This window comes from Triturus cristatus, chromosome 3_1, assembly GCF_964204655.1.
Source record: "Triturus cristatus chromosome 3_1, aTriCri1.1, whole genome shotgun sequence".
NCBI classification, from domain to species: domain Eukaryota; kingdom Metazoa; phylum Chordata; class Amphibia; order Caudata; family Salamandridae; genus Triturus; species Triturus cristatus.
Genome location: NC_140583.1, coordinates 864,414,822 through 864,703,179, shown reverse-complemented (window position 1 = coordinate 864,703,179; position 288,358 = coordinate 864,414,822). Strand labels below are relative to the sequence as shown.

The 288,358-nt window shown below is 44.8% G+C and overlaps 1 protein-coding gene across 3 annotated transcripts; it reads left to right on the top strand.

Moving 5' to 3' along the window:
- Positions 1-60,622: 60,622 nt before the first annotated feature.
- Positions 60,623-262,986, top strand: CYBRD1 (cytochrome b reductase 1). Of its 3 annotated transcripts, XM_085645307.1 has the most exons (6): positions 60,623-60,873; positions 103,422-103,630; positions 146,526-146,680; positions 149,219-149,503; positions 220,753-220,876; positions 262,779-262,986. In XM_085645307.1, the coding sequence occupies exons 1-5, from the start codon at positions 60,687-60,689 to the stop codon at positions 220,826-220,828; spliced, it is 912 nt and encodes a 303-aa protein (XP_085501433.1). In that variant the 5' UTR covers positions 60,623-60,686; the 3' UTR covers positions 220,829-220,876; positions 262,779-262,986. The 3 variants fall into 3 exon arrangements, with proteins under 3 accessions (XP_085501433.1, XP_085501435.1, XP_085501434.1); XM_085645309.1 differs by lacking the exons at positions 220,753-220,876; positions 262,779-262,986 and adding an exon at positions 166,937-167,182; XM_085645308.1 differs by lacking the exons at positions 220,753-220,876; positions 262,779-262,986 and having other exon boundaries at positions 149,219-159,283.
- The last annotated feature ends 25,372 nt before the right edge of the window (positions 262,987-288,358 follow it).

Here is a 288,358-nt window from a genome sequence, read left to right as displayed (position 1 = left end):
GGGCAGAGGTGCCCGAGGAGTGGTCCCGGCAGCTAGCAGGAGCGGAGGTACCGGGCGGCGGCGACTGCCGCGGAGCGCGGAGCTCTCCATTCCCCCCGCCCCCCTCTGCCCTCCGTCCTCCTGGTGCAGCGCGGGGATGCTAGAGCGACCGCAATAAGAGAGGCACGTTGCAGTGGGGCACAGCAGGACATGGTTGCCCTGTGAGGTAGTGCTGCAACACGCATAGACTGGGAGTGGAGGTGGGTGCAGACAGCCTATGGTGTGCATGCGGCCACCATTGAAAGACTCACGCATTGTGACACCATTGAGGGCCAGGAGGCAGGTGAGAGGTCGGCGCTTGCCCTGGAGGCCTGCAAGTAGAGGGTACACCCCCTGTGGGAGAATACTACCTGAGATGGACCCTGAGATGTGGCAGGACTCACATGGTGCCTCATTGAGAAGCCTGGGGTGATGGCTAGGTGAGCTGCTGACTTGGCGACTAGGGGGGGTGAGAGGTGGCGGTGGAACCCTGCGGGTGCTCCCCGGATTGGTGGCCTGAGCGGTCCTGGGGCAGTGGAAAGCTGTGAGTGGAGGTTACCTGGGTGTCCTAGTGCTTATGGTCTGCACCTGACGACAAAAGTGAGCACATTGATGGACTGCCCCTGCTGTTACAACAAGGAGGCTGAAATCTGTGGGGATGGCATGGCGGGCAGGGACTGAGCCCTGGGCGACGGTGTGCGCCAGAACGACGGCGGGCATGCCTGTGGTTAATGGCTGTGTGCCCAGGATTTGAGGTGGGACTGCCGGAGATTGTTGGTCTAGGACCCAGATCCTGGTGATGTACACTCAGGAGCGTGATGGCCTAGGGGCCAAGTGGACTGTTGAGCACCACACTGTGTGGCACCGCGAGCTGTGAGGAGCAACCAGGGGAGTGGCCTGGGTATATTGGGGGCTGAGTGGCAGCTAGCTCTTTACGGCGGAGGACGTGCAAGCACTCCGAGGCGTGGACCATTGCGAAGACTCTCCGGCAAAGGAGGAGGACGGGGGAAGACGTAGAACGGCACCGGACGGGAGTTTTTAGGCCTGCAAGGAGGACAATCATGGGCAAGCCGCGGGGTAAACAGGGGGGCTTACCCAAGGAACAAGAAGAAGAGGCGACGGATCACCGAAAAACAGAGGCATCAGAGTCGCATCCAGAGGGGATGATGCAGCAACAAGTGGAGGTGATACTTAAAGCCATCACGGACACTAGAGATGCTCTTCAGAAGGATATAGCACAGGTGTCCGTGGGGCTGGGCATTCTCCGTGCTGATCACACAAAACTGGCAGACCGGGTGAAATTAACCGAAGCCAAGCTGCGAGACCTGGAGCCGGCGCAGAAGGCTCTGGAGACACAGATGGGAGACGTGCATCGACGCCTGCAGGCTTTGGAGAAGAGGGCGGAGGAAGTCGAGGGGAGGAACAGAAGGAATAATGTACGCGTGGTGTGCCTGCCCAAAGGAGTGGAAGGAGACAGTATGGTGGACTATCTAGAGGCCTGGTTGAAGACGGAAGTTGCGCCAGAGGGACTGTCCTCTTTCTTCGCCCTGGAGAGGGCAAATAGGGTGCCGGCACGCCCATTGAACCCTGGGAGGCCGCCCAGGCCTGTGGTGGCACGCCACCACAGGCCTGGGATACAGAGATAGAGACCTGCTTCTAAATAGAGCGCGCACCGTGGGCCCCTTCAGGGTGGAAAATGGTACTGTGACGCTGTTTCTGGACTATACTTTCGAGGTGCAGCGACAGCGGGCCTCCTTCCTGGAAGTAAAGAAGGCACTCCGTACAGAAGGGTTACAATATTCCCTGATGTTTCCAGCGCGATTGAGGGTGGCCATGGACAACAAGACCTTTTTCTTTAGCACCCCTGAGGAAGCATGGGACTGGCTGGAATCCTACAGGGCAGGACAGGGAGAGGCTGGCCGCGGATCGGAGACTGCTGGGGGGGCCCCGCGCCCTCCCCGACCAATGCGCACTGGAAGGCGGAGGCTCAGATCCCAGAAGCCGACGGTCTCTCAGACGGAGACGGAACACCTAGCAGCGCTGAAAGCAGTGACAGAGATATCTCACGAACAAGAGCCGGAACAGAGGGGAGTGACTGACTCCGAGAAGGGATCGGCTGGGACGGCGTCTGAAGAATCGGACTCGGCGAGTGTTCCTATGCCTCATGTCACTCCAGGGACTGCTGATGAGATTACTGATGCATAGTACAGTAAGACTCTCTCCGGGACTGGAGGGTGCTTTTGGTTACAAACATTCCCCCCCTTTCTATCTGTTGCTGTTTTATAGGGTGTGATGTGGTGTGGGGGGGTGTGGAGGGAGGACTTGGGGATGAGTTCCCTTAATCCGGGGGGCTACAGTGGTGCTGTAGCATTAGCGGGGATGGGGTAAGGCGTGGGATGGTTGACTGAGTTGGAATTGGGGCCGTCTGGTTCTTGGCCACCTCCCCTCTATTGTGAGTAGAGATCCCTGGTAGCTACCGGGGAAACTGTTTAGTTGAGAGTTTGGATGGGTGCTGCTTTGATGGGACCTGTTCTGGGGTGGGGCTGTTGGGAACTGTTAGATGGTTTGTTTGGGGTTGTAGGATCTGCCAGTGTGTGTCTGTAGGGAAAGTTCAGAGGTGCCAAGGGATAACGGATCGACATGGGGACAATACTTGATTTTAAATGCCTGACGTGGAACGTGAGGGGGATGCATACGATGAGAAAGAGCCACAGGATACACGCCTATTTGATATGGAGGGGGGTGCATGTGGCCTTTCTGCGGGAAACCCACATTAACAAAGCGGAGGGCAGTGCGTTGCAACGTAGATGGCGGGGGCAAGTTTATTGTACAACATATTCTGCGTTTGCGAGGGGGTCGCTCATATGGGTTAGGGCGGGAGTATCCTTCCAGATGACCCACCAATTTGTTGACCCTGAAGGGAGGTTTGTGGTGGTGGGGGGGGCGGCTGAACGGCCTGGATGTAACATTGTGTAGCATATACGCCCCTAATGTTGAGCATATGGCCTTTTTTGAACGGTTGTCTGGAAAGTTGGCGCCTTACCTGACCGGGTCTGTGATATTGGGAGGGGACTTTAATTCGATAGCCGATGTTGTCATGGATCGGTCACACCCACCATTGCCGGAGGCTTTGATACACAGGATTGCTAGGGCCAGGAGGGAGTGGCAGGAGAAGTGGGGGCTTGTAGACACAAGGAGAATGTAACACCTAGACTATCGTGACTATTCTTTCTCCTCAGCCTCACATGACTTGCATGTGCGCCTGGATGCAATATTGTGCACTCCGGACGTACATGCAAAGGTCCTTCACAGTGAGTATTTGGCGAGAACGCACTCGGATCATAATCCGCTATTGCTAACAATTAGCTGGGTTCGGGAGAGGCCTGCGATACCAATGTGGCGATTACGCCCAGAGATGTTGGAGGACACCTCCTTCCGTAAGGATATAGAAACGGGCATTGAACAGTATTTTACAGAAAATGGGGGGATGGCATCTAATATAGCGATGGAGCGGGATGCCTTCAAGGTGGTGACGAGAGGATTGTGTATCGCCAAATCGGCAGAAAACAGGTTGCGCGGAGTTGAGAGGGAGAGGCCTGAGCACCCCGAGCAGCAGGAAGAAATGGTGGGGGCCAGGGAAGAGGTGGCGACTCAGATAGAGAGATTATGATGCTACGATCACAGGGCTTATCTGGCACGGGCGCATGTGGAGCGGGACAAGGCGAGCACGTTGCTGGCTTGGTTAGCTAATCCGGCGCCTCGGGGCACGCCTATTTTGGCATTGAATTCATCGTTGCGAACACCGGTCTATACCCAGAGAGGGATTAATGATCTGTTCTTAGAGTATTACGAGGGCTTATATAGGAGTCAGTTGGGGGGCGCTGGTGAGGACCTGGAAGACTTCTTGGCTGATATAACCTTGCCCCAGCGAAATTGTTGGGGCAAGACATTACTCTGGGGGAAATACGGAGTGCCATTAAGCACATGGCATGTAACAAAACACCGGGCACAGACTGTCTGCCCATTGAGTTTTATTCCACTTATATTGATTTACTTGCTCCAAAATTGGTGGCGGTCTATAAAGAGGCGCGGGCAGAGGGGGGGCTCCCAGCTTCCACGAGGGAGGCCATTGTTATCCCACTTCCGAAACCAGGAAGGGACCCATTAGACAGATCGTCGTATGGCCCGTTATCTATGCTGACATCTGACTATAAGATTTTAAGTAGAATTCTGGCGACTCGGCTCCTACCCCACACGGTAGGACTGGTCCACTGTGACCAGGCGGGTTTTATCCCGACCCGGAATACGGCCGGTAATGTGCGACGCTTACTTCGCATACTGGACGCAGATCAGGGGGATGCTCCAAATGCTGCAGTATTGTCGGTGGACATAGAGAAGGCATTTGATAGGCTGGAGTGGCCTTACTTGTACTGAGTGTTGCGCGCATTCGGCCTTGGGGATGCGTTTGTGGGATGGACGGGGTTATTGTATAGGATGGCTACTGCTAGGGTGCGGACGGGGATGGTGATATCCTCCCAAGGGATGTCCGTTGTCGCCACTGCTGTTTGCGTTGGCCATCGAACCGTTGGCTGAGCATGATAGGAGGGGGCGATACTATAGGGGCCTGACCTTGCGGGGCGATGAACAGTATATATCTCTGTATGCTGACAATCTCCTTGTCTTCTTGGCTGACACTGAAGAGGCGTTGGAGGGGGCGACAAGCCTGCTGAAGGTTTTCGGGGCTGGGACTTAACTGGTGGGAGCCGAGCTGTTTACCCTATCTGGGGACCAACATATATCATGCATCTGCTGATCTACTGGAAGGGAATGTGGGAAGGGCTTTACGGGGACTGCGAGGTAACTTGGCTTTTTGGAGCACTCTTCCACTGTCTGTGGCTGGCAGGGTGGCACTCCTGAAGGTGCTGGCGCTCCACCGCTTGCTATATTATTTTAGGACATTGCCGTTGTGGCTACCGGGGGCTATTTTCAAGCAGATTAGATCCATGGTTGGCAGCTTTATATGGGGACACGGGAGACGGTGGGTGGCTTTGCCTACTATGATGAGAACACGGTCGGATGGGGAGTTAGCGGTACCGGACTTTGAATTTTATTACTTGGCGGCTCAGCTGCAATGGCTTACTCAGGCGGTGGCTCGAGAGTTTAGGGGCCCTGACGGTCCAGAGGGCCGGTGGATACAGCGCCACGTGCTATCGTTTACAGTACTACAGCAGGGGCTGCGTGTTGGGTCACTAACCGCGGAAGAGCGGACGCTGAGACAGTGTTGGAACAGGAGCCAGCGTAGAGCGGGAATTAGTCGCCCGTATGCTCCGGAGATACCCTTGGGCATGTGTACTGCCCTCCCGCATGGAGGGGATTGGTCGGCACTGGCAGATTGGGAGAAGATGGGAGTCCAGGTAATGGGGGATTTTTATGAAGATGGGGTGTTATTGCCTTTTCAAACGCTACAGGACAGGTACGATCTGCCGCGAGGAGATTACTTATTGCATGCAGCCCTGGTCTCAGCGATACAATGCCACTGGAAGGGAGGACTATCAGAACCACAGACCTCTATGGCATGTCAATATGTAGTGATGGCGGCGGGAACGTTTAAGGTGGTCACTTGTATTAACAGGCGACTGGTCACTGAAGGCCTGCAACCTTTGCAAGACCTGCAGAGAAAGTGGGAGGTTGACCTTGGGAAGGAAATACCGGATGCTACATGGGCTCAGTTGACCCAGAGGGCTTGGAAGAGTTCTAGGAACGCTAGATTTCAATTAATACACTTCTTTATACTGCATAGGGCCTATTTTACGCCGGCTAAGATTAATCGGTATTTCCAGATAGAAACGTCCCAGTGTCCACGCTGTAATCTAGAGGGGCGGAGCTGCAACATAGGTTGTGGAGTTGCGGACAATTAGAAACGTACTGGCAGGAGGTGGTTGGCCTGCTATGTGGGGTCACGGAGCGACAAATAGAGGCTGACAAAGGCACCTGTATTTTGCATTGGTTTCCTCATACTCCCAAAACGAAAATCACGAGCAAGTTTATAGATCTAGGGCTGCTACTGGCTAAGAGAGAGATCACGGCCCAATGGAAGTCACAACGAGGGCCTAGCATAGGGAAGTGGAAATCAGAACTACTTACGTGGGCTAGGAGTGAGAGCACAGTTAGATTGCAGCAGGCTATACGCACTAATATGAGAAGGCGATGGAGGCAGCAAGGGCATGGGAGGCACTAGTAATAGCGCTGCAGACTACAGAGACTGGCTCGGAAGGGGATCCTGTTGGGGAGGGTCTGATGGGCTCCCCATGAGGAACCAAGAACTGAGATAGGAATATAGGACTAGCCCTGTGCCAATGGAATGGGGGGTCAAGAGGAGTACCGGGACCAAGAGGTGATGTCCCCCGATCGTCCTGAATCATGACGCGAAGGAACGGATGCTGTTACTATAATAAGGTGAACAGGGATTCGGACACACTGGCGGCAGTGGGAGGGGGGCGGGTGTTTGATTGTGATGGCTTATTGTAAATTATACGACTTGTGTTGGTAATTGCGGGCATTTAAGAATATAACACCCTGTATTATTGTAGAACTCATGAGCCCATTGGGAAGGTTATCGCAGAGAGGATAATACTGTATTAACATTGTAAAACAATAGTGGCTGAGTAAGGAAGACCATGAGGGTGCTGGGATTGATAATGTGCTGAGAGTTATGGAAGTTGATCATTGCTGTAAATTGGCCATGTGTTGATTTGTAATTAATAAAAAAAAAATATTTATAAAAAAAATTGACACCGAGGGGAATCCAGGATGGGGTGACTTGAATGCCTCCCATCAGGTTCTGTTACCCAGAATCCCTTGCAAACCTAAAAAATTGTCAAAAAAACACATTTTCCTCACATTTCTGTGGTGGAAAGTTCTGGAATCTGCCTGGATTCACAAATTTCCACCCACCCTGCGTCCCCCAAAGGCTTCTGAGAAAAATGGTACCTCACTTGTGTGGGTCGGCCTAGTGCCCGCGACAGGAAATGGCGCAAAAGGCAACGTGGACACACCTCAATTTCGCAGTGAAAAATGACCCTTTTTTGGCAAAGTGCCTAGCTGTAGTTTTTGAACCATAGCTCTGCCGGCACCTTGGGAAATCTAGCAAACCTATACATTTTTGAAAACTAGACATCCAGGGGAATCCAGTATGGGGTGACTTGACTGCCTCCCACCAGGTTCTGTTACCCAGTATCCCTTGCAAACCTAAAATATTGTCAAAAAGACCACATTTTGCCCACATTTCTGTGGTGGAAAGTTCTGTAATCCGCGTGGATCCACAAATTTCCACCCACCCGCGTTCCCCAAAATCTTCCAAGAAAAATGGTACCTCACTTGTGTGGGTCGGCCTTGTGCCCGTGACAGGAAACGGCGCAAAATGCAATGTGGACACACCTCAATTTCGCAGTGAAAAATGACCCTTTTTTGGCAAAGTGCCTAGCTGTAGTTTTTTAACCCTATCTTTGCCGGTACCTAGGGAAGCCTATCAAACCCACACATTTCTGAAAACTAGACACTCAGGGGATTCCAGGGAGGTATGGCTTGCGTGGATCCCCCAAAGTTTCCTTACCCAGAATCCCTGCAAACCTCAATTTTAGCCGAACAATCCACTTTTTTAACACATTTTTGTGTTGAAAAGTTGTGGCATCACAGGGCTGGCACAAATTTCCTACCACCCAGCGTTCCCCCGTGTCTCCCGGGGGAACGCTTGCCTGTTGCGGGCACTTGGGCCTCTCACACGAGTGAGGCACCATTTTTATCGGGAGACCCTGGGGAACGCTGGGTGGTAGGAAATTTGTGTCAGCCCGGTGATGCCACAATTTTCCCACACAAAAATGTGTGAAAAAAGTGATTTTTTCAAATAAAATTGAGGTTTGCAGGGGATTCTGGGTAAGGAAACGTTGGGGGATCCACGCAAGCCATACCTCCCTGGAATCCCCCGGGTGTCTAGTTTTCAGGAATGAGTGGGTTTGGTAGGTTTCCCTAGATGGCCGCCGAGCACGGGGCCAAAAATTCAGTTGACCCCGCTTGCAAAACCAGGATGTTTGGTGAAAGGCAATTTTGATGTCGCCTCAAAACGTTTTGGGCCCCTGCCTGTCGCGGGTACTTGGACCTCCAACACGAGTGAGGCACCATTTTTATCAGGAGACCCGGGGGAACGCTAGGTGATAGGGATTTGTGTCAGCCCTGTGATGCCACAACTTTCCCACACATAAATGTGTGAAAAAAGTGATTTTTTCAACTAAAATTGAGGTTTGCCGGGGATTATGGGTAAGGAAACATTGGGGGAGCCATGCAAGCCATACCTCCCTGGAATCCCCCAGGTGTCTAGTTTTCAGGAATGTGTGGGTTTGGTAGGTTTCCCTAGATGGCCGCCGAGCACGGGGCCAAAAACCCAGGTGACCCCCCCTTGCAAAACCAGGAGGTTTGTTGATAGGCAATTTTGATGTCGCCTCCATACGTTTTGGGCCCCTGCCTGTTGTGGGTACTTGGGCCTCCCACACGAGTGAGGCACCATTTTTATCGGGAGACCCAGGGAAATTCTGGGTGGTAGGAAATTTGTGTCAGCCCGGTGATGCCACAACTTTCCCACACAAAAATGTGTGAAAAAAGTGTTTTTTTCCAACTAAAATTGAGGTTTGCAGGGGATTCTGGGTAAGGAAACATTGGGGGATCCACGCAAGCCATACCTCCCTGGATGCCCCCAGGTGCCTAGTTTTCAGAAATGCATGGGTTTGGTAGGTTTTCCTAGATGGCCGCCGAGCACCGGGCCAAAAACCCAGGCAACCGCCCTTGCAAAACCAGGTTGTTTGGTGATAGGCAATTTTGATGTCGCCTCAATATGTTTTGCCCCCATCTGCCCCCCAGGGGGGGCTAAAACTCCACAAGACGCCAGGGAGTTTTTTGGGCAAATTTTAATTAGGGTGGGGGCTGCCCAAAATGGGTATGCCAATGCCCCCACCCTAATTAAAATTTGCCCAAAAAATCCCTGGCGTCTACTGGGCTTTCTGCCCCCCAGGGAGGGCAGAAAGGCTGTAATTTTTGTGGGGGAGGGGTGAGGGCATTGGCATGCCCATTTTGGGCTGCCCCCACCCTAATTTGGATTTGTCACAAAATATCCCTGGTGTCTAGTGGGCTTTCCCCCCCCCCCCCCCCGGGGGGGGCAGAAAGGCTGTAATGGTGGCGGGGTGTGGGGGCATTGGCGTGCCCATTTTGAGCAGTCCGACCCTAAAAGCAAATGCGCAAAAGAAATCCCTGGCGTCAAGTGGGCTTTCTGACCACCCCAGGGGGGCAGAAAGGCTGTAATGGTTGTGGGGGCATTGGCGTGCCCATTTCGGGCAGCCCCACCCTAAAATAAATAGGTGCAAAAAAAAATCCCTGGCGTTTAGTAGGCTTTCTGCCCCCCGGGGGGCAGATTGGGGGCTACTGCCCTCATCTGCCCCCCCGGTGGGGGCAGAAAGGCTGTAATGGTGTTGGGGGGTAGGGGCATTAGCGTGCCCATTTCGGGCAGCCCCCACCCTAAACAAAATGCACCAAAAACATCACTGGTGTTTAGTGGGCTTTCTGCCCCCTGGGGGGGGCAGATTGGGGGCTTCTGCCCCATCTGCTCCCCAGAGGGGGCAGAAAGACTGAATTTAGGCCATTTTTGTATGGAAGGAGCGAAGGCCCTTGCCCAAGGGGCCGCTCCCCCCTCCCTGGTGTCTAGTGGGTGGATCCCTGCTTGGGGATCACCCTCCTGGGGCGATCCCCAAGCAGGGATCCACTGGGGAGGTGTTCCTCAAAATCAAATAAAATGTGATCATTGTTATTTACTAGTGGCATGGACCAGGCTGCAGCATCTCCGCTCAGGTCGGACAACGTGAAGGCCACCTTGGATTGATCTTCTTCGAAAACAATGGGTCTACACAAAAAGTGCAAATAACACTGGGTGAGAACAATTTGGGCCTTATGAGGATCCCCACAAAACCTCTCAGGTGTTGCTAACGGAATTGTAGGGGAAATAGCATGTATTACTTGTTTTGTTAATTCGGCAACGGAGGGGGAAGGAGAAAATTGGTGAGGTTTATTTTCCTTGTGCATGGGGATGAACCCTCACATAAACTCTTCGAACCTCTGACGAAGATTCATGGCTTCCTGACTTGACTTCCTATTCTCTAACGATTTTGTTCTCTTCCATGGTTTCACTCAACTGTTTTTGTAACCCCTCCAAAACTGTTGCTAATGCCTTAACGTCAATCCCTTCGGCCATTCCCCTCAGGTGGAAATTTGGTAAATGGCACTTCAATCTGTCAGTACCAAGAACCTGAACTCTGGTTTTCCACAGGAGCAGAAGAACTATTCCTCAATCTCCAACTCCACTGACAGCGAACTAAATAATTGCTCACTCCCAGTAAAGAGGGGGAAAAGGGACTGGGATGACAAGAGAGACTGCCACTGACATGCCTCTTCCTCACTGGAATCAAGCAAAGATCTTCATAGGCACCTGCAACAGAAAACACTACATAACCACTCCTAGTACAACTCAAATTACCTTTATGTTTTCTGCCTTGCACCCTGTTACCTGTATTTCCTCAGTGGTCTAGATGCTCTCTAGATTGATGTGATAATTAAAATATTGAACTCAGTTCATCAAGTAAATTTTGTTCTTTCTCTTTTTCTTTTTACAGATGCAGCGTTGAGAAGGAAATTGTGGGTAAGTACAAATATATATATATATATTTATATCTACTTAATATTGACTCTTTTAGTTGTGCAACTTGATTACTGATTATGTCAATTAGTTGGGTTAGTTGAATTATATCTGCTTCAGGATAACATAGAACCCTGCTCCTTATAAATTCTCTGTAAGTCTTTACTTTTGCTGCAACACAGAACTATTCCTTCAACTAAGTAACTTACGGGAAAAGAAGGAATACTTGTTGTCGCCTTGATATCCCTAAAAGTGTTGACTTACTTAGTCTCTTCTTTTAAATCTTATGTTTTTTTGAACTGAAAATTGGATCACCTGGTTACTCACGAAGGCTACCAAGAATGCTTGAAACTTCTGTCACAAAAATTGAAACCAAAAGAACAAGGCTGACAGGAACGAAAGCTACTTTTCGAGATGGCTTCTGTCAAAGACATGCGCAGAAACCTGAAACACTGCTTCTCGTCAGGAGAATTCAGTTGAAGTGCGCAGAGCGCATCAAGCGCGAGCACGAAGGCAACAACACTCCACCTGGTACCTGAACACTAGACCGGCTACCGTTCTGCATTGCTACGCCGGCCGTCTTGGATTCCTGAGAGTCATGGCTGGGAATGATCTTGAGCAGAACTAATAGGAGTTTCCAAGAGATTGAACGATAACGTTTACCATAAGGGTACTTAGCTAATTTCTTGAATCTATTCCTGAAATGAAGATGGATTGGGGAAGATTGTGTCACCATCTTGCCAGTCCTGACAATGATTTGAACGATGATATCCCATGGCATTATTTGAATAACCTTTAAGGGCTTAGTAATTACTGAACTGAGTCCCCTTACAGTCCCTCACACAATAAATGAATAAATCATCAATACAATGACCTGGTTGCCCAACATTCACTATAGGCGGTAATGGACTACATGCATGTTTCCTGTAACGCTGTAAACAAATATTTTTTTTTTTTTTTTTTTTTAAACCTTTATTCGTGCATATTAAAAGAACAAATACGGGCCTACAACCTTCAGGCCGGCCACGATACGGTTAAGCACTGATACAAACATTACGGCCCCTGTGCTTCAACGGTCAAGGTTAGCAACGATTTATGAAACATACACTGGAGAGATCCTTTACCCCAGGGAAAGGAGAAGTGAAGGTTAATTTTAAAGTTTTCAAAATAAGTTTATCAGGGAAATAGTCAGTGAAGAATAAGAACCAAGGAGATTCGAGTCCGCACGATATCTTCACCACACGGGAGAGCAGCAGCATCATTAAAACAGCAATGGAAGTAAAATCGCAGGCAGTGAGGCAATGCAGTTATATAACAGGATAGTCACATGAGCAATTACGCACCCCTCCAGTGCCGCCCCCACTCAGTCAACCCCCCACCCGGACCCAGAATCGAAACAAGTAGTTTTCAAAATAAGTTTATCAGGGAAATAGTCAGTGAAGAATAAGAACTAAGGAGATTCGAGTCCGCACGATATCTTCACCACACGGGAGAGCAGCAGCATCATTAAAACAGCAATGGAAGTAAAATCGCAGGCAGTGAGGCAATGCAGTTATATAACAGGATAGTCACATGAGCAATTACGCACCCCTCCAGTGCCGCCCCCACTCAGTCAACCCCCCACCCGGACCCAGAATCGAAACAAGTATAGCGCAGAAACATAAAGAGAAAAAAGGCCCATAGAACTAATTAGAAACAGTAAGTTACCCCCCCACCCTACACCAATGCGGAGGCTACGGCCTTCCCCCCCCCCCAGCATAGTGCCTGTCGCCCAATAAACCCGAAATATAGACAAGAAAGAGAGTAAGAATAAAGTAAAGAAAGATAAGAAAACAATACACCTATGTTAAAGGGGGTGAGAAAAGAATAGGACTATTCTAATCTAAACTCCCAAAAAGAAGAAGGTGGGGAGGAGCCTACGTATCATCAGAGCGCCCTAAACCATCGGCCATCTTTGGCTTCCACACACTGAGAACCCACTACCCCAAAAGCGGTCGTGTGAAAATGAATTGTCACAACAATTTAGATGAAGGAAGACAAATCGCGACGAATGCGCACAAAGTACACATACAGTTCCAGTCCCAGTCCAGCCCCTCCGTGAAACCATGGCGATGTTAATCAGTCTAGCCCTGGCCCGATCGCGGGCTTGAGATTAAGCCAGCCCCTACATGAAGGCCCCGCATCCCGTGCAGACAAAGACAATATGGCCGTTTGGGAGAAGATGGTGAAGTAGAATCCCAAAATGGCCGCCGACCATCTGTAGAGGTCCCTTTGTGCACCACATAAAGTCCAGACATGGCATGTAGAGTACAGGAGTTCCACAGAAAAGAAGCAGTAGGCCACCGTGAACGATTCCTCGAGGATGTTAGATGTTGCTCAGCTGGATACTCTTGCAGACGCGGTGAGGCGGGCAACAATGAAGCAGGCAGCAATGAACGGGGAAACAAAGTATCCGCTGTTAAGCTGGAGAGCAATTGATCCTGGGTGCCGGGAAAGCCAGATGCAGGCACCAGTGTAGCACGATCACACACAGCCGTTGCGTCTCCGCAAGAGGACAAAAGCACTGGCAGACCCACGCCGTGTTGATGACAGACGGAGCGCTCACGGCCCGCAACCGACAACAGGGAGTCAAACTGCTCACTTAGCGCCTGAAAGCGAGCAAACATTTGTAAACGAAAGTCCCGCAGGACGGCCAGTACGGAGCCGCATGTCAGCGGAAGCTGCACCCCCACATCGGCAGCAATCCGGGACGGCACTGTGGAGCTGGTGTCTGGTGGAGGGAGGGCGAAGCGGGCAGCGGGCAAGACCGGAGTATCACCCCCCAGCCGCGAGCAGGCAAATAACGCCATGTTTTACCGCCGGACGGTACAATGGCCAGGGGGGGGGGTCGTAGCAAGGAGTCAGTTCCCCTCAGGTCTGCGCCGCAACTGGGAAAGCCAACAGTCGCCTCCCTTCCCTCGGGTTCTCTTTGCAGCCGACTAGGCAATAGAAGAAGGGGGTCGGCAGTCTCCCACAGCGCGGTCCACAGATCGGGGCAGGAGACCCGCCTCACCGGGGCTTACCTTACAGCCCCAGCCCTTCAGGCGCAGGGTGCAGGAGGTGTCTGGCCGTCCCTCCCCAGGCTCATCTGGCGACAGTCCGTGGTGTTAGGTGAGGTCGGGACCGCGGGGCTCGGATTTGCGCTAGCGGGTCCGGGGACTGCGGAGCTTCCTGGGGGCCGGCAAAGGCCACAATGGAGCAGGGGTCCAGGGCGGAGAACAAAAGCACCAAAAACTCCGGCATCCGGGCGGGCTGAGACTTCGGGGAAGTGGCGGCGTGGACAGCGCGTCGTCGTACACGTTTCACCTCGAGAATCGGCAAGGATAGGAATCAGGATAATAGTCCGGGGCCAAGGGCCGACGGAGCCGGGCGCTCAAGCGTCTGCTCCGGTCGCCATCTTGGCTCCTCCCCCGCTGTAAACAAATATTATTTGGTCTGACCACTATAGGAAATAATGAGGTAGGTATCACCTATGGTATGGAATATCATTTGATCACTTCCCTTCAAACACCAATGAGATATGAATCATAATGGAAGGAATATAGCTGGTTGTTCAAAATAATTGTGCTCGCATTATTGGGAACAGCTGAGCAAATAGGAAGCAAGGTTACTAGTCTAGTTGTCTGGAACACCCAACATCAGGGCGCCATGTCATTGTTTAAATTGCTGTGGCCTGCTCAGACCAAACAAAAAGCCTCGCTACTGAGACTACGATATCGGTGGAGAGGGAAGGAAAGATTTGTTCACTTATCAATTCACAGTCAAAGAGGGATGGTAAAGCACAGAGAGCGGTAGAGAGGAGGAGGTGGCGACTCCGTTGAGTGCTTGGGTCATCCAAAGAGTCAGGTCTTGAGGTCCTACCTCAACTGGAGCAGTGTAGACACTTTTCGGAGGTGGAGGTCGTTCCAGGCCTTGGCTGAGAGGTAGAAGAAGGACTTTCCTCCCGTTCTGGTCTTGTAGTTGAGTGGATTAGTGGCCAGAGAGTGGTCAGCTGATCGGAGGTGTCTCTTGGGTGCGTGGAAGGAGAGGTGGTTGTGCAGGTATGCTGGTCCGATGTTCTGGAGGGCTTTGTTGCGTGAGTGAGAAGCTTGAAGGTTATTCTTCTTTCGATGGGGAGCCAGTGGAGATCGCGGAGGTGTTAGGTGATGTGGTTGTGACGGGGAATGTCTAGGATCAGTCTGGCTGCGACGTTCTGGATGGTCTGGAGTTTGCAAAGTAGTTTCTTGTTGATTCCGGCATAGAGAGCTTTTTCATAGTCCAGTTTCCTACTGATGAGGGCGTGCGTGACCGTTTTTCTGGATTCAGATGGGATCCATTTGAACATTTTTCAAAGTATGCGGAGGGTGTTGGAGCAGGCAGCGGATACGGCGTTGATCTGGCGGTTCATCGTGAGCGATGAGTCTAGTATGATGCCGAGGTTTCGTGCATGGCCCGTTGGGGAAGGGTGGGGGCGGTTCCGAGGGTGGATGGCCACCAGGGGTCAACCCATGTGGAGGGGTGCAGCCAAGGATGAGGACTTCTGTTTTCTGGGAGTTGAGTTTCAGGCAGCTGTTCTTCGTCCAGGTGGTGATGGCTTTCATCCCTTCTTGAAAGTTGTGTCTGATCATGTTGGGTTCTTTGGTGAGGGAGAGGATGAGCTGGATGTCGGCAGTGTAGGAGATGATGTTGAGCCCGTGGTTTCTGATGATGGTTGCGAAGGGGCCCTGTAGATGTTGAACAGTGTGGGGCTGAGGGAGGATCCCTGGGGCACTCCACATCTGATCTCTGTTGGTTTCGAGAGGTAGGGCGTAAGTCTGACTCGCTGAGTTCTGCCTGTGAGAAATGAGCATATCCAGTCAAGGGCCTTTCTGTGGATGCCGTTGTCATGGAGTCTGGTGGCTAGTGTGCGGTGGGAGACAGTATCGAAGGCAGCTGAAAGGTCCATGAGGATAAGGGCTGCTGTTTGGCCCTGGTCGAGGAAGGAGAAGATGTTGTCTGTGGCGACGAGTAGGGTGGTCTCAGTACTGTGGTTGCTGCTGAATCCGGATTGGGAGATGTCCAGGATGTTGTTGACTTTGATTAAGTTTTCTAGCTGGGTTTTTCACTGCCTTTTCGATGACCTTGGCTGCGGCTAGAAGGAGGGAGATGGGCCTGACGTTCTGGAGGTTATTCGGGTCTGTGCAGGGGATTTTTCAGGAGGGAGTTGACTTCGGTGTGTTTCCAGTCGACGGGGAATGTGGTGGTTTTGAGGGAGCAATTGATCAGCCGGAGTAGTTCGGGTGCGATGGCCGTGGCAGCTCTGTGGAAGATGTGGGGTGGGCAGGGGTCTGAGGGTGCTCCGGAGTGGGTAATCTTCATGGTCTTTAAGGTGTCTTCTGTCGTGAGTAGGATCCAAGTGAGCAGGGTCTGTTGGGTGGTGTCGCTGGAGGGAACTGGAGCTGTGCGGAGGTCTTGTTTGTCAAATTTGTTATAGATAATCTTAATCTTGAGGTGAAAAAAGGTGCTGAGTCTGTTGCAGAGGTTTTGGGAGGGTGGGACATCTGTTGTTTCACTGCAGGGTTTAGCAAATTCCTGGCTGATGGAAAAGAGTTCTTTGGTGTTGTGGGCGTTTGTGAGGATTCTGTCTTGGAGCAATTTCTTCTTTGTGGATCTAATGAGTTGGTGGTGTGCTGTGGTTGCTGCTCTCTAGGCGGTGCATGTTTCTGAGGTTTTGTTTTTGCTCCATGTCTTTTCGAGTCGTCTGCAGGAGCGCTTGGATTCTTGGAGTGCAGGAATAAACCAGCTTGCTTTCTTGATGTGTCGTCCTGTGGCTTTCTTGAGGGGGGTGAGTGTGTCAGCACAGTTCGTGATCCAGCAGTGAAGGTTGCGTGCCGCGGTGTTAGCGTCTGACATCGTTGTGGTGGCCTATAAAGGTGGAGGTGAGCTGGTCTTCGGTAACTTTGTTCCAGCTTCTATGGGGGAGGCAGTGGGTGTGCATGTGTACATTGAGTTTTCTGAAGGAGAATTGGATGCAGTGGTGGTCTGTCCAGAGGAGTTCCGCGGTGTGGCTGTATGAGATGATGTTTCGTTCTGCGAAGATGGGGTTGAGTGTGTGTCCTGCTGTGTGCGTGTGGGCAGTGACAAGTTGTTTCAGTCCTATATTTGCAAGGTTCTCTAGGAGGGCGGTGATGTTGGGGTCGTCGTGTTTGCCCAGGTGGAAGTTTAGGTCTCTGAGTAGGATGTAGTCTGTGGAGGTGAGGGTGTGGGGTGAGATGAGGTCAGTGATAGTGTCGGTGAAAGGAGCACGGGACGTACAGCCTGTAGATGAGGGTTTGTCGTTTTAGGGTTGGTCTGGATCTGGAAGTGGATATGCTTCATGAGGGTCGTAGTGTTGTCCGGGTGGGTGGTTGTCATGCGGAGGGTGCTTTTGTGGATAATGGCGATGCCTCCTCCTGGGCAGGTGGGGTAGTCTTTCTGCAGGATCTAGTATCCGTTGGGAATGGCTGTGGCGAGGTCGGGTGCGGAGTTGCCGTTGGTCCAGGTTTCTGTGAAGAAGGTAAAGTCGGGCGCTTGGGTGTTGAGGAGGTCACAGATTTCTATGGCGTGCTTGTATAGGGAGTGCACATTGAGGATGATGCAGTTGAGTGGTTTGTGAACTGTGAGGTCCGGAAGGCTGGGGGCTGCTGCTGGAGTTCGGAGGTGGGTGAAGGTGCAGTGGCAGTGACGACAGGAGATCGGGCCTTGGATGTTGCTCAGCATTGAAAGTTGGCAGTTGTTTCTGCGTCCGGCGGGGGTTGAGAGTGTGGAGGGTGCTGGAGTTGTAGCGGAGGCGGGTCCAAGGACCAGGGTTCCTGGCGCTGGTCACTGTCAGGTAACGGACAAGCGTAGAAGGGCTTGCCTTTGGCGTGCGGCTGCAGCACTGCCGCACACCTGCCGCTATTAAGTCGGGGCCGGGGGAGTGCGGTTAGCTGGGAGTGGGAAGGACACACTGGAGGGGCACCTAGGGCAGCAGCGGTGGGGACAAAACGTGGAGAGCGCAAGAGAGAAAAGAGAGAGAAGAGAGAAAGAGAAAAGAGAGCAGAGAGAGAAAAGAGGGTACAGAGAAAAAAGCCAAGAGAGGCAGAAGAGCAGAGTACTTTCTCACTGGACCACCAGGGATGAGGCGCAGGCAGGAGCTTGTAGGTGAAGGAGGGCCTCGAACACCCTGTAACCGAGCTCAGGGGGCTCAGAGGCAGCACTTAGTGGTGGAGCTGAGTGGGGGAGAGCAGTCACACGGACCAGGTCAGTGGTCTGCCTCTTCTTGTGTGGGGCGGCCGCCATTAAGTAGGGGTCAGGGAGGGTGGTCAGCTGGGAGGCGGGAGGAACACACTGGAGGGGGAAGGTGCCGTTGGGACAGCAGTGGCAGGGACAAAACGTGGAGAGCGCGAGAGAGAAGAGAGAAAAAGAAAAGAGATCAGAGAGAAAAAAAGAGAAAAGAGGGCACTGAGAAAAAAAGCCAAGAGAGGGAGAAGAGCAGAGTGCTCTCCCACTGACCACCACGGATGAAGCGCAGGCAGGAGCTTGCGGGTGGAGGAGGGCCTCAAACACCCTGTAACTGAGCTCAGGAGGCAGCACTTAGTGGTGGAGCTGTGCAGGGGGAGAGCAGTCACACTGACCACATGTATAATATTGAACCATTCAATAACTTAATACAAAACAGTTTCAAATGGATGCACTCTGTTATGCTGTAAAACACCAGCAGTCAAACAGTAAACAAAGGACACTCCAGAAGGAATTTTTAACAGCATTGGCAGGAGGCAAAAATAGATAATGCTTGGAATGTGGCCTCTGTTCACATCTGGTAAAGCGCCCTGCTGTCACAGCAGACTCTAAACACAAAGGCAACACCAAAGTAATAAATTGAAGAAGAAAAAACACTCGCACAGAAGGAAACTAGTTTGTGTACAGATGTGCTCCTTGTGAAAGAGCAAAATGAAGTCACATAAAGTGAAGTTATTCAGTGCCAGGATTGATATATATATCTATATATATAAACATATTCTGCAAAGCGACCCACTTCGGAAATCTTTGGGCGCTCTCAGGCGGTGCGTTCAGAGACGGCAGGGTCAAGCCGTAATCAAATTATTTATTTATTTATTTATTTATTTATTTATTTATATATATATATATATATATATATATATTACGCTCCAAAAGTTCCACAACCAGAACAAAGGACCAGCACTCCGGTTAGATTCAATCCCAGTACGGATTTATTAGTGCAAACAGACGCGTTTCAGCCGTAGCTTTCGTCAGTGTCGGCTCGCGTTCAAAACGGAAATTGATTTTAACTCATTCTGTAAACATGAAAGAGGGACCAGTACTCTCTAACTTGGTCGCCATCTTTGAACATGCAAATATATATATATATATATATATATATATATACATATATATATATATATATATATATATATATATATATATATATATATATATATATATATATATATATATTTATTTAATCTAAAGGTCTTGGCTAACTCCAGGCCAAAAAAGGTATACATCCATGCATACAAGCAATAGACAAAGAGCATCCCGGTTGCAACTCCGGTGTCTATGGTTCTTGTGTAGTAAAGTGTTTGACTCACCGCTGATACTGCAATACATTTTAATAACTACCTTTAAAATTACAAAGTGAAAACAAAGAATGGACCAAGGTAAACAAGCTGTAGATCACAGCATCCAACCAACAAATGGTGAAATCTAAATTGACTGGCCCTTGGCAGCTTCTGGTTTACCAGAAACTTGCTGGATTTCCACGGTAAAAAGCAAGGTTTCAGCACCAATAAACAAACTGTAGACCCAGAACATGCAAGGAATAGCTTCAGACATAGCGAAACCCGTGTAGCAAAGTGCCTGACTCTCAGCAGATAGTGCATTGCCCTACATAGGGAAACATCATTTACAACGCGTGTCATTACAATGAATGTTTTACAACGCAAAATCCATTACAATGCATGTCATTACATCACATAATCCATTACAACGCATTCCCCAAAGTAAGGCCCCAGCAGAGTTAGAATAGTAATTGCGTTGTAATGGATTATGCGTTATAACGACATGCGTTGTAATGGATATTGCGATGTAAAAAATGTGTTGTAAAGTGTCATATTCCCTACATCGGATGTATGTGTAAACCATGTACAGCTTAAAATTAGTGGTGCTGTGCAGGCCTTAAGCTGATGAATCATAACAAACTGTATATTTCTTACAGCTTGTATGGTAATCCATCAACATGCAAAAAACTGTGACGCTCCAAAGAGGCCCATGGACAGAAACTTGTGCAACAGTAGTTTGTTGTTGCAGGGCAATTAGGGTCCTTGACTGAGGGTGTGCGAATAAAAAAGAAACAGTTGCTACCCACTTTGTCACAAAATGCCAACTTCCGCCTGAAAAGAATTTCAATATGCAGCTAATGCACTGGATACATGATGTTGGCTTTTGTTACATATCGAATACAGGAAAACTGAATGCACGAATCTCTCTTACGACTCACCATTTTCGAAAAACATCTATGATAGAACATTTGTTTTTCAATACGTTTTTCTCTTCACATATTCTCAAACTTGATGCCATTAGCAAATTTTCGAAACCTTGCCAGGTCTACTGCAAAAAAGTTATGTGCACCTGCATATTGTATGTTCTACGGAAGCACTAGAAGCAGGCCTGATTGCAGTAGCATATTGGAGCGGTTCATATTTTTGGGCGGCAATACCTCCCAAACCATCGGCCATGTTAGGTGTGGCTATGAAAAGCCAGAGCACAGTGGTTTAAGCAGGACACCATCACAGACGTGGATCCCGTGCTCTCCATGCAACTGGAGTCAAGCTAGCCTGGCAGATGAGGAGTGAAACCCCGAAACAGGTCCTAGGATGCTGGTTTCCTGTGCAGGGAGGACCTGGCTTGGCAGTTCGGGCTGGACTGTTCCCATGAGGGACAGGGTCCAGACTGATTTGCATATGGCTGGGTTCAAACTGGAATGGCATGGTGAGCACAAAAATGATGGATTTAGGCCCAGATCTCTGTACTGGGGTGAATGTATGACATTGTTCTGCATTGTGTCCATCAACAGTTCTTCTTTTTGCCATTTGAACCAGGCCATCTCAAAAAGTACGAGAAAAGATTTGGATTCAGGAGTTCTGAAAACAAAGGTCTGAATATGTCAGAAAACGTAGTTCCTAGGATTAGGCACCAAAGTTGAAGGCATGATCCCATGATATCTGGTCTTTAAGGCAACTGGACAAGGTTGGGAGGCCAGCACCAGTCATAACTGATGGACACAGCACAAGCCAGTGGAGGAAGGATAGTGCCGATATCTGAGATGCTGCAAATGGAGGCAATAATAAAAATGTGTGCTCCATACCACTGTTTTGGCATTTCTAAACTTTGTAAATAGATGGCTTTACCCATTCTAATGATTTAATGGTATTCAGTTTGTTGACTTCAGAAGGATAGAAGGTCTAGTTGGCTTTGCTGTGATTAAAAGTTGTGATCTCTTGATCACATTAGATGTCAGCAGCTTACTTCTCAGAGACATGTTGTTAGCAACTATTGATAGATGTGTATGAATTTTCCTGGAATTTCAGTTTTCATTACCTAAGCCCAGCTTCTGATGCCTTGATCACACCGATGTCAGCAGCAGACATTTCATCCGCTGATCCATCTTTCTAATAATGTCTATTGGTACTTGTGGATGAATTTTGCTGGTATTCTGAGGCAACTCGGCTTGTGATTCCCAAAGTGGAGATGGTGCTGGCCCCTCAGGGAATACCACTGGAGGAAAGGCTGAGATAAATGCCTGCTTTTTTAGGAAGGTGTTTCAAAACACTTTTTTACAACCTGTGGATTCTGCAAAATAATGTCCTGCAGGGCTCAATTCAACAAGCATAGGAAAGGATCATGTGCATTCTGTATAATAGGGATAACAGTGGAGTAGGGCATGGACATTGCATGGACTGTGAGTGGGATCTGTTCTAGTATGTCAGCGATTATGGGAACACTGCTTCTTCCTCAACTGCTAGCACATCAGCAACCTGTTGCTGAGACAATCATTGCTTGGAGCCATTCCTTGTCAGTGCACATAGATTATTACAATTCCGGACTCCCGGAAAGTTAAAGCTATAAGAAAGTAAAGTTATGAAAGAGTCAGCAAGCAGTGATTAGGCCGACATTCTGTAGTGTGTCTTCAGGTAAGTGCGAGACATGGAAGTCCATTGTACTTGGATTCAAGTATATTTATTCAAGTGAATATCATACGAGCCCACCAGCCAACATCCCCGCATACTCAAGTCCTAGCACCAACTGACAATCACACTTCTGGATTCTAGAATTACAAGGTACTTGAGAGTCTGGAAGCATGGTGACATTCCAACATGCTACGTTCTACTCTACCCCTACATACAACACAGGCAAACATATAACCGGGTGAACAGTACTTGTAAGAGAATGCCATCAGAAAGAAAGGTCCGGCTACTCAGCAGTACCAAGATGGATACAATGGTGGCGGTGTTGAAGAAGACGTTTACCGATATGTGGCAAGAAATTATCTATTGGACATCTCTGTTGACAGTGGCAACAGGTTAGGAACAGGAAAGGCGGTCAGTGCTAGAAAGTGCACTAACTAGAGAACAGTAGTCTTAATGAGCCCTGTGGTCACAATACAGCCATCGACCAGATTCGAGTCCCTCAATGAAGTTTAAAGACCTAGTGGTCTGTGTCGCAAAGTATTTCTGTTGGCTGTGTTACTAAATGGATGGGCTGTATCTCTTTTGTAGTTTTGGAGGGAATATTATAATATGAACCCATGCAATTATTTACAGCCTCCTTAAGTATTGCCAATATCCAAACACGCTTAACAGAGGCTATATTAGGTCAATCGACTGGCCAAATAAAAGGGATGCATAGCGCTTTGTTGGGCATTCCATACCACGCCCCAAGCCTGAACTGACCAATAAGTGTTTCTGACGTTATTTCTGCATCAGCTCCCACATAGTAGCACACAAGAACCTTTCAAAGAATAAATATGTCCAGTTCTGATACATTGATGAGATGCTATCAATTCTTTTACCTTCACATCCATGGTTCTTCTCTGTTTGACCATTTATTTAGCCATTCCCTTATTCCTTGCACATAGCCTCTGTATTTCAAATCAGCTGTGGTCCTACCACTTCCCAAATATCTGCTCTTGATACCTGTTCTCCCTCCAACTATTGCCAGTGTCACCAGTGGTGGCCATTACCGATCGGCGGTGGCTGGGCGGGGCGGGGGCAGGGGCGATGTAAAAAAAAAAACTAAAATAACAACTTACCCTATCGCTGCCGCTTCTCCCCTCTGCGTCAGGACTCCGCTGGTGCCAAACAGGAACCAGGAAGCACCCAGGCTCCCCTGACCAATCACAACTGTGCAATGCAGCGTTTTGATTGGTCTAAGCGCCGTGGATCGGCGCTCAGCCAGGGAATGCGGGCCTGGGCATGTTCTCCATGCAGGCTGTAATGCAGCTTGTATGGAGTGCATGCAAAGTCAATCAATCAATCAATCACTGCATTTGTAAGGCGCGCTACATACCCGAGAGGGTCTCAAGGCGCTGGGGATTGGGGGGTGCTACTGGTCGAAGAGCCAGGTCTTGAGGAGTCTTCTGAAGGCCAGCAGGTCCTGGCTCTGTCGTAGGATGGTGGGGAGAGTGTTCCAGGTCTTGGCGGCGAGGTAGGAGAAGGATCTGCCGCCGGCGGTGGTTTTTCGGATGCGAGGGACTGTGGCGAGGTTGGCTGAGCGGAGGCTTCGGGTGGGGGTGTGGAAGCTGAGTCGGTTGTTGAGGTAGGTGGGTCCGGTGTTGTGCAGTGCTTTGTGTGCATGGATCAGGAGCTTGAAGGTGATCCTTTTGTTGACGGGGAGCCAGTGCAGGCCTCTCAGGTGGAGTGTGATGTGGCTGCGGCGGGGGACGTCGAGGATGAGTCGGGCCGAGGTGTTCTGGATGCGTTGGAGTCGTCTCAGGAGCTTGTTTGTAGTTCCTGAGTAGAGGGCGTTCCCATAGTCGAGTCTGTTGGTGATGAGGGCCTGGGTAACGGTTTTTCTCATGTCGAGGGGGATCCATTTGAAGATCCTGCGGAGCATACGGAGGGTGTTGAAGCAGGACGGCGTTGACTTGCCTGGTCATGGAGAGAGTGGAGTCGAGGATGACCCCCAGGTTGCGTGCGTGGTCCGTGGGTTCCGGGGCTGTGCCTAGTGACATGGGCCACCAAGAGTCGTCCCAGGCTGATGGGGTGGGTCCGAGAATGAGGACATGTCTGCACATGATGACATGACTGTTTTGGACGGCCCCTGAGGGCCGGCCAAACAGTCACTGTGCACTTGGAGTGGGCAAACCACACCTCCCCTGCCCTGAGAACAGAGCAGCCCCACCTGCCTGCAAAGCAGTGGGGCGACACTCCTCTGCCTTAGCGGAGGAGCCGCCACTGAGTGTCACACCTTTATTCTTTCTTTAAAATACTCAAACGTCTGGACATTATTCCCTTCACACTATGCCTGTCCTTGAACAAACTCCTCAACCCACTTCAAACAGACTTGCGCGCTCCACATTCAAATGAAAATGCACTTTCACATATCTCAAACTTTATTGCAAATGTGCATCACAATCACTCTCTTTTATTCTCATTCTTCCACAACTGTAAACTGCTTTTGACCCGGTGACTCATCTTGCTCTTCTGTCTTATGAGAAAGCGCTGGGCACTGACAAACGGCTTACCCCTTACATCTCTGCCCGCTCTTTCTTAGTCACCTGGGACTCTAAAATACCAATATCTACCTCACTTCCTGAGGGTGTCCGTGCCCCACAAAGTTCTGCCCTTGAACCTCTCCTCTTCTCATTCTACATCACCTCCCTTGAGGATCTCATATCCTCACTTGGATTTGAGTACCCTCTCTATGCCAACAATACACAACTCTTTTGCTCATTTTGAATATTTTACCCCTCCTGCAGTTGCAGGTATCGGTTTCGCACTGCCATCCTCCATTCCTCTAAAACTGAGCTCCTGTACTTTCCTACATTATCAGTACCTATCTCTCTGACTCTATTCAGTTGCACCCTAGCAATCTTAAGTTCACCTCCTTTTGTCAGAAATATTGAGCTTCTCTCCATCCCATCCCATCCCTGAAGATGGAATCCCAATACAGCCTCTGCTGCACAATATCAAATAATTCATTGTTAGGCAACATCTACAAAGCCATTCCACTACCAAAACTCTCATCAATTCAGTAGTTCTCAGAAGACTAGGCTTGCGTAATTGTCTACTCGGAAGTCTACCCACCACTTATTTTCCTCACTAGACAAAGTTTTAAACTTCACCATAAGACCCATGAACAATTTCCTTAGATATACTGTCTATAATGTCAACAAGCTGACTGGCTTTCAACTAGAACAAAGGCATAAGCAAGCTATTGGCACTGTATTTAAAGCTCTGAATGGCAGTGCTCCCAACTACCTATTTGACATCATAGCTTAGTGGAGCCTAACAGGAAACTACTCACTGCTACCTCAATGACATCATATCTTGGGATAGCCCAACCAAGAACTACTCTTTGCTACGTCCGTGACATCATATCCCAGTGCAGCCAAAGCCAGAACCTATGACTGGCTAATGTCAATCTCAAGCTGCTCTGTGCTGCCTCCAGCTCTGGTCATTTCACCTTCAATCTATCTGCTTTTCACTGTAAAACTTAACCATCAATCAACGGGCAATCTCGTCTTAACCCCTTCCATGCTCATGACGGAACGGTTCCGTCATGAGCCACGGTTGAGCTGTGCTCATGACGGAACCGTTCCGTCATGAGCCCGCCCGCGCTCGAACCCTTCAGCACCGCGGCGGAATTCGCCCAGCGCTGAAGGGGTTAAACACTGTAGTGATTATGTATGCTGCAAATCTGTGTACCCAAAAGTAGTCATAGAAAATGTTTGCTTGTCTTTGCCTGTGGTACACATACATTATGGCATATGCAGCCCATTCTCAGATGTACTTTTTGGAATAATGTTAACCACCCTGCCATCTATTGCTCTAGCTATTTATTAACAGAGATGTAAAATGTTTCTGACTGAAATGTTATAGTTGCTCCTCCCACCGACATTGATGCATATGGAGTATCTCTTTTAAGTATCAGCAAGGCTCAATGTGCTCCTAAAGAGCTTGAAATCATATATATTAAGTCCAACTGGACTGTATTGTATTGCAACGTTTATATAGCATTTACTACACATGTGTAGGAGGACGCTGAAGCACTTGCATACATGAGTAGCATGCTGCACCATGTAGGGCGTTTGGATGGAAGTTTGTTGTCTTTGTTTTGATTCTATATGGGAAGTGTTTCCATGTTGTGCTTGAGGACCATAGAGGTGTAGTTATCATGTTATGAGATGTAGTGTGAGGGATAGGTTCGCAGCTTATTGTTTTGAGTAAGCTGGCAGCATTGCGCAGATCTACGGGTCCCTTTTTGGTTTTCTTATGTTCATAATCCACTTAGCTGGTTACTGTACTGGGTTGTCCATTCTAAAATATTTTTTTTAATGTTTATAGTCCTGAGCACTCATAGGTTAAAGGGAGAAGTGGTGGAGAGATCTGCTGGGATGGACTTTGTTAATATCATCCCAAATCCAATTGTCATTGTGAGATGCCAAGAAGTGATTGTAGTATTTTGCTTGTCGGGACCTGCAGTGCTCGACTATATTAGAGTCCCGCATTCGACAGCAGTATGAGGTAGATCTCCAGTTAACCTGTGACTGTTCCATTGGTGATGGGTGGTTTATTGTCAATGACTTTTGTAGTACTGGGTGATGGACATGACATATTGCAGTTTTGTCTTGTGTGACTGTAAGAGTGTCAGGAAGTAAAAGGGAATTATTGAGCATCTTGTATGAACTACAATTGACTGTCTGGCTGCTGAGTATATGGGATTAGTTTCAGTGTGAGCTATGTATTGTGATTGCAGTATATAGCACTTTGTATTTTGTTTTTATTTTATTGCATTTTAGCAAACATTAACACATTGTTGTTTCCATGGTCAGTCATACATTGTAGTATGGTTAGCAGAGTAGCAACAGTTACGCATAAATATGAGAAAATACAGGCATTATGGACTTAGCGATGAGCCATGTACATTTTTTTTTTATACAGAGTTTATATAGAGCGAATTTGACCCGAATCGGGTATCAGAGCGCTTTACATAGCACCAGTTGCATTACATGAGGACACATTCATTTTTGTTAGGCACAGGGAGATTAAGTGATTTGCCCAGAATCACAGGATGTTCAGTGTCATTGCCGAGACTCGAACCTAGTTCCCCAGCCGTTAGGCCAACTCCTCTCCCCAATATATGACATTACCTGAAATCATAATGTCATATAGTACATAAGGACTGAAAAAGAGAAAAAAGCAAAAGATAAACTGCAACGCAACTACCCACCAACCTCCTAACATAGTTCATTACATTAAGCACTTGCCTGTCATTAAATCAATGTGACTCAGTGAGAGTGAGTGCTGTCACTCTTTGCAAAAAGTCACGGGAGCCAACATGTAACACCTACAATGGACAGCAGGGAAACGTCAAGAGGCAGGAACCTATGAGTGCCTGTCCCACCGCAATTAGCGAGATCAGACATTATCAGGACACAAGTCCTAAAAAGGTGGGGGGACTAAGCAAATTAGGCAGCATGCAAGTGACATCATGCGTGTGACATTGCACGTGGAATTACAGTAAGGGACATCACAGGAAGTGGCATCACAGCCAATGACTTTACAGCAAGTGACATCACAATAAGTGACATAAGATCTTCACACATATATTTAACAGGGCTATCATGAGTACATTTGAGCGCATTGTAAGTATACATTAAAACACTCCTGATTTAGACAGAAGACTCACGTTTTTGTAAGCTACACTTAAAACAATATTGCCTTTTGTAAGCGTATAGCTTTCTTTAGCCAAGGACTGAACACACTCTCTCCACCAGGCACAACAGTCCAAATGCAACACCTTTAGATGTAGATGAAATTGTTTTAGCTCCCTGCATATGTACCACCTGCCTGACGCAAGGTAACGCAAGGCAGGGCAATGTGCTGCCTTGCGTTTGTGTTTTGTTTTTTAAACAAATCAATGCGATCAGGATTTGTGTGGCAATGTAAAACCCAAATTAAATTTTGATTCAGGGTTGTGCCAGAAAAGTGACACAACCCTGATGCAAATCCGGGCCTCAACTTATACATTTGTTTCTAAAAACTCTGCCACAAAGAAATTGGCAACAAGGAGAAACGTGACAGTAAATCTGTTCTGCTTAATCGGTTGTGATGTCTGAATTTTAAAATACCTTATGGGGTTAAGGAACATGCTGTAGAGATCTATAAGTTCCTAGTAAATCTGAGAGAATGATATAATGGTAAGATAACTTTGGTGTTTAATTCATTTGCTGGAAAGATCTGTTGTTGGACCTGTCATCCTTAGAGTGGTCTTCCCTTAATTTTTTGCCTGCTTACCTCCACTTTTTGCTGTATCTTTTTGCTGGCCTTAGCACTCTGAGCACTTTACAACTGTTGACCAGTGCTAAAGTGCATGTCCTTCTCCCCTAAAACATGGTGACCTTGGTATATACCTGACTTGTATATTTAGTTTACTTATAAGTTCCTTGTAAAGTGGTATACCATATACCTAGGGCCTGTAATCTAAAGGATACTAGTGAGGCTGCAGCACTGGTTGTGCCAATGATGCAGCGTGGCTATCATAAAACCTTTCCTTACGACACTAACCCAGAAAACCTTTACACCATTTGCTCGTCGGTGGGGCCCATAACACCGAAAACACACATCATTCAGTTTTCTGGATCAGTGATAAATAGACGAGCTGCTAGACATATGGGGTACCTTGTTAATATTTGTATATAAATAATAACAATGTACATTATATACATTTGATTTTGGAATTGTCGGTTCTAAACATCAAGGTACTCCGATATTTCGGTCGATGGACAAACTAGTAGGAATCAGTTGATGGCGATTAAGTCCAGCTCAATCACAATTTAAAACCTTTTAACAATTATTGATCATAACTTTTAATTCCAATAACCACAGACTCAGGTTTTGAGTTAGCATGAAATTTTATCTAGATTCATTGAATACATTGAATAAGTAAAGTTTTATTAGACAAATATTCTAAACATTATTACATAAGCATTTATGTAAAGATTAAATAGAAACGGAAAATACTCATTACCCTTGGCCTTAGGGCGATGTCGAAAATGGTTCACCAGAACATGAACCGAAGATCACAGGATAGGTTCCCAATACTGACTGACTGTCCCTCTAACCTCCTCGGACGTATTCCCTCCCGAGATAGAATCCCGCAACGGTCTCGTACCTTTTCCCCATCAACGTTCGAAGTCCAAAACTGACAAAGTCTTTTTCAGCATCAGAAGGAAAAATTGTCTCAACAGACAGCGTGTCGTGTTGAATAGATCTATGTAGAATGAGCGCGCACGAACAAACACATCATTGTAAGCACAAACTCTTTTATACCCTTTACACTAACTTGCTATACCCAAATAGAAACCTTTTTAGGGGCTACATTCATTCTGATTGGTCCATTGGAGGGGTGGTGATGGTCACCTCATTGTCCTCCTTGCTCGAACCGGTTCCGCAAACAATTAATACATTAAATAGTTCTCGTGCTTCATCAAGTCCAAATGTACTTTAACTTTGTTAATATATTTGCAACATTATTTGACAGTCATGAATTAGTTCATCTTCTGGAGTTCGAGTCTCCCATCCGTTCCCATGCATTGAGGCTGAACTCTTGTCACAACTCTTGTTTTAGATCAGACTGGCCTTGACATCTCTCACTCCGGGCATAGGCCACACACTTGTGGCTGGAACTTCCACTCTGCTCATGCGCGGTGGCCATCTTTATTCTGCGCACGCAATCACGTCTCTCTGCAGCAGCCATTTTCAGGCGAGGCCTAGCAGGCCCGAACGGAACTAATTTTAAAACAACATAGCAGAAATTAGACATAGAAAATAAGCCCTTCTGTTTACCACCCACCATTCTAATGACCCATGTTAGGTGTTACCTAGCATAAGCGACATTTAAAGCCATTTTACTTACCATCTGCATTCTTTGCCACAATATAATTTTACTACAAACGAAATACATGCAATTTACTTCTACTTTCTACATGAATCACAAATCTATGTTAATTTAATTTCACATTTGTAAATAAATTAGATTTTTGCAATGCCGGTTAGTTTCCCGCGTGTAGTGTCTAATTAAAGGTGCATTTGTTGATTATTACATGCATTCAAACAGTTAGTATTTTTAAAGTTATTAGGTCATTAATTTCGAAAGGGGTACAAAACATGTTGTATTTCCCCTGCTCCATCAATTCCCCCCTTTGGTGATTTTTAATGTCACCACAAAAACCATCTTTACCAATCTATCAGAAAACATGTTTCTTGTCCTTTCTTAATTGTTAGCTCAAACTATTGTATTCTTCACATTCTGTCTCTTAGACTTGTTGTACATTTTCTCTTTAAATTCTTGTAATTCAATCTCTCCCATTTCTCGTTCTCTTTGTTTATTTTTCTCATTTTGTCTTTTTACTTTATTTTTTCCTTTTCTTTTTCTAATACATACAACGGCTAATCTCAACATCAATATCATTAATATTACTATTGTCACTGGTATTAGTATTTTCCCAACTAATGAACTACCTATTTCTGCAAACCATTTCTTTACTGAGGAAAAACTCTTACCAAGTTTCTCCAAAGCACCATCAACCTCCAGTGGGATACTTTCTTTATGCAAATTAGTAATATTCTTTATATATCTTTGTATATTCTGACTTTTATCAGGAATGTAAGGGCAACAATGTTGTACCTTCAGCATTCCACAGACTCCTACCTCTTTTGCCAAAAGAATATCAAGGGCAAGTTGATTTTGCATCACCATAGCTCTCATGGTAACCATCTCGGTATTTACCATTAAGAATCCTCCAGCAGTATTCGTTGATAAACGATCTACTATTGTTGACAATTTTCGAATCTTATATGCATTAAAAGATATACCCACTGCTGGTATCAATGCTCCAAAAATGTCACCTATTATCTATGAGAAACGTTCCCTTCTTCTACGTGTTAGTGGTTTACCTATCTCGTGAGTTCCTTTAGTTCCCCTATCTACATGAAATATCTTTGGAAAGACCAGGCCTAGATAACATGTTCCATACCAATGGTCCGGCAACCTATAATAAGCTTTGTTCCCACAAATAAAATAGATTCCTGGGAATACTGGATCTTTTCCTCCTATGAATTCCCATCCCCCTATAATTCTGTATGTATCCCGGCATTCACTAGCACCCACAAAATAGTTGTCATACATAATGTTATCTCTACGAATGCACAATTTTCCTTGTTGTGGCAAATCTAACCCTATTGCTACATTAGTTTCACTCCTATCATAACTTCCTTCCTCAAAACCCCAAGGTGGTGTTTTCATCTTTTCTCCTGTTGCTTTTCTTTGAAACTTAACTCTTCTATCCTCCACCATGTCTAAAAATACTTTTTCTTCTTTCCTTAATCTACAAGTAAGATTGTGTCTAAATGTGTATTCTGATGTTAATTCTTTTGTTTCTAAGAACAATTCTCCAAGAACTTTACCAGGCTTCACCTTGTTTAGTCCAGGAACTACAGAAACTTTAGCAAAAACAGCATCCATATCAGTATAATAATATTCTAATTTGCCTGTCTTATAAAATAAACTAGCCAACACACTGCAAGTTATTCCATACGTCAAAGGAAGGTGATGATATGTTAAACCCTCTGTCACAGATGCAGGTAACTGCATACAGACATAACAATCCCTAACATCCATTGTCTCTGCATATTCATATAAAAGCTTTGTAAAAACATTCTTAGAAAAATCATTTATTGACCTGTCTCTATCTGACTCAGTATTATCTATCAGTATTGCAGTATCCTTTGTGTTATGTGCCTTATCACTGTTTGTTTTATGACGTATTTTCTGTAGTTAATCTAAGTGGAATAATTATTGCTAAAATGAACCAAATAAGCATCAGTAAACCTGTACAGTAAAAACACATTCTACACCATCTGTGTAGGATGTATGACGTTACAACGCACACTTTTACAACGCATGCACTTACAACACATTTTTTACAACGCATAATCCATTACAACGCATGACATTACAACGCATGACACTACAACGCATTTTTAAAAAATACCTTTACAACGCATTTCCATTACAACGCATACTACCTTTACAACGCATACCATTACAACGCATAATATTAAATTACATTTAAGGTAAGTATTAGATAGTCTAGGGGTAAAAATTACTATTCTAACTCCAGGGGGTGCAACAGTGGGGTAAGTGTTGGATAGTATAGGGGTAAAAATTACTATTCTAACTCCAGGGGGTGCAACAGTAGGGTAAGTGTTGGATAGTATAGGGGTAAAAATTACTATTCTAACTCCAGGGGGTGCAACAGTGGGGTAAGTGTTGGATAGTATAGGGGTAAAAATTACTATTCTAACTCCAGGGGGTGCAACAGTAGGGTAAGTGTTGGATAGTATAGGGGTAAAAATTACTATTCTAACTCCAGGGGGTGCAACAGTAGGGTAAGTGTTGGATAGTATAGGGGTAAAAATTACTATTCTAACTCCAGGGGGTGCAACAGTAGGGTAAGTGTTGGATAGAATAGGGGTAAAAATTACTATTCTAACTCCAGGGGGTGCAACAGTAGGGTAAGTGTTGGATAGTATAGGGGTAAAAATTACTATTCTAACTCCAGGGGGTGCAACAGTAGGGTAAGTGTTGGATAGTATAGGGGTAAAAATTACTATTCTAACTCCAGGGGGTGCAACAGTAGGGTAAGTGTTGGATAGTATAGGGGTAAAAATTACTATTCTAACTCCAGGGGGTGCAACAGTAGGGTAAGTGTTGGATAGTATAGGGGTAAAAATTACTATTCAAACTCCAGGGGGTGCATCAGTAGGGTAAGTGTTGGATAGTGTAGTGTAATATTATGTGTTGTAATGGTATGCGTTGTAATGGTAGTATGCGTTGTAATGGAATGCGTTGTAAAGGTAGTTTTTAAAAATGCGTTGTAGTGTCATGCGTTGTAATGTCATGCGTTGTAATGGATTATGCGTTGTAAAAAATGCGTTGTAAAGGTAGTGCGTTGTAAAAGTTGCGTTGTAAAGGTTGTTCCCCATCTGTGTAGGACCCTACACCTAGATTTTCTATTTTCATTCTCTGCCATGGTAAACTATAATCTAAAATATGTACAGAAAGATTTATCTCTCCACACTTCGAAAAATATGGCCTTCGAACCAACTGCCCTTAGCGTACTGTTTGGTCCTTCAAAATTTTCTTTGATTTTGTCAGTTTGTCTTTATTCTGGTTTCTTCAGTCTCTTCAGGATGGGCACTGTTCACTCTCACCCTCCTGCTTACAATTTTCGTTTGGGTTCTTTTGACTGCTATTCACCTCTGCGATGTCAGGCAGTGCTATATAAGTCCATTCAGGTGATTTGTATTTCAGATTAGGTCTTTATACTCTTTTCGGTCTTTGCAATTGTCCTTTATTCAGATTTATTTGATTTCTTTGACTCGTTATTTCATTCACTTGTTCTTCCTTGTCTTTGTTCAAATTTATTATTATATATCTTAGTCTTTTACTCTTGTTGGGCCAATTGTCTCCCTTTCTTGGCCTTTTTAGTTCAGTCTCTGTTTTTTCTCGTTCCACTTTCCAAGCTCTCTTTCTTGGTCCTCTCCTTTGTCTTATTTCTTCTTCACTTTCTTCCGCTTCTGTTTCAGATCTCACTTCACCTTCTTTAACTTTGAACTTTATGATCTCTGATTCGCCGTCTGATTTTAGATTTTCTTCTGTTGTTTCAATTACTTCTGAAGGGATTTCCCCAAAATTTGTACTTGGTTGTTCAACATCACTGTGAATTATTTCTGTCTCTCCTGTTTCAATATCAATTGTCTGTCTTTCAAAGTCTTCTGTTTGCTTCTCAATGTCCTCAGTTTGTCTTTCACCAGATTCAGATTGTTCTGCTTCAGATGCCGAACTTGTGTCTGATATTTCCAGATGTCGACTTACAGGTCGATCTCCAGGATCTGGAACTTTGATTGTATGGCTGGCATGAATCCAATTTTTCACACCTGCACACTTTACTGCTGTGGTAGTCACCAAGACCACCTGACGTGGTTTATCCCAGCGAGGAAACAGGCAATTATGCGAACCCAGTCTCCCAGACTCAGATCATGAGCTGGGTTTCTCTCAAGAGTGATCGCATCCAGTCCAACCTGATGAAACACAGAATGCACCACATCAGCCAATCCTTTGCAATAGTCCAGAATAAGATCAACAGTTATAGTCAGCAGTTTGTTGGCAGGTACGAATGCTTGTCTCATTACTCGTCCCATTATTATTTCATGAGGACTCAAACCTGTTTTTCTCTCTGGTACACTCCTTATGCTCATGAGCACAAGTGGTAGGGCATCTGGCCATTTGAGTCCTGTGGCTAGATACATTTTCCCTAGCCTATTCTTGATTGTGCCATTTACTTGCTCAACCACCCCAGAAGCCTCTGGTCTGTAAGCACAATGTAGCTTTTGTTGAATGTCTAATGCTTCACATATCAGCTGGATAACTTAATTTTGGAAATGACTTCCTCTATCTGTTTCTATCATTACCGGAAAACCATATCTAGGAATAAATTCTCTCAGTAGGAGTTTTGCTACAGTAACTCCATCATTCCTTCTTGTCGAATATGCTTCCACCCATCGAGAAAACAGACAACCACCAGGACATACCTCAGTCTGTTACTTGGGGGCATTTCAATGAAATCTAGTTGCATTCTGGTAAAAGGACCACCTTCTCGTCCTATTGTTCCCAAACTCACTACTGTTTTCCTTCCAGAATTCAACTGTTGACATATAAGACATCTTTGACAAAGGCTTTCAGCTATAGCCCTAAATTTTGGGTTGTACCAAGTCTGTTTAAAAAGTCTGATCATTGCGTCTCTGCTAATGTGTGCCTGTCCATGGTACATCCGTGCCGTGTTAGAGATCATGCTATCAGGTATAACTGGTCTTTCATCCCTGTAAACCCAAACTTCATCTTCCTCTCTGTGTCTACAGTCTGATTTTATCCATATATCTTTTTCCTCATCACTTGCTTCTTCCTGCAATTGTCTCACCTCTTCCCACGTTTCAATTGTGTTAGTAAATATCAAAGAACATGAAACATGTTCTTTTTCCTTCCTCCGATTCATTGAGATTGTAAGTCTGGCACAATATTGAGCTATCTCATCAGCGAATTTGTTGCCCTCTGTAATGTAGTCATCTCCATTCTTGTGTACAGCACATTTTACCACTGCAATCTATTTAGGCAGCTGTATTGCCTCAAGCAACATTTTCACAAACTCACCATTCCTAATTGGAGATCCTGAAGAAGTCATGAATCCCCTCCGGGACCAGATCTGTCCAAAATCATGTACCACTCCGAAGCCATATTGGCTATCCGTGATCACAGTGATTCGGAAATTTCTTCCCAGTTTGCAAGCTCGAATCAGAGCAATCAGCTCAGCAACTTGGACTGAACGTATTCCTCTCAAACAAGATGCTTCCATTATGTCTGCCACCGTACATACAGCATATGCAGCACTTAAAATTTCTTCTTTCGTTCTCAAGCATGATCCATCCATAAACATCACATAATCTGACTCTTCTAGAGGTTCATCTCTGATGTCAGGGCGGGGCTTTGTGCAGAATTTAAGTACATCCAAGCATTTGTGATCAACGTCATCTGTGACCTCTGCATTTACTGCATCAGGCAATAAAGTGGAAGGATTCACACTTATGCATCTCACAATTGTTACATTGTCTGCACCCAAAATCACCTTCTCATATCTGGTTAATCGGCTATGTGTCATGAATTAGGTCTTTGTTCTGGTCAAAAGGATTTCAACTGAATGTGGGACATATGCCTTTAAAGGATATCCCATCACAATGCCTTCACTCTGTTCCAGACTCATACAAGTAGTTGCTACTGCTTTTAGACATCCAGGCAATGCTTTTGCTACTGGGTCCAAAACAGCTGAAAAATATGCTATTGGCCGTCTCATTCTTCCATGCCTTTGTACTAGTACTGAAAGTGCACATCCGTCTCTTTCACTACAGTACAACTTAAATTCTTTCTCATAATCTGGCATTCCCAATACTGGGGCTTCAAACAACCTGTTTCTCAGTTGTTCGAAAGCTTCCATCTCTTCCTCATTCAACGCAATTGGATCTTTTACATCACTTTTTGTTAATTGCTGTAAAGGTTTTGCAATCAATGAAAATCCACGTATCCACTGTTGGCAATAACCAACCATTCCAAGAAACATTCTCACCTCTCTCTGTGTCATTGGGGCTCTCATTCCTTTAATAATCCTGATTCTTTCTGTTGTTACTTTTCTAAACCCTTTTTCAATCTTATGACCTAAATACTGGACTTCTTCTTGACAGAAATGCAGCTTAGATGGGGGACACCTTATGGCCTCCTTCTGCCAAATGATTCAATAATGCGATTGTGTCAGTAATACATGCCTCTTTTGTCCTTGATGCCACCAATAGGTCATCAATATACTGGACCATAACAGATTTCTCAGGCATTTTCAAACTTTCTAGAGATTTCTTCAGAATCCGATTAAAAATGGAAGGACTTTCAGTATACCCTTGAGGAATTTGGCACCATACCAAAATATGCTCGCCAAACCGGAAGGCAAATAATGGCTGGCTGTCAGGGTGTAATGGAATGGAAAAGAATTCATGGCACAAATCAATAACTGTGTACCATTCTGCATCATGAGGAATTTGATACAACATTACAGCAGGGTTTGGTACAATTGGACAACAGGGAACAACAACTTTATTCACCTTTCTCAAAACCTGCACTATCCTATAGGTTCCATTAGGCTTTTTCAATCCCATTATAGGTGAATTACATGGGCCACTCATTATTTCTCTCAGAATCCCTTGTTCAATCATCTTATTAATCACTGGTGTTATTCCTTCAATAATTTCTGGCGTTAATTTGTACTGTGGAGTATTCGGGTAAATTGCTTCTTTTACAGTAATTTTTACAGGATCAATTCCTTTCATTAGACCTATATCTTCACCCGTAAAATCCCATACATCAGTCTTCACTATTCCTTTAAATTCAGTAGGGATTTTCTCTGCATCAAACACAGGAAATGTATCACATTTTTCTCGTTCAAGTGCTGACATAGTCAGTCAGTCAGTCAAAACCACTTTAATCGATTAATTAAAATCATAAAAATACATCACAATAGTTCATACACATAATTAAATATATTATAAAATACAATATAATAAACAATTCCTATAGAGATCATCCAGAATAATGAATAAAACATTGGGATCATGGACCAGGCTGGGAATCAAGTTTTTTCCTTGTCCGCACCGCAACAGTCAAAAAACTAGCAGTATTAAAAATAGTCCATGGGCAATCTAGTAGTTGCAAGTACATCAGAGCAGGTTTAACCTGATAAAAAACTTTCTCATAGAATAGTGGTAAAATGTACTTCTTTCTACTTTCTACATAATAATTACAAAATAGAATAAAGTGCGCAGTGTCTTGAATTGAACTATCGTCGCATTTACAAAGAGCAGCATCCTCAGGTTTACTCCAACCCTGAAAACTCCCTAGATTAAAATGTATCAGATTAAAACGGAACCTGGTCAACAACCACTGGTGATAATGATTCGTAACCAACTTGAGATAAGGCTCAATCTGGGGAGAGGTTAATAATAAAAAGTGGGCCCTTACCGACACTTTGTTTAGTTCCACTCCCTCCCGCTCTTGAGACCTTAGGTTCAGGAACTGAGCCTTAACCCAAGCGATATCACCCTTGGTGATCACATCCGGGTTCTCGTAAATCTATGGGCGCCCTAGGTTATAAAACATCTTCTTAATGTACGAGAGCCAAGGGATATCGGACGCTCTATCTAGACCAGTACAATCTTTTAAAATTAATCGATTTAGGGAGAGTTCAGGGTTCAGCCATATTTTCAGCCAGAATATTAAAAGAGGCCAGGCTAATATGGTCAGACACGTAATCCATACCCAGTTCTTGATGTATAGAGAAGGTAGGGGATGATTGGGGGATGGAGAGCACTGATCGGAAAAATTTATTTTCTACCGTCTGGACCTCCTCCGCTTTTCTATACCCCCAAATGGCAGCACCATAAGTCGCTAAAGCCAAACATTTCGCCCTGTAGATCGCAAGGACTGCCTCGCAAGGTTTACCACCCAGACGTCGGGCAAAACTTAATATGGCAGAGGAGGCTCTACCAACACTGTTCTTCTTTGCTGTAAGCTGCGGGGTCCATGAACATCTGTCATCAAACAGCAACCCCAGATGGGTAAAAACCTTTACTTTTGTGACCGCCGCTCCATTACAATAAAAAATGTTACTTTATTTTTCCGAGAGCCCAGGGACATGACATGTGATTTGGAACTATTCACCACTAAATCTAGGGAACTCATGAACTCCCCAAAGGAGTTCAGTAGTCTCTGTAGTCCCAAAGGGGTACGGGCCAGTAGGACAGCATCATCCGCGTACAGCAGAACAGGTAAAGTACTGTTCCCTATACGCGGAATGTCCAAACTGGCCTTGCCTAAAGTTAAATCTAGCCTGTTAATATATAACGTAAAAAGCGGAGGGGCCAGGATACAGCCCTGTCTGACCCCTCTGGCCGATTTAAAGTGGCGTGTGCATTTGCCCTCATGGGATACCCTTACTGCAGCATATAGATCTTGGTGCAATTCCGCTAAGAAATGAACCAAACAGGGGTCAATCCCCAAGTCCAGCAGGATCATCCACAGCTTCGATCTGTTCACCAGATCGAAAGCTGAAGATAGATCCATAAATGCCAAATGTATAGGACCTTTAGTGGCTTTTTTGTACTTGTTGATTAACAAGTACAAATTAAGGCACTGCTCCATTGTACCTCTTCCAGATCTAAAACCATATTGAGTCTCTGCTAAAATCCCTCTCTCCATCACCCGGTCTGATATTTTGTTCAGGATCACTTTACCCAAAATTTTGACCGCTGAATCAATTAATGAGATGGGTCGGTGACAACTCGGGTCACCTCTCTCTCCCTTTTTAAACACCGGTATAATAATTGATTTGGACCAGGACTCTGGAAACCCACTTACTACACTGGCATTAAAAACATTAGTTAGAATATTTCTCCAGAACCCAATATCTCCTTTATAGAGATCCAGTGGGACACCATCAGGTCCCGGAGCCTTGTTGGAAGCAGAGTCTTTAATGGCCTTCCCCACGTCATGTTTATTAAATACCAAATGGTTAAGGGGGGATGTTGCGGGAACCTTAAAAGTATCAAAGCTCAAATTGCTGGCATAAATTTGTTCGAAATGGTCCAACCACTCCCCCTCTGGGATATTAATATCAAGAGGGGCACTATCCTCTCCCGTTAAAAGTGGGCTGTTAACTATATTCCAAAACTTTGCACTGTCCTTAAGGACCTCTACCGAGGACAAGGCCTCCTTTTTAAGTTTGTTTTTTCGTTTCTGGATAGTTAATTTATAATCTTTCCTCAGAGCTGAGATTTGGGCCTTGTCCCGGGGTAGCTTTTTTAGAGCAATTAAAAGATTATGGTGGGCCCTGGAGCAGCTAGTGTCAAACCACTTTTTCCCCTGCAAAGGACGTGATTTGCTAGAGATGGTTAGGTCTGTAGCAACCTGGTTACAAATCAAATCAAAGGCGGAAATAATCTCTCCACTGGGGGTGGAAGGATCCATACATTTACTAAACCCATCTCTATTTTTCGCCATTAAATTCTCCATAAAATCCTCCGGGACAACTTTAGTCCACTTTATTTTCCTACCATGGTCCTGAGAGGCCAGGCTAGCAGTGGGGACTGGGACCAGTGGTGTCTCCTTCGGACAGAAGCCCTTTTCCAATAATAAAATTACCGGATTGTGATCACTAAATGGCGAGCCAAACACCTTATAGCTATAGACCCACCTTAAAAGAGCAGGGGATAGGAAAATATAATCAATAATTGATTCACTATCCCGGGCTTCAAATGTCGGTACCCGTTCACTCTTGGTTAAAAAACAAGGCTCAAAAAGATCTGCCATTTGAAGAAAATCTTCCAGAGCCTCTCCCTTAGTAGAATGTTCAAAATGTGGTGGGGCAGAATGCGGTGGACCATGGGGATCGACAATCTTGCAATTAAAATCACAAAGATGGGTGTTAAAATCACCCATAAAAATAATTTGAACAAAAGTGGTCTGACGTGCATTATACAATTCTAAAAAATTAGATAAAAGACTAAGGTTCTCATTCTCAGATATGCAATCCCCAGCATTATAAAAATTTATAAACAAAATTTTAGATTGAGTATCAGTGATAAATTTCACCAATTGGCAGTTATGGGAGGCTATATCTAACTGAGAGATCTTGACCTTAAGTTTTATAGAAAAAAGGAGCAACAACCCTCCCTTTGCTCTGCCTGCTGCCGATGGTTGTGCAGGGTGAAAATAGGATTTAAAACCATCAATCCACAAGCTATTTTCTCTAGCCCAGGTGTCCTGTAGAGCTATAACGTCAAAACCTGCAACAAACTTTAGCCAATTTGCATCATCTTGTTTGGAGCGTAACCCAGCTACGTTCCAACTCATGATCTTCACAAAGTCACCAGGGGCCCCTGAGTTAGTTGTTACATTACCGGTACTACAGAATGTGGAGACTGAGGAATCTAGTCAATCATTTGCATCAAGCTGAGACAGGGGTTGAAACCTATTAGATGTGGAAATAACATCAGCGCTCCTATCTGTATTCTTGTTTTTGGGGTCAACCTGAAAAGGAGCTTTAGGGGAACTCCAAGACGCAAGGTCGTTGCTATGTACAGCACAAGACACCGGGGCCAAGGGGGGGCACAGGTCGTGGTGGAGGACAATATCTCCCTCGTATATTAAGTGGTCTAGGGGGCAATGGGTAAAAGAAGCTTAGAGGAACAGCCCTTATATTGCCAACCTCCCCAGCCAGATCTGAAGCATCCCATAACAGTCGTGTTGCTACATAGGGATTATTAAAATTGACCACCACACAGTCCCCCCTGAATTTTTTCCTAGTACCACCTATCCAGCCGACCCGCCTAGCTGTTAAGATGTGACGTGAGATGTTTGCATTGCCCGAACAGTTCAGGTCACACCATTTCCTTGTGACTGCCAGTAGTGCTTCAGTTGATTCAGTCTTACCATGCTCTAAAGGCGGGACTCTGACCAAAATGGCCACCAACGGGACGGCCTCAGGAGGGAGATTAATGCAGGGTTGGGTTAAGTTATTATATGAAGAGTGGCCACTAACAAGACTATCCTGAGGTCTATTTTGGACAGTAGAACTAATGTTCCTACTCAGGGGCTCCTCAGTGTCTCTTACCTCTAGGGCTGTCATAATAGAGTTAGATTTAATTAAACTCAAAGTGCTAGCAGAATCCCCCACTCTCCTGGTACTAGGGTCGGCTGTTGTTAAATGCGCCGAGCTAGGAGGCGTGTTTTTTTGTGTAATGTTTCGAGCCTGACTTAAAGCTGAAAGTGAGGAATCAATCTTAGCACATTTCTCTAATAGGCTAGCAACACACATATTCAAAGTATCAACAATGTCTTTGGCGATGGTAGTTAAAGTCTTCTCAAGCCGGCTAGAGAAAATGTTTTCCACCATGTCCCGAACTGATGAGTGAAGGGAATCAATAGGCTGTGGGCTAGGGACCAAAGGGGTGCAGCTAGAAATAGGGTCCCGCTTGTTTGGATTTTTACTCGTTTTCCTAGAACCTTTTGACTGAGGCTTCAATTGCCTTTTAGGTACAGGGGCCTTGTGGGGTGTGTGTTTAGGCGTAATAGTAGAGGGGACATTGGCCAAATCATCACCCGCAGTACTTTGTGGTTCAGCCGCCAATGCTGGGGGACCAACAATAACGACCGGCTCTAGAGGAACGGAATGATTCCCCAAAGTCTGCAAAGAGCCAGGTTGTAGCGTTTCATTATCATTAAGACCAAGTTCTCTCTCAGCCTGAGCAATTTCAGAAGTTAGCACCCCCACTGCTGACGTAAGGTACGATATGATTGTTGCAGACTTTCTCGGGACTTTCGCTTTTGCCCCCCCCTTGTCCTGTGTAGTATGAAGTTTCCGCTTACCGATCTTTAATCCTTAGTCTCGGGAACCAAGGGGAATGGCCCGGCCTGGCCTCCTCTGGCCCCTGACGGCCACAGACGGCCCGCCCTTTGCCCGGGCTTAGCCCGGCGCACGCCCTCACGCGTCCCGCGCGGCGGGAGGCTCGAGGAGCTAATATCCGGGCCCCAGTATCTGGGTGTCAGGAGGCGTGTCCTCTGGTGGCAGCAAGGCTCGTGGGCTCCTGGGACAGGTAGTGCGGTCCTGAGTACCTGTACGCTCACCCCCACAGCAAACGAAGCGTCTCCCGTGAAGCGGGAGGCGCGAGGAGCTAATATCCGTGCCCCGGTGTCAGGGGGCGTGTCCTCTGGTGGCAGCAAGGCTCGTGGGCTCCTGGGACAGGTAGTGCGGTCCTGAGTACCTGTACGCTCACCCCCACAGCAAACGAAGCGTCTCCCGCGAAGCGGGAGGCGCGAGGAGCTAATATCCGTGCCCCGGTGTCAGGGGGCGTGTCCTCTGGTGGCAGCAAGGCTCGTGGGCTCCTGGGACAGGTAGTGCGGTCCTGAGTACCTGTACGCTCACCCCCACAGCAAACAAAGCGTCTCCCGCGAAGCGGGAGGCGCGAGGAGCTAATATCCGTGCCCATGTGTCAGGGGGCATGTCCTCTGATGGCAGCAAGGCTCGTGGGCTCCTGGGACAGGTAGTGCGGTCCTAAGTACCTGTACGCTCACCCCCACAGCAAACAAAGCATCTCCCGCGAAGCGGGAGGCGCGAGGAGCTAATATCCGTGCCCCGGTGTCAGGGGGTGTGTCCTCTGGTGGCAGCAAGGCTCGTGGGCTCCTGGGACAGGTAGTGCGGTCCTGAGTACCTGTACGCTCACCCCCACAGCAAACAAAGCGTCTCCCGCGAAGCGGGAGGCGCGAGGAGCTAATATCCATGCCCCGGTGTCAGGGGGCGTGTCCTCTGGTGGCAGCAAGGCTCGTGGGCTCCTGGGACAGGTAGTGCGGTCCTGAGTACCTGTACGCTCACCCCCACAGCAAACGAAGCGTCTCCCGCGAAGCGGGAAGCGCGAGCAGCTAATATCCGTGCCCCGGTGTCAGGGGGCGTGTCCTCTGGTGGCAGCAAGGCTCGTGGGCTCCTGGGACAGGTAGTGTGGCCCTGAGTACCTGTACGCTCACCCCCACAGCAAACAAAGCAAACATAGTCATTTTATACAGAACATCATCATCTGATATCTGAAAAGCAATACCATCTGGGGTACAGTAGATGGTGCAGTTCATTTTACAAAGTATATTGCGTTCAAGTAATTTTACGGGAATGCTATCGCACACTACAAAACGGTGCATATCTTTAAAGGGACCAATTTCCACCTCTACTGGTTTTATAAGAGGGGTTTTAATTTGTCTGTTGGAGACACCTATGCCCTGGATGAATTCTTCTGAGAGAGGAAGGTTTGGAATTTCAACTGATCTTACAGTCGAATGGGTAGCACCAGTGACCACAAGGAAAGTAACATTTACACAATTCACCTTTCCATCCACAAATGGACCTGACCGATCTACCTCTAGAGTTGCGCCAAGCACGCACTCCTCTTCCTCTCCTCGGCACCGTCATAAGCTTTCATTCGATTAATTTCCATCCGGTCGTAGCCAAAACTGTGAAACAGCAGCTGCGCGCGGCAATTTTGTTACCTGCTCTCCACCGTAGAATCCTGCCTCTGCACTGTCTCTTTGAAGATTTACACTCTTTGGGAGAAATGGCTGCGGCACCTGAGTCTGCTGAGTAACTACCTGTTGCTGTGGTGGTTGTTGATAACCCACCACATTCTGCACCTGTGGATTTAATGATTTATTCTCGGTATTAACTTTTGGAGGTAATTTACACTCGTTTTTCCAATGCCCTAATTTTCTGTAATTATGACATGGCTATTTCTTTTTAGCTTCTTCTATATTTATCTGACCTTTTCCTTTACCAATGTTTGGTTTCATTTTGGTCTGCCCTGCTTCATTAATCTGATTAATTATCTGGGCTTCTTGCTGTTCTGCAGCCTTCACCTGTGTCCACATTGCCTTTTCTTTAAGCTTACGTTGTCTGGCCTCAATGTCATCACTACAATATTTTGCATACCTTTCCACTTGTCTGTACCATTCTACAGGCTTTTTTCTCAATCTTGGAAAATCATTTGTAAATGACAATATATCCTGTCTGGTCCATGGGACATGTACATAACCTCCTCCTGGAATTTCTCTCATCGGACATTCTACAACTGTTGGTTCTTTTTCCTTTACTGGGAAAGCTAATGTTGCTTTATCAGCCGTACCTTCTTTTTTCCTTATCCACCTACTTCTCCATCTGTCTACATCTCCCTATTTTCTCAGTAACACAATTAGTTCTTTTACCTGTGTTAACCGTCCTGAAGTGTTCAGATTTTCTATATCTTTCTCACTAAAATCTACTCTGTAAGGTTTCTGTAATCCTCTAACACATAAACATTAATTCATCATCTTGATATGTTTTTAACCGATCTGTACCAATAGTCCCTAGAATCAGTTCTTCCATGTCTATTTTTAATCTAACCACATCCAAAGGTTGTGGTTCTGTATCTCTCTTCTGCAAATTCTTGACCCACTCATTTACTTTTTGCATACTGGAATTTAAAGGAATCATTAAGGAATGTTCATCTATCTTTTGATTTTCAAATACTGGTATCACTGGACCTATAGTTACTGGTACAGTTTCAGCTTCTACATTCTTTGTCAATTCTTTTATCTTTTCAGCCAATTGTTTTGTTGTTCTTACTAATTCAGACGCATTATGAATATCAGGTTCTACAGTCTGTGGTATTTCCTGTCTATTAAATGGACTATTTATTTCAGAAAATCGTTCTGGGTTTTGATTCATCACAGTTTCCATTGGCGGTGCATTTGGTGTCACCACCGCAGAAGCCTGTTGATATGGAGGGGGTCTTTTATTTAACATGTCCTCCAGCAACTCATCATCTGTATCACTGGCTCCATACCCACACCTTTCTGGTACTAGATGCTTCTTTTTCTCTGTACACTTTTTCCCTACTACGTCTTCAGCTGTTCTAGCAGAAAACATACTATCCGTCATATTAGCGTACTGCCATCGTCTCATCCTGTCTTCATGACTCAAACCCCATACTCTTCCATAAACATAACTATCATCCCTTATACCTTTGTGTCTCTCTCTTCCATACATCTCATCTTCCCATTCACCTAGGGCTTCAAACTGAGTCAATCTAGGTCTCGGTTCAAGTTTCATCATTTTGTTTCTCAAATTTCGTAGTAAAGCTCTTCTAAACGAACCGGTTTCTGGAAACGCCAATACTCCATGATGTTGAGTGTATTTTGCCCAATTTTCCAACCAAATACAAGTATGATAATCATATTTCGTTATCATGTAAGATGCTGGTGTTTTCGGTGGAGGAAGCACTTCTCCCTCTCTCGTTACAATCCTTTTATCTTTCTTAAAAAGGTTCTTGAATTTGGTAAACCATGAAGGTTTCTCTATCTCTCGCCCATCGTAATAAGTCATATTTCACAATTATTTGCCAAAGCGAATTCACACAACTCTCTTTTAATCTGCTTGCCTATTCTGTCCTATCCCAGCGCGAATCACACTAACACACCAATCGGAAAGCTTTACTTCACGCTACTGACCTATTCCAGCACGAATTACACTAACGCACCAATCAGAAAGCTCCTCGTACTTCCGCAACTGTACAATCCCAGCACGACCCACACCAACGTACCAATCAAAAAGCTCTTTGTACTTCCGCTACTGACCAATTACAGCGCGGTTATTGTTAACGTCAGACCTACTCCTGCTTCTGCTGACCCCTCCTTTACAAAATTATCGGCACTGTTTTATAACTCGTTGATTTGACAAAATATGTTAATTACAACATAAAACACATTACCATTGTCCATTTCTCTAAACAAAAGAGATAGTTTATTCAAACATTCAAGAATACTGTTTTGTTCGATAAGTGTAGTACTTCCCACTACCTTACCCTTCTCTTAAGCAAGAGGTAAACCTGTTTCTCTGGGGATAAAACACATGTGGAGACTATACTGCTCCTGAGAATTAAGGCCAAAGTTTCACAAGAAAACCTGTTGCTATTTCACTCAACGCAATTCACACATGAATTTCCCTAACATAACACAGTCCTGTGTTATCACCAAATTGAAATCAGATAATGCACAATTCCATGTGACTTCTCTTGTCACATATATCCACTTCCTACTTCCCGGAAGCTTCAAAATTCCGACTACATATAACGTAACACAAACTCAACATGGAGTGTTAAACGTAGAAATCAATAATCAATAATCCCCTGAACTGACCTATAGAAACCATAACTCTGCTACAACACTAACCCAGAAAACCTTTACACCATTTGCTCGTCGGTGGGGCCCACAACACCGAAAACACACATTCATTCAGTTTTCTGGATCAGTGATAAGTAGACGAACTGCAAGACATATGGGGTACCTTGTTAATATTTTTATCTAAATAATAACTATATACATTTGATTTTGGAATTGTCGGTTCTAAACATCAAGGTACTCCGATATTTTGGTCGATGGACCAACTAGTAGGAATCAGTTGATGGCGATTAAGTCCAGCTCAATCACAATTTAAAACCTTTTAACAATTATTGATCATAACTTTTAATCCTAATGACCACAGACTCAGGTTTTGAGTTAGCATGAAATTTTATCTAGATTCATTGAATACATTGAATAAGTTAAGTTTTATTAGACAAATATTCTAAACATTATTACATAAACATTTAATTAAAGATTAAATAGAAACAGAAAATACTCATTACCCTTGGCCCTAGGGCGATGTCGAAAATGGTTCACCAGAACATGAACCGAAGATCACAGTATAGGTTCCCAAATACTGACTGACTGTCCCTCTAACCTCCTCGGACGTATTCCCTCCCGAGATAGAATCCCGCGATGGTCTCGTTCCTTTTCCCCATCAACGTTCGAAGTCCAAAGTTGACAAAGTCTTTTTCAGCATCAGAAGGAAAAATTGTCTCAAATGTACTTTAACTTTGTTATTATATTTGCAACATTTTTCGACAGTCATGAATTAGATCATCTCCTGGAGTTCGAGTCTCCCATCCATTCCCATGCATTCAGGCTGAACTCTTGGCACAACTCTTGTTTTAGGTCAGACTGGCCTCGACATCTCTCACTCCGGGCATAGGCCACACACTCGTGACTGGAACTTCCACTCTGCTCATGCGCGGGGGCCATCTGTATTCTGCGCACGCAATCACATCTCTCTGCAGCAGCCATTGTCAGGTGAGGCCTAGCAGGCCCGAACGGAACTAATATGAAAACAACATCGCAGAAATTAGACATAGAAAATAAGCACTTCTGTTTACCACCCACCATTCTAATGACCCATGTTAGGTGTTACCTAGCATAAGCGACATTTAAAGCCATTTTACTTACCATCTGCATTCTTTGCCACAATATAATTTTACTACAAACAAAATACATGCAATTTACTTCTACTTTCTACATGAATCACAAATCTATGTTAGTTTAATTTCACATTTGTAAATAAATTAGATTTTTGCAATGCCGGTTAGTTTCCCGCGTGTAGTGTCTAATTAAAGGTTCATTTGTTGATTAATACATGCATTCAAACAGTTAGTATTTTTAAAGTTATGAGGTCATTAATTTCAAAAGGGGTACAAAAATGTTTGTATTTTCCCTGCTCCATCACCACCCACACAAGTAGCCTTTTAAATCTGTCTAAGGCCTGCCATTGCATGGCATGTGAGTGCAGTTTACTGCCACTTCGAATTGGCATTTAAAACCACTTGCCAAGCCTAAAAATCCCCTTTTATTACACATAGGTAACCCTTAAGGTAGGCCCTAGGTAGCCCTATGAGCAGTGTGCAATGTAAGTAAAAGGTAGGACATGTACTTTTAAGTTTTACATATCCTGGTAGTGACAAACAGCTAAATTTGTTTTTCACTACTGTGCGGCCTACTCCTCTCATAGGCTAGCATTGGGAATTCCTATAAACACTTTTAAGCTGAAATTTCTGATTAAACAGGAGCAGCTACATCATGTTTCATATTTCTGGAATGGTAATGATAAATACTCTTTCGTGGTAAAGTTAGATTTGACATTCCCATTTTAGAAATGTCACTTTTATAATTTGAACATTTCTCTGCTCTAAACTTTGCTCTGTGTGCCTGCAGCCTGTCCCCAATACACATCTGGGCTGGGTGACATTTACACTTAGTGCATTTCCTATAGACAGCCATAAACACAGGAATGTGAGGCCCCTCTGCATTCTGAGCACCCATCTGCATTCTGATGGTTCTTCCTGGGCAGGGAGGATAGGGAGGGGTTGACACTTACTCTTCAATAGGTAGTGTCCTAGTCCAAACAAATAGCACTAATTCACGCCTCACGGTTAGCCTGGCAGACAGGACTGGGTTGAAAGAGATCATTGTGCACTTCAAAGAGCTCCTTTGAAGTTACCCCCCTACATCAAAGGCACTTTAAGGTATAATTACTGGGGCTCTGACCCTACCAACTTAGTACATTACTGGACCTGGGAAGAACTATGCTGGAGTACAACTGCTGTGCTATAAGGATTGCCACTTTGCTTTGAATGACTGTTCTGGTGAACTGCTTCTCTGGTTTGCTGAGCTGCCATGCTGCCTGCTGATCTCTTCCATGCTGAGTACAAGGACTGACCCATCTCACTTGAACCCAGAGTGACTCCAAGGTCTTGTTGGCTTGCCTCCTGTGTTCTGAAGTCTCGGGACACAAAAGACTTCCTGAAATCCTGCTGGTGCTGCTGGACTCTACCATCTGTGAGTCCTACCCTTGCCTGAGGTGCCCCTTCCAGTCCTGGGCCTCAGAAGTGGGTTCTGCAGCTGATTTCTGCAAGAAATGATGCATTGCCTTGGCTGTGTGAGACATTCCGCTGCATCGCCCTTCGACGCCGGGGCTGCTCGATGACAGCGTATCCACAGTCTGCGCAGCTCGATGATGACACATTGAATTCACTTCAACGGAGCTCGGCAAAGACACGAGACCCCCTTTGAGCGGCTAGACGATGCAGTAGGTTTTTTTTTTAAAAACATATTTTATTCGTCAAATTGCATATACAACGCAGGGCTCTGCACACAAGAGACGTCTGCTGAATCAGACCGTATATAACCATGAAAGCAATCGACTTTTGTTGACAAAATCAAACAAAATGCATAACAAGGACACATTAAATGAATTAGAAACCCCCCCAACTCCCACCCTCCCTTGCCCCACCCCCCTAAAATCGCACTAAGTCCGCATAGTCTTGTCCTCAGCCTAGATGTGAAATCAAAACATCCTAGCATGATAACATGCACCCCACCGCCCCCCCCCCCCCCTTCCCCCTCCGTCTGTACAGACCAAGAAACGTCTCCGCTACCACTGGCGGATCCAACCACAGGCCCCGATAGTCCGCCCATCGTTTCCATATTTTATAATGCTTGCGCGGGCATCCCCTGGCTACAAAGATAGGTTGCTCCAACCCCGTGCAAAAATCCAAACCATTCTTCCATGCAGCCACCGAGGGGGCCCGCGCCGCCTTCCACGCTTTAGCAATGTCTCGCTTCGTCTGTCAGGCCCGGCTCCGCAGGATTCAGTCGCGGCAGATTAAAGTGTCCACCTCCTGATATTACCAAGTCCCCAGAATAATCATATATACAGGGCATTCGAATTATCAGGTGAGGGAAGGGAAAGGGAAGGGACAGCGAGGGAAAGGAAACCTGAAACGACAAAGACAACAGGGTCAATACATGAATCCTAACTACTCTCAACCCTTCTCGCTATTGCCGCAATGCACCTCTACCTGGAAAAGGATAGCAGGGGTCCTGATGGCTATGCATGAACACGCCCTGTAAGCATACACCTGGAACGATACAAATACACAAGCATCAACACATGGTCAACCCTCCTTCCTAACCATACGATAGAAATTCCCGTTCACCCCCAACACATCCAGATTACCCTTCCCAGTGAAATTGCAGGGATTGACGGGCTGGCGTAGAGCGGCAGCTGCGCCTCTTTCTCTCGTCGGGTTTAACTCCACCTCAACGCAGAGGCTCCAAAGGCCAGTCGCCTTTTCAGTACCTAACAATTCCAGGGGAACAATTCACCAGTGGCACATGGCAGTGTTAAACAGTTAGCACACGGTTTGTCATGTAAACGGGTTAGAATTCCAGGGACAAAAAGCACCTAACAGGGTTCAGTCATACGGTGCAAATTCAAAAGAAAGGACGACAAGAAAAACCATAGGGAGTTCGTGAGCACGTTCGGTAATACGCGGTTGTGACCGCCGCTGTATTCCGCCGCCTCCTCCTATTCACAAAGCAGTCCCTTGTTGGAAAGCACAAGAGCTGAGCATTGCTTCGCTACGGAACACGCGGTTGAGACCGCCGCCGTGATCAGTAGCCCAGGGCGGGGTGAGCGGGCTGAGCGGCCTCTTGGAAGTGAAGGGAAAACAGGATTCGCCTTCCGTGAACACAGCCACCGAATGTCTGCGGACTCGCCGTCTGCACCAGGAAACGGGGACACACGGTTGAACTCACCGCAGAATCCCACTAGAGCGTCTCTCTCTCCGTACTCCCGGTCCTTCGGGGTTCGTGATACGGATCCTCCGGGGTCTCGACCAAGCTCGGCGATTTCAGACGCCTTCGGTCTTCTCACTCTCGCAGCCGTGAGAGTTCCTAGGTAACTTCAATTACGCGCTACGTCGTGTGCACCGCTGGTGCTTAAATCCCTCTCCTCGGGACTCGGCCTTCTGGGAAATGTAGTCCGTTGGCGTTTAGGAAGGCGCAACGGAGGTATGTCTGACATCGTCAGTGTGAAGCCTAATAGCATGAGATGCTGTTTGTAGATGTTGACACCTATCCCCTCCATGACATGGAGTACGGCCAACTGCGGTGCACGAGGGAGCTCCCATCCCAGGACCTCGGACAGACATGCAAAGACCCCCCTCCAAAAGCAATCCAGGGATGTACACCGCCAGACCGTGAGTATGAACGTGCCCCCCTCCCGAACACAGCGAAGACGCTCTGGGGAAGCGATCAGCCCTGCCCGCCACAACCGTGCCCTAGTAAAGTAGACCCTGTGGAGATATTTGAACTGGACCAGGCAGAGTCGCATCGCTATGGCAGCACCCCGCGGGGCTGCCAAGGCCTCCCTCCAGTCCTCCTCCTCCAGACTGCCCACATCCTCCTCCCAGTCCCCCCGAAGTGTGGGGGAGCAGTGAGTGACTAGGGATTGATAGATTCGGGAAATCTTTTTTTCTTGTAAGTCCCCCATAAAAACTTTTGCTTCCAGTGGACTAAATTCAGGGAGGGACTCAAGACCCTGCAGACTGTGGGACAGGGCATGGAGAAACTGGAGGTATCGATAAAATTGTGACTGTGGCATAAGGAATTCCATTTGGAGGTCCCGCAATGGCTTGAGTGTCGTGCCCCTCAGGACATCTCCCAGGGTTGAGATACCAATGTCTTCCCATCCCCGAAAACCTTGCAGGGCCGCCAATTGGGGCAGACACCCATTATTTCACAGAGGGATCTCCCGAGTCAGGGTATTCCACCAACCCATACGCCGCAGCGCCTGGCTCCAAATCGAGAACACCACCTGCGTGGCCGATGGTAACGTACCCCGCAGCTGCGCCGAGTACAAAAGTGTGTGAAGTGAGTGGCATCCCATGAGTTTTCATTCTATCGCATACGCCGGGTCTCCCCTATCACCGGGCTTATGGAACACCACCACCTCCGCATGCCTCCAATCGGGGGGGAAGCAGGCCTTTTTCCCGGGCCTCTTCCACCACCGCCCGATAATGTTGGGCCAACTGTACATTATAGCATCGTAAGAATTCCCTTGGAAACCCGTTGGGTCGAGGTACTTTCCCGGGGTTGAGCTCTCCCAAGGCCGCTCTCAGCTCCTCATCTGTCAAAGGGGCCTCCAGCTGATCCCGTACCTTGTCCAACACCGCCTTGGGCGGTAGGTCTGTTATGAACTTGTCAATGGTGGACGCTGACTGACATTCCTGGGGGGCATAAAGATCTGCATAGTATGTAGCGAAACTCTCCGCTATGGCGGGAGGGTCTGTAATCGGTATTCCCGCCGAGTCCAGAATTCCCGGGAGGGCCTGGGAGTGGAAGGTGCTCTCAGAGAGTCGATGCAGCATCTTGCTGGACTTGTCCCCCCATTGGTATTTCCTGCTGCGCGTCGCCAACCAAACCTGGCGTACTTGGTCCATCAGTAGGGCAGCACAAGCCTGTTGGGCAAGAATCAATTGTCGCACACACTGGTCCCCCCTACCTCCTGATTCTGGCGCTCGAGTGCCTCTACGTCCGCTTCTGCGCGAGTCAGTTCCTCCCTACGCTTTCTGCGAGCCGCCGTGCACCAGGATATGTCTGCCCCACGGAGAGTGGCGGCGCTAGAAATTGACCCCTCGTTAGTCGTCAGGTACTGGGCAATTGCTTCGCTCATATGTGTCCCATATTCTTCGTTCTGTAAGTGCCACACTGAGAGGCGCCACCAAAATGGTTGCTTCCCCTGCCCATATAAAGCTCAATGGATACCAGGGAATGTTCCAAGAGGCCGCGGGGCAAAATCTCTGCCAACGCCACCCTACTGACCGCCGCCCGGGGAACAAAGCTATAGTCAATTTTGGAGAATGATTTGTGGACCGCCGAGAGGTAGGTGTATCCCCGGGAATCACCGTGAATACTCCGCCAAGCATCCACCCAATCCAGCCCTGTTACCAATGAATGTAGTTTTGTGGGATGACCGCTCCTGGGGCTACCCCCAACCCCAGTCCTATCCTTGACCATGTCCATAACGTCATTCCAGTCCCCGCCCACTGCGGATAGGCCAATCCGGCATATCGGCCCACAGGGATGGCAGTTTCTCTATCAGATTCCATTGTAGGGGGGGGAGCATACACACTGCCCAGCACTAGGGGGTCCTCCCCGATCTTGCCCCGAATAAACAGATAGCGCCCCTGTGTGTCGGTCCACTGCTGTATATGCGTGTAGGGAACTCTACGGTGCACCAGGATCGCTACTCCCTGTGAACCCCTCGTAAATCCGGCGTGGAAGACCTGTTGGAACCCATAGCGTTGCAAGCAAAGGGCCTTCGTACCCATAAGGTGCGTTTCTTGTAGCATAAGAACATCGGCCTTAGCCCTCTTTGCCTGGTGGAGTATGGCCCCACGTTTGATTTTATCCAGGGCCCCGCGTACATTCCAGCTAATAATGCGGAGGCTGCCCGGGTCACCTGTCCTCTGTCGGGTACACTAGCCATGGGGGGGGCGCATCCTCTTTCAAAACGGATGACGAGCTGTGGTGATGCATGTGGAAAATGGAACAGGCCTTTAGTGGACGTGCGATCTGTAAACATGAACAACCCCCACCCAACAAACCCCCCACCCCATACCTCAATAACACTGAAGTATCTGTCGCGGCAGGGCTAGTCCCCAATCCCCAACGGGGGGATGGACACTGCCCCAACCAACGGATCCCCAACTCACAGCCCATGTCCTCCGGCCATGCTTCCCACCAGTACAATCCTGGTGGAGAGACCAGCCCACTTCAGGACTCCCCAGAGAAACACCCAATTTGACTCTGCAACACCTCACTGATATTGTACGTTAGGATCCCCATGACTATCGCCCTGGTGTAGGGCCCCCCTCCCCAAGAGGAGGCACCGCATGACTGGGAGCGCCGCCGGGATCGTGATCTTCTATTACTCCTCTGCCGCTGACCCCGAGCCGCCTCGCTCGATGAGGAGTTTGACTCCCGTCCAGGTGGCGTGTGTGGCCTCACCCACACTGTTTCGTCTGTCCACTTGAACACTTCCTCCGGGGTGCGAAGAAATGGGTGCGGTAGCGAAATACCACCCGTAGGCGAGCCGGAAACAATAGGGCATATGGAAGCTTAAGGTCTCTCAGGTGGGCTTTCTCTGCTGTGTACGATTGGCGCTGTTGCTGGACTTGCCTTGTGTAATCAGGAAAGATAAGGATGCGCACATTATTGTAGAGCAGAGTTTATTTGGCTCAGGCCTGCTTCAGTATAGCATCTCTATCGAGATAGTTTAACAGTTTTGCTATAACTGGCCGTGGGCGAGCTCCCACCGGGGGTTTCTGCATAAGTGCTCTGTGGGCCAGCTCCACTACAAAGCATCGGGACATGGCCTCAGGGGGAAGCCAGCTCTCTAACCACTTCGTAAGGAATCGTTCCATGTTACCCTCTTCACAGCCCACCGGAAACCCAACGAATCGGAGGTTATGTCGGAAGGTGCCAAATAGGCCAGTTATATACCGCCCAACCGACCGCCGGCGTGGGCGCCCCCGATAGCCCAAGACTGCTCCGGGAGAGGAGGGGGTGTGGGGGCAAATCGTGGGTCCCTGAGGCACTTCCAACGCTGCCCGATTATGCCGCTGATCCCCCTCTGCGGGATGTTTCTGAGGAGGGTAGGACAGATGATGGGTCCCCGGCAACCTCCCACGCGTCCCAATTGTGCCGCCGAACCCCACTACAATGCTGGGATGGGGTGGCACCGTGAAGAGCAAGCCGGACACCCCTATCGCCAACCGCCGCCTCCACCAGACACCCCAACTGCCAGGGGACCCAGGACCGCGGCCTTCGCCTTCCAGCACCTCATCTCACCTTCTCGGCCACCGGGTCTCCCACTCCGATGACGCCTCAGGCCGTGCTGCAAAGCGGCGGAGCAGCGCTCGACACCCCAGTCAGCTAGATGCGGCTCTCCAAGAAGGCCGGGACTCTCCCAGCTGCTGACTACTCCGGTGAGCGGGCCAAAATTGTCACACGTCCCCAGCCGCCTCCAGTGACTCTGTGTGCGACTCCCTGGCTCCACCGCCGGCTGCCAGGCCTCACCCCCCCCCCCCCCCCCCCGCAGTCCAATCACACCGCCTCCAGCTGCCACGGGCTCCCAAATTACACCGGGCGAATATGTGGCCAGTACAGCGCTGCAGAGACATCGAGATGAGCAATTAGAGATCTGGGAAGTCAGGATAATTGTCGGATATTCGGCGGGCTGGACAGAGCTCGCTCAGCACACGTCCGCCATGTTAGCTTGCCAAGCCACGCTCCCGACGATGCAGTAGGCTTTTGATGTCGACATTTGCTGCGGTCAAGATTTTTCGTCAGCGTGACCTGTCGGGGTCATGTAGCCGGCCTGCCCTTCATTGCGATTGGCCTGAACTTTGGATTTGTACCGGTCGTTTGCGACCTCAAGTAACCTTTTAACCGCTAGAGACTTCTAAGCACTATCTTTGTTTGACTCTTTAAAAATTCATACCTCAACTTCTACTTATTGGATTTTGGTATTGTTTTACTCAGATAAATAATTTCTTTTTTTCTAAACATTTGTGGAGTCTTTTTGTGGTATATTCATTGTGTTACTGTGTGTGTTGCACAAATACTTTACACATTGCCTCTTTAGATGAGCCTGCCTGCTCTGTGCCAAGCTACCAGAGGGTGAGCACAGGTAAATTTAAAGTGTGTATGTAGCTTACCCTGACTAAGATTGGGGTCCCTACTTGGAGAGGGTGCAAACCTTTGCCAACTAGTGACCCAATTTCTAACATCTGTGCTTTGTCTAGTGCCCGTTTTAACTCATAGTAGCATAGAAGGTTAATGTGTCTCCTGCAAAACAAGCACATTGTGTAACATGCAGATGACAGATTTTTATTTTATGTAGATAGGTAAGTGGGTTACTGCTTTTAACAATGAGATCCTTTTGTTATTTGCAGTTCATAAATTGTACTCCTTCTAATATAGGGCAGTGAGCTATAAAGGACAAAATGTGGATCATACACCTTATAACCCTCACTGTCTTATGTATCATATATTGACCGTTGATGTACAAATGTGTATGATTTATTGTCCATGTAATGAGTCAGTGTGATGTAAAGTGCTCTGACACCCTGTAATTTGATAAGTAACACTATAACAGAAATAAAAAGTAGTGGCATTTAAATTGTTATTTTGGGTAAATATTGGGACAGACCAACACATCAGACATTCTTACAGTGCATGCATATCTCTCATATGCCTGGACTGAATAACGTCAAAAGTGTGCCTCTCTTAAGTATGTCTGAAGTTGTAACAAGCTGTGTGCCTTTGTTTCCCCTCCACTGCATTTGCATCTAGGTGTGAGGCTCCAGACAGCTTCCAGTCAAAGATACTCCAACAAAAGGAGGCCTGATGGGCCCTTAAATTCGGCCTTTATTATGGCCCAGCTGGAGTCTGAAATTGGAAAGACCCCCTCACCGCCTGCTGAATGTGTCCCAGTGTCTGAAAAATACACTGAGACAAATGTATCATTTTATAGTGGGGTCCAGCTTCTTGGAAGGGTGGACGACGTCCACCCTGTAAAAGTAGTGGATTGACACCCTCCACCTATGTGTACCCCCGACTTGTGCCATGGACCAGAAGCGGCTGATATGGGATGATGGTGGGGGCAGGGGAAGGTGGGGGTGTGTGTGTACGATATAAATAAAAAATAAAATGTACTTGCTGGTCGCCGTTGCCAGCTGCCACCTCTCCTCAGCAGGAACAGGAAGCACCCAGGCTTTCAGACTTTCCTAGCCAATCATGACACTGCTGATTGCAGTGTTGTGATTGGTCTGAGCGCTGTTGTTTGGCGATCAGAAAGGGTGTGGAAGCCTGGGCATGTTCTCTATGCTGGCTGTAATGCAGCCTGGGTGGAAGAACATGCAAAGTGTGCATAGCTGTTTGGCCGACCAGCCAATCATGTGCACTTTAGGTGCAGAATCAGCCACACCTCTTCCCAGTAACGCGGGAAGCCCAGTCCCGCCCCAACCTGGGGGCAACTCCAATATAAAAAATACTTTGAAAATAACGATGCGTTATTATCATTTTATTTTTTCCTTTGCACTGGTGCGGCGACGCTCCGCCACCTTAGCGTAGGAGCCACCGCTGCCCTGGACATTATCCTCTTCTTGGGCTTTAAATTGTTCCAACAGGGCATCCCATACCACGCATATGGGCAGGGGCAGCTGGTGACATTTGAAAGTGGTGGGCGTAAAATTGTGGTATTGCACTGCGGCGAGCAAGTGTGCACGAACAACCTAATTTTGAAAAAAAGTGTGTGAAAATGGTGCATTTTCAAGCACATTTTAGGAAGCAGGAAGGTTAATAAAGCAATAAGATTGAATTATTTATCATTTAAGAAATCGCCAATTTTTATGAGCTATAGAGGACGGTTTCGTCATTCTGAGTTCAGACTATTTTTTTTAAATTACACCCCACAGATTAACACAGACCTGCAGAACCACAAACAGGCAAATATAACCCCCAGACAGAGGCAGCGATATATTCAAACACACACACTTACTCAATATGCTTTTTATTACCGTTCATTAAAATTCAAAGAGTTTTAATCCTGCCAAAAATTCATACTGTCCTGAAGGGTTTCTCAATAATATATTTTATACATTAATTGGAGGAGAGCTGATGATAGCTTTGAAAAGTAGAATGCCCATGCAGTGTTTCGTCTGAAGCTGAACATTACCCTAATTTATGTAGTTCTTAAGTTCAGGCTACAGTTCCCTAAGAAATGCAGTTGGAAAATAAAGTCATAAAACGGAGTAAAATGACTGTTCATATCACCTTTATAATGATGTTTCTATTATACTGATTAGAAATTCTATTTATTGTAAGTGATAGTCACGCAGCCTGAGCCAGACATTCTACCCACACCCCAGTCAATTGTAAGCTTTGATCGCTTGACTAGCTACCACTTGTAAGTCAAAAGCTAACGAAGAGGTACTTGGCAGTTCAGTCCACTCGCAGTGGAATCTGGTTCCTGCGTTTCTAAAGACAGCTGCAGTCCATGTCACAAAGCCTGTCAAACATGTTCTGAAGATCAGTCCTGGAAGTGCCTGAAAATAGAAGTCAAAACATAGCTAGAAACCACACCCTCCCACTTTCTTCACCTGTTTACTATTGCTTCTGCAGCATTTTTCCAAACCTGCATTCTCTTTCTACCACTATAAACCGTAAATGACACTGATGAATCATTGGTATCTGGAAAGGCGGGGTTCTTCACCGGAAGCATGCTCCTGACAGTTTCGTATTAATGTGCCATGTGTCTATATGACGCCGCCCGGCCTCTGGGATGTGGGCTGTACGGCTGTGTATACTACCCGGATTAATGATTAAGGGGAGGATGGGAAACCTGCATTATTGACATGTATCCTGGTTGCTGTACGTTGTACTTGGTCCTGCAATAAAAATGGTATGACAAAAAAAAAAATTGGTATCTGGAAAGAAACAACGCAAGTTCCTGACTCGTTTGTTTATAAAGCCGAGGACACAGTGTATTGCTAAGCTGCAAAAGCGCAGGCGAGGCTCGGGGCCTGCCTTATTTTGGTTCCGCATGCAAAGTCATGTGGAGCCGCTAAACTAACTTTTCTGCATACAAGTACGACTTATCGCTAAGCATAGCCTTCTGTTCGACTGCGTACAGCCAGCACATACCGACCTCGGGGAGAGGAGATTCCTTTTCTACGTCTGGTTCACTGCAGTTCACCAAATTAAAGGAACAAAAAACATTTTACAAGTGCAAGAAAAAGAAACTGAGGCAACACATTGCCAGTAAGTGGTTTCATAGCCAGTGAGCGAGAAGTCAGAATGTGTGGGCTGTGCTAAAGAGAAAGGTTGGGAAAACCACTCCCATCAGACTCCCAGTTTATTAGTAACTCACAAGTCAGCCAGTCGTGGCTGGTCCAGGGTTTGAAGTCCCTGCAAGAGGCGGCTGTGGGAGTACCGGGGAGGTCAAAGTATACTCTCATTTGAGATGGAGGAGTCGGCCCTATTTCATCGCGTTTAACTGGGCTATTTACCCCACGTTTTCATTGTTTCATTCATCAATTAATCCAAACATAAAAGAAAATCGTCAAGGCACATAATTAATTCAGGAAACAATTTCGGGGTATAGGCCTCCTAAAATAACACTTCCTTCCATACGTTTGCAGCGACGACCACCCTAGAGCTATGTTTAATCACCACCCCCTCCCCCGGAGATACCTACCATCTAAAACCACAACATGGCCGGTACACTTATCAATCATAATCAAGACATGCCTCTATCAGTCGCGGCTCGTGGGGGGGGGGTCGCGCACGGGGGGGGAATTAAATATTTAAAAATAAAAAAACTTACCTCAGCCGGGCCACGGGTCCACGCCACCTCGCTCTCAGACGGACCTCTGATCCCCTGGGCGCCTTCACTAACGGTAATGGAGGAGGGGCCTGCCAACCCCTCTGAGCCAATCAGGGCACAGCTTACGCTACGCCCGCCGCCTGCCCATTAGGAGACCGAGGGGCTCCTAATGGGCATGCGCAAGGCAGTAAAAACACAAGTACGCATGACTGGGCACGGAGTAAAAATGAATCTCCATGCCCACTCATGCGCACTTGTGCTGCCTTTCCCTGGCTTGTGACAATGCATGTCAGTCAACATGACGCCGGACAGCCCACGGTCCGACGTCATGCGGACTGACATGCATTGTCAGTTAGTTCTCCCCCACCCTCGGCGTCTCTGAACTTAAGTAAACTAAGTTCAGAGACACCGAGGGAGCTGCGGGCGCGGGCGGGCTACGCCCCAACGGACGATCCGCGCCTGCTGATATGGGTTGTTTATTTAACCAACGGTATTCCTCCCTGCGTAATTCATAACTCTCAGCGGACCCCCAGCGCCAGACCTCCCCACGCCAACCCAACATGAGGGGCGTGTGCAGTATATAGCACTTCCTACCACAGACAGGACACTTTTGCGCTTTTATGCTGGGAAGCACGCTGCTCCATGTCCCAGGGTTAGTGTACATTGAGCTCCGACGCTTATTAACAAGTTTTACGAACAATTTCTGAAAGGGGACAGAATAGCAAAGTATATCACATTAGGATTGCCACAGCATTCACACAAGTGAACTTGTTGTTGTCCCATAGTCTCCCCACTGAGCTTTCAGTGACAGTCAGGTGTGGGGAGTAGAGTGCTACACCTCCTCTGAAAACGCTGCCGCGCCTCGTCGGGGGTATAACGTGCTACTACATTAATACATTTGGAAAACAAATCAATTGAAAGCGTCTGCTGCGGAAAAGACTTTTCGTGTGGACTGTGGATGAGTGAAAATGAAAACGTTCATTACTAAGTATCACATAAAACTGCAAAAAAAACGTGCCTAGGGAGCAGTGTCAAATAATAACACGCAGTCGTCGGCCACGCAGAAGGACGTCGGGCGAAGATGAGGCCTTCTATTCTTAGATAGTTTAAGGTTAAGGTGGTTCCCGAGTCTGAAAATGCATGGGTTAGGACTCGGATTCTTCGTACTTCAAGGCCGCGCTGGATGCTGGCACACTTGTGTTAACGGAGCTGGGCGGGGCGCCCGGCCCCCTGCCGCCGGAGCCACCCCTTCCTTCACGGCTGGCCGGCGCGGGAGGTGCACGGGGCGGGGGAAGCAGCGCGTGGCGTCCCTCCCCCTGCCGCTCAGAGTTTGGGGCGAAGATGGAGGGTTACAGGAGCTTCCTCAGCTTCCTCGCCAGCAGCCTGGTGATGGGCTTCCTCGGCGTCCTTTTCGCCCTGGTCTGGGTCTTCCACTGGCGGGAAGGGCTAGGCTGGGACGGAGGCCCGGCCGAGTTCAACTGGCACCCCGTGCTGATGATAGCGGGCTTCGTCTTCATCCAGGGGATCGGTAGGTGCGCGCCGTGCTCGGGGAGCGAGAGACTTGGCACTTAGTAAACAAATGCTGGCAGCCCTCCACTCTGCACCCATGCCTGCCCTGTTTGCGTAACCTCACAGCAGAGCCGAGCTACTTCCCCCGAGTTTGGGTGTCAGTAGTGGAGAGACTGGAGGATGTTGAGTAACTGTACGAATTCACTCCTAGTAAATCACCGGGGCCGCTGTCCAGGGAGCTCCTGCGTAGCTGCTGCGCCGAGAACAGCGGTGCACATCTGTACCAGTTCAACATCGTTGCATAATAGTTTTTTTTTTACATTAAAAGGCCAGGGTGCTTGAAATAAGTGCTGCAGCTGCTAACGACGAAAGAGTGAAGAAGGCGAGATGAGTCATAACACGTGTTTTTGAAAAGTTTACAAAGTATGGAAGAGAACACTCGTTATATGTACACAGGGTTCACTTGAGTAAATATTTGAAGTAGTGGCTCTCCTTAGCTGCCATGACGACGTCACAAGGTGCTGTACACCCATGAGTTTATTTATTTGTACTAGTATGCTTTTCTTTTTGAGTCATAGTCTGCAAAACAATAATAATGAATAACCCGTTTTTTGGGTTTAGCCTGCTAGGCAGATTTTTAGATTTGGCATCTAAGAACACTTTAGTCGTCTCATCAGACTATTGTTTTCATTTTTATCATACATAATATACATACATAGAGGGGCTTTTGGTCAGAGGGCTTTATGCATTGGTAGTTTTATGGTTCAAATCTGTTTTTATTGGCATTTACGAAATGAAAACATGAATGGAATTGTTCTCCTACAACCATCAGTAGTAAGGCAAAACTGGAAAGTTGGGGAAATGGCGCGGTTGAGGGAGGAAGTGGGGGGATAGGGGACCGTAAGGAGGCATGAGGTGGGGTATGGAGAGGGAGGAGGGGCTTATGGTGATCTCCAGCATGTTATTGTCAAAGTTCTTGCTTGCACAGCATTTGATGGGTGTAGGCCCAGCCAGCAGATAAGCGGCAACGTTCACTCCATCTGGGTGGTGGCCCTGTAACTCATCCTGAAGTTGTCTGGGAATTTGAAGGTATCTCGGGCATGTAAGTTGCCGAAAGTCATGTGCAAGGAAAAAAAGGCAGGGGTGGTCTACATTTGATCAAATTGGGCCAGTTTGCCACCCATGAAGGCCGTGAATTTCTCCATCCCCATGTTGTCCCACAGTCTGTGGAGCCAGTTTCCGTATTCTGAGGGTAGAGTCCGTGCCCCATTTTTCAGTGATAGCTTGTTTGGCGGCTCACAATGCCATTGCAATGGCCTTCCTGTTGAGGGAGTGGAGTAGGTATGGGGAAATGTGAAAATTACGCAATTTCTGTGTCAAATAACTTGTTAACGTCAATCAATAATTTTATTTGATTCAGACCTCTACTGAGGTCAACAAATACAAAATACGTAATTAAAACGATTATTTTTATACACTTTAAAACCATTTAAAAAAACTTGAACAAATTGTAACAGACAAATTAATTTGAAGGAGAAATACACATCTTGATCAAATCTTGGGTTGAAATGGCATTGAATCTGAAATGAATGAGTTTTATAAACGGACACCCGGCCTCTACCAAAGTCTGATTTGGACAAATTAACAACACATGAATAAGGTCTTGTGTTCCTCCATTACATAAATCATGTACCTAAGCAATTTTCTGAAGTATTCCATTTAGAGGTAAACGTTTTTATTGCAAGGATTCCCAGGCACAAGAGGAGAATACAATATCTCACTCTGTTATAATTGGAAATAATGATAGTGCTCAGGGGACTTGCATGCTATACTTTTCACAAATGAATTACAATTCTTTAGTTGACTATAATGTTCAATATCTAGTTCAAAGCTCATTTTGGTGTCGAGTTTTTTAAGAAGAGTTTCAAATGCGTTGGAGTCCAGACCCGCAAAAGTGCTACAGTGCATTGGGACGCATTAAGAGCTATATTAAGGTTCTTATTAAAAGTATACTGCTCCGATTTGTTTCCAAAAGTCTCCAGTTTTAATAAATATCTCAAAGTTCCAGGGGATGCGTGTAAGAGATTGTATGCCCGCCTTATTATGTTAGAGAAGGAACTAGCGTATATGCTCACCAAAGATAACTCAAGACGTAATGCTTGGACCGGAACTGATTGTGAAACATATAACAGTTTCCGTATGACTAGCCCTTCTTTCACATTTATTGGTTGCCAAGTTTTAATCTGTGTGTATATTCCAGATCGAAAGATAAGATAGGTGGAATTTTCATGCGGTAAACCTCGAGCAGAGATTGGAAGTGTCTATTCCCAATAGAAAGATATAATCTTTGCAATACCCTCACATGGGCATCAGCCTTTCGCCCCAAATGTTGGAAGTGGGAAGCATTTTGCAAATTTTGAGAGAAAATTCGGCCCAAATAAGTATATTCTCTCACCGTCTCAATCGGAGTGCCACCAAGTGTACGGGCTAAATTGCCTTTTACCGCTAAAGGGTAGGACTTTGGTTTTTGAGATATTAGGGACCTCAAAGTTCTCTTTTGCGTATCGATTTAGTACATTTAAGTTTCTTTCAAGGCCAATCCCAGTATCGTTTAAGGTTGGGGCACCGCCAAAGGAGGTGGGTCAAAGTGCTCACCTGGCCTCAGTACCTCCAGCAGAGCTCCGAGCTTCCCCACTTTTCGCTAATCTCTTGAGGGGTGTAGTATCTATAGTAGGTCACATTTATCAATGTCTCATTTCCTTCTGCGCTAGAGGAGGAGGGCCTGGTTCTTTAAAGGATTTCTGTCCACTCTTTAGCCGTAAAGGTGCGCTCTAAAATCCTCCCCATTGTTGCTGGGCTGGGGACTTCTGAGTGGCATCCTGTGTATTTAGAAAGAAGAATATTTGGGAGAGGAGATGCATATCATCCAATTTGGTAATGAGCTGTTTCTCAAACTTGGTGAGCTTTCTGCTGGCTATGGGATAAATCTGGGGTGGGGTGACCAGGAGTGGATGGTGGTGTAGTGCCAGTGTTCCATCTCTGGGAGATCAGAGAAGTCGCTTTAGCAGGGAAAGTCCAGGAGGCCTGTGTGTTAAAAGTAGTCACCGATACTTTTGCACTTGGCGTCAGGTTTGAAAGGCCGTGCTGCTCATAGCGGGGAATGCTGTGTTACTGATGATGGGGGTAAGGGGTGAGATGTGTGTGAAGTTACTTCTGAATTTTAATGCTGTCCCAGGCCGGAACTGTGACGCTTGTTATCGGGGATGTATAGACTCCAGGCAGTCGGTATCATTTAGAAAGCCAGGGGATCTACCAAATGGGGAGGCCGGTTATGGCTTGGTCCATGAAACACCAGTGTTTTTTAGTGAGTTGCCTATTCGTTTGCACCATGGGAAGGACACCGCTGCACTCCCGAAAGACAACCCTGTGACGGCCTTGTGGAACAAACCTGGTGCTACACCTCCTGTGGCCATGGCGTCTTTGAAGGAGGGCTACTCTGATCCTCTTACTCAATCCTTTCTGGCAAACTTTCTGCAAGTGCTCAAGTCTGAAATCAGATCTCTTAGAACCGAGGTCCAAACCTGCATCAAGGAGCGCAGGAGAGATGTGTCAGAAATCGGAGGAAGAGTGGATGATCTCAAGAAGACGCTCGATGCCCGTACGGAAGACCAAGAGCAACTTTGGCAAAGACTGGCTCTTCTGGAGGAACAACACATTGAGCTCCAAATCAAGCAGGAGGACTAAGAGAACCGAAACCGCCACAATAACCTGCGCCTGAGGGGGATTCAGACGGGCGCTGAGGGTTCGGGCATCATTGACTTTTGCGGCGGAACTGCTGTACGAGATCATAGGGGACGAGGATTCCTCCTTGCCGTGCTCGACTGGGCTCACCACATGGCTGGGCCATCGGGATGCCCGGGCCTAGTTCCTGACATCTTGGCCAGGGTACACTTTTTTATGGAAAAGGAGGCCACCTTAAAGGCTGCACGTTCCAAATCAGAGATAACTTTCAAGAGCTACCCCCTCCAGCTCTTCCAGGACCTTGCCCCTATCGCGCTCCATCGCCGCAGGGACCTCAAACCAGTCACTGACCAGCTTTGTGAGTTGGGCATCCATTATCAGTGGGGCCACCCCTTCGCGCTTATCTTTCAATGGGAATCCAAACGTCGCGTGCTGTGGTCTCTCCGAGAGGCCACTCAATTGCTTCGCCCCCCAAATTCCCCCCCCCCCCCCTCCTTGCCCGTCTCGCTTGCCTCCTCTGGATAGAGAACCTGCGAAGCCACAATGGGTTAGAGCACTCAGACCGCGCGGCTGTCCCAGCGTGGGGAGCGATCCTCCTCTCAAGCCAAACAATACATTATTCAACATCTTCGCTCCATGGATGGAGGGCGGTCCCCCTCCAGTTCCCAGCCTAAGGAGAACTGATCAACCAGTCACGCTTTAGAGGGCCCTTGAAAGGCTACTAAATCCCAAATGATGTGGGTGGCTACCTAAGTGGCTGATGGGATTTATTTTCACTTGTTGTAGTATCTACCTACTTCATGCTGATTTTGTTGGTCTGACCCTAGGTTTCCCGTTTTGTGGTTATAATATATTGAGTATCAGGGGATTAGAAACTTAGTGGTCAATAAATATTCTCCCTTGGACCCTCTTGATATATCTGGCAAAATCTAGATATATCTAATTGTGAGGAACCGCGGGACGGACACCTCAATATAACACCCTGGGAGGGTACCTTTAACAGTCCGCACGATCCTTCCGATAGTCCAGGAACACGGGACTACCAAAGACTACGTTACCCATACAACCCCCATGTCTCTCCACAGACGGAGATCCCGGAATCATCGGAAGGGGGCGGGATTAACCGCAGAAGTGATTACCAAGAGCCAATGAAATGCAACGGTAGCGGAGAGCCGGGGTCGCAGACCAGCAGAGGAGGAGACGGAGAATGACGAGACGAGTACCAGAGAGAAAGCGGAACCGGGATGACAGCATCAGAAGGTGGAAACGAGAAACGGGACGACTGGAGAGAAGGCGGCGGCGGCGTCGTCGAGCCGGAAGAGCAGTGGTGCGAGGAGTGGTGGTGTCCGACGGAGGATGCTGGGGAGCGACCGCAACTGTGGAGAGTTGCGGCGGAGCCTGTGAGTATAACCGTGCCCAGGGACCAAGGGGGGGAAAAGAAAGGGGAAGTGGGTGAGGTCTGAAGGAGACAAGGGTGTTGCGGGTAGATCTTTCCTATAGCCTTAGCGTGAATAGAACGTGCCTTGCCCCTTAAGCAGAACGACTCTTCATAACCATTTCTGGATAAGCATCCGGGTTTCTGCTGCAAAGAAACCGCCTACAAGTCTTGAACCCGATAGGGGCACTGTTGCTTTCTGTTGTATATATTATTTCCTTCACTACGCCCACTACCCCTTACGCCCCATTTTGAACAAGAGAACCAGAGAGACCACTTCCTGGTGTGGTGACGGGCTTGCTAGATACAAAACCGTGTAACGAGCTCACAACTGACGGTTCCTTCTTTCTTTCCTCCTATGAGCCTCCGGGAAGACATCGGCGTGAGCGACAAAGAGGAGACGGAGATGGATCCGGCAACGAGCGGAGAATCGGAGAAGACCGTGCTTTCACGAACTGTCTTTACCACTAAGGGAAATAAAAGTTTATCCTTTGGAAAATATATACAGCCTCCGCGTCTGCATATCAAACCTGCCCTCCCACAAGTGGTGTCAGAAGTGGGATTGAAAGGCGTCATGGAGGCTGCCCTGACCAAGATGGCAGAAAACCAGGAGCGCCTAGGAAAAGTAATGGAACGCTTCCTGACTGTCGTAGAAGAAGACTGGGGCAAATTGCAACAAGTGCTTACGGGTCAGAACCAAACTCATGGGGCTGCTATGGATAAAATTACAGAGGTACTCGGTCATCAGAGAGGTCCTACCACCCTTCCCTCTGTGGTTTTGCAACGCTACGTAGCAGGGGAAGATCCAGACTTTTTTTTTTACCAATTTTGAGCGGATGGCGACCGCAGCTTCCTGGCCAGTCGATAAGTGGGGCCAGTATCTGGGTCCCCTTCTGTCAGGCGATTTACAGGCCACCACGGTGCAGGGGGTGGTTCCCTACTCTGACATCAAACGCTGTATCATGGAACGGCTGGGAGTAGACGATGAGACATATCGGCGGAAACTACGACAAATGAGGGAGGGACCCCAAGAAACCCCCCGAGCCTTATACTTTAGGGTAAAAGATATGGCCGACAGGTGGTTGAAACCTGCCACCACCGAGAAGGAGGGGATCATGGCAAAAATATACCTTGCACAATATTTGTCCTCCCTACACCCACCTATCCAAAAATGGGTGAGACAACAGGCCAACCTCACCCTTGAAACCGCAGTGGAAATCGCAAGCGCCTTTAACCGGCCCAAGAGGTACAGAGGGGAAGCGAAGAAGCTACCGGGAAACCCATGGCCCATGGGGCCCAACGTCCTCCGCGACCTCCATTGATAAAACGACCAGACCCCATAACCATTGTTCCCGGAGGAGCAGTCCCTAGGCCTCCACCTATGGGACCCCAGTGTTTCCAGTGTGGCGGCATGGGACACATCGCCCGGTTTTGTCCCCTGAAAGAAGAACCAATGGAAATGGGGATGGCTCGTAATTATGTGAGAGCAATCGCGATCACTTTCACTTTTGCGGCCGCTTGTTTTGTCTTCCTTACTTATTTTCCTTCCTCAAGCCTTTACCCATGTCTTGCTTACTTTCCACCCTCATTCCCTCTCTCTCACCTGCATTTCATTTACTTCCTCTGTCTCTGACCCCCCCCCTTGCTTTCCTTCCTCACCCATGAATGTCTCTCTTCTTTACTTTATCTCCTTCTCCATGGCTCTTTCTCTCTTTTGCTTCCTTTCCTCCCTCATGACTCTATCCCTCCCTTGCTTCCCTTCCTCCCTCCATGAATGCCTCTCCTTTACTTTCTTTCCTTCCTCATGCCTCTATCCTGTCCTATCATGTCCTAATCTGCTGCCCAGTAACGTCCTGCCTACGCTTCCCTTACCCCCACCCTTTCCAGCAGCCCGGGTTCTGCTCCCGGGGGGGGGGGGGGGGGGGGGGGGGTGGCCTCCACTAAGGCCCCCTAAGAGATTAGGTTAAAATGTGTGAACCTGTGTATTTTGGCCCTTTTAACGATTGCTTCGCGGTGCACCAGCGCATGAAGTGCGTTTCTTTAGGAGAATGGGACTTAAATAAGTCGAACAATTCTAATATCCATGTTGTGGCCAGCAATCCGGATTGACTAGCCCACTTGAAAGTGACCAGTTAGAGTATATTTGGACATCAATATTCCAGCTGTACCTATTTTTTAACCCCTTCATGGCCACGTCAAGCACCTCTTTAAACAGAACCTTCTCAAAAGCAGCTGAAAGAATGTAAACAAAGCCACAAAAACATGCTTTCTAAGTCAAATTCTAACTTTCTGCCAAATGTGATGTAATTCCCTTAGACCTTTTTTTGTAGCTGTAACAGACGTTTCCTATGGGAATTAACATAGGAAATCAAAATTTTGGGAGCCCATCCCCTTTCTTGGACTCCTCTTGACAGATCTCCATAAACCTTCCAGGAAAGAACTGAGGTAGATAAATTATTTAAAAAGTTTTGTACAGATCGCTCAAACACCGCTTAAGTTATTAGCAAAACAAAAAATTCTCTTCCTTGGAATTTTTATATTCAGTGAACCAGTTTCTCATGCTCAGTGACAAATTAAAGTTAGAAATAAATGAGAGAAACTGATGACTGGTGACATTATGTCACTCTTTCTGAACCAGCCTTCTAGAAGTCATCGTGTGCCTGTACTGCTCTTGAAGGGCACTGATTGCGAACTCTGTAAAGTCTATAGTCTGGTTACAAAACATTTTTGACTGGCGCAGTACTCGCCATTGATGCTCAGTAAGACCGTCCTAGGTGTAAGCACATTTTGTCCTCTTGTGCTTAGTACAAGATACAGGCGTGTAAACTTCATTTACATACAGAGCAGTTAAAGTACAGGTAGAAACAGAGTAGCATCCGATCACACATATACATACACATATGGACAAACCAATACAAGCAGTGAAGAACAGACCATAGAAGCGCAGAATTCTCCAACATAAAAGATTTACAGCACAGGCAGCCGAACTGCAGGCATGTCTCTCACACACAATGGCTACTACCGATCCTGCAGCACTGTTTTACGCCCACACTAAAGACAAAGCATGGGTGGCGTGAGACGACTGTCAAACAAAAATTATTCATTGCATGCAGGAACATTGGTAGTTTCCCTGACGTGTACATAACAGATAAGGCCCAGGCAGCAGCTCTAATGGTTTCTATTTCGTGCACTGAGCAGATAAGGCATAGCCTGCAGCAGTGATGCACACCACACACTCACAGTAGCAGCAGTGCCTCATGGGAAAAATAAATGCAGTCATAGTACAGCTGCATAATAACTACTGACACTCTTCAGCGGGTTTACCACATCATACGCAGAGAAAGATGTACATTATGGGCAGCTGCGATGCATATGCACAGTCTCTCTCTCTTTCTCTTCTGCTCATTCTCCTTCTCCCCACAGACAAAATGGAAGCTTCCATCACACCTAAGAACAGCCTGGCATGTAAAGTGCAACCCTCAGGCACATATAACAAGAGCAGCACGGGCAGCAACCTTCTCGGGTACAGAACCAGTGCATCACCTGAGTAGCATTACTAGCTTACTTCAAACATAGAGCAGGTATAGCATAGGGAGTGCAATGCACTCTTCAGAACACACATGCAATCGGTCCTGCAGGTGCAGCAGCAGTGTACATGTAATAGGGATAGCAGAGGCAGCAGCAGTACAAGGCCCAGCTCAAAAACCAGGTACAGACTTTGCAGCTAAAGTGCACACATAACACATTATCTCATTGGTACTAAAGGACCTTAAGTATTTGTATATCATATGATAAAATTGCCCCTGGGACCTCACTCGGCTTTTTAGGTCTCAGAATGTGAAAAATCTGCATGATATGCATTGTATTGTCCCTTTATCAGCACGCTAAGTCGTCTTCTGGGATGTTAAACCAAGAGCAATTGTCTTTTGGCCATATCCTGCAACGCTGAGGGTGGAAGGGACAGAGCTTGAGGTGGATTACTGAGACGCACTACCTTACTCCACGTCAGGGGAGCCTTGCCTGTGGTCTTGCGTACTGGGGCACTTGACTGTAACTCCCTTGGTCGTGTCTGAAAGACATACTAATACCTAAAGGTGTGCTTACTGTTATGTTATTAAAAAAATAAATAAACAAAATGTGGGAGATTAGACTTATCGGCTCGCTCCAAGGCTGGATATTTGATTCTGACAAGATCTGCACCATTTTGAAGGCATGCTTAATATTTCCTGGTGACACACGACATGGATGTCTGATTCCTCGTGGGACTTTTGGGCTACTGGTCTACCAGTAGAATACTAAGATCCTTTACTATCTGAATGTATGGAGAGAAATAAGGTTCGAGGAGAATATAATAAGTGCTTGGAATAGAGGATTCCGTACCTTTGTGCCTAATACTAGACTCAGAATTTTCTGTCCACCAATAATTGAGAAGAAATGCTGAAATAATGACAATACATTCTAAGAACAGTTTAAAAATGTGTCTCCTTTAACAGTTTGTATTATGCACACTTCAGATATTTTATGGGATATATATATATATATATATATATATATATATATATATATATATATATATATATATATATACATAAGTTCGAATCGCTTGAAAATGGTGACATAATCCAAGCTAAGTTTGAAAAAGTGTCTATTTATGTGAATGATGCGTGAAAAATGCTACTTGTCTTCTAGAGAGGCTGAGAGACTTGTAATCCATAGGTTCATGTTTCTCCAGGTCTCCTATTCAAGCTGCACAGTACTAAGCATGGGTTATGGCAGAACTTTATCCTTGTATTAGGCCTAGTCCAAGATGGCAGCAGGAGAAGATCCACCAAGATGTTTTTTCAGAACAAATGCTGGCTTTCTGATCTATCTGTCATAGAGGAGAACGAGGTAGGTACAACATGCCATCACCCAGGAGATGGAGGGTTAATATTAACGGAGCATGAAGAGTCTGGCTGCCTCCCTGCAACCACATCCGAGATCACGAGACAATTGCTCTTAAAGTTACACTCCTAAAAAGCCCAGCATCAAGCAATGTGAAATGGAAGGATAGTACGCCATTGAATACCTGCAAGCAGAGACATCGCTTATATCCGTGGAGGACTTTACTTAAAGCTAATTTCATGAGTCCAAACGGGAGGAGACCACTGACTGTTAAAAATCAACCTCATCCTGAAATTAACTATTCACACTTCACCTATGAGGTAAAAATGGCCTGACTAGCACCCAAAGAGCGTATAAAACAAGAGTGGACCATCTTGGGACCCTTTAATAATGATTAGGACCAATTAAGAGACAATAGAAGGGTCCCCCTTTCACCTCCAGGAGGCGTGACTGATTTAAAACTAGCATTGCAATGCAATAGGTCTCGCATTTACGCGAGTTTGAGCTATTGGCATTGTAAATGACAATGCCTTTTTTAAAGTTTTGGTTTTTAAAACATACATAAAAAGCATTGTCATTTACAATGGCAATAGCTTAAACTCGTGTAAATGCGAGACCTATCGCATTGCAAATGCTTGTGTTGCTCTCCCTTGCTCCGACTGGTGTGCTATTCTGCTCACCGTGAGTGCATTGAAACCGCAATCGTGCCTGTGAGACTTACACGTGTGGGACATGCAGATCAGTGTTGCGAGCCCACAGGCACAGGGTCACACAGTGCGATGCATGCCAGCTGCAATTATGACTGTCCTCTCCCGAATGAGGGACTGTGCTTCCACCTGCGGGGCATGCAGCTCACAGGGTCATGCCTGCACGTGTAAGGTTCATCCTTGCAGTTCCATACAAGGCGTGGCGTTAACTCTACTATGCCTGTTCAGGAGGTATAGCGATTCATAGTGCAGCAGGTGCCGTGGCAGCTGGCCGAGGGGTGAGAGGGACTGTGCACCCCAATTTGGACAGTTTCCACTACTTCACTGCGGTTAGGGGGTGTACTCCTTGCTTGCTTTAGGGCTGTTACTTCTGGGACGCAGTGCACGCTCCTGCCTGCTGCAGCTGGGACACGACCACAGAGAAGGAAGGCACCTGTTGAGAGGACAGGCTGTGAAGTAGAGAGGGTCTTACCTGAGAAGTCTGCCAGTGCGGAGCTCTCCGGGGCGCAGAGCTGCAGCAGGGCCCAGCAGAGCAGGACAGGGGGTGGGGGGGCCACAGTGGCTCGCAGAGGTGTCTCCTAGGGTAGCCGCCCAGGTCCACCATGGTGCGGCTCCAAGCATGCATGCCTGGCTAATGAAGGCCACTTTGATCCGGATCCTTAAGAGACTGGCGAGCGCATGGGGGCGACTGGGGCAGAGCAGCAGAGAGCCACCAGCGGAGCATGGCCAGCGCAGGGAGAGCTCTTCCGCCGCGGTGCACATGTGGTGTGAGCAGGATCTGCTCCCGGAGCTGCGTCTGCAGACACTGACTAAGCTGCTTGGCTAATGAAGGCCACTTGGATCCAGATCCTTAAAAGAGCCATGGGAGGACGGCTGAAGCAGTCCGACATCTTCGTAAAGCACCTTTTTATTTAATTTGCTGGGCGGCGGGGAGGGGGGGCGTTACTATGAGAATGGTGTGGGTAGAGGACGAGGTAAGAGAGCCCGCCCGAGGTGCATTTTAAACAAGCTGTCAGCATTGTGCCAAAAATATAGTGCGTCCCGACTAATGAAGGAGACTGTGTAACGCCGCAAGTGAAAGATCCAGTCTGGATGGGCCTTCCGAGAAGGAGATAGGGTGGTAACAAAGAAGCCTCATTTTCAATCGGAGGCCACCGTTTAGCATAAACGATGATGCCAGCCAGTGAGAATGATGGGCGGGGCTTCAACCCCACTTCTGAAATCTCCCCGATTACAAAAAGCCTTGCAGAGCGAGTAGCGCATGCGCGCTGCAACGCAGGTCTGCGAGACCTAACAATTGAGCCAATATAAGGAGGGGTGGTCCAACTAATTGATCCTCGAATCATGATATATTTGAAGGATTTCTACTAAGATTTGTGTCCAGTACACTATAACTAGTTTTACTTTGATTACTATTTTCTACAGTTGTCTTGGGGCACAAACACGTGGTGATGGATTAGCATCAGAGGGCCACAGCTGCAATCAATCAATCAATCAAAGGCATTTATAAAGCGCACTACTCACCCGGAGGGTCTCAAGGCGCTGGGGGGGGGGGGGGGTCCGCTACTGCTCGAACAGCCAGGTCTTGAGCTTCTTCCTGAAGGAGAGGTGGTCTTGGGTCAGGCGTAGTTCGGTGGGGAGGGCGTTCCAAGTCTTGGCGGCCAGGTGGGAGAAGGATCTACCTCCTGTTGTCGTTCTGTGGATGCGGGGGACGGCTGCGAGGGCGAGACTGGTCGAGCGGAGGTGGCGTTTGGGAGCGTAGAAGTTGAGGCGGCTGTTGAGGTAGGTCGGGCCTTGGTTGTGTAGGGCTTTGTGTGCGTGGGTGAGGAGCCGGAAGGTGATTCTTTTGTTGATCGGGAGCCAGTGCAGGTCTCTCAGGTGTCTGGAGATGTGAGTTCGTCTGGGGACGTCGAGGATGAGTCTCGCCGAGGCGTTCTGGATCCGCTGGAGTCTCTTCTGGAGCTTGGCGGTGGTACCGGCGTAGAGGGCGTTGCCGTAGTCCAGTCGACTGGTGACGAGGGCCTGGGTGACTGTTTTCCGGGTCTCGGTGGGGATCCACCGGAAGATCTTACGTAGCATGCGCAGGATGTTGAAACAGGACGAGGAGACGGCGTTGACTTGTCTGGTCATGGAGAGGGGGGAGTCCAGGATGAAGCCCAGGTTGCGTGCGTGGTCTGTCGGTTTGGGTGCGTTGCCCAGGGCAGGGGGCCACCAGGAGTCGTCCCAGGCGGAGGGTGAGGAGCCCAGGATGAGGACTTCCGTCTTGTCTGTGTTCAGTTTCAGGCGGCTGGTCGTCATCCACTCGGCCACGTTTTTCATCCCTTCGTGTAGGTTGGCTCTGGCGGTGGCGGGGTCGTTGGTCAGGGAGAGGATCAGCTGGGTGTCATCGGCGTAGGAGATGATGTTCAGGTTGTGTTGGCGTGCGATGGCCGCAAGGGGGCTCATGTAGACATTGAAGAGGGTGGGGCTGAGCGAGGAGCCCTGAGGGACGCCGCAGGTGACTTCCGTGGCTTCTGATCTGAACGGGGGCAGGCGGACTCTCTGTGTCCTTCCGGTGAGGAAGGAGATGATCCATTCCAGTGCCTTCTCCTTGATCCCGACGTTGCTGAGGCGCTGCACTAGGGTGCGGTGGCAGACAGTGTCGAATGCCGCGGAGAGGTCCAGGAGGATGAGGGCCGCTGTTTCTCCGTTGTCCAACAGGGTTCGGATGTCGTCTGTGGCAGCGATGAGGGCGGTCTCGGTGCTGTGGTTGGCCCGGAAGCCTGACTGGGAAGGGTCGAGGGAACCAGTCGTCTCGAGGAAGGCTGCCAGTTGCTTGTTGATGGTCTTCTCGATGACTTTGGCTGGAAACGGGAGGAGCGAGATGGGGCGGTAGTTCTTGAGTTCGGTGGGGTCCGCCGTTGGTTTCTTTAGTAGAGCGCTGAGTTCGGCGTGCTTCCAGCTCTCAGGGAAGGTGGCGGTGTTGAGGGAGGTGTTGATGATGTCCCGCAGGTGGGGTGCGATGACAGCGTCGGCCTTGTTGAAGATGTGGTGAGGGCAGGGGTCGGTTGGGGAACCGGAGTGGATGGAGTTCATCGTGCTGATGGTGTCTTCGAGGTTGATCGGTGTCCAGGCGTTGAGGGTGGTGGTGGGGGGCGTTGGTTTGGTCGTGGGGAGCGTTGGTTGTGTTCTGAAGCTGTTGTGTATGTCAGCGATCTTGTTGTGGAAGTAGGAGGCGAGGGAGTTGCAGAGGTCTTGCGATGGGGTGATGTCGTTGGTTCCGGCGTTGGGGTTGGAGAGCTCTCTGACGATGTTGAAGAGTTCCTTGCTGTTGTGTGCGTTGTTGTCCAACCGGTCCTTGAATGCTGTTTTCTTGGTGGCGTGGATCAGTTGATGGTGCCTTCGGGTGGCGAGCTTGAGGGTAGTCATGTTGTCCGGCGTTGGGTCTCTTCTCCATGCTTTCTCGAGGGCTCGGCAGTTCTTCTTGGAGCTCTTGAGTTCGTCGGTGAACCAAGGGGCCTTCTTGCTTCCGGGTCTGCTGGGTGGGGTCCTCAGAGGGGCAAGCTCGTCCGCGCAGGTGGAGATCCATTTCGTGAGGTTGTCGGCGGCTTGGCTGGGGTTCGGTGAGCTGGCGGGAGGGTGCTGGCTCAGGGATGTGGTGAGTTGTTCGGCTGTGATCTTGTTCCAGCTTCTTCGTGCGGCCTGTTGCTGGTGGTGGTGGACCGTGGTTCTTTTGAAGGTGAAGTGGATGCAGCTGTGGTCCGTCCAGTGGAGTCCAGTGGCGTGGCTGAAGGAGATGTCTTTGCTGGACGAGAAGATGGCGTCGAGTGTGTGTCCGGCGAGGTGGGTGGGGGTGGTCACCAGCTGCTTGAGTCCGAGGGTGGCGAGGTTGTCAAGCAGGGTGGTGGTGTTGCGGTCGTTGTTGTTCTCCAGGTGGAAGTTGATGTCCCCGAGGAGGATGTAGTCGGCCGAGGGGAGGGCGTGCGGGCTGATGAAGTCGGCGATGTCTTCGCTGAATTGAGTGCGTGGTCCCGGGGGTCGGTAGATCAGGGTGCCTCTGAGGGTGGTCTTGGGGTCGGTGTGGATCTGGAAGTGCAGGTGTTCGGCGGATGTCAGGGTGTTGTCGGCGTTGGTCGAGATACGGATGGTGTCTCTGTGGATGATGGCGATGCCTCCTCCAGTCTGGTTGTCGCGGTCTCTCCGGATGATCTTGTAGCCCTCTGGGACGGCGATGGCGATGTCGGGCGCTGAGGAGTCGTTCATCCAGGTTTCCGTGAGGAAGGCAACGTCAGGAGCTGTGGTGTCGAGGAGGTTCCAGAGTTGAACGGCGTGTCTGTGGACGGAGCGGGTGTTGAGCAGGATGCACTTGAGGTGGTTGCTGCTGGTGTTCGGCTTGGCGGGTGCTGGTGCGGGGCAGGTCCGGATGCAGGTGAACTTGCAGGTGAGGCAGCTGAAGGGTCCGTGGGTGCGTCTCGGGGTGGCTCGGTAGCACCCGGGGGTTCGGCCGGTGTTGAGTGCGTTGAGGGTGGCGGCGTCGTAAGTCAGGCGGGTGGGCTGGGGTCTGCGGGGGCCAGGGGTCCTGGCACTGGGCGCGGTCCAGGCGCGGACGGGCGCAGACGGGCTTACCTTTGGCGCACCTTCGGCGCTCATTCGGTGCTCCCGCTGCGCGCGTCCGCTGCGCGGTCGCTCTGGGGGCGTCATAAGAGGGGAGCCGGGAGGGAGGGTCTGCGGGGAGGCGGGGAGCGCGGGAACCAATCGGCGGGCGGGGGGGCGGGGTCACGTGGGCAGCGGCGGGAAACCAGGGGGCTCGGTGGCCACGCTTGGCGGCCCTGTGGCGGCTGGGGCGGCGCTCGGCGGCCCTGTGGTGGATCAGGCGGCAGGCGGCAGCAGGAGGTCCAGCAGGTAAGGAGCAGGCGGGAGGTGTGTGAGCGACCAGGCCGAGGGCACAGTGGTCACACCTGGGACGGGGGAGAGGGTCCCCTTAAGAGGGGAGCCGGGAGGGAGGGTCTGCGGGGAGGCGGGGAGCGCGGGAACCAATCGGCGGGCGGGGGGGCGGGGTCTCGTGGGCAGCGGCGGGAAACCAGGGGGCTCGGTGGCGGCGCTTGGCGGCCCTGTGGCGGCTGGGGCGGCGCTCGGCGGCCCTGTGGTGGATCAGGCGGCAGGCGGCAGCAGGAGGTCCAGCAGGTAAGGAGCAGGCGGGAGGTGTGTGAGCGACCAGGCCGAGGGCACAGCTGCACACTCTTTTTAGTCATGATAAACTATGATCAATTCCATATTATCAATATTTGAACATACTTTCAATAGTCTTACACTGTACTGTATCTCTAGGGTTAAAGCAACAATTTTTGTCTCCTACTCCTAGATAAATGTGTCATGTACAGTTGTCCTGCCTTGTATACTGGGAAAAGAAGGAGCTCACTTTTTGAGGAAAAAATGTAAGACAAGTAAGGATTCCCCAAAGATGTTTTATAGGATATTAGAGGGGACTCCAGCCTCACTCTACTAGTTCTCTTCCTCTGGACCACAGTTTCATCAGACTACCCGTTTTATTATTGATACAAGATGTTTATTTTATCCAGTAACGGCTGCTACCGAATGGGCGTGGGAAAGCAGGGGTGAGCGAAGGGAATTATAAAAGACACATGGATGCGGCCGGCCAAGCGTCTGTCTGCCGACTCTCCTCCGTCCTCTTCTCTTCTCCCGGGGCAGGAGGAAGCATGCAGCCTCCCAGACTCCCCTGACCAATCACAACACTGCCTTACAGCAGCATTGTGATTGGTCTGAGCGCCGTAGTTCGGCACTCAGACAGAGGCTGGGAGGCTCGACATGTTCTCCAGCCTGAGTGGAGAACATGCAAAGTCCGCATGACATTTCGGCAGGCCAGAGACAGCTGGCTAACATGTCATGCACACTTAGGAAGTGTCTACCACTCCTCCCCCAGCCTCTAAACAGCTCAGCCCCGCCCCCAACCAACTTAGCCAGTGTGTTTGAATAAAATGATAATAAGGTTAAGTTCTTATCATTTTATTTTTCCTTTTTTAATTGCTCAGTGGTGCGACGCTCCTCATCCTTAGCGGAGGAGCCGCCACTGCTATCTCCTAACTTCATTTATAAACCGTTTTACAGTCACCCATGTAGCCAAAAGTGTAAATTTCAAATGTCGACTAGTTTCAGCAACTGTATGCAAACAGAGTCTTGCACTTTCATCAGGACCCTGTAGATAACTAAAAGGTTACATTTAAAAACGTGTCTCACCTCTGCTCTACTACGGAACCGTTAAAAACTTCCGACTTCCTACATCCCAGAAGCCGTGCAAACAACATAAAACTCGACGCGACTCAACATAGTGTTAATACATAAACCAATACCAATCAATAACCAATAAGCAATGTACAAGCAATCACCAAACCAAAACAATAACAACCATCATCCTGCTACCAGAAAAAACTGTTGCAGCGTGGAAAGTCAAATTCCCCCTTTGTCACAGACCAAATATTGCATTAACACACTCACTCAAATACATTCATTGGTGGGGCCCATAACACCAATACTCACACTTCATTGATCTGTTTTTCTAGAGGGATAAGTTTCCAAACGCTGACATGAAAGGAATATCTTTCTATCTAAAACCCTAGTGCGCATTGAATACTTTGTTCACTTTTAACCTCGTGATATTCCCCTCATTTGGTGATGAATCAGTTAGTTGTATATATGATTTAGTGATGCAATTCATTTATCTATACTCTTCTCTTATTCTAAGTTCTTCAAATAATCGACACAACACGATTTTCAATTAATCGAACATCGTTTATCTAATTAAATTGCAAATTGTTAGAAAATCATCGTCCAAACCACAGAACATCATATTTACCTAATCTGGCTAATAGTCGTCCTCTAAGTCAGTCAAGTCGTGGAAAATCTTTAAATTCATCAAAGTCAGGCCGCAATTCAGTCTCTCAAAGATTCAGGATAACAGCTGTCCAGCAGAGTCACCGTCCTCTCCGTCAGCATAACATCAGGAAATTGCAGCAAGACAAATCGAACGACAAGAGCCTAGAGAGTTTTTTCCTCACCATTCTACCGTATTTCTATACTGATTTTAATGTCAAAATGTATCCAGATTCAGTTTTAAACAGTCCTCATTGGTGGATTTGGGGTCACTCGGTAAAGTTCTCACATAGTCCGTAAGATTAAGTCATCGCACTTGCTGGTTCCAGTTTTAAAGACAGTCTATTGTTGAGGCTCTGGCGAAGCTCCCAGGGTGTCCTTGGTGGGAACGTCTTCTCCTGGGGTCAGGACGATGCCATTGTTGCTGGCGGTGGCGCATGCGCACTTCACCCAAAACCTCGTGAGACAGCAGCAGTCACGTCGTACCTTTCAGTCAGCCATCTTTAAGAAGGCCCAAATGGTCAACTTAAGCAAAACAAACACAAAAACGTAATTAAAACATTGAAATGGCTAAAAAAAATGTTAAACCCTCACTAATTCCCCTGTGTGTAAGTAATTATCTAGCATAATAGCAACATTCAAAGCGTTTATACTCACCCAGTGATGCGCAACTTACAATTACATCACAAAAGCAACATAGATCATGCAATATTCTAATTTTCTACCATTAGTATGCGTACATAGATTAGTATACAATTAGTTTAGCTATGCAAAATGTAAATCCCACGTGTAATTGTTTTGTTAATATAATTGGTGAGTTTTCACTTCAAACTAATTAATAATATTACTATTAGTTGATTATTCAGATTAATATAAACATGCAGAATGGGGGTGGGGAGTATACAAAATGTTGTACTACCCGCTCCAGCAATCCCCCCTTTGGTGATTATATCACCACACCAACAAAAATGTTGTATCCCTTTTACGGAATATCAAAGTGGTTTCTTGTTTTTGTTTATATTTCAGTTTCCCCTGTTTATTCTCTTTTTGCTGATTTATTATACATGCTCTCCTTGATTTCCTCCAATTCTATTTCTTCAAATTCTCTTTCTTGTTTCTTATCTCTTCTCCTTAAATTTTCTCTTTTGAACCTTTTCTGATTTTTATCCTTTTTACGACAAATGCATCCTAATCTAATTATTAATACTATGAAAATCACACATGTTAATGGAAATAATATCTTACCTATAAATGTACTACCTAGTTTTACTACGAAATCTTTAATAGCTGATAACTTCTTTCCAATCTATTCCCAAACACCTTCAACCTCCAGTGGTGCAATTTCGTCATGCAATTCTGTAATATTTTTAATATAAATTTTCAAATCTTTACTTTCGTCAGGAATGTAAGTACAACAATGTTGAACTTTCAGCATTCCACAGACTCCACCCTCTTTTGCCAATAATATATCAAGGGCAAGTCGATTTTGCATTACCATAGCACGCATGGCAACCATTTCAGTATTTACCAATAAGAATCCTCCAGCGGTGCTTGTTGACTAGCGATCCACTACTGTTGAAAGACTTCTAATTTTGTTTGTATTCAGAGATATTCCCACTGCGGGTATCAATGCTCCAAAAATGTCACCCACAATTTCTGTCCAAGATTCTCTCTTACTACGTGCTAAATAACTACCTAAACTATGTACACCATCTTCTCCTCTATCCATATGAAAAATCTTTGGAAAAACCAGGCCTACATAACATGTGCAATACCAATGGTCTGGCAAATGGTAATATGCCCTGTTCCCACAAATGAAATACAGTCCAGGAAAAACTGGATCTTTTCCACCTTTAAATCCCCATCCACCCATGATTCGGTATGTATCATGGCACTCGCTATTCCCTACAAAATAATTATCATATGCTGTTTGATTCCTTCCAATACACAATTTCCCTTTCTGAGGCCAATCTAAAGCCATAGTTGGACTCGTTTCCCCTTTCAAGTGTTTTTCCATCTCTACATCCCAGACTGTCTTCTCCACTTTCCCTTCTGAAGCCTTTCTTTGCATTTTCAATCTCCTTTCTTCAACCATATCTAAAAATGTATTTTCCTCTTTCTTTAAACTGCAAGTCAAATTATTTCTAAATATGTATTCTAATGTTAGTTCTTTAGTCTCTAAGAAAAATTCACCTAATACCTTTGCAGGTTTTACCTTGTTTAATTTGTTAATTGACGGTACTTGTGAAAATATAGTATCTACATCTGAAAAATAATACTCCAATTTACCTGTTTGATAAAATAAACTAGCTATTACACTACATGTTATTCCATAAGTTACTGGAAGGTGATGATAAGTCACTCCCTCCGATACAGAGGCAGGTAACTGCATACACACGTTGCAGTCCCTTACGTCCATTGTCTTTACATATTCATACAACAATTTTGAAAACACATTATTCGAAAATCTGTTATAGACCTGTCTTTATGTAAATATTTTTTATCTATTCTAGTCGGAGCTACCTTTTGAATCTTCCCTATATTAGTTATGTTTTCACTATGTCCTTCTAATGTATCTATAGTAACTTTAAATGAGATTAGTAGACCAAGTATACCCCATAAAAGCATTAATAATCCTGTACAACAGCAACACATTTTACACCATCTCTTCAAAAATGTACATCTACCTTTGCTACTATCTATGTTTGCCATCTTTGCTAAAATGGACCGTGTCTTTTGACTTAGCCTCTTCTACTTCACAACTAGTTTTTCTAACCCAAGGCTCTAAGCACCTACTTGGTTCTACCAGTTTTTGTCTTTTTCAATATTTTAATTGTCTTTCTCTCAGTTGGGTTCTTGTCTCATTTCAGTTTGGCATTTCATCATTATTCACTTTTCCTTCGTTTTCGGTATACAGAATGTCCTGAACATCCGCTTCTTCTCCAATATCGGACAAGATAACTCTCAGGATTTCCGATTCTTCGTCTTCCTCAACCACTTCCGGTACAACCACCTCTGGATTTCCTTGCATATCCGCCTCTTCTTTTACTTCAGGCAGGGCCACATATGTCCATTCTGGTGATTTATACTTCTGGTTAGGTTTCCTTGTTCTTCTGCTTTCTTTAACTACAATTGTTTCTTCCTCTTTTGATTTCTCCTGACTTGTCACTTCATTCATCTGTTCAGCTCTTGGTGAATTTACTCGTGTCAGCCGATATCTCAATCTTTTTATCTTATTCGGCAAAACATCGTCCTTTGCAGCTCTTTTCAATTTACTCCCTTTATTGTTCTTTTCAGTTCTCCAAGCTCTCTTTCTTAGAACTCGACCTTCAGGTATCTCATCTTCGCTTTCCTCTGACTCTGTTTCAACTTGCTTTTTACTTTCAACAGTTTCTTTTTCCACCACTTCTTTTGTTTTCCCTACTTCTGTCCCTCCTCGAATCTCCGACACGCAATCTTCCTGCTGACTACTTGTCCCTGCTTCTAACTGGATGTTGGAATTCCCTACACTTCCTCGGGGGTCTTCCGCAATAATCTTTCCCTCTCTCTCTGTATCTGGCACCTGTCCATCTAAAGGTGTTGTTTCAGGTGGAATTTCTCTCAATCTTTCATCCGGTACTTCCTTCTCATTAATTTCTTTTATCGTCTCTCCACTGTCCTTTTCTTTGTTCTTCCCTTGTTCTTTCCTGGAAGATTGTGCTCTTTGTTCTGTCTCTGAATATGAACTGGTATCAGAAATCTGTAACTTTCTCCTCAGGGAATTACTTCTGGGGACAAAAGTTAAACTTGGTTCTGTTTCCCCCACTTTCAGGGTTTTCTTTGTCTTTTGGCTCTCCGTCATCTGACTCAGTACTGGATTCTGATTCATTAAAATATTCCTTTTCTGTGCTGTCTACTGGATTTGGAATTGTCAAAGTATGACTTGCATGGATCCACTTCTTCAATCCAGCACACTTCACAGCTGTTGTTGTGGTCAATCTGACTTGTCTTGGTTTTCCCCACCTGGGAACCAAACAGTTTCTTCTTCTGTGGACTTTTATCCTTACCCAGTCCCCTGGGCTTAGATCATGGGCTGGCTTCTTTTCAAGGCTGGTGGCATCCGCTCCAACCTGATGAAACACATAATGAACTGCGTCAGCCAGGCTTTTACAGTATTCCAACACCATGCCATCAGTTATAGTCATCAGCTTGTTGACTGGTATAAAAATGTGGCGCATGGCTCGTCCCATGATGATTTCATGTGGACTCAACCCTGTAGTTCTGTTTGGAATTGATCTAATAGTCATGAGTACTAGAGGCAAGACATCAGGCCATTTCATACCTGTGGCTAAACACATTTTCCCTATTCTGTTTTTGATAGTGCCATTCATCTGTTCCATCACACCAGAAGCCTCTGGTCGGTAGGCACAATGTAGTTTTTGTCGTACATTCAATGCTTCACAAATCAGTTTTATGATCTCATTATGAAAATGTCCTCCTCGGTCTGACTCAATTGTCACTGGGAACCCAAATCTAGGGATAAATTCCCTCAAAAGTAATTTTGCCACTGTCATCCCATCATTTCTTTTTGTTGGAAATGCCTCTACCCATCTGGAAAATAGACAGACCATAACCAAGACATACCTCAAACTGTTACAAGGAGGTATTTCAATGAAATCCACTTGCATTCTGGTAAAAGGCCCTCCTTCTCGACCTATTGTTCCTAGACTCACTACTGTCTTTCTTCCTGGATTGTATTGCTGACATATTAGGCATCTCTGACAAAGACTTTCTGCTACAAGTCTGAACTTTGCATTATACCAGGTTTGCTTAAAGGACCTCATCATAGCGTCTCTCCCTATGTGTCCCTGTCCATGATACATCCGTACCATGGCAGACATCATGCTATCCGGCATGACTGGCCTTCCATCTCGATAGACCCATACATGATCTTTCTTGCTTGGTGCACATCCTGCTTTTACCCACTGCTTTATTTCCTCCTCTCCTGCTTCTTCCTGCAACTGTCTTAATACTTCCCATGTTCCCACAGTGTTAGTAAACATCGAACAGCAAGAAATCGCCTCTTTTTCCTTAGCCCGATTGATTAAATTCTGATTTCTTGCACAGTATTGCGCCATGTCATTTGCAAATGTATTTCCAGTGGCGATATAATCACCACTGCGACTATGGGCAGCACATTTTACAATAGCCAATTGCCTAGGCAGTTGTATTGCCTCAAGCAACTTTCCAACCACTTCAGCATTCTTAATGGGAGTTCCACTTGAGGTTAAGAAACCTCTCTGCAGCCATATCTGGCCGAAGTCGTGGACAACTCCATAGCCATACTGGCTATCAGTTATCACAGTCACTCTCACACCTTTCCCAATCTTGCATGCTCTCATCAAACCAACAAGTTCAGCTACTTGGGACGATTTTACTCCTTTCAAATAGGATGCTTCCATTACTGCTGCAACTGTACATACCGCATATGCACTCAACACTCCATCATCTGTCTTCAAACAAGATTCATCGACAAACACAACCAAATCACTTTCTGGTAAAGGTTCATCCTTTGTCAGGTCGTGGTTTTGTACAAAAATCAAGTACATCCAGACAGTCATGATCTGCTTCATCTCTTACTTCCTCATTCTCTGCATCAGGCAACAATGTTGAAGGATTCACATTCAAACATCTCACAAGACTTACATTTGTTGCACCTAATATGACCGTTTCATACTTAGTCAGCCGACTATGTGTCATATACTGAGTACGACTCTTTGTTAAAAGGATCGCCACATCATGAGGTACAAACACTTTCACAGGATATCCCATCACAATTCCCTCACGCTGTTCCAAGCTTCGACATGTAGCAGCTACTGCTTTCAAACACCCAGGTAGGGCTACAGCTACTGGGTCCAACATTGATGAAAAATATGCAATTGGTCTTCTCAGTTTTCCATGCTTCTGTACTAGAACAGAGAGTGCACAACCATTTCTCTCACTGCAATACAACTCAAATTCTTTTTCATAATCCGGCATACCCAATGCAGGTGCTTCACACAACCCATCTCTCAATCTTTTGAATGCTGCCAATTCCTCTTTGTTCAATTCAATGGGATCTTTCACATCACTTCTTGTCAGTCGTACCAAAGGCTTTGCGATCAACGAAAAATTGCTAATCCATTGACGACAATATCCAACCATTCCCAGAAACATTCTCACTTCTCTTTGGGTCATAGGTGGACTCATTCTCTTTATGATCCTGATTCTGTCTATGGTTATCCTTCTCAGTCCTTTATTTCAATGTTATGTCCTAAATATTGTACTTCTTTCTTGCAAAATTGTAATTTCGATGGTGACACTTTTAGTCCTCCATCTGCCAAATGATTCAGCAAGGCTACCGTGTCTGCCTCACAGGTTTTCGATGCCACAAATAGGTCATCGATGTATTGAACTAGTACAGAATTTTCAGGCATTTCTAGACTTTCCAAAGACTTCTTCAATAGCTGATTAAATATTGAGGGGCTTTCTGTATACCCCTGTGGGATTCGGCACCACGCCGAAATACGCTCACCGAAACGAAATGCTAAAATTTGCTGACTGTCATGGTGCAAGGGGATGGAAAAGAAAGCATGGCATAGATCAATTACTGTATACCATTCTGCGTCATGGGGAATCTGATATAAATTCACAGATGGATTCGGTACAATGGGACAGCATGATAGAACAATTTTGTTTATCTTTCTCAGATCTTGTACTATCCTGAACTTTCCACTAGGCTTTTTCAGTCCCATTATTGGTGAATTACTTGGACTACTCATTATTTCTCTCAAAATTCCTTGTTTTATCACTTTTTCAATCACAGGAGTAACTCCTTCGATTATTTCAGGTGTCAATTTATATTGAGGGACATTTGGATAACTTATTCCTTCTTTTTCTGTTATTTTTACTAGATCTACATTTCTCATTAATCCTACATCTTCTCCGGTGAAATACCAAACTTCTGCTTTAACAGATTGTTTTAATTCTTTAGGTAATTCGTCAGGGTTAAATACAGCATAGGTGTCAGTAACCTCCTTCTCCCTGTTTGCCATTGTCATTTTATACAGCACATCATCATCTTGTGTTTCAAATGCTATTCCATCTGGGGTACAAAATATAGTGCAGTTCATCTTGCACAACAAAGCTCTACCTAACAAGTTCACAGGACTGGTGTCGCACACGACAAAGAGGTGCATTTCAGAAAATTTCCCTATGCTAACTTTCGCTGGTTCTGTAAGGTAAGTTTTAATCTGTCTGTTAGATACACCAACTACTTGGATCGTTTCATCCGAGAGAGGAAGATTCTTGACATCAGCTGATCTAACAGTTGATCGAGTAGCACCAGTATCAACTAGGAAAGTAATATTTTCATTATTAACTTTTCTATCTACAAATGGGCCTGTCTGGTCTACTTCTAGAGTTGTGCCAAGTACGCACTCTTCTTCCTCCCTTCGGCACCGTCAATAACCCTCTTCTGAATCGCTTTCATCGCGTTGTAGCCAATACTGCGAAGCAGCGCTAGCGCGCTGTGGTTTATTTACCTGTTCTTCGTTGTAGAATCCCGCTTTCTTACTATACTTCTGGGAATTTTTGGTCTGTGGAAAAGGTGGTTTTGGCACCTGATTCTGTTGTGTTACAACCTGCTGCTTTCGCTGCGGTTGACCACTCACCTCATTCTGCACCTGTGGATTCAATGATGCATTTTCATCGTCAGAACTCGGGGGGGGGGGGGGGGGGGGAATTTACACTCGGATTTCCAATGCCCTATCCTACCGCAATTATGACACGGAAATTTCTTCTTAGCTTCCTCGATATTTCCTTTACCTTTCCCAGGATAACATTTTTGTCTTGACCCTGCTTGTTCTGCTAATTGAGCTTCTTGTCTCTCCGCTACCTTTACTTGTGCCCACATAGCCTTTTCTTTCAATTTTCGCTGTTTTGCTTCAATCTCATCACTGAAATATTTAGCATGTCTCAGCACTTCATCTATTTTCTTATTTTGCCAGTCTACGGTATGCTGTTTTATCATTTCACTAATTTCTGGACGAAGACCATATACAAACCTGTATACAAAATGACTTGAATCCTTTTCACTTAGATTTTCGTCTCCACTAAATTGTTTAAAAGCCTAAATTAACCTCTCATAATATGCGTGCACTGACTCTTTGCTTTCCTGATGTGTTCTGTCAATTTTTACCCAGTCTGTCTCTTTAGGAGGTACTTTGTTTTTCAGAAATGCCATAACCTGTTCGTATTTCTTCATTACCTCGGGGTCTGGAGCCCCTGTTTTTGGATCCCTTGGATATTCTTGTGTCGGCCAATCTATCATGATTTTGTACTCTGTCCATAAATCTGCTGGTACTATTATGTCAAACAAGCAATTTAGATCAATCCACAATACTTTGGACAATTTTACAAATCTGTCCACACCCTTCGAGAGGTATTTCACGCAGTCGAGGGAAATAATTTGTAAATGACAAAATATCTTCCCTAGTCCATGGGACATGTACATATCCTCCTGGAATTTCTCTCATAGGGCATTCTGTCACAACCTTCTCTTTTTCTCGAACAGGGAAAGCTGAAAAGGTTTTATCTGAAACATCATCTCGTTTTCGATACCATCTACTTTTCCATTTGTCCACATCTCCCCATTTTCTCAACAAAATAATTATTTCCTTAATCTGACTCATTCGTCCTGTGGTATTCATGTTTTCAATGTCTTTTTGAGTGAAATCTACCCGATATGGTTTCTGTAGTGCTTTTACCTTTTCAATATCTATACCCATTTCTTTTGCCACTTCTTCTAATCTTTCATGGAGACTTTTTGCTCTCCACATTATGCTTTTACACAGAAATAACAATTCAAAACTTGGTAGGCTTTTAACTTCTCCGTAGGGATAGTTCCTACTATTAACTCTTCCAGTTCCATTCGTAGTTTGGCCACATCTATTGACTGAGATTCTTTGTCTTTCTTCTGCAAGCTTCTCAACCATTCACTTAATTCCTCTGTAGATGTTCCTGCTGACTTCTCTACATTTCCTTGTCCAAAATCCTTTTGTGTTTCTCATATTGATTCCACTATTGTCATACGCCTTTCTGCACAGTTCTGGCCTACAAACGGGTTATTTGAAACATTCGGTTCAATCATACTCATGGTCTGTCTCCATGGATTATCATTTTGACTCATTTTTGGTTGTTCAGTCTGTTTATTACTTTTATAAGTGACCGTCAAGCAATGTTCGCTATCTTTCTGTTTATCAAAAATAGGCATTACTGGACCTATCGTTACTGGAACCGTTACAGCTTCCAGATTTTTGGTCAATTCTCTTATTTTCTCTGTTAATTCGAGGGTTGTCTTTGCTAGTTCTGCAGAATTGTCATCGTTTATTTTACCTCCGGACTTCTTTTCTACTTCTCTAATGGAATTGTTTTTTCCCAAATCTTGGAACTCTGGTTCCGATTTTATGATTCGTACTGTTTCTTTCATTGGGGCACTTGGGGTTAATATTTCTGGTTCTGGCCGATATGGGGGTGGATTTTTATAGAACATGTCATCAAGAACATCATCCTCTGATTCATTCACTCCATACCCTCTTGATTCCACATTATGTCTCTTCTCTACGCACTTTCTTCCTTCATTCTCTCCTGCAGCTCTTACGGGAAACAAACCCTCTGTCATACTTGCATTCCGCCACCTTCTCATTCTCACCTCTGCTCTACTACGGAACCGTTACAAACTTCCGACTTCCTACATCCCAGAAGCCGTGCAAACAACATAAAACTCGACGCGACTCAACATAGTGTTAATACATATACCAATCAATAACCAATAAGCAATGTACAAGCAATCACCAAACCAAAACAATAACAACCATCATCCTGTTACCAGAAAAAACTGTTGCAGCGTGGAAAGTCAAATTCCCCCTTTGTCACAGACCAAATATCGCATTAACACACTCACTCAAATACATTCATTGGTGGGGCCCATAACACCAATACTCACACTTCATTGATCTGTTTTTCTAGAGGGATAAGTTTCCAAACGCTGACATGAAACACAAAAACGTAATTAAAACATTGAAATGGCTAATAAAATGTTAAACCCTCACTAATTCCCCTATGTGTAAGTAATTATCTAGCATAATAGCAACATTCAAAGCGTTTATACTCACCCAGTGATGCGCAACTTACAATTACATCACAAAAGCAACATATATCATGCAATATTCTAATTTTCTACCATTAGTATGCATACATATACTAGTATACAATTAGTTTAGCCATGCAAAATGCAAATCCCACGTGTAATTGTTTTGTTAATATAATTGGTGAGTTTTCACTTCAAACAAATTAATAATATTACTATTAGTTGATTATTCAGATTAATATAAACATGCAGAATGGGGGGGGGTATACAAAATGTTGTACTACCCGCTCCAGCATCTGAACAGCCATAGTTACATAAAGCAATACTGTAACGTAAACATTTAGAAATGAGCAGTTGCTCACCTCTCTTGGGCTAGAAATTTGTTATGACTCAATTAATTAGTATGGTGGTGTGTTGGATGCCCAACGTACCGATAATTTGAGGGACCAAAAGGTCAAAGTTCATGCCTGTATGGTACATAAACAACACGTTTTCCTGGGTTTATTATCCACACTTATTGTATCATCTTGTCCCCCGTGAAGAATAGTACGTTTGCGTGTCAGAATTTGCACTTTTATTTTGCGTGCTGTCATACTCGCATACATGTGGCCACAAGAACATGTGATAACAAAGATGAGATAACTAACAGCATAAATATCCACACCCAAGTTTGAAGAAATCAAATTATTGCTACCAATTATTAAACAAAAAGTAAACTGCATTAGCAACTAGGTCTTCCTGCAACATGAAAAATACGCCCTATATTATATATATCTATTCATAAGTTAGTTCATACTAGAATACATACCCTACCTACTAGACCATGTGTACTTACACACATTTGCTCGGTGGCTAAAAAGTTTGGTTTGTGATGTGACCGAGGGCTTCATTGATGCCAGCTGAATGGCGGTGGGGTTTGGGAGTGTGGGGTTAACGGTGAGGTGGGTATAGGGGAAGTGAAGCATATACATCTAGTGGCTGAACTACACAATGTAAAACTAGAACAACTGGGATTAATACCCACTTAACCAAATTGTGTGCTCCTAGGCAATTGTCTTATTGCACTTTCCTTCCTTTTTCTTCATTAGCACATTTGAGAGGGCCTAAAAATACATGACTTCACGATGTGCATGTGCAAAACCTTCCCCTGTGTTTGATTTAATAAACTGTAATGTTGCTCATGTATAATAGAACCCAGGCCACCCACACAGTGCACATATCAACTGACCTGCCTCTAAGTTCACTATTGGTTATCTGGGTGGGGGGGGGGACGAATTAATGTTTCTAAATTTCTGTTTGAAAACTATCACTTAAAAAATACTTCTCAATGCACAGATATTATCTGATGTACTAAAGTGAAATGGCTCTGTATGTTAATCAAATACACGTTTTGAATATTGAAGAGACTTTATCATATTTTTACAATTTTGCCTGTAAGATTTCTTTAAAAATGAAGGCGTTCCTAAAGTTAGTGGTGCAGGACACTCTAGTTACATCCTTTTTGTAACTTCAATTGAGCTTTAAATGCTTGCCTATTTGTTAGTGTTAAGTTGAGTAAACAGCAGGTGAGTGCTGCTGTTGACCAGGGTGCTGCATTTAAAGGTCAGGATGGCCGAATGCGGCCTTGGGCCGTACTTTGAGTATCTTTGTACTAGAAAATCTCCTTTACTTTGCAAAGGTCAAGAAGATTACAAGATACAAGTAATTTGTGATTCTCAGTGTAAGCTAGGAAAGTTAAAGAATGTCAATGACTGAAAGGCACATGGACCTGGAGAACTAACCTGGGAAGATGCTGCGGATGTTTATGTACCACAACTAGTAAAAACTTTTCACCATCATTATCCTAATCAACAAAACCCCAATTTCCTGGAATTTATGCTAAAGAAGGTGAAGTCAGAAGCTCACCAGTAGCAAACTTACTAGGAATTTCTCATCCATGTTCTCTTGACACCAGCGGAACGAGAATAAAAGAGACAACACTGAAATAATGACAACCTCATTGATAATGGTGTGGGTGCCCTAAGATTAGTGTCTTCATTTTCAACTGTTCATATGTAAAGATAGTGTCTTTTCTTTGTGGCTTTCCAGAAACTTCTGCGTTTACCACACCTGTGTCCAGCACTGCACCACTAGAGGAGGAAGTGACCTTCTTTTGAAACGACGCTTCACAACTGTATACTTTGCAGAACGTAGGTTCTCCTTGGATACTTTGTTTCATTCACCTTCCCACTAGTTTCCCTGGGTCAATATACTTTTCCTATTTACCATCTTGATTCTTGGGTTCCTGCGGTGGTAGTATTCTGCTGACAGCCTCTTCAGTCTCCTTCCAGACCCCATCCACTTTGTAGTTTTCTCTGTCCCAGGAAAGGTTAACAAATTTAGGGCCAGAAAACATGACGCAGTACGGTGTCGCCAAACTCTTGATCCGCCCGTCTTTTTTTAGAGTCAGGCGGACCTAAGGTTTCCATCAACAGAGCCTCTGGTGACATTCCTCTGAGGGCCTGACAGAATAAGAGGGGTTGGGGGAAAGGCATTTCACCACCTGCCCTATTTAAGGTGGACGGGTTGATATCCTTATTTTTCTGTCAGGTTTTGTACAGAAAAAGCAAATAGTGACCCCAACTCCCAGGGAAAAAACTCACATTGGGAGCTTGCTTCTGAAAAATAAGAATAAAAAATGTAAGTTTAGTGAGTAGTTGACAAAACTGATGTTGGCAGTCCACCAGACATTTTGTACCTTAAAGGGAATCTTGGTGATGGTGGTTCCCATCAAGATACAGAGATTTTTAGGCACGCGCGCAGCCGCCATCTGTCTTTCGATCGCTTTGCTCGCCCCGCTTGATCGCGATCACATTCACTTTCGAGCATGCCCGAGCAGCACTTTCTCCACCCCCATCCTCCCAAAAAGCATAACAAAACAACACTCCTCCCAAAAACCCGAGTGAAGTCACAACCCTCTCTTGAATTATTAACTCATTGCAATCAGCACTTGAAAAGAAACAATAGTGTTCTTCCGACCTCAGGTCGGATGATTATCTCGGGGGCTACCTTTCTCCCACAGTGACCTGCGTGAATAGTGACGGATTACAGCATTAACTGCCCTTGCTTTGTGCTCACCACTCTTAAATGTTTTTTTTGGGGTGAAAGCCCCGGTTTCTTCACACAGGGGACCCCGCTGCTCTGACTGAAAGTGCTGTTCGCTTCCAACTATATCGCACAATTGAAGAATCAGACCACCCCCTACCCAACGGGTTGAGTAATTGCTCCACATTGACACCGCAGTACACATCCGCTCGCCGAGCAAATACACACTTCACTTTTGCGTGCTTGTGCTTGATTGTTGTCGCGTTTTTCTATAACAAGTAGCAGGTCTTTTTGGCAGGGAGCGCTTTCCAGAGAGTGCCCCTTGAAATTATTGTTACAAAAACGGACAAATGATGACTTGACAGAGCAAGGGATATTATCTGTATTCAGGGTCGTACTGGGACAGAAAATACCAAAAATACAAAAAATTGGCAAAACAAAAGTGGCCTCCATTAGTCAATTAGGAATCCAAACAAGCATTGGCATAGCCAATAGGTCTCGCTTTTGGGACCTTATAAGTATTTAGTTATGCAGCACAATATCCTTGGTGCAATAACATCAACTGTTGCATGGCTAAAAACGTATAAGGTCCCAAAAGCGAGACCTATTGGCTATGCCAATGCTTTTTGCTAATTCTCTTTTGTCCTCATGGAAACAGTGATGCCATCGCCTTCCTTCCTACAAACACCAGCTGAACTGCCCATATGTTGGAAGGACTAGTTATTTGTAAGATTGGTGGCTTAAAAGTTCACCCGGGTAGCGTACATAATTCAACATCGCTCGAGTTTGGAAAGGTAAAGTGTACTCAAACATTTTCAGTATGTGTATGGCCAGAAGCATAAAACTTAGTATGTGGAAGGAGTGAAGAGACTTGAACAACATTTTAACATAGAAAAAAATTATGTAGTCAAAAACCGAACACAGTTTGTGGAGTGTGGTGTGAAGTGATAAGCCCACGACATTTCTCACTTTACTTTTACTGGAGGGAGACATTGTTAACCTCTCTCAAATATACACACACTCTCACCATCCTAGGGTCACATTCTATAAGTTCAGTCACTTTGACGGAGGAGGAAGGTATACACTGTATGTCCTGTGCACCACTACTGGGCCTTTTAGAAACTGCTACATTCCACCTGAACCTAATTGAATTCCATTATCTAATATTTATTCCCTGGACAGTTCTTCCCTGGATAATGCATGTTTTTTTTTTCAAGAATTGGTTTCCAAAACATAAAAAATAAACTATTTTTAAATATTGGTCATAGCTACAGTAGCACCCTCGGATCATCAAGTAGATCAGCAATCCAGCCAACACTATATACCTACAAGTCCCACCTCATACAGTCCCACAAATCCTACATCTATAGAATGTTGCATGCATGACCCCTTTGGACAGGTAACACTGCTACGGCGATGAATTGTCTGGTTCCGGCATCATAAAGCAAATCAAATCAATGTGTAGCTCTTATGAAAGTAAATTGGTTAAGAATGAATTTTCAGTTTTGGTATCTGGATTCCTCACGAATTGAACTTCAATCCTCCTTGAAAGCTAATGAGTTAACATTTAATCGACGCACCACTAACTTACTTTACAATTTTCCTGGTAGTTCTGTTGCTAGGAATCAAGGAAACATTATCAAAATTACAGAGAAACTAAAATGTGGAACAGATTGTAAGCGGTGCAGAGTGAGGTGAGGTCAGGCAAGTTACTTTGTATCAAAGGGTGACGAAACAAACGTGGCTGACGTGATTAAAAATCAAAAGGAGCACCCATGTCAGAAGCTAAACATTAAAGTTGGGGCCTTTTGAGGTAGTGATTGTGACTGACATCAACAGTAATATACTTACCATGCGTGGTAAAGGCATTTGTTTTAATGTCATACAGCCAAACTAAGGTAAGCAAGTTTGAGTCTGTGTAGTCCTGCAGCGGAGAGAACAAATATGACACTTTACCCCACACGCATTTACAACGCGAGAGAACAGAACCAGCGATTTGGGAAATAAAATGAACAATTTTTGGACATACAGGGCTTGATAGTTTTCCTTTTTCTTTTTTAACATATCTTTATTGCCATTTTACAGCATGGATTCCAATCATATATTCATAGCACTTCACAAGGATGTAATTAATCAGCTTAACTGTTATCACCATTATAAGATATGACCCGACATGTATCCCCGGCTGGTGGAACCACAGGGGTCAACGAGTGGGCTTGACAGGTTATTAAGTGTCAGAAAATGCTCCAACCAGAAAAGAAATTGTTTTTAACTGCATTGCTAATTTATTTTTTCATTTAAGTAGTATTGTTTCTTTTTTTCTTTTTTTTAATCTTTTTTTATTTTAATAAACATTCTCGACATTACAGGTACAACATTTCTTAATCAGTGCAAGGGTTACAGCGAAATCAAGGTCATTACATCACATTCATCCAAATACGTTGGAAGTTACAGGGATGGGGCGTCATCCTCCTCGGCCATTGGAGGGGGGGTACAGATCTCGCCCCGGTAAGTGTTCCAAGGAGAGCAGGTCTTCAACCATTTCCGTGGACAACCACGGGCGATGTATACTGATTTTTCCCGTAGCATGCACCAGTCCATGTCCCTCTCCCACGCTGTGACCGTGGGTGGATGCGAGGCTCCCCAAAGCTGGGCAATATTCCTCTTAGCTATCATACATCCAAGCGTTACCCAGTTTTTGGTATATGCGGCATGGTCAGTGGGCTCCCATATATTTAGGAGGCACCTGGGCGCCTCCGGTATGATCTCAACCCCTAGCACTTCACTCATGATCTTGTGTATATTGCGCCAGTAGTCTTGTATTTGTTGACAGTGCCATAATATATGTATGAATGTGCCTACTTCCGTGCACTCCCTCCTACATGCGCCATCTGTCAGACCACCCATTTGGATCATCTGCGGGCCTGTTACGTAGATTCTATGGAGGATCTTCAGCTGTATTAACCTGAGTCTAGCTGATATAGCTACTATTTTAGGAGAGGAGATAGCTTCTTGCCAGGTCTCGTCGTCAAGTTCTATCCCATCCGCAGTCCACGTATCTCTCAGTTTTGATAAGGGGTCCTCGACATTATTAATAAGTTTACGGTACGTCATAGAAATGGCTCTGTCGGGAAGATGGCCGTCCAGCAACCTATCCTCTAGCGGGGAGGTCTCTGGTGGGGTCGTACCCTCCGGGATTAATGCTAGCAGTGAGTGTCAAATTTGAAGATATCTATAGTGTTCAGTATCTGCTAGGGCGTATTGCGTTCGGAGAGTGTCAAATGTTTTAACACTCCCTCCGCTCCAGAGGTCTTTAACCTGAGAGATACCTATTAAGTCCCATTTGTCGAATCCTTTTGTGTTTCCCATATAGCCCAACCGTTGCGAATCCCACAGTGGTGTGGCCAACGTGATCTTCTCTTCCCAGCCTAGTGATTTATTAGCCGAGTGCCAGATGCGGATCGTGTGGCCAGTAAGTGAATACTTAGTGGGCTGTGAGTACAGTGTCCTTGCGAAGGCCCCGGCTGGCAGAAGCCAGCGATCCATTAGGTACCCTGGGTTATTGCAACGACCATATGTGCAATGATTAATGGCAATGAGGTGGGCGGCCCAGTAATATCTTTTTATGTCCGGTAATCCTATTCCTCCATCATACCAGCTAGGCGTCAGCTTTTTAAGTGCAATCCGAGGTCTTCCCCCCCCCTCCCCCCCCCTCGCCCCCCCCCCAAAGAGGAGGTCCCTGAGGAGTCCCTCCACTTCTTTAAAGTAGGAGTTTGGGACTAGGTCGGCCGAATTCTGCAGCGTGTATAGGAACCGTGGCAATGACATCATTTTGAATAATGCCACCTTACCCAAGAGCGATAGTGGGAGTGACTTCCAGTGTGTGATGTTACTTCTGAGCCGTTGCAGTGGAGGGAGTAGATTATGCAAATATCGGGCCTGTGGGTCAAGAGAAATATATATACCCAAATATTTGAATCCCTCGGAGACTATGGGAATTGGACAGTTGCTGGGTATAGGGGGGGTGGCCCCCCAAAGGACATATAAGAGCGATTTCTGACAGTTGGTACGAAATCCCGAATATCTCCCAAACACGTCTAAGATATCAAAGGCTGCTATTAAGGATCTCTTTGGGGACGTGAGATAGAGGAGAATATCATCCACATATAAGGATATGCGGTCTTCCCACTCAGCCGACCAACGGATGCCAGAAATCCCAACGTCTTTGCGGATCCATTGCGCGAGTGGTTCGAGGGCCAGGGCGAAAAGAAGGGGGGATAGGGGGCACCCTTGACGGGTACCTCTGCTCAGTGGAAATGTCTCCGATCTCTCGTTATTGACCACTATCTGCGCCATCGGTGCGCTGTATAACAGTCGGACCCAGCGACAAAACTTCGGTCCAAATCCTAGCCTGGCAAGGACCGCAAAGAGGTAGGGTCATTCTAGGGTATCAAAGGCCATTGTGGCGTCTAGAGAAACCACAATAGCATCCTCGCGTATAGTCGGCACTCTTCTCAGGACTCCGTGTAGGCGTCTCGGGATGAGGGCAGTGTTTCGTTTGGGCATAAATCCCGACTGATCTGGATGCACAAGGTCGCTGATTACTTTCGCCAGCCTAGTGGCTAGTACTTTAGCCAGAATTTTGGGTTCCGCGTTGAGGAGTGAAATAGGCCGGTAGGAGGCGCACTCAGTTCTGGGCTTTCCCGCCTTATGTATAGTGACTATGGTGGCCATTCTCTGGTCGGATGGCAGCACGCCCTTCTCTAGGCTATCCTCGTACATTGATTTGAGGTAGGGGGCTAGTTTATCCAGTCGAAGTTTGTAAAGCTCAATTGGAATGCCATTCAGGCCCATTGCTTTCCCGGGGTTTAACGTTCGAATAGCCGTGGCTATCTCGTCAGCCGTGAGTGCACTATCGAGGAATGTCCGATCTGAATCGGACAATGTCGGGAGAGAGATGTATTTTTTGTATTTTATAAGATCAATGAATTCTGCCTCAGGATATGGTGCTACCGTGCTGTATATTTGTTGGGAGTGTGTGGCGAATTGGTTTGCTATCTCCTGCGGGTCCGTTACCAAGGCTCCCTCGGGTCCGTTAAGTTCTGGTACTAGCCTATTCGCTTGCTCCTTTTTGTCTAACCAGGCGAGGAGCTTACCTGCCTTATCTCCCCAGTCATAAATACGACCCAGCTTATCTCGTGCTATCTCTTTAGCCCGGTCGGTGACCAAGGCTCTTAGTATTGTTTCTTAGTGTATGGATTTCTCTGTATACGTTTGCCAGTGTTGTGTAGTATTTTTCATAGTCGTCTCCTGTGGTGTCCTTCCGTATTGCAGATTGCACTGCTTGCCTGCTTGAGCTGTCGCAAGGCAAAGCAATGAAGGTGGATGACATTTTATAATCAGGGGCAGAGTATGCGTTTCTGTAACTGGCTCTGGCGACTGCAAAGCTAAACTCATGGAAGAGGTTTCCGTCGGGACACAAGCACTGATACCTAGACCGTGCAAGCACACAAGTAAAAACAAAACCAGATTTAAAGACTCAACAGTCTCTACCCCAAGATAAATACATTGTTAAATTATGTATTTGAAATGTCATTTATCCAACTAAAATAGGTAGAAATGAAGACTTACTTGAATTTAACATTGGAAAATTAGGATTTTGAAAGCGCTTGGCATTTATCAGTCGAAAGAAGGTGGTTATGCAGACTATTCAAATGGGTAGAATGCTACAATATTTATTTTTTAATGATGACTTTTTAATGGTGCATCTAAAAGTATATTTTTGTGACTGCATTAGTAAAATAATTGTAGGTTTATTGAAGAGAAGCGAAATCAGTTTTTAATTTTTCTCGTATACTTGGCAGTGGAAATTGAACCCAATAAAACCATTGTGTTCACTAAATGCTGCACATTTCAGATGCTCCACTCAGTAAAACTCAGCAGCCATCTGAACCTAGCAGTGTCGGAGAGTATACCCAGCACAGGCTGCACCAGCTCAGAGCGGGATTATGTAAATCATACCTTGGGTAGCATCAGACCTCCCCTTTAATAGGTTGCACCTGAGGCCAAATTATGCATTACAGTAACTGCTCACTGGTCTGCTACATTGGCACACTTTTGTTACCCTGCTCCAGTGCTGGAAGTGGAAAACGTTTACTCCGGGAGCCCAGAAATTGGGGGTCACGGTGTGGCAGAAAAAATGGGGTGGAGTTACGAGGGACGGAGCTTGAAAAGCAGAGTGACTGTCCATTTATGTATTTATTAGAAACAAAATCTAATAATGTATATATCCTTGTTGCCAAATTCTTGGTGTGTGTTTGTGTGTCTGTCTGTTTGTCTAATATGTCTTCGACACCAAATATGCCCTAGCTTCCCTAATTGGCTACAAAAAGGCTGCATTTTAAAATACCTTAAAGGGTTAAAACGTGCTACAAATATCTTTGTTTACCAATCAATTTTGAGGCAATTATAATAGTAGAAAACTAAGAGTTCTGGGACAATTGTGTGTTTTTTTTCAGTTACAGTTTTGACTCATAAAGTAACATGAAGGGTTAATGTTCCTGCTGCAAAGCACATCATGTTTCATGCAGATCACAGGTTTGTATTTTATGTAGATAAGTTAGTGGGCTCCTGCTTTTGACACAGATCACTTTGTTACTTGTAGTTCATAAAATGCAGTTTTTCTAATATAGCACAGTGATCTATTTACCCAAATCAGCGAGCTGCATGGAAACTAAGTCATGGGTTTAGATTCAATTGTTTTTTCTCAATTTTTTGTTATTCTAAGATTGTAGAGAAGGGTTAGTTTGAGAAGAAATAAAGAATTAGTACAGAGCACAATAATCACTGTGTTGCGTATTGTATCCTGACTGTTTCTACTGACCATTCACTCTTAATATATATATAATGTTGTAGGAAGGTGGAATCTGACTAATGGTTGCCCCCAACTTTTTGCCTGGTATTTGAGTGGTTTTTGACTAGTCTGGCTGGGATCCTGCTATCCAGGACCCCAGCCTATCTGCTTCCTCCCTAAAATTGATGTGAGTACCCTAGGTACAACCCAATTGGATACTGAGGATGCCCTGTCAGCCCTTGTAGATGGTACCCTAGGTACCCAGGGCATGGGTCCCTCAGAGGCCTACCAGGGCTGCAGCACTGATTGTGCCACCCTGGGACAGCCATACCAAATGACACCACCAGACCACTACTGTAGTCTGGGTAAGGTGGTGCTTGCACCCTCTTACAGGGATACAGGTACCCTGTATCCCACCTATGTACAGCACATGTATTCTCATTGGTCACCCCTCAAGCAGGCCTTGCTAATCCTACAAGGCAGGATGCTGAGATATGTGTGAGGGGGACCCCTACCTGAGTAGGGCCCCTCTGCAACCCACGTAAAACCATTGCTGGGTTGTTTGTGGTGTAGCCATACCATATACTCTTAACCGCATTATAAGTATATCGCGATAGCGTGATAACTTCAGAATAGCTACACAGAACCATATTGTGTTTGGTGTCAAACATGTAGGAATCATACCCCCAGTCCAGTCATGGGCATGAGGGCATGATTCCCCCCTGCTAGAGGGGCGATATGGGAAAAGCGGCAGAATTTAGACACCAATTTAAAAGTGCACACGTATCACAAAATGGATGCTACTCGCCACCCACACGACTCTGGCTGCCTGTTGTTGGGGAAAATCCCAACCTCGACAGCTGGACAATAGGGATCCTGTTGCAGGGAGGTGCCAGCACCTTCCCAGACAGGTTATGTGGATTGGAACTGGGTGGGTGCACCATATGTTGCCTTTCAGAGTTGCACTTAGGCAGCTACAGCGCCTACATTCTGCATACACCGCCTGGAACCGGTTCAGGGGCATCCTGCCCATCGCCCAGGCGGGAAACACACAAAGGGGAGTGGGTGTAGCCACCCTTTCCCGCCTCAACTCTCATTGGTAGGCTCTGATCTGGACCCTCCCCTAATCTTGGGGAAAAAGGTGAACACTGTGTCCCCAGAGTCTCAGATTAATCTTGGACTTCACAGACTTGACCTTCGACGAGCTGCTGCCCAGCTGACTGAAGAAATCTCCCTTGGGGTAAAGGAGTTACCCCCCTGCTTGGCAGGCACCTGAAACACTGCAAGTGACCCGGTTGGAACTTCGCTGCTCCTACGGACTTCGTCGACTCTCAGCAACCTTGAGGTGGGTTTCCTAAGCATCCCAGAGGCCAATGTGCACAGCAAGTCTGAGCACCGTGGACCGCGTGGGTTCCGAGATTCCCAATACCCCCAGGACACCGGCCACCTCTTGCATAGCACATGACCCTGACCAGTGGGGAAGTTGTGCTTTGGCCCATTATTGAGCCAACCACCAAGCAGCAATTGTGCCAAAGATCGGCGCCCTAGCCCCCTCCGGTGGCCCGTGGGCTCCCTTTTACGCACTCCATTTTGCTGCCTTCCGCGGTCCCTTGTCTCTCGACTTGCGGGCCCTAGCGGAGGACAATCTCGACATTTAAGAGTTCCCCTGTTTGCTCCAGGCCTGCTCTACAGTCTCTCCAAAGAGACCTCTCACAGACCTCGTGGGTCTGCACCAGTAGCTGATTTGTTAATCTTGCGTGGGTTGCGGTTGCCAAGGCTTAGTGGATCCAATCCGGACACTAACACCGCAGCGACCCTCATCCGACGTGGGAAAGTCGCCCTCCAGAAGCGGGCCTTCCTTGAAGCCTCCCGGAGCCCGTGACTGCAGATCCAAGCTACACCTCTTTCCACTTGAAGCACCCGACATTGAAGGGCTCTTTCCTTTGAGCTCCCTGGTCACTGTGCCATGACCCAGACTCTGTCCCCTCTGCTTTCAGGTTCCTCTCTACAAGATCTACAACTTCATTCTTCACGGCATCATCGACGCTTTTGGCTAGCAGCAGTTTTGTACATTTTCCCATTGAAAATCAGCCCGCGACCCGACATCGAAAACGACCTATGCACCCGGCTTCCCTGGGGCAGGTAACAGTGGTACCTCGGTACTCTCGTGGTAGTGGGCTCCTCAAAGGCTTAACTTTAAGCCCTTAACTTTGAACTCCTGCTAGAAGTGTCTTTAATCTGTTTAAATCAAGCCGCGAAATTCTCCATAGGCTATAATAGAGATCCCGATAGCAGCTATTTCCACTGCACGCACCTCCCGTGGGTCCCCTTCCTCATAACCTGGGGTGGATTGTTAAGGGGCCAGCGATCCTAAATGCCCTAGGCATTGTCTGTAGAATTGTCGTGGTTCTTATACCACTTTTTTGATATATGGTTTGGTCCCCCCCTGGGGCCCTGTGATTCCAGTGCTATTTATTGTATCTATCAATGCTTGTTTGAATTGTAACTTTGCCGCTAGCCTCATAAAGAGACTTGTGGGATTCTGTTTAGAATAAATACATATATTTTATATATATACCTGTGTGGGCTACTCTTTCATTTGGTCATTCAAGAGGTTATCTATGGTAAAACAATAAGCTTAACACTCCTTCAAGACTTAGCCTGAAGGCTGCTCTCCACAGCTACCACTAGGATAGCTTTCTTTAAAGGTTGTCTTAAACCTATCATCCATAAGAGTCGAATTGGACTGGTACAAGGTGTCCCCTATAACTAGGAGACAGCATATGCCAGGCCAACTTCTCACAAATGTCTACAAGTATAGACGATATGTGTTGACTACCCCTTATAACTCTCATTGTCTTGTGCAACATCCTGTATATTGATTCACATGCTTAAATGATTTATTGTGCGTGATGTAAAGTGCTCTAACACCGTTCACTGGGATGAGTAGCGTTGTAAAAGAATTAAATAAAAATTGTAGGTGCCATTTAAATCATTATTTGTGTAATTACTGATATACACAGATAAATCTTGCATATTTACCGTGCATGCACATCCCTTACATGGGGGTTATGAACCAAGACAAAAACCTGCCTCCAAGTCATAGTTTTTCTAAAGTACTTGTTAAGTGATAAGCTATGTGACTGTTTTCTTCCATTGCATTGGCATCTTGGGGATAGTATTCAGATGGCTCAAAGCCAGGGTGATACTTGAACAAAAGAAGGGATGATGGCACTTGAAATCAGGCCTTTGTTTTGGGCCCAGCTGGATGTTAAAATAAAAAAGCCCCCTTGATGCCTGCAGGTTGCTGCACCAAACGGAATACAGAAAACTTTCTGGCGCTGCTGAATTGTATACCGGTATGGGAAAATGACACCAGGACAAATTCAACATGTTTACAGGGAAAAGTGAATCCCAGATCCGGCCCAGAAATAGCTGCCAAATTTGTGATTGGCGGGATCCCACTACTTTTCAGCACAGGCATGCTCACCCTTGTGCAGCGACTTTATAGAGCAGCGGTCCCATCTGCTTGAGAGGTTGGAGAAGTGGGAGCCGAGTTATCCTGCGACAGCAAAGGTCCCCCATGGGGGATGATGATGGCAGAATGTTGAAAATTAAATGTACATTGCTTCCTGGATGTCTACAGTCTGTGTCACTCTAGGGTTTCTCTGTGCTGATGCATATTCCTTAAGGCAGCACTGAGTTATTTAGTATGCGACACTGCATCAGGTATTGGGATTCACTATTTCTCTTATTGTTTTCTACTGCCAGTGCCCTACGAAACAATCTAGCTAAGTGAAATTTACTAGTAAATTTTCAGCTGAGATAAATATATATAAAGGATACATAATGGTAACTTTGTAATATGGTTCAATAATGCCATTGAATGGGTTGCTGCCATTATAAACCACGAGGCAAAAAGATGAGTGGTTTGTAAATGTCACTAGAACCCTGAGATTGCAATACAGGGCCATAATATTTGTTACCCATTTTTATATATATATATATATATATATATATTTGTTTTATTGCTTATTTTTAGGTAATTAGCTTGTAAAACATGTTTGATTCAAAGTGCAACTAACAGTGGATGCTGATTAGAAATAGAATGTTTAGGTTGTGTTTACCTTTCTTGAATAAATTGTTGTTAAAACGATAGACTGCGGTGAGGACCAGTGGATTTAACGATCCTGTGACTCCTAAATATGTATTTCCCATATTTGCCACATAATTTGCTGGATTCACAAAATAATTGGTTGCTTGCAAAAATGGGTGAAAATAATACTTTCAGGGAAAGTGGTGCATAATTTGCATTTTTTTGTCGCATCATTTGCGCATCCATGTCCTATCATCCTAGGAACTCAGACCGTGGTAAAACACTGCAGAGTGCTTTGATGGGTTCCCATATTTTCCATATCGTGTTCCATATCACCTTGACCTATTTTCCATCATGGTTCCCTGTGAAATACATTTTTTGTCTCCTTCCTTTTTGTACCATAAAAACACCCAAACATGGTAAAGTGTCTGTATGTATGTGTGCGTGTGTATATACTTGTTTTCCTAATTTTGCAAGCTTTGTTGCCATGTGCCTATTGACTTGCTCAATTCTTCCATAGAACAGCGAACACAGAATTTACTTAGCAGAAGTGTGGCAGTACCACACCAATGGCAATTTGTGCTTTTTGCACATACTAAATAACAGCACAGTTAATTCGTATTTTTTTAAGCATGGACCATTGCAAGTGTCGGTGTTTGCCATTGCATCTTCCTGGCATTATCTGTGAATCAGTAGCTGCTTGTTCACATCTTCGTCTTTGCTTCTTTTCAGCCATCATCGTGTACCGGTTGCCCTGGACGTGGAAATGCAGCAAGCTGCTGATGAAGTTCATCCATGCTGGGCTGCACTGCATCGCCATGATTCTCGTGGTCGTGTCGCTGGTCGCTGTGTTTGATTTCCACAATGCCAAGAGCATTCCCAACATGTACAGCCTTCACAGCTGGGTCGGACTCTCCCTTGCTATTCTTTACGCCATGCAGGTCAGGAAATGGTTCTATTTTCTTAAATGTATTCTTTTATTCTGCACTGCCCCATTTTGTCGCAATCAGTGAGAGAATAGTAGAAAGTATCTGAATCACAGGAGGTGTGAGTGAATAAATGAGGTGCCTGTATTGTCGTGCGTGCAGGAGACACGGAGATTCCGTTGAAAGTCGCCATGTGTTTGCAGTTAGTTTCAGACCCTTAGAAAGCGTCTTTTTCAGCTGCACTGTAGTTTTTACAGAGAATGTTCATATTGTGCCTCCTTTGCAGTCTTGTTGTTTGTGGTGGAGATACTCTGCCCATATTGAATTGTACAAGAATGACCTCAACTAGCTGCTCTCTGAAAATTACGTCATAACAGTGTAGTTGAACGCAGAAACCTGTCTGAACCAGTGGGAGTCTCCTGATTGGTTAACAATAGCCCTGATGCTAAAGTTGACTGTAACTATTTCTAAAATGGTTCCTCAAAAACATTGCAACAACAGTCATTCAAAAACACAAACACATGTTAAAATTCTTTAAACTATTAAAATATGATCTGTGTTAATTAACTTGGACCGAATTAAGTGCGGTTAATCCGCTCTGAGTACTACCTTTTTGCCCACGGACACTGCGAATGGTGGCTGCAAGACCGACAGCAGCACAAGGTCCTCAGTGGTACCTGTCATGGACCTACATTGTCTTGGCCTGCCAGCACTTCATTTTGCTTGTTTGCCAGCTCTGAGAATCTTCTCCCTACTTAATGCCCATCCCGAAGTGGCCTCTGTGCATGTCTCCCGCCATATAGAATTGTAGTCATTAGGCCATATCTTATTAATTCATAGACTACAAAATATTCCTTGTTTGACCCTATTAGCGTGTAGGTTTTTTTTCTAGATAATAACTATTTCATGATTTAAGCGGGGTTCAGACTCCTGGTTACTCAGTATGAGGGCACTCTGTTCATTACCACAGTTTAACTCCTGTTATTAAACCTGTTCCTAAAGCTTTTTGCTGTTTTAAGAAACTCCGACCACAGCCTATTTGTAAATTGTTTGTGTGCGTTAGTGTTGATGGCCTTACTGATATGCTCCATTTTACCTCTACACCAAGTCAAATAATCCAAGTAGTTAAAAATGTCGTTCCGTTAATGAACCGACGCAGCACCAGCTCACGCACTCCACTGAATTTGATACTATGCTACCCTTTGCATTGGAAAAGCATATGTTTTACTCCCATGCTTTGAAGTTGGAATTAAAAAACAGCTTTTGCCATTTGCCTCCATACTTTCCTACAGCAATAGAGGGTCCACACCTGCTCAACTTGAACTTATTCAGCCTTGAATGACATTCAGACAGTGGCGACATCTCAATATGCATTCAGCACGCTCGTTTTTGGGCTTAATGGAGGGTGGGGGAATTGAATCATATAAACAGTGCAGCAAAGTCTACGTCTAATAAAAGATCCCAAATGTTCACGCGAAGTAGTATGCTTAAAGTAAGAGCATGTTTTCGATGAAACAAAGATCCTTTGTGCACCCAGCGCCAGGTATGGGAAAATCCTAGAAATGTCCTAATAACAGTGTCCCCCAAAGAACAAAATGACATAACAGGCACACCATCAATGCATGAGTATTAAGCCCAAACCATCTAGTAAAGGAGTATCTAATTTTGAACAAGAACTATTTCAATAAGGGAATGTGTTTTTTTTGCAAACAGGCACAGGAAAGGGCAGTAATGTGACTCCCACATATGCAAATATTTTACCAAGGAGTATGATGAGAGATGCGCTCTATCTAAAAATCCTTTTTATGCACGTATTATGTAGGCTGAAGAGATGTATCTTTACATCTGAAAGAAACATGTTAGTTAGATTCCTCACCTTAGAATATCCCCAGGCATCAGACTGGATCCGGAAGATTTTTGTAGCAATACCCCTTGCGCGTCGCTAGGCGTCGTCTGCGGCTCCGCGGCCGTCGTTGGCGTCGTGCGCCGGAATGACGTCGTCGGAGTACTTAGACGCCGCCCTCGCGCGCTGACGTCAGTTTTTCTTTTTTCCGCGCCAGTAAGCGCCGATCCGGGAGAGCTACCCCTTTTAGTAAATTTTTGACTAACTTTTTCGACTCTTTTTGGTCACTTTCCCGACTCTGGTGCCGGTAGGATGCCTGGTTTCAAGGCCTGCGACGACTGTCACCGACTGATGTCGGTGACCGATCATCACCGCCGGTGCCTGTACTGCTTGGGCCTTGACCACGACGCGGAGTCGTGCTCCGATTGTATGGCCCTGACCTCGAAGGCTAGGCGGGAGCGGTCCCGCAAGCTTCTCGAGCTTCGCCACTCGGCTCCGTGCCCCTCTCGATCCCGGTCCAGGAGGAGGTCCAAGGATCGGTCGCGGAGCCGCACTCGACATCGTCGCTCGTCTGGCTCGAAGTCTTCGGGTAAGTCGAAGCGCTCCAAGAAGTCCAAGAGGCGACACCGCTCTTCGGACTCCCCTCGCCGGTCGCGCGACTCGGCCGAGGGTCAGGGTGGTTCCACCCCCGCGGCTCCGCTGGAGCCGCAGGCGCCGCGCAAGTCCCCATACCCGCCGGTCCCTGGGACTGACGCAACGCCGGCGGAGGTCAGTGCCTTCCTCTCGGCCATGAGGAGCCTGGCCCCGCCGTCGACGCCCGCCGGCGCGCCTTCGGGCCCTGCGGACTCGACTGGGCGACCTTGCGTGCCGGCGGCTCCGGCCCCGGCGCCGTTGTAGGCTCCGGCCCGACGCCGCAGGTCCCCGAGGGGCCCGTGCCTGGGACGCCGGTCGACCTCGTCACGCCTCCTCCGCCGGCGTCAACACCGGTGCCACCTCCGACGCCCACTCCGGTCGACATCGATCCCCGGTGCAGCCCCTGTCCGGTCCCGACGCCGATGCGGCCCCGCTAGAGACACAGTTTGTCTATCGACCGGCTCCGATCATTCCTCCTGTATACCGGGAATCGGATGACGGGGGCGACTGGGAGGGGTCTGAGGACCCTATGGCCCTTCAGGGGCAACTTTCGCAGGACTGGGCAGATGAACTGGGGGAGGCCAGTGGTTTGGATACCTCCCCGGACACTGGATTCATCTCTCCTCCGACTGTGGCTTCGGAGGAGGGTGCAGCTTTTTCTGTGGTGCTGCGCAAGGCGGCCGCGGCCCTTGGGCTTGAGCTGCCTGCCGTGGCTGTGAGGACTAACATCCTCACTGAGGTGCTTCAGTCTGCCGCATGCTCCACTGAGCCTCTGCTGCAATTCAATGAGGCCCTCACTGACGTTCTGCAGGGCACCTGGTCCAAGCCCTCCACAGTCCCTCCTGTCGATAGGAACGTTGCCAGGCGCCACCGCCCTGCTCCGGGTGACCCCAGTTTTCTGTCCCAACACCCCACTCCCGAGAGTCTGGTTATCCAGGCCTCTACCTCCCAATCCTCCTTCCCGTTTGCTCCTCCGGACCGGGATTCCAAGAGACTGGACCAGTTCGGTAAGAAGCTGTTCTCCTCGCTCAGTTTGGGCCTGCGGTCTTTAAACACCGCCTGTCTCTTGGACCGTTATTCCCACTCTCTGTGGGATACGGTGGAGGACGTGCTGCCACTGTGCCCGGAGGAGGCCCGGGCACGGCTTTCCTCGGCTCTGGCCGATGGGAGAGATGCAGCGCGCCATGCCATCCGATATGGACTCGACACTACGGACTCGCTGGGTATGGCGATTTCTACCACGGTGGCGCTTCGACGTCACGCCTGGCTACGGTCCACGTCCTTTTCAGGGGATGTCCAGAGCACACTCATGGACATGCCTTTTGATGGCGCTCGCATTTTTGGTGAGAAAGCGGACAGTGCGCTGGCTCGCTTCAAGGACTCCCGGGCTACGGCCAAGTCCTTGGGCCTCTCGGCCCCGCGACCACAAACTTCCGCTTTTCGCTCCTTTCGTGGCCAAGGAAGGGGCGCCTCCTCACGTCCGCCTAGCCACCGGCCGCAGAACCAGCCTGCACGCGGTCGCGGACGTGGTTTCCGCCGAGGCGGTACTGGAGGACAACGCGGTCAGTCCACATCCACCCCGGCAGCAACTGCCTCAAAGCCTTCCTAGTCCGAGCTTTCAGGTCCATTCCTCGCCAGTGGGCGGCCGGGTTCGCCATCACCTGCTGCACTGGCGTACCATTACTTCGGACAGGTGGGTGCTGCAAATCGTCCGAAGGGGCTACTCCCTCCCCTTCGAGACGACCCCCCCAGCCATGCCACCGCAGCACCACCGTATCTCGGAGGATCATTTGAATCATCTGCAAGAGGAAGTTTCGGCCCTCTTGGCCAAAGAGGCCGTCGAGCGCGTTCCGAGCCCAGAAGTAGGTCGTGGTTGTTATTCCCACTACTTTCTGGTTCCCAAGAAGGGCAAAGGAGGCCTACGCCCTATCTTGGACCTCAGGAGCGTCAATGCCTTCCTCCGGAAGGAACGGTTCAAAATGTTGACTTTGGCTCAGGTTCTAGCTGCCCTAGACCCTGGATGGTAGCGTTGGACTTGCAGGACGCTTATTTCCATATCCCCGTCCTGCCGGCCCACTGGCGTTACCTGCGGTTCACGGTGGGTCAGGAGCACTTTCAGTTCACCGTGCTCCCCTTCGGCCTTACCAGTGCCCCTTGGGTGTTCACGAAAGTGATGGCGGTGGTCGCAGCTCATCTACGCAGATTAGGGGTTCCAGTCTTCCCCTATCTCGACGACTGGTTGTTGAATGCGGGCTCGCCCCAGACGGTCGTCTCCCACCTCCAGACTACGGCGGATCTCCTGCATTTGCTGGGGTTTTCCATCAACGTGCCGAAGTCACACCTGAGCCCCTCTCAGAAGCTCCTCTTCATCGGAGCGGTTCTCGATTCGGCGCAGTTCCGGGTTCATCACCGGAACAGCGGGTCCGGGATATACAGGCCCTGATTCCCATCTTTCGGCCTCTATCCTGGGTTTCGGTCAGGCTAGTGTTGCGGCTTCTGGGGCTGACGGCCTCCTGCCTCCTACTAGTGCATCACGCCAGGCGGCGCATGCGGGCTCTGCAGTGGGACCTGAAGTTTCAGTGGGCCCAGCATCACGGCAACCTGTCCGACCATGTCTTGATCTCGGAGGGCACTGCACAGCAGTTGCAGTGGTGGCTCACGACCGCGATTGGGTCACGGGCAGGAGCCTCTCCCTACCCCTACTGGAGCATGTCGTAGTGACGGATGCGTCCCTCCTGGGATGGGGTGGCCATATGGGAGAGGCGGAGATCAGAGGCCTCTGGTCTCCGGCGGAGTCTCGCCTCCACATCAACTTGTTGGAGCTGAGGGCGATCCGACTTGCACTGAAAGCCTTCCTTCCCTCTGTCCGGGGAAGTGCCGTGCAGGTGTTCACGGACAACACCACCGCCATGTGGTATTGCAACAAACAGGGCGGGGTGGGGTCGTGGACCCTTTGTCAGGAGGCTCTGCGCCTCTGGACGTGGCTGGAACATCAGGGCATCACCCTGGTGGTTCAACATCTGGCGGGCTCTCTGAACGCCAGAGCAGACGAACTCAGCCGCCGGTGCATGATGGATCACGAATGGCGTCTGAACTCCGAGGTGGCGCAAGGTCTCTTTCAGCAGTGGGGAGAGCCTTGGTTAGATCTATTCGCCACCGACGAGAACGCGCAATGTCAGCAGTTCTGCACGTTGGAATTTCCAAGGCGGCACTCGCTCGGCGACGCTTTTCGTCGCGAGTGGAGTTGCGGTCTGTTGTACGCCTTTCCGCCTATACCACTTCTGCCCAGAGTGCTGAAGAAGATCAGGCGTGACTGGGCCCAAGTCATCTTGGTGGCTCCGGATTGGGCACGAAGGTACTGGTATCCTGAGCTACTCAGTATGTTGACCGATCCTCCGATACGTCTGCCCCTTCGGGAGGATCTTCTGTCGCAGCAGCAGGGGATGGTCCTCCACTCCAACCTGTCCAGCCTCCACCTCCATGCGTGGAGATTGAGCGGCGGCAGTTGATGCCCTTTGACTTGCCTCCTGAAGTCTGTGATGTCATTCTGGCAGCCAGGCGTCCCTCCACAAAGACGGTATACGCCTGCCGGTGGAACAAATTTGTGGCATGGTGCACAGCAAAGGCTGTGGATCCCCTTTCCGCCCCTCTTTCTGAGGTTCTCCTCTTTCTTCTTTCTTTGGCCCGGCAGGGCTCTGCTCTGGGCACCTTGAAAGGTTATCTTGCTACCATCTCTGCCTTCTTACGGCTTCCTGATCAGCCCTCTATTTTCAAGTCCCCTGTAGTGTCACGCTTTCTTAAAGGCATTACTCACACGTTCCCTCCTGTCCCTTTCGTAATGCCTCAGTGGAACTTGAATCTTGTCCTAACATTCCTGATGTGCGCTCCCTTTGAGCCTCTTCACAATTGTCCTCTTCGTCTTCTGACTCTTAAGACTGCTTTCCTGGTAGCCATCAACTCGGCTAGACGGGTGAGTGAGCTCCAGGCTCTATCGTCCAAACCGCCTTTTCTATCTGTTCATCCGGACAAGGTTGTCCTTCGGCCTCGTCCTTCCTTTCTACCGAAAGTGGTGACCCCCTTTCATCTTGGGCAATCTGTCACCTTGCCCACCTTCTTTCCGCCTCCGCATCCTTCCAAAGAGGAAGAGCGGCTCCACCGTCTGGACCCAAAACGTGCGCTCTCCTTTTATTTGGACCGCACAAAACAGTTCCGAGTGGACGACCAGCTTTTCGTTGGCTACGTGGGTGCAAAGAAGGGAAAAGCTGTGCACAAACGGACCATCTCCCGGTGGGTCGTTTTGTGTATAAAAATCTGTTATTCCTTGGCAAAAAAGGACCCTCCTGTTGGGCTGCGAGCCCATTCTACTAGGGCCACGGCGGCTACTACTGCTTTGGGACGGGGAGTCCCTTTGCAGGACATCTGTCAGGCGGCGACGTGGGCTTCGCTGCACACGTTTGCCAGGCACTACTGCCTAGACAGCCAAGTCCGGAGGGATGGCTTCTTTGGCCGTTCTGAACCTCCAGGACTTTCTGGTGTGATCTTGGTTCGCAGACCCACCACCGGGGTTGGTATTGCTTGGGTATCTATTCTAAGGTGAGGAATCTAACTAACGTGTTTCTTTCAGATGAACAAGTTACTTACCTTCGGTAACGATGTATCTGTAAGAAACATTAGTTAGTTAGATTCCTCACCGACCCACCCATCCTCCCCGTTCTGCGAACTGACATCTAGGGTTAAGGCTATCCTTTTAGGGCCCTAGATTTTTTGGCACCAGTGTCGGTCTCTTGCATGGCTCTGCGTTCCTGGCGCGGAAAGCTATGTACAAGAACTGACGTCAGCGCGCGAGGGCGGCGTCTAAGTACTCCGACGACGTCATTCCGGCGCACGACGCCAACGACGGACGCGGAGCCGCAGACGACGCCTAGCGACGCGCAAGGGGTATTGCTACAAAAATCTTCTGGATCCAGTCTGAAGCCTGGGGATATTCTAAGGTGAGGAATCTAACTAACTAATGTTTCTTACAGATACATCGTTACCGAAGGTAAGTAACTTGTTCATTTGTCCTAGACATGAACAAATATTGCTGACCATTTTTTTATTACAAAAGCAAAGTTGACTCTCTTGCAATGCTTACATTGACATTCAGTAAAACCAAGAGTATCTAAATGTGGCATAACAGAACACTGGAGATCAAAACCTTTAAGCAGACCACACATCTCACCAGTAGAGTAGTCCTTTTCTCACAGTTTCTGCTAGTGATTGAGATTTTAGATAACAAGGAATCAATGTTTTTCGAGTTGGCAGTTAACAGATGAGGATTTCAAAGCAGCAGAAAGTACTGGAGGTAGACAGAAGTTGGTTACTAAAGCAACAGAAAAAGCCAGAAAAGTAAGTGTGGAAATCGTCCTTTCCTTTCAACTGATCAAGGTACAAGTACAGCAGTTGTGCAGCATTAAAGACCAGTCTAGGACGCACCTTACTACCAACAGGTAAAATGGGACTCCTACAAAGTTTGTGTCAAAATATTAGGTTTATTGCCTTACCTATCCTTGTGGGCAGAGTTGTGTTTCGATGTCAATGCTGAAGCCATCCCCATCACCCAGTTCGGAGCTCTTGGAGCAGTCTATATTGGTAAGACTCAGTGACGTCATGGATGAGAAGCAGAAAAACTTGTTTATCTACCCGGACACTGGCAAAAATCACTAAACGTCCTGCTCTAGGACCCATCACTGTCCTAAAACAATGGCACTTTGCCTTCAAGGAAGAGCCACACTCACCTCCTCCTCTACCGCCACCAAGCCCTAAGAAAGTCAGTCATATTGCTACCAGTCCTTACTTCCCACCACTGCCTATGGCACCTCCTCCATCACAACCTCCTCTATCTCCACAGTCCCCACCACCTGGCACACAGGACATGGACTCTAACGCAGGGGACCTCTACTGCCCTCGCGGAGAAGGAGCCCTATAGGCCAAGGGGGTGAGAGCATCCTTGGGAAAACTACAAAGTTGAATCACAGGATGACCCAGATCTTGAACCGTGCCCAGCCAACCCTTTCCTACCAGATGCCACCTCAACGTAACATGCAGTGATACAGTGAGCATCTCAACATCCCCAGATCCAGCTGCACACATTTGATGATGAAGATGATTTCTTGCTTTAAACTCTGTACAACTGAGAGGTCAGTCATTTACGTGCCTATGCCTAATGCTCAAGCCCACTGCAGACACTTTGAAGGACCTAGTCAAGGCCAGGGTTGTAACTGCATCATCAAGTGATTGTACATGCCATCGCCACAGAATCTGGCATATATAAGAGGGGCCATCATCCATGACTCACTTGTGGTGCTTACTGTCCTTGCGAGGGCTCCTGTTCAGGCCACAGGGGATGCCCCCCTCCCTCTAAGGAATTTAAAAAGATTGATGCGGCAGGGGAAAAGGGAGCTTTTAGGGCAGCTCCACATTGAAAAATTGCAAATTCATTGGACCTTCTCTCTAGGTATGACCGTTACCGTTTGGAGGCTATGAAGGGGCTCATCAAGCACCGTTCGAAGGTTCACTGCAAGAGGGGAGAAGAACTTGTGACACAGGGTAGAACCATCAACAGCAAGAATATAAGGTGTGCCATTCATGTGGTGGACACAGCGGCTAGAGGCCTTAACACCAGTAGATTACTCTGTAGGCATGCTCGGCTTAGATTGTCGAGATTTTAGCCAGAGGTGCAACAGCACCTTCTGAGAATGCACACTTTTATGGTCAGCATCTTTTCGGCCCACAGGTCGATCGGTTGCTTGAAGAAACACAGATATTGCCAAGTAGATGAGTGCCTTACAGTCCCCCATGCCAAAGCCTTCTCTTCGTAAGCAGTACACAGGGGGAAGCAAGAGACCAGGATCCACCATTCTGGTCTTGCAAGTTGTTGTTCTTTGACGAAACCTCTTGAGATACTGAATGTTGAGTCATTTCTCCATTAACAGGCAATCTGCATGAGCATCGACTCCATTGTTAGATTGGTTTTCTCCGCCATAGGTTTTGGGTGTGTACAGATTGGACTCCCGGATTCAGTGTGTGGCACAGTCATTCTTTGGGCCCTCGCAGTTCGAACTCTCAACTCCTGCCTCTTAGAAAGACATCTCCAGCTTTGCTTTCAACTGTTTATCCTCTCTACCAATGCATTTCAGAGACTGTCTTGCAACACCAGGTCCCTGATCCTCTGGGTACCCATGCCTCTCTAGGGTCCCATGCTTTTGATTTCCAGTTTTGGACGTCTGAGAATGTCAAAATGTGGAAGGTGATGCAATGGAAGCCGTCCAGGAAAGGCTCTCAATGCCCAACTAGGTATCCTTGGGCCGACCACCTTTATGACTGCAACCTCTGTCACTCCCTAGATCATAATAACACCAAGTATGCTTTCTATCTTGTCTTTTGGTACAAAAAGACCCTTTGTTATTAGAGAGACCGGCATCTCCCCAAGTGATCCACTGCACCCTTGACCCTGCTGACATGGCTGATCGGGTGTCAATGCCTCCATCATAGTTAGCCGTCACTCTAGGCTTTGCATATCCGGCTTCAAGCCAGCAGCCCAGCAGCATCTCATCAACCTGCTATTTGATAGAGAGCTCTTCTTGGGACCCCTGATTAATGAGATGCTAGAAAAGATCAAGAAGGACACAATATGGCAAAGTCAATGGCTGCCCTGCAGACCCCAGGGGCTGGAGTTTTTCATATGCCGTACTACAGGGCAGGAGCCCATGCCACTTCACCTGATCAAACACACTTCGCAGGAACAGCAACAGTCATGCCACCGGGGTGGTAGAGGCTAGGGACCTGGAGCCCGGGGAGGGGGGGGGGGGGGTTAACAATTTCAAGAAGGGTAGTAGTACAAGGGCGTCAAGTAAGGGAGCCTCAACCTCTAAACATTGACTTGTCCCACAACCCCCACCCCATCACACACCTATGGCAAATTGTCTCGGATTGTAATTGTTGGTAACAGAATGTGTTTATTTGTCGTACTGCTTAGCAATCAGGGGTCTCAAGAGGCACTGGGCTTCCTTTTTCACTGAGAAGTGTCTGTGTCACCACTCAAGTGCCTCTTGAAAAATTGTGTAAGCTGCATTGCTTAGGAGCAAAATATAAAACAGTTTCAACAGGTTTACATACACAAATTGAATGCAAACATTCTCCACCTGCTGTATTGCTTGAAATCCTTTATGAAAAAATGACTTTCAATGAAACTTTTACTTACTTCTATCCCTTATTTTTTTTTTTTTTTTTTTTTTTTTTGAAACCGTTTATTGCAGTTCGTAAAAGTTACAAGTATGGGCCTACAACCATCCGGCCGGCCGCTAGAATGACAAAAAACATATTGCACACATACAGTAAAAGTCTCTAGGCAGTGTAGAGCAGTGAAAACAGGAGTAATCAATGGTGCAGGCCACACAGCTCCAAGCCCACAGTACGGTTCCCTTTTCTTGAAACAAAACAACACCAAAAAACCACACCCGCAAGGCAACCCGCGATCCAAAATAACAGCACGTGCTCCATAAGTGGGGGATCCAAACCAGCAGCAGAACTCTGGAGAGGGGAATGGGAATAGATCAGGGACTGGGGGACCGCGCGCCCGCGGCTGAGGGAGGGGGGCCGTCTAGGGAGACGGAGCAGGCAAGGCAGCCGGTAGCAGTGGTGGCTCACAAATACCCCCGCGGTAGGCGTTCCAGGGGCCCCAGATTTTCACCCACGCCCCAGGCTTACCTCTCGCCACATACACCACCTTTTCACGAAACATACACCAATCCATATGCTCTTTCCAGTCCGACACCGCCGGGGGCCTCTGGGATCCCCACAATTGAGCAATGTCGCGCTTGGCTATCATGTATCCCAGAGTCACCCACCGCGTCTGCGGGACCGAATAGTCATTCGGTTCCCATACATTCAGCAAGCATCTCCTCGCTTCAGGCAGCAGCGCAACACGCGTCACCACACGCAGGACCTCATGCACACCACGCCAGAATCGCTCCACCTTCGGGCACTCCCACAGTATATGCATGAAAGTCGCCAACGCACCACAGCCACGCTTACACATTCCGTCACCAGCAAAGCCCATACGCAGAAGCCTTGGCCCCGTCACGTAAACCCGGTGAAGGATCTTGAGCTGGACGAAACGAAGGCGAGCCGGGATGGCCACCTCTTTCGGAGAGGCCACCGCGGAAATCCAATCCTCATCGTCCAGCTCCAGCCCGTCGGCAACCCAAGCCTCGCGGAGACTAGTCAGCAGGCACGATCTATCGTTGATCAGTTTTTTGTATATGAGGGAGATCGTGCTGTCCGGGACATGGCCATCTAGGACTCTGTCCTCCAGGGGGGAAGACTCCGGAATGGATGCGACATCCGGGAAGACGGAGCCCAGCGCATGGCGAACCTGTAGGTACCGAAAGTACTCACTGCCCTGCAGCTGGAACTCCGCCTGCAGCGTCTCAAAAGTTTTGAATCCCCCCCTCGTCCAGAGATCTCCCACCGTGCTGATTCCGATCGTGTCCCACTTCTCGAAGCCCTTCGACGTCCACAGGGAGCCCAACCTCTCAGACGCATACAGCGGTGACGCCCGGGTCAAACGGTCCTTCCACCCCATAGCTGCATTAGCCGCGTGCCAGACACGCACCATGACACGCGTCGGTCCCGTCAAACGGGAGTCGGGCGCGCCAGCGTAGAGCGCTCGATTGTAATCGCCACCGGGCAGGAGCATCTTATCCATCTCGAATGCCGGGTTCAAGGCGGGCCCGTAAAGGCCATGATTAATTGCAGCTAGTTGGGAGGCCCAGTAATACCGTTTAATGTCAGGGAGGGCGACCCCCCCATCGTACCACGGGAGCGTCAATTTAGCCAGAGCAATGCGCGGCCTCCCGTCCCAGAACAGGCGCCGCTGGAGGCCCTCCACCTCACGGAAATAGCGTGCCGGGACCAAGTCCATAGTATTCTGGAGGGCGTAGAGGAAGCGTGGCAGGGACATCATTTTAAACAAGGCCGCTCGGCCGAGCGGCGAGAGCGGCAGACGCCGCCAGCGCACCACGTCCTCCCTCAAACGCCGGAGGGGGGGTAACAAATTCCGCTCGTAGCGGGCCTCCGGGTCGAGAGTGATATAGATACCCAGGTACCGAAAACCTTGGGAGGCAATCTGGATCGGACAGTCCCGTGGTAGGGCCGGAGCCTCCCCGGAAAGCACATACACACAGGATTTCGCCCAGTTGATGACCAGGCCTGAGTTGCGACCGAATGAACGCAAAACATCAACCAGGACGATCAGTGATTTACGCGGGGAGGCGAGATACAGAAGGATATCGTCAGCATAGAGGGACACACGGTCCTCATGCTCGGGGGTCCAGCGGAGACCACGGATAGAAGGGTGCCACCGCAGCCACTCCGCCAGGGGCTCCAGGGCCAGGGCAAACGGGAGAGGCGACAGGGGGCAGCCCTGTCGCGTACCCCTCCCCAGCGCGAATGGGGCCGAGACTCGCCCATTCACTACCACCTGCGCCAATGGGCCCGAATATAGCAGTTTGACCCAGCTAATGAAACCCGGGCCAAACCCGAATTTTGCCAGCATCGCCCAGATGTATGGCCATTCAAGCGTATCAAACGCCATGGTGGCGTCCAAGGACGCCAAGATGGCCGGCTCCCGCACAAATGGGACACGCGCGAGCACCCCGTGCAAGCGCCGCAGATTGAGCGCCGTGTTGCGGTGCGGTATGAAGCCAGATTGGTCTTGGTGGACCAAATCGCCCACCACGCCAACCAACCTGTTGGCCAACACCTTGGCGAGGATTTTGGGCTCCGCGTTCAAAAGCGAAATCGGCCTATAGGATGTGACCCGTTCACGGGGCCTCCCCTCCTTGTGGATCACCACAATTGTGGCTAGACGCTGGTCCGGCGGGAGGGAACCCCGCGAGTGGGCCGCCAGGAACATCGCGCGCAGGTGGGGCGCCAACACATCCGGGCGTAGCTTGTAGAGCTCGATGGGAATACCATTGGGGCCCATGGCCTTGCCGGATGCAACCGAGCGAATAGCCAAGGCAATTTCGTCCGAGGTGGGAGGGGCGTCCAGCGAATCCCTGTCCTCCACCGTTAGGGAGGGCAGTGCGATGTCCCGAAGCAGGGCATGGGAGTCTGCCTCCGAGCAGGGGGAAACCGGGGAGTAGACTTCGCGGAAATAATCCGCGAAACAGGAGACAATGGCTTCCGGCTCCGTGACACACGCACCATCAACACTCTCAATCAAAGGCACCACACGGCTCGCTCTCTCCCTCTTATCCAACCACGCAATCAATTTGCCAGCCTTATCACCCACATCATACAATCGCCCCTGCTGCTCTCTACTGAGGCCCCTGGCCGCCTCCGTGACGAGGGCCCGATAGGCCGCCTGCTTTAGGTGTAGAACATGCAACTTGTCGTCTGTTACCCCGCTTCCCAGGTCACCCTCCAGGTCTGCAATCTCGGCCTCCACCCGGGTCACCTCCTCCCGCTCGCGCCGCCGGGCATGGGAGATAAAGGAGAGGGCCTCCCCTCTAAGGACTACCTTGAAAGCCTCCCACAGGGAGATGGCCGAAGAGACCGACCCCACATTCTCATCGAAATATCGCTGTAGGGATTTGATCAAATCAGCACGAATGGTGGGGTCACGCAAATACCATGCGTTGATGGGGGCCACCCTGCCATCCCCCCTCGGGAAGACATCGAGATGCAACAACAATGGGGAGTGGTCTGAGATACCCCGCGCTAGATGGCGCACCTCCCCCACCCTCCCTGCGTGGGCCGCCGGGACAAGGATGTAATCAAGCCGCGAGAGGCTACCATGGGCACCCGAGTGGAAGGTGTACTGTCGCAATGCAGGATGCTTTAATCGCCAGCAATCCACCAGGCCCAGCGTGTCCAGAAGGCCGGGCAGCCACGCCTGTGCCCGGGGGAGGTCCCTAGGGGGATGGCGATCCATAGACCCAGAGGCTACCGCATTAAAATCCCCTCCAACCACCAGCAGGCCACTCGGAAGGTCCAGAAGGAGGCGCCCCAGGTCCGCAAATGTGGTGGCTTGTAACCCAGGCGGGACGTACACTGATATAAAGATAAACACTCTACCCTCCATTCTTCCCACCAGAACAGTGAAACGTCCCCTCTCATCATGGCGCACCTCATCAATCTCCAACGGGAGCGAGTTCTTGATCATAATACCCACCCCCCGCGAGCCCGAGGTGAAGCCAGAATGGGCCGCCAAACGATATCCCCGCCGGTTCATTGCATGAAAGGAGTTACCTATAAGGTGCGTCTCCTGCAGGAAGACAACATCTGGCGAAATACGTTTTAAGTACTGCAGGACCACACCACGCTTAATCCTATCCCCCAGGCCGTTAACATTCCATGACAACACAGCCAAATCCCTACCCCCCATCATACGTCGAAACAATCGGTCGTCCCCCATCGAGCATCCTAAAAACAACAACATAGTAGCGGGTTTGCCCTGCGGTGCTAACAAACAACACACCCCCCCCACCCCCCGGTCCCAACAAAACTCCCCCCTCCCTGCACCCCTGCATGAGCCCAGACAGCCCCCCCAAAGTGCAGTGTGCCTGTCGCCCCGTAGCTAAAATAGTAACTAGTCCCCCAGAGGAGGAGGGAAGCCCCCAACAGACCCCGCACGACCTCCATAGGAGGGGAAAATACGCAATCAATAAATGGTGAAGGAACAACGTCCAGAGCACGGCCTATGCAGTCACCCCTCAATTCTGCTCCGGCGGGCCCTCCTCGCCAGCCGCGTCCCCCCCGCCCCCCCGGCCCCGATCTCCAGGCAGAGTGTCCAGCCAGTCCCCAGCCGCCTCAGGCCGGTCGAAGAAGTGCGTGCGACCATCCACCTCCACCCTCAGCTTAGCTGGAAAGAGCATTGAGTACTTGAGGTTCAGGTCCCTTAGGCGACGTTTAACACCAAGAAAGCTCTGCCGCTGCTTCTGGACCGCCGGGGTAAAGTCTGGGTAGAAATGTACCTCCATGTTGTCAAGCTTGACCGGTCCCTGTTGTCTGGAGGTCTGGAGGATAGCATCTCTGTCCCGGAAATTAAAAATCCGGGCAATGAGAGGCCGCGGCGGGGCACCAGTCTTAGGTCTGCCCCCGGGGACCCGGTGAGCACGCTCCACCGCAAATAGCTTACTCAGCCCCCGGGGCTGGAGATGGTTCAGGATCAACTCTTCCACGAAGAGATCCGCCGCCTCCGCCTCTCGTCCCTCCGGCACCCCCACAATACGGACATTATTCCTCCGGGCCCGACCCTCGGAGTCCTCCAGTCGCCGGTCCATCAGGGCGCTCGCCTGGCCAAGCCGGCGCACCTCCTTCTGGAGGGCCACCACGTCTGTCGTGAGGCTCGTTGTGGTGTGGGCCAGGGAGTCGACTCGGTCGTTTGTTTTGGACAAGTCTGCCCTCACAAGGCTCACATCCACCAGGACCGAGTCTATTTTTTGCGCCAAGGTGTCGAAACGCTGGTCCACCGAGGCCTTCATCTCTGCGATTGCGCCCATGACGTCCCGGAGGGTCAGATCCACCGGATGAGCGGATGCCTCCGTCGGGCCCACCGGGGATGTACGCGATGTCTCCGGAGAACCCTTCTGGAGCGTGTAGCGGTCCATACTGTTGGCCTGGTGCGCCGTGCCACGGCGGGTCGTCTTCACCTTCGCCCGGTCGCCATCTTGTTTGGTGGACATGCTGGCTCCTCCACCGTCGTGCCAAGCACCCCAGACGGGCCGCTATACCAAGTCACGGGTGCCAGGGGGGGGGCAGGGGCGACCACCGAACCGCGGGTCAACCCACCGCCGGTGGGTCAGCCGGGCTCCTGGATAAGGCCACACCACCACACCCCGCTCCGCAGTCCGACCCCGCTTGAGAGCTAGGAGGGCGCAAAAGCGAAAGCGAAAGCGCGGGGTACGCCCGTCGCCCAGCCCCGTTCGCCGCTGTTATTCACTTTGTCCCCGGATCGCCCCACTACTCCAATCCGGGGGGCCGGCGAGGAGAAGGCCACAACCTTCGATCGATGCTCCCACCGGCGTCCGGGGTCCGATTCGAGCCCAAAAAACGGGTGGCGCCTCAGCTCCGGTTCCCCAACACAGTCCCCTTAACAAGGACAGGATATCGCCAGGATTAATTCAGGAGGTCGCGGAGGTCCTCGGGAGCCTCGCACCTACGCGGCCATCTTGGTTGCGCGCTAGGCTCCTCCTCTATCCCTTATTTTTTAAATGCACCCGTTTCCCTTCTACCTGCCTCTTCTGTATATAAATTACAGTAAATCTCGTACCTATCCATTTGAACTCTTTTTGGAAACCATAACTATCTATTATTTCATTCATACAATTGCTTCTCACATTGCCACCTCCAATGATCACATCTATGTCAATAATGTACCACAAATAAACTAGAGTGAATGCATGGACTGAGCATGCAAACTCACCCCAATAGCTTATGGACTGACCACTAACTTTGGGCTCCTGCGTAACGTGCTACTTGCCGTAAAGCTCTTCAATACCTTGTCTGGGGTAGTAAGCGCTATATAAATGCTATTCATACACTCCTTAAATTTAAAGCGAGGTAGGCAGGGCAGGAGGCCTCATCATGGTCCGACGACAAGCAGAGGTTGCAGACTTGGTGATTGTCTGTCCATGGGTACTTTGAGTGACACTGTGGACAGAAATGAAAAGGGCACCTTTCCATCACGGTCTGCATTCTTGAGGACAAAGGCCCGAGAGGGGTAAGGCCCCGAATGGGGTGTCGACGAGCTCCAGGACGCAGAACTGATGGCACCACAAAAGAGGTGATACAAATTGCAGAATAGAACGATTGTCTCTTGCTAACTGGACTGGAAGACCCAAAAGGCCCCAACCAAAATACCACGCAATGTCGACTAGTAGGTTTAACGACCCACGTCTGAACCTGATGGAAGAAGAATACAATTTAACAATGGAGCCAATGCCCATGGGCTTTATGAGTCATAGGAGGAGTCACTATACCTTGTGGCTTGAAAGACTTGCTCGAAGAAAAACAAGTTACACGCGTCCAAGGTCAACACTAGATGGCAGGAGTATACACCACATGTGAATTAATAGCACTACATGCTACAAACCGATACGTACAGGGTAAGTTTTGCATTCCTCTTCTGCCACACACACCCTCCCAACATCCAGTTGCAATCAAGTGCTAAGTTCAGGCCATCTCCATCTTGTGGAGGAAGAGGTACAGGAGCTTCTAGCAAAGGACGCCATAGACCCCGTTCCCATATACCAATAAAGGGCAGGGGTCTACTCCCTCTACTTCCTTGCTCCCACAAAGGAATGCATGCATCTATTTCGAACTCTTACACATGGTAACATTGCAAAACGCCATCACATTGCAATAACCGGGCACAGCTGCTTTGGATTTGAAAGACGCATACCTTCATATCCCAATACATTCAGCACTTCATGGTAAGTGGAAAACACTAATAGTGAGATGTTTGGCTGATAAAAAGCAAACACAAGGAGATGATGGACGGAGCGCTGAAACTTTTCAGACACTTACCCCCAGTCACAGATCTGGGTTGAATCCATCATCATTCTTTAACTCACTTTGCCACCCCAGTTCAGACCTAGGTATATGCAAATCAGTTTTGACCCTGTACTTCATGGTAACAATCAAGCCTGAACTGCCATGCCAGGTCTTCCCCAGACCGGACACAAGCATCCTGGGACCGTTTTCGGGGTAACACCCCTCATCAGCCTGGCTAACTTGAATCCAGTGGCAAAGTGAGCAAGGGACCCACGTCTGGGCATACCCTGCCAGCTTAGGGCGGACAAAGCAAACACAAGGAGAGGATGGACGAAGCGCTGAAACTTTTCAGACACTTACCCCCAGTCACAGATCTGGGTTGAATCCATCATCATTCTTTACCTCACTTCACTACCCCAGTTCACACCTAGCTATATGTAAATCAGTCTTGACCCTGTGCCTCACGGGAACAGTCCAGCCTGAAATACCATGCCAGGTCTTCCCCTGGCTGGAAACAAGCATGCTGGGACCGGTTTCGGGAGTAACACCCCTCATCAGCCAGACTAGCTTGAATCGAGTGGCAAAGTGAGCAAGGGACCCACGTCTGGGAATACCCTGCCAACTTTAAAAGGAGCATCAAAGACCAATGCCTAGCACACCCTCAGTACTACAGGGCAGGAGCCCTTTTTTCATTTGTGTATTTGTTTGATAAATGCTTGTTTTTGCGTGTTTTGTGTGTTGTTTTGCAGTTGAAGTCATTGAAAATGGTTAGGTCTAGTCCTTCGACTACATCTCACTGCAATTGCAGCATAAATTCAAAATAGACAGCATTCCTCTATTTTGAGGTGCCTGTCATCAAAGCTTTCATAAAGGGGTTAAAAAAGGGTCATCACTTCAAATATATTTTTTGCCCCTGTATGTTGTATGCTTTATTGCTCCTCCTTTTGTGCCTTTGCATTCATGTGTTTTACAATATTTGTCTTGGAAGTTGGCTTTCCTAAGAGCATGAAGTTCTCTCAGATGTATTAGTGAGATTCAAGCTCTTACTTTTCAGGAATCCTGCATTCACGTTCATAGAATTGGGTGGGTCTTCGCAATAACCCTAAATTCCTGCCTAAGATTGTCTCATCCTTTCACATCAACCTAACTATTGAGCCACCCATCTTTTTCCCACAGTCAAAGTCCATAGCTGAAAGGATGCCTGCACTCAGAATGTTAAGAGCCCTCGTGTATTATATTGACTGAACTAAACCAATAAAAAAAATCTAATCAACCATTTGTAGCCTTTGCTACCAGGGATCTGCTATTTCCCAAGCTGGCATTGCCAGGTGGATAGTTTAATGTATGCTAAGCAAACTCTAGCAGTGCCCCCAAGAGCACATTCTAAACAGAAAAAGGGAGTCACATTAGCCTTTTTAGGTAATATCTCTATCTTGATATTTGTTAGGCTGCTACATGGTCAACACCACACACGTTTACCATGCTGTACTAAATAGACGGACTTGGATGCCAATACGCTCTAGTTGGCAAAGCAGTCTTAAAGACACTTTTTCAAATATCTGTATCATCCGCTAGCTAGCCACCGCTTTTCAGTGAGACTGCATTACATCTTTGCAAATGGTAAGTTTTATGCTATAACAATCTTTTCATAGCATGGAGAGCTGAAGATTCCCAAGGCTTTTTGTGCTGCAGTGGTGTGATGCCAGGGTTTCATTTTGGACCCAGTCAAACCTAATCTAGCCATTGAACACTTGGCATTTCAGCTAAGGATTTTAGGGTGAAATTAACGTGAGGGGTTTTGTTGCTGTTCAGATGAATTTCAGTGAGAATGCATATTGCCTATTTTTTGTGGGCTTAGTATTAAATAGTTGAAAGATTTAATAACACTAGCAGTTTTGCTCATAAAATATTACATCCAGGTTTATGGCCGATATGTAAAGGACCATTTACTGCCAGATAGATGTTATTTCCATATAGTATTAGGAAGGATGCAAACCTGACATTCATCCAAAGGCCCTGTTTCCATTTTACCTTTTGGTTTGATCTTACTGATGCAATGATTGTTATAAAAATAATTATCCACTCCTGCCGGACAGGCAAGTGTGTACTAAAAATGATCAAGGGCCTTGTGTTTTATTGTGTGCCAGCTTAATCGTATGGCCCATATACCCGTCTCCAATAGTAATCTTTAAAATTTGCATTTTCACATTATTTTCTGCACAACTTATTCACCCTCCCTGATAAACACAGTAAAAGGTAAAATTCCATTGAGTGTAACTTTGGTGGAAACGTTAAAGTATCGATTCTCTGAACTTTTTTTTTTTTTTTTGAAACCGTTTATTACAGAATCCAAAAGATATACAAAGATGGGCCTACAACCTTCAGGCCGGCCGCTAGCAAACAGTAAGAGCATATAATACAATCAGTAAACACACGCTGCGGCGTGAGAGAGGTCACAGGAGTTGAAAGAAGCGTTGGCAGCCACACCGTCCGGACCCCCACATGACGGTTTCATTTTTATATAAGAAACGAAAAACAAATCCACAAGGCAGCCAATAGTCAAAGCAGCAGCATGAGCTCCCCTGGGGAGGACCCTACCGATCCACAGGAATAGCGGGGGGGATAGGTCGGGACGGAGACAAAGTGAACTCAATGCCCAGAACCAGGGAGACAAGCAGACTAAGGAGACGGGGCCAGTGACAGATCAGGCGTCAGCGGCGGGGTACAAATTCCGCCATGGTAGGTGTTCCAGGGGCCCCACACTTTCACCCACTTCCCAGGCTTACCTCTCGCAACATACACCACCTTTTCCCGAAACATACACCAATCCATGTTGTCCTTCCACGCCGAGACCGTTGGCAACCTCTGGGAACCCCACAATTGTGCAATATCACGCTTGGCCACCATATATCCCAGAGTCACCCACCACGTCTGCGGCACTGAATAGTCGGTCGGCTCCCACACATTTAGCAGACATCTCCTCGCCTCGGGAAGCAGCGTCACATGCGTGACCGCCTGCAACACCGCATGCACACCACGCCAGAATCGCGCCACCTCCGGGCATTCCCACAAAATATGGAGGAAGGTCCCTGAAGAACCACACCCACGCTTACACAACCCGTCCACGGCATAGCCCATACGCATCAGACCCGGCCCCGTAACATAGACCCTATGGAGTATCTTGAGCTGGACGAAGCGAAGGCGAGCCGGTATGGCCACCTCTTTCGGGGATGCCACCGCAGACACCCAGTCCTCGTCATCCAGCTCCAATCCATCAGCCCCCCACGCCTCACGAAGGCTAGTCAGCAGTCCCGAGCGATCATTGATGAGCTTTTTGTAAATTAATGAAATCGTGCCGTCCGGTACATGCCCATCCAGCACTCTATCTTCCAGAGGGGAGTACTCCGGGATGGAGGCAACATCCGGGAATACGGAGCACAGCGCGTGACGGACCTGTATATATCGAAAGTACTCCCTGTCCTGCAACTGGAATTCCGTCTGCAGCACCTCGAACGTTTTGAATCCCCCCCTCGTCCAGAGATCGCCCACCTTGCTGATGCCTATCATGTCCCACTTCTCAAAGCCCTTCGAGGTCCACAGGGAGCCCAGCCGCTCAGATGCATACAGTGGCGTCGCCCGGGTCAACCGATCCTTCCACCCCATCGCCAAGTTTGCCGCGTGCCACACCCGTACCGCGACCCGCGTAGGGCCCGTCAGACGTGCGTCGAGCGACCTAGAATAAAGCGCCCGACTATAGTCGCCACCCGGCAGTAACAGTTTATCCATTTCAAAGGCCTGGTTAAGAGCGGGCCCATAAAGGCCGTGGTTTATCGCAGCCAGCTGGGAGGCCCAGTAATACCGTTTGATGTCTGGGAGGGCGACCCCCCCCCGTCATACCACGGGAGCGTCAGCTTCGCAAGGGCGATACGCGGCCTACCCTCCCAGAACAGGCGTCGCTGCAGACTCTCCACCTCGCGAAAGTAGCGCGCCGGGACAACGTCCATCGTGTTCTGTAAAGCGTATAGGAAACGTGGCAGCGACATCATCTTAAACAATGCCGCACGGCCGAGTGGTGAGAGCGGCAAGCGCCTCCAACGCGCCACGTCATCCTTCAGGCGCTGGAGGGGGGGGGAGCAAGTTCTGTTGATATCGGGCCTCAGCGTCCAGGGTAATGAAGATACCCAGGTACTTAAATCCCTGCGGAGCGATCTGGATAGGACAACCCCGCGGAAGGATAGGAGCCTCCCCGGAAAGGACATACACACAAGATTTAGCCCAGTTGATGACTAAGCCGGAATTGCGGCCAAATGAGTGCAAAACATCAACTAGTACAATCAGTGATTTACGCGGGGAAGCAAGGTATAAAAGAATATCGTCAGCGTAAAGAGATACGCGGGGGTCCATCGGAGACCACAGATAGAAGGGTGCCACCGCAGCCACTCCGCCAGGGGCTCCAAGGCAAGCGCGAAGAGGAGCGGTGATAACGGGCAGCCCTGCCGCGTGCCCCTGCCCAGCTCAAACGGAGCCGACACTCTACCATTCACCGCCACCTGCGCCAGCGGTCCGGAGTACAACAATTTCACCCAACCAATGAATCCCGGGCCAAAACCAAACTTCGCCAGTGTCGCCCAAATATATGGCCACTCAAGCGTGTCGAACGCCATAGTGGCGTCCAGGGACGCCAAAATGGCCGGCTCTCGTATGAACGGGACCCGCGCGAGCACCCCATGCAAACGCCGCAGGTTGAGCGCGGTGTTGCGATGAGGGATAAAGCCGGACTGATCCTGGTGAATCAGATCGCACACCACGCCAACCAGCCGATTAGCCAGCACCTTGGCGAGGATTTTGGGTTCCGCATTCAGCAGCGAAATGGGCCTGTAGGACGTGACCCGATCCCGCGGCCTCCCCTCCTTATGAATAACCACGATAGTGGCCAGACGCTGGTCCAGCGGGAGGGAACCCGCCGAGCGGGCCGCGAGGAACATAGCACGGAGATGCGGCGCCAGCGTATCCGGTCGTAGTTTATACAATTCGATGGGAAGGCCATTAGGACCCTTGGCCTTGCCGAAGGCGACCGAGCGTATGGCGAGGGCAATCTCCTCAGATGTTGGGGTCGCGTCCAACAACACTTTATCCTCCTCCGAAAGGGAAGGCAGCGCAATGTCTTTAAGTAAGGCATGGGAGTCCTCTTCCGAGTGGGAAGATACCGGGGAGTACACCCCACGGAAATATTCTGCAAAGCAATCAACAATTTCTCCTGGGTCAGTGACACACACACCATCCAATTTCTCAATCGATGGGACAACTCGACTCGCTCTCTCCTTTTTATCCAGCCACGCAATCAGTTTACCAGCCTTATCACCCACATCATACAGTCTCCCCTGTTGCTCTCTACTGAGGCCCCTGGCTGCCTCCGTGACGAGGGCCCCGTAGTCCGCCTGCTTGAGTCGGAGAGCATGCAATTTGTCCTCCGTCACCCCACACTCCAAATCACCCTCCAACTCAGTTATCTCAGTTTCAACACGGGTCACCTCCTCCCGCTCGCGCCTCCGGGAATGGGAAATAAGGGATAGGGCCTCCCCCCGGAGTACCGTCTTAAACGCCTCCCACAGAGAGACCGCAGACGACACAGACCCCACATTGTCTTCAAAATATCGCTTAAGGGATTTAACCAAATCTGTGCAAATTGTGGGGTCACGCAGGTACCAGGGATTAATCGGGACCACCCTCCCCTCCCCCCTCGGGACAATGTCGAAGTGCAACAGGAGCGGGGAGTGGTCTGAAATACCCCGCGCCAAATGTCGTACCTCCCCAACCCTCCCAGCCTGTGCCGCTGGCATTAAGACATAATCAAGCCTCGAAAGACTGCCATGAGCCCCGGAATGAAAGGTGTACTGTATCTGCGTAGGGTGTTTCAACCGCCAACAATCCACCAGCCCCAAGGTGTCCAAGAGGCCGGACAACCACGCTTGGGCACGGGGGAGATCCCTAGGGGGGTGACGATCCTCAGTCCCGGAAACCACAGCGTTAAAATCCCCCCCAACCACTAGGATCCCCTCCGGAAGGCCAAGGAGGAGGCGCCCCAGATCCGCAAAAGTAGTCGTTTGCAACCCTGGCGGGACATAAACAGAGACGAAAACAATCACTCTACCCTCCAATCTACCCACCAGAACCGTGTACCGTCCCCTGTCATCATGGAGCACCTCATCAACTTCCAACGGGAGCGAGGTCTTAGCCATAATGCCCACACCCCTCGAACCAGACGTGAAGCCCGAGTGGGCCATAAGGCGATAGCCCCGTCTGTTCATGGCACGAAAGGAGTTTCCAATGAGGTGTGTTTCCTGCAGAAAGACTATATCAGGTGAAATTCGTTTTAGGAACTGCAGGACCACCCCCCGTTTTATCCTGTCCCCCAGTCCGTTAACATTCCAGGACAAAAGACTCAGTCCCCTACCCCCCATCATAGCCGAATTCGATCAATCGCCCCCCAGAGAGCACTTTAGGAATAGCACAACAATACTTTTGCCTTGTGGTACAAATAAACAATACCCAACCCCAACCCAACAGCCCCAACAAAACTCCCCCCTCCCTGCACCCCTGCATGAGCCCAGACAGCCCCCCCAACTTGCAGTGTGCCTGTCGCCCCTATGTAATTTAAACTACTAAGACCCCCTAGAGGAGGAAGGAGAACCCCCTCGAGACCCCGCACAACCTCCAATGGAGGGGAGACAAGACACAACAGACAAAAGACCCTAAGCTTGGCCGAAAGTGGCATCATCCGGAGTGAGCCCCCGTGTCAGTACCTCAGACCCGGTCCGGTGGGCACTCTCCTCCCGCTGCCCCCCCCCATCATCCCGACCATGACCCCCAGACAAAGTGTCCAGCCAGTCCCCGGCCGTTTCAGGACGGTCAAAAAAGTGAGTGCGACCATCCACCTCCACCCGCAGCCTGGCCGGGAAGAGCATGGCGTATTTTAAGTTCATGCCTCGAAGCCGCCGCTTGACGCCCAGGAAACTCAGTCTCTGCTTCTGGACCGCCTGGGTGAAATCGGGATAAAAGTTCACCTCCATGTTCTCCAGCTTAATCGGCCCTTGCAGTCTGGAAGCTTGCAAAATCGCATCCCTGTCCGAAAGTTGAAAATATGGGCGATAAGAGGCCGCGGAGGGGCTCCGACCTTCGGTCTGCCTCCGGGAACTCTATGGGCCCTCTCCACAGCAAAGAATTTACTCAGTCCTCGAGGCTGGAGATGGGTAGTGATCAGGTCCTCCACAAAGAGATCCGCCGCCGACTCCTCCCGTCCCTCGGGTACTCCGATGATACGGATATTATTCCTCCGGGCCCGGCTCTCGGAGTCCTCCAGGCGCCGATCCATGAGCGCACTTGCCTGACGGAGCCGGTGCACCTTCGTTTGAAGGGCCGCCACCTCAGTCGTGAGACCCGACGCGGTGTGGGCCAAAGAGTCGACCCGGTCATTAGTCTTAGAGAGATCAGCTCTCACAAGGTTGACATCAATGAGGACCGCATCGAGTTTGTGTGCCAAAGTGTCGAATTGCTGGCCCACTGAGGCCTTCATCTCAGCAATGGCGCCCATGACGTCTTGCAAAGTCAGATCCGTAGGCAAATCCGGGGCATCCGGGGGGCACTCGGAGGACTTGTGCGATCTGCCAGAAGACCCCTTCGGGAGGGTGTAGCGGTCCATGATGTTGGCCTGATGTGCGGTGCCACGCCGGGTCGACTTGGCCTTCAACCGATCCCCATCCTGCTTCGTTGCCATCGTCGCGTGCCTCGCACTCGCACCAGCCATGCAGTGGAGAGCAAGCAATCAAGGCCGAGAGCCCCGGGGGCCACCCCAGGACGGCAGAGCGGGTCACCGCAGGCAGGCAGGCAGGGTCTCCCAGCGAGGCCACCCCAACACAAAGAAGCGCCGTGATCCCACTTGCGATAATGGCAAGGGGACTCAAAAGCGAAAGTGAAAGTGTGGGGTACGCGACTCGCCGGGCCCAGCCCGCCGTTGTTGTTCACTTCACCACTGGGTCGCCCCCAAACTCGAATCCGGGGTCAGGAGAGAAGTAGGCCGCAAACTTCAGTCGGTGCTCACTCCGGCACCCGGGGTCCGATTCGAGAACGGAAAACGGGTACCACCTCGGCTCAGGCTCACCGACACAGTCCCCTCAACCGATGCAGGATGAAGACAGGATAAACGTAGGAGGTTGCGGAGGTCCTCGGGAGCCTCGCACCTACGCGGCCATCTTGGTTGCGCGCTAGGCTCCTCCCCTCTGAACCTTTTTATGTCTCGCCTGAGACCGCATATGAGCTGTCACTTGCAAGACATGCAGGGGGCTTAAAGCCTGCCCATTGCTTACCATTGTTTGGCTTCATCGTCATTCTTATTTCTTTGCTTTTTTTGGTCAGTGTATTCCAGCTTCACTTCCTCTTTGTGTGTTTGTCCCTCCCATAGAGCATGGGTGAAGTATTACTTCATTTCAGTGCCCAGTGTCCTTCCACTGCTTGCATGCTTTTGGAGGTACTTTAAATTCTTTTTAGTTGTAGCACACCGAAAAAGGTGTATGTGCTTGCAGGCTGTCCCCGCCTTACCCTTTTCCGCATTGTTGTTGCTTGCCCCACTGTTGTTGCCTCATCGTGGTTTGCCCGTTGTTGTTGCAACATTGTTGTTGGTTGCCCTGTTGATTTTTGTCCCGTTGTGACCCTGTCGTTACTTGCCCCATAATAGCCTGCCCTGTTGTTGTTTGCACAGTCCCTCCCTCCTCCCGCGTTGATGCTTGCACCGTAACTCTGCACCTGTGTTCTTGCTTGCACCCTCACCTTTCACTTTGTTGGTTGCTCTGTTCCCTCCTGCCTGGAAAAACCATCCTTGGCAAAGCCAATAGGTCTCGCCTGTTCCCGACCTATTAGCTTTGTCAATGTTTTGTAGTCCTGTTGTACAGCTGTGTGACAGCTGTGCTGCAAGGCTGAAAGTAAAAAACAAAAGTGTTATGACTCAACCAGCATTAACCATGTCATAGCACTGTGTTTTGTACTTTCATTCATGCTGCACAAAAGTCGCACTGCTGAACAACATGGCTAAAAAATACTGAAAAAGCCAATAGATCTCACGGAGGTGAAAAAAATTGGCTTTGCAGATGCTTGTTTCTATTTTCTGTGCTTTTATAGGTCAAAGCCTACCAGACAGCACAATTGTCTGGTTTGCTAAGGACATCTTGGGGGCATTCGGAAAGCTGATCTAGGAATGCATTCCGCCCATTGCTTACCATTGGCTTTGTGGTTTGTAACTCACATTTGCTTGCTTTGTTTGTTTTAGGCTGCCCAGCTTGAGTTAGTCCATCCCGTGGAGCACCGCCTGTTTACTATATTCTTCCATGCCTACTCACTTTTTGTAAAAAGAACTTTATATTTTGTTCTCATCTTGTCACATTTGCTCTAAATTCAAAGACAGAGGTCAAATGCCAGACTCTGTCCTCCGAGGGTGCTTGGTATTTACTGTTTTTTCTCTGACTTCAAAATGAGTGGCTAATTCTGATAATTTGGTGGTATGAAAGGGGGTGGCTTTTTTCCTTTGATTCTGTTTAGACTTTTCTTGTCTTTTTCGTTTGCTCTCAGAAAAAAATTCAATCTCTGTAAATGAACTGTGCAGATATTTCAGAATATATCCGAATTAGGCAAACACAAATCAAGCACGTTTTTTAAAATGTTGAAGTGTGCTGGAAACAAATATTTGAATGCGATTAAAACAGATTGGTACACTAGGTGAAGAATTTTTCATACATAATTGTTTGTGTGCTGTATAGTTTTATCAGTAAAACTGTATGCCGGTGCAAATGTAAAGGCCATTTCAATTGAAAAAGTGTTGTCTGTAATGTCAGTGTACTACCACACCATGCATACTCCACTCTACGCCACTCTACACACCTCCACTCTACATCACTCTACTACACTCTACAACACATTACTCCACTCTATGCCTCACTACCCCACTCTACAACTGTCTACGACTCTACTCTACTCCACTCTACGCCACACTCTGCCACTCCACTCTATGCCGCTCTAACCCATTTTGTCTTCTCTCTTCGACACTCCTTTTTTGACACTCCACTCTACGTCACTCCACGACACTCCACTCTATGATACTTTGTGCCACTACACAGCACTTTATACCACTCCACTCTACTACACTCCACGCCACTTTACTTCACTGTATGCCACTTCACGCTATGCCACTTCACTCTGACACTTTACTTCACTCTAATACACTCCATTCTATGCCACTCCACTTTACTCAACTGCTCTAAAACAGTTTACTCCACTCTACCCCCTCCACTCTGTCACTCTACTCCACTCTATGCCACTCCACTCTACTCCACGTCACTCAATGACAGTCTACACCACTCTGTGCCACTTCACTCAAGGCCATTCTGTTCCACTCTACACCACTCCACTCAAAAACTCCACTCCATGACTCTACTCCACTCTGTGACTCTATGCCACTCTACGCCACTCCACTCTATTATGCGACACTTTATTCCACTCAATGCTACGCCACTCTACACCCCTCCGCTCTATGACCCGATGCTCCATAACACTACTCTGCAACACTCCCCACTAGAACTCTCTATGCCCCTCCACTCTACAACAATCCATGTCCCTCCACTCTACAACACTTTACTCCACTCCACAATATGCCCCTCCACTCTACCCTACTCCACACTATGCCCTCCTGTTTGACGCTCCACTCTATGACCATCCACGCCACTCTGCAACACACTGTCACTTCACTCTGCAACACTCTACTTTACACCACTGTACTTACTCCACTCTATGCCTCTCTGCTCTACTCCACTCTACCCCACTCCACGACATTCCCCTCTACGACGCGTCACTTCTATCATACTCCACTCTACGCCCTTCCACTCTGCACCCCTCCGCTCTGCAACACTCTATGCCTATCCACTCTAAGCCACTCTATTGCCTTCCACGCCACTCCACGAAACTCCGCTCCACTGTACCACACGCCAATCTAAGACAGTCTACTCCACTCTGTGACATGCCAATCTACGGCGCTCTACTTCACTCAGCTCCACGCCCCTCTATGACACTCTACTTCACTCTAGACCCTTCCGCTCCACACCCCTCCACTCTGACACTCCACTGTGCTTCATTCTACAACACACCACTCTACTACTCCATTCTACTCTAATCCGACACTTGACTCTATGCCTCTCTACTCCACTCTACACCTCCCTATGCCACCCTACTCTACGGCATTCTACTCTACTCTATGGCACTTCACTCTGACACTCCACTCTATGGTACTCCCCTCTACGCCCCTCCATTCTACGACCCTCCATCCTCCACTCTACGATGTGCCACTCGACAACACGCGACACTAAGACACTCCACTCTACAACATTCTACTCCACTCTATGCCACTCCACGACACTGTACGCCCCTCCACTCTGTGCCCCTCCATTCCATGACACTCTACTCCTCTATATGCCACTACACTGTACTCTGACACATTATTCCACACTATTCCGCTACTCCACTCTGCCACCCCATTCTGACACTCTGCCATCCCACTCCACCATGCCCCTCCAATCATTGCCTCTCTAATCATTGCCACTCTACACTAATCCACACTGCTCTACACCACTTAACTCTACACCACTCTACTTCAGTCTTCTCCACTCTACACTCCTCTCTACTCCACGACACTACACTCTATAACACTGCATGACACTCCACTCCACGTCACTCTCCTCTATGCTACTAACCTTTAGCGATGCTGGGGTACAGCATGGCTAAAACACATTGGCAAAGCCACTAGCTGTTGCATAGGCGAGACCTGTTGGATTTGCCAATGCTTGTTTGTCATTGAAAGTCACCTGTTTTCTATCTGCCTATCTTTCTTTCAATGACCTCTAAAAGGCACTGTACAGATAAGGCATGAGCCTCTCTTTTCCAATGTACTTGCCTGAGCCCTGTGACTTTACTGCTTGGATCATTGTGGAGCACGAGCTTTGGCTGCGTGAGAACCCGGAACCGGACAAAGGAAACTAATATGTGACCGTCAATGGAGGCATAAAGTGCGCATTTGATTAAGTGCCAGAAACACTTGCCAACATTTTTGATCTTTACCTGGTGATATGTACAGGCAACAATCGACACAAATTTGCCCTCATTGTGTACGTTGAAGGAGCTAATAATTTATTCAGTAGCGATTATAATATTGAAGAAAGTTGGCATGTATATGCGCAACACGAAAGCCAAAACAAATACTGACTCACCATTTAATCTCAGAAAGAATGTGTTTGTTACAGTGGGCGTGAAAGTAAAAGCATGATGTAATGCAACATCGACGAGAAAACTATGTGGTATTGTTCAGAATTCTTTCAACTGGCCTGCTCACTCCCAAACTGAATGCAATTTGCTGCGGTTTTGCTTTTAGAAGGGGGCACTTTTATAGTTGTGACAAGACATCATGGATGGTTCAAGAGATTGTCACACACAGAGTTAAAGGGCTTCGTAGACCTAGGTCCGGGGGTGTCGCTTGGTCAGTGAGATGGCTGGGGGGGAGGGGGCTTCAGATTTTCCAGCATCAAGCTGGCATTTAATGCTGAATACATTATTCAAGGAGGGCGCATGAAGGGCCTCAAGGGGCAGTGAAAAAGGAAAGGAATGTAGAGTGGTAGGGTTACTAAGTAAGAGAAAATACAAGATTTTGTAAACATAACCAAGCCACCAAAAATAACCAACGTTGTTTAGAGACTTTCAAAACCGATAGAGGGACTGTGTTTTTCTGTGTGTATGTGTAAAAATCCTGGTGAAATCGGACGGACACCTCCCCATACCCGACAGAAAGCACTTGTACCCAACTATTTATCAGAAAATCTCTTTATTAGGGGGTGTAACACCTAACACCCACCCCCACCGTCCCTGAAACTATGCCCCTGCCTAGATCGTCAGTGTTCAAGTCCAGGTGGTAGTGATCAGACGGGTACCCCAAATATTGAGGAATGTTGTCTGTTTTGAAGGAATGCTGCAACTGCAGTGAATATAGTCCTGTGAAGTGTACGCTAGGCCTGCTTTATCAGAATTCCCTGCCATCGGAAAGGATTGGGGCTGGTAGGCTGGGCTGATGTTTGCAGTGCTAAATTCTCCATCACATATAATTGACGACAGCTGGAGACGCTGGAGGTGGAATTTTACATCCTTTCTCTTTCTCTCTCTCTCTCTCTCTCAAACACACACACACCCCGCTCCAATCTGCATCTGGGTGCCCTACCGTCCAAATACTTCTGGAAAACAGTTTTTTTTCTTTTTCCAGAAAGTTTTTAGGATTTTGTACAGATAGTAGATCCAGCTAAGAAAATACAGAGAAAGCAAACCATGGGGTGGATAGTACTGTCCATCCATATGGAAACAACAGTACATCCCATAATAAGTGGGCTTGAGGTAGAGGGGAGGTATAAGTGAATCTGTTTACAAAGATAAAGACAGTACACAGATCATCGGCTCTGAAGGACAAACTCTTGCCCTTTTATTGTGAGTCTTGCTGTTTTTGACACAAGTTTGTTTTAACAAACGCTAGAGCGAAAAAGTAATTCTTTTTGATTAGACCAATCATGATTTTTTTTAAATGATCTTATCAAAGATTGAGTGAATAAGAGGAGAGAAAATTGCTACAGCTTAATCTCTCTCTGCCAAGAACTATTCCAGTCATTTACATCCCTCCCCAAGCAAAGGCTCACACAGAAGGCGAGGGTCCCTAAAATGAGGGAAAAGCCTTTTAACAACCAATATATCCCGAGACAGGTGGGCCTTCATGCTATTTGTGTTGTGATTTTTTTATTGAACATAAAACCACGTTGCAGATGTACAATACAGAACAGAGTACACATTACAATGGGAAGGGAGGGGAAGGGGGTAGGGTGGGAGGCGGAGTAGGACGGAGATCACACAGTACAAGTAATGCAGACAACAACTATAAATTGTATATCTTCAACTGTCGGCAAGGGTAGGGAGAGTGCCCCGGAAAAAGGAGTGGGGCGAGTGAAGAAGTAAAGAGAAAGGGCAGAGGAAAAGAGCGAGAGGTGTCCCACGCCACCAGCCTATTGTGCCCCACGGGGCACAGGGGGGATGAACTCGAAAAAGGGTACAGGAGATGGTGGAGCCCATGGTATGAGAAGGGATCGATGCATGTCTGAGAGAAAGAGTTGGGATGCGAGTGGAAGGTAAACAGAGGCAGAAAGGAAGAGAGAGCAGGGAGAGGATGGCCCAGGTGTGGAGAGGGGAGAGAGCTATAGGATGGAGATCAGGGCGAGAGCTGGGAAGACAAGGAGGGGGGGGGGCTGTGAGACTGGAGGGGGGGAGGGGCTGTGAGACTGGAGGGGGGTAGAGGTGAGAAAATTGGTGCGGAGAGGGGGATGGATTGACAGTATGAGGACATAGATCCAAGGACTCCCAGTAGGCCGCTGAGAAGGACCGTCATTGTCTACGGACATAGACCCTGTTGCTTGGGGTTTGAGGGGTGCGTTGGTCATACATTTTGGGATCATCTGCCAGAAAAGGTGCCCACATCTACCTGAACACCTCTGTTTGATCTTGCAGGTTGGAGATTATGCATTTGTGCGCCTCTGTCTGCATCATCGCCTCTGTCCAGTCATCTTTGATGCAGGCGTGGGAGATCCCCATTGGCGCAGGATGTATATTTTGGCTGTTGCCAGCACTGTGTGTAGAAGGCAGCGCTGCGGGCTAGAGAGCTCCGATGAATTCCCTACATCGTGGAGGAGGACCAAGGGGGGAGTGAGGGGGTGTTGCAATGTCATGGATGCCCTCAGGGTATTCCTGACGGCCATCCAAAAGTGTTGGCTCAAGCGGCATTTGCAGAGTGGGTAAGATGGCAGTGAGTGGCGGGGCATCTGCAACAATTCGCGTGAGGTAGCAGCCCTGCTCTGTTCAGCCTCGCTGGGGTCCAATGCCATTCGTAGAGCATCTTAAAGAGACAGAGTTTTACGCGTGCCTCATGAGCGCCTTTAACCAGGGCTTCCAGGATATCAGCCAAGTCCCTCTCCTCGAGTGCTATCTGTAGGCTGGTCTGTCATTTGACGTGCAAAATACTATTTAAACCTTGATCGCATTTAGGTCACATTGTATAGCGCTTACTTCTCCCTGACTAGTATTTGAATGTTTTAATTAAATGTGGAGAAACAGAATGAAGAACATTACATCATTGGAACACAATGCCACTCCCTAGTCTTCAGTGGTGCTCCCAAACAATCTTTTTATTAGGTCGAGCCTGGGCAGCGCATCGGCTGCTCTGCGAGCCATGCTGTATTGAAGTATGGAATAGAGGCCTGCCCACTCTGCCCATATGTGTCATTGGCTTGTGTCATTGTCCTTCGTAAATGATGGCTTCTGATTCGTTAGTTCCTCCTTAGTACTGCCTTGTCTTAATTCTTAACCTCCCATCAGGACCGGCCCTTTTACTTTGGTTGTTACACGGTGAGCTTTTTTAGTCTGTAAGCACTATTTTCTTTAAATAGTTTCTCCTACTGCAGGCACGACATGCTTTTTTGCTACATTCAGCGCACAATGCGCCTTTTCACTTTCTAAGCAGGCTGGGACAATAGCGGACGTGTCTATGAATATGTCTCACATTTACAAGAGTTTGACCTATTGCATTGTACATGCCAATGCCTTTTATTTGTTTTAATTATCAAAACATATAAATAAAAGGTATTGTCATTTCCAATGCCGATAGCTTTAACTCTCTCAAATGCAAGACCTATTTCATGCCAAATGCTTGTTTAAAAATGCATTGTATTGATTTTGTAACTTTAACAAAGCAGGTTGCATTGTGCATCACCCAACAAATCTGTTTTAATGCACCATAGGCATCCTGTCTGGAATGTTTGATTGGTCCTGACCAGGGCCAGACTGGCTGTAGTGGGCACTGGGCGTTTTTCCAGTGGGTCGGAGGGGTGGGGGCAGTTTTTGTTACTGAGGCCCTGGGTCTGACAATAACAATGGCTAAAATGGTGGTACTAACTGCTGTTGTTGACCTGCTTTCCAACTTAAGTTAGAGTGTGAAGCAAGAAATATGACACAGACTGAATCGATTGATTTATATGCCTGTGCTGGGTGACTTTGGCGTGTGGCTGTTAATATCCTTGTTGTTGGGCCTTAACAATTAACTACCTTTCCCTACTTTATTTGCTCTAGTATTTGAGTTAGAGCCACAATTGTGGGTTGGCAATTAATAGCAGTTAATGCCTTCTGGAAAGGGCCTTTACCCATGTTAACGTGGTGAACAGACAGCAATAATACGTATCCTAAGATGCACAAAAATATAATGTATGGTCATACTCGCTTTTGCACTCAACATAGAAAAGAGGAAGGTTTGGTTGAGGATTATGATGTGATTGCGTGATAATCATTTTCTTTTTTTTTGCAGCCTATGGCTTTTTTGTGTTTTTAGCATACACCTGTTAGGGATTAAAATTATTTTATTTAATGTCTCTAGTGTAGTATTTGTAATAATGATTAGTTGTTTCTGTTTTTTAGTGCTAATGTATAATTTTGATTGCTAAAGAGAGTCTCTGCATTGGATTTGCCTGGTTTGTACTGAGACTTTCGTATTTGCTTCGCGTGCTTGTATATTGTTTTTAGCGGTTGGATGTCAATTTGGTAATATTTTATGCCACATTGCATGCTTTTATGTATTATTCAACCATTATCAGTCAACAGAGGCGGTGTGCGGTTCTGATTAGCAGGCATTGTTACAGAGCGCTAGGATGTGTGAACTGGAAGTGACTGGAAGCTGCACAGCGGTGGGGTGCACAAGGTCAGATGAATGTGTCCCTATTGTGTAGAAGGGAAGCAGTGTTTTGATGTAGATGACTGCACTGCGTGACCATAGTCTGACAGAGAATATGATCATCTGGCCAGACAGACCTTTTATTCCACTGGGCATTTTCCCGGTAGGCTGGAGCCCTTGGAGACGATTCTGAAAGCACAGATCTCCTGGTGCCTCTGTCACTTTCCCCAGCTCCCCTAAGTTAATTGCAGCAGACACTCCAGGCTACAAAAGGAGGGGGAAGGTAGAGAAACAAGCATTGGCATAGCCAGTAGGTCTCGCCTTTTTGACCTTGTTTATTCATGCAGCACATTATCCTGGGTGGTTCAATTTTAACCTTACACGTATTCAGAAATTAAGCTATGTCAAGCCGAAATTGGAACATGTGGAAGCTCGTTCATTGGGAGCAGTGGCGGGTAGCTTGCTGTGGTGTTGGGGAAGCAGGGGGAAGCTTGAAGAAGTGAGGAATGTGTGGAAGCTTGCGGCGTTAGGAGCAGTGTCGGGTAGCTTTCAGAGTGTAGGCCAGTGGTCTTCAAACGTTTTAATGCCACGCCCCCCATAGGGGAAAAAAATCATTGCCCTCTCACCAGCTTCCCCCCCCAATTTTTCACATTTATTTGGTTAAATGGTATCTATTAAAAAGTATCCACAGTGTGTGAATGGAGGTTTTGAAGATTAGTTGGAGTCCCTTCCCTTTTGACATACTCCCAGCTAGGATATATATGACAAAAGATGTTCGTGATGGCCCATTACAGAGCATAATGCTTCGTTTAGACAGAGCCTGGATTCCCCCTGGGATCACTTGACTCTTCCCCCCCCCCCCGGGGGTCCGCCCCCAGTTTGAAGACCCTTGATGTGGGGGCAGCCAAGGGAAGCTTGCAGAAGTCAGTCCCCCATAAGCAAATATACAAAATAAGTCCTAAAAAGATAAGGAAAGATACATTTTCCGGATAGAATCTGCAGCACAGTCCCCTTGTGTTCCTCTGATTAACTGATTTCCTCCTCTCATGTTTCCAAAACAGAGGTGGGCACAAACGAGCTGCCTTCTCACACCAGGGAGACCTCTTTGATATAGATCACTTGCAGGCAAGCCTCTGCTCCTGCTATTGGTCTCGGGTGGCAAATGAGAGAACAAAGGCAACAGCCAGTGACGCATTTCACTTCAGGCCTCGCCAGGCTAGAGCAGCAGAGCAAAGAGGATGGAAGTGAGCACCTAGGGCAGACAGCCTCCGAGAGGTCTGAGAGCAGCCCCTGAAGAGCCATGCTTAAAAAAGCGTTTTGGTTTTTGGGCTATACGGACATGCAGCTGGGGAATGTTGTAATCCGAATGTCCGTGTAAGAAGTCCACTCCCAGTGGCCCACTTGAATTACATTATGTGGGAGCTGAGGGATAATGGAGGGTTGAGTGAATAAATCTTTTTTTTTTTATTCTATTTCCAAAAACACACCACTCAAAACATTGCATGTGAAACAAATGCCCTGAACCTAACGAAAGCAGTTCCCCATTTTTTTGCTTTCACTTGTGCTGCGTTGAGTACACGGTTGGGGTGCCCATGGAAACAAAAGGGAGGAAGGGGTTTAGGGTGGACGCATGGAGGGAGGGTAACTAAATGAGGGAAACGGATACAACAACTCACAAAATGCGGATTGTTTATGACAGATGGTGTGGCATATTAGCATGAGCTAAGGACTTTGAAACTGGGGAAGTGGGTTTGAGTCTCTGCATTATTCATGTCAAGTATAATATCTCCCTAAGTGGCAACGACAAAGTAACAGAGTTACACACGGCAGCATTGACACGGGAAATCTATTCCAATTTGATTGCATTTCATAGCGGTGGGAAGTGCTCGTTCACGCCCGCCCCGTAAATCTTAACTGGCAATTCATGCCAATATGAGAAGTTCATAACACTCTATACCCTATCGAACACCCACACCATGAGGATTTGATTGGACATTTCTTCCGTTGGGGTGTTTTTCACCTTACAGCAATGATTTGGGTCTTGAGGTGAGCATTGGTTAGCGAGGCCTGACCCTGAAATAGCGACTAGGTGAGAAAGACAGGGAACGCCTTACCGTCTACAGTGGTGCTGCGAGATTTAGACTAGACGATTGAAATTGTTGTGGCCTGTGGAAGCAGTGCCGGTGGGGTATGAGAAGCGCTTCTTTGCGGGGCCGTCTCCATATGCATGGTGATTTCCATGTGATTTGTGCCTGACCCTAAAATGGCTGCCTTGTGAGGAGTACCAGGAGCGCCTTACTTTCTGCGATGATGTTTCGTGATCAAATGTAGGCGGTTAACTCCACGATTGATGCAGCGTTATTGATGCAGTGCCTCCTGTTTATGAGGAGCGCTTCAGTGCAGGACTGATTTTGCTTTCACGGCGAACCTTGTGTTAACGGAGCCTGACCTTAAGATGGCGCTGGGTTCTCAGATTCAAGCACTTTCGATTTGTCATTTTGCCGGCTGGAGCTGCTGCAAGATAGTGCTCGATTTAACCCCTTTCTGTCACACCAAGCTGGGGGGCACTTCACCATTCATGACCAGTTTTACATCTGTTTATCCTTCAATGAGCTGGTTCCCTAAATAACATTCATAGTGAGCTCTGTATGCTCTGCGGCTGATATGCATGCGATTAGTCAAACATCCTGTGAGGTGAGTGTGGCACAGCAACACCAGGACCAGTGTTTTTTGTTGGTACTAAGACAATGCCCCCTGGGCGGCTACATTAACTGTCTGATCTCACAGCGGAGCCCGAGCAACCTTGGCCGATGCCCGGTGGAGCTGTCCTATGCAGCTATAGAGGAGTTTGGCCCTGGTTCACCCCCGAGGCCGGCACCTACCCAGCCGGACATCTGACATTGATTTCCTCGTCGCCCGCTGTGTTTCCTTCCCGCTATCTTTCATTTCCCATAAGACCTATGTCTTGGCTATGCAACTCGCTCATAACTCTTGTTATCATGTAATCTCATGTATTTTCTCCTATTGTCTATACTTGATCCTGTAATTGATGTTATTATGTAACCGTAACTTGCTGATCCTCATGTAAAGCGCTCTGATACCTCCAGGTCTAGCCAGCGCTATATAAAACTTTAAAAATAAATAAAATAAAATACCCGTGCACTTTGCACCCGTCTCCACGCTTCACTGAAGCTCTATGCACTCCTGATGACAGCACCGACTCACCCTGCACCCTAAACAGTTTCCAGCACTCACCTGCTTTGAAGCCTGGCAGGCTTGCAGTGCAATTCTCGAGGCTTCTCTGTGTTCAGAGGAGAATGTGAGCAAGAGGCAGGACAAATCTCTGCGTCAGCTCAACATCCTATGATTCTGGGCAAATCTCGTAATCTCCCCGTGCCTACCAAATATTAATATTGCCTTGTGTAAAGTAACTGGTGCTCATATAAAGCGCTCCAATACCTTCGGGTCGAGTTCCCAATACATATAAAATAAACTGCAATTATTTAAAAAACAAAAAATTAACACACTAGCAGGGTGAAAGGGAGAGGATATGCATGCAAGCATGGCAAACTGACGCAGTATGTAAACAATGAAAAGAAAACGTCTCCACTAAGCGCGATATTTGTAAACACCAAAGCCTTTAGTAGAACAAAAGGTGCAACACGAAACTAGCAGGTAAATTAAGCACTAAATTGACAATAGACCACCCAACTAAAAACTGTTACAATATTGTTTGATTTGAGCTTCGTACCATTTCAAATAAATTGTATTTGAAAATATATTAACCCTTTCGATGCGCATGACGGAGCGGTTCCGTCATGCGCATCGGTTGCGCTGTGCACATGACGGAACCGCTCCATCATGGCCCCGCCCGCGCACAGAACCTTCAGCACAGCGCGGAAATCCGTGCCGCGCTGAAGGGATTAAAACACAAAACATCTCTATAGGTTTCAGATAAGATGTCCTGTATCAGTGTTATGCTGTCCCACAATATCTACTACAATACTTCCCTTTCCATCTCCCCCACCCTCCAGCTATTGAGGGGCGTGTAATATTAAACAAGGAAACAAAGAGATGCTTTCGCCACGTTGCTACTGATGTACAAGACAAGCAGTGAGGGGATGGGTGGGAGGGGTATTTGGGAGCAGTGACGGGTGCTGAAGCTGAAAAAATGCCACCATTTAAGTGCAGTGACCGTCAGTTGGGTGCTGCGCTAAGTTGTAAATGCTCCAATAAGCATGTGCAAATTAAAAGAACATAGCTTGAAGTGCGTGTGTGCCACAACAAACACTTGAAAGCAGTATTTGATTACACTGAAGCGCGGTGGCTGTGATTCGGGTGCGATGCGAAGTGGGAATTGCTCGGTGTCAATGTAAAAACAAAAAAAAGTTCCAATGACAGGACATACAATTGCAACAAGTGGAAGAGGACAAGTCCTGTGGGCGATCCATTGGAGTCAACAATTGAAAAAAGAGTGGAACAAGCAGAAACCATTATCATTTTCGAAGCTGGAGGCAGGCCATAATCCCACAGATTGAATACAGCATGATGATAGACAGTGCTGCGTAGGATCGACCTAAAACGCACAAAAGGGAGAAGAGAGAGAGACAATGGATGGAAAAAGAGACTAGAGGGAGATGAAGAGAGTGGGGGAGGTTTAAGTATTTTTGCAGGGCTGCTTTTGGGTCTACAGTCTAGCCATGATCATCATTCACGTCTTACAATCAATGTTGTTTTGGAGGTGCTCCTGACAGTATGGACACCACACCATAATGTCTATATGGGATGAAACCTTCTAGAATAAGCATGTTTGTGCACCAGGTAGCTGGGGTCCTTAAGTAGGGAGTCTGTGCTTTCTGCACCTACCTGCCTTTATAGGAGGACACAAGAGCTGCTGCACAATGGCTGCAGTAAATGGCAATATCCTTCTTTGTCTCTAGTTGCAAAAAAAATGTAAATGGAACGCACATACTTTCTTTGCATTGGACAGTACAAGCAACCTTCTCAGCAATCTGCTGAAGGGGTCATGTCACACTTTAATAGATCTGACTCCCCACCTTCATAGTTGAATAGCCCATTAAAGTAAAATCACCAAATGGTGCAACGTTATTCTAGTGACTGTAGGGCAAATAATATTTGCCAGCTACAAGCCAGTTGTGTGTAATGCATAAACATGCAGCTATGAATCTATGAAACTCATTTCTTATCCAGTATTAGGGTATCTTTCATAGATTCACATGCTTGAATCAGAATAAATAGCAGTAATGAGCACGTTTCATCATATACATAAACCATACATAATTGAATAGTCAAATAGAAATCTCTAAGGTTACTTAGCACCAAAACACCTCTACATTTTCAAAACACCCTTAGTCCTACAACTCTATTTTACAGTATGCCTGCGTTACAACAGATGTGTGACTATCTAGGTGCATATTTATTTTCTTAAATTCAAATAGTTCTTTGGCAGCTTCCTGAAAAGAAAAACTGTAGCTCTCATTTATAGAAAATGTTATCCTGGTAGGGTGGGTGACGTATGCCTTCTGTTGCATGGAGCATACTAAAGGGCTTCTTTCTAGACCAAAGCGTTTAACCACATCATGTTTGAACTGACTGAGACTTCATAATTTCTTCAACTATTCTTTGGCCAACAGTTCGGTTCCTCCAAAAAGAAAACGCACAGTGGTTACTTCTTTATTTAAAGAAGCCATAGAAGGTTTATGTCCAGTCGCCAAATGTCCAGTCCAGCAAAGAATGTAGAACTGGTTTGGCTCAACTAAATCCTGCCCTTTCAATCCAGTAATAGTCTGCACCGGAGTCATATGAGCCGACTCGTCGATGTAATTGATGATATCAGACTAGAACTCTAGGCGGTAAGAATTCGGGTTAGCAGCAGCTTGGTTTGGAAGGGAACTGGTGAGCTGTGGTCTCCGCAGTTATGTATTTCGAGTCATATCCTAAACAGAAGCGTCTGGAAGAGATGAGCATTAAGAACTCTACCTCAAGCTAGTGTCAGTGGTGATTATCATTACAGTCTCAGCTGGTTGCAGTCTGTATGCTGACTTTAAGTACCCTGCTATCGATCATTACCTTAATAATTGCTGCTGCCATGCAGCAGCCCACCTAGCACATGATGCCAGCCATTGACTTAGTTATTTATGTGGTGAGTGTGGATTTCAGTATCTCCACCACATTAGATCACCGAGGGTGCCCAGTCCTCCGCATCTATGCTAATCATATATCCAACAAAGCAACCAACAAGGACACTTCCCGCAGCAGCTCACCACCCACAACTGACCTAGAACCTCTCAGAAATTCAGTCCAGCAGCAGACACAGTTACTCTTCTATTGCATAAAAGATTTTGACACCATTCATGCCTACCAACACCTGTGGCATGCTGCAGCTCCAATTACCTTTGTGATCCTCTCTGATCCAGAGAAGAAAGCACAGGTACAGGGTGGTGAGGGGATGCATAGGTTACACCTACAAAGCCATATAGCAAAAGGTGTTAGGGGTGTCAACCACATGAGTATTGATCGGAGCCCCTACCTTAGTTAGAATATCATAGCAGTGGCAAATAAAAACCTTATTTTCCCCCAATTTATGGCTTAAATTCTCAGACATCATATCACATGGATGCCTAATCTCTTTGGTGCAGCAGCAAATCCCATAACCTGCCGGGTCCCTGTAGAGACCTGCCAGTGGCCAATATTGATTCCCTATACTCCCAGCAGTGTGCTAAGGTCCAGTACTCGGAGCCTCATCCAGGTTAGTAGGATTAGGAAAGCCAGATGGGGAGGTAGAGCCTTTTCGAACCGTGCCGCAGGACTTTGGAATGGGCTTCCTTGTTCGTTAAAATCAGTAGACCACCATCAATGTTTTAGGAAAGTTTTAAAAACCTGGCTATTTCAGGGAGCCTAGATTTGAAGACTGTTGTTCCCTCTCTATACTTACCAGCGCCAAGACGCTTCGGCTTTCGAGCGCTTTACAAGACTTATATCCTATCCGATTATCACCATGGATGAGAGTTAGTTCACTGGCCAAGGCTTTCAACTATAGATTTAACATCAAAAATTATTCTCAACTTTTCAAAGTTGGGCCTTCCTTCAGAGTTAGAGAAGAGATTTGTTTTGACATGAAATTTGCCCTAGCTGGCAAACGATTCTGTAGCAGGACAATTAAGTTTGCCATCTTGAAGATGGGGGTGATCACCTCCCCGCTCTGCTTATGTTGTTCTGCCTAGCTAGGGGATTTTCACAGTTCGAGGCTCTTGAGTGCTCAGTTAATTCCAGATGGGGGTATTGGCATGCCTTGTGGGGTGTTGAGCCTGTCTCCGCCAGGCAGTCCAAATTTGCACTGGCACACATTACTAGTGATTTAGAGGGTAATAGGTACCGGAAGGCTATAATGTTGACTTGGTTTGGTTGTGGCCAAACATAATGTAGCCAGAGCTTGGAAGAATTTAGTTTGTGGACTGGAAGAGGAGACTTAATCGATGTTTGATCCTGGAGAAGCCTATATTTGTTTCAAGTGGTTGCCCATATAAGCATAGCAAGATTTGTAGAAACTGGGCCCAACAACAAGGTATTGTGCTTGAACCCAGTCCCGCACGTTCTTAATCTTTGAATAATGAGATGCGCACCTTTGAGACTTGATGAATTTGGAGTGCAATTGTGCTTACGGGGATGATTGGGAGTGTTAAGTGCTAAAGGAACTCTTTTTCTCGTCTAGATCTGGTATCTCAGGATGAAGACCTGTCATTTTTTTTTCTTGTTTCCTTGTATTAATGCTAAATGGCAATAGAGTGTTTATTTAAAAAAAATATTTGTCATCTTGGAAGCTGAGCTCTACCCTGCACACCTTCCTAGTTTAGGCCATAGAGATTATTAGGAAATATTTGTTACTATTTGATAAATGTGCAACCAGTTATCTATAACAATGTTTTATAATGAAAACAAACACTTGGAGGGTTACATTAAATTTGACTGTAAAACATGTTATTGTGTTTTTCCAGTGCATTTCCTCAAAACAGTCGTATATGTATCATTTCTTTTAGATTCTTTTTGGATTACTTGTTTACCTACTTCCCTTCGCTCCATTGTCTCTGCGTGCGTCACTAATGCCATTACATGTCTTCTCTGGTATCGTCATATTTGGAACAGTGATTGCGACTGCTCTCATGGGATTCACAGAGAAACTCATATTTACCTTGTAAGTATATATATTTTTATGTGCACTCTTCTCTTTACCAGCTACATATATTTTTGCACCTAAAATGTTATTAAAGTGACTCTTTATGATATATAGTGCTGGATTAATTTGAATAACTTCTTTGGTTCCTTGTTCTTTTGTTTCAATGTTCGTATATTCTAAGCGGAGTTGTTGTGATCACATCCTTCCTTTCCTTCCCAATAGATATAGATTGAAAACGTTTACTTAAACGTAAACATAGAACTTAATTTAGAGTTTGGTTATCCATGTCATCTATTAGGATATATTGTGACCTCAAGATAGCGCCCTTGTTTTTACTGTGTCAAGGGACCATTACCCTTTAAACACTTCCCTGGTTCCCTTAGACTTTAATATTCTCACCACCCTATTTTTGGGTGTGTGAGGGCGCTATGATATGACAAATTGTATCCCTCGTGATCCTCATGGTCAGGCTACTGATTTCATGCTGATTAGGGTCGCATTTGTCCCTCAGGAAGAACTACCCCATTGATATGCTATGGCTTATTACAAGTTCATTATATATTCTATGGCACTTGTAATAAGGCGTACAGGATATTATTACGTTATGACGGAGTAACCTATTGTCCAAACTCTAAATCAGGCCCATAGCTTATATGCCACAAGTTGTTACTTCACTTTCAGAGAGAAGACTATTAATATACGTTTGTGGTCATTTAGACACCACTACATAGGAGAGTCCCGCATTCACTTTATTATTATTTATAGTTTCTGAAATAGTCTCCAGCCATACTCTCATTTAAGAAAGATTAAACTTCAAAAAGAATGTAGAACAATCGAGGGATAAACTCTGGAAATGTGGCATTTTCCTTATGGCACAGGCCTGGCAACACCCTGGTTTAAATTGAGCATATCATTCGAAAACCCTGGAAAGTTTTTCATAGTTTACTTCATCATTAGAGGTTTTGCAGCTATGAAAGCTGGCAATAATGTGTATGTTCTTTCAACTGAAACAATCTGAACAGTGAGTTTTTCTTCATTTGATCAATACAATTATTGTTCTCTTATTTGCAAGATCACAAAAGGTAACAGCAAAGGCACATCATCTGTATTGAAAACATGTAATTGTGGATTATTAACTGTTTGATCAAACTGACATCTGTGTAAAGAGGTGAACTGATCGAGAAGTAATCTTTGCACTTTTATAATGTAGTTGTGGAACCACACTTGTCATACTTTATGTTTTAAATGGCAGAATAGAAATGCAATTTGGATTTGCAAAAGAATGTCCATTCATTGGCCTCTTCTGCAGAACCTTGCTAATCTGCGGTGCAGCACTACTTCTCTAATAGAGGTCCTTTCGTCTTTCATCTGTGGGTAGACCATGAAGACAATAGATTTATCCAAGGGCTGCTATTGGTTCTTCAAGCTCGTGCTGTATCTCAGATGATGATGACTCTGACGTACATCCAAGGGCTCAAAGCAGATCTCATTTACTTCGTCCAATGCTTAAAGTCCTTATCTGAGAGACTACGGAAATAAGCCTATCCTAATCTTCTTTCCCATGAATCAAAGACATTCAGGAAAGATGGCCACAGACTGAGACTATGACACCCTCCTAAAGACCTTCCAACCCTCTGGACAGTAGATCTACTGGTTATACTAGCTGCACCCTCATTAAGAAGAAAGCAAATATATAGCGCCCGTGGTTCATCACGGAGATTAAAGCATATAACTACCAGAACCTTTCATTCTAGTAGAAATGGAGCATGTAACAACTGAAGGTAGGTAAACGTGCCTATGGACACCGGTTAGCTGCCTGTCCATATGCTCCTGGCAACTGGAGGAGTTCTGGCACAAGGAAAGCTTAGATGCTACTTTCCATGCTTCTCAGGAGCTTCGCTCGGATTAAGCAGCCTCTTGCAGCTCCTAATGAGCTAACATTAAAGCATCAATCACAATGTCTTCTAAACAAAGTTCCTTTTCAGACATATTGCCCTGCCCAAGAACTGGGTCACTGATTAGGAACAATTAGTTCCAAGGTTAGTGTACTTTAGAAAAATCCTCAGCCACACAATAAGAAACCATAACAAACGTGAGAAATAAAAATAATCGTTAACAAAAAAACGGATTAAAGTTTGGGTAGAGTTAAGACGGAAAGCTGGATATATTGTCTTTCAAAAATGTTGTACGTTGAATGACATTTTTTTCCTTGTGACTGCCTAAATAAAGGTCAGCAATATTCAGCTCTTTCATTGTGTGCCGTGTCCACCTTTCCTTTAAAATGTTTGCTTCTTTATGTTCAGCTATATTGATGTGTTTTTTAAAATCATGTTTCTGGTTAATTACTGTGGTGCAAGTGTGGTCTTTAAAATACAAGATAACGATTAATTATTGCTTGTCTATCTAAATGCCGAGTAATGCATATTCTTTTCTTCCTAATTCATATCACTGGATGACAAAATTATATTTTCAACCACTTTGACACATAAAAACTGAATCACTCTCTAGGGGGAATTACAGTTTTGTGTTTTATAAAATCATCCTTTTTTATCGCAGGAAAAGTCCAGCCTACAGTACTTCCCCACCGGAAGCCATTTTCGTGAACACGCTGGGCGTTATCATTCTCATCTTTGGGGCATTCGTAATGTGGATGTTGACCAGGCCACAATGGAAGCGCCCACCAGAGGCAAACAGCAAACTTCAGTCTCCACATGGGGAAGCCAACGATTGCGCAGAGAATGAATCCACCGCAACAGACTGCATCAACGCCGACAAAACTGATGTTGAGTACAATAGTGAGGCGGCTGCTAGAAGAAGGAATCTGGATGAAGCGGGTCAAAGGTCAACTATGTAACATTATGTCAATGTACTTGGGTGTTAAGACATAAGCTAAAATAATACTTTCCAACCCTGATCTTCATAGAATATGTACCCTTAGGTCATACATGTTTCTTTTCCTGAGTAAAGGAGTGTTAATATGTACATTATTCTATTCTTACTTACTAACCCTTACACGACTACTCTGTGCAGCTGGTTTGCACACAGTAGTTAAACTTCAAAGAACAGTGAATAGAAAGGAATCCATTTTATCAGTTAGCCTGTGGCAGTAGTTTGTATTGTTTAATTAAAAATTCAGATAGCAAAGTTGTAGTATTTTAATGAACCATTAAATATATGCTATGCAATGCTTTGGGAAGTTGGAGCAAACCAACTTATCTGCATCCTATCCTCCAAAAAGATAAAATGTGACTTTAAATGCTCTACTGGAAATTGAGAATTAGAATGAGATGCATGGATTGACGCAAATTAACTGCATCTCATGTATACTGGCTGATTAGTTTGCAATTGATTGACACCGTCAGTATCCGACATGCTATGAATAAACAGATGAGTTAGCAGATGAAACAGCCACTGATGAGGAGCATATATCATTGTAGAATTTAGTACAAGAGTACAGTAGCAGTATTGATATTGGTGTTAGGAATACAGATTTGAAGGGTGGTGCAATCGAGCAGGAGTTTTTTAAAGTTTCTTATCACAAAAGTATATAATTTATATATCACTGGCTTGTTCTTACATTTACAGGTGTACCAAAGATTAGCCTCTGCTAGGTATTTGCCCAAGGTTTATAGTTACGGATTAGAAACTACAGAGGGGCATTTCTCAGATGCTGATTTTGGTTACAAATCGCGGCAGTTCAGAAAATAGTCATTTACTCATGTAAATCGATGTTACTTGCTCACACATTTGTATTTTTCTCCTTTATTGGTGAAAAATACAAGAACCACAAGGATACGTGTGAAAAAACCCAGCTATTCAGCTTCATATATAACTTGGTCCAAATACGTGAACAACGGCAAAAAGCCACCTACGTCAATTGGCACACCCATACATGCGTACAAGTGCTTTTGCATACTTCTACTGCCACTTTGTGTTTCATGATCTAAAGAAGTATATAGGTATGTGGAAAAGAGTTTTGATTGAAGCAGGTATGTAGTCACCTATGTGTGTAGTTAAAACACACACATGCAGAGTATTAGGGAAGGTGTGGCTTATGACTAATTCAGCGCCTGCGGGTAGCGGTAGAAGTACAGTGAATGCTGTCTCACCGTTTGCTTTGTAAGTTGAACCTTTCTAACTCCTAATATGGGATGTAGAAAACCACAGTGACCTATTAACTCTTACTTGGCAGATTCACAAAGAAATTGCAGATGTGGAAGCATGACTCGTGTATCAGCAATTACCTCATTTAATGGAATCCACTAAAATCTGTGCTAATACGCCTATTTGATTCACATCCAGATTTCTACAAATACATATTGAGAGAAGGGTGGTACTTGCGTTAATTGCAGATAATCCCAATTTACAAACAATACATATCATGCTCTGTCCTGTTTTGTAATCATACCTTCGAGCAACATACTCCTAAAACATCTGATGCAAGGAAAGTAATCCTAAAAAGCATCTAAAACCAGCAATTATCTTAAACCATTATTTAAAGCAGTCTTACGTTGGCTAACTGATCTTCTTTCTGGCAACGCAGTTTGCACTGACAAATATTACACAAATATATTAAATGTGAATAAAATTAATTTAATTCGTAAAAACACCTTTGCCGAACTGCTTAACATCTGCTTGTTCAGATTTCTAGGGCAGTACCTGCTTGTGAGAATTTATATCTTATATATTGCTAATTTCTGTAATGCCTTAGCCCCTGTGAAGCTACTGTTTGTTGATCTAGTACTTTCGCGCTGATGCTGAACTTGATTTCACTTGTGTTCTTCAAATTATGGCTTCTTATTTATGGATTATATCTCTAGGATTAACTTCTTAGTCTTTGTAAGCTGGTCAAGTATTCCTGCTAGATACCAACCGTAGACAACGCAGACCTCGTTGTTTCTCTGCTTGTTACTACAATCTATTTTTGTGTAAGCTTGAACGCTGTGTCAAATTACAATTGCAAAATACATAGGTGTGCACAGACATCTTCAGCCTATCAAACAGCTTTTTATCCCTCATATAGTATCAGCAGGGGCCGGCTCAGGTAAGTGCGGTTGGGCGTGGCAGGGCGTGGCGGGGGGAAGCCAACAGATGACTGAATAGGTATTATTTATTTATTTAGTTATACCTATTCTGTCGTCTGTGTACTCCTCCCTCCCCTCCCAGCCTCCCACTCCACTCCACCTCGCCTCACCGTGTTTACCTGTACCGGCCACCGCTGTAAAGTATTCAGATCACTACCCTGTTGTTGTTAGTCAAGGTGCGAGCTTACTGGATGATGGAGCACGTGTTTGCTCACCATCCTCGATCTCACTTTTGACAAGGTTAACCAGAGGGAACATTTGTCTACTTTCCATTTTCCTGGGATGGAGGGTCAAGCCTTCAATTTAGTCGCTTCTTAACTTTCTGGGTTTATTAGATTCATCCAGATGAATTCTGCCTTATTGGTTTTGGTGGGTCCCAGTGTTTGGTGGCATATTTGTAAATTTTTTGCATCCACATTGGTGCCACGTTTGTCAATTTTTTTCCATCCACATTGGGTAGGGAACAAGTCCTGGTATTGCCTTCCATGTTATCTGTCTGTACACACCCTGAGTCTCTAGGTCGGCTACTCCTAGTTATAATTCCCCTTTTCATGGGGTTTGCCCGAGATTTTGATCCTATTGTTATCCCCGCACACCAATCCATTTTCGGCAACCTGTAAGTGTCGAGGTTGGCTCTATTGTATCTCTCCACCTGCATGTTGATGATCTCCAGATCTATCTTAGGTGTCCTTTGTTAAACATCAGCACCCGGGTGATTGACTCCTGAATGGGCCTTGATTGTCTGAAGCATCATCCGTCCGTCTTTAGTTTCTTCTAATCTCAGCCTACACCTCTCCTCCTTCATTGTCCAAAAATGGCTTATTTCTGTTCACCAGTTGGCCACATGGTGAGGTCTCCGATACTTGCTCTTGATTCAGGGTTGTCTTATAAGCCCCACATTTGCAAGATCATGCAATTGTGTTTTTACCAAGTGACAAAGAATTACAATGATTACTAGCTCATTCAGATGTTCATGTTCTCTTTTTTAATTGAATGACCTTCTCCTCTCTTTGGCTTACTCTCTGCTGCACTCCCTCCTCTGAAATCTGTTTCATAAACTTATGCCTGTCTGAGTTCTGAGAGAGAATGTATGTATGTATGTTAATGCACTGTCTACTCTCATGACGCCTCTCTTCTTACAGCCTTTAACGCCCAGTGAGGTAAGCATCACCAGCCCCAGCAATATACAGCTTACCATCAGGACTCCACCTTTGGCTTTTAACTTTTGATTCCTTGCCTCCTCCTGTAACACAAGCTCACCACCCTCACAAATGAAGTCAGTCCTCTGTGCTGCCCCACATAGCCATCACAAGTTTCCCCCTCTGCTGTTTTGTGGGGAAATATCTTGTGAGAACTCCTGAGAGAGCATTCCTTGTTTCAGTTCAGATAGTTCTCTTGGTACACATCAGTGCTTATTTTGTAAATAAGTTCCAGGGCCCTCGTTAGGAGGCCACTGCATTTTGCACCACCAATCACCCCTGTCAGCGCTGCCAATGACTGTACCAACACAACTACTAACCATCACACTATTCCAAGTGTGACAATTCGGACCATTCCAACCTCCAAAAGCTAGCTATGAGAATGGCTTGGGTGGCAGGTATTAGTCAATTTTATAGTATATTGAATTTGTAAACAACTGTTGTTGTTGTGCTCATCTCTAAATTAGACAAACAGCACCACCATGTAACAGACTGTCATATGTGCCGGTGTTGACAATAAAGTTCGAGTACCGTGCTCTGGAAACTCCCGGCTCAAATGAATCACTGCTACATACCATGTTCTGAGGCTCAATTATGCTTTGTCGGGTGAGAACTCTGCCCTGGCATAGAGTTCCTGGTTTGAGAGAGATGAGCACTGCACAGAGCTCAATACAGATCTGACTGTTCAATGTATCCCCTAGTCCTACCCTGTCTTCCCGAATTCTTTTTTATTGTTTTGTAATTTGTCATTGTTTTATGTAGTGCTCCACTGCACGTCTCCTGGGGTTAGTGTGAGCTTAAAAGTGCCATCCAGTGAATGATGTTACACTTGGTTTTACAAACCGACCATACATCAACAAGCAAAAGTGTGTTCTGCAACCTTTATTACTGATGATTGTTGATGAAGGCAAGAATGGGCTATATTCTTTCTTTTAACTGGGTGATAATTTAATAAATGTTTGAGAGAGTTTTAATGCAGGACAGTGGCTCAAATTCATGTAACACACTAATTTGACATTCTCATAGAGATTTGCTCATGGCAAACATGAACACATATCCACATGATTTCTTCTTATCCTTTGAGAAAAGAGAACATTAATCCAATTAAAAGTCCTTATATACCAGAGGACAACCCCTTGAATGTTGTAATGTCTGTTACTGGATGACTTTTGTCCCTACACAGTTTAGGCCCTCGTTACAAGTGAAAGGCTAAATACCAACCCTTGTGTGAACATTTGTTTGCACAGGGATCAGAATTATGAGTTGTATGATCATTCCCCCTCATGGAGTCCTCCTCCTCCCAGTACTGAACTGTGAGGTTGTTCCCCTCCTCTGACGGGTGTACCATGCTTCAAAATGCTGTTACTATTTTAACACCCTCTTTTTCTCATTTTCAAAAGTTTTTCTTCTACTTTATTCCATGCATGACCATAAACAACCCCTCTACCCTCTCCTCCTCCTGTTTGTTTTCTTATCATGATGGCGTGGAGCACGCCTCTTCTTTACTTTTATAATATATGCTGTTTATTTCTTTAACGCTTCACTGAGTGTGCGGTCCATTGTATTTATGACAGTTTGAGATGTGCTGCCTACCCATGTGCTGGCTGGGGCAGGGAGGCGTATCGTGCCTTAAATCGAGCTGAGCGGGAGCACAGTGCAGGTATGACCTTGCTAATTTGGCCACAAGAATTTAAACACAATCAAAAACGCCAGATATAAGATTGATATTGTTTAGCCTTATTTCTGTGGTTTTTTTATAAAAAGGTTTTATGATTCTTTCTGAATGTATTTGGTGAATCAATTTCTCGTGTATGTTTCTGAATGAATGTATGAAAGAGAATAAATGAATCGTATGGTTGAAGTGAATGAATGAACGTGGTGGGTTGTCAAGTCGTTACAGTATTGTCTATTAAGTGTTTTTTCGAAGTTTCTGATTGATTTAAAATTGGAAGGTTAACAATTTGAAAACTAAATTAAAGAATTGATCTATTCATTTGACAAAGTATATTGTCTAAGGTTCATTTTGTTTCGTTCAAAATGCCTACTCATAATTGATAGAGAGTTACGAAGATACTTGCAGTATTAGCATTCTGTTGTTATTTATTATGTTTGGCTTAGCTTTACTGCCATCAGCCAAAACCCAGTATTGTTATTGGTGGAGAATAATCTGAGCACGCCTCTTCTTTACTTTTATAATATATGCTGTTTATTTCTTTAACGCTTCACTGAGTGTGCGGTCCATTGTATTTATGACAGTTTGAGATGTGCTGCCTACCCATGTGCTGGCTAGGGCAGGGAGGCGTATCGTGCCTTAAATCGAGCTGAGCGGGAGCACAGTGCAGGTATCCTGGACTCATGCCAGTGTGTTTTAGGTGTGCACCGGGCGGGGTAGGTGGCTGATGTTATTAAGCAATAACATCGTGTGAGGAGACATCTTCAGACTCGGGTGCAAGGGGCGTCTGAAGAAGTACTGCCGATATCTAGAGGATATTTACAGTTTCCGATTAAAGAGGCTGTGGACAATGCCTTGCAAAAGCCCATGGCAAAGCGCCTGAGGTTGAATGATGATGATCAGGATATGGATTCTCAGGGGAGAGCCATCCAACTGCCACAACTAAAGGAGGTGTTGAAACAAATTTGAGGCTTAATAGGATTTAAGAAAAAGGCTCCAGATAAAGAATTATTGGCCCAGTAATATATATCAGATGATATATCATTAAGGCAATTACTTTGAAAGAGTGGAACGAAAGTGACAAAGCTGCCATTCCCAGATTTCTTAGCAGGTAGTATGTGCTGGAAGGGTTTTCATTGAAGTGTTTCCCTCTCTTTTGAAATTACCTTCCTATTGGGACTTTTGTCTCAGAACCTCTTGCTCGCCACACGATTTCCCAAATGTTCCTCAAGTGAGGTGCAGGCTCTGGTAGCGTTGTTGTTCCCCAGAATGCTCTGAGGACTTGACAATGGCACCCGTCGACAGGCACATTCAAGGTGTCCAGTTATTCGAATTTGCTGTATACCACAGCAATTCATCCAGTTTTGGTGTACATCTTTAAACATTTGCAGTTCTCTTATTTCCTTAGCCTACAGCTGTGCACAGTGATTGAGTAATGATGAAAGTTCCAGGCAGGCGTCTTTTTCCTTCCTTAACTTAACAATCCTCATTATTGGAACAAAGTCAAAGTATGTGAATGTGTGGAGCAAGGAGTCCAGGAAACAGTAAAATAGAGGCACTTACCCTCATAATCAAAGAAACAACATTTCCTCCTCCGCTTGTTCTCCAGAGAGAAGGAGAAGAATCAAAAAACCTTCGCACAAGGGTTCATTCTTCCTTGAGGCCCAATGCCCTAGAGTCCTTTTCTAGCTCTTGAAAACTAGGAATTTGCTACATTCGTTGCAAAGTGTGTCGGAAGCATTTCTTTCCCATTATCTTTGGCCTACTTAGGTTCAAACGCAGATCCTGTGAATCTTCCTTTTAATAAAGGCAGACAGGCATGTATCCAGAGGGAAACCTTCAAAGATTTACTGGTCCAGCTGAAGGATAACTTTTCAGGTCTGTCCACTGTGCTTGATACCTCTACAGGAGTGATCAGTCAGTACCCTCAATCTCAGTGTTACTACTCCATGATGATGTCAGGGATGTAATATATAGGGAATGGAAAAATCTAGAAGTTTATGCATTTGTGCTTACTGGTGAGGCTGCGTGCACTGGGAATGCTTGGTTTGAACAGCCAGAAGCTTGTCAAGTGAACTCCCTCCTCTCCTGTTTACCAAATTGGCTTTAGGTGTGTCTGCAGATGTTTAACCAAGGTACCTTGTTGGTCCTACAATGGGGTCTGCTCTAAAATACTGGTGGTCATGCACTTTACAGCCCCTGTTAGAGGATTCTTAAGCACGGACTGAGAGCTCTGGGTTTTTATCAGAACTATTGAAAACGGCAGCATGTGCTACTTCTGTCAGACATGGCGTTGGATGTAATTCAAGCTGCAGCATTGACTGCAGAGACACTGGCTAGTAGCTTATTATATGTAGATGTGATACTGGAAAATGATGTCTGCACAAAGGAATACTCTGACTTACCATTCAGAGAAAAGAAATATGCGGTTGTGCACCAGGGTGCCCTAGAAATCATAGCATTTAAAGATTGAAAATTATTTACAGCCAGTGTTACGGCCAAGGGGATCATATGGGTTTGGGAGAGAGAAAGCAGAATCATAATTCGCCCCAGTAAACCTTAATCATTTCATAGGTGGGAAAATCATTGAATTCCTGAAAGTGGAGCCTCAGCTGTCCAATTTGAGGCATCCGAGAGACTCCTTATCCGGCAACTATGTACATGATCATAAATTGTTCTCACCCTACTTTGTACAGTTCTGTGGTTCTTGATGGCTGTTTTGCTTTATACAGACACCGTTCACTTTGTTAATGAATGCATGCTATATTTAGGACTTAATCTTTAAGCATTAAGTTGATCAGGTATTTATGGTATGCAGGTATCAAGGAAAGATGAGCTGCCTTATGCATCCACATCAAGCTGGTGACCACTTTTGGTTACCACTTTACCATATGAGTATTCATAGATGAAACTGCTGCCAGTTTTTCAAACCAGATGTACAAGAGAAGTTGCTGCTTTTTGGACAGAATTGTCTGGGTTTCACATGGAGGGCATTGGTCGCACAGCAACCTCAACCTCCATACTGAGCCTTGTTACTCACTGTTGACTCAAGGTGAAATCTGCTTCTGATAATGCTCTCTTTTGCTCAGTGGAGCTCCAGGTTGTTTCCTATACGTAGGTTTCTTTGTTCTACAAGTCCACCACTGCCACAAGTTTAAAGCATTTATACCTTTGAACGCAGCTGACTATCATTTGTGCTGTGCCTCATTACTCCTAATTGATTTACTCTGTAGAGCATTTAAATTATAGTCACATCATGTATCTAATTTCGTCTATATGATTATTTGTGACTATACCTTGAGAATCGTAATTGATTAATAGGGGTCAACAACTAACATTCCCTAGCCAAAACTGTCCTGAGGATGGTCTCGCGTACCGAGGATATCGGGGACCAAAACGTCGACTGTGCTTTCTCTTTGTCTTCATAAATTTCCTTGTGGATCTACGTCTTTGAATCATTTGTTCTATACAGAGGACTAATTCCCTCACACAAGAGTCGACTTTATCATACATTGCTTCATGCTTTACATTTATCCTTTTTAATTAACCCTTTCCAGATGTGATTTTATATATGATTATTTCCCATATTTTGTGCCCTTTGTTCTGTTTCTAATATCTGATCTACATTGTAAAGTATTTTTTATGAAAAAAGCTACCTTTTTCACATAACGCCTGTTTTCTTCTATATCAGATTTATTCTATTTATAATAATGCATCCTAATCTGTTTTATATGATTAATTTGTGATGTCACCCTCTGGGATATTGAATTAATACTTCACATAAATCATCCCTTTGTTGGCCATTCACCTTGACTCGTATTTTTTTTAGCAGCAGAGTTGTACATTCAACTTAAATCATAGGCTTTAACAAAATTATGAAGGCCATATATATGCCTGACAAGGAAAGGTATTTATGCTTGTGCAAGTTAAATAGAGAAGTTCCTGCTTATAATAGTACAGAATAAAATCCTGCAGAAATTATGTACATTGTTTCGTACTGTGCAGTTTTTCTAACTTGGATGTTCAGTACACAGATCAAATATGTGAAAACAAATTAAGTCATAATAATTACACTTATAAATAAGTGGGTTGATTTAAAAAAAAAAATGTTTTCCCAAGGCGATAGGGTGTGTTCTTGTAACTACATGGAGCCAGAGAACATATCTCAAGCATGTCTTCATAACAAGCCACCTTTTCAATATCACCTGGTTTACAGTATCTGCACCAAATGCCAACACAATAAAGGCAAATGTTTACATTCTTTAAAATAGAAATATATTTTGTGATTTATTGGCAGTAATGCCCTTTGGAGTTGAGATTCCTGACATGTAAATGCCAGAAATGTGCTTTCCAGTTATTATTATTATTCCAGATTTGGATCGGTCTGTTTAGTATATGTGCCTTCACTGAATTAGTATGTATGCAAATGAGAGATTCCTAATCATTATGAGTAATGTCAGAACATTTATAAATATTTCAGTATGGGAAGACGCTTCACCTCTTGCTTATGGCATATGTTATATGGAGAAAGTGCTTCAGGAGTCAAATCATTTAAGTGTATCTCCGTATGTAATGTTTTGAAAATAGAAGTGAACAACACCATGTTAATGTGCAATATATTTTAGTAAATGTTAGGTACTTCTTATTAAACATGACTTTTATGCTTGCTGTGGTCTTCAGTCTGTTTGAGAAGCCTTGACCTTACCTAACCGTTGATTGTGAATGCCATTATTCAGTCTCTTAAATTGTTTCTAATAATGGTAATGAGCTAGCTCATTATAAGAAACACATGCATCCCTTGTCCCAGGTAAAAATTTAACATCAACACCTCTGTAGGCATTTTCTTAATTTGTTTGAGTTGTTCTGAAGTTGACTGCTCTAAAGTTAAACACATCATTCGAGTTTACTCCAAAACCGAAGCCATGTAATTGAAATTTAGATAGACACTTTCCTCTATGCAAACAAATGGCATCACTTTTATTACAATAGGTTGACCTGTACATTTGTATGCAATCTATTTACAACTATTTGGCTTGGGTTAATGGAGCTCCAGAGCTGCATGGCACAAGTTTACAAAAGTTTGCTATTCATCCAGGACCTGTAAAAAAGGCGGGCATACCTATTAATGGCAGACTGTATGCTATTCAGATGGAAATTAACTTTAACTACATTGCATGTCCAAGAGCAAATTTCCAACTAACATCTCTATGCATTTTTGGGGAAAATACCTATTTTAGAAAGTATCCGCCATTAGGAACACAGTGTCATCTACTAATGTGAACATCTACTAAAGGGGCATAAAACGTGATCTTCAAAAGTGCATTAAAATTAAACCTATATCTCCCTATATGCTTTTTATAACACGCATTGGCCAAGCCAACAAGTTCTGCTTTTTGGCTGCCAATGCAAGATATATGTTTGCAAATGCTTTTTGCCAGTGTTCTGCAGCAGTGATGTTTAAGTGTGCATCTGCCCGTATATGTTACAATGCTACTGTTGGAGCGGGTAATGCTAAATTTTGTATACCCTCCCCATTTGCATGTCTATACTAATTAGAATAATCAATTAATTATAATCGTATTGTGTTTGAAGTGATATTTTAATCAATCATACTAATATATGAATTACACGTGGGATTTGCATTTGCATGGCCTAATTAATACGTAAATTACATTTTGCAGCGTGAATCTTTCTGGATTCACTATGCTGTGCATTATTCCGCGATCTGTGGTTGGGTCCGGATTCGTAGTCTGTTTTCTCTTTTTTTTTTGTAGCCCAGGTGGGCGTTGACGTCCCACCATTTGGTGTACCTCTCGTGACGTCAGCGTGCTTCCTGCGGAAGTCCCACCTTGGAGGCGCCATCTTCAGATTCTTTTTTCCGACGTTGGGTCTGGATAGTCATCGAGAAGCTCCAGAGTTTTTTAACGAAGAAAGAAGAAAAAGCACGAGTTTCATCGAAGAAAAATTTATAGAAGACTACAGAGAGGAAGAACATACATCCGGGACGACGAAGAAAGAGCAGAACCTCGAGACCTTCGACGTCCAATGGAGAATGCGCACTCAGAGACACTGAGCGCAGGAATGGACAAAACGCCTTTTAAATTCTGCCGTAACTGCAACCACAAGTACGCGCAGAAGGACCAACACCCAGTCTGCAACCTGTGCCTGCCCGTCGACCACGAGAGCAAGGACTGCAACGCCTGTTCCGCCTTCACACCGAAGACACTCCGGGTGTGAGAGCGACAGAGGATAGCCAATTACAAAATGGAAGGCAAGGGTAAGGCCCCGTCCCTGTACGACCTGGGCCTCTCCACCGACGATGAAGACAACATCGCCGAGGGACCTGATGACTTCACGGTCGCAGAGACCGATAAGAAAACGTCTGACAAGGCAGGAGAGATGCCGAGTACGAAACCCCCGAAAGGGCCCCGAAAACCTGAGAGTGACTCTCGAAAAATAGTCTAAGTCCTCGAAAGGAACACCGGTGCCGAAAATGTCAACGACCGCTAGTGGATCCAAGGATGAAAGGTCCAGCGGATCCTTCGAGAAGGACTCCCAGGTGCCGAAGACTGCCGAAAAACAAGTTTCGTTGAAGCAGGCCCATGAGGTGGGGCGTTCGACAACGAGGGACAAGGCTACGCCGTCGAAAAGACCAGCGCTCGACGCCGAACATGCCTCCGAAATGGAGAAGAGGAGGCTCGAGGCCGAAATGGAAAGCATCCTTCAAAGGAAGAAGGAGTTTGACGAGAAAATGAAAAAATTCACAATCCCAACGAAACCGTCGACGGTGATCGTCGCGGTCGAGGGAGAGGAAGAGTTCGACGCCGAAGAGCAGTCGAAAAATCCTGAAGAGGAAGAAGACCCCTACTATGAGGGAGAGGAAGAAGACGAGGAGCAGCAGTCGATCTAAGGCTCGGCGCCGTCGACGACGCAAGACCTGGAATGGCAGGACATCGACGCCGAAAATCCAGAAGAGCCCGTGGAAACCTATCCTTCGAGGCCTTCGCCGCCTGATGTTATTGGGGCGTACAACATGGTCATCAAAAGCGCTGCAGCAGCTTTTGGCGTGAAATTGGAGGAGGAGAAACCGAAAGCTGATTTTCTACTCGAAACACTGCTCCCCATCCAAACTAGGAGTCAGTTCCTCCCCATGCTCCAAAGCATCATGAACCAAGGGAAAGAGGCGTTCAAGGACCCAGCAACTTGCAGATCCATCACTCCCAGAACTGAGAAGAAATACAAACACTCCTCACAGGACCCTCCATATATCAAAGGATCTGTCACAGCAGACTCCATTATTGCATCCACGGCCAGGAAAAGGGCCAATGTCCCGGCTACCTCAGGACCACCTCCTGACAAGGAGAGCAGAAGGATGGATCTTTCTGGGAGAAAAATCGTGAGAATCGCGGCAATGCACTGGCGCATGGCGAACTCCAATGCCCTACTGAACAGGCACCAGTACCAACACTGGGATGAAATGGGGGACCTAATCAAACCTCTCCCCAAACAATATCAGCAGAGAGCTTCCCATCTGGTGGAAGAAGGGAAGAATATTGCGAACTCCTGCATTAAGACAGCATTGGACGGGGCAGACACATCAAGCAGACTGATGGCTATAGGAATCACTGAAAGGAGACAGGCCAGGCTCAGGATTTCAGGATTTAAACAAGAGGTCCAAAACAACATACTGAACATTCCTTTCAATGGAGAAACGCTGTTCGGGGCTCCGGTGGACGAAAAACTCACCCAACTTAAGAAGGAAAATGAGACCGCAAGGTCCATGGGGGCCCTGCAATTCAGAGGGATGAGAAGAGGTACCCCAGCTCGGAGACCCTACGGAAGGGGTGGAAACCAGCCGGGAACGTCACACCAAACATTCCAGCAAACCCAGCAGGGGGAGAGTCACAGCCAACAGGGGCAGCGGAAGCAAAACTGGCAGTACCAGCCTCGAGGCCAGTCCTTTTGTGGTTGGGGAAACGGAAGGGTCCAGAGAAGAAGAGGGGGAGACCAACCCTCATCCAAGTGACTTCTCACGGAGAAAAATGCTCACCCACAGGATACCCCCGAGGGTGAAACGCAAGAGAAGAATAGTGAAGGGGGTACACAAAACAAACGCCTACGAGCATACAACACCAGTAGGCGGAAGACTGGGACTTTACCTTCAACAATGGCAAAAAATAACAGACAAGTGGATACTCAACATCATACAGTACGGGTACTGCATAGAGTTGGAGAAACGGCCCCCAAACAAGAGACCAAGAAGAAGGGAGCGCTCTGGTCAAGAGCTAGCTCTACAAGAAGCACTACAGCTATTCCAAAAGGAGGCCATAGAACCTGTACCATTCAAAGAAAGGAACAAGGGGGTGTACTCCAACTACTTCCTGGTGGCAAAGGTGGACGAAACACTACGACCCATCCTGGATCTACGATTCCTAAACAGGTACATAAGGACGCAAAAATTCAAAATGACATCCCTACAAGAAGTACTACCACAAATAAGAGATGGAGACTTCATGTCCACCGTGGATCTCAAAGACGCCTACCTTCACATCCCAATGAACAGGCGCCACAAGAACCTGCTAAGGTTCAACATCAACAAAGATCACTACCAATTCACAACCCTGGCATTCGGTCTCAAGTCCGCACCAAGGGTTTTCATAAAATGCCTTGCAGCGGTAGCAGCATACCTACGGAGGGAAGGGATTCATGTGTACCCTCGCATCCGACGACTGGCTAATCAAAGCGAGCACTCACGACAAGTGCGAGGAACTCGCTGAGCGGGTGACAAGAACACTAACGGACCTGGGGTTCTCTATACACTGGGGGAAGTCCTCAATGGAACCGGAACAGGTGAAGATCTTCCTGGGGGCGCAGATCAACTCCATAGACAAAACGGTGATGCCCAGCAACAAGACAACTACAGCCCTGCTGAAGGAGACGCGTCTCTACCAGAAGGGGCGAGCTCTGACAGTGAGAACAGCGAGCAAGATCATGGGAATGATGGCTTCATGCATTCACCTAGTCCCCAATGTACGCCTATACATGAGACCATTCCAAGAATGGCTGCAACAACAATGGTCACAAGCAAACGGAAGTTGGGAGGATCTAGTGGTTGTAACGCACGCAGTGCAAGAAGAGATAGCATGGTGGAACAGGGAGAACATGACTATAGGGAAGCCCTTGTCACCACTAGGCCTGGGCGAAAATTTCGTTCCGTTCGCGGAAATTGCCATAATTTGAAATTTTCGCGTTCCGCGGAGAGCGCTAAAATGTCAAAATTTCCGCTTTCCGCAGCTTGGCGATAATTTGTTTCTTGCTCGCGCTGTAAAATAATACATTCTCGCGCGTGATCGCCTTACCTGAATCCCTGCGTTCTTGAGTTTTCTTGATCCGGTCGCGTTCTCCATGAGATGTTGGATTGTTTTTAGCCATTTGTGCTGTCTCGCGACAGTTCGCGCCCGCAGTGACGTCATGCGTCGCGCGATCACGTCTTTCTTCTCGCGATCATGTACCGCGAGACAACTCAAAACAAGATGGCCGCGCCCGCGAGCAACCACATGGGTAAGTTGGCGACCCGCAACCATGCAGAAAATCTCGCGAACATGCGGGAAAAAAAATTCTGCATCTTCGCGATATTTCCGCTTGTTTGCGATAATTTTAAACATTTTCGCGATAATTTGCAAAAGTGGATTTCGCAAATTCCGCCCACCCCTAGTCACCACCAAGCCCAACGGTGACCATCACCACAGACGCATCTCAGATAGGATGGGGAGCACACATGAGCAAGCTCAGAGTGAGGGGTCTGTGGAACCCAGCAGATGCAGTCAAACACATCAACTACCTAGAATTGAAGACCGTACTGCTAGCCCTAAAGGCCTTCCAGGAAAAACTGTAGAATCGGAAAGTGTTGATACAAACGGACAACACTACAACAATGTTCTACATAAACAAACAGGGAGGGACGCAATCGTTTCCCCTATCCAACCTAGCCCAGGAGATTTGGAGGTGGGCCATCCCACTCAAAATAGACCTGCTGGCCATACACCTACCAGGAAAGGACAATGTGGAAGCAGACTGGCTCAGCAGGCAGACTTCGGCATCCCACGAGTGGGAGCTCAATGGAAAGGAAACGCAAAGACTATTCAGAAGGTGGGGAACACCAACAATAGATCGGTTTGCAACACACCAGAATGCAAAATGCCAAAACTTCGCATCCAGACAACCAGAAAAACAATCCCAGGGCAATGCCCTATGGATAAGTTGGTCAAAAACATTTGCCTACGCTTTTCCACCGATACCACTGATACACAGGGTACTCAACAAATGCAGGACCAGCAGCATGACGCTAATCTAGTGGCACCACAGTGGGCAAGACAAACATGGTACTCACAAATAGTGGAAATGGCACAAGGGCCCCCACACAAATTCGCAAGAATAAAAGACTTACTCTCCATGCAGAACGGAGAGGTTCTACACCCAGAGCCAGAGAGCCTCAGCCTAGCGGCTTGGTTCCTGAAGACTTAGAGTTCGCACACCTTAATCTACCTCAAAGCACTATGCGAGTGCTACGGGAGGCAAGGAGGCCAACAACACGGAAATGCTATGGGGAAAAATGGAAAAGGTTCACAATGTGGTGCAGCAATAATAAAATGCAAAATAAAATGACCAGGGAATCAACGGTGCTCAGATACCTCACACACCTACTAAAGGCTATACTATGCTCGTCCTCGCTTAGGGTCCACCTAGCGGTGATCGTAGCTTACACACGAGGTGAGACGGGGGGGAAGTTTCTTTACCTCTTGAGTAGTAAAAAGATTCCTCGAAGGGGCAAAAAGATTAGCGCCACCAAAGAGGATGCCGCCACCGGCATGGAACCTCAACGTAGTCCTTACGGAGCTTATGAAGGCGCCCTTTGAGCCCATCCACAAAGCCTCTCTACAAATGCTGACAATGAAAACAGCCTTTCTGGTGGCAATAACCTCGCTACGCAGAGTAAGCGAACTGCAAGCGCTAACGCTGCAAGAGCCCTACATCCAAATACACAAGGACCGAGTCGTCATGAGGACGGACCCACACTTCATGCCAAAGGTGGTGTCATCATTCCATATGAACCAAACAATCCAAATTCCAAGTTTCTTTCAGAACCCAGCAACAAGCGCTGAAAGGGCACTACACACTGTATACGCTAGAAGGGCAGTGATGCACTACATCGAAAGAACCAAGGAGCACAGGAAAACAAAGCAGTTCTTTGTGTCCTTCGCAACCAGCTTCCTGGGTAGACCAGTGACTAAAGGCACCATCGCAAGATGGATCGCACTAACAATACAATCCTGCCACAATCAGGCAGGGCAGGAGCTATTGGAGGGGGCACAGGCCCACTCCACAAAGAAAAAGGGGGCAGCAATTGCCTTTCAGGGAGCAAACACACCCATTCAAGACATATGCCTGGCGGCAACTTGGGCTTCAGTGCACACGTTCACTAAGCACTACTGCGTGGATATACAGATGAACAAGGAAGCACAAGTAGGACAAAGGGTGCTTCAACATATACAACGACCAACGCTCATCTTCCACCCAACCGCCGCAAATGTAGCAAACCGCTACAAAATCTATGCACAGCGTAGTGAATCCAGAAAGATTCACGCTGCAAAACGAATAGTTTCTTACCTGTCAGTGTAGTTTTGCAGCTTGAAGATCTTTCTGGATTCACTAGCGAACCCAACCACCTCCGCCAAAAAGATGAGGCAGGAGAGCAAGGTGGAAAGACAAATAACTAAAACGAGAATAATAGTGAAAAGATACATTGGAATGAACAATAGCAAAACGCCTAGGGTTGAAAAAAAACCAACAAGAACCAAAAGGGGAAAAAAGAACCCGAAGATGGCGCCCCCAAGGTGGGACTTCCGCAGGAAGCACGCCGACGTCACGAGAGGTACACCAAATGGTGGGACGTCGACGCCCACCTGGGCTACAAAAAAAAAAAAAGAAGAGAAAACAGACTACGAATCCGGACCCAACCACAGATCGCGGAATAATGCACAGTATAGTGAATCCAGAAAGATCTTCAAGCTGCAAAACTACACCGACAGGTAAGAAACTATTCGTTATGTACGCATACTAATATTAGAAAATTAGAAGATTGCATGTTATATGTTGCTTTTGTGATGTAATTGTAAGTTGCATTAAATAGTGTGTATAAACGCTTTGAATGTTGCGATCATGCTAGATAATTACATACACATGAGGGAATTAGTGAGGGTTTAACATTTTAATAGCCATTTCCATGTTTTAATTAAGTTTTGTGTTTGTTTTACTTAAGTTGACCATTCGGGCCTTCACAAAGATGGCTGCCCCTTTGACACAACGCATTAGACGATACTCCACGAGGTTCTGGGTGAAGTGTGCCTGCGTAAGAAAAGATAGCAGTGGCCTCCTCCTGACCCCAGGCATGCTGTACCCACCAAGGTCATCCTGGGAAAAATGCCAAACCTGTAGACAAAGGACTTTCTTTAAAACCGGAACCAGCAAGTGTGATGACTTAATAAACTAAACTGTTTGCGAACTTTACCGACTGACCCCAAATCCACCAATGAGGATCGTCCAAAATTGATATTTGTTACAATTATATGTTGATTTTTCCTATATTGCATATGGCCATGTCTGAACTGGGGTGGTGGAGTGAGCTAAAGAATGGTGATGGATTAAACCCAGGTCAGTTGACTGTGGGTGAGTGTTTGATTTGCTCTAACGCTCCGTCCATCATCCCCTTTGGTATCGCTTTGTTCGCCCTAAGGTGGCAGGGTATGCCCAGACGTGGGTCCCTTGCTCACTGTGCCACTGGATTCAAGATAGCCTGGCTGACAAGGGTTATGAACCCGAAACCGGTCCCAGGATGCTTGTTTCCGGTCCAGGGAAGACATGGCTTGGCAGTTCAGGCTGGACTGTTCCCACTGGGGGTGAGTTTTTGATTTGCTGTAACGCTCCGTCCATCATCCCCTTTGGTATCGCCTTTTTCCTATAAAAATACCATAGAATAGTGAGTAGGGGCTCGCTCTTTTTGTTTCCCTGACGTTATGCTGACGGAGAGGACGGTGACGCTGCAGGACAGGTGTTTCCCTGACTCTTTAATGGACTGAATTACTGCCCAATTTCCTGATGAACTGAACTCGACAAATTAAATGGGCATAGATGGACTGGTACGCGCTAATGGTCTCAACCCCATCTATGGGACTGTAGCATGCTGCAGGACAACCTGATTGGCTTAGAAGACGACAATTAGCCAGAATAGGTAAATATGGTGATTTGCGGTTTGAATGACAGTTCATTTTTAATTGCATTAATTGAGATAAAGCTTATTGAAATCGACAAACATGTTGGGTTGTTTTATTCATAGGGAATGTTTAAAATTCAAATGTAAATTAGGGAATTAGAAGATCATCTTACCCGCAACTAACTTAGATCTATCGAGTCACATGGAAGGGATATCTAGAAAGTTAGGTATAGGATATGGTGAAGCATAGTTATGTAAATTTATTGTTCCTTAGGTTATAAGGTATTCCTTTCATGTCAGCGTTTGGAACAATCCTCTCTCAGAAAGACAGACCAATGAAGTGTGAATGTTGGTGTTATGGGCCCCACCAGTGAATGTATTGACTGAATATGTTAGTGAGATATTTGGTCTGTGACGAAGGGAGAATTTTGGATTCCACGCTGCATCAGTTTTTCTGGTAGCAAGATGATGGTTGTTATTGTTTGGGTTTGGTGATTATTGCTTGTACATAGCTTATTGGTTATTGATTGGTATTGGTTTATGCACTAACACTTTATGTTGGGTTACGTCGAGTTTTATGTTATTTGCACGGCTTCTGGGATGTAGGAAGTCGGAAGTTTGTAATGGTTTCGTAGTAGAGCAGAGGTAAGCGCAGCTCTCGGGAAAGACGGAATTGTTGTTGGCCGTAGGTACACGGGGAAACGTGTGACGAGGGAAGTCGCACAACGCATTGTCTGAGTTCGATTCGGTAGCATCGTCGTGTGTTGCCATTAGAGAGATTTCCTGTATGAAAGAAGTTTTTATGATAGCAAAGGTTATCTGTGAAATTTCGGTCTTGGGTACCAGGAGGCCAGAAGGTACTCTGATAACGCTTATCACTGAAAAGGTAGCAGGTGTTCTCTGAGCTTGTTAGAAGGAAAGAGTAGAGGGAAGTGCTACTTTGTTAAGGAGTGTTATAATTCTGTAGCAGGACAGATTGTTCGCTGTTCTCGGGAAAGACAGAGTTCTGTGTGAATGTACTACGATTTTACCGTGTGAAAGTGCGTGAATGAAAAGGCATTCCGGTTAATTGCGAAACTAGGTTATTTCTCAGGAGCATTGGGTCTCCAGTTAAGTGTCTTAATTGTAGAGAAGCGGTTAGCTAATGCTTGCTAGAAGGGTAAGGTAGAGGGATGTGCTACTTTATCAACGGAAGTAACGATTCCGTAGTAGGGCAGAGGTAAGCGCTGCTCTCGGGAAAGACTGAATTCTTGTGAAAAAGATCTTTTTACTATTCCTTGGTTAGCGAAGCGGACAATGGTGGCGTTTTTGTGTAGTTACTACCAGCTTTGTTAATTTGAAAAAGTTTTGAAAGCTTACCGAGAAATGTTTGTAAAGGAGGGTTCAGTAGAAGTAGGAGTAGGATCAGCGGCGGTTGACGTCAGAAAGACCGTGCTGGGATTGGCCAGTTAGCTGGTGACGTAGACGCTCCTGATTGGTGCATTAGTGTACGCTGCACTGGGATTGGAGAATTACAGGGTGACGTAGACGCTTTCAATTGGTGTGTTAGTGTGAGTCGCGCTGGGATTGGAGAATTACAGGGTGACGTAGATGCTCTCGATTGGTGCGTTAGTGTGAGTCGCGCTACGATTGGACAAAATAACAGTACAGTTGTAAGGAGAGACTAGCGATACACGGAAGACAGAAAATGAATTACAATCCACCGGAAAAAGAGAAAAAGTCTTGGTTTGGTAAAATAAAAAGGTGGTTTAAAAAGGACAAACCAATTGTGACTAGAAGGACAGTTACTTCCCCCACCGAAAACCCCCGCATCCTTTATGGTGGCAAAATATGGATATCATACTTGTATTTGGTTAGATAATTGGGTAAAATATACAAGGGACGATGGAGTCTTGGCTTTTCCGGAACATGGTTCATTTAATTTGGCAGTTCTGAGAAACTTAAGAGAGAAAATGATGAATTTAGAACCAAGACCTAGACCGACGCAATTTGAGGCGTTGACAGAATGGGAAGATGAGCTGCATGAGCGAGCGAGAGAGACAGAGGAATGGTGGAAGATATAGGTACATGTTTGGTAGACAGTACGGACATGAAAGTCATGATGATCGGATGAGAAGGTAGCGAAATGCTAGTATAACTCAAGGTTTGTTTCCTGTAAGAACTGCGATGGACAATGGAGGACGAAAATGTACAGAGAAAAGACATAATGTAGAATTGAGAGGGCATGGAGTGAATGAATCGGAGGATGAGGTTCTTGATGACATGTTTTATAAAAGTCCACCACCGTATCGACCAGAACCAGAAATATTAACTCCAAGTGCCCCAATGAAAGAAACATTACGAATTATTAAGACAGAACCAATGTCACCAGATTTAGAGAAGAGTAACTCCATTAAAGAAATAGAAAAGAATTCAGAAAGTAGAATAAATGATGAAAATTCAGCGGAGTTGGCAAAAACCACTTTAGAATTAACAGAGAAAATAAGAGAATTGACTAAAAATTTGGAAGCTGTAACAGTTCCACTAACGATAGGTCCAGTAATGCCTATTTTTGATAAACAAAAAGATAGCGAACATTGTTTAACAGTTCCTTATAAGAGCCATAGACGGGTTGAACAGCCAAAACAGAGCCAAAATGAGATTCCATGGAGACAGACAATTAGTATATTCGAACCAAATGTTTCAAACAATCCATTCATAAGTCAGAATTTTTCTGAAAAGAGTAGGACGACAGTAGAGTCATTATTAGAACCACAAAAGAATTCGGAACAAGATAGCATAGAAAAACCAGTGGGACCATCTACAGAAGAATTAAGTGAATGGCTAAGAAGTATGCAGAGAAAAGACAAAGAATCCCAATCAATAGATGTGGCCAAGTTACGAATGGTGCTAGAAGTTAATAGTAGGAACTATTTTCACAGAAAAATTAAAAACTTACCAAGATGAGGAATTACTATTTTTGTGCAAAAGTGTGACATGGAGAGCGAAAAATCTACATGAGCGACTAGAAGAAGTAGCAAATGAAATGGGAATAGACATTGAAAAGGTAAAAGCTTTGCAAAAACCATATCGAATTGATTTAACTGAAAAAGATATTGAAAATTTGAATACCACAGGACGGATAAGTCAGATTAAGGAAATAATCGTCTTGTTGAGAAAATGGGGAGATGTGGAAAAATGTAAAGGCAGGTGGTACAGGAAACGTGATGATGCCTCAGATAAAACATTTGCAGCATTTCCTGTAAGAGAAAAGGAAAAGGTAGTAACAGAATGCCCTATAAGGGAGATTCCAGGAGAGGGATACGTACATGTCCCATGGACGAGACAGGACATTTTGTCTTTTACAAATGATTTCCCTCGACTGCGCGAAAAGCCTGTCGAGTGGTACTGACAGGTGGACAGATTTGTAAAACTGTCTAAAGTATTCTGGATTGATTTGAATAGTATATTTGATATAATAGTACCAGCAGATGTATGGACAGAGTGTAAACTGATGATAAATTGGCCAACTCAGGAATACCCTAGGGATCCAAAACAGGGGCTCCAGACCCCGAGGTAATGAAGAAATATGAACAGGTTATTGCATTTTTGAAAAACAAAGTACCTCCTAAAGAGACAGATTGGGTAAAAATTGACCGGACACATCAAGAAAGTAAAGAGTCAGTACATGCATATTATGAAAGGCTAATACTAGCTTTTAAACAGTTTAGTGGAGATGAGAATCTGAGTGAAAAGGATTTGAGTCACTTTGTATACAGGTTTGAATATGGTCTACGTCCAGAAATTAGTGAAATGATAAAACAACACACTGTTGATTGGCAAAATAAGAAAATAAATGAAGTACTGAGACATGCTAAATACTTTAGTGATGAAATTGAGGCAAAACGGCGAAAATTGAAAGAAAGGCTATGTGGGCACAGGTAAAGGTAGCGGAAAGGCAGGAAGCTCAATTAGCAGAACAAACTAATAATACAGGAACAAGACAAAAATTTGGTCCTGGGAAAGGAAAGGGAAATATAGGAGAAGCTAAAAAGAAGTTCCCATGTCATAATTGCGGTAGGATAGGGCATTGGAAATCCGAATGTAAATTTCCCCCAAATACTAACAATGGAAATCAATCATTGAATCCACAGGTGCAGAATGAGGTGAGTGGTCAACCACAGCAACAGCAACAGGTTGTTACACCCCAGAATCAGGTGCCAAAACCGCCTTTTCCACAGAGCAGAAACTCTCAGAAGTATAGTAGTGAAACGGGATTCTACGATGAACAGGTAAATAAGCTGCCACGCGCTAGCGCTGTCTCGCAGTATTGGCTACAACGCGATGAAAGTGACTCAGAAGAAAGCTATTGACGGTGCCAAAGGGAGGAAGAAGAGTGCGTACTTGGCGCCACACTAGAAGTAGACCAGACAGGCCCTTTTGTAGATGGGAAGATTAATGATGAAAATATTATTTACCTAGTTGATACTGGTGCTACTCGATCAACTGTTAGATCAGCTGATGTTAAGAATCTTCCTCTCTCGGATGAAACAATCCAAGTAGTTGGTGTATCCAACAGACAGATTAAGACTTACCTTACAGAACCAGTAAAAGTTAGCATAGGGAAACTTTCGGAAATGCACCACTTTGTGTGCGATACCAGTCCTGTGAATTTATTAGGTAGGGATTTATTGTGCAAAATGAACTGCACTATATTTTGTACTCCGGATGGAATAGCATTTGAAACACCAGATGATGATGTACTGTATAAGATGACAATAGCCAATAGAGAAAATGAGGCTGTTGAAACATATGCTGTATTCAACCCTGATGAATTACCTAAAGAATTGAAACAGTCTGTAAAAGCAGAAGATTGGGATTTCACTGGCGAAGATGTAGGAGTAATGAGAAATGTAGATCCAGTAAAAATAACAGTAAAGGAAGGAATAAGCTATCCAAATGTTCCTCAATATAAATTGACACCTGAAATAATTGAAGGAGTAACTCCTGTGATAGAGAAAATGATCAGACAAGGAATTTTGAGAGAAATAATGAGTAGTCCATGTAATTCACCAATAATGGGACTGAAAAAGCCTAATGGGAAATTCAGAATAGTACAAGATCTGAGAAAGATAATAAATTGTTGTCATGTTGTCCCATTGTACCTTATCTGTCGGTGATTTTATATCCGATTCCTCATGACGCCGAATGGTACACAGTGATTGATTTGTGCCATGCTTTCTTTTCCATCCCATTACACCATGACAGTCAGCAAATTTTTGCATTTTGTTTCGGCGAGCGTATTTTGGCTTGGTGCCGAATCCCACAGGGGTATACAAAAAGTCCCTCGATATTTAATCAGCTATTGAAGCAGTCTTTGGAAAGTATAGAAATGCCGGAAAATTCAGTGTTAGTTCAATACATCGACGATCTCCTTGTGGCGTCAAACACGTGAAGCGTGTGAAATAGACACTATAGCATTGCTGAATCATTTGGCAGATGGAGGACTAAAGGTGTCACCATCAAAATTGCAATTCTGTAAGAAAGAAGTACAGTATCTAGGACTTAACATTGAGAAAGGATTGAGAAAAATAACGATAGACAGAATCAGGATCATAAAAGGAATGAGAGCTCCCATGACCCAAAGAGGTGAGAATGTTTCTGGGAATGGTTGGATATTGTCATCCGTGGATCAGTAATTTTTCTTTGATTGCTAAACCTTTGGTACGACTGACGAGAAGTGATGTGAAAGATCCTATTGATTTGAGCAAGGAAGAATTGGCAGCATGTAAACGATTAAGAGATGGATTGTGTGAAGCACCTGCATTAGGTATGCCTGATTATGAGAAGGAATTTGAGTTGTATTGCAGTGAAAGAAATGGATGTGCACTTTGTGTTGATACAGAAACATGGAAAACTGAGGAGACCAATTGCATATTTTTCATCAATGCGTGACCCAGTAGCTGTAGCTTTACCTGGGTGTTTGAAAGCAGTAGCTGCTACATGTCGAAGTTTGGAGCAGAGTGAAGGAATTGTGATGGGATATCCAGTGAAAGTGTTTGTACCTCATGATGTGGCGATCCTTTTAACAAGGAGTCATATTCAATATATGACTCATAGTCGGCTGACTAAGTATGAAAAGGTCATATTAGGTGCAACTAATGTAAGTCTTGTGAGATGTTTGAATGTGAATCCTGCAACATTGTTGCCTGATGCTGAGAATGTGGAAGTCAGAGATGAAGCAGTTCATGATTGTTTGGATGTTCCTGATTTTTGCACAAAACCACGACCAGATATAAAAGATGTACCTTTTACAGAAAGTGATTTTGTGAAGTTTGTTGAAGGGTCTTGTTTGAGAACAGATGGAGTGCTGAGTGCAGCATATGCAGTATGCACAGTCGCAGCAGTACTGGAAGCATCCTATATGAAAGGAGTAAAATCAGCCCAAGTAGCAGAATTAGTGGCCCTAACTAGAGCATGTAAGATTGGGAAAAGTGTGAGAGTGACTGTGATAACTGACAGCCAGTACAGCTTTGGAGTTGTCCATGATTTCGGCCAACTATGGCTACAGAGAGGTTGCCTAACCTCGAGTGGAACGCCTATTAAGAATGCTGAGTTGGTTGGAAAGTTGCTTGAGGCGATACAGCTGCCTAGACAATTGGCTATTGTGAAATGTGCTGCTCATAGTCACGGTGGTGATTATATCACCACAGGAAATAGGTATGCAAATGACATGGCACAATATTGTGCATGCAATCAGAATTCTATCAATCGGGCTAAGGAAAGGGAAATATTTTCTTGTTCCTTGATGTTTACTAACATTGTGGGAACATGCTAAAAAGTAAGACAATTGCAGGAAGAGGCAGGAGATGAGGAAATGAAACAATGGATAAAAGCAGAAAGTGCACCAAGAGAGAAAGATCATGTGTGGGTTTATCGAGATGGAAGACCAGTTATGCCTGATAGCATGATGTCTACCATGGCACAGATGTATCATGGCCAGGGACACATAGGGAGAGCCGCTATGATCAGTTCATTTAAACAGACCTGGTACAATGCAAAGTTCAGAGTGGTAGCAGAGAGTCTTTGCCAGAGATGCCTAATATGTCAGCAATACAATCCTGGGAGAAAGACAGCAGTGAGTCTAGGAACAATAGGCCGAGAAGGAGGGCCTTTTACCAGAATGCAAGTGGATTTCATTGAGATTCCTCCTTGTAACAGATTGAGGTATGTTTTGGTTATGGTTTGCCTATTCTCTAGGTGGGTGGAACCATTTCCAACAAGAAGAAATGATGGGATGACAGTGGCAAAGCTACTTTTGAGAGAATTCATCCCTAGATTTGGGTTCCCAGTGACAATTGAATCAGACCGAGGAGGACATTTCCATAATGAGATCATAAAATTGATTTGTGAAGCATTGAATGTACAACAGAAACTACATTGTGCCTATCGACCAGAGGCTTCTGGTGTGGTTGAACAAATGAATGGTACTATCAAAAATAGAATAGGGAAAATGTGTTTAGCCACAGGTATGAAATGGCCTGATGTCTTGCTTCTGGTACTCATGACTATTAGATCAATTCCAGACAGAACTACAGGGTTAAGCCCCTATGAAATCATCATGGGACGCGCCATGCGACACGTGTTTGTACCAGTCAACAAGCTGATGACTAAAACTGATGACATGGTGTTGGAATACTGTAAAAGCCTGGCTGACGCAGTTCATTCTGTGTTTCATCAGGTTGGAGCGGATGCCACCACCCTTGAAAAGAAGCCAGCCCATGATCTGAGCCCAGGGGACTGGTTAAGGATAAAGGTCCACAGAAGAAGAAACTGTTTGGTTCCAAGGTGGGGAAAACCAAGACAAGTCATTTTGACCACGACCACAGCTGTGAAGTGTGCTGTACTGAAAAACTGGATTCATGCAAGTCATACATTGAGAATTACAAATCCAGTGGACAGCACAGAAAAATAATATTTTGATGAATCAGAATCAAGTACTGAGTCAGATAACGGAGAGTCAAAAACAAGAGAAAACTCTGAAAGGGGGGAAACCGAACCAAGTCTAACACTAGTCCCCAGAAGTAGCTCTCTGAGAAGAAGGTTGCAGATTTCTGATACCAGTTCAGATTCCGAAAGCGAACAAGGAACGCAGTGTTCCAGAAAAGAACATGGAAAGAACAGAGAAAAAGACAGTGATGAAATAATAAAGGAAATTAGTGAAAAGGAAGTACCAGATGAAAGATTGAGAGAAATTCCACCTGAAATAACCAATTTAAGTGAACAAGGGAAAGGTACAGAGAGAGAGGGACAGATTTCTGCGGAAGACCCCCGAGGAGGTATAGGGAACTGCAACATCCAGTTAGGTGAAGGGACAAGTAGTCAGCAGGAAGATTGCTTGTCGGAGACTCGAGGAGGGACAGAAGTAGGGAAAACTAAACAAGTGGTGGAAAGGGAAATTGTTGAAAGCAAAAAAAGCAAGTTGAGACCGTCTGAAGAAAGCGAAGATTAAATACCTGAAGGTCGAGTTCTAAGGTAAAGAGCTTGGAGGACTGAAAAGAATGACAAAGGAAGCAAGTTACAAAGCGCTGCAAAAGACGACGTTTGGCCAAATAAAATAAAGAAATTGAGATATCGACTGACAAGAGTAAATTCACCAAGGGCTGAACAGGTGAATGAAGTGACGAGTCAGGAGAAATCAAAAGAAGACGAAACCATTGTGAATAAGGAAAGCAAAAGAGTAAGGAAACCTAACCAGAAGTATAAGTCACTGGAATGGACGTATGTGGCTCTGCCTGAAAGAGGAGAAGAGGCAGATAGTCAAGGAAATACAGAGGAGACTGTACTGAAAGTGGTTGAAGAAGAGGAAGAATCAGAAATCCTGAGAGTTCTCTTGTCCGACATTGGGGAAGAAGAAACGGAAGTTCAGGAAATTCTGTATTTGGATCACGAAAAGAAGGCAAAAGATGATGAGATGCCAAACTGAATAGACCAAAAGAGCTGCTGATGAAGAAACAATAGAACAAGATAAAAAGATAAAACTGGTAGAACCAAGAAGGTTTAGAGCCTTGGGTTAGAAAACTAGTTGTGAAGTAGAAGAGGCTAAGTCAAAAGACACGGTCCATTTTAGCAAAGATGGCTAACATAGATAGTAGCAAAGGTAGATGTACATCCATGAGAAGATGATGTAAAATGTGTTCTTGTTGTACAGGATTACTAATGCTTCTATGGAGCATACGTGTTCTTCTTTTTTTTGTAAACAAATTTTATTCGTCAAAGACACATCCAGCGAAGCTCTGTGACCCAGAGACTTCAACCATATCAAAAGACAACATACCAGTTTTGACATTTTTCTCATGAAGTATTGTATACAGACTACAAAAGAGACATGCAGAACCAAAGCAGTCCCCTCCCTTAAAAAAACATAACACCACCCCCCACCCCACCACCCCACCCATCGCACTGTCCATCCAGTCAAGGCAGCAGATCTATGCACGACTACTATTCTGTTCCGTCCAATACGTGTTCTTCTGATCTCTTTTAAGGTTACTATAGATACATTAGAAGGACATAGTGATAACAAAACTAATATAGGGAAGATTCAAAAGGTAGTACCGACTGAAGTAGATAAAAATTATTTACAGAAAGATAGGTCAATAACAGATTTTTCTAACAACGTGTTTTCAAAATTATTGTATGAATATGTAAAAACAATGGATTAAGGGACTGCTACGTCTGTATGCAGTTACCTGCCTCTTTCAGAAAGAGTGACTTATCATCACCTTCCAGTGACATATGGAATAACATGTAGCGTAATAGCTAGTTTATTTTATCAAACAGGAAAATTAGAATATTATTTTTCAGATGTAGATAACATTTTTGCGCAAGTACCTGCAATTAATAAACTAAAAAAGGTAAAACCTGCTAAGGTATTAGGTGAATTTTTCTTAGAGACTAAAGAACTAACATTAGAATACATATTTAAAAATATTTTGACTTGCAGTTTAAAGAAAGAGGAAAAGACATTCTTAGACATGGTTGAAGGAAAGAGACTGAAAATGCAAAGAAAGGCATCTGAAGGAAAGGTCGAAAAGACAGTCTGGGATGTAGAAATGGAAAAACATTTGAAAGGTGAAGCTAGTCCAACTATGGCTTTAGATTGGCCTCAGAAAGGGAAATTATGCATTAGAAGGAATCAAACTGTATATGATAATTATTTTCTAGGTAATAGTGAATGCCATGATACATACCGAATCATGGGTGGATGGGGATTTAAAGGTGGAAGAGATCCAGTTTTCCCTGGATTATATTTTATCTGCGGGAACAGGGCATATTATCGTTTGCCAGACCATTGGTATGGCACATGTTACGTAGGCCTGGTTTTTCCAAAGATCTTTCATATGGATAGAGGAGAAGATGGTGTACATAGTTTAGGTAGTTATTTAGTACGTAGTAAGAGAGAATCTTGGACGGAAATTGTGGGCGACATTTTTGGAGCACTGATACCAGCAGTGGGAATATCTCTGAATGCAAACAAAATTAGAAAATTATCAACAGTAGTGGACCGCTGGAGGATTCTTATTGGTAAACACTGAAATGGTTGCCATGCGTGCTATGGTAATGCAAAATCGACTTGCCCTTGATATATTATTGGCAAAGGAGGGTGGAGTCTGTGGAAAGCTGAAAGTTCAACATTGTTGTACTTACATTCCTGATGAAAGCAAAGATCTTAAAATTTATATTAAAAAATATTACAGAATTGCATGACGAAATTGCACCACTGGAGGTTGAAGGTGTTTGGGAAAGGATTGGAAAAAAGATATCAGCTATTAAAAATTTCTTAGTAAAATTAGGTAGTACCTTTATAGGTAAAATATTATTTCCATTAACATGTATAATCTCCATAATATTAGTGATAATATTAGGTTGTATTTGTTGTAAAAATAATAAAAATCGGAAAAGATTAAAAAGAGAAAACTTAAGGAGAAAAGATAAGAAACAAGAAAGGGAATTTGATGATATAGAATTAGAGGAGTTTAAGGAAAGTATGTATAAATCAGCAAAAAGAGAAGAAATAGGGGAAACTGAATTATGAATAAGAACAAGAAAGCATTTCCGTAAAAGAAAAATACAAAAGTTTTGATGGTGTGGTGATAGAATCACCAAAGGGGGGATTGCTGGAGCGGGTAATGCAAAATTTTGTATACCCTCCCCATTTGCATGTCTATACTAATTAGAATAATCAATTAATTATAATCGTATTAAGTGTTTGAAGTGATTTATTAATCAATCATACTAATATATGAATTACACGTGGGATTTGCATGGCCTAATTAATACGTAAATTAAATTATGTACGCATACTAATATTAGAAAATTAGAAGATTGCATGTTATATGTTGCTTTTGTGATGTAATTGTAAGTTGCATTAAATAGTGTGTATAAACGCTTTGAATGTTGCGATCGTGCTAGATAATTACATACACATGAGGGAATTAGTGAGGGTTTAACATTTTAATAGCCATTTCCATGTTTTAATTACGTTTTGTGTCTGTTTTACTTAAGTTGACCATTCGGGCCTTCACAAAGATGGCTGCCCCTTTGACACGACGCATTAGACGATACTCCATGAGGTTCTGGGTGAAGTGCGCCTGCGTAAGAAAAGATAGCAGTGGCCTCCTCCTGACCCCAGGCAAGCTGTACCCACCAAGGTCATCCTGGGAAAAATGCCAAACCGGCAGACAAAGGACTTTCTTTAACCCCTTTGCTGCCAGGCCTTTTCCCCCTCCTGTGCCACGCCCTTTTTTGGCTATTTGGGGTAGTGCACGCTGAGGCCCCTGTAACTTTTTGGCCACCTAGGGTATCCACGCCAAATTTGCGTTTTTTTCTTCCAACATCATGGGCAAAATACAGCAAAATTAGGTTTTTTGGGGGAGAATGGGAAAAACGGGCTGCAATGAAAGCATCTGGGTTTTTCCCTGCAAGTGTTATCAAAAAAGGGTTTGTGGGGCTGAAATCACCATTTTCCCAGCTTTTAGGGGATACCAGACTTTTGTCAGAAACACAACATTTTTTACACAGTTTTGGCATTTTTCTGGGACATAGCCTATTTTTGCTATTTTTTGTGCTTTTGACCTCCTTCCAGTTAATGGTAGAAATGGGTACAAAAGCAATAATGGATACTGGAAAGCTATACATTTCAGAGAAGTAGACACAATTCTGAATTCAGCAAGGGGTCATTTGTGTAGATCCATCAAGGTTTCTTTATAGAAACTAACAGTTAAATATAGGATAAATTGAAAATTTGTTGAAAAAAAGCGCCTTTTGTGTCATCGTTTTCACCTTTAACTTCTTCTAATTATGACAGCTCTTTGAAAGCAATATACCGTTACATCCGCTGGACATTACTGGTTGTGGGGATATATAGGACTTGTAGGTTCACCAAGAACCCGACGAACCCAGAGCCAAAAACTGAGCAGCAACTTGCAATGGTTTTTTATTATGTACTGGGTATATAATAATTATTCTGTAAAAATGTGTACATGGAAAAATCGGTATGAAAGACACCTATGTATTTCTGAAATGGGAACAAAATATAGAGTTTAGAAACAGTAGATATTTGCACATTTCCGAATTTGGGAATACTCATGCTAGCATGAGAATTATCAGTCATTTTTTAGAATGACTTCTTTTTTACACAATGTCTTTCATTTGGGAGGCAGAAATGCATCGAAAGTCAATAGGTAATAACAGTTCCTTTACACATCTGAATTACCCTAAGTCTCCCGATAAAAATGGTACCTCACTTGTAGGGGTAGGCATAGTGCCCACGACAGGAAATGGCTCAAAACCCAACGTGAACACACCACATTTTCACAATGCAAAATTACCCTTTTTATCAAAGTGCCTAGCTGTAGTTTTTTAACCCTAGCTTTGCCGGCACCTAGGGAAACCTAGCAAACCTATAACATTTTTGAAAACTAGACACCCAGGGGAATCCAGGATGGGGTGACTTGACTGCCTCCCACTAGGTTCTGTTACCCAGAATCCCTTGCAAACCTAAAAAATTGCCCAAAAAACGCATTTTCCCCACATTTCTCTGGTGGAAAGTTCTGGAATCTGCGTGAATCCACAAATTTCCACCCACCCCGCGTTCCCCAAAGTCTTCCGAGAAAAATGGTACCTCACTTGTGTGGGTCAGCCTAGTGCCCGCGACAGGAAACGGCGCAAAACGTAACGTGGACAAACCTCAATTTTGTAGCGAAAAATGACCCTTTTTAGGCAAAGTGCCTAGCTGTAGTTTTTGAACCATAGCTCTGCCGGCACCTAGGGAAACCTAGCAAACCTATACATTTTTGAAAACTAGACACACAGGGGAATCCAGGATGGGGTGACTTGACTGCCTTCCACCAGGTTCTGTTACCCAGAATCCCTTGCAAACCTTAAAAAATTGCCCAAAAAAACACATTTTCCCCACATTTCTCTGGTGGAAAGTTCTGGAATCTGCGTGGATCCACAAATTTCCACCCACCCCGCATTCCCCAAAGTCTTCCGAGAAAAATGGTACCTCACTTGTGTGGGTCGGCCTAGTGCCCGCGACAGGAAACGGCGCAAAACGCAACGTGGACACACCTCAATTTCACAGCGAAAAATGACCCTTTTTTGGCAAAGTGCCTAGCTGTAGTTTTTGAACCATAGGTCTGATGGCACCTAGGGGAACCTAGCAAACCTATACATTTTTGAAAACTAGACACCCAGGGGAATCCAGGATGGGGTGACTTGACTGCCTCCCCCCAGGTTCTGCTACCCAGAATCCCTTGCAAACCTTAAAAATTGCCAAAAAAAACACATTTTCCCCACATTTCTGTGGTGGAAAGTTCTGGAATCTACGTGGATCCACAAATTTCCACCCACCCCGTGTTTCCCAAAGTCTTCCGATAAAAATGGTACCTCACTTGTGTGGGTCGGCCTAGTGCCCGCGACAGGAAACGGCGCAAAACGCATCGTGGACACACCTCAATTTCGCAGTGAAAAATGAACCTTTTGTGGCAAAGTGCCTAGTTGTAGTTTTTGAACCCTAGCTCTTCCGGCACCTAGGGAAACCTACCAAACCCACACATTTCTGAAAACTAGACACCCGGGGGATTCCAGGGAGGTATGGCTTGCATGGATCCCCCAACGTTTCCTTACCCAGAATGCCCTGCAAACCTCAAATTTAGCTGAAAAAAATCACATTTTTCACACATTTTTGTGTGTGAAAGTTGTGGCATCACCAAGCTGATACAAATTTCCTACCACCCAGCGTTTCCCCGGGTCCATGACTGTGCTCCATGACGAGTCCAGCTCGTCATGGGCACACAAGGGGTTAAAACCGGAACCAGCAAGTGTGATGACTTTATAAACTAAACTGTGTGAGAACTTTACCGACTGACCCCAAATCCACCAATGAGGATAGTCCAAAATCGACATTTCTTACAATTATATGTTGATTTTTCCTATAAAAATACCATAGAATAGTGAGTAGGGGCTCGCTCTTTTTGTTTCCCTGACGTTATGCTGACGGAGAGGACGGTGACGCTGCAGGATAGCTGTATCCCTGAATCTTTGATGGACTGAATTACTGCCCAATTTCCTGATGAACTGAACTCGACAAATTAAATGGGCATAGATTGACTGGTACGCGCTTATGGTCTCAACCCCATCTATGGGACTGTAGCGTGCTCCTGGACAACCTGATTGACTTAGAAGACGACAATTAGCCAGAATAGGTAAATATGGTGATTTGCGGTTTGAATGACATTTCATTTTTAATCTGTATTAATTGAGATAAAGCTTGTTAATGAAAATCGACAAACGAGTTGGGTTGTTTTATTCATAGAGAATGTTTAAAATTCATATGTAAATTAGGGAATTAGAAGATCATCTTACCCGCAACTAACTTAGATCTATCGAGTCACATGGAAGGGATATCTAGAAAGTTAGGTATAGGATATGATGAAGCATAGTTATGTAAATTTATTGTTCCTTAGGTTATAAGGTATTCCTTTCATGTCAGCGTTTGGAACAATCATCTCTCGGAAAGACAGACCAATGAAGTGTGAATGTTGGTGTTATGGGCCCCACCAGTGAATGTATTGAATGAATATGTTAGTGAGATATTTGGTCTGTGACGAAGGGAGGATTTTGGATTCCACGCTGCATCACTACAGCAGCCAAGTGTGATTACTTATGCCTGTGAATTTGCTACCACACATGGACGCATATTTGGCATGTCTCTGCTGTCATTTTGATCATTTTTTTATTTACCAGTCCAAGATGGCAGATAGCAATCTCGGACTAGTGAATACAAAAATAATTTAAATGTGCACAAAAGTGCATTTTGTAAAAGGAGGTGCCCGGCATCAAGCTGCAGCTTCCAGGTCACTCCAATATTTTTAAGGCTTTGAGATGAGTGGAGGAGTAATGGAGGTGTGGGTGCATGCAGGGGGATAAGTCGACCTGGGAGTCAGGGAATCTATGGGGAGTGGGGGCCAGGGGGAGCAACAGAGGAGCTTGAGACATGGAAAATTTTAAAAAGCAAATAAAAGCTGGGCACAAAGGAGTAGGGCATACAACTAACAAGATAGGGGAGGGCAGAGGAAAACCGAGCACATAAGCGAGCAAAGGTTTGGTAGAAGCAGGAAACGGCGCAAAACGCATCGTGGACACACCTCAATTTCGCAGTGAAAAATGAACCTTTTGTGGCAAAGTGCCTAGTTGTAGTTTTTGAACCCTAGCTCTTCCGGCACCTAGGGAAACCTACCAAACCCACACATTTCTGAAAACTAGACACCCGGGGGATTCCAGGGAGGTATGGCTTGCATGGATCCCCCAACGTTTCCTTACCCAGAATGCCCTGCAAACCTCAAATTTAGCTGAAAAAAATCACATTTTTCACACATTTTTGTGTGTGAAAGTTGTGGCATTACCAAGCTGATACAAATTTCCTACCACCCAGCGTTCCCCCGGGTCCATGACTGTGCTCCATGACGAGTCCAGCTCGTCATGGGCACACAAGGGGTTAAAACCGGAACCAGCAAGTGTGATGACTTTATAAACTAAACTGTGTGAGAACTTTACCGACTGACCCCAAATCCACCAATGAGGATAGTCCAAAATCGACATTTCTTACAATTATATGTTGATTTTTCCTATAAAAATACCATAGAATAGTGAGTAGGGGCTCGCTCTTTTTGTTTCCCTGACGTTATGCTGACGGAGAGGACGGTGACGCTGCAGGATAGCTGTATCCCTGAATCTTTGATGGACTGAATTACTGCCCAATTTCCTGATGAACTGAACTCGACAAATTAAATGGGCATAGATTGACTGGTACGCGCTTATGGTCTCAACCCCATCTATGGGACTGTAGCGTGCTCCTGGACAACCTGATTGACTTAGAAGACGACAATTAGCCAGAATAGGTAAATATGGTGATTTGCGGTTTGAATGACATTTCATTTTTAATCTGTATTAATTGAGATAAAGCTTGTTAATGAAAATCGACAAACGAGTTGGGTTGTTTTATTCATAGAGAATGTTTAAAATTCATATGTAAATTAGGGAATTAGAAGATCATCTTACCCGCAACTAACTTAGATCTATCGAGTCACATGGAAGGGATATCTAGAAAGTTAGGTATAGGATATGATGAAGCATAGTTATGTAAATTTATTGTTCCTTAGGTTATAAGGTATTCCTTTCATGTCAGCGTTTGGAACAATCATCTCTCGGAAAGACAGACCAATGAAGTGTGAATGTTGGTGTTATGGGCCCCACCAGTGAATGTATTGAATGAATATGTTAGTGAGATATTTGGTCTGTGACGAAGGGAGGATTTTGGATTCCACGCTGCATCACTACAGCAGCCAAGTGTGATTACTTATGCCTGTGAATTTGCTACCACACATGGACGCATATTTGGCATGTCTCTGCTGTCATTTTGATCATTTTTTTATTTACCAGTCCAAGATGGCAGATAGCAATCTCGGACTAGTGAATACAAAAATAATTTAAATGTGCACAAAAGTGCATTTTGTAAAAGGAGGTGCCCGGCATCAAGCTGCAGCTTCCAGGTCACTCCAATATTTTTAAGGCTTTGAGATGAGTGGAGGAGTAATGGAGGTGTGGGTGCATGCAGGGGGATAAGTCGACCTGGGAGTCAGGGAATCTATGGGGAGTGGGGGCCAGGGGGAGCAACAGAGGAGCTTGAGACATGGAAAATTTTAAAAAGCAAATAAAAGCTGGGCACAAAGGAGTAGGGCATACAACTAACAAGATAGGGGAGGGCAGAGGAAAACCGAGCACATAAGCGAGCAAAGGTTTGGTAGAAGCAGCACATGAGGGAGGGAGTAAGAAAACACATGCACTCCTATGGAATGCTGAAACAAAATAAAAGAAGTGGGTCCCTAAACAGGTCTTTGAGTTCAGAGATTGTTAGTCTTAATAATATTCACAGCTAGACTTCCAACACAACCATTGTTATTGATTTGCACATCAACAAAGTGTTTCCAGTCAGTTCTATGCCTGTCTGAAAGTGTCATTTGTCTTTACTAGTTTTTCAACACTGGTTAATGAGTTTTTGAACTTAACAGAGTTAAAGAACCATGTTCAGCGACATGGACCTGAGAAAAATCATATTTTATTCCGGCATTTTCAAGGCTACAATTGAGAAAAGGAGAATTGAACTGTCTGCTGTGGAACTAATACATGTCTCACAACTTTGAAACAGCAGTTATAAAGTCTTTGGGCAGACTAGGCCAAAGTTTCTTGAAATTAGATCCTAAGTTTCAACCACTCCTGGATGTCCTGTGGGTGGATCTTTATGGCACCAATGCTAAATCTTTTAATCAAGTTCCTTAGCGGGTTCGAAGAGTTTATCAAAAGGCAAGTCATCAGTGATACTGCTTGCTTGAACTTCCCGGAGAAAGGAAAGCCTTTTACACCAACTCTAAAAATCCTTTGGGTTCAGTGACTTCAACTACCTGATGTCTTTTGAGGATAGAGCTTTGGAAATGTAGATTTTAAGTTTCTGCTGAATACTTTCTTTCTTTTTTTTAGTCCTCATTCTGCCAGTTCACTTGTTGGCAATACTCTTATCCTTCTCTGGTGATCCAGACCAGGTTAGAGTCGTTCCACTCAAGAGGGAGGCCGTTTCCACTTCCACCCTACCCTGGAGTGCCGTAGCACGGAAGGAAACAGGACCGACGGCTAAACATTGGCTTAATCATAGGACCTCAAGTTTTTGCGACCAGTCCTCCAACTTAACCCATACTTTCTCTCGACTGCTAACATCACATATCAAGTCCTGTTTACTTATATATATAACTCTTTTTTTTACATTCCAGCGAAAGAGGTGGAGCATCCGACTTCCACAATTTACAAATCTCCCGACTCCCTAAAAGAATTAAATAGAAAATAAATCTTGCATCCAACCTGCTAATCGCAATATCATTGTTTTGCCAAACTCCAAAAAACACCAGGACAGGACTTGCCCTCACTACAGTACCTATAACTTCAGTAATAAATTCGCACACCTCAGATCAAAACTTCACAATATAAGGGCATGTCTAAAATCTATGAAAATCGTCAGCAGGAGTGTTTCTACATTTTGGGCATACATAGTGTGTCCCAGAAAATTTCTCTAATTTTACTGGAGACCAATATACCCTATACGCAGTAAAAAGATGGTTACATTTCAGAAATGCAGGTTTGGCGGTTTCCCTGAGTAGGGTAAAATAAACTTCCCAGGTTTCCCTCAAATTAATACTTGACATAACCCCTCCCCATAGTTTCTGTATATCACTATCTAAATCGTCTTCGGCCTTGATCAAAATATTATACCACAAGGCTAACTCCTTCTTAACTGAACCAGTTTTTAATGCTTGGTCTAACCAGGAATCATCCTCTTCTTCATCCATTCTTGGCGCCCCCACCATGTGGAAAGCTGGTAATATTTAAACCTGGTAAGTTGACCTCCTGCAATTGCATTCAAAGTTCCCCAATCAACCAGCTCAATTCCCACCTTCAGATCACCCCAACAAGAAATACCTGCGTTCCTTAAGGGGAGACTAAGGGAATCATCCAGACACTCAGGGGATTCCCAAATCGGGGCCCTAGATGAATAATAAGAGATTCCCAATTTCTTTCGGATTAGGACCCATAATTTCAAAATTCCCAATAAAATCTTCAACCTTACTTTTTTGAAAAACTTAGGGACCCCAAACTTAAACAAAAATTGATCCTGGTCCTCCCTCAGTTCACCAAGCATTACTCCAAAAAGAGTTCCTACCGCAGAACTATCTACTTTACTTAAAAGCATCCAACATTTCTTGAAGAAAAAAGCATATCCATATATTAACAAATCTACATGAGCAAGCCCGCCCTTCTCCAACCTCCTCCTTAATTTCTTCCATGATATGCGGGCACCCTTAAAGGCCCAAATAAAACTGCCTAGCCTTCCCTGAAGCTTAGCTATCTCTCTTTTGTCAAATAATAGAGGAATAGAATTAAACAAAAAAGTAATTTTGGGCAAGATCACCATCTTACTAAGATTCACCCTTCCATATAAATTCAAAGGTAAATTTGCCCATCTCACCAACAGTCTCCCTACTTCCTGATCCTTTTCCAATTCACCGTGGTAACATCTGTCAATTTCTGAGTTACGATGATGCCAAGATAGCGCATGCTCGATTTTGCCAACAGCTGTTGCTTAGGTTGGATCCATTCCATAATTATAGTTTTATTTATGTTTACCTTATATCCTGAAATTTTCCCAAATAATTCGGCTTTGGTCATTAATAGGGGAATAGACACCTGTGGATTCTAGGTATAAAGTAAAAGATCAGATCAGATAACTTATCTCAAAATTTCTATATCTAAACGGAACAATAGCAGTATCCTTTCTAATCCATGCTAATGGTTCAATATACATATCAAACAAAAGGGGGGATAAGGGACATCCCTGTCTGGTTCCATGAGAAATGTTGAACCAATCGGTCAATTCACCATTTACAAGCACCCTTGCTCTAGGTAAGCGATATAGGAGTTGGACAGCTTTAATTAAATTACTTGTTAATCCAAATCTCCTTAAGACCTCCCAGAGGTATGGCCAATGTACCTGGTCGAAGGCCTTGGCAGCATCTACTGCCACAACCTTCACTGGTAATTTATATGTCTCCGCCAGATCAACTACTCCAAGTATTAAAATGGTTAGTTCGTTAAGCTTTCTCCCTGGAATAAAGCCTTTCTGGTCATTGTGTATGATATACTTAATAACCTTGGCAATCCTAGTAGCTAATACCCCAGCAAAAACATTGTAATCCGTATTCAATAAAGATATGGGCCTATAAGAGTCAGCCAGCATAGGGTCCTTATTCGGTTTCAAAATTAATGTTACTGTTGCCTCTGCCCAACTTGATGGTGGGTCTTCTCCATCTTTTAGAATTAGATTGAACAACTCCTTTAGTACAGGTATTACTTCATCCGAGAGGCAATGATAAATCTCAGTTGGAAGGCCGCCAGGCCCTGCGGCCTTGCCTCTCGCCATTTTCCTGAGCTGCTGTCTAATCTCTTCTTCTGTTATCACAGCCGATAATACCCTCTTCTGATCTTCACTTAAATTCGAAACTTCAATATCCTTGAAAAAACCTTCAATACTGACCGTCCCAGGAAAAATATCTTCAGTATAGAGATGGCTCATATGTCTAGAAATTTCCCGGCCTATACTAGCATTGATGTCGACTTTGTCTCCCGTCACCTCCTCTCTAAGACTTTTAATTAAATTTCGAGCTCGATCTGTCTTTACTTTCCAAGCCAGTAATGTACCACTCTTCTCCCCGTATGCAAAATGCTGCAATTTACTAGCCCTCCATCTATCCAATAATATTTTATCAAGGGCTTCATGATATTCCGCTTGTAATAATTCTAATTGCTTTGTAAGGGGGATCACCACACTAGGGCACTCAAGTGAGGCTTTTTGTACCTCTTGTTCTTTATTCTTAATAGTTTCCAGAAAATTTTCTTCTTGTTGCCTCAAACTACGTTTTTTACCCTCCATAATACCCGTACCATTGGATCTTAAAAAGGCCTTAAAGGCATCCCACACAATTTGAAATTTGGCCGACCCTCTATAAGCCTCAAAGAAAATAACTGCCTCTTCTTTCAAATTAACTATAACCCCCTCATCTAATAAAATTGTCCTGTCCAGCATCCACCTGATTTCTCCCCTCTTATATGGGATGTTCAACGATAGGAGAATGGCAGAATGATCCGATATTATGGCGGGTACATGGTTAACCATTTCAACCCCTGACACCAACTCGCGGTCTAATAAAAAATAATCAATCCGTGAATGGTGCCCGTATTTTTTACTAAAAAATGTAAATCCTCTCTTATTCCCCATCTTAAATCTCCAAATATCGATTAGATTTACCTCCCGGATCATAGTTTTAAGAACGGCCATGGTTTTACCAGGGGTAACATATTTAGCCTTGGAGGTTCTGTCTAGACTTTTATCCAGAACTAAGTTAAAATCCCCTCCGAGTATCACAGATGCGCTAGAGGACAGTAAGCATGATTCCAGTTTAATCAAAGCGTCAGGGTTATCCTCATTGGGCCCATAATAGCTAGCCACAACTACTGGTGTTCCTTGTATCCTAATTTTAATCACCGCCCATCTCCCAGAAGAGTCCGTCTGATGGCTTTCCAATATAATAGCCTTGTTGCATCTAATAAGAATAGCTACCCCCTTCGTACTACAATTCTGATCTGAACAAAAAATATCCTGAACCCAGGCCCATTTCTTGAGGGCATCAATACATTCATGCCTCAACAAATGGGTCTCTTGCAACAAAATAACACTGGCCTCGGTTCTCTTCAAAAATGCTATTATACGGGCAACCTCTCTCTTAGACCTCCAACCATTCACGTTCCAGGACATAAAGTGCACTAAATTCTTTTTCAATTGTCCATCATTAGAACCAAATTGCTACCAATTCCTTCCACATCCTTCATCTGATATGCTACCACTATACATTTAACCGACTCCACAAATAGATACTCCCTGAAAAAAGGACCGCCAACTATATAACAGAATGAGGACAATATTTCTATTTTTTCTCCCACATGCTCCCAACCACCCGTACTCCTCCCAACCCCCCCCCGCCCCCCCCTTCCCGGGGAACCCCCATCCTATCCTACCGGCAGAGCCTATGAGGTCTCGCCGTGAGAGAGTAAGAGTCAAAACAACAAAAAGAAGACTAAACAAAGGTGCACTCACCAATTATGTCGTGCCTCTAGATAAGATAGTGACTACCCATGTTACTTCTTGAACTATTTATATATAGTACTCTATACATCCAATCCCTACTCTGGGCTTCCCATCGATTTTAACAGGCAATCAACCTCCACGGGGTCTCTAATAGTATGCATTTTGTTTTGCCACATGATCTTAAGCATGGCAGGAAATTTCATTTGTACTTGGGGCCCCTCTGGAGCGTAATTAATTCATTTTAGAAGCAAGTTCCCACTGCCTCTGAGCAGTCCTTTTCCCCAGATCAGAACGAATCTGATACGTTACATCTCCAAATTTTAACTGCCGTTCTTTCAACGCGCGTCCCAACACCAACTCCTTCACTGACAAAGTTAGAAAGTTCACAAAAATTCTTCTGGGAGCCTTTCTCCCTGGATGGAGCCTGTAGGGGTCTCTGTTGACTCTTTGAAGTTCTTTTTCCCAGTCTATATCTAATCTGCCCGGTAACAATTCTCCCAATAGCTTACATATGTAGCCTTTAATGTCTGACCCTTCTGCGTTCTCGGAGACCCCTAAAATACGAACATTATTGCGCCTTGCATGTATCTCAAGCCTTTCCAGATCGTCTTGTAAGGACTTATTCTCCTCTCTGAGGCCAGCTATTTCCTTAGCATTTACACCAGTGACCTTCCCCAACACCTTCACCTCCTCCTCCAGCGCTACCATGCGCTGAGCTATTCCATCAATCTTTTGTTCCAGAATCGCACATTTCACTTGAATCTCTTTCTGATTCTGTTCAGAGGTCTCAAACCTAAGCAGAATATCTTCTCATGCCAAGTAATAGATCCGTCACTTAAGTCGCTAAGGAAACCCCCACCGGGGGGCTGTCACAGCTCCTCGCCCCATCTTCACTATCCGCACACCCCCTCTGAGCAAGTTGTACCATCGGCATAGATGGACTTTGCGGGGGGGTAGTCAAAACTCTTGTAGGGCTGATAACATGTTCTTCCAGGCTCTCTGCCCCACTATCTATAAGAGGGGCAAACTGATTATCCAACCTCAGTCGTTCACTATGGTCATTACACTCCGCTACCTCCGGGACCTTCTCCAACTCTACTGAGCCTGCCACCTGCTCCATGATTTTAATATAGGACCTAAGAGAAGGAGGAGGTTTGGGTACAAGCCCTACTTCTTTTGTCCTACACTTTTTTATTCTACCTCCCTTCGGGGGTTTCTTAACCGGCGTTACAGCTTGAGGTGTACTTGCTTGCTTTATTTTCACCACACTCTTTTTCTCCGCACTTAAAAGATATCTGCTTCTTGCAGCCAACTCAGGCTGTACACCTTTCAGTGAATCCTTAGACCCCCCCACAGCCCAGGGGTCTCCCACAGCATTTAAGACCTTCACTATATTTTGATCCTGCGCCTGCTCCTGGTTTTGACTCACTACGCAGGGCCCCGTGCCTCTTAAAGGCTTTGTGTCGTCCGATCCCACTTTAGCCAGTAAAGGTGTAGCACACGGCATCTGATCTTGCTCCATCCACCCCGGGAAAAGGCTGAAGTCAACAAACTGCTCCCGCAGCACCGGGGTAGATGTTATGCAAGGGAACGATCCACAGCCATCCCCGGTGCCCCCTCTTATCGAGGCATTTGCTTCCTCTTTACCGGCTTTGATTTGTTGTGCGAGCATCTTAGCAGACTCCCCCGCCTCCCTCACTGTGCCTCTCCATGAGCCATATAACTTAACCACGCTCAGCCGAGCGTGCTTTAAAGAAGCCGCGGCCCGGCTCCAACTTCCCTATAAGGTGGAGACTGAGTCTCGAGTCGCAGCGGATTCCGAAAATACTCCGTAACCCATATGGCGGAAGAGGGAGCAAACCAGCAAACAGGCAAGTTATAGATAAATGTCTCACAAACCGCTCAGAAAATACTCAATATGCCGCTTACTTCAAGTTGGAGCCCGGCAATCCTTGCTCACCGTACCTCACGGCACATAGTACCTGGCAGTGCCTCCCCACACCAGCACCAGCTTCCTTAGGAGAAGGAGGGGGCGGAGTCGCGTCCCATCCAAAAACCCGAAACAGGCTCAGGCACCCGATTTCGGGAATCTCACAAAGCTCAATTAGCGCACAATAGTCTCCGCTCTCACCACCTTACATTATTTCATCGCGCCATAGCACCAAACCTCCACATGACTCAATCTCTCCACGGCGATCCTCCCGACCGGCGTTTAACCAGCCGCCATGTTCCCCCGATCACGTGACCCGACGGGAGACGTCCAGCCGCTCGTTGTTCTGAGTTTCTTTCCGCTGAATCCTTTCTTGACAGGGCATCAGCCTTTCACCTCTGTGTGCCAGGTCTAACAGTTAGAATAAAATCATATTCTGCAAAAAACTGCATGCAACACCAATTATGCTCTTTTAATATTTAGGCTGAATGCATCAATTGAAGATTACGGTGATCAGTAAAAACTGTCACCATATGTTTGGTTCCTGTTGGGATGGACAAGCCCTCTGCATGGTAAAAGATGTGTATCCTTGCCCTGAGCGCCCAGCTGCACGGTTGTCTAGATTCCTAGTACTGATTTTTGTTGTCCTAGGCAAACACTGATTAGGCGTAGGCACCATGACATAGGCTTGTCTCATGGATTGTGGCCTTGTTGGACCGGGAGGGGTTCCAAAGTGCTACCCTCACAGTGGTGAAAGTTTACCACCTTCACCATGAGTTAAGCAACACAAACACGGTGGTGACAGCATACTGTGCATGGTTTATGCATCTACTGAAGTAAAGTATGCCTGCGAGAAATAAATTACGTGAGGGATGTACTGTTGTGCAGTACGTGCACAAAGAAAGCATGTGCTGGGTGTGTGTGCTTGAGAGAAGCACAATACATGAAAAGTGAAATGAAGTGCAGTGAAGTGTTGTGCAGAACACACATGGTGAGTGTTCGTGCTTGCATTGTGTATGTTTGCAAATAGCACCCAATGGCACAATACAGAGAGGATACAGTACTGAGCAGTGTCCCCAGAGTGGTTGTGTGTGCTGGATGTATGTGTTCCTGGGGTGGTACAATATATGGAGGTGACAGTACTGGACAGTATATGTGTTGTGTATGTACTCTGGGTGCAAGTGTGCCTGCAATGGTACATTACATAGAGGATTCCATTTTTGGAGGCCCAGGTCTGCCTGGTGAAGACATTATGAGTAGAGGAATCCCCCCAGACAGACTTGTGTACTGCTACATTCCTGTGAACTGGGTGGGACACACTTGAGGAAGTTAGAGAGAGAGACTCCCCCGGACACCTCAAATGGGTGCCGTTTAATTCAATGAGAGGTCACAAGGAAGGGGCCTAGACACATTTCGGGATGGAGATGGGGTTGATAAGGGAATCATAATGAACAGGTCTGGGAGCCTGGGATTAAACCTTTTAATGCACATGGCACTGTGACTGACGTATAGGTGGGAATTCTAGTTACTCCCGATGGCCTGTGTTGTGGGGCTATCCGCTTCGGAGTCTCTCCTGCTGCTACAGGCAGCCTTTCAAGCGAAAGAATAGATTAAAAAGTGTACACTTCACTTCATTGTTCTCCACCACTACATTGTACACCGCTACACACTATTCAACTGCACTCTACGCCATTTGACTCTACACCATTGCACTTTACTTTGCCCCACTGTATGCCACGGCACAAGGCTCTACTCTGTAGCTCTGCCCTTTCTGCCACTGAACCCTCTGTTACTCTACTCTGTGCCACTCTACTCTGTGCCACTTTCTTCTATGCCACTGCACTTTACTCTGTACCACTCTATGCTTCTCTTCTGCATGCTACACCACTCTAATCTACTGTGCACCCCTGCACTACGCCCTCTTCTTCACTCTGCATCACTCTATGCCTGTGCACTCACCCCACTCTACTATGCGCAACTGCACTCTTCGCCACTGCACTCTACACCACTCCATGCCACTCCATTCTGCAACACATTATACTCTATGCCACTGCACTTTATGCCACTGCATTTTATGCCACTCTGTGTCACTACACTCCTCTACAATCAGCGCTGCACCACTCAACTCTACGCCACTGCATTCTATGCCACTACTGTATGCCACTGCACTCTACCCTGCACCACTATACTCTACCCTTCACCACTTCACTCTACTCCGAAACTGTCTATTCTATGCCACTGCACTCCATGCCACTCCACGCCACTGCATTCTACCCTTCACCACTATAGTCTACCCTTCACCACTCCACTCTGAAACTGTCTACTCTATGCCACTGCACTCTGCCATTGCACTCTACGCTGTGCCACTATACACCACTGCACTCTAAACCTCTGCACTCTACGCCAATTCACTCTACACCTCTTTGCTCAAACCAAATGCACTCTACACCACTGTACCTATGCCAACTACTTTGCACCCCTGCACGCCACTATACTACATTCTACTCTATGCCACTGAGCTTGACGCCACTGCACACTACGTCACTCTACACCATTGCATTCTGCGTCACTGCACTCTGTTGTACTCTGCACCACTGTACTGTCACTGCTCTCTGCACAACTCTACACCACTGCACTCTGACACTGCGCGCTGACACCCTACTCTGCATGACTGCAGTCTACACCACTGCATTCTACAGCACTCTACACCTCTGCACAACTCTACTCGATGCCAGTGCACTCTACTCTGCTTTACTCCACTCTTGTGCCACTGCACTCTACTCTGCACCACTCCACTCTATGCTACTTCACTCTACGTCATTCTACTCTGCAACACTGCACTCTGCCACTAAATTCTGCACCACTCTGCATCGCTACACTCAATGCCAGTCCACTCTAAGCCACTCTAATCTACTCTGCACCACTGCACTCTGACACCCTACTCTATACCAGTGCACTCTACGCCACTTCACTCTACTCTAAAACAACCTACTCTATGCCACTGCAGTCTATTCCACTCTGCACCAATAACTTTTAAGCCACTCCACACTATGCCACTCAATTTTATGCCACTGCACTCTACACCAATGTTTTCTACATCACTTTACTCAAAACCAATACACTTTATGCCACTGCACTCTATACCAATCTACTTTGCATCACTGCACTATACGCCACACTACTATACAGCACTGCACTCTACGCCACTCTACACTATTGCACCCTGTCACTACTCTGCACCACTTCAATCTACACCAATGCACACTGTGCCACTCTACTCTACACCACAGCACTCTACCACACTCTGCAACACTGCACTCTATGCCAATGCACGCCACGTGACTCTAATCTACTGTGCACCACTGCACTCTGACATGGCACTCTACTCCACTCCACTCTACACCACTTCACTCTACTCTGAAACAATCTGCTCTATTCCACTGCAATGTATGCCACTCTACTCCACTCTGCCCCACTCCACTTTACACCACTGCTATCAATGCTGTGCCACTCTACACCCTCTAGTCTATGCCCCTATGCTGTACCCTGCACCACTAGACTCTACCCTGCACCACTCCACTCTACTCTAAAACAGTCTAGTCTGACATTGCACTCTAAGCCGCTGCACTCTAAGCCGCTCTCTGCCACTGCAGACTATGTAATGCAAATGCAATCTAAACTACTTTACTTAAAACCAATACAGCCTATGCCACTGCACCTACGCCAACTACGCTCTACAACATTCTACTCTGCCACTGCAGTCTACATCACTGCACTCTACGCCACTCTTCTATTCTGCACCACTGTACTCTCCATCACTGCTCTCTCTGCACTACTCTGAACCACTCTGTGCCTGCACTTTATGCCACTGCACTCTACTCTGAACCTTTCAGCTCTATGCCACTTTACTGCACTTTACACTGCTGCACTCTACCCTACAGCAGTCCACTCTATGCCACTCCACTTTGTGCCACTCCACTCTATGCCATTGCAGTATATGCTGCAATCTACTCTACACCACTCTACTTTATGCCACTGCACTCTACGCTACTCTAGGTCACTCCACTCTATGCCAATGCACTCTACTCCAATGCACTCTATACCACTTTACTTAAAACCAATGCACTCTATGCCAATCTACTCTGTACCCCTGTATTTATGTATGCCACTTCACTCTAGGCCACTCCACTCTACATTGCTCTACTCCATTCTATTCCACTCCATTCTATGACACTACTCTATGACACTTTATGCAATTCCCTCTATGCCACTCCATTGCACTTTACTCCACTCTATAGTATGACACACTACTCCACTCTATGCCAATCGACTCCACTGCACACCACTCTACTTCACTCTATGCAATACCCTCTATGCCACTCCACGCAACATCCTCTATGCTGCTCCACTCTACACCACTCCACAATACTCTAATCCATTCCACTCTGACATTCTACTCAACCCTGAGACTGTTCTCCACTCTGTCACTCAACTTTATAACACTTTACTCTCTCCGCGACACTGCACAACACTATACACTACTCCATAATGCTCCACTTCACTCCTCTCCACGCCCATCAACTCTACTGTACGTCACTCCATAATACTCCACTCTACTTTACGACTTTCCACTTCATTCCAATCTCCTTTACCTTTACTCTACTAACTTTTAGCCATGCTGAACAGCAGCTACTCTGGTGTACAACATCGTTAAAACGTATTGCTAAAGCCAATAGCTCTTGCATAGGTGAGATCTATTGGCTTTGCTAACGCTTGTTATCCTGGTTATGAAAACTCAATTTTATACTGACCCAGTTGACTGATGAGCCTGACCTCTGGAATAAACACACTCCATTAGCTACAGCTCTCTAGTTGCATCCGTAAAAGTCTGGGGAGAAATGAAGAAGCTCACTGGCTTCCAAGGTTGTGGCAGAAGCTTTCAATAAAGGTAAAGGGAGCGAGCACCTCTCCCAGAGATTTCAGGAGAAATGTTGGTTTCGTGTTGAACTGGCCAAGATGGAAGAACACTCTACCTGACACAGGGCAGGGGCCAATACCACCAGAGGTTTGTGATGAGGAGGAGCCTCAGTTCCCAGATCCTATCTGTTCCTAATATCTAGAATCGCTCCATAGAATGAAAACTAAGCTAATGGGAGAAACTGTTGTGGCTAATAGATTGAGTGGGCCCCCTTTTGCTCCTATATATAGCTACTAGGACAGAAAGGGCGTGCAACATGTTTGAGGTGTGGGAGTGTCTCCTGACGGCTCCCTTCTGCATTTTCTTTCCCGGCAAGTATTGTGAAGAATTCTGATGGAAGGGAGGTTATGTAAGCTGGGCAGAGGAGAGAATAGGTTGGTGGTGAGGGACTTTCTTCTGACTATTGCCTTCTGCATTTTTCCCCCAGGAGGATCATTTCCACTGATTGAGGTCCAGAATGTTATGATATGGAAGGGAATACTATTTGAGGGGAAACACCCTTCTCTGTGAGAAAGGGGAAGACATTTGTCCTTGGATGATTTACAAGGCTTTAATCATATGAGCAAATGTCTATCAAGGGCACGGATGAATGAAATCAAAGTAATTATGTTGAGAGTAATTCTGTGGAGCCATTTCACATCTGGGTCGTTAATTCTTATAGTGCCATAGAAAAAACAATATTGATCTCTCCAAACAACAAAAACCATCAGCAAAGAATAACAGACATAGAGGGAAGGCATGTTCTCTTTCTGTTTTCAAAGATGGCTGCCCCAGGTAGTGCTGTATTCGTTCTGCTGCAGGTCCATTAAGCCCTAGGCTCTCATAGGGGCCCGTTCGACACAACTCTATGTGAACAATCCATTGCAGATACCTGACTCCAGTTAGGAACTGGATATCCGTGACCACAAACATGAGGTTGAGAACTCCTATTTCTTGCCGCCGCTTGTCTCGGACCATACATCCTCACAGTATCCTAAAGTACCTTATTTAAGAGTAATACAAAAGGTCTTCAAAATAACACTGTCAGTGCAAGTTGATCAGGTTGGATGCAATGTTGTGGTATTCAGCTCTATTGAGTGGCAATATATAGGAAACAGTTAAATGAGGTAAATGTGGATCCGGGATGCTGATGTAGGATGTTTCTCATTTCCAGGTAGGAGCGCACCTGGGCTTGGGAGATGGTTCTGAAGTCTGATTCTAGGAGAGTTTTATTATTTGTAGATGAGAGGGATGATATCAGGATGTCTATTGTTTATATGTAGAGTGAGTTTTAAATGTGAGATCACACACATATTCTTTATTTCGGTTCATATAAGGCAACAATATAAAATACCAAATACACATATAACAATACTATAGGTTAAAAAGTGCTAAAAACAGGTTACAGCCCTTTTGGCAAGAAATATAAACAGACATTTAAGATGTCCAGAAAAACCTATCTCCTGCATTGATTTTTCTTGGTCCTCAAATACCATATGGCTGTCAGATATTTACCAATTGAAAAGACAACTGATCCACTCGTGTCTGTAATACATATTCTAAGTGTGGTAATATGGTCATTGAGGCCCAGCATTCTGCATAATGGTATAATCCAGCACTTTTATATACCACACAAAAAAATAAAAACTGTTCAATGGGCTCACATCCCATGGGGCACATATTTGATGTACCTGACCCCTTCTTTCAGCGACAAATGAAGGGAGCTATCGGTATTGTGCCCACTCTAAGCTTGATAAAAAAGTGCTCGTGCTAATGGGTATGTAATCATATCTAAATAAGGTTCAAACTCAAAACCACATTTAAATAAAAGAAAATCCTCGGTTAGACTGCCCGAATTGGTCCTGCTACTTATTTCTTCTAATATGTGAGTCCAGTGGTCTATTTTGAGCTTTCCGATGGCATCACCCGAAATTTCGTTGGGTTTTGACCAAAAGTCCCCTAAGCCCAGCTTACATAGCCATGACTTTATGTAGGCACACCAAGGGATCCTATCAGCACATGACATTTTGGAAACGTTGGAGCCACTCCCTATAGGGCTCCAGTTCTCCTGTCGCCCAGAGCCTTAGCCAAAACGTGATCGGTATCATTGCTGCAATATCTGAAATAGATATCCACTTTAGATCCATGTGGATAGGTAATGTGGGGGTGCTAGGCGGAATTTTTAACAGCAATTTCAGAAGGTTATTCTCTGCCGTGTCTAACATCTCCAAATTGCAGTGACCCCAGATATCTGCTCCATTTGGGCTGCCCCACATTTTTGGGTCCTATAAATTTCCAGAGGGGGGAAATGGGAAAAGATGGCGCACTCAATGCAAACCTTATAATAGACCCTGCATATTGCTTCAAGAACAGGGTACTCCTCCTGAATTGAGCTGGCCACCTATTCGAGTCTTCTAAGCGAACACCCAAATAATCAAACCCTAACATCGCTCGAGGGCTACCCCATCCACTGTTATGGGTCTTCTCATTTTGCCCTTACGATTGCCAAACACCATATATTTAGTTTTGTTGTTGTTGATTTCTATCCCATAGTCCCTATAGTATAAAGATAATCTCTCAAGCAGTGTGGAAAGGCCCCATAGACTTTTTGACAATAAAGTATCATCAGCAAATAATAAGCATGGTGCCGTTGTATTTTTAATCTTAGGCGAATCGTTCTCACAATTAAAAAGATATGGGAGACACTATGTATAGGAGAAAGAGTGTAGGAGCCAGTACACACTTGGCGCACTCCTCTCTGATCTGGTATTTCATCTGTCAGTTCGCCCACATGTCTCCACCTAACCCTGGAGAAATTGCCTGTATATAATGCCTGAATTAGAGTCAATAGGCCTAGTGATACCACTTTCCTACTCCAGGTTTCCCATAATTTCATTCTTGGAACCTAATCAAAAGCGGATCGAAGATCCACGAAGGTCCCAAATAACCTCCTCTTTTCCAGATCTACACTCCACTTTATGGCTAAAAAGCATATAATTTGATCTGATGTGCTAACTCTATGCCCAAAACCTGCCTATAGGTGAGAAAGTACCATAGCTTGCTCAATCCAATCCCATAGCCTGTTGAGTATCTGGGAACTAAAAATGTTCTGTATGTTATCAATTAAGATTATGGGCCTGTAGTTACTTGGGGAAGCCTTGTCTCCTTTTTTGTAAATTGGCACTATAATGGCTCCTTTCCAAGTGTCTGGGACCTGGCTCCCCGTCATCAAGGCACTGGACACTGAATTTATATATGGGGCCCAAATCTGCGGTTCACTTCTATATAGAACAGCCAGAATTTTGTCAAGTCCTGGCGCTTTACTGGATTTCTGCACCAATATAGCAAGAGTGGTTTCTTCAACCGTGAATTCCTCACAGTAGTCCCCCTATTGTCTATTGGGGCTAGTGATACACCCACAACACTATCAACTGCTGGGGTGCTTGTCTGTTAAAGACCCCCAAAGTAGGTAACCCATTCCTCTGGGGAATGTGGCAGTCTGGCCTTGCTTTATCTTATCGTCCCTTTTTGTATACCAACTGCCAGAAGCATTTACTGTATTTGGCCCTTGCCACAGGCAATAGATTATCCCAGACTTCCTCTTTCCATGCAGCTTTCCTTTTCTTGATAGTTCTAGCGTACTCCCTCCTGGCCGTGAAAATGTATTTTCTATTTTTACTTCTCAAAGCCTTAGAGAGTGCGCCCCTAGCAAGTCTACACGTATGGTCAAACCATTCCCTAGACCTTTCAAAATTTGGGCCCTTTTATCCCCTAGAGATTTTTACGAAATGTTGGCCAAGTCTACTAAAGAAGGCTAGTTGGGCTGCCACTATCTGGCTCTGAGTCATCTCCTTTTGGGATAATTCCATACATTAATTCAGTATAAATTTATGTAACTTGACTAACAAATCCTCCTACTTGAACAAGGACTCCCACTTGACTGTTTGTTTGTTACTAGTGATCTCCATCAAATTTGTGGCGACCAGCTCTTCTGAAACCCCTCTCTTTTTGCAAGCCAACCCATCCCAGAGTAATAAAATTGGATAATGGTCACTATCCTGAAGTGCACAAGCAGTGAAGTCAGATACCTCCAGCCATATTATTATATCCAACAGGATATAATAAATATGGCTATTGTAATTTCCTCTGGTGAAAGCTGGCGTTGCAACTTGATCTGAGGAGAATCGCCCATTTCCTGGTCTTAGGTCAAGCATAACCATGATGTCAACAATCTGGGATCCCGGAACACTTATTTTAGTTGATCTGTGTGAGCAACTGAGGGGACTTATACCCCACAGACTTTCCTCCTCCTTAATGAGCTCTAAATATGGTGCATAGGGCTCAAAGCTCACATTAAAATCACCTGCAATAATTATCTGATAGGAAAGGGGCTGCTCTGCCAAAAATGCATTTAAGATTTTTAAAGTGTTAGATGCCTGTGAGAAGGGAGTGGTTCTATTATATATGTTCATTACCAAATAAGGAGGTCTATGCTTAAACAATAACCTAATGGCTAGTATCTCCAGGGAGTCAATATATAATCTTTTTGCAGTACAACCCAATGAAATTCTTAGCCATATAACAAGTCTCCCCATTGCTCTTCCTGCTGTGTCATCGAGGGCATGATAACTATATATAAAACCTTGTCTAACAATATCAGAGGTGACCCATGTCTCCTACAGTAAACACATACCAAAATTGTCTATGTACAGTCTCCAATCAACATCAACGTATTCCCCTCAGCTCTACTATGTTCCATGATATAAGTGTTGGCAAATGCACTGCGGGCTTCCAAGGAATGCGGCTTTTTAAATGCAGTCTGTCTAGCTGATTAGTCGATTCACATTTAGAAACACTTCGCTGAATGAGACCTACGAGGTCCTTCACTTTCACAACAGTAGGCATAGCGGGTGTATTCATGGAGACCACTTCATAGGTGTTAATAAAAGTAGGGGTTGTTTTAAAAATAGGGACAATAACATTAATACAATCATGGTTGTTGAACAAGGGTTCGCCCGCGATCGATGTGATATCACTATTCTGCTGTGGATGAGTATTAGTAGAGGCGCTCATTTGGTAATGGCCATTAATAGGGCCTCCCTTATCGCTATTCGCCCCCAAGTGTGCCTCAGCTGTGCTAGCGAGCTGAGTATTGGGCAGCTGCATGTATGAGGGTGAATCCTTGTTAAGTCAATCAATACAATTGAGGGGAGAGGTGGGACTTATAGTGTTGGTTCCTATATTTAGATTGTATATTTGAAGGGCCTGGCGGAGTTGTTCTTGAGTCTATCGCAACCAAATTATCTGCCATTAGGGAGGAGTTCAGAGTTAACTCAACATTGTCGAGCCCTGTTTTTCCATTCACTGTTCTTACTAGTCCAACAATGTTGTCACGATTGTTGACCAACAGCCCCGAACCTGATGGATCTAATGAATGGACTTGTTCAATAGGGACTCTTCAGTCTCCATGGCTGTAGTTTTGGGACATTAATCAATGTGAGATCACTGTTGAGGTTGAATTTGTCAATTCAAGTACTTTTTCAGTCATGCAGTGGTTATGGTACTTCTATCCACCTTCACATCAGAGAGACAATCCGAGATTGTAGCTTGCCTAGTTTTGTTAGGGATGAGTATGAATTTGGTTTTTAATCTGGGTTTATTACACAGTATATGCTTCACATCCAGACTTGGATTAGAGTGTTTGGATATCCTTGAAAATTGATATTTCCCAGCAGAGCTGTTTATAGGTAGCATATTAGTAAATGTTGGTTCCTGATGTAGTTCTTGGTGAATATTTCCAGTTGGAATTGTTTGTTAGCATACTGGTAGATTTTGGTTCTCTTGTTGACAAGCAGGACCGTTAGAAGTATCATGCAGAGGTTAAAGATGATTTGGAAGAATAGGGATACTTCAATTTCTCTGCAGGTAACGGGCATTTGACGTGATATGGAGGTATTTAATTTGTCAGGTTGGTGTTACACACACAAAAGAACCACTGAAGTACAGGTTTAGTGAATTTGAGGCTGGCTGCTGGTATGTTGCACAGGGCTTGATATATGAATATGCCCAAACAAATAGGCTCAAAATTGTCACTTATAAAAATTGTGTCATCCACTTCCTTTCTTGTTCCATAGATCTGAAGCTGAACAGGTGGGTATGTAGTAATGTGGTTCATGTTAATTCGATCTGGCATTTGGGAGGTAAATACCTTCTCAGTTATTTTTTACAGTAATGGTAAGCAAGTGATTGGTTGATAGACAACGAGGTCATCATGGTCAAAGATTTGCTTCTCCAGAGCAGAAGGGTTTGTGCTAGAATGTGTGTTGGCGAAGATGTTGAGAGAGCTTCATTGGCTATGTTGAGAGCAGTTTAGTGTAGTTCATGACAAAGAATGACACAATGTCACTTTCATATGTCAAGTGAGGATGTTTGATGTTTCTGTAGTTCATTGTGGCTTGAATTTCCATCTTTTTTGGACTGTTCTATAGTGGGAATGATGGAATGTTGATAATCTGCTTTATGCTATTGATGTGCATTTTAGGTAGCTGTATAAATATTGATTGACGTACATTTCCAATTTGAATGTGGTGAAGGCAGTTTTTGATTGATGTGGTGTCTGACTTTTAGAATGGCACTATTATTGTTGGGGTTGCGTTTTCTGTGCTGTTGCATTAGAGTTATTTGCTCTGGATGTAATGCTTCCATAGGCATAACACGGTATACCTTCTTCACCTTCCTCCCTCCTCTCCCACCTACCTAGCCATCATTATTTTAAAGATATCCAATACCTACCTTTATGCCACCATCCCCCACCTACTCCTTGTCATCCGTCCTTACTTCTCATGAAAAATATAAAAAGTACCTAGCATCCTGCCACCTTTCTCTGCCATCCTCAGTAACATCTTCGCTGTCAAAAAATGCAGATAAAAATGACCTGGTGTCATGTCACCCCGGCCCCATCCTGCGTGCATGTCCTTCGCCAACCAACCCAAATGTCTTGCTCTCTACTCTCAATGTGGAGGCAAAGAAAAGGTTTTGCACAACCAACAGTCATTGGAAAACTATTGAACTTGACGTCATTTTACTACCAACAAACATACTACTCAAACTCAGCGTAGCATTTGACACTGTAGAGCATCATATTTTACTTTCATGTCTATTAAAATCTTGGAATCCCTGCATCTGCATTTTCCTGGTGACACTCCTTAAAGAACTGTTTCCAGTTCATATGCATGGGTGATTTGAAAACATCAGACTGTATCATCACAAAGAGATTTCCACAAACAACATCCCCATCTCCCATCCAAAACATACAGGATTCTTCTTACCCAAATAATTTGAATGCAGACTTGGATACTTTCCATCCATGCTTAAGACATCATATTGCACAGCAAGCCAAGTGATCTCACAAATGGCTTTGCAAACATAGCATCTTGCTCATGCATGTTCAAGAATGGATGAAAGCGGGGAGGAGCCAAGATGGCGACCGGAGCAGACGCTTGAGCGCCCGGCTCCGTCGGTCCGTGGCCTCGGACTACTATCCTGATGCCCATCCTCGCCGATTCTCGAGGTGCACCGTGTGCGAAGACGCGCTGACCGCGCTGCTGCTTTCCCGGAGTCTCAACCCGCCCGGATGCCCGAGTTCTGGGTGCTTTTGTCCTCGGCACTGAAACCCTGCGCCCTTACGGCCTTTGCCGGCCTCCTGGAAGCTCCGCAGTTACCGGACCAGCTAGCGCGAACCTGAGCCCCGCGGTCCCGATCTCGCCTCGCACCATGGATCGTTGCCGGATGAGCCCGGGGAGAGACGGCCGGACACCTTCTGCACCCTGTGCCTGACGGGCTGGAGCTGTGGGGTGGGCCCCGGTGCGGTGAGTCTCCTGCCCCGCTCTGAGGACCGAGCTGTGGGGGGCTGCTGCCCCCTTTGCCTATTGCCTAGCCAGCGGCGAGGGGGACCGGCGAGAAGATAAGCGACTGTCGGCCTTTCCTGTTGCGGCGTAGACCTGAGGGGAATTGACCCCTTGCCACGACCCCCCCCCCTGGCCATTGCACCGTATAGCGGCAAAACATGGCGTTGAGTACCTGCTCGCGGCTGGGGGGTGATACTCCGGTCTCGCCCGCTGCCCACTTCGCCCTCCCTCTTCCGGACACCAGCTCCACAGTGCCGTCCCGGATTGCTGCCGATGTTGGGGCCCGGCTTCCGCTGACATGCGGCTCCGTTCTGGCTGTCCTGCGGGACTTTCAACTACAGATGTGCGCTGGCCTGCAGGCGCTGAGTGAGAGGTTTGACCCCATACTGTCGGCTGCGGGCCGTGGGCGCACTGTTTGTCATCCACAGGGCGTGGGTCCTCCGGTGCTCTTGTCCTCTTGCGGGGACGCAGCGGCGGTGTATGATTGTGCTACACTGGTACCTTCATCTAGCGCTCCCGGCGCCCAGGGTCCACCGCTCTCCACCTCAACTGCGGATACTTTGTCCCCCTGGTCATGGCTGCCTGCTTCATTGTTCCCTGCCTCACCGCGTCCGCGAGGCTATCCTGCTGAGCGATACCTAACGGCTTCGAGGGACCGTCCGCGGTGGCCCACTGCTGCCTTTTTGTGGAACTCCTGTACCTTACTTGCCAGGTTTGGATTTTATGTGATGCAACGAGGGACCTCAATTGATGGTCGGCGGCCATTTCGTGATCCTACTCCACCATCCTCTCACAAGCGGCCATCTTGTCTTTGTCTGCTCGGGACACGGGGCCTTCACGCAGGAGCTGGTTTAATCCCAAGCCCGCGATCGGGCCAGGGCTAGACTGACTTCTATCGCTATGGTTTATGGACGGGCTGGCCTGGGACTGGGACTGTATGTATGTTTTGCGCGCACTCGTCGCGACTTGTATCCCTTGCTTAAACTGTGGTGCCATGGTATCTTTGCATGCCGTTTTTTGGCGTAGAGGGCTCTCAGTGTGTGGGGGCCATAACTGGCTGATGGTTCGGGGCGCTCTGGTGTCCAGTGGGCTCCTCCCCACCTTCTTTTCTGTTTTCTTCCCTTCTTTACTCTGTTCCTACTTTCTCTCTTCTCTATATTTCGGGTTCCTTGGGCGACAGGCACTATGCTGGGGGGGGGGTAGGCCGTAGCCTCCGCATTGGTGTAGGGTGGGGGGGTAATACTCTGTTCTCAATTAGTTCTATGGGCCTTTCTTCTTTTATGTCTCTGTGCTCTACTTTCTTCGATTCGGGGTCCGGGTGTGGGGTGGATCGAGTGGGGGCGGCTCTGGAGGGGCGCGTACTTGCTCATGTGACTATCCTGATATATCTCTGCACCGCCTCACTGATTGAGATTTTGCTCCCATTGTTGTTCTTACTGATGTTGCTGCTCGCCCGTGTGGTGAAGCTATCTTGCGGACTCGAATCTACTTTGCTCTTATCCTTCATTGACTTTTTTCTTTGATAAAATTATCAAAAAACTTAAAATTAACCTTCACCTCTCCTTCCCCGGGTTTCAAAGATATCTCCAGTATGTGACTCATAACCTGTTGTAAATCCTGACCGTTGATGCACGGGGGCTGTAATGTGGGTATCAGTGCTTTACTGTATCGTGGCCGGCCTGACGGTTGTAGGCCCGTATTTGTTCTTTCAAGATGCACGAATAAAGGTTTTTAAAAAAAAAAAAAAAAAAAAAAAAAAAAGAATGGATGAAAGCAAATTATATAGAGCTCAAAAGATAATAATCGGAGGCTCTGAGGTTAGTCTTCAGGTGAATCCACAAGCTCATTTCAACTGACCCCCATCTGAGGCCATCTCACAGCTCCACAGTAAAAAAAAAAAAAGAAATCAAAAAAAGAAATTGTGGGACACTTTCACCAACAAACTACTGTTTGTTACACATCGGGCCTCTTGCCTAATCCCTTGGGTTACGTGGGAACAATAAAGTTTAAAACAAGAGGGCATGCTCTTTTTAGACGCTCCCTGCTCGAGGACTGTGGAGGTGGACTTTGTATACACTCCCTCTTTTAAATACTGGGCGTTGCCAACAAGACAATGCTTGGCTTTCAGTTCCTCGGATTCTGTTCCCTTGCTGGTTGACTCCCTCTCTGTTCCTGAGTACCCTGAACCTTCTTGTTGGTGTCACCCTGTAGAGAGTCTGGTGGTGTTTGTTCGTTTCGCCTAGCGAGAGGATTGCTCCGCTTTCGGACGCCCTACCGTTCTTCTCTCAACCCGCGGTAAGCAGAGTTACTGCCGCGAAGGCATTAGGTGGTTTTCTGCCTGTATCCTGTACCGTTGCCGGTTTTCACGACCTCCTCTCTCCCCCCTGAATGTCATAGGGCTTTAGCCCAGTCCGATACAGTCCCCGTAATCCCTTCCCGCCTCCCGCCTGAAATTCCCTGGTTGGTTGTCACCGGAACGATATAGTTTGTGGGTACCGTTTTGTTTATTGAGAGCTGGGTACAGTTCCTATTAGTGAGCGGGTTGTCTCGCGCGCTGCACCTGATAAGTTCATGCACGTATGTGCACTCATTGGTTTGGAAATTTGCATTGACACGCGCGGTGCGCTTGTAGGATAGCGACTCCTATTTTATGCGTTTGTCGATTTCACAGGCATTGGGTCACGCGCAGTGTTGCGTTGGAGTTTTTGCTTAGCTATCCCTTTTGGCATAAGGTTCACGCTGACCTAGTATTTGTGTTGCTGGTACTCTTTATAGAAGGTTGCTCCTCCTTCCCTTCACCTCCCCCTCCAGTCCGTTTGGCCTCACCCCTAATAAGGAGTTTAAGTCACCTTCTATTCCTCGAGGAGGGTTTTCCTCTATTTTGCCAATTCCTGTGGAATTAATGCACTGCTGCATCAGAGTCATTCAGTTGAAAGCCCTTTGAGATGTCCAGCTGGTAAGAGAATCACCATACTTATAACGGAGAGTAAAGCGAGAGGAGTAGACGGAGTGGGAGGAAGGTTGGACGTTACTGATATCCTCTTTTGTCTCTTATATAGGTCCTTCCTCTACGCTATCACTTGGAAGCCAGCTGGGGGACTTGAAACTTCTCCTTCACCGTTTTGGGTCCCCACATCTCCCTTTGACTTTCTGCTTAGAGGGTGTTGTTCAGTCACTCTTGTGGATAGGCATAGGGAGTGTGGGGACATTCTCATCGCTCCTGTGGATCAGCAGCTCACATCCTACAGAGGTGGGTGTGTTCGGCAACAGAAAGCCAAGCCCACGAATTAGATCCACCCGAGCGACGATGAATCCCGAAGGAGCTGGGGGGGAGAATGGAGTGCCCGCTCTCCACTCCCACCGTTGAGGACTTAGCGGCAGCACTCTTAGATTTACAAAGAGAAGTAGGGAGACTTAGAGTAGAAAATCAACATTTACATCTGGAACTAGAAAAACACCAGCGTAAGGACAGGACGGAGGAAACTCCCTCAGTTAGGAACAAACGTACTTATATTCAACCTGCCCGTTTTCTGGCACCTTTGCCATCTGATGAATCTGTTTCTGCTAACCCTTCCACTCCTCAGACAGTCCAGGTCTCGGTGAATACTCCAGTCCCCGTTCCATTGGCGGTCCCTGAACGATTTTACGGCGATAGTAACAAATTTAGTGTCTTTCTCAACCAATGCCAATTACATTTCTTGTGTAAGGCGGCCTCCTTCCCAGACGACGCTGCTAAGGTGGCCTTTGTTTGTCATATTTAGGGGGTAATGCGTCAAATTGGGCAATACCTTTAGTGGAAAACAACAACCCCCTCCTATACAGCTTTGTTCTCTTTAAGGAAAAAATGAAGAGCTTGTTCGCTCGTCACACGTACATACAAGCTAGTGACAGCAAATTGTTGAGCTTGAAACAGGGAAATAAAGACATTCTCAACTACGTAACAGAGTTCAATAGATTAATAGTTGAGACCCAATGGCCTGAGGAGAAACGAACCTCATTGTTTTACAGAGGATTGAATGATGAATTAAAAGATCTATTATCCCACATAGTGGACCCCCCGGATGACTGTCATGCCTTCATAGATTTAGCAGTAAAACTTAGTCATAGATTAACGGAAAGAAGAGGAGAAAAGGCTAAAGGAAATCTTGCTCGATTCCTAATAGTGAAAAGCGACAAGAAAGAGAGTAAGGAACCCAAAGACACCTCTGAACCCATGCAGATTGGAGGGATGAGAAATCCATTAACGGTAAAAGAGAAAGACAGACGTAGAAAACAGAATCTCTGCCTATATTGTGGTAAGGGAGGACATTATGCGCGAAGTTGTCCTGCTAAAACAGGAGTTATTCCCAAGACCGTAGCAGTGTGTCAGGAGACTACCTTCTCAGCGGGAAACGAGAGAACTTGAAGAAAGAAGAGACCATTTCTTCAAGTGCATTGAGTAATAAGGTCTCGGTAGAGGTAGCTAGTATGTCTACACCTGTGGCCCGTCATTTCACAATAACAGTAGTTTTCATTTTATCCCTCCAATGTCGTAAGACATTGTCAATCCTGTTGGATTCAGGGGCTACAGGTAATTTTTTAGATATTCAATTGGCACGTACTCTGAATATTCCTTTTGTGCCCAAGCTAAAACCTGAACCCATTCGAGCAGTGGATGGAAAGGAGTTGTCTTCCGGTTTGATAACCTATCATACCCCGGCATTAACCATGGTATGCAGTAACGGTCATTCAGAACAAATAGTGTTTGATCTCATTGATACCCCTAGTTTTGGAGCTATTCTTGGAGTACCTTGGCTACAGGTACATAACCCTCTTATCGACTGGATTAGTCGTACAGTCACATTAAAATCCACTCATTGTCTGCTTCATTGCTATAAGGAGGCTCCTGAATGGGAATCCCCAGTTTGTTGTGCCTTGAATAAATCAGATACTCTTCCCTCCGTGTACTCTGAGTTCAGGGAAGTATTTGATGAGGAAAAGGCCTCCGCCTTGCCTCCTCACAGGAGCTATGATTGTAGAATAGACCTGATCCCTGGGGTAGAATTGCCGGTGAGTCGGGTGTATGCCTTGACCGAGTCGGAAACAACGTATCTTCAACAATACCTTAAGGAAATGTTAGATAAGGGGTTCATACGTCATGCCACATCTCCTGTATCATCGCCCCTCTTCTTCATTCCCAAACGTGAAGGGGGCCTAAGAGCCTGTCTGGATTATCGCGCCTTAAATAAGGCAACCATCAAGAACAAATATCCCTTGCCTCTAATATCTGTGTTACTGGATCAAGTACGTGGAGCCTCTATCTTCACCAAATTGGACCTTAGAGGAGCATATCACCTCATAAGAGTTAAAGAAGGCGATGAGTGGAAAACCGCCTTTCGCACCAAATTCGGCTTATTCGAATATTGTGTCATGCCCTTTGGACTATGTAACGCCCCTGCAGCATTTCAATATTTTATCACTGACATTTTACGAGAATATTTAGATATGTTTGTGATTGTCTACATTGACGATATATTGATATTCTCCAAGAACGAAGCAGAACACATAGAGCACGTTACGAAGGTCCTTAAAAGGTTAAGAGAAAACCACCTTTTCGCTAAACTTGATAAAAGTTGCTTCCACACGAATCAGGTGGATTTTTTGGGATTTGTTATATCCCCTGAAGGCATACTCATGGGTCCCAAGAAGACAGAAGCGTTAGTCAAGTGGCCTAGCCCGACGTCGGTGAAGGAGGTGCAATCCTTTTTGGGGTTCGCCAATTTTTACCGACGGTTTATACATCATTTTTCTGAGTTAATCACTCCCATTACGAGGCTTCTACGGAAAGGGAAGACTTTTGTTTGGTCGGAAGACGTCGGAAAAAGCCTTCTCTCAGCTCAAGGAATGGTTTACTACAGCACCGGTGGTGCGCCACGCAGACAACACACAACCATACTTTGTGGAAGCAGATGCCTCCCAATATGCGGTAGGAGGGGTGCTATCACAAAGTAACCCTCTTACGGGCTGTTTGCATCCTATAGCATATTTCTCAAAAACCCTACTGCCAGCGGAGCAGAACTACACCATAGGTGAAAGAGAGTTACTGGCTATCAAACTTGCTTTTCAAGAATGGAGACACTATTTATTAGGGTCTCCTCATACTATTACAATTTACACTGATCATCGAAACTTACAGTTTTTTAAGTCAGCTAAGGCTTTAACCCCTAGACAGATGCGATGGGTGCTGTTCTTTAGCGAGTACGATTACATCATCACCTATCGTCCGGGAACCCAACAGGGGAAAGCTGACGCCCTGTCCAGATTGGGTTCTGAAAATAAAGCCATAACATCAGACCCTCCTCCCCTCATTCCGGGTCATAAGATTGTAGGGAGCAGCAACAAGGGACTCACAACCGAGTCTTTTTTATCCCAATTAATGAAGGCCTATGGCGATGTATCTCCTCTTGAATGGGTAAACACTGCTTCAGGTACCATTAAGGATGGGTTATATTTACACAATGATAAAATCTATATTCCTTTGGTGCATCTACAACAACAGATAATAAAATGGTGTCATGACACTTCTTTAACCGGACACCCAGGGGGAGAAAAGACAGTACAGTTGTGTAAACGATGGTTTTGGTGGGAGGGATTACATAAGGATGTTTTGTTGTATGTCTCAAGATGTGGTGTGTGTGCCAGACAAAAGTCTCAACATACTACTCCTGCAGGATTGCTGTGTCCTATTAACATTCCCTCCATCCCTTGGCACACTGTAAGCATGGACTTCATTACAGACTTCCCCCCAGAACAGGGTTATACTACTATTCTTGTGGTAGTTGACTTATTTATGAAGATGTCACACTTCATCCCTTTGAAAAAATTACCCAAGTCAAAGGATTTAGTTCAGGTGTTCATAGAGCACATTGTTCGATTACACGGCATTCCATCAGTCATTATAACAGATAGAGGCACCCAGTTTGTTTCCCGGTTCTGGCAGGGACTGTGCACAGCGTAGGGAATCGATCATAGGTTGTCCACAGCCTATCATCCATAGACGGATGGGCAAACCGAAAGAACCAATCAGACGCTAGAACAATTCCTGAGATGTTTACTATCCACTGTCACTTCCAATTGGGTACAGGCATTACCTTTGGCCGAATTTGCGTACAACAATACTATGCATTCAGCTACTGGAGTTTCTCTTTTCTTTTGTGCACAGGCTCATCATCCTCGATTTCTTCCTCTCCCTATCCTCGGTCATTTAGACCAGATCCCTGCCGTCCATCTACATCATAAGAATCTGGTACAGATATGGGAAGCGGTTTCTAGAGAGTTAAAAAAGACACAAGAAAGCATGAAGAGACAAGCAGACAAACACCGCCGTCCTGCCCCGGACTATAAGATAGGGGATAAAGTTTGGTTGTCTACTAAAAACTTACGATTAGAAGGTCCACGTAAATTGCATCCCAGGTTCATAGGACCATACAAGATAATCAAGCTAGTCTCCCCTGTGTCCATGAAATTGGAATTACCCGCAGAAATGCAAATACACCCCGTTTTCCACGTATCACTATTGAAAGAATATCAGTCTTCCTCTGATCCTGATGTACCTCCACCCCCTATTTTAATAGGTGATGATCTGGAATATACGGTGAAGAGAATTCTTGATTCCGGTAGATATGGGGGTAAATTGCAATATTTAATCGATTGGCTAGGGTACCCTCCTGAGGATAGGTCTTGGGAACCTGCGGAAAATGTACATGCTCCTGTCCTGATACGCAGGTTTCATGCCCTAAATCCCGGCAAACCCCGCCCGGTAAATAGACCTTTGAGAACTGTTACACATCGGGCCTCTTGCCTAATCCCTTGGGTTACGTGGGAACAATAAAGTTTAAAACAAGAGGGCATGCTCTTTTTAGACGCTCCCTGCTCGAGGACTGTGGAGGTGGACTTTGTATACACTCCCTCTTTTAAATACTCGGCGTTGCCAAGAAGACAATGCTTGGCTTTCAGTTCCTCGGATTCTGTTCCCTTGCTGGTTGACTCCCTCTCTGTTCCTGAGTACCCTGAACCTTCTTGTTGGTGTCACCCTGTAGAGAGTCTGGTGGTGTTTGTTCGTTTCGCCTACCGAGAGGATTGCTCCGCTTTCGGACGCCCTACCGTTCTTCTCTCAACCCGCGGTAAGCAGAGTTACTGCCGCGAAGGCATTAGGTGGTTTTCTGCCTGTATCCTGTACCGTTGCCGGTTTTCACGACCTCCTCTCTCCCCCCTGAATGTCATAGGGCTTTAGCCCAGTCCGATACAGTCCCCGTAATCCCTTCCCGCCTCCCGCCTGAAATTCCCTGGTTGGTTGTCACCGGAACGATATAGTTTGTGGGTACCGTTTTGTTTATTGAGAGCTGGGTACAGTTCCTATTAGTGAGCGGGTTGTCTCGCGCGCTGCACCTGATAAGTTCATGCACGTATGTGCACTCATTGGTTTGGAAATTTGCATTGACACGCGCGGTGCGCTTGTAGGATAGCGACTCCTATTTTATGCTTTTGTCGATTTCACAGGCATTGGGTCACGCGCAGTGTTGCGTTGGAGTTTTTGCTTAGCTATCCCTTTTGGCATAAGGTTCACGCTGACCTAGTATTTGTGTTGCTGGTACTCTTTATAGAAGGTTGCTCCTCCTTCCCTTCACCTCCCCCTCCAGTCCGTTTGGCCTCACCCCTAATAAGGAGTTTAAGTCACCTTCTATTCCTCGAGGAGGGTTTTCCTCTATTTTGCCAATTCCTGTGGAATTACTGCACTGCTGCATCAGAGTCATTCAGTTGAAAGCCCTTTGAGATGTCCAGCTGGTAAGAGAATCACCATACTTATAACGGAGAGTAAAAGCGAGAGGAGTAGACGGAGTGGGAGGAAGGTTGGAAGTTACCGATATCCTCTTTTGTCTCTTATATAGGTCCTTCCTCTACGCTATCACTTGGAAGCCAGCTGGGGGACTTGAAACTTCTCCTTCACCGTTTTGGGTCCCCACATCTCCCTTTGACTTTCTGCTTAGAGGGTGTTGTTCAGTCACTCTTTTGTGGATAGGCATAGGGAGTGTGGGGACATTCTCATCGCTCCTGTGGATCAGCAGCTCACATCCTACAGAGGTGGGTGTGTTCGGCAACACTGTTTATACATCATCCACATTGATCATAAAAAGCACATGCTAGCAGAGTTTGACTCAAACAGAATGAGAAGCAAATTTTCTAATACCTACAGATCTGTCATGTCAAGGACCTATGTGGGGGTGCAATTTCAAGGGTATACGTGATCATCATTAGTAATGCACCAGACTATCTTAACACATCCTAGTACGAAAAAAAGGAAGATTTAGGGCTGCTAGAAGAGGTAGAATGAGCCACTCATGCACCCTAGAGACGCTGCCATACAGGGTACCCTCCAACTGATGCAAGTTAAGATGCTCCACAGCATGTAGTGTATAAAATGGGCCCAAGGGGACAGAAGCTTTTTAAGGTACTGAAAGGAAGAGGTGGGACACACAATCTGGTGGTGTTGCTATATAAAATAATCCTTGAGTGGGAAATAGGCCCAGAGCTGTGGAATGGAAGACAGACCTGGAACCCAAACTGATGCTCTTAGGCAAATCAAGTGACAGTGAATTGGTCAAAATAAATAAGTGCTGCTCTTGCTTAGTCTAATGGCGGCTTCACAAGCTATTACAAAGGAATGGGCGAGCTACAAGGTCCCAAAACATACTGACTGGTATAAAAGTGTGGACCAATGCTTTTTTGTAGAAAAAATCATCTCAGAGAGTAAGGGCTGCCCAGGTTATTTCAGGAAAGTATGTGGTATTAGAAAGTATGCTATGTGGCCTTGATGGAAGGGATGTATTAGGTAGGATCACATTGTTTATCAAAGGCTGAATCAATATGGATGGGGAACAGATCACTTGGTATTTATTCTAAAGACTGATTTGGGGAATTTCTACATTGTGTGCTCCAATACAATTTACCCATGAACTCCAGCGGCAGATACATGACCAGAATTTACAATAACAGAAGCAACACCCCAGGAGATGATGAGTATTGTAAGTAGTTTCCCCTGGAATTGGGAATAAAAGGCGGACACAGGAATACCAAATCCAGTTCCATATGTCATTTCCTGTTCCAATGTTCCCCAATCCACAGCCGTTTACCATCTGCTTGGAGCCAGATAATTCAAGGCTCAGGTCATTGAGAAACAAATAATGCCCTCGAATAGTATCTCCTCCCAGCGATATTGCTCCCAGAACTCGTAATGGCACCCTTTATATATTCTGTGTTATAATGTGCTGTATTTGTTGGCGTTTTCTTAACAAAAGCTAATAGAAATAAGTTAATATGATAAATGCAGGATACACTAGCAAATGATTGAAGTAATTGAGGCCGTCTATTTCCTTCCAGATGGAAATCATTAGCATGGAAAATAGCATTTCCTGATTAGATTACTGCAAAATGTCCTCCTTAGGGGACTTCCAAAATAATATATGCTAAAACTGCAACTAACACAGAGACACGCTGTATGATTTGGAATTACACCACCCCCATATTAAAGGATCTATGTGGTTTACACAGAGAGATCATTATCCAATCCAAAGTACTTTACTTCTTCTATGGAGCCTTTTGGAAAACACATCATAATTACATACAAGTCCAACACTACATGTTTTAAGACCGCCACAATTTCTGTCCTACGTAACTTCCTGCTTAATAATGAACTTATTTTTTTAAATAAATAAGCAAAATAAGACACTTTTATTGCTCTAAATAAACATACTATTCAAATCTCAACATGAATGCTCTACCGAACACACAGCAAAAGTTGCCACAATGTGAACTCGCTCTAATCTCCAATAAGTTACTTTGATGGATTTCTGTGAAGACTCAAACAGATAAAGACTGTTGTATGATTAACATTAACAAATCTATAGGATTGTTTAAGACATCACTATTCTTTGAATGACTTCATTATTACAATTGTGAAATACTTTAAAACTGTTCAGTTTTATCGAAAAATTCCAAATCTCCCATTATTTTGAATAAACAGTAACTATATTCTATTTCCTGGGTACATCTCATCCAAACTATATAAATCACTCATCACATTAAGGATAACTTTAATATATCATAAATGGGTTTAATTGATTAATGTTCCAGTGTCTGATGATGACTGTGCTTAATGACTTCCATTTCACCGCCAACATCTTTTTACTTCCTGATGCACTGTGGACATCTAATAAATATTAAATGCCAAATTGTTACATTACTCCCAACAGGAAATGTTTGAGTGAATACGGTACATCATCGCTTGTAATGTTTTAAAGCTGTTACCCATTTTTTAATCACCAGCTAGGATGCCATTTGTGCATTTCTTCTCATATGTCATTGTCTTCTCACCTCAATTATAAATCTAAATGTATGAACTTGTATCTGAACAAAGAGACATGTAAATTGTTTGATACATTGATGGCTTTGGGGATTAAATCAAAATCCTGTAATTGGAAATCTTCTGTGGGCTTATTATATAATCGTGAGAATCGATTAGTTTTACAAAAAAGAATGTCTACAGATTCATTTTGTTTCAGCCCTCTTAATTTAAATGTGAGCAATTTATATTGGTGATCACCTGTACATAGTTATGTTAATGCGTTGTATTTTTAGTTTTATTTTAAACTGTTTGTTCTTTTGTTCCTGTTACCCTATCTCCTCTCTTTTCTACATTTTGTTTCTGGCTCCGTAATACCAAAAGGTATTAAAATTGCATGGCAGGGACACCCAGACACTTAAGTAAAGTTAACAGTCCACCTTCAGATTTTAATTGCTGCAATTAGCCATTTAAAAAGGTTACTATTTACCTAGGTAGTGTGAACATCCTTATTTGATACACTGGCTGAAAGATTTTTGTCTGCATTGGGAAGCAAAAACTTTAAATATTCAAATGGAATTCAAACGGTGGCTAATGTACTATACTGTTCTGAAGAGCATTTTCTAATGTAAGTGGTGCCTCATAATTGTAGCATTTTTCCTTTTGTGGCTCTATAATTAAATCAACTTGCTGCGTAACGTAATTCTCCACTGCCATATACTTCCAGTGGTGCTCTTTATGTAATAACATTTCATATATGCCGTTTATTGCCCATACCTTCTTAGTTAGTGTGTTATGTTCTTATTGTCAAATATGTCAATAAAACAGTTTAAATGGAAGACAACCATGTTTGCTTACACATTTACAGAATGCAGTTGTTGAAATTCAGGAAGGACAAATTCAAAGGGCAATCAGTAGTAAATGGTTTTGGTTTTAATTCATGTCCTCCTTTCTTAGATATTAAGGTTGAGGTAAATACAATTCACTGGATAAATGGTGACGGTCTCCTAATGATGGTCACCAGAGTACTGTCAGAGAGGGCTCATTTGACTGGCTTGACTCTGTATGGCTTTACTCACTGTGGCCAGTAGTCTGTGTTAGAAGCATCTCAGTAGAGATTAATCCGTAATCACCATATTCCAACTTGTTTATGGCCTTCTTTTTAAATGTAAACAGACTTTAAACAGACTGTTAGGAGTTTTGCTCTGCATCTATTAGGGGACTGGCAAGTGGAGAACATAACTTGCTGATACAGCGCTCTCCTCGATAGTTGTGGTGTAAGAGTGGTTGTGGCAGGGAGCACTAACCTTGTACCCAGGATCCAACATGAGTGATGCTCTTTTGTGCCTATTACCATTGCACCAACAACCATGTGTACAGAAATATGAGGGCCAGTGGTAAGAGCTGTAAGGGAAATGGATAAAAGAGAAAAATGACACAAAGGACTCCACCACTTCTGCCTCGTCACCCGGCCAGTCAGTAAGACATGTAGTGATTCCCTACAAGCAAAGAGAAATCTTAAGTGTCTTGTCATACAGTGAACTAAACGAAACTGCTGTTGTGAATAGATATATCTGAACTCTATTTCTGTGTAACAAACTCTCTGTATTTCAATATAGATCTGATCATTCCTGAAAACTAAACATACAAATAATAAGTCCTTCAAAAATAGATGTGCACCCGTATGTCTCCCTATGCTTTAGACAACTTCTTCAAGAGTTGTCACTAGACACTCTTGTGCAGTTGGGGTATAGTTTCTTCTTGACTTCTGTAAAACTGGAAAGATAACCAATACTATTGATATTTTGTTTGTCCCTAAATCTAGTAATGGAATGTAAACTTCTGGCCATCTACATTAGGATGCCTGTGAGATTAGCAAGTAATCTTGACAGTAAATTGGATACTAAGCTTACATTAAACAAATAGATGACTTCAGTGGTACAGTCCAGTTTCCAACTGCAACTGATAACAAAACATCATTCATCTTTTTTCCTTTCATCAAAAATGTAATTTTTGCATAGGTTCTTCTAGAGAGCAGATCTATGCTTCTGCTTTTGTGGCTTTTTTCTACCTGACCTATGGTTGGAGGGCCTTCTACTAAAGACTCCGTCACCCAGGCTATATTATCGCAATACCATCTATCTGGACTTAGTATATAGATCTTTGAACAAACTCGAAATTGTTCAGTATGCTACAACAATGCTGGTGTGAAGCATGAAAAAATGTTTTTTAATTTCACAAGGACTTTTAGAACTTCATTAGTCAGGAGTGAAACAAGGGCTCATTTTTAAATCACTCTGTTTGATATATAAAGTTATCATGAGTAAAAAAATCCAGCCCTTTATCAAAAACGATTTTTCCAATATGAGCCAAAATTAATTTGCCCTTAGCCAATATGCTTTTACTGAATGCACTGAAATTCAGAAGTTGCACTCTTGGTGGGTGTTCTTTCTCAGTTGCTGAAGCTAAGTTGTCGAACAGTCTCCCTCTGGAATTACAGAAGGAAACCAACCTTTTCCACTCTATTAACTGTTTGAAGACCTGGCTATTCACACATTAACCATACAGCTTTGCAGGGTTGAAGATTGAGATTTCTGCTAGTGTCAAGATACCTCACGGTGTATGTCGTGCTATACAAATACCAATAATTAAATAAATCAGTCCTGCCTGCAGTAGCATTAGCGAACACACTTTGTGGCCTGCTTGGAATCAAATTTCATTTCAAATTTCCAGGATGCTGCCACACAGCGTGTCTTCCACACATGTACAGATTTAGTCCAAACAGTGTCAACATTCTGTAATGACCGGTGCAACTTACTTTTGCTGACAGCCACCTAGCACAATCCGATTTGGAGTATTTTATCCATGAGCATAGGTCACACAATGCACTAAGCAGATCCCCTAATCTCGTTGCATGACAACTTGGTATTAGAAAGTGAGAAGGGCAGTGGTATTGGCCAATGGTTTCTAAATCTACTGATTCGTTAATTTGGATTGTTCATAGTAAAGTCCATACTTGCCCATGCATGAGCATGATGATGCAGACCCAGGAGCAAGGTAACCAGCAGTAGTGGTTTCGGTGTAGGTGTTGAGATGCAGTTGGAGAAGTGTAATTTGATCCATTTGAAATACCGTAGGAGTGCATCCTAATAATGAGTAGTCAGCACTCGAAAATATTCTGTGTGATTAATGTTACTAAGGAGAGTGGAGTATTGGATATTTAAAGGACTTAACCTGGAGAATGTGTGTATAGAACATGATTAATAAAGGTCTATGTAACATTTATATATTAATGTGACAGGAGAAGTTAACAAAATGTGTCCCATTGTGAGGTTAATCAATTTTAATGTATATGTGTAAACGAACGTTTAAACATTTATGTGTGTGACCAGAATTATTTTCATGTAGGTGTATTTAGAATGACATCTTCATAATCCTTTACAACTTATGTGTGTCTCAAGAAACTGTATTTATAGTGTGTGTAGAAATATGCATGTATTCTGTAACCCTGTGCACTGTTAAAGTTGACTAGAGTGGGCCTCAAGAAACCAGTCAAGTTCATACTCACGTTTAAAATCTAACATGTAATTCACCTGTAATCCTTCAATGCATATTGCATTTGCTTGTATTTTGTTTCCACTGCAGGTATGGACAAAGCCTCATTAGTTAGCATAGAATGTTTTAGTTTTTATTAGATAGCAAGGTATGAGAAGATGAATCTGGCAAGGAGAAGCGCGGTAACAGGCAAGGAGGCGAGTTCTCATGGAGGAGGAGAGGAAGGGCCAAGGACTAACGAAGTTGCAACTTATTGATGTGCTAGAGCCATGGACATTTACTAGCAAGGATCACGTGGAATTATCTACCCTGAATGCAATTTATATTTTATGCTGAAATGTAGTGAGCGAGAGTCATCTTTGGATTTCACAGAGAGCAGATCTATGCTTCTGCGGCTTTATTCTACCTGACCTACGGTTGGAGGTCCTTCTACTAAAGACTCCGACAGCTGACACTTTTCTGATTTCATCTTTACTAAATGCTTTTTAGTTTAGGTTGCTCTTTTATGGTAGTGTAGGGAGAGATAGCTTGCTCATGCTTACTTTGGAAAGTCATCTGATGCAATTTAATACTCAATTCTATTTCCTGAGCATCTGTATCATCATCATAGAGTTGGTCGTCTGCTTTGTATCATATAGGGTAAATCTCTTCAGGAGATTTGGACTTATCTTGGTCTCTCTGTAATCTATATGATCATGTTGAGATTGGTCTATATTGACTTTTTCTATATTTATAATTAAACCCTACAAGACCCAGATTAAGTTGTTGAGTAGGTTATTGTGTGGTCACATTGGTTACACTGTAATGAGATGTTAAGAAGTGATCGTTTTCTCCCTTTACCTCTCATGCAGCTATAACGATCTTCAATCTAGAGATAAATGTTTGAGTGGGATGAGCTTTGGCATAGAGAAGCTGGGCTGCAGATGACATGCACATGAGACTTCGAAATTCTACCCATGTCCTGTTGCCATTCAGGTAAGTAGGTTGTTAGTCAATGAAATATTTGTTAAGTTTTACATATAGAAAACATGTAATAGTTTGAGGGATATGTAAGATGGCTACTTTTGGTTAATTCTACATTAAAGCATGTGTAGAGGGGCAGTGTCATGGAGCTCGTCACATCAGTGAAGATGTGAAGGAAGAAATGCTAAAAAAATATAGAATACTTCCGGGTCACCGGCTATGAGTGAGACAAGGGGCCATATGTATCAAGCTTTTTTCTGATCGCAAACAAGCTGATTCACATAATCAGCCACTAAAAAAATAATAATTTTGGTATGTATCAAACCCAACTGCGATTCGGTAGCTCGTTAACTAATCGCAATTTCGGTTTGTGACCAAATACCGATTCAGTATTTGGAAGGGGTGTCTCTTCTAAATACCAAATCAGGATGGCATATATTAATGTTTTGCAACTGAATTCTGGTTGCAAAACATTAATAATTTACCAACACCGAAGTGGTGTTGGTAATGCATTCACAAATGTGAAGGGAGTCACCTCGGGACCCCTTTCCATTTATAATATTAACAAAAATGTAAGAGAAGGAAGTGGTCCATGGGAACACTACTTATTCTTAAACAAACAGAAAAAATAAGGCAGAGCAACTTTTAATTTTTAAACGCATCCTGCTTTCCTTTGAGGAAAATGGGTTGCATTAAAAAAGAGACTGCATTATTAGCAATCACAGGCATGGTGGTCTGCTGACCTCAGCAAGCCACATTCCTTTGATGGCGTTCCTTTCCAAAGGGCCGCAAATTGCGACTTACCTCATTAATATTCATGAGGTGGGTCGATTTCCGACCATTTGGAATTGCTAAATGAAACTCTGAGTTTCATACATTGGGAATATCGATTTCCTAACTGTGATTCGCAGAAAATTGCAAATAGGTAATCACTATTCCTAATATTGATGCACCTGGCCCAAGACTCCTGTCTTTACACTGGAGCATGGATTTCATCATTCTGCTAAACTGAGTCCCTGTTTGTTCTAGTGGTGCCCGAGTCCTGTACTGCTGACTTAGAAGATGTGGACTTTACAGTGTAGACTACAACTTGATTCTCGACAAACCGTAAAGATACATTGTGCCAGATGTACTGACATTAGAAATAGTGATTTCCTAATTGTGATTATCATTGAATCGAAATTAGGTAATCACTATTCCTAATGTATGACACTGATTATTTGAAAATAGTGATTCTTTGTGGGTCACAAATTGACCTACCTCATGAATATTAATGAGGTATGTCGCAATTAGTGACCCACTAGGAATCACAGCCATCACAGGGAAGAAGGCCTGCTGGAGTGAACAGACCGCCATGTGGATGATTGCTTTTTAATAAAGCAATGTTTTACTTTTTTTTTTTTTTTAAATACAGCTAGTTTTCCTTAAAGGAAACTAGGACGCATTTTCAAAAAAACGAATATGAAACGTTTAAGTTTATTTTTTTAGGAGTAGGCATTGGTCTGTGGGACCTCCGCCTTCTCTTTATTTTAGCTGAACAATCTCTAAGTCCCAAGAGGACCCCTTCCCATATGCGAATGGGTTACCACTACAAGTTTGTAGTCATTAAACAATGAATATTCTGTAACCAGAATTCGATCGCAAAACATTAATACATACCATTCTGATTCGGTATTTAGAGGGGACGCCCCTTCCAAATACCGAATTAGTATTTGGTAACAAATACAAGTTGTGATTATTAAACAAGCATTTTTTCTTTAACAACTTTGATGCCAAACTTTCTCATGAAAAGGTCATCTACCTTGGCTCCTTCATGGAAAGTTTCACCCTGGTCCTTCAAGCCGGGGCCAAGAAAAAGGGAGGAGTGCCCAAAAGTGCAACTTTCCATATTAATTCCCACAGAACATTTGCTATCCGATACAGAAAAAACAGCTGAAAGGAATTAAACCAAATTCATCAAAAAGTAAGAACTTTACTCAGAAAGCATCTTTTGTGCGATTTGTTTTAAATCCTTTCAGCCGGTTTAGAGAAATTAGCATTTTTAACAGGGGTTTGGGTTGGACATGAAGGCGTTAATGCTAAAAAATTAAGATATAGATTGACAGTTGATTTCGCCAAAAAAAAAAAAAATAGGGCCTTCTGACTGGCTGAGGCAGCTAGTCCTTCCTTTTGTCTATTTAGTACTGTGGTGCCACTGCAGCAGTACTGAATGATCTGATTGCTTGCCCACAATATTGAAGAAAATGTTGCAGCCGTCATTACAGGACTCGGTGGGGCTTAGTGCCTGAGTTTTGATAAGAAGGCCATATATGAGGGAGGGTGGACACACCCTCAACCGCAAGGCCATGTGCGATCCTCCCTTATGTCAAATTTAAAAGAAAAATATTTATTTCTGGTCAGTGTACAGCACCCACTGTAGGACCCCACTACCAAAGTATCAGAAAATGTTGGGTCTGGTCATAGTCCAGACCCTTTGGCCAACCGTCATTGTGCAGGCCATGCACAGAGGGGATTGGCTGCCTGCAGTGGATTGGGTGCAGGACCAACCCACCACTGCACTGCCCAAAGGCCGTACACAGTAGGGTTGGTCACTCCCTGGGGGTTGGGCATGTTCTCAACTTAGAATATGATAAAAAAAAACTGAAATTCACTGACAAAAACAAACATTAAAGTGGCTTTATAGTTGGGTGGGAAATAAGATCTTAGCACTTGGACCCCCTCACCAGGCCTAGGGGGTAAAGGTATCCCTACCCTGGCCCCTTGTCTTTTTTTAAAGCATTTTTTGTAGGACTGAGGACTGAGTTCCAAGTCCTAAGATGGCTGCCCCCACAGCAGATCTCAGCATGAGATCCGTTGGCTCCATGAATCCACCGCAGTGTGAAATATACAATGTTTTTGCACCTTGATTGCTCACAAACTACTGAATAGATTTACATCAAATCATGAATGAAATTCTTTCTGGACCCAGATCAAGCTTTCTGCTAAATTTTGATGTAAATCCGTTCAAGCGTTTGGGCTGTAGCTGTGTCTAAAGTTCCTATTGAAAATGAATGGGCAAAAAGAGTTTTGGGAGCCTCCCCATTTACTTGTCCCCCCTTGATGAAACACCTCAAAGCTTTGCAGGATGAAGCTGAGCTAGAACAACATTTAAAAAAAAAGTGTGTGGGGATTCGTCAAACAATGGCAAAGTTATAAGCAAACCAAAAATGTATTTTCCTATGGAAACATGATCCTAACTATTACTACTCAGTGACGAGCGCCACTACTGTACAGGGTCCTGGGGTCCTCAACCCCGGGGACACTGTCTATTTCCCTACCCGAGAGCATGGACAGGGAAAGTGTAATGTACGCCCACACTTTTTACTGCCTGCACTCTCAGGCAGAGAAAAAAAATACTGAATTGCTTCTACCCCGTGAGAGCAAAAAGAATTCTGCTACAGCAGAGTGGAAGCAATGCCATCTCCTGCTGCACCCATGATGCGGTCAAGTAGGACAGGTGGCGGGGCGGAAGGAATCCTGGGACTTCTCCTGCTACTCTAACGAGGGACATGTTATGTGGGTACCCTGGGTGGGCATTGGGGTATCCATTTTAAAATACAAAAAAGCCACAGAAGCAGAGAGCTGACGAGCTTGCAGGGGCCCTGTGGCTCCCAGCGTGGCCATCAGCAAAAATAAAGGTATGGGATTCCTTGGGTAGGCATCCCTTAATATACATAAAAATAATTATGGTAGCTGTGCAGCCCCGTTCAATGGGGCCGCTTGCAGCGGGCCGCAGCAGCCCTGGCGCTTCTCCCACAGCCCTCTATAAAAAAAACTGTGTGTGTCCCATGTGGGACTGGGACACCAAGGAAAATATTTTTAAAAACGTGATTAATAACAGAGCGGCCACAGCCGCAAATTTATTATTCATTGCTCCTTCAAGGCGGACCCCATAATGCCCTACAAGTGCTATTACAGATTTTGTTTTGGGTGATGTACCTCGAAGGGGCAGGGGCACCACCAAACATTTTTATTAATTTTGCGGGGGACAGCAGGGAGTTCTTCAGCCCCAAGTAACATCAGAAAAGAAATAGAAAGTATACTGGGATGTTGAATCCAGTTCCCAGGAGAACGTATTATACTTTTTAAAGCATTTTCCAGGCTGTAGCTTTAACTCTACAGGTGGAAATGCAGCGCCATCTAGGGGCTGGTTGTATCGCTGCATTTTATGTGGCCTCAAGATGTATAAAAAAGCCTCAAGGCTCTCTTGTGGTTGTTTTATGATTGCATTTTGTGGGATCAAAAATATTAAAATAGACAGATATGTTTGTTTTATATATCCAGCAACACTCCTTACGAGCGAGCAGAGACCACATATTTATTTATATATATGTATGTATATATATATGTCTCTGACTATTTACTTTCACATTTTTCACACACAAAATGTAATAACAAAAACTGTAAAACAAAGAGTCACATACATGTTTTTTTAATACAACTTTAACAGTTTTTAATTAATCGATATTAATAAACATTGCATTGTGTGTAAATAGAATTGTGGCATCGGATTGGTGCTCAGAGGCCAGGCCCTACAGCCAACCCCATGCAGCACTATGGGGGTGGCCGCACAGCCTGGTTGAAGGCTGTGTGCTGCGTGGGTTGGCTGCCCCTGGGGTTTGGCTGCAGGGCCTGGCCGCAGGCACTGCGGCCAACCCCCCCACCATGCACAGCTGAACGCTTAGCTTGACTGGAGGTTGGCTGCCCATGGGATGGGAGAGGATACAAGATCTGGCTAATGGCCATGCGCAGCAGTGGATTGGATTTATGTATGGTTATAAAATATTACTGTTTAAGAAAAAAAACTAGAAATGTACTGAAAAAGCCAAAGGTTGTATGTGTAGCAATTAGCAGTGCATGAAGAGGGCTCAAGTTATAGTTACTTGAGATAACTATAACTGGTGGATTTCAGTGGCTATATCCACTGAATCCCACCAGTTATAGTTATCTCAAGTAACTATAACTTGCGCCCACATCATACACTGCTAATTGCCCCACATATTGCATTACTCATGACATCTTCTATGATATCATTGATAATATCACTGCAACATTTGCAATTAAATTATTGATGAGACAACTGTGTTTGGTGAGAGTGCGTTGCTTTTTTGTGTGAAAAAATACAAACATACACACATATACATACACACACACATATATATATATACATATATAATACATATATAAATAACAAATACATATTCATGTCCTTTACATACTTGACAATGAATTGATAAATTGTGGTTCAAATCGTCTTTTGTGTATAAAGTTAAATTAAAAAATAACAACACAAAGGCACCAGGCTATTGGCACTTTAAAAATAGACATGCTGGACCACACAAAACTCTATGGTCCTGTGGAAGGCTAACGCAGAAATGTGTAGAAATAGAATGAAAAAAAAACGTAGAAATTCTGTGTAAAAAACGTTACAGGGACGTTATAATTAGGCTGATATTTCACTCCACTTCACTTCAAAACCAGAGAAATTCAGCGGTTATAGTTAGGTGAGCTAACTAATTCACACCCCAGGAATGCATTGCTTATGACCTCACATAATATATTTCTCATGACATGGTCAGTGACATCACTGATGACATCTCAAATGACATCACTGATGACATCACTGATAGCATCATCCACAGAATCTCTGAGGCACCCACTCCAACTTCCACACTCCATTCTTAAAAACATTGACACACCCATACCAATACTTACGAACCCATAAAGCTACTCGTACACCAACTTGCTCACGAATACAGCCACTAATATATTCACTCATACATCCATACAGCCACTCACACACTGTCAGTCACTCAGAGAGATACTCACACACCTACTCACTCGCCTAGAGAGTCACTCACACAGCCATTTACTCACCTTTGCAGTTATACACACTCACTCACTTATTCATACAGATACTAACACATACTCACCTATACAGTCACTGATACAAGCACACACTCACACATACAGCCACTATCACAATCCCTCACACAGTCACTCATATACTCCCAACACTCACCTATACTGCCTTTCACATAACCAGTTACCCATATACCACTGACACATTCGTTCACTCACCAACACACCCATACTCACACTCAGTCACCTATACAGCCCGTCACTTACACACTCACTAACCCATACAGCCACCGACTCACCCACTCACTCACTCATCCATGCAGGCAGTCACACACCCTCTTACCCAGCCACTGATACACCCGTACAGGTACTCAGATACCCAACCAGTCACCCATACAGCCACTCATGTACCCACTCGCCAATCCATGCAGCCACTTAGACACCATCTGACAGACTGATACAGACATCCTCAAAACCTAGTCACTCACCCATACATTCAGTGAGACACCTAATCACTCACTTATACAGTCAGGCATTTTCCCATAGGACCTTTAGTCGAAGGTACAGCCCGAACGGCTGAACAGAATTACTTGAAATTTGGCAGAGAGGTAGTCCTCAGGTCAGGGAAGTGCCTTTTGCAGGTCTGGTGTCAATCTGTTCAGTAGTTCCTGAGAAAATAGCATTTAAAAGCATATAAATATCTATAAGCGCGTACCGTGCGCGCACCGTGCGAGCACCCTAACGTGCGCGAGCGTAATTATGATTGGTGGTTACATGTTAGTCAACATTCGAATCGGACGAAATCAGGAAGTGTCGGCCGCCATTTTGTTTATTTTCAGTGCGAGAGTGAAAAAGGAAGGTGGCGAACGTGAAAAGGGGGCAGGGTAGAGAGTTCCTGACCCCCTAGCCTTTGTCAGGGGGTCCCTGAAGGACCCCGAAGGCAGACATTTTTTATTTTTTTAAATCACGGGGGTGCGCGCACGGTGTAAAAACAAAACAAACAAAAAAATTAATACGTAGTTTATTGTAAAATAAATATATAAAAAAAATAATAATACATACACAACTTAGCATTTAAAAAAACGTACAAATTCACTGAAAAAACCATAGGTTTCATACACCTTATAGTTAGGAATTAGCATTTAAAAAACCTTGCAAATTCACTTAAAAAACCATAGGTTTCACACATGTTTTAGTTAGGTGGATATTTCACTCGTAAAAAAACAATGAAATTCCCCCGTTATAGTTAGTTCAGATAACTATAACTCGCGCGACCGCCACTCTATCACAAGGATGATGTCATCAGTGATGTCATGAGTGATGTCACTGACCATGTCATGAGTGATGTAATATGTGACGTCATCAGCAGTGCATTGCGGGCGCGCGAGTTATAGTTAGCTGAACTAATTATAACGGGAATTTCATTGGTTCTTTATGAATGAAATATCCACCTAACTATAACATGTGTGAAACCTATGGTTTTTTAAGTGAATTTGCAAGGTTTTTTAAATGCTAATTCCTAACTATAACGTGTATGAAACGTATGTTTTTTTCAGTGAATATATATATATATATATACAAATATTCACTGAAAAAACCATAGGTTTCACACATGTTATAGTTAGCTGGACATTTCACTCGTGAAAAACCAATGAAATTCCCCCGTTATAGTTAGTTCAGCTAACTATAACTCGCGCCCCCGCAATGCACTGCTGATGACGTCACATATTACATCACTCATGACATGGTCAGTGACATCACTCATGACATCACTGATGACATCTCAAATGACATCACTCATGACATCATCCAGTGAATGTGTATTTTTCTGAAAATTAAATATGTTTTATATATGTATATCTCAAGGACGATGGAAGAATAAATGGGTATATAAGTGTCTAAATGGATGATTTGTTTTTGAAAAATTGATTGTGTAAATGACTGATTAAGTGTATCTTAGTGAATACATGGCTTAGTGAGTAATGTTTAAAAATGTAAATATCTTTATCAGTCTCTCACTTTGTGTATAAGTGGCTGCATGGGTTGGTGAGTAGCTACATGGGTGTTTATATAGGTTATTAGTTGGTTTTTTTAGTATCAGTGTGAGTGTGTGTATGGTTCCGTGGGGGGTATTACGTAGTGCACAGGTGCATGAATGAGTGACTCACTGTTTGTATGTGTTGAAGACAGCATGTGTGCAGGACTGTATGGGTGGATGAGTGTGTGTATGGGTGTGTTAGTGAGTGAATGACTGTCTCAATAGTGTCTCTATGAGTAACTACATATGTTTTAAACTAGTATATGTGACTATTGGTGTATATAAGTGAGTATATGTGAGAGTGAGAGATTGAAAGAGTTCCTGTATGAATAAATATGTGTTTCTATAATTGATTGTTTAAAAGACTAAGTATGTGTAAGTTCACGTAGAAGTAAGTGTGGTGGTCTGTGTATAAATGTATATGCAAGTAAATGTATGTTTCTTTCTTTATTTTCATGAGTGACTATGTGTGTCAGTAACTCTGTGGATGAGTGGCATTGTGTAACAGGATGTATAGGTGTATGAGTACATATGATGGGTGAGTACATGTATGAGTGACTGTACAGGACTGTTGGTGAATGAGTGGATGTGTATGTGGATCTTAGAATTACTCAAGAGGTTGTTGTAACTGGTATTGGTATGTCCATTTTTTGGAAAATTTTAGTCTCTATTTTTGAATGTGTGTATCAACGGTTATATTAGGGTGAGAGGAGGTCTGCCACTCTGTCACAAGGATGATGTCATCAGTGATGTCATTTGAGATGTCATCAGTGATGTCATGAGTGATGTCACTGACCATGTCATGAGTGATGTAATATGTGACGTCATCAGCAGTGCATTGTGGGGGCGCGAGTTATAGTTAGCTGAACTAACTATAACGGGGGAATTTCATTGGTTTTTCACGAGTGAAATGTCCAGCTAACTATAACATGTGTGAAACCTATGGTTTTTTAAGTGAATTTGCAAGGTTTTTTAAATGCTAATTCCTAACTATAACGTGTGTGAAACCTTTGGTTTTTTCAGTGAATTTGTACAGTTTTTTAAATGCTAATTTTTGTATTATTTAATTATTAAAATTTTTTTTTTATTAAAAATAAAATTCCTATGTATTCTTTTATATATTATCTGTATCTTTTTATTTGTTTTTACTTTTTTTTTAAAATTTCAATTAGGATAAAGTTGAACAGTTTTTTAAATTTTTGCAATTAATTTTTCTCCACTTTTTTTTTTAATATAAATTCTTGGAGTGCGCGCTCTGAGCGCGCTCCTAGTACAATTTCGTAAGTTTTTTATGAATACCGTTGTACGTTATTTACGTACGCAAATATAAGTCATAGTGCGCGCTGGGAGCACGCACCCAGTACGTATGCGTACGTACGTACGCATGCGTGCGTGCGTCCTACGCGCTCCACGCGGTTTACTTCCGCATACGCTAAAATTACGCGCAATAACGGTCGCGTATACACGTGTTCAACGTATGCGCGCTACGTACTCGCATATGACGTATGCACATGCGCTCCTACGCGTTCGCGCATACGTAATCACGAGGTGCGCGCTCGGAGCTTGCGCAGTGCGCGCACCTCGGGTTTATGCATAATAAAACAGCACTTCTTATTGGTTATCATTACTTTCAGTTTCTAATTGTTTCAACACCACACCCAATCCCCTCATGGCAAGTCATGTGATCAAGAATCATCACTTTTGATTGGTTTGAAGTACTTTCAGTTCCAGATTCTTCCCAAACCACACCTACTCCCCTCATTATTAGTTCTGATTCCTTTGGAGAAGAAGCTATTCTGTTGTTGAGAGACAATGGCTGAACAGCAACCATCTTCAGACAGTGACCAGGACACTCTTGAGAGGCAGAGGAGCAGGAAGCAGAAAGACAGCTTTATATGGCAGTTTTTCACTTTTCCAGAGGGACAAAAAAAGGTAAATGCACCTAAAGTTACATGTGTACTTTGTCAAAAAGTCTTGTCACGTGGGAATCAACAAGAAATATTCTTTTAGCATTCACACTATGTTGAGGCATGTTGACAAAATGCATCCAGTGACTTTTCGTCGAGCTTCTGGAGCAAACCCTCCACCTGCTCTACCGACGACATCTGCAGCAGCTCAGCCGAGCACATCTTCGGGAGCTCAACCGAGCACTTCTTCTGCAGTGGTGCCTTTGCCTTCTTCCACACCTCGTTTTGGACCACCTTGTTTTGCTAGGTTGTCCACACGCTGCACTGATTGCGGTAAACTTATTTCTGTGTGTGAGACCAGTCTTAATCTCATTCAGAGAAAATTTGATGCCCATGAGTGCAGTAGGCCATAGATGTTTTTTCTTTTTTTTCGTTTTTCTCTTCCTGTTTCCCTCCATTAACTCAAGGGCTCTTTTAAGAGCCACTTATAAACTAAACCCCAAAAATTTTTGGGGGGTAATTTTTTTATTTTTTTTTTAAATTTAATGTACAAAAAGAGGTGAAGAAATGGAAGCATGAAAAGGGAGGATTGAATAATACTAATATTTTTCACTTATTTAAAAAAAAAAAAAAAAAATCGAATTTTTTTTTAAAGTATTTTGCAAGGGAACAGAATTTTATTTTTATTTTTTCTTTCCAGTTCTGCAAAAAAAGAAAAAAAGTATTAATATTCAATCATACATTACAAAAAGCATTACATGTTTTTACATATTTTACAAAGCAATATTTTGCCATTTTTTTGCTGTTTTCAGAATTTTTTATTTTTCACTTAAAATAGTGAAAACAATTGTATTCATCATTTAACAGCGGGCAAAAAAAAAACAATCTGAAAGATTGTTTAAAAAAAGCCCTAAAACTTTCCTCACTAAAATATACCTTGTTAGAAATATTACATATATATTACAAGTACTTCTCTAGATGAATAAAATTTTTCTAGACAAACCGTCTTTAAACCTTGTCGCAAAAGCACACATGCCAAAATAATTTCTGTCAAAGGAGTCCACAATTGTTTTTATTACTTTTCCTTTAGGCCAAATAGTAATTTCAAAATCCTTTTTAAGTGTTATCTTCAATTATAATCCTTTAAAATTACAAAAAATGCTTTCTTCAGATGCAGTTTTTAGTTTTCAGAAAAATTAAGTAAGAATTGAGTAAATCATAAGGCAAACGTTGCTTGAAAATCAATTGGGAATCATTACACAGTGTCCAGCCTTTTTCACATTTAAGATAAACTGTGTAATGCCCAGAAGTTACAGTAGGTCCTTCATGAAAAATTATTGCAACTGTAACAAAAGTTTTTCCAGAAATTGATAATTGCTGTCCTGTAAACTTCTTTATTAAAGTGTCCAATTTTGAACCATCAGCTCTACATCGTTGCATCATTAAAATTACATACTGACCATATTTCTGTAAAAATAATGTGGAAAACATGTCTGATTTACATCCAGAACATTCCATGTTGTGATTGGCATCTTTAACTAATTTACTAAAAGTCACTGATTTACTTTCTGGTAATGGTAAAAATATGAACCTTTTTGAATCAACATTACTACTACATGTGTTCATACAGTTTTCACAGCAATGTTCCCATTTGTAAGAGACACCAAATAAGTTTTCTACTTCTACTCCTTCATCTTCTAGTACACTCAAAATACATATTAAGAATTCCTGAGCATCTGGCTGGACATTTTCTTTAAACTGTGTAGAACCAGAACATACATCTAAAAGATTTCTAAGATCAGTAGCACTTTCTATTTCAGTTTTATCATTACTCAGCTTCTCATAAAGGAGACTCAGCAGAGAACACAATCTTTTTCCATGATTTACTATTATCTGTTCTAGCAACTTTTCAAGATAAAATACAACATTCAGCACTACATTTGCATAGCAGTTGACACCAGAGCTATTTTCAAAATGGCAACCAACAACCTCTTCAACACTGTCCTTTTTCTTTTTCCTTGCTATCACATCACTGTCCTTTTTTTTTTTTGTTCTGTTCATCCACATTACAGATATTCTCAATTCTCCTTTTCCGACAAACAACATGTTTTTCAATCACAGGATACTGACCTAAATGAGGAGCATAGGTTCTTCTTAATCTGTTATACTCCTTTACACAGTTTGTATCAGCACTAACTTTTGAGTCATCAAAGTCTATCATAAATAAACCAGATAATGTTTTCACTCGTGACAAAGCAACATATGCCATACCTTCTTTGAACACAGTAGAACCAATGTTTACAAAAGCACTATCTACAGTCAATCCTTGAGACTTGTGAATAGTTACAGCATATGCTAGAGAAAACGGAAACTGCTTCCTACGTACATATAAGTCTTTCACAAGCATGAAACGAACTGAACAACGACAAATGTCTTTAACTTCTTCTATCTGATCAAATTTTATTTTTAAACATTCAATTCCTTCTTTTTTCTGATAATTAATAAAACCCACAACTCTTCCCATAGCTCCATTCACTAAACCTTTTCTACATCCAAATTTCTCCTTAAAATCACTCGACAATTCATGCAAACATATAGATTATTTTCTAATCCAGCTGTTTTGGAAATGTTCTTCTCTAGTGAATCCAATTTATTTTTCAGTTTGCCTGCTAATGTAAAAGTAATTCTTTCATGCTGAATTTTGTCCTCTGCTTCCATTTTCTTAATCTCTTCCTTTTCCAATTTCAAAAGTTCCTCATTGAATATTGAGCACTCACGTAGTGTTGGCATTAAGCAGATTACAGTATTTTTTTCTGCAATGTTCTGGTATATTTTCTCTGCAACTATTTCTTCATTTGGAAATAAATTATGTAGCAACCGACTCTGTAAGGCTTTTTTGCCAACTTCTGTGAGTAGTCCAATTCTAATATCTTTCAGAATATTTGCATAATCTTCGTCGTTTGCTTGTCTCATATTGGTAGTGAGTTCTTTGTACTCAAAGACTGACCAAATATTCGCATTACCAATGCTTCCTAATGACTTCTTCGTGTCTTCATGTGTCACAGTATTAAACACTGGTTGTCCTTTAACTGGAGTGAGCTGTCAAAGATCTCCAAAAACTATGGCGTGTTTACCTCCAAATAACACGTCATAGTCTCTCTTAAGAATTTGTTGCATTCTTAAATGCACAAAGGCAAGCATTAAATTTGAAACCATGCTCAGCTCATCAATAATGAGAACTTGCATCTTCTTCAACACTCTTGAAACTTCGAGGCATGCTTCGCCAGTTAGCTTGTGGTATTCTATTTTGTTCTCATGCTCCACTGGTAACATTAGCAAGCGATGTAAGGTAATTCCTTTTAGGTTATAGGCTGCTAACCAAGTTGGAGCAGTTACCACACAAGACAAATTTGAAGCTGTTTTTTGCTGTAGGTAGCTTCTGATGACTTTTATTAAGAAACTTTTACCCGTTCCAGCTTGTCCACTCACATACATCCTGATTGGTTCAAATGATGTGCATGAGCACTCTTTCTTTTCATGTAGTAATCCATGATCAATTTTTTTGATGACTTCTTCATAAATTTCTTTTTGTTCTTCATTCAGTTGTTGTTCCAGATTTAGTAAGTCGATTGAATCTTCCTGTGCTTGATTCATAGCCGTTTCTACTTCAGTCATGGCTACTGCAGCTTCATTTTCTATGATTGGTTGTCCTAGGGCATCTTGACTAAGTGTTCCTGAACTTTGGCTGTCTTGAGAACTGTCTCTAGCTACTTCAGCTGCAATTTTTGCTTCCTGTTCATTTTCTTCATTTAACATTTGGACATAAGTTGTGAAAGTACTGCATTCTATACTGTCTTTGCTAGCATTAAAAGAATCTTCATAGATTTGAAATTCTCCCAGTAGTTCGTCCTCTGAACGCCATGGTTTAAACAGCTGTAAAAGAGCCAAATAGTAATATTCCTTTTTGTCAGGAGTGTCGCAACTCAGCTTCCTGTGATTTATCAAACTTCCTTTTGTTTGCTTCACCAAACATCCTTCCTCACCAATGACTTTATATTTTCCATTGTTGATGTCTTCTGTGGCTTTCCGTGAAAAAATGTAGTTCTGCAGCACTTCATAGAGACACATGTTCTCAAGATGATGACTTCTCTTTGGGTAATATGTGTCCAACATGTTTGATTTCAAAATATCTGTACTTTCTGGGTCATTCTCGGCCAAATATTCAATTTCTCCAACAGATTTCAGTACCCGATTCTCACTCCTGCAAGGCCTAAGCTTACCCAAATTATTCTTCGGGATTTCGAGTAAAGACTTGCAGATGATAACCTATCTGAGCATTCGTAGGATCCAATTTCTCGATGCGATAACATCTTTAAACTGAAACTGTACAGCTTCTTACTGACAGTCTTCTCGTGAGAAATCTCTTCCCACATTTCCTTCAATTCTGTTTTCTCAGATTTAGTGATGTAAGATGTCACATACCGAGCAACAGCAATAGAATTATCTGCCACATACTGAATATCCATGTTAGCATTCCACATGGATAAAATGACTGGGTTGTAGTCATTTATAAATTTTGACTCTTCATTTCTTTTTAGGTTGTAGGTATTTTTGGGAGATTTTCTGGTTAAAGTATGTCGCACAGCTGACATAAAACTGTTGACTCTTCCTTTTGAAAGAACAGGTCTAGGAAATCCAAATCGACACTTTGTGTAGAATTTATCTTTCGTCTTGTACTTCAGTCGACAGTATTTTCCACACCGATGACTTTGGAAACGTAAAACTTGTTCTTTTAACTTTTTCTCTTCTGTGCTTTTAGGTATAGCACATGTTGCATATTCATCAATGAAAGATAACACTGCTTCATCAGTATCTGTTCCAAACTTTGGGGCATCCTTGATCCACAACAGCATATGAATATGAGTAGCACCTCTTGCCTGGTACTCTTTTCTCCAAAAGAAATCCACTACTTCTCCAAGAGGTGGATTTTTTTTATTGCAGATGAAGGACATCATAGCCTCAAATCTATGATTGAAATATCTGCAAACATTAACTGGATCCAATGAGCACAGTTCTCCAGCTGTCTTGTATTCAATGTTTTTAATGTTTGAATTTGCCTCTCGTAGAAAATCCAGTAAATTATCCCAAGCGTACTCGGCACAGCTTAGGGTTAGAAACCATGTAGGAGTTCCTAAATTCCGTAACATGCATTTTAATTCACCATGGCGTCGGTACCAATATTCATTTGTCCCACGCTGACAAGCCATCAGATTGATCAGTTGTGTTTCCAAATGATCATCTCGGTGCTGCACTTTCTCCATAAAATCCTTAGCAGACACATTTTGTAAATGTACTCCACTTTTTAAAATGTGATTTACTGCATAAGATAATGCAGACAAGTCGCTTTCAAATAAAAGATGGAACAAATAAGGAATACTTTGACGAAATCTTGGATCTTCTGCATATAGTCTTGTAGTCCGATACTCAGAAGCTGGAATCTGTTCTGGACGTTCATCGTATCGTCCTCCTTTTCCTGTAGGAAACAGCTGGGGAAAACATTGAGCTTCCAAGCTCTCCTCCCATACACTCACGGGAGTTCCTTTTGCTTTCTTCATCTGAAACAGATCAATAGTGTCTCCCATAACTTCTTTTGAATGAAGAGGATGTATGCTAAAATGTTCATAAATTTCTTCTTCCTTTGACTTGTCCACTTTTTCAATTTGACCAGTTGGTGTTTCTGTGTCTTCTTTTAAATCTTCTTCTTCTTCTTCTATATAAATTGATTCATACCATTTATTATTTTTTTTCAAATACGAATTTGCTCTTTGTACTTTTCGTACATCCACCAGCTCCTGCCAAATCTACTTATTCTTTGTAGGTACACCATTAACCAGAATTACTAATGGTTCAGTTTCCAAAGTATCTGCATCAATAGTTTCCATATTTTTTTTCAAATCCAAGGGCAAATACACCACTCTTCCTTTTAAACCTCTCAGTAAATCAGAAGGAGGTAATTTACTAGTTTTGGGCTCCATACGTACTATGGTCTGGAACGGATGAACACATTGAATGAGTATAGACTCATATGTATTTAATTCAGAAAGTTCGGCAGGAATAGCATCCAATTCTAAATTATTATGTACAGCTCTGGTCGGCATTCTATTTTCTTCTAACTTATTATAACAGTATTTACAGATACGCTGATCTTCACCCAATTCAAAACAATTTTCAAGAAATATATATGTTGCAAAATCCTTCCACTTATAATTATCTTCATTTTCACTTTTTTTATACAGATCAACATTCCTTGTTTGAATTTTATAATGACTTCTGCGGCAACAAATACAAGTAATATTTGGTCTTACATTAGAGGTGATAGTAAATTTTGTCATTTCATCCTCAAAATTTTTAGTAATAATGAGTTCTACATTCTGTTCCTCATTTTCCTCATTTACTGTGTCCTTTTCTGCACTTTCTTGTTCTGGACCAAAGTAACAAAACTGAATCTCACTAGTAACCTTCACTACATCTGATACAGATCCACGGAACAGAGCATTATTCAACTCATTCAACTTTACTGCTGGACTTTTAGCAAAATACAATGTTCTCACAAACTTTCTCATTTCAGTATGATGAACAGCCAGCATCCTAAAATGATGAACAACACTTTTACACACTTTTCTAGATAGACAAGCCAGAGAATGTCCCTGCAAACCAGTATTTTCTCTCACTCTGCATGGATCTAGTGTTTGAAGCACCTTCATCTTCTGTTTTACACTCTTTTTGCTATATTCTCTTAGAAAGTCACGTAATTTATCAATAGATTCCTGACGCACAGTACAAATACTACTACAGTTCCAAGTGTACACTGGGGCTTTTGGACGTCTCCCCATAGCCTCAGCAGCCATTACTTCTTCCTCATTTCTTGGGACCATTTTCTCTTTTTGCATCACACAACCATCCTTAACTTCATATGCTCTACCTTTGGTGTCAACTGCATGCAACAAACTATTACTTTGAAGATAACTCTCTTCATTTAAAAATGGTTCAGTACTTGAACTGTGTTTCCATTCTCCCAAGAACACTTTACAAAAGTTACTTTTTTTCACTTCTCTTTTCCTTTTGCTTTGGGACTTCATTGCATTCACTAATTTATCTAATCTACGCATCCTATTCAAAATTAGAATAAAAAGTTTTCTTTTTATTTCCAAAGCCTTACTTACAATATTTTCTATAAAAAAAAATTTCTTAATAAATGTTGTTTTTTTCTTATATTTTTTCACATCCTTTAGCAAATTTAACATCACTCTTCTATGAAACATTTTTCGACGAATGTTTTTAAAATCTAATTTTCGTGTTAAATCAGTTTGACATACTTCTGATTGTACATTAGCTTTTTTTTTTGCTGTTGACTGTGTTGTTGCTTTGTACATAAAACTCTGTTTGTTTTACAGTTATTTTTGTCATTTTTTTGTTTTTTGAAAATCTTTTTTAAGAAATCTCTGCTCTGCTTACCAGTAGACTTTTTCTTTTTACCATCACCAGCTTCTCCTGCTATTTTTTTTTTCCCAGTTTTGTCCAGATATACTTGTTGTTGCTTTTCTTTCCTCTTTCTTGTCCTTAAAGGCATTTTTTTTCCACTGTTGCTCAGCAATACCTGCAAGGAACTAAAAAAAATTCTTTTGTAATTACAATTCATTAAAATATTTTTTTTTACTTTTCATTTATTTCTAATGTTTTTCCATTTGTCTCTCATTTGTGATTTACTAATTTGTGCACAGTGCTAACCACCACAGTTGAAAAAAAACAGGCTGCCCCTTTCCTGCAAGTGCATTTTTTAACAGAACAACTGCAACACAAATTATATCTGTGGCCACAATTCCTGTGCGCACACAGCCTCATGTTGTGCTTCTAAGCAGAAAACAGAATTTGATTTGCAAATTCAAAGCACATTTACTACTCTGATAGATCAAGTGATAATTGCTGTTACAGCCTTACACATTTTACCTGGAAAATCACAGAGGCAGAAAAGAGCACATTTCCTAACAGCTACTTCATACCATAAGTATCTGCAACCTGGGTGAGTGTTTAGAGTAGAGCAAAGAAAATGAGGCCTTGGTGACGTTGAATGTGTTTGCATTACACACAGTCCTGAGTAGTACGCATGGGAGTGTTGGAGAAGCTGCTGCGTGTGTCCCAAGAGTGTGTTTCTGCAGACTATGTATTGTCAGCTGCAAGAGACATGAGCAAGGAGATTTCCACAACTGCATGAAGACTGCAGGGATGTACGTAACAGTGCATGTGTGCTAAGGGATAATTTGTGTAAACACAACAGGCTGCCCCTTTCCTGGGACTGCATTTCTTACTGAACAACAACTTCACAAACTAAATCTCTGCCCACAATTCCTGTGCGCACACAGACTCATGCTATGTTTTTTGGAACAAAACAGTGTCCCTGAATAGTACCAAATTACTGTTACAGCCTGACACATTTCCCTTATCATTTACAGAAGCAAAAAACAGCACATGTCCTAACAGCTCCTTAAGACCATGACCATGTGTTACAGGGTGAGTGATTAGACTAGATCAATTTAAATGAGGCCTTGGTGACGTTGAATGTGTTTGCATTACACAGTGCTATCTGAAACAGCACACAGAGCTGAGTACTACACATGAGAGTGTTGGAGAAGCTGCTGCGTGTGTGCCAAGAGTGTGTTTCTGAAGACTGTGTATTGTCTGGTGCAAGACAGATGAGCAAAGAGACTTCCAGAACTGCATGAAGACTGCAGGGATATATGTAACAGTGCATGTTTGCTAAGGCATAATTTGTGTAAACACAACAGGCTGCCCCTTTCCTTGGACTGTATTTCTTACTGAACAACATCTTCACAAATTTAATCTCTGCCCACAATTCCTGTGCGCACACAGACTCATGCCATCATTTTAGGCACATAACACAGGCTGCCCCTTTCCTGGGACTGCATTTCTTAATGAACAACATCTTCACAAATTAAATCTCTGCCCACAATTCCTGTGCGCACACAGACTCATGCTATGTTTTTTGGAACAAAACAGTGTCCCTGAATAGTACCAAATTACTGTTACTGCCTGACACATTTCCCATATCATTTACAGAAGCAGAAAACAGCACATGTCCTAACAGCTCCTTAAGACCATGACCATGTGTTACAGGGTGAGTGATTAGACTAGATCAATTTAATTGAGGCCTTGGTGACGTTGAATGTATTTGCATTACACATTGCTATCTGAAACAGCACACAGAGCTGAGTACTACACATGAGAGTGTTGGAGAAGCTGCTGCGTGTGTGCCAAGAGTGTGTTTCTGAAGACTGTGTATTGTCTGGTGCAAGACAGATGAGCAAAGAGACTTCCAGAACTGCATGAAGACTGCAGGGATGTATGTAACAGTGCATGTGTGCTAAGGGATAATTTGTGTAAACACAACAGGCTGCCCCTTTCCTGGGACTGCATTTCTTACTGAACAACATCTTCACAAATTAAATCTCTGCCCACAATTCCTGTGCGCACACAGACTCATGCTATCATTTTACACACATAACACAGGCTGCCCCTTTCCTGGGACTGCATTTCTTACTGAACAACAACTTCATATATTAAATCTCTGCCCACATTTCCTGTGTGCACACAGAATCATGCCATCATTTTAGGCACATAACACAGGGTGCCCCTTTCCTGGGACTGCATTTCTTACTGAACAACATCTTCACAAATTTAATCTCTGCCCACATTTCCTGTGTGCACACAGAATCATGCCATCATTTTAGGCACATAACACAGGGTGCCCCTTTCCTGGGACTGCATTTCTTACTGAACAACATCTTCACAAATTTAATCTCTGCCCACAATTCCTGTGCGCACACAGACTCATGCCATCATTTTAAGCACATAACACAGGCTGCCCCTTTCCTGGGACTGCATTTTTTACTGAACAACAAATTCATAAATTAAATCTGTGCCCACAATTCCTGTGCGCACACAGACTCATGCCATCATTTTACGCACATAACACAGGCTGCCCCTTTCCTGGGACTGCATTTCTTACTGAACAACATCTTCACAAATTAAATCTCTGCCCACAATTCCTGTGTGCACACAGAGTCATGCCACCATTTTAGGCACATAATACAGGCTGCCCCTTTCCTGGGACTGCATTTCTTACTGAACAACATCTTCACAAATTAAATCTCTGCCCACAATTCCTGTGCGCAAACAGACTCATGCTATGTTTTTTGGAACAAAACAGTGTCCCTGAATAGTACCAAATTACTGTTACAGCCTGACACATTTCCCTTATCATTTACAGAAGCAAAAAACAGCACATGTCCTAACAGCTCCTTAAGACCATGACCATGTGTTACAGGGTGAGTGATTAGACTAGATCAATTTAAATGAGGCCTTGGTGACGTTGAATGTGTTTGCATTACACACAGTCCTGAGTAGTACGCATGGGAGTGTTGGAGAAGCTGCTGCGTGTGTCCCAAGAGTGTGTTTCTGCAGACTATGTATTGTCAGCTGCAAGAGACATGAGCAAGGAGATTTCCACAACTGCATGAAGACTGCAGGGATGTACGTAACAGTGCATGTGTGCTAAGGGATAATTTGTGTAAACACAACAGGCTGCCCCTTTCCTGGGACTGCATTTCTTACTGAACAACAACTTCACAAACTAAATCTCTGCCCACAATTCCTGTGCGCACACAGACTCATGCTATGTTTTTTGGAACAAAACAGTGTCCCTGAATAGTACCAAATTACTGTTACAGCCTGACACATTTCCCTTATCATTTACAGAAGCAAAAAACAGCACATGTCCTAACAGCTCCTTAAGACCATGACCATGTGTTACAGGGTGAGTGATTAGACTAGATCAATTTAAATGAGGCCTTGGTGACGTTGAATGTGTTTGCATTACACAGTGCTATCTGAAACAGCTCACAGAGCTGAGTACTACACATGAGAGTGTTGGAGAAGCTGCTGCGTGTGTGCCAAGAGTGTGTTTCTGAAGACTGTGTATTGTCTGGTGCAAGACAGATGAGCAAAGAGACTTCCAGAACTGCATGAAGACTGCAGGGATATATGTAACAGTGCATGTTTGCTAAGGCATAATTTGTGTAAACACAACAGGCTGCCCCTTTCCTTGGACTGTATTTCTTACTGAACAACATCTTCACAAATTTAATCTCTGCCCACAATTCCTGTGCGCACACAGACTCATGCCATCATTTTAGGCACATAACACAGGCTGCCCCTTTCCTGGGACTGCATTTCTTAATGAACAACATCTTCACAAATTAAATCTCTGCCCACAATTCCTGTGCGCAAACAGACTCATGCTATGTTTTTTGGAACAAAACAGTGTCCCTGAATAGTACCAAATTACTGTTACTGCCTGACACATTTCCCATATCATTTACAGAAGCAGAAAACAGCACATGTCCTAACAGCTCCTTAAGACCATGACCATGTGTTACAGGGTGAGTGATTAGACTAGATCAATTTAAATGAGGCCTTGGTGACGTTGAATGTGTTTGCATTGCACATTGCTATCTGAAACAGCACACAGAGCTGAGTACTACACATGAGAATGTTGGAGAAGCTGCTGCGTGTGTGCCAAGAGTGTGTTTCTGAAGACTGTGTATTGTCTGGTGCAAGACAGATGAGCAAAGAGACTTCCAGAACTGCATGAAGACTGCAGGGATGTATGCTACAGTGCATGTGTGCTAAGGGATAATTTGTGTAAACACAACAGGCTGCCCCTTTCCTGGGACTGCATTTCTTACTGAACAGCATCTTCACAAATTAAATCTCTGCCCACAATTCCTGTGCGCACACAGACTCATGCCATCATTTTACACACATAACACAGGCTGCCCCTTTCCTGGGACTGCATTTCTTACTGAACAACAACTTCATATATTAAATCTCTGCCCACATTTCCTGTGTGCACACAGAGTCATGCCATCATTTTAGGCACATAACACAGGCTGCCCCTTTCCTGGGACTGCATTTCTTACTGAACAACATCTTCAGAAATTTAATCTCATACAACAATTCCTATATACACACAGTCTCATGCTGTTAGGCACAAAACACAGGCTGCCCCTTTCCTGGGTTATCAATTCTAACAGAACTAATGCTTTTTTCAAATGTGCTGCCATTTTCCTCTCTTTTCTTTCAAAGTGATTTCTGCTAAATGCTAACCATCACAATTAAAAAGAAGCTGTCCTTTTCTTTCAACTGCAAGTCTTACTTTTCAACAGCAACACAAATTAAATCTCTGTCAACAATTCTTCTCTGCACACAGACTCATGGTTTGATGGTAGGCACAAAACAGTATTCCTCATTGTTACCAGTACACATTAACTTATGGTGAAAACATACTCCATAATATTTTACATATTCAAAACAGTTAAATATCTCCCAAAACAGAAAATGTAAATCACAACTTTAAACAAATAATCACAATTCTTTTTTTTATATCTAAATTAACCACAAACACCCCCTCTCAAACTCATAACTCACCTTTAAAATTAGTTAGTTGTGAAAGAAATGTGGCAGTCACACAGCAGTTTATCAGACCAGAATCTCTGAGCTGAACACCTCTCTCCTCTCAGCAGAACCAGTTAATGGCACAGTTTCCCTCTCTTTTTTCACACATATACATGTTAATTTCAAATCTCAGTGCTTCCCACATTTTTTCAAATGAAATCACACATTTCTATTGGTTGAAAACTTCAACCCCTTTCCAAATGTACCCTTCCCCAACTTGACTTCTGCCTGCTACCATAGCAACAGGTCATGGAACACAGGTGTGAGCAGAGAGGTCATAAGTTCAGCAGACAATGTTTCATTTCCAAAGAGCAAGAGTGCTTGACTTTTCAAACCTAACAGCAAATCCAAACTAATGTTCTTTGTTCACACATTTTTCTGAACCAATACAATACATGCTTTTTAAAATTTAAACATACAGCCTAGTTTTTAGTGTAGAATGGTTTGAAACAGCCAATGAGTTCTTTTTATAAAAAAAAGTATGTGTGCCCCCATTTTTCAACTGTCTTTCATTTCTTTTTGCCTTTCTACTGAAAGACACCTCCTGAGTGCATCCAGATCTCCTTTGAAGATGTTCACAGTGTGGATTGTAGGTCACAGCTGTGTCTTCTGGAGTGAAAAATTTGCAGAAAAAAGAGGTATGGTGAGAGACCTTGCTTTGCCAAATGTAGGCATTAAATGGATTGGTCAGAGAGGGTTAAAGTGGCACCAATTAATGCCTTTGGTGAAAACCTTTCTACATCTCCCACTGCCTAACCTTATTATTGTGCACTGTGGTGGAAATGACCTAGGCACTTTAACTGGGGTAGGTCTGGAAATGCTTATTAAGGACACCTTTGTGCAATTGATGTCACTTTTTCCACAAACTGCCTTCGTATATTCTAACATATGCCAAAGGCAAAAGTGGAACTGGTCCAACCAATTTTGTCCGCAGATTGACAAAGCAAGGAAGCACGTCAACAAATCTATTTCTGCTTTCCTCAGAGACTATGGTATGGGTTCTATATACCACAACAACTTGCGTTACAACATGCAAGACATTTATAGAGGAGATGCTGTACACTTCACTGATGAAGGCAACAGAGTCTTCCTCTTGAACTTTAGACTCTGCATCGGTACTTACTTGTAGGTACCAAAAAACACACAATAAACACACGGGCTCTTTTTAGAGCCACCTTATATCTAAACACTTAAATGCGATTTTTTATTATTTTTTTTAAAAAGTTTTTTTTCGGGTGCGCGCTGGGTGCGCGCACTCGGCGATATTTTTTTTAAAAATATAAATCTTTTTTTTTTCCCTACAAGGTCCTACTGTGACCCCCTTACAATGCCTAGTGGGTCAATATCTCCCCACTCTGCCCCCTTTTCAAGTTCTCCCCCTTTGTTTATCACCCCCTCTTTATGCGAGAGACAAAATGGCGGCCGCCGCTTCCTGATTTCCACCGATTCGAATGTTTACTGACATCTAACAACCAATCAGAAGTGCGCTCGCGATCGGCAAGGTGCGCGCACAGGACTTGCTCAGTGCGCGCACGGTACGCGCGTACAGATATATATATTGATTTAAATGCTAATTTCTCAGGAAATACTGAACAGATTTACACCAAACCTGCAAAAGGCACTTCATGGACCTTATGGCTACCTCTCTGCCAAATTTCACGTAATTCTGTTCAGCCGTTCGGGCTGTAGCTGCGACTAAAGTCCCTATGGAAAAATGCATGGGGAAAACGCGTTTTGGGACCCCCCTTTTTTCTCAGCCCCCGCTTGACGAATCACCCCGAAACTTTCAGTGTAGGAGCGGAGCGGAGCGCCCCATTAGTTTTGAAAATTTCGCAAAGATTCGTTAACCGGCCCCAAAGTTATTCAAAATAGAATTTTGAGATTTCCTATGGAAACACGGTCCTAACTATAACTACCTACTGGCGACCGCCAGTAGGTAATATATATATATATATATATATATATATATATATATGTATATATGCAAAAAAAGAAGCAGAAAACTCTGGGTAGTTCTCAAGTTTAGCTGTGTCACATTATACTTGCGGCAGGTATAATGTTTGCAGGGTAGACGCTCCCACGTTAAAAGCCATGTAAAAATTACGCTCTGAAATTTACAACTTTTCACTGCGTCACTCTACGACTTGACTGCATCAAAATCTTTACGCTTTCTCAAACCAGGCGTAAGGATTGAAGTAGGGCTTTTAACATGGGACTTGCTTCTGTGTTCTGATGCATTGCTAGAGTTGCGTCAGTCTAACGACCAACTCCAGAATTTCTGACTCATCCGTGGATCCTTGTGCCGTGTAGCACTGTATTGTAAAAATCTGACACATTGATGCAGATACATCAGTTCTTGTCAATATGCCCCAGTGTTTCCTTAAAGTCAAAGGCACTAACATATTTCGAGGACAGTTGCATTTAAATATTTTTTCTTTCTCGTTCTTTTGCTCTTTCTCTTTGTATTTCTGTTTCTTTTTCATTTTCAGTTTTCTTCTATTTCTTTTGTTCTTTTTCCTCTCTGTTCTTATGCTTTCTCTTTCTTCGCCTCCTTCATTTTCTCCCTTCTTTTGTTTTTCGCTTTCTTCATCTTCTATTGTTTTTCCTTTTTCTCCTTCCCTCATTTTCTTTCTTTTTCACTCTTGTTATTTCTTCTTTCTTTCTTTCTTTCTCTTTCTCCCTCTTTCTTTTCTCCTTCTATTTTCACGCTGACATTCTTTCTCTCACTTGCTCTTATGTTTGCTCTTTTTCTTTTTTGTTTGTTTGTTTGTTCTCTTTTATCTTCCTCTTCTCTATTTGTCTTATCTCACCTTTGTCCCTTCTTTCGGTTCTTTTTCTTCTATTCTTTAGTCATTCTCTAATTTCTGCATTTTCTGACTTGTTTCTTCTTTCCTTTTCTTCTTCCCCTTGTCATTTAATTCACAGTGTCCTTCATTCCCTTTTCCTTTCCTTCACTTTTTTATTCCTTTTTCTTGCCTTCTTTCATTCCTTTCTTTCTCCTTCCATCCTCCCCATTTTTCTCTCATTTCTTGATTTCTTCACTTTTCTTCTTTTTGTCTCCCTCCTTCCCCTCTCTCCTTCCCACACCCTTTGCTTCTTCCTCCCTCTCTTCTTTCCTTTCTTTCATTTCTTCTCTCCTTGGTTCCTTTATTCTTTCTTTTCTTTTTTCTTGTCTTTTTTATTTTTTCTTTCTCTACCTTTTTTCTTCCATTTCTTTCCTTTGTTCTTTAAAGGTAATTAACTTCCATAAGCAATCTCTTCATTAATTGCCTTGCGTTTCATCATTGCGAGGTGTGCTTACCGGTATTGAGTTAACTGCAGTCATATGTTTACTTGGGAAGTGCTATGATGTCTGTATATACCTGTTCTTAATCATTAAGGCAAGGCTAGTTTGTGGACATCAACCAATGGACTTTAAGACAATTGGCCAGATAATCAGTCTTTCAGTCCTGCCACTCGTAACAAGAGGGTTTCATTACATGGAAGTCCGTGATTCTAAAGGAGGTGCGATTTGGAATTTGTATGAACAGCAGAAGTCACGTGATTAAGGGGATCTCCATTGCAAGGTGATGTACAAGCCACACAAGTAGTGCCTGGTCATGTTCACAATTATGCTGTATACCAGGAGACAAGCTTTCATAAAAATAATATGTTGATAAGAAGTTAAGCTCTTTTTTTCTGTAGCACTGTAAATCTGTTGTTCCAATCAAATTACATTACTCAGCTGGAAATGATGGGAGTGCACTAAGGACATTGAGCTGAAGTTGTCCTTGCTCAGTAATGTTGCATATTCAACAATAAATGTGAGACCTTTTACAAACACACCCACCAATATCTTGGTTTAAAAATGTGTATTTAAGAAGTATTGCACATATATTCAATTTTTCCACATTACATTCATGGTGATTTATAGATATTGTTGGATGACGTTTTGGGTGTTCGGTATCTCATTGAAACAAACATTGGTAAAGCCAGTAGGTGAAACTTCAGCAAACTGGTTTGATGGTTTTGTAGCATTTTGTATTGCAAGCATGTGCCACAAAAATAACAAGAAAAAAAGAAAACGTGCTGCCACCTAAGCCTGCCGAGGGTACGCTTGCGATTACCGTTGCACAGAAAACCTACTACTGACTTTAAATTATTGTAACCTGAAGACATTGTTTAAACACATAAGGATGAACATAAATTATTATCAACCGGGTCTGGCACTGAAGTCACTTTTTTTTTTTTTTGCCAGATGTGCATATGTGATTCGACAGCATGCTGTCGCTTGCTGTGCAAGAGAGCCATTAGCCCAATATTGCCTGCTATGGTGGGCGGAAGTAAAATATGAATGCTAGTTTAACACACTAGAGGATGATGAGGGCTGACCTAGAGACCCTCTATGTATGTGTGTGTATATATATATATATATATTTATATGTGTATATATATATTTTTATAACATGCAGCTATCATCAGTGCTGGAGTCAATGGAAACCAGCCAGGTCAATTATTGAGCAGTATCGGGGTTCCATCTAGCCTCCATGAAATATGCAGTACTGGTCCCTGAAGCACAATACAGCAGCGCCCACACATCTGCTTTCTGTTCAGAGCTTCAACGTGTATGCCTGGCAGTGAACGGTCTTTTTTATTTTCTCTTCCACCTTGGCCCAAAACAAAGGCTGAATTTAAAAGGCCTCCTTTTGTTTGAGTATATGCATGGGTGGGAGCTATCTGCAGTCAAACACCTAAATGCCAATGTAATGGGGGAAAAAAGGCACACAGCTTGTTTCACTTCACAAATTCTCGAGAAAAACTACGATTTGGTGGCAGGTTTTAGACTTTGTGCGACCTCTATATGTAAGAAATATGCATGCAGTGTAAGAATATCAGATGTATCAGTATGTAGAAGTATTTATATGAGTACAAATTTTAATAACACAATTTTCTTTATAATACTTTTATAACACAACTCATCCAACTGTAGGGTGTAGGAGCACTTTACACCATACGCACATTATAAATTGACAATAAATCATACCAATGTGAAAATTAATGTATAGGATGTTACATAAAACAATGAGGGTTTCAAGGTGAAGGAGTCCCACATCATCTTTACTGGTAGGGATTATATGTTAAGGTTGCATGGCTGGGAGAAACACAGAGGGCCCGATTCCGATTTACAGAGGTGTGGGTGCGGGCAGTACGTCACTGCTGCGCCCCGCACTGTCAAAACTCGCCGCCGCCCTCCTGCCAGATTACGACTTAAAACTGGTCGGGCAGTGTCACTGCTGCGCCCCGCACTGTCAAAACTCGCCGCCGCCCTCCTGCCAGATTACGACTTAAAACTGGTCGGGCAGTGTGGCGGTCCCATGGAGGTGCCTCTTTCAAAAAGCCACCGCAATGGGACCGCATAACAAGGTTCCTGCAAGACATGGACTCCGACATGCACACAGGAGGGCACATATTATGCCCCCCTGTGTGCATCCATCTGCGGAGGAGGCTCAGGGCGCCCTGCAGGGCTCCCTATGTTTCCTGTCGGCCACAGTGTACATGGAGCAGAAACCATCATGACACCACCACCGGCATAGAGGAAACTTGCAGTATGCTTGGCGCACCCGCTGCAGTCCCCCAAGCATATTGCGCCCTCTGGCTGCATCGGCAGTCCCAGGGCAGTCTGACAGCCCAACTTGTAATAGGGTGGTCGGACAGCCGGTGTGGCGGTGGCTGGACTGCCGCACCCCAGCTATTCTGTTGGTCCTCGAACTGCCAAACTCGTAATCTGGCCTAAAGTAAGGATGTAAAATGCATTGCTTGGGGTTGCCTATACTAATAAGACATTATTACTACCCATATAAACTCTTTTAGTAGCCTTATAACTATATATTGAGCAAAAACAATAAGGTTCTAAAAATGTGTCTTTGCATGTAGGTTCTTGATGCCAGTTCTTAGCTCACAGTGCTATATTAGAAGGATTTCAATTTATGAACTACAAGTAATAAAAGGATCTCTGTGTCAAAAGCAGTGTCCCTCTTACATATCTAAATAACATAATATTCTGTCATCTGCACGTTACATGATATGCTTTGTAGGAGACACATTAACCCTCTCTGCTACTTTATGAGTCAAAACTGTGACTAGACAATACACAGATCTCTCCAGCAAGTGCTTTAACCACCAGAGTTACCTTACCATTATTATTACTCCCTGAGATTTACTGGGCACACAAAGCTCCCTGCAACAGGTGGTTTAACCTCATGAAATATTTTGAAATGCAGTCTTTGCAACCAATTAAGCCAGAACAGATAAACTTTTCTCTTTGTTATTGATTTCTTTGTGACAGAGTTTTTACAAAATAAACGTGGAAGTTGACCATCGGACTACTTTTCATGACCCCACTCCTTGTGACTCCACCCCCTTTTTATCATACCTTGACCCCAATTTATGGGTTCTCAGAGTAAAGTTTTTCCAGTTCCAGCACTGGCTATCTAGAGTACTAAAGCTGCCTGTAGTAGGATAGACTTAAACAGTTGAGATACTGTATTGTGTGCTCCATAGAACTGGGGATATAAAATCTATGTTAGCCGTCCGTGCGTTCATAGGCAAACTCTACTTAAGTATAATAAAGGATGTCCCCTCTCCGTTGGACCAGGGTATTGTCCCCACTGGGGTGGGTTAGCTGGACACCACATCGCACACCAGGCACTATGCGTCCAGTTTCTTTCTGACCTATGTACCCTTTATAATATTCATAGTTTTTACAGCTGGTATTGGAGAGGGGTGATTTCTTTGTGATCTAGGCCATTGTATGTGTCTGAGGGTTTATCCACTGCATGGTGGATGTTGCATTGAATCCGACTATACTTATGGATGTGTTTTTCCTAAACCAAGTCAAACGGTGTATGCTCAAACTCCTTCATCGACCTTGGATAATGACTTTGTATATTCATATGTATCATGATACTTTATGACAAAACGCTAAAGTAAAAAAAAAAGTATAATAAAGGATGTGCTCTACAAGGAAGAATTTCACTTTAAGAGTAATCAAAAAAGCGATCTAATTGGTTTTATGATTTTCAGAAATTGTGATAGTTCACACACTTATTATCCTGGAAGTGGCTTGACTGACCATAACTCAAGCTCCAAACTGGGGCAGAGCAGCAAGTTTCCTGCTTATCAATCAATGATTTGTTTATCAGGGGTGGGCAAATAGCTGTTTTCACACTGAGGCCTACCCCAGTGCTCAACTTACTTTCTGTAGCAGTTACACGAAGAATGACTTTTCAAACAGAATGGCCTGCCTGAAGTCAGCAGCTAAAAGGTCTCTTATTAAAGCAGGATTTACTGTGTTTGAAAGAAAACATTGCAAAGCTTTTTCAGAAACACAAAGTATCTTATGCCGTTTTAGGTCAAGCCTGAGCAGCGCATGCACTGCTGCGAGGCATGCAGTATTGGAGTATGGCTTTGAAGCCCCGACCATTCTCTGCCCATATTTGTAATTGGCTTGTGTCATTGTCCTTTGTAAACGCTGGCTTCTGACAGGGCCGGACTGGGAACAGAAACCAGCCCTCGCAAACTGCTCAGCTGCCCCACCTGGGGTGAGGGGGGAGTGAAGCCGAGCAGTTTGCCAGGGCCGGGTTCAGCCGATTTTGTTACAGGGGGCCGATATTGCCGACCCCCCGGTAACAAAAACGGCCCCCAGAGGGCCAAAAACGGTCCCCACCCTAGCGGCGTACTGGGGAAACGCCCGGTGCCTGCTATGGCCAGTCCGGCCCTGGCTTCGGAGTGGTTATTAGGCTTGTTAGTCCCTCCTTGGTACCACCTTTTCTGCATTTGTTACCTCCCGTAACGACTGGACCTTTTACTGGTGTTGTTACAGTCTGCTTTAAAGGTGAGCACTATTTTATTAAATGTTCTCCCCTATTCCACCCACTACCTTGCAGCAGCCGCGCGCTTTTATTTAAATTTTTTGTAATGGTGGTCTGCTTTAACTATAGTGGCTGCGGTGTTTTATTTTTTTTTAATTTATATGCGTGGTCCTCATTTAGACCCCGTGCTTATTTATTTATTTTGTTAACTAGCGCCCATGCTGCACTTTCAAATTTATGGAGGCCGTGCCCCTTTCTTTACACAAAACAAACCACGTGTAAAGAAAGGTATGTGGCTGACATTAAAGTGAAAGCACGGCATGGGCGCTTTTACCAAAAAAAACATCTGTTTGTCAACTTGACAAAACAGATGTTTTTTTGGTCAAAGCCCCCATGCTGCGGTCTCACTTGGACACGCCCCTTTCTTTAGATGTGGCTTGTCTAAAGAAAGGGACGCGGCTTCCATAAATGTGAAAGCGCCGAAGGGACGCTAGTTAAACATTTGCAATGCAATAGGTCTTGCATTTGGGGAGAGGAGTTGGCCTAACGGCTAGGGCGGTCGACTTCGAATCTGGGGAACTTGGTTCGAGTCTCGGCAATGATGCTGAACATCCTGTGATTCTGGGCAAATCACTTAATCTCCCGTGCCTAACAAAAATGTATATGTCCTCATGTAATGCAACTGGTGCTTTGTAAAGCGCTCTGATACCCGATTCGGATCAAGTTTGCGCTACATAAAACTCTATAAAATAAAAAAATTCAAAAAATAAACATTTGCGACAGTTTGAGGTGTTGCATTGCCAATAGCTTAAACTCTCGTTAATGCGAGACCGATTGCATTGCAAATGCTTGTTACTATTCTGAAAAGGAATCATACAACCCAAGAGTGTTTGTTGACCATTTGAGCACGTGCCCCAGAGGGTGCTGTAGAGGGCACCTTGCTTGTGTCCCTTTAGATATCATTTGAAAGATAGAAAAACAATAAAACCCGAGTTCAAACCGAAATCTCAGCGTCTCTGATGGACTTTTTAGCGTTTTTTTTAATGTTGCTTGCTCGCTGCCGTCAGCACTGGGCTGCTTGCCAACTTTGGCATGCCAGAAAATATCCACTCGAAACCTGGCCCGTGCCAGGAAGAAATGTACAAAAATGTAATAAGGTGCAGAAGCAGTACAGCACATGCTGTAATGTACTTCAATGTAGAGAGGATGAGACTACAGCATACTATTAAAGTGAGACATATGGACATAATGCTGAAATTATAACTTTAATTGCACGTGTCCCTTTAGATTGGATTTGAAAGATTGGAAAACAAGAAAACCTAAATTTAAACAGAAATCTCAGGGTCTCTTAAGGTCTTTTACATTTATTTTTATTTTGCTTACTCGCTTTCCTCATCACTGTCTGCCTGCCAGCTGTGACATTCCAGAAAATATACACCGGAAACCTGACCCGTGCCCGGAAGAAATGTACAAAATGGTAATGAGGTGCAGACGCAGTACAACACATGCTGTAATATAATTCCTTTTATGGAATATTACCAGGTAGTAATATAATTCCTTTTATGGAATATTACCAGGTAGTGCTATCTTGAGGATTTTTGTGGCCCTGGACAGAACAACTTTGAATTTATTAACGATTTTCAGCTAATTTAAGGCCTGAAAATCTCAACAAGACCGGCAAGTAGAGATGGACTGAAGAGGTCAGTTGACTTCTGGAAAACTCTCCTATTGTCAATTATGGGGAGAGTAGCCCTGACAAGAATGGTGTTCATGCTGAGGTGTCTATATGATTTTCAGAACGTGATATGCCAATTGCCATCATCGTGTGCCCGGCTGGACAGGTTGCTGACTGACCAAGTGTGGGTGGGTAAGAGAAGCCGGGTGAGTTTGTCCACGTTAAAACTCCCAAGGACAGACGGTGGGCTGGAGCTGCCAGACCTGTTTCTCTAATATGCTACAATGCAATTGCAGCATGCAGTCGGCTTGTTTGATGAGGGCCCCGACTGGGCAAAAATGCTCTTGGCTGACACACTCGGCCCCTATACACTCCCAGAGGTGTTTCTAATAGTGGGAGACCTGAGGGACTTCCCAAACCTGATACAGCAATTGGCGATGGTGTGATTCAAGGTAGTCAGCAAGGTCCTCTGCAGATCTTCCTTTGCGGAGGATCTGCCTTTTTTGGGTGTTGAGGCCTTTTTATAACATGTTCAAAGATACCTTCTATGCAGCAGGGCACGTGGGGATGTGTAACTGTCGAGGAGTTGTACCACAACAATTGGTTAAGATCCTTCGCCCAGGCCCAGGATATTTTTTACATGGGACTGAGACAATCTTTATATTTTGCCCAGTAGCGCACAGTGCATGCTTGATCTGGCCCATGTTTCCTTCCAAACCTTAGAAACATAACACAGTGAAACAATCGCTGTCATTGGATGACTGTAGACGGTTGTAAACTCACTTATATGCGGCCTCATTGGCAGACAGTTTCGCAGGGATTCTCCTAGAAAAGCAGAACTGCGCCTTTGGATGTCAGGGTGTCAGAGTGTAGGGATTGAGTCTCTCTACAACATCAGTATCTGTCAGCCCAAATCCTGGCTAGCTCACAGTGCTTCACCTGAACTCCCAACCTTCCCAGAGTAGCAGGGGATTTTGGCAACCTAGAACATGACCCTCTAGTCCCCAAGGGAAACCATGGAAACAGATCCTCACCTTTTGTCACTAACTCATGCATGGCTGTAGTAAATAGAAGAAAGACACAAAGAAAGTTTACAATAAATTTATTGAAACTATTGTAGTCTACTATGAAGCAAATGTGCTGCTATCACTAGACAGATGAAGCTAAACAAAATAATTAGCATTACTATCAGGCTTTTTAAAAAAAACATTCCAACCATGGAAAATTATCTATCTGTCTAACCCTATTCTTACTGTGTGAGCACAGGTATATATAAGTGATCTCTGGGATCGACAACAGACCCCAAATTTGATGTTTGTAGTTAGATGGTCCGCATGAGTGTAAACTCAGTTGACGCAACGCTGCATGTCGGGCTCTGCGGGCATTCGTTTGAGGACCGGTCTCTTTGCCATAATTCTCCTCTCTGTCCCCAAGGGGATTAGACACATTTTATATAAGAACTGCTGTGTTGGAAAGCTGCAGCTGTGCTACTCTGTTATGTCTAAAATGTTAGCAGCTGTTGCTGGCCAGGTGAAATAAACAGTACACCATGTTGTTATGTATTCAAGGCAACCTATAAAATGTGTAGACTAAATCCTGAGAAGAATCACTGAATAACAAACAACATGTACAGTGTATTCCTAAAATAAGGTCATGAAAACAAAAGTGTTTTGTTTGGCTGTGCAAAGCAGAGGAATCCTCAAATACATAATACACAAAACTAAGGGAGAACCAAAGTGGGCCCAGAAAGGAAATCCATTCAACAGGGAAGGGAGCACTGACTGGGCCCGGGAGCACTGGGATGCTGCCTGTCCTCAGGACTTGACAATGGCAGACTGGAAAAAAAGCCTCTGCAGTCAAACAGGTTTCACCCAACGCATGTTTTAAGCTCATACACTTCCTCAATTTGCAAAGGACTTACATGACCAGATAGAAACTCACCAAAATGTATCCTGCAACTCCTATGGTATGCGGATGATGCTGCCAGATCGTGGCAGACTTCCTCCACATGATGTGGGGGAGCCTACGTATAGTGCAGTTTTAGAGGGATGTACTACTGTTCCTGAGCTGGAGGACTCTTTCAAACTGCGTCGCTTGGGCATTGTCCCAAGGCGACAGAGATTAACAAGCATTTACAATGCAATGGTCTCGGCATTGGTAAAGTTAGAGCTATTGGCATTGCTCATGACATTATTTTTGTTTATGTTTTTTGTTTTTAAAACATTTAAAGAAACGGCATTGTCATGAGCAATGGCAATAGCTCTAACTTTAACAATGCCGAGACCGTTGCATTGTAAATGCTTGTTTTTGGTAGGCACGGGCGATTAAGTGATTTGCCCAGAATCACAGAATGTGGAGCGTCCCTGCTGAGACTCAAACCCGATTCCCCAGCTGCGAGGTGACCGCCCTAGCCGTTAGGCCACATTCTCTCCCCATTAATGGAGCCAAGAAGCTTTACGTGTATAACACGTAAAATTTACAGAATAAGAGTAAGTGAATCATAGACTGAGTAACACCATTACAACACAGGCATGCAATCACATCTAAGTTGGTGTGATACCCTATTGGAAAGCAAAGTAGGTCTTTTACTGTCTGCCCTGGATCTAAATAATAGAGAGCGCTCCCAGGTCCTCCTTGGTTTCGATATGTAGCTACCTGATGTAACCTCCGTATTCATGGACAGATATTTTCCAATCAATGCTTTCCTATACTCCTCCAAAACCCTCTTATCAAGCGATTGTGCTAATAACATTGATGAAACTTTTCTTTTATTAATGGATACATGTGTGGTGGTATCAGAAAAAGCATATGACAGACCATCCTCATCAAAAGAGCTTTTCACGTAAGCCAACCATGGGATTGACATACCTTTGTCACAATTCAAGCAGTCACTAATTATAGCCCTTGTTAGTCAGGCGTCCTCATGTTAAAAATATGTAATAGTTCATCCATTAGTTCCCTTCTGAATGATTATTTGGCTTTTATCTTTGAGCAAATTCACAGGACTGGAGAAAATATAAACACGACTGGGACAATTTAATTTAAAAATGTATGAATAAACCCATCTAGTTTTATGTTAAAAGAAGCCTGTACACTACGGGCTAGGGACGTTCTATCTTGTGTACACCACAGTCTGATTCTCCACATTGCCAATTGAAAACGGGATACTGCATAGACAGTTAAGTAACTTACATCGTTCTTAAATATTTGGAATGCAATAATATGAGCTGTGGTGCCCATGACCTGGCAAATAGGGATAAGCCACTTTTTCCTGGATAATGTATAGGTGGGGCAGAGAAAGAATACATGCTCTATAGTTTCCCTCTCTGCTCCACAAGTGGGGCAAAAACGTCCCATTAAAGCCAGTATTTTTAGGGGCTTGATAGCATCAAAAAAAAATTCAAGGCTGTTGGATACTTTAACTTTGAGAAATTGGTCCCTCATAGTGCCTATATTGGAATCTGACCCAATTTAAACTGATAGTTGGGTTTGATCGTGGATTTGCTGTTGGCTGGGTGGTTCTTGCATGCTTCCCATAGATCACTACACCCAATCTTGCCTAGGGTGTCTCTCACATATTTGAACCACAGGATATTTCATGTTTCCACATTTTTCATGCATGACTTCCGAAAATCCTAATCCTGAATGTATGATGGTGTACACTGCAAGTAGCAAAATTGCAGAAACAACTTTGCCTGGGTTGGGATTCGGATGTACAATCAGAAAACCTGAGTGCAAAATCAGGGAAGAAATGACTCAGCATACTGAATTTACTTTTTTTTTTTTTACACAAATTAAGCACTGCCACGAAGGCTGACTTTCCACTCACATTACCAGAGATGGGCTAAAAAAAAACCGAACAGTCGACTCAGCAACATGTCAGATTAAGAAACTTGTGTTTATATGCTGTGCTTGTATGAACGGGCTCCTACCATTTGTACACAAAATCTACCCATTTTGGACACGGGACCCCCTTCTAACCACACCCGTTCAGCACAAGCCGTACAAGTTTAAAACAAGCTTTTTCAAAGCAGGAATTTTTAAAATTCCCACCGTGACTGTTGCACCCCAGCAAGTACACACACACACACACCAGAACAGCGGGGGATGCGTCAGTCTGGGCCTGCTCACTACAACGGATGTGACGTTTCACCAGTGGCGCGGGTCTTCAAGAAACCGAGCTAACATCCATTCTGAATACACCAATGTCCCGAACACGCGCCATAAATGTGCTGCGTTTAACTAGAACGGATTTAAGCCATGCCTGAAACGTTCCAACTCATTTCATGAAACAACCTAGTGCATTCTGGGTGTTGCAGTTCTGGCTGGCTTGAAGTAACCCAATATGAAAAATGTAATAGCAATTGTCTGCATTTTAAAGCGGGTTTGGAGATCGCCCTCGACCGCTCTCTAGCGTTTGTTTTCCCCGTTTTCACTGTTGATTTGCCCCTATAACTTCGAAATAAAACATTCAGAACTCAGCAGCGGGTGTAAATAGAAATCGATGCCGATTGAAAAAACGTTCAAAAAGGCAATTTTCACTGAAAAAAACAATACGAAATAAATACACAGCATAATTGACATTTTAGGCGAGGAGACATTTAAGTAACTTATAGAATGCCAGGTTCAACAAGCATTGAACATGCCCGACCATCGCTCTGGGAAAAGCGCTCACAGAAACCGAGGCGCAGAGGTGGACCTGTGTCCGAGGAGTCCACGCCCGCCCCCACCACTCCCCCCTCAAACCAAACTCAAGTGACGGGGCTCATTCATGATCAGCATTGAATGAAGGCTTCGAGGGCAGAGGCCGGCCTGGCTCGCGGCAGCGAGGTTTGGAATAAAGGTCCAGTTTGTGGGTCACTCCTAGCCCTACACGCACACACGTCTTTATGACCCTCCCCCCCCCCCGTTCATCCCTTCCGATGCCTCCCGCCCTCTGTTCGTGGTTTGCTCCTAAACGCTCACAAGTAAAAAACACAGAACTTGGAGCAGATTAAAAAAAAAACAACTGAAAGTTGAAGTATAAAAATCAAAAACCAGGATAACTTTTTCTGATAAACCTAACACAGGTAAATCACAATACAAAACACAAACCCTTTACAACCTCCCTCCCTGCAACCAACCCCACTCGCACAGTCAGAAACACCATCAAAATTTACTTTAAAGTTGCTTGCTGTCACTTGCGAAGGATAAAAAGCCGTATCGCCGCGCCTTCTGCAGGGCGTCTGATGAAAGCGGCGGCCATGTTGGAATGGGTGTAAAAGAGAGGCGTATCTTATCAAAAGAAGTCCATTAAATGTTTAATTAGGTGATTACATTTAACACTATCGCAGACGCTCTAGCGAAAAACTAAAGTGCTGGTATTACTGGACACCGAAATTCTGTAGGGGTATCTGCAGAGAAAACGCCGCCTCCTTCTACCATGATAACCGCGCAGCCCTCCAAGCGGCCGAGACTTCCTGACCAGACACAGTGTATCATGATGACAGCGGCACAGACAGTGAAGGTAAGTCTGCGGTACCACGAAATACAGCCATGAAACTAAAGACATTAACAGCGCCACCGGAGACCTGTTCCAAAGGTTTCCTATTACGAAAGCCACGTGCGCCCTTTCACGAGGACTTGTGTGTTCGAGCTACACTCCCTCCACACGTTCAATAATAGTGCAGCACCGGGACAAAGTGTCCCTGCACCTCCGCACCAGCTCTTCGCAATCACGTCTCATTCACTTCATTGGTCTTGATTCGGGTTTACCGTTACTGAATCAGGAGCTAACAATTCAGGATCTGTGAAGTACAGTGTAAATCCACGCACGCATACATTCAAAATGCAGATCTAGTGCAGCAACTCGCTTCCTACGTACACTGGTTTTCACGAGTCGCCCGAAACAGATAAGCGCTCTAGACTCATGCTTATGTATTTCATAGCTGCGAAGAAGGGGGCGATGGGAGTAAGCCATTGGCGTGAAAAACAAGGCAGAGCAAAAGGCACACCACCGCCTTTCTCCGAGGCAGAGAAGAACTGCCTCGGAGAAACGCAGCGTCCTTTTCGGATTCGGGGGCGTGTTTTGCTGTTGTCTCCTCCCTGAGACTTTTCGCAAAAAACACGCCCCCCGATCCGAAAAGGACGGGGCATGATTGGAGTGACGGGACCTCTTCTCCAATGGCTGGCCAGCATTTACTAGGCCAGCCAATGGAGAACAGGGGAGAAGAGGGGCGGGTTCAAGCCCCTCTTCTCCCAAGTCATTATCTCTCGCGAGCGAGACTGCGCAAGCGCAGCCATCGCTAGCCGAGACCTAAAAATGAAGGTTAGAATGGTCGCAGAGGAATTGTGCTTGTGAAATGCCCGTAGCCATACACTTGGTGGCACCACGAGCCCTGGTGGTGGTGGTGCAGTGGAAAAGGGATTTAACAGAGCGGGCAATTGCAGATGAACAACAGTATCAGGCTCACAAGGCGGGACGAGGAAGTAGGAGACGACCTGGAAACTTGGGGGGGAAATGATTGCTAGGATGATGGAACCCCTGATGGTAGCCCCCCTCCCTGATGTCAACCAGGGGGGAGGGGAGAACGGCGACAGAGTGGAGGTACAAGGGAATGAGTGGGATTCCCGGAGAGCCTGTGATATGTACAGTATGGCATGAGTGGTGTGGATTGTGTCATGATGGTTATACCTGAACCAGTTGATCTCCTTGAACAGAAAGTCGCACTGTTGTTTATGGAAAAAATGGCAATAAAAACATGAATAAATAAATGAATGCCTATTGACAGCTTGAATTTATTCTGCACAGTGAAAATCAAAGCATTGCTCCGAAGATTTTTAGAGTTTTTCAGGTTAATCTGATAATTGTCTCCAAAATTATATTCTCCTGTTTTGTTCCTCCCATCATCTTCCTATGGGTTTACTTCTTTGGTTGGACATTGATCTCCAGAGTTGTTGTGCAAGAGAAATGGTAGTCGTGGGAGACAGCATTAGGAGAGGTACAGAGAATGGTATAGTGAGATAGGTGAATGACGGGGATAAGAAAGGTAGATATAGTGATGGAGATTAGGTAGAAAGCTGGGAAAGGCAAGAAGAGATGCATGGTGAACAAAAAAGTAAAGTAAACACAAAGAAATATAAAGAGAGAGAGAAAGAGGAAGCGGTAAGTAGAGAACGACTATGAAAAAACAAGTGTAATACCAGTTTTCCAACTTAAAACAAAGCATCTTTAACAGTCATGGATTTTCCACTGAACGAAAGAATGTATCGAACTTTTACACTCAACAGAAATTCGTCACACCGCAATGCAGATGTTTTAATTTTGTATTTTGAAGCATTTTTGCAAGAGACTTATCATCATGCTATAAACAAACGAACAGGTGCTTCACGTTACGGTGCAGCAAACAGTGAAAATTAGTGAGCCATAACAAATTGAATAAAAAAAGTACAAAAACAATAAGTATTTACAATATGTACAGATACCCATGGATTTCAAGATTGAAATAATTACAAACACAATGTTGAGAACATTATAGTTTGGGTATGCAGCAATAAATTAAATGGGTGGGTGTGAGTAAAGTCGATGTTTTGACCCATAATTAGATAAATCCTCTGAGGACTTCATCAGGGCTAGTTAGTCACTTAACCCGACAAATAAGGGGTATGTTCAAATCAAAGATAAAACCACTGACATTTCTTTCTGATCCCAAATGTGGATGGGGGTGTCACTGCGTACTCTGAAAAACATCAGTGACAAATAACGAGTCTTGCCTGTGTAGAAAACTTGTTTTTTCATAGTTTTATTACCCTTGTTCTAGGGATTACAGGGTGCCCCATTTTCTTGCTACTAGGTAGAGAAAATGAGACAGAGACATGGGTAAGGATTTAGAGTAAGGTAGAGAACTAGAGAGAGTGAAATTGAAATGTAGTGAGAGAAAGAGGGGTAGGGTACACTGAGATGAGGAAGAGAGTGTAAGGTACAAGAAAGATGAGGAAGAGAAATAGAGTTAGACAGACAGGGAAGTGAGGTAGTGAGAGACGTATGGGGAGATGCAAGGCAAAGTGAGATATGAGGTGGAAAGGAGACAAAATCACCAAAGGTATAGAAAGACAGGTCAGATAAAGAGACTAGTGAGGGTGAAGAGAAGATAGAGAAAGAGAGCGAGAGAGAGATAAGGTGTAGAGAGAAAAAACAAGTAGAGAGGTAGAGGTACAGTACAGGTCGAGATGTGACACTGATACAGAGAGATACGGTGACTGTTAAGGGGTAAAGATAGAAAGTGGTAGAGACATTAGGTAGCATTATAAAGAAAGAAAGAGGAAGAGAGGTGAGTCCGACGCTCAAAGGTGGAGGGACTGAGCTGCAGCTAAGCAGGGGAGTGAAGTGGTGGTTGGGGATTGCTTACTTGTATTAATATTGCAGAATGAAAGCTGAATGTGAACGCTCATAATATTTTCTTGAAAGTTTAATAAACAGAGCTTTTTTTATAAACAACTGTAATTTTATAGATACTTTGGACAAAATAATTGTGTATCTCAATCTTTAGAGATACAAAGGTACTATTGAAGTAATTACATCAAAGTAAATATCAGTCAAAATAAATCAGGCGAATTAAAGGTCAAGTGTTGTGTGGATGCCTGGTGTGGTATGGGGTGGCGTGTTGTGGTGCTGTGTGGTTCTATATGGTGTAGTTTGCAGGGTTAAATGGCATGGTATTGAGCTGCGTGGTGTGATGTTGTCTGAAGTATTAGATTGAGTGATCAAGTAGTGTAGGGTGTTATGTAAAGTTATATGATATTGTGGTGTAGAGGGATGTGAAGATTAATATGTTGTGAAGAGACGTTGAATGGTACATTACAGCAAATGTCTTTTTCGTAATTTAATGAATAGTCAGGAGAAAGACAACTAATGACTGACTTGTTCTCGATATATTCCCGCCAGAACACCAAGGTCATTTTACCAATTTTAACTCAGCATGCCCAAATTTAAGAAGGTTAGAATTGAATGACAGCTGTCAGTAATCATTCTGACAGCTTTGAATAAGAGGGCCACACATATGCATACACACGGATTCAAAAGCACTGGGATACCTCTTTTTGAGATCTTATTGTTGCGCTGAATAAGAACTAAACATAAGCACAATGTGTCTGCAATCACAAATTGCACTTTTGAGTACGTTTACTACTTTTTACACTTCTGTATTAGCTTACACGCTTGTAGTAAGTTCAGCACTACACATGGCAAATCACTGGTACCACAACAACATCCCATAGAAGATAATGGAGATAGGAACATAAAATAAAGCTCCAGAGGAGTCAAAATTAACTGCTGTTTAAAATCACAGGCACAACTGAGTTGTCTACCTGAGACCTCATGGCCATATGAACAAATCAAACCTGTTCAAGATTGACAGATGCAAAGAGCTCAATCTATTGTAATTGTGTAAATTGTAGACTTGTGAGTATACTTCATAGGTGAAAGGAAGTAATGGTCAATTTTTCTAGCTATGTTTCTAGCCTGTTTATAAGTATGTCTCAACAGGTATTCCAGTGGGTCATAATGAACCATATATCCATTGGCATCTTTGATGTGAGAGAATACATCTCTCCATCATAAAATTCGCTAAATATGCGAGAAACGAATCAGGAATATGGTGGCTAGTCTACCTGGACTGTAGCAAACCATAGATTCCTCCCTTCAGTGATACATATTGTTATTGTTTAATCATTGTCTTATATTTGGCCAAGAAGCTTCGGAAATGTTTTTGTAAGGTTTTGTCAAAGGATTTGTACAGCCAAGAGATTACATGCATGTTAAACTTTTAGAAAAAGAGCTGTTCTATTGGTTGTAGTTGCATTGTAAACCCATTGTTTGGGTGTTACACTACTGCATTAGAGCCACTATACAAGATCAGATTTGTAAAAATAACTTCCTACAGAGCTATCAGTCTGATATCCAAATTTTTTGCAGCACAGAGAATGCCACCCTTTAGATGATCAATGACGCCATCTTGATTGCTGACAAGAATGACCCCTGCATCTTGACCTTACTTGACCTCTCTGCAGACTTCGACTATAGTGAATCCTGGAGAACAGCATTTCCCAAACTGTGGGTGGCCAGCCGAATTGTGATGAGTCGTGAATGTTTGAGCAATCAATAAAGATGCCTTTAAATTCTGTGTTTAGCTTGTTCAATTTGCTGGTGCTTCAAAGACAGAGGTCAAATGTCAGGTGATATCTTCTAACTATTTACTATTTATTCTTTTAATATGGGGATTGGTGTTCACTCTTCTTTCTCTGACTGCAAAGTGAGAGAAGTTTTTAAACTGAATTATGTGACAATCTTGCTGTAGTACAGAAAGTGTGAAAGAAAAGGTTGTAGGATGACTTTTTTTGCATGACACAACAAAATGTAAATACCTGGACTTGAAGTGATTGCATTCAGCCGTTAGGAAACCAAAAATGAAACTTATTTTTTGTAATTCCGAAGTGTGATGGAAACAGACATTTTTATACGATCAAAACATATCAAGAAACTTTACTTTGTGATTCGCAAATGATAAATATTCACTGAAACCAATTTCCATTTGTGTTCTACATAGTTTTATCAGTTAAACTGCATGCCTGTGCAATGTTAGTAGCCATTCGATCGGAAAATGTGCTGTCTGTAAATAACAATGTGCTACCACATGATGCTATAGTTACATTAAAAAATCACCACGCCTCGTCCATTAAAGGTAGGTGGGTCATGAAAGATTGTCATTCTGAAAAATGTGTCATGGTTCTATAAAGATTGGGAAACACTGGCTTACTAACTGACAGCAGCAGCAAGGTCCACCCAAATGCCCATGACGCACAACTCTTCAATATTCATCATTCTCAACATCCAGTCGCTCAAAATCTGCCTCAATCTCATCCAGAAATTGATGTCCAAGGACAAGCGTTAAGGACTAGCTGCTGGGAATTCTTTTGAGTTTGCTTCTTGACATTTTGTGGGCAGGGTGACTGCTTCCAGTGGGCTCAGTGCCACCCTGCACAGAATAGTACATGTGGAAGTTGTCAAGTGCCTCCTTTAGAGGGTCCCTGTTAGGAAGCAAAACCCACAAAGGGTAAAACTTCCTAGGCAATCTTGTACCTCTTGATTGAAGATGAAGATTAAGATTAAAGAAATAAGCAAGGCACCAAACTCCTGTGATATCAATAAAGAAAAGACTCAAACAAGTAGTCTAGGCATAGAGTCCTGAAGAAAATAAAACTGTTAGGAGAAAACTTCTTGGATAAAAATAGAGGCAAAGGGGCAAAGAAAGGTCCTAGGATGCTTGTTTCCAGTCCAGGGAGGACCAGGCTTGGCAGTTCGGGCTGGACTGTTCCCATGGGGCACAGGGTCAAGACTGATTTGCATATGGCTGGGTTCAAACTGGAATGGCATGGTGAGCAAAAAAACGATGGATTTAGGCCCAGATCTCTGTACTGGGGTGAATGTATGACATTGTTCTGCATTCTGTCCATCAATTGTTGTTTTTGCATTTGTCACCCCGAGTGGGAAGGGTATGCTCAGACGTGAGTCCCTTGCTCTCCATGCCACTGGAATCAGGCTATCCTGGCTGACGAGGGCTGAAAGCCCGAAACCGGTCCTAGGATGCTTGTTTCCAGTCCAGGGAGGACCAGGCTTGGCAGTTCGGGCTGGACTGTTCCCATGGGGCACAGGGTCAAGACTGATTTGCATATGGCTGGGTTCAAACTGGAATGGCATGGTGAGCAAAAAAACGATGGATTTAGGCCCAGATCTCTGTACTGGGGTGAATGTATGACATTGTTCTGCATTCTGTCCATCAATTGTTGTTTTTGCATTTGTCACCCCGAGTGGGAAGGGTATGCTCAGACGTGAGTCCCTTGCTCTCCATGCCACTGGAATCAGGCTATCCTGGCTGACGAGGGCTGAAAGCCCGAAACTGGTCCTAGGATGCTTGTTTCCAGTCCAGGGAGGACCAGGCTTGGCAGTTCGGGCTGGACTGTTCCCATGGGGCACAGGGTCAAGACTGATTTGCATATGGCTGGGTTCAAACTGGAATGGCATGGTGAGCAAAAAAACGATGGATTTAGGCCCAGATCTCTGTACTGGGGTGAATGTATGACATTGTTCTGCATTCTGTCCATCAATTGTTGTTTTTGCATTTGTCACCCCGAGTGGGAAGGGTATGCTCAGACGTGAGTCCCTTGCTCTCCATGCCACTGGAATCAGGCTATCCTGGCTGACGAGGGCTGAAAGCCCGAAACCGGTCCTAGGATGCTTGTTTCCAGTCCAGGGAGGACCAGGCTTGGCAGTTCGGGCTGGACTGTTCCCATGGGGCACAGGGTCAAGACTGATTTGCATATGGCTGGGTTCAAACTGGAATGGCATGGTGAGCAAAAAAACGATGGATTTAGGCCCAGATCTCTGTACTGGGGTGAATGTATGACATTGTTCTGCATTCTGTCCATCAATTGTTGTTTTTGCATTTGTCACCCCGAGTGGGAAGGGTATGCTCAGACGTGAGTCCCTTGCTCTCCATGCCACTGGAATCAGGCTATCCTGGCTGACGAGGGCTGAAAGCCCGAAACCGGTCCTAGGATGCTTGTTTCCAGTCCAGGGAGGACCAGGCTTGGCAGTTCGGGCTGGACTGTTCCCATGGGGCACAGGGTCAAGACTGATTTGCATATGGCTGGGTTCAAACTGGAATGGCATGGTGAGCAAAAAAACGATGGATTTAGGCCCAGATCTCTGTACTGGGGTGAATGTATGACATTGTTCTGCATTCTGTCCATCAATTGTTGTTTTTGCATTTGTCACCCCGAGTGGGAAGGGTATGCTCAGACGTGAGTCCCTTGCTCTCCATGCCACTGGAATCAGGCTATCCTGGCTGACGAGGGCTGAAAGCCCGAAACCGGTCCTAGGATGCTTGTTTCCAGTCCAGGGAGGACCAGGCTTGGCAGTTCGGGCTGGACTGTTCCCATGGGGCACAGGGTCAAGACTGATTTGCATATGGCTGGGTTCAAACTGGAATGGCATGGTGAGCAAAAAAACGATGGATTTAGGCCCAGATCTCTGTACTGGGGTGAATGTATGACATTGTTCTGCATTCTGTCCATCAATTGTTGTTTTTGCATTTGTCACCCCGAGTGGGAAGGGTATGCTCAGACGTGAGTCCCTTGCTCTCCATGCCACTGGAATCAGGCTATCCTGGCTGACGAGGGCTGAAAGCCCGAAACCGGTCCTAGGATGCTTGTTTCCAGTCCAGGGAGGACCAGGCTTGGCAGTTCGGGCTGGACTGTTCCCATGGGGCACAGGGTCAAGACTGATTTGCATATGGCTGGGTTCAAACTGGAATGGCATGGTGAGCAAAAAAACGATGGATTTAGGCCCAGATCTCTGTACTGGGGTGAATGTATGACATTGTTCTGCATTCTGTCCATCAATTGTTGTTTTTGCATTTGAAAAAATAAGGGAGCAAATGCATTGCGACTCATCTTCCGCTTGTGATTGTCTCTTTTGTATATGATTCAAACAGGAACTGACTTCATAGGAAATTATTCTATTTAATCCTAGATTTGGGAATCTCGACTAACTTCCTATCAATAGATCACCATCTTGAGTAAGGCTCATTATAAAGCCTGTCCACTCCCCTTTGTATAATGTCTTGTCATTTATTTGGTAAACAAAGAAGCCCAAGATTGACATCTTATGTTCCTCACTGGATTTCAGGGTCCCCCCACTGCCCTTTAAGCCAGGTCATGGAACACCCCTCTGGATGACGCATGCATCAAGACACCACAGCGTTCCAGGAGTCAGGGGTGCTCAACCATGCATTGAGTGTAGCGTTCTAGAATATGGTGACCTCCAGTGAGATGAGCCCTCTTCCCTCTTTGAGAATGCACAACCTTCTGTAAATTCTTGACGCTGCTCTCAACATGGATTTAACGGTATGCCCGCTCCTAAAGTGCTAGACTCATTAGGGTATCGTTGAAAAAATTGGCAAACTGACAAAGGAGCATGAATTGTAGTAGTGGGAAAGTTTTTCCAGTGGATCAGAAATTGAAGATGACGTCGAAACCTCTGATAATCACAAATGTCTTGAACCTTATATTCTTGTAACCCATGTAATTTTACCAGAGGAGGTTCAGCTGGAAACTTCTGAGAAATATCGGGAACATATGGCTTCAGTTGGGATGAATGAAAAGCGGAATGGATCCTCCAAATATGAAGTAACTTCAACCAAATGACAACATGATTGATCTGTTGAGTTATCACAAATACCCCAAAAATTGTGATTGAAATTTACTGGCAAAGTATGGACAGTCGTATGGAAGTCTATCTTTGTGGCTCTTCCAGGAAATCAAACTAGAGTTGTGCATCTCCCACAGAGACTGTGGCACGACAGTGCACATCATCTGCTGGGTGTGGCAGGCTGCCATAGACTATCCTTGGTGTCTTTACTTGCCCACACATGGCAACAGGAACCCTCCCTGATGAGGTGCGTAGTTCCACACGTTGTATCTAGATCCACACTAAGACACTTAAACTGCTCGACGATAGGCAGGGCTTAGACTAATTAGTACCTGCCTTTCCTCAACAAAATGTGGCGCACTTCCTCCTTTCTTTTTCCTGCTCCAAGATAGACACACTATATAGAAGAGATAGGTATCAGTCCCTATCCAACATGGATTCTGGATTTTCTGCGTAACACTTTCTGATTCTTGTTATATAAGGCATCTAGAAATGCATTGCAATGCATTTCTCATTGCAATTCTCTTTTCTTGTCACTATCATTGCCCTTGTAACTCAGATGACTGTCCCTTTCTTACTGAACTGAACTTCTTGCACTATCAGGGAAGAGTCCCTCCTACAGTAAGCATTATGGATCACCAAGGTTGTATTTAGGAAAGCTGTGATGGGGTTGTCATCATAAGATGTTTATTGAAGAGGTTTCTGGGTTTGTTGAGAAAAGTTCAAAAGATACCCAGTTGGTCATGTATTTCATAAGTATCTTTGTTTTGAGGGCACTCTCTGAGTAACTGAGATGGCATGTTTGACCTTTTGAGTTTTGTTAATGACACAAATGGTGCATTGTTTGCTCTTGAATTCGTAGGTATCACGAGTAGTCCGTTTTGGTTGGCATGCAATACTATCTTTAATGGTGTTTTATGGGTTGATTCTTTGGCTTAGTCAATTCTTGTGAAAAAAGGTGATAGCCGTAAGTATGTTTTTTAGCTGTTTTTGTTGCAGATTCAAGATGTTTTAAATTGGGGACCGACTGTCTTTGTCTCCTGATACGCTCCTGTTTTCTCACTGTTTTCCTCTTCTATTGAGATCATTAGGGGGCACTGCTGATGATTTTCCTTAAATTTCTCTCTTTTGAGAAGGATTTCATCAAAGTCTATCAACCTTGTTACAGTTTCCTGTTATACATTTTGACTGTCACATTGAGAGAGCAATTTAATACCTATGCTCTCAAATAGAGGTCCCATTCATTTAGAAATGTTTTTATTTTGAGCTCTATCCTTTATTTAAATATGAAAGCACCTGATTTAAAAAAGGTGACAATTATGTTGGATTTATGTGATGTGTCTGTTTATGTCTCAGGCATGGTTCTTCAGAAGAGACTGAAGTATTCAACCCATGTGCTGTGTGGGATACTGCCTTGTAACACTCTTGGAATGCATCCAAAGGCATTTGAGGCTGCCTCTTCTTATACTGTTAACTTCTTCATCATAATATGCCTAAATTGAGGTGCCAAACGCCATTCCTTTTAACTGTTGTATAGGTACGCAGTTATGTTTGGTGACATAATGCCTGAGATTTAAGACTGAAAAATTGAAACAACGCCATAAATAAGTAACGATTCAGCACAGACTGATGTTTTAGGTGGCATGTTCCAATTATTTACTGTATGTCATTAATACCGCATGATCAGACCCAAAGGGATAAAAATAAATGGTTTGAAAGCACTGGGGCCTCACTTTAAAAAAAAAAAGATGCAGCGCAGAGCCGCAGGCCATTTTGCTGCACTGAGTTGCTTCATTTTGAAAGCGGAGGGATGCGTCGTATTACCAACAATACGAAGCATCCGTATGCTTTCCCCTGCACTGGTGCACAATTGGCGCCATGTGCTAGCACGAATATAGGTCCTTACAATGCATGCGATTTGATCCCATGCCATTACAATGCGGTTGTTACAACGACTGTGTTGTTAGTACGCAATACCATTACATCGCAAGTCATTACAACAACTTGCACTTAGGGGCGCGCTGGACTTAGGAATAGTATTATTTACTACTCCTACTCCAGTTGGCGCAACAGCAGGTAAGGTGTTGAATTTTAAATCCAATAACAGTGCCGCCCCACTGCAAGTCGTTGTAATGACTTGCGATGTAATGGTATTGCGTACTAACAACGCGTTTGTTGTAACGACCGCTTTGTAATGGCATTGCGTTGTGGAGTCAGCGTTGTAAATGCTGTTTCCCGCCAGCACAGGCAACCTTGCGTTATGTTGCAAGGGTACCTGCGTCACAGGGGTGATTGCTTTTGTGCTGGTAGGGACACCTTTGATGGCATTTTCCTCTTTCAATGCATGCTGCAAAATGCAGCACACATAGAAAGAGGAGAAAAAGAGGGGAAATAAAAGTATTTCTCCTCGTTATGCCTCGCCTGGGGAAGCATAGGATTCTGCCACATTACCAGCTTTATAAATCTGGGAATGTCTCAGATTCCATGGATGTTGCGTGGGAACACCCACAGCAACACGCATTTAACCCCCCCTTCAAGCAGATTAATGCGTGAAAAGAGCCCATATTTACAAGGCCATGAAAAGTCATGCAGGGTGACTTTACGTGGCCTTGTAAATATGGGCAGGCACACTGCGCTGCTTGAGCATCAAAAAGTTCATTGTAAATGAGGCCCTGAAATGTTATTGACAATACTTTTATCTGCAACGTTAGCTGCTGGCTTGGTAGTCCAATATTTAGTTCATCTCCAACAAGCGTGTTCAATTTCCCTTTGGGTACGTAAACATTTACAAACATAATAATGTTTTCTTTTAGACTTTTCAAGTCTCATACAGAAAGCATGCCCTGCCCCAGCTGCTCTCTTAACTGACAGTTTACTGTGACTCAACAATAAGACATTTTTTTTTGGATCCATAATAAAAGCTCCATCAGCTGTACAAGCGACATAATGGTGGTACTCGTGAGGAGGTCGCCCATCTGCATCCAAATACAAGAGACCACACTTGTTTATTTGGAAAGTAAACACCACAGTTTCTTGGCTGCTTTTAACGATAAGTCATCCCTTCGAAATTTACTTTGTGATGTTTTCCAAAGTGAATGTTCATTGTTGGGCATTTCCTTCTTTACCGGCTGACCACCGAACGGGTATCATCCAACACTTCATCCAATCAGGCGTACCAGGTGGCCACAGAGGTGCGAAAGTATGGTAGGTGTACTAAATCATTCATGTGAAATTATGCTTTAGATGTGGTCATAGTCTTCACACAAATATGTTTCATTCACCTTCAGTTGGCCATAAATGCTGTGTGGCTGTCTTCTTCCTCTGCCTCATTCAGTCAGGCAAAGTCACCTTTCAGATCCGATGGTCGTTCTTCAACGGTCACAATTTAATACCAGACATGCTTCATGAACTTCATTCTATCAGGCTTGGCGGGTGTACGTCCACTTCCAGAAGCTATGTGTCAATCAGTAAGGCACCCTGGGCAAGCCTTCAATTCTGATGGCCATGCTTCAAGCTTCACCCTCAAGCATTCGTCTGTTTCATTCAGCTACAGCCAATCAGGCATGCAGCGTGGCCATCCACTTCCAGTTATTGTGCTTTATGGAGTCAGGGGCTCTAGACGGCTTTCTACTTCAAATGGGTGTGCTTCACCCACCTTCACTTTTTGAACACACCTGCCTATGGGCGTAACACTCTGTATTTACGCCTGCCCTTACAGCTAAATGTTCACATTATATACCTTGCCTCATAATTTCTGTTATTCCCTCCCTTTGCCATGTAATTGTGACTCAATGTATGGTTGAAGTTCCCTGGTGCTGCATCTTCCACCTGGGCTGAGCGTCCGGCTGCAATGAACTAAATTTTAAGTTGCGCCATGTCTTACTGGTGGCTTCTGGCACCAGCAAGGCCCCCATGCTGGTATTTTACTCTTCCAAAATCTATTTACAACTTATTGTGGTCACCCGTGAAGTAAGGTCAGTTCTCGCCTTGGAGAGGTGATGTCCATCCTGGCCATGGTTTGAAGGGGCTCTCAGGTTAATTAATCTATGTCTCACGAAACCACAAGAACTTAAACACGGCTCCCTTTAACCTTGCCATGAACTTCTCAACTTTTTCTTGTGATTTTGCCCCATGCCAATATTGGCAAGGAATAATCTTAGATCATAATATTTTATGGTCCTAAGTTCTCTTCTCATAAAGACAAGGTAGCACCTTATTTTCAGCAGCATTGGATTTCTGTCTTTGACAGTGAGGTAATTCCCACCTAAGTGAATTACTATAATGTCTAGTCCGGGGAGTGCATTAAGTGCAATTTGATTAATCCCTCCAACATGTTCCAATGCGCGCCAGCCATAACCCTCCACACTACTTCTGTGCAGACAAAATCATGCTTTCGATGGCTATTGATCACGAGGGCATGCTGCACTGCTCTAGATACAAATGAGTGCCCTATCACCCATACCATCTTGGTGATGTGAATAAAGTAGAACCAACTCCCTCTTTGTACATGTGAATTTACTATTGCTAACTTATCCCACAGTGAAGATTACTGTTAGGGCACTGTCACTTAGGAGTTCTTAACAATTTTAAACAACATTCTACAAAGCCAAACATCGTTTCAAATTGCCAAACATGCACAATACAGCTCCAGACAAAAAATTCTTAGATATGTTTATTAGTAACAGTTTGAATAGAGGGTTTAAAAAGGCCGGTTTAAAATAGTCGGTTTCCCTCCACCCAATGTTCCTTATGTTATTCTCTGACAAGCCTTCTCTAAATGCCGCTGGTGCTGCCCCGATCTGGAAAGAGTAGGTTGTGAAACAACCAAACCCCCCACCCTATTCCCCTCTGTCCACCCTGCCCCGGCCAATCTCCCCCCTCTCTCCCCTCCCCCCCCCCAAGTAAGCATAAGCCTGTGGTTGGATAATCTGCCAGGATAAATGTTAAAGACACCACTGAGTACCAAGCAGAACTCAAAAGACCTGTCTGCCAGAGGTCTCCATTGACAGCTGTGCTTGTTGACTGGATGTCCATGGGGACTGACATAAATGAAAGTTGTTAAGAGCTGCTTTTCAGGTCCAAAAAAAGACAACCAGTTTGCTCATGCACTTATACTATTGGTGCTCTGCGTGCTTTCCATGCGGGTGAGCAGCATTCACGCTGCTTTTCAGGAACTAAGAGTGAATTCTGGAAGGCGGTGAGAGGCCAAAATATCCTCTCCTTCACTCCTAAATCTGCCGGGTATGCAGGACGTATATGAAGTCGCCGGACATTGCAGATAATAGACGCCATTCCTACAGCAACCCTGCCTTCTTGGCTGGAGCTAGTACTCGTTCCCTAGCCTGGGGCAGCCAAGACTTCCTTTCTGGATTCTAGGAGGGGGACGGTCTCCCACGCTGTACCTCTGCTCTTACTCGCCCTTTGATCTCCCCTCTATAGATGGGCCGGAGCAGTATGTATTTAGTGTTTTGTTCTGAAATAACGGTGCTTTCTTTTAAGTATCCACTAGATGGCAGACATCTTTTAAATAATGGTGTTCATTTTACTGTTCATGTTTCAAAATAAATACGATTTCATAGATAACTTTTCTGAGACTTCAGGAAACTCCATGATTTCACATCGGCATTCTCTCTTCAAAACTGACGTCACGTTTTTGAAGTACAACACAGTTTTAGTGGTCTCAATTATTGGACGCCCCAGGATTGATGCACAGTATATAATAGCACAGATGATTTACTTCAATTAATTAAATAGAATAGATAGACAACCCGTGCTGGAAATGATTACAAAATACATTGGAATCCCATATATTAAAGAAAAGAGAAGTTGCAGCAGAAAGGGGGCAAACCCACGAGGGAAATTCAGACTGACAGTGATCTTATATATTTATTTTTCTAAAACCTCTGCCCCTACAAACATGAAAACAAGGACTAATGTGATAGCAAATGCATTTTGGCTCACTTATTGTGTCGTAAACAGAATCTATTTTTCATCTTATGGGTTTAAGGCACTTGTTGCAGAGATCTTTGTTTACACAGCATTTTGCAGGATTTCGGCACTAAGGCGTACCTGATTGTTAATGTACCTGCTGCAAAGATCAGTGTTAAATCTAATCACAGAATTGACTAGCCATAAAATAACATGGATGGTTTACGTGCCTACTATAATGCACAATGTGTAACATTCAGGTCATATATGTGTAATTCCTATAGAGAGCTCCGTGAGTTATTGCTTTTTTTGCAGATACCATTGTGGTAGCTGCAGGTCGTAAGTTACAATTCTTTGTAATATTGCTCAGTGAGTTATGAACCAGCACCAAGAAGCTGCAAGCAAACAGCAGCACACAAATTTGGAACCTGTCTGTTTTTCTCAATCTTTCATTATTCTAAGGTAGCTAGAAAAGGTCCCTAATTAGTAAGTGCTATATAAATGCTTATACTTGTAATTATTCATATAGACAGATACTGTCATATACCCGCATATCTCTTACATACAACACTTGGCAAAATCAAAAACATGCATCCAAAGTATAGTTTAAGCACTTCAGAATTGTTAAGCTTTGTCTTGGTTTCTTCTGTGGTAATTGCATTGCAGTGTTAGGCTCCAGCTAGAATAGGACTTGAATAAAGGGACGTTTCTGTTTCTTTTTTTTTCTTTTTGGGAGTTTTATGTAGCGCCAACTCGACCCCAAGGCATCAGAGCACTTTAGATAAGCACCAGTTGTGTTACAGACGGATACATTCATGATGGTGTCCGTTTAAGTGAGGCATTTGTGCTGAGCCAAGCTGGAACTGATTGAATAGACCTCTCTCACCGTTTGCAGGTTGCTGACCTGAACGTAAAGCATATGAACTGTGGGCACAGCTGAACATGTCCTGGTGCATTCAATTATACGAGGACATATTCAGCACGTTTTTCCAAAGCCGCCTCAGACCCTGGATCTGGGCACCTCATAACAAGGGTCTGAATGCCATCAGGGGTAAGGAGCTTTGAAGGGCCAATTATTAGTGACCCTAAACTGCCTCAGGTAGTAATGGTGGCAGGCAACTGGCCTTTATTTTCTGGTTGATGCCTTACCAAATGCCACGTGAGGTTCTTTATGCCACCCCCACTTCCTTCACAAAGGATTTTGCGGATGGCAGGGCCGGGCTGGCCGTAGAGGGCATCGGGCGTTTCCCCGGTAGGCTTCCAGGGTGGCGGCTGGTTTTCGGCCCTTTTGTTACCGGGGTCCGCAATATCACCCCCTGTAACAAAATCGTCCGAAACCGGCCCTAGCAAACAGCTCGGCGGCACCCCCTCCCCTCCCAGGAGGGCCGGTCGTGCAGTTTGCCAGGGCCGGTTTCTGTTCCCAGACCGGCCCTGGTGGATTGTACTTCCTTCATTCCCTAGTCTCTTACCCAAGTAGGCATGTACTGTACCTTGAACAAGGATTGTGGTATTCATTACCCTGCCCCCACATTGCATAGGGCAAGGTGGGATTTCTGCAGTATCAAAAGGAAGAAGAAATCTCAGGGCAGATCACAGATGCACCTGTGCTTTATATGCACTGTTATCTGACCCAGTCCTCCCTTATCCTCAGAAGAATGAGGGTAAAAGAGGACCAGGACAGGTGACACCCATCCAGCATCCTCTCCGCAAATGCAAAATGGCAGGTATTCTTTCAACCTCAGTTTTTGAGAGTGGTTACAGCTGCCTGGTGCCATTTTTAAAATCACAAACAGGGTGCTGGGAAAGGTGTTGGCTTCCCTGGTTCTCCTTGTGCATCACTATGCTTAGGGCAGGGCGGAGTGGGGTAGATAACAGTGGGCCCTGCTTGCAGTTGTGAACAGAGCACCAGGAATGCTGTCACCTGGGCTGGTCCTCTTTCATCATCAAGGTTATGAGGGTGAAAGCGACCTGGAGCAGCAGATAGCAATCCCAGTGCCAGGTTTATAATGTTATACAGGATACCAGAGCAGCTGTGAACTTTCCCAGTTTTTTTAAATTAAACAAATCTCAACCTGTGCTGTTGAGCAAAGTTGAGGGCTTTAATAGGACCCTCCCAGTTGGACACCGGTAGGCTCCATGTGTCTATGGGGGCTGAAATCACTTGTAGGCTGAAAGCACTTGGGCAGCTATCAGCAGCCTGACCCTACGGTCTGCACAGCATTTTTTAGTCCAAGGAGAACTGAGGTACCTGAAAGCCACCTGGCCCTGCTTGGAATTGCAACAGTAGCTGTCTAGGAAGGAAGTATGAAGATGATCCTGAAAGTTGACAGCAAGGCAATGTCCTAGTTTCAATAGTGAATAGGATGTTGAGGCCGCTGGCAGTTGCCCTGATCTTTCGATCCTATACCCTAGCCCTGTTTGCAGTTGCAAACAGGGTGTACAGGGCAACTGCAAGCTGGCCAGGGATTTTCTTTTAATGACTGAAACTTACCCTATCTTTGGACAAAGTCGGAGTGGATTGGAGGTTCAGTAAGTATTCCCCTCTCCCCTTGGAGCGTTAAGGGGAGTGCACACCAAATACTCCCTAACCTTGACATCCCAAGGTAAGAGGATACGAATTTCCTCTCCCTTGTGTAAGGTAGGGGGTCTGTGACATAGTGCACCGTCCCTGCCCTTGGCTAAAACCATGAGGTTGAAAACAAAAAACTGAAGGTGCAATTGCCCTTCCCTCATTATTAGATATCATTTTGGCATTGTGGGGTGCATAAACAGCCTACCATTTGAGAGTGACTTGTATGGCCACTCATATTCTGTGAATCACATTTTAAAAACAGGAGTTAATTTGCAGAATGTATCAGCAAGAGCATTTCTGGAGAAAGTTCAAGAAAAATATGATCACTTGGAATACAATTAAATAAAACTAATTGCATGTCAGCGTGGGACTAATAAATATTGGTATCAGCGTCATGGGGAACTCAAGTGCATGTTGAACCTTGGAGCACCTACTTGGTTTCTGATGCTCAGTTGTGCTGAGTATGTATGGGATGACCTGCCAGAATTTTTGCAGGAGGCAAATTCAAATATAAAAGACAATCATCTGAAGACGCCAGGAGAACGGTGCTCACTAGACCCTGCAAATGTTTGCAGATATTTTAATCACAGATTTCAAGCAATGATGGCTTTCTTCTTGAATATAACAACACCTCCTCTTGGTGAAGTGAATGATACTATTTCTTTTGGTGCAAAGAGTACCAAGCCAGAGGTGCTCCCCATATTCACATGCTGTTGTGGGTAAAAGATTCCCCAAAGTTTGGAACATACAGTGATAAGTCTGTGTTGTCTTTTATTGCGCAGTATGTAATATGCTCTATCCCAAAGGAGAGTGGTGACAAAATATTAAGATTACAAGTTCTACAATTCCAAAATCATAGATGCGGAAATTACTGTCATAGAAAATACGGAGCAAATTGGAAATGTTATACAAGATATTATTTTGGATTCCCACGACCTGTCATCTCACATGGAAGAGTCAACAGTTTCTTGTCTTCAATCAGACATACGCTTACAAGGAAATCACCAAAAAATACATACAACCTAAGAAGAACAGAGGCCTCCAAGTATATTAATGACTACAACCCTGTGATTCTAAAGATATGGAACACAAACATGGATGTCCAATTTGTTGCAGACAACTAATTGCTGTTGCTCAATACGTTACATTTTATGTAACAAAGTCAGAGAAAACTGAGATGAAGTATATGTGGGAGGTGATTTCAGCAGGAAAGAGTATTACAAAGAACAAAGAAATTGTACAGTTTTAGTTTGAAAATGTTTCTCACAGAGAGATAGCATGTTATGAATGTGTAAACTGGTTAGGCTCAGCTAGTTTGTTTTCAAAATCTAGAGGCGTTCTATGGGTGAGTTTAGAGCTTGCTTATACTCTGTCAAGAATAGGAACCTGAGACTTGTGAATCCACGGGAGCAGAAGGGCTGAAGTTCTGTTGGTGTATAGTTCCCAACTCCCCGACACCTCTAAACCAGAACACTCTCTGAACTCAGAAACAGGGGGGAAAGGGGAATGGGAAAACAACAAGAGAGACTGCCACTCTGGTGCCTTCGCTGCTATCCCACAGGGGAATATCTGCACCTGTAATGATAAGCACAGAATTACTACGTCCTGAACCCCTCAGAGAACCTGATAAATAAACATCACATTAAACATCTCATTTACCTGTCTGTTAGTGGATTTAGCCTCTCTCTATTCTGTTAGAAATCCAATGCAACACTTCTTCTTTCTGGATTAAACTGTCTTACTCCTTCTTTTTGAGGTATTCCTACTGAAATGGACGTAGCCTTTGAGGTTGGTAAGTATAATATATATATATATATTTCTACATACATTCAAGTTGCGATGGTTGTAGAATTACTCTGCTTGCAGATATACATTTGCAGGGGTTTAAAACACAGCAAATCTGGTAGTACACTCTTATTCAATAGTTCAGGCAAGAAACTAATGTAGAGGAGTTAGCTAGTAATACTCTTCTAAAACGAACTTTAAAGTCTTTGTTTGTCTCAGTCTTTTCCTTGGTTCAGGAGCACAGTGAGTCAATAATTAGAAATGTTGCCCCTTTTAATTATTGGCGATTCTGTCCTTCTTGTGATAAAAGACAAGCAGTCATTAGCTGAACTGTTCCATAAACTCAGTCTGAGCGCTACTCTTTTAATTAACTGGGATCCTTCTGAAGAAAACTGCCCCTATGGAAATGTCAGCGCAAGGACTGGCGCTGAATTCAAACTACTTCAGGAAATAAATAACCTCACCAGCGGTAACTCGACTCTGCGATGCTCCAAAAGCCTCAAACTCCTCGCTGCTTACTGGAACTCAGGAAAAATTCAATTTACTGAAGAGAAAAATCTTGTCACTGAGGAGCGCAGTTCAGAACCAGCCTCCTCTGAAAATATGACAGTTGAAGTGCGCAGAGCTGCTGACGCGCGCGAGCAAGAGCAGAGCAGCTGTCAGGCAGAAGGGAGGAAAAACACTAGAACGCTAACTCCCAGTGCCTGTCCTCCATGTTGGGTGTTCCCTGCCTGATGAAGCATCTTGCCAACAATTCTCTCCATGTAAAGGGTGAAAGCGCTAGCCTGGAAACCCTCCCAAACTTACGATCTGGACATTTTAACACTGAACTAGGGAAAATCTGGTCAGACCTGACAGTACTCCCCACCAAAACCCCCTCCCTGGGCTTCCGTGGGTAAGTTTTATGGAATTCTTTCCCTAATCTAGGGGCGTTGCCATTAGTACTGGGTTCCCAGGATCCTTCTTCAGGACCAAATCCCTTCCAATCGATCAAATTGAATAATTTTCCCTTTTTAATCTTGGAATCAATTATTCTCTGAACCTCAAACTCTTCTTCTGATTGCACCTGAATAGGAACTGGAGAACCAACCAATCTAAGATTTGGGGGGCTTCGCTTAATTAGAGAAACATGAAAGGTCGGGTGCACCTTAATCTTATGAGGAAGTTTAACTCGGACACTTACAGGATTCACCATCTTTACTACTGGAAATGGACCCACAAATTTTGGTTGAAACTTCCGATTTCCCCTCAACCGCATAGGTCGAGTGGAAATCCAGACCTGATCACCTGGTTCAAAAATTGGATTTTCTTTTCGACTCTTGTCTGCCTGTTTCTTATAAGATTCCTTGGCCTTAATTAAATTCTCTGATGCCTTTTGATATGCCCCTTGCAATTTCTGAATTACCTCCCCAGCTGCCGGGACATCTTCCTCTACTCTTCCAAATAACATGTTAGGATGCCTCCCAGAATGCTAATAGAAGGGGGAGTAACCAGTAGCTGAATGGACTGAATTGTTGTAAGCAAATTCTGCTGTACCTAGCATCATGGGCCAATTACCCTCCTGATCTATTAAATACAGACGCAGGTACTGTTCCAAGTCTTGGTTTACTCTCTCAGTCTGTCCATCAGTTTCTGGATGAAAACTGGTGGACAAACGAGAATCCACACCTAATCCTTTCAAGAAAGATTTCCAAAATCGGGACGTAAATTGCGACCCTCGGTCGGTAATCACAATCTTTGGAATTCCGTGAAGTTTTACTATATGTTGAGTGAACAAGGTGGCCAATTGAGAAGCGTTTGGAAGGGCCTCTAAGGGAATAAAGTGGCTCATCTTTGAAAAATGATCCACTACCACCCAAATTACAGAGTAGCCTTGACTGGAAAGTAAAACTATTATAAAATCCATGGACACTGTATGCCAGGGATAAGGGGCTACCGGTAGGGGCATTAAAAGACCTTGGGGGGGCCTGTAGAGCCACCTTGCCTTTTACGCATTGTTCACAAGATGCTACATACTGCCTCACCTGAGTTTCCCTGCCTGGCCAACGAAATGATCGTTTCAAAAGTTCCAGTGTCTTCTTAACTCCCTTGTGGCCTGCCAATGGACTGTCCTGAAACAATTGAATGATCTCCTTCCTTAAATCTTTATTTGGCACGAAGAGTTTTCCTTGAAAAAATGGTTTTCCATTCTTGACCACTCGATCTAGACCTTCCAGTTTCAAAACTGCTAGATCTACATCACAGGTGGATGAAGTGTCTGTCATGATTGATTCAGGGGCTACTGGAAATTTTTGCGATTTAAAATTTGCTAAGACACTGGGAATTCGTTTCATCAAAAAGGATAAGCCGGAACCAGTCAGAGCTGTGGACGGCACTAACCTTTCTTCAGGTCCCATCATCTATGATACCGAAGAGATAATCCTGATTGGTCCAGGAAGACATCGAAGTTAGTTCGACAACAAATTACAACAAATTAGAATACAACAAATTATCTGGTAATGCTAGTCATAAAGTGGTATGAATACTAAAGAAATTAAAGCTACTAAATATTGATGAAGTCAGCATGGTGTTTAACCTCATGTTAGCTTTAATACATTTAAGAATACAGCAAATATTAAAAGCTGATTACAACATGCTTTTTGTTTTTAGAGGAAAACACTTAATAGTCTTTGGAGACCTATAACTAACTCCAGTAAAAGGACAACCTTCATTCAAGAAACTACTACATAATGGAACAAGTAATTCACTAGAAAGCATTGGAAATGTAAACATTTAGGAAAATTTTCAATACAAAGAGTTAATCAAAAAATTGTGCCAAGCATCAGATATGCATTATGAAGATATACTTAAGGACATAAGAGTGGAAGTCCTCACAAAAGAAGGAAAGAGAGTATTAAAAACTGTCTCATCAAAAATCTGTTTCCAAGTAATGTTTCAGCTGCAGAAGTAATTTATAATTTTGTTAAGGAAGAGAAGTCTATTGTTTGCTTGATGCCAACTCTTTAGGAGTGTAGTAAATTCAATTAACAATTATTGCAACTGGAAAAAGAAGAGATCATCAAAATTAGAGGAAATGATAAAATGGAACATCAAGGAGTTACAGTGCTACTAACAGACAAACTGCAGTCAAAATTGGATAGTTAAGAAAAGTCTGTGTCGAAAAATTGCATGATTAAAAAAACAGTTACGTATCTATAAAAAAAAGTTATGAAATGTATTCATTTGCCAAACGGAAATGACGTGGAATACTTAGCCACAAAATTTGATGATGTTGGTGAAGTTAAGCAGATTTGTAGATGTGTTTTACATTTTCTACTCGTGAAAGATTTGTATGAACAGCGAAAGCAGTTCCCAGTGTCTTTAGCGTATGCAGTAACTATCCACAAATCACACGGTTTAACCCCTTCGATGCTCATGACGGAACGGTTCCGTCATGAGCATCGGTTGGGCTGTGCTCATGACGGAACCGTTCCGTCATGAGGACAGCCCCCGGGGGAAGCGCTGGCGCTCCCCCCCTTGTGCAGCGATCTTCACCCCCTTTACGGGGGTGGCAGCGGAAGAGCTTCCGCTGCCACCCCCGAGCCCCCCCGAGCCCCCCCACGCTTTCTGATGACGTCAGCGCGCACAGCGCAATGCCATTACAAAGCGGTCGTTACAACAAACGCGTTGTTAGTACGCAATACCATTACATCGCAAGTCATTACAACAACTTGCACTTAGGGGCGCGCTGGACTTAGGAATAGTATTATTTACTACTCCTACTCCAGTTGGCGCAACAGCAGGTAAGGTGTTGAATTTTAAATCCAATAACAGTGCCGCCCCACTGCAAGTCGTTGTAATGACTTGCGATGTAATGGTATTGCGTACTAACAACGCGTTTGTTGTAACGACCGCTTTGTAATGGCATTGCGTTGTGGAGTCAGCGTTGTAAATGCTGTTTCCCGCCAGCACAGGCAACCTTGCGTTATGTTGCAAGGGTACCTGCGTCACAGGGGTGATTGCTTTTGTGCTGGTAGGGACACCTTTGATGGCATTTTCCTCTTTCAATGCATGCTGCAAAATGCAGCACACATAGAAAGAGGAGAAAAAGAGGGGAAATAAAAGTATTTCTCCTCGTTATGCCTCGCCTGGGGAAGCATAGGATTCTGCCACATTACCAGCTTTATAAATCTGGGAATGTCTCAGATTCCATGGATGTTGCGTGGGAACACCCACAGCAACACGCATTTAACCCCCCCTTCAAGCAGATTAATGCGTGAAAAGAGCCCATATTTACAAGGCAATGAAAAGTCATGCAGGGTGACTTTACGTGGCCTTGTAAATATGGGCAGGCACACTGCGCTGCTTGAGCATCAAAAAGTTCATTGTAAATGAGGCCCTGAAATGTTATTGACAATACTTTTATCTGCAACGTTAGCTGCTGGCTTGGTAGTCCAATATTTAGTTCATCTCCAACAAGCGTGTTCAATTTCCCTTTGGGTACGTAAACATTTACAAACATAATAATGTTTTCTTTTAGACTTTTCAAGTCTCATACAGAAAGCATGCCCTGCCCCAGCTGCTCTCTTAACTGACAGTTTACTGTGACTCAACAATAAGACATTTTTTTTTGGATCCATAATAAAAGCTCCATCAGCTGTACAAGCGACATAATGGTGGTACTCGTGAGGAGGTCGCCCATCTGCATCCAAATACAAGAGACCACACTTGTTTATTTGGAAAGTAAACACCACAGTTTCTTGGCTGCTTTTAACGATAAGTCATCCCTTCGAAATTTACTTTGTGATGTTTTCCAAAGTGAATGTTCATTGTTGGGCATTTCCTTCTTTACCGGCTGACCACCGAACGGGTATCATCCAACACTTCATCCAATCAGGCGTACCAGGTGGCCACAGAGGTGCGAAAGTATGGTAGGTGTACTAAATCATTCATGTGAAATTATGCTTTAGATGTGGTCATAGTCTTCACACAAATATGTTTCATTCACCTTCAGTTGGCCATAAATGCTGTGTGGCTGTCTTCTTCCTCTGCCTCATTCAGTCAGGCAAAGTCACCTTTCAGATCCGATGGTCGTTCTTCAACGGTCACAATTTAATACCAGACATGCTTCATGAACTTCATTCTATCAGGCTTGGCGGGTGTACGTCCACTTCCAGAAGCTATGTGTCAATCAGTAAGGCACCCTGGGCAAGCCTTCAATTCTGATGGCCATGCTTCAAGCTTCACCCTCAAGCATTCGTCTGTTTCATTCAGCTACAGCCAATCAGGCATGCAGCGTGGCCATCCACTTCCAGTTATTGTGCTTTATGGAGTCAGGGGCTCTAGACGGCTTTCTACTTCAAATGGGTGTGCTTCACCCACCTTCACTTTTTGAACACACCTGCCTATGGGCGTAACACTCTGTATTTACGCCTGCCCTTACAGCTAAATGTTCACATTATATACCTTGCCTCATAATTTCTGTTATTCCCTCCCTTTGCCATGTAATTGTGACTCAATGTATGGTTGAAGTTCCCTGGTGCTGCATCTTCCACCTGGGCTGAGCGTCCGGCTGCAATGAACTAAATTTTAAGTTGCGCCATGTCTTACTGGTGGCTTCTGGCACCAGCAAGGCCCCCATGCTGGTATTTTACTCTTCCAAAATCTATTTACAACTTATTGTGGTCACCCGTGAAGTAAGGTCAGTTCTCGCCTTGGAGAGGTGATGTCCATCCTGGCCATGGTTTGAAGGGGCTCTCAGGTTAATTAATCTATGTCTCACGAAACCACAAGAACTTAAACACGGCTCCCTTTAACCTTGCCATGAACTTCTCAACTTTTTCTTGTGATTTTGCCCCATGCCAATATTGGCAAGGAATAATCTTAGATCATAATATTTTATGGTCCTAAGTTCTCTTCTCATAAAGACAAGGTAGCACCTTATTTTCAGCAGCATTGGATTTCTGTCTTTGACAGTGAGGTAATTCCCACCTAAGTGAATTACTATAATGTCTAGTCCGGGGAGTGCATTAAGTGCAATTTGATTAATCCCTCCAACATGTTCCAATGCGCGCCAGCCATAACCCTCCACACTACTTCTGTGCAGACAAAATCATGCTTTCGATGGCTATTGATCACGAGGGCATGCTGCACTGCTCTAGATACAAATGAGTGCCCTATCACCCATACCATCTTGGTGATGTGAATAAAGTAGAACCAACTCCCTCTTTGTACATGTGAATTTACTATTGCTAACTTATCCCACAGTGAAGATTACTGTTAGGGCACTGTCACTTAGGAGTTCTTAACAATTTTAAACAACATTCTACAAAGCCAAACATCGTTTCAAATTGCCAAACATGCACAATACAGCTCCAGACAAAAAATTCTTAGATATGTTTATTAGTAACAGTTTGAATAGAGGGTTTAAAAAGGCCGGTTTAAAATAGTCGGTTTCCCTCCACCCAATGTTCCTTATGTTATTCTCTGACAAGCCTTCTCTAAATGCCGCTGGTGCTGCCCCGATCTGGAAAGAGTAGGTTGTGAAACAACCAAACCCCCCACCCTATTCCCCTCTGTCCACCCTGCCCCGGCCAATCTCCCCCCTCTCTCCCCTCCCCCCCCCCCCAAGTAAGCATAAGCCTGTGGTTGGATAATCTGCCAGGATAAATGTTAAAGACACCACTGAGTACCAAGCAGAACTCAAAAGACCTGTCTGCCAGAGGTCTCCATTGACAGCTGTGCTTGTTGACTGGATGTCCATGGGGACTGACATAAATGAAAGTTGTTAAGAGCTGCTTTTCAGGTCCAAAAAAAGACAACCAGTTTGCTCATGCACTTATACTATTGGTGCTCTGCGTGCTTTCCATGCGGGTGAGCAGCATTCACGCTGCTTTTCAGGAACTAAGAGTGAATTCTGGAAGGCGGTGAGAGGCCAAAATATCCTCTCCTTCACTCCTAAATCTGCCGGGTATGCAGGACGTATATGAAGTCGCCGGACATTGCAGATAATAGACGCCATTCCTACAGCAACCCTGCCTTCTTGGCTGGAGCTAGTACTCGTTCCCTAGCCTGGGGCAGCCAAGACTTCCTTTCTGGATTCTAGGAGGGGGACGGTCTCCCACGCTGTACCTCTGCTCTTACTCGCCCTTTGATCTCCCCTCTATAGATGGGCCGGAGCAGTATGTATTTAGTGTTTTGTTCTGAAATAACGGTGCTTTCTTTTAAGTATCCACTAGATGGCAGACATCTTTTAAATAATGGTGTTCATTTTACTGTTCATGTTTCAAAATAAATACGATTTCATAGATAACTTTTCTGAGACTTCAGGAAACTCCATGATTTCACATCGGCATTCTCTCTTCAAAACTGACGTCACGTTTTTGAAGTACAACACAGTTTTAGTGGTCTCAATTATTGGACGCCCCAGGATTGATGCACAGTATATAATAGCACAGATGATTTACTTCAATTAATTAAATAGAATAGATAGACAACCCGTGCTGGAAATGATTACAAAATACATTGGAATCCCATATATTAAAGAAAAGAGAAGTTGCAGCAGAAAGGGGGCAAACCCACGAGGGAAATTCAGACTGACAGTGATCTTATATATTTATTTTTCTAAAACCTCTGCCCCTACAAACATGAAAACAAGGACTAATGTGATAGCAAATGCATTTTGGCTCACTTATTGTGTCGTAAACAGAATCTATTTTTCATCTTATGGGTTTAAGGCACTTGTTGCAGAGATCTTTGTTTACACAGCATTTTGCAGGATTTCGGCACTAAGGCGTACCTGATTGTTAATGTACCTGCTGCAAAGATCAGTGTTAAATCTAATCACAGAATTGACTAGCCATAAAATAACATGGATGGTTTACGTGCCTACTATAATGCACAATGTGTAACATTCAGGTCATATATGTGTAATTCCTATAGAGAGCTCCGTGAGTTATTGCTTTTTTTGCAGATACCATTGTGGTAGCTGCAGGTCGTAAGTTACAATTCTTTGTAATATTGCTCAGTGAGTTATGAACCAGCACCAAGAAGCTGCAAGCAAACAGCAGCACACAAATTTGGAACCTGTCTGTTTTTCTCAATCTTTCATTATTCTAAGGTAGCTAGAAAAGGTCCCTAATTAGTAAGTGCTATATAAATGCTTATACTTGTAATTATTCATATAGACAGATACTGTCATATACCCGCATATCTCTTACATACAACACTTGGCAAAATCAAAAACATGCATCCAAAGTATAGTTTAAGCACTTCAGAATTGTTAAGCTTTGTCTTGGTTTCTTCTGTGGTAATTGCATTGCAGTGTTAGGCTCCAGCTAGAATAGGACTTGAATAAAGGGACGTTTCTGTTTCTTTTTTTTTCTTTTTGGGAGTTTTATGTAGCGCCAACTCGACCCCAAGGCATCAGAGCACTTTAGATAAGCACCAGTTGTGTTACAGACGGATACATTCATGATGGTGTCCGTTTAAGTGAGGCATTTGTGCTGAGCCAAGCTGGAACTGATTGAATAGACCTCTCTCACCGTTTGCAGGTTGCTGACCTGAACGTAAAGCATATGAACTGTGGGCACAGCTGAACATGTCCTGGTGCATTCAATTATACGAGGACATATTCAGCACGTTTTTCCAAAGCCGCCTCAGACCCTGGATCTGGGCACCTCATAACAAGGGTCTGAATGCCATCAGGGGTAAGGAGCTTTGAAGGGCCAATTATTAGTGACCCTAAACTGCCTCAGGTAGTAATGGTGGCAGGCAACTGGCCTTTATTTTCTGGTTGATGCCTTACCAAATGCCACGTGAGGTTCTTTATGCCACCCCCACTTCCTTCACAAAGGATTTTGCGGATGGCAGGGCCGGGCTGGCCGTAGAGGGCATCGGGCGTTTCCCCGGTAGGCTTCCAGGGTGGCGGCTGGTTTTCGGCCCTTTTGTTACCGGGGTCCGCAATATCACCCCCTGTAACAAAATCGTCCGAAACCGGCCCTAGCAAACAGCTCGGCGGCACCCCCTCCCCTCCCAGGAGGGCCGGTCGTGCAGTTTGCCAGGGCCGGTTTCTGTTCCCAGACCGGCCCTGGTGGATTGTACTTCCTTCATTCCCTAGTCTCTTACCCAAGTAGGCATGTACTGTACCTTGAACAAGGATTGTGGTATTCATTACCCTGCCCCCACATTGCATAGGGCAAGGTGGGATTTCTGCAGTATCAAAAGGAAGAAGAAATCTCAGGGCAGATCACAGATGCACCTGTGCTTTATATGCACTGTTATCTGACCCAGTCCTCCCTTATCCTCAGAAGAATGAGGGTAAAAGAGGACCAGGACAGGTGACACCCATCCAGCATCCTCTCCGCAAATGCAAAATGGCAGGTATTCTTTCAACCTCAGTTTTTGAGAGTGGTTACAGCTGCCTGGTGCCATTTTTAAAATCACAAACAGGGTGCTGGGAAAGGTGTTGGCTTCCCTGGTTCTCCTTGTGCATCACTATGCTTAGGGCAGGGCGGAGTGGGGTAGATAACAGTGGGCCCTGCTTGCAGTTGTGAACAGAGCACCAGGAATGCTGTCACCTGGGCTGGTCCTCTTTCATCATCAAGGTTATGAGGGTGAAAGCGACCTGGAGCAGCAGATAGCAATCCCAGTGCCAGGTTTATAATGTTATACAGGATACCAGAGCAGCTGTGAACTTTCCCAGTTTTTTTAAATTAAACAAATCTCAACCTGTGCTGTTGAGCAAAGTTGAGGGCTTTAATAGGACCCTCCCAGTTGGACACCGGTAGGCTCCATGTGTCTATGGGGGCTGAAATCACTTGTAGGCTGAAAGCACTTGGGCAGCTATCAGCAGCCTGACCCTACGGTCTGCACAGCATTTTTTAGTCCAAGGAGAACTGAGGTACCTGAAAGCCACCTGGCCCTGCTTGGAATTGCAACAGTAGCTGTCTAGGAAGGAAGTATGAAGATGATCCTGAAAGTTGACAGCAAGGCAATGTCCTAGTTTCAATAGTGAATAGGATGTTGAGGCCGCTGGCAGTTGCCCTGATCTTTCGATCCTATACCCTAGCCCTGTTTGCAGTTGCAAACAGGGTGTACAGGGCAACTGCAAGCTGGCCAGGGATTTTCTTTTAATGACTGAAACTTACCCCATCTTTGGACAAAGTCGGAGTGGATTGGAGGTTCAGTAAGTATTCCCCTCTCCCCTTGGAGCGTTAAGGGGAGTGCACACCAAATACTCCCTAACCTTGACATCCCAAGGTAAGAGGATACGAATTTCCTCTCCCTTGTGTAAGGTAGGGGGTCTGTGACATAGTGCACCGTCCCTGCCCTTGGCTAAAACCATGAGGTTGAAAACAAAAAACTGAAGGTGCAATTGCCCTTCCCTCATTATTAGATATCATTTTGGCATTGTGGGGTGCATAAACAGCCTACCATTTGAGAGTGACTTGTATGGCCACTCATATTCTGTGAATCACATTTTAAAAACAGGAGTTAATTTGCAGAATGTATCAGCAAGAGCATTTCTGGAGAAAGTTCAAGAAAAATATGATCACTTGGAATACAATTAAATAAAACTAATTGCATGTCAGCGTGGGACTAATAAATATTGGTATCAGCGTCATGGGGAACTCAAGTGCATGTTGAACCTTGGAGCACCTACTTGGTTTCTGATGCTCAGTTGTGCTGAGTATGTATGGGATGACCTGCCAGAATTTTTGCAGGAGGCAAATTCAAATATAAAAGACAATCATCTGAAGACGCCAGGAGAACGGTGCTCACTAGACCCTGCAAATGTTTGCAGATATTTTAATCACAGATTTCAAGCAATGATGGCTTTCTTCTTGAATATAACAACACCTCCTCTTGGTGAAGTGAATGATACTATTTCTTTTGGTGCAAAGAGTACCAAGCCAGAGGTGCTCCCCATATTCACATGCTGTTGTGGGTAAAAGATTCCCCAAAGTTTGGAACATACAGTGATAAGTCTGTGTTGTCTTTTATTGCGCAGTATGTAATATGC

Excerpts from the sequence above, each read along its gene's own strand:
- CYBRD1 (XM_085645307.1), top strand. The coding sequence starts at position 60,687 with ATGGAGGGTTACAGGAGCTTCCTCAGCTTCCTCGCCAGCAGCCTGGTG. Across the intron at positions 60,874-103,421 it reads CGTCTTCATCCAGGGGATCG|CCATCATCGTGTACCGGTTG; the intron begins GTAGGTGCGCGC and ends GCTTCTTTTCAG. Across the intron at positions 103,631-146,525 it reads CTATTCTTTACGCCATGCAG|ATTCTTTTTGGATTACTTGT; the intron begins GTCAGGAAATGG and ends CATTTCTTTTAG.